Genomic DNA, 245,000 nt, shown 5'->3' on the forward strand with positions numbered 1-245,000 from the left:
GTTTGACATCCAATAGCCAAAGATTAATAAATCAATGTGCTCTAGTGATGTTGTTAAACAAAACAAATTTTAATTGTATTTCAATTTATTTATAACTCTGGGTGGGAGACGGTACCAGGCTATGAACCCAGTACCTTCCTGTCTAATGTTCGATGGCTTAACCACGACACTACCGAGGCCAGTCTATAACAGTAAACCAGTGGTTGTTAGGCTAACTAACGAGTCAACAACCTGTCAACCGGTCCCTGATGTTTATTTGAAAGAAGTTCACCATTTCCCCGTTTGTCCTGCTCTCAGACAACAAGCCCGCACTTAATTGAAGTGGTGTGATGCATTAGCAACAGGAACTGCAAACAATGTAACAAACAATAAATAATTGAATCAAATAATTAAAACAAGTTCTGAAGAAAAGCCGAAAAGCCGTCGCAATTTAGATTGCCGATAACTTGCGAGCTAACCATCTCCATTAATACATAATACCAAGTGTTGCGACGGTCTAGGTTGCAGGTTGCTGGGTCACAAAGAACTATTTACGTCTGTTGGGATTACTATATGACAGTCCAGTACAGAAGGACCAAAAAAGCTGCTTATGTGTGGCCCAAAAAACAGAGTAATAAATTGTTTAACGACACCACTAGAGCACATTGATTTATTAATCATCGACAATATCACAGTCCAGTACAGAAGGACCAAAAAAAAAGCTGCTTATGTGTGGCAAAAAAGAGTAATAAATTGTTTGTCTGTTTTGTTTAACAACACCACTAGAGCACATTGATTTATCAATCATCGACTATTGGATGTCAAACATTTGACAGAAAGTCTCAGTGGAAACCTGTTACATGTTTCCATTAGCAGCAAGGTATCTTTTATATGCACTATACAGAAATACAGACATGTCAACCCTCCCGGATTCCACTGAGTCTCCTGGTATTTGATTAAATCTACCGCAACCCTGTGCTGGAGACAATTTCTCCAGGTTAAATGACATATTAGAAATATTTGTTTAATGACACCTAAGCACTTTTTTGATGTCTATTTGGAAGGAAGGAAGGAAGGAAGGAAGGAAGGAAAGTTATATTTAACCATGTACTCAACATATTTTAATTATAGTTACATCGCGTTGGGACATGTTATGGTTAAGGACCACACAGATAATGAGGAAACCTGCTGCCGCCGCGCAATGGGCTACTCTTTCCAAGTAGAAGCAAGGGATCTTTTATATGCAGCATTCCACAGACAGGATATCACATACCATAACCTTTGTTACACCAGTTATAGAGCATTGGCTGGAACAAGAAATAACCCAGCGAGTCCACCGATGGGGACCAATCCTAGATCAACTGCGCATCAGGTGACCATGCTACGTCCTGCCACACCCCACACACCATTCAGAGGACACCCCTTACATTTTCCCATTAATAGCAAAGGATCTTTTATATTATGGACTTTACCACATACAGGACAGCACATACTATGGCCTTTTAATATACCAGTTGTGGGGCACTGGTTGGGATAGGAGCAAACTCATTCAAAGAATATCTACAGAAGAACTGCACGAAGAGATTGACAATTCTGTGGCCATCTTGACAGTGGATTTTTCTGATCCATTAAACATCAGAATTGCCTCTTAATGTGTAAAGCTAACTCAGTGTACACTATTTACCAGTCTACTGGGATATTCCATGCAGGAATGATGTCATGGGTGACTGGGATGTAACAGTTTCCAATCTCGACCAGTCAGAGATTAAAATCGAAGTGTCTGAGGAATAAACTAATATCGAGGCAGTCTCCCACACATCCCATGTGACCATTTATGAATATATCACATTCGAGCATGTGACCTTATCAAATGAGCCAGCGATCCCGTTAGGGGCTTCCAGCACAGCTATCTAATCTGTACACGCCTAGATTGGCGAAAAGCATTTCAGCTGGTTTAAAAGGTTGCCACACGGCAAATCAATTCCCACTGGTGATCACGGTAACATTTTTCAATAAAGCTAATGTAAGCAGCATTTCAATCTGACTGTGGTTGTACGTATTACCGTGACACTTTGTATTTAATCTGCTTCAAGTGAAAACAAGGTATTTAAGTGATTTGAACAATGTCTATTTTAACAATCCACATTTTCAGTTGTTGTTTTTTTAATTGTAACTTTCATGTACATGTATACTGGTAAATAAAAGAACATGTGTTTACTGGGAATAAATCAAGATTACAGAATGATTACAGTGTGTTTCCAACAATGGGAAAGTAAAGAAAAGGAAAGGAAGTGGAAGGGATCGGGAAGAGAAAAGGAAGGGGAAGGGGAGTGAAGTAAAAAGATTTTTTATTTTAAATTTATTTTAACGACGCACTCAAAACATTTTATTTATGGTTATATGGCATCAGACGTATGGTTAAGGACCACACAGATATTGAGAGAGGAAACCTGCTGTCACCACTTCATGGGCTACTCTTTTCAGTTAGCAGCAAGGGATCTTTTGTATGCACCATCCTGAAGTGAAAAGAAGGCAAGGGAACAGTGGGGAGGAAGGAGAAGGAAACAGAACAAAGTGAAAAGAAGGCAAGGGAATAGTGGGGGAGGAAGGAGAAGGAAACAGAATGAAGTGAAAAGAAGGCAAGGGAATAGTGGGGAGGAAGGAGAAGGAAACAGAACAAAGTGAAAAGAAGGCAAGGGAATAGTGGGGGAGGAAGGAGAAGGAAACAGAATGAAGTGGAAAGAAGGCAAGGGAATAGTGGGGGGAAGGAGAAGGAAACAGAATGAAGTGGAAAGAAGGCAAGGGAACAGTGGGGAGGAAGGAGAAGGAAACAGAATGAAGTGGAAAGAAGGCAAGGGAATAGTGGGGGGGAGGAAAGAGAAGAAAACAGAACGTAGTGAAAAGAAGGCAAGGGAATAGTGGGGAGGTAGGAGAAGGAAACAGAACGAAGTGGAAAGAAGGCAAGGGAATAGTGGGGAGGAAGGAGAAGGAAACAACGAAGTGAAAAGAAGGCAAGGGAACAGTGGTGAGGAAGGAGAAGGAAACAGAACGAAGTGGAAAGAAGGCAAGGGAATAGTGGGGAGGAAGGAGAAGGAAACAGAATGAAGTGAAAAGAAGGCAAGGGAACAGTGGGGAGGAAGGAGAAGGAAACAGAACGAAGTGGAAAGAAGGCAAGGGAATAGTGGGGGGAAGGAGAAGGAAACAGAATGAAGTGGAAAGAAGGCAAGGGAATAGTGGGGAGGAAGGAGAAGGAAACAGAACAAAGTGAAAAGAAGGCAAGGGAATAGTGGGGAGGAAGGAGAAGGAAACAGAATGAAGTGAAAAGAAGGCAAGGGAATAGTGGGGAGGAAGGAGAAGGAAACAGAACAAAGTGAAAAGAAGGCAAGGGAACAGTGGGGAGGAAGGAGAAGGAAACAGAATGAAGTGAAAAGAAGGCAAGGGAATAGTGGGGGGAAGGAGAAGGAAACAGAATGAAGTGAAAAGAAGGCAAGGGAACAGTGGTGAGGAAGGAGAAGGAAACAGAACAAAGTGAAAAGAAGGCAAGGGAACAGTGGGGAGGAAGGAGAAGGAAACAGAATGAAGTGAAAAGAAGGCAAGGGAACAGTGGGGAGGAAGGAGAAGGAAACAGAACAAAGTGAAAAGAAGGCAAGGGAACAGTGGGGAGGAAGGAGAAGGAAACAGAATGAAGTGGAAAGAAGGTAAGGGAATAGTGGGGAGGAAGGAGAAGGAAACAGAATGAAGTGAAAAGAAGGCAAGGGAATAGTGGGGAGGAAGGAGAAGGAAACAGAATGAAGTGGAAAGAAGGCAAGGGAATAGTGGGGAGGAAGGAGAAGGAAACAGAATGAAGTGAAAAGAAGGCAAGGGAATAGCAGAAAGGAGAAGGAAACAGAATGAAGTGAAAAGAAGGCAAGGGAACAGTGGGGAGGAAGGAGAAGGAAACAGAATGAAGTGAAAAGAAGGCAAGGGAATAGTGGGGGAGGAAGGAGAAGGAAACAGAATGAAGTGAAAAGAAGGCAAGGGAATAGTGGGGAGGAAGGAGAAGGAAACAGAATGAAGTGAAAAGAAGGCAAGGGAACAGTGGGGAGGAAGGAGAAGGAAACAGAACAAAGTGAAAAGAAGGCAAGGGAACAGTGGGGGCGGAAGAAGAAGGAAACAGAATGAAGTGAAAAGAAGGCAAGGGAATAGTGGGGAGGAAGGAGAAGGAAACAGAATGAAGTGAAAAGAAGGCAAGGGAACAGTGGGGAGGAAGGAGAAGGAAACAGAATGAAGTGGAAAGAAGGCAAGGGAATAGCAGAAAGGAGAAGGAAACAGAATGAAGTGAAAAGAAGGCAAGGGAACAGTGGGGGCGGAAGGAGAGGGAAACAGAATGAAGTGAAAAGAAGGCAAGGGAATAGTGGGGAGGAAGGAGAAGGAAACAGAATGAAGTGGAAAGAAGGCAAGGGAATAGTGGGGAGGAAGGAGAAGGAAACAGAATGAAGTGAAAAGAAGGCAAGGGAATAGCAGAAAGGAGAAGGAAACAGAATGAAGTGAAAAGAAGGCAAGGGAACAGTGGGGAGGAAGGAGAAGGAAACAGAATGAAGTGAAAAGAAGGCAAGGGAATAGTGGGGGAGGAAGGAGAAGGAAACAGAATGAAGTGAAAAGAAGGCAAGGGAATAGCAGAAAGGAGAAGGAAACAGAATGAAGTGAAAAGAAGGCAAGGGAACAGTGGGGAGGAAGGAGAAGGAAACAGAACAAAGTGAAAAGAAGGCAAGGGAACAGTGGGGGCGGAAGAAGAAGGAAACAGAATGAAGTGAAAAGAAGGCAAGGGAATAGTGGGGAGGAAGGAGAAGGAAACAGAATGAAGTGAAAAGAAGGCAAGGGAATAGTGGGGGAGGAAGGAGAAGGAAACAGAATGAAGTGAAAAGAAGGCAAGGGAATAGTGGGGGAAAGGAGAAGGAAACAGAATGAAGTGAAAAGAAGGCAAGGGAATAGTGGGGAGGAAGGAGAAGGAAACAGAATGAAGTGAAAAGAAGGCAAGGGAATAGTGGGGGAGGAAGGAGAAGGAAACAGAATGAAGTGAAAAGAAGGCAAGGAAATAGTGGAGAGGAAGGAGAAGGAAACAGAACGAAGTGGAAAGAAGGCAAGGAAATAGTGGAGAGGAAGGAGAAGGAAACAGAATGAAGTGAAAAGAAGGCAAGGGAACAGTGGGGAGGAAGGAGAAGGAAACAGAATGAAGTGGAAAGAAGGTAAGGGAATAGTGGGGAGGAAGGAGAAGGAAACAGAATGAAGTGAAAAGAAGGCAAGGGAATAGTGGAGAGGAAGGAGAAGGAAACAGAATGAAGTGAAAAGAAGGCAAGGGAATAGTGGGGGAGGAAGGAGAAGGAAACAGAATGAAGTGAAAAGAAGGCAAGGGAATAGCAGAAAGGAGAAGGAAACAGAATGAAGTGAAAAGAAGGCAAGGGAATAGTGGGGAGGAAGGAGAAGGAAACAGAACGAAGTGAAAAGAAGGCAAGGAAATAGTGGGGAGGAAGGAGAAGGAAACAGAACGAAGTGAAAAGAAGGCAAGGAAATAGTGGAGAGGAAGGAGAAGAAAACAGAACGAAGTGAAAAGAAGGCAAGGGAATAGTGGGGAGGAAGGAGAAGGAAACAGAATGAAGTGAAAAGAAGGCAAGGGAATAGTGGGGGAGGAAGGAGAAGGAAACAGAATGAAGTGAAAAGAAGGCAAGGGAATAGTGGGGGAGGAAGGAGAAGGAAACAGAATGAAGTGAAAAGAAGGCAAGGGAATAGTGGGGAGGAAGGAGAAGGAAACAGAATGAAGTGAAAAGAAGGCAAGGGAATAGTGGGGGAGGAAGGAGAAGGAAACAGAACGAAGTGAAAAGAAGGCAAGGAAATAGTGGAGAGGAAGGAGAAGGAAACAGAACGAAGTGGAAAGAAGGCAAGGAAATAGTGGAGAGGAAGGAGAAGGAAACAGAATGAAGTGAAAAGAAGGCAAGGGAACAGTGGGGAGGAAGGAGAAGGAAACAGAATGAAGTGGAAAGAAGGTAAGGGAATAGTGGGGAGGAAGGAGAAGGAAACAGAATGAAGTGAAAAGAAGGCAAGGGAATAGTGGAGAGGAAGGAGAAGGAAACAGAATGAAGTGAAAAGAAGGCAAGGGAATAGTGGGGGAGGAAGGAGAAGGAAACAGAATGAAGTGAAAAGAAGGCAAGGGAATAGCAGAAAGGAGAAGGAAACAGAACAAAGTGAAAAGAAGGCAAGGGAATAGTGGGGAGGAAGGAGAAGGAAACAGAACGAAGTGAAAAGAAGGCAAGGAAATAGTGGGGAGGAAGGAGAAGGAAACAGAACGAAGTGAAAAGAAGGCAAGGAAATAGTGGAGAGGAAGGAGAAGAAAACAGAACGAAGTGAAAAGAAGGCAAGGAAATAGTGGGGAGGAAGGAGAAGGAAACAGAACGAAGTGAAAAGAAGGCAAGGAAATAGTGGGGAGGAAGGAGAAGGAAACAGAACGAAGTGAAAAGAAGGCAAGGGAATAGTGGGGAGGAAGGAGAAGGAAACAGAACGAAGTGAAAAGAAGGCAAGGAAATAGTGGAGAGGAAGGAGAAGAAAACAGAACGAAGTGAAAAGAAGTCAAGGGACTAGCAGGGAGGAAGGAGAAGAAAACAGAATGAAGGAGAAGGGAGGGCAGGTATCGGATTTCATTTCTTTAAAAAAGATTTGATCACAATGATTAATCAAGCACATCATCTACCAGTTTATTTGATGCCATCAATGTCCACAGTGTGTGAGCCTTTTCAAGTTTAAATGCAGAGCCAAACAAACTGTCCATCAAGGAAAGGAATGTACGTTTAACAATTAACACCAAACATGGCTGTTATAATAATAATATAATAATAATAAATTCTTTATTTAGTGAGGGTAACACAGTTAGCAAAAGCTAATCTTCCCTGAGGCCCTCAGGTACAAACAATACAGAATTACAATACATACATTTATGAACAAATATATGGCAATAAACATACGTACAAATGATATTATTTTAGAAAATATTTCTTGAGTCTATATTTAAAAATAGCAGTATTTGGCGATGATCGGATACCTTTATGTAACTGATTCCAAAGTACTAGTCCAGAGTAACTGAAAGCATGTTTAAATAAACACACTTTAGGTTTTGGAATTAATAGGTTTCTATCCTCTACATTTTGAAGGTTGTAGGGATTGTTTTCTCCAAAATATACTGACACACAATGAAAACGCAAAACAGATATTTTTCAATATTTTGTTGTGATTAATGAAAAATATATTTATTGGACTTAAAATAACAATGTATGAGAGGAAGCCATTGATTGGTACTTTTGTCTGGGTTTTAATCCTTGTTTTGTTCTCGTTACACATACAATAGCAGAAACACACAAAATGGTATGAAATGCGTTCACTACATGTTCAATCATGCTGCATGCAATGCACGTGAAATGCCAGTATGTTGACACATAAAAGTCACGTAACGGTGTCATATTCCTCGTCACATTAAGAATGCCACGACTCAGAGAAGAACAAAGGGAGCGAGCGTTGGGCACGGTTCAAGGGGGGACTTCGCAAAGCCAAGTTGTTAGGACCTTCAGAGTCTATCCATCAACTATTGGATGACTTGTTGAATGTCATCAACAGACCGGGAGTGTCCGTGATCGACCTCAACCTGGTCAACGTCCCGTTACGATCCCACGCCAAGATCAGCAGATTTGACGACACCACCTCCGTGACCGGTTCAGAACTGCAACGATGACAGCAAGCAACACGATAGGACATCATGGAAGGCCTATCCACCCGATGACGGTCATCCGCCCGTACAATGGTAACATCATGACACCACATCATGCTGCGCGACTACCGTTTGCTCTTCAGAATGGTAATCATCCACCAGCCTTTTACCGGAGCATTGTTTTCTCAGATGAGTCCCGTTTCTCTGTCTCCTTTGCCGATGGAAGAGCACGTGTGTACAGGAGACTCCATGAATGGTACGCTGACAGATGTGTGAGGGAACGTGATCGGTTTGGCGGCAGTTGTCTGATGGTATGGGGGGCAATCAACTGTGATTTCAGGAGTGATCTCGTCATTGTCCACGATGCCCTTACAGCCCAGCGTTATGTTGACATTATTCTAAGACCAGTTCTTCAGCCACTTTTGAGCTGTCACCGAAGACCAGGAGGTCCCCTTCTGTTTCAACAAGACAATGCCCATCCACATACTGCAAGAATTACCCAGGCATTCCTGCAACAAGCCGGTATCACCGTTATGAACTGGCCCATCATTTCACCAGATTTGAACCCAATTGAACACATGTGGGATGCGTTAGGATGTCGTGTATGTCACCGCCAGCCACCACCGCGTAACGTTGCTGAGCTTGCACAGGCGTTGCAGGAGTGGAGGAACATTCCTGTGGCTTATTTGAGATGTTTGTGCCAATCCTTTCCCCGTCGTCTTCACGCATGCTCACGGGCCAATGGTCGACACACCAGATACAGACCTTGATATGGGGGGTTGAACTTTTCTATTACGAATGCAACTCGATTACTGATGATAACTGGCCATGTTTCCATGTGAATGTATCTCATGAATACCAGTCATTAATGTCATATTACATTATCCATCAATTCATTAAGTTTGTCGTTATTTGCAATGAAAAGTTGTTTTTGCGTTTTCATTGTATTTCAGTATATATTAATAAGTTTGAAAGATAGTTTGGGGTATCTACCATATTATACGTAAATTCTGAGACAGACCATTACAGTGTTGCATGGCACTGTGATACCATTAACCTACATTGTATTTCCACAACTGGGGTAACAAAGGCTGTGGTACATACTATCCTGTCTGTGGGATAATGCACATAAAAGATTCCATGCTGCTAATCGAAAAGAAAAAAACCCCAGTAACCCATGAAGTGGCAGTAGTGGGTTTCCTTAATCATACACGTATATCTGATGCTATATAATTGTAGATAAAATATGTTAAGTGTGTCGTTAAATAAAATAAAATTCTTTCTTTCTTTCCAAGTAGCTATAGATTAAAAAATAATGAGGTATCCTAATAAAAATATTGCTTTACTTTTGTAACCAGAAGTGGTGTACTCTGCATTAAGTCGGCAGTCAATATAATTAACAGTAAAAAGTAAAGTTTGTTTCATTTAACGACGCCACTAGAGCACATTGATTTTTTACCTTATCATTGGCTATTGGATGTCAAACATATAGTCATTCTGACACTGTTTCTTAGAGGAAACCTGCTGTCGCCAAGTAGGCTACTCTTTTACGACAGGCAGCAAGGGATCTTTTATTTGCGCTTCCCACAGGCAGGATAGCACAAACCATGGCCTTTGCTGAACCAGTTATGGATCACTGGTTTACACCTACCCACTGAGCCTTGCAGAGCACTCACTCAGGGTATGGAGTCAGTATCTGGATTAAAAATCCCATGCCTCGACTGGGATCCGAACCCAGTACCTACCAGCCTGTAGACCGATGGCCTAACCATGACGCCACCGAGGCCGGTACAGTCAATATAATTAACAGATGGCCAACAGACATGTACTAATTGTAACTATAGAGCATACATAATATACCATAATACAAATGTCACATTTTGTGATTGATCATATAACCATGAATCTTGGGGACTAAACGAATGAATATTTGATGATTTCCAAGTATGAACAGAAACATCAGACATCAAATGAAAATGATTGTGCATGAATTTTGGAGTAATAAGTAGAAAATTAACCTCGCTACAGTGAATATTGATTATGTGTATATTCATCATGACATACTTTCCGTATCCCATGAGGTAAAATTTCCATTTGTCACCACTCACTTGGAGCCTGCGACAAAATGGAAATTATATTAGTAGGGAAATAAATAATAATTCCGTGTCTCGCTTCGATGGTGTAGGAAACCAAGATATAAGTAGAAGAGAAAATGCATTCATGGAACAATTTGTTCAGTATTGCGTTGCAATTTACTATGCAAGATTCAGAGATTACTACACAATTAAAACACATTAAATAGCTGTTAATCAATTTATAAATTGTATGGCACAGTCACTAATCAACATTAAAAAGAAATCCCTGGGTAATGCTTTTTGTTGTTGTTCATGTTTTAATTTTAAAAATAAATAATTTGTAATGTAACATTCATCATTAATTTAATTCTTTAAATAATAATAATAATAATAATAATAATAATAATAATAATAATAATAATAATATTATTATTATTATTATTATTATTATTATTATTATTATTTTAAAAATTAAATTAAATATTTGTTTTTAAAATGTTTAGTGGGGGTTTTTTTAGGTGCTTTTTTTAATATGTACTAAGATGAACAAGCATAGATATTTAAAATATAGTATTTAAAACATATAATCATGTAAAATTAACATATACATTAACTGGTGAATATACATTTTAAAAATTCAGGTTTAGATCTAGGGGGATGCTCTCCATTACCTACTCTACAGATACTCATGATTGTATGTCAAGACAAAATTATTCAGTATAAATTATAGTATGTATCAAATTATGAATGAGAGAAGCTAACATACACATCACTCTAGGTTGGAACTGGTAGTGGGATTTGAACTCAGCACCTGAGCACCTGCTAGTCTTAAGACTGATGAATTCTACCTGCTAATGACAGCGGATATCTCAGCTGCACTCACAATAATATGTGTAACAGATTAGTCATGAACACAAATAAGCTGAAATACATCTGGGAAATTAAAAGATTTCTATTTGAGGTGCACACAAAGCTATGGAGCAGTACGTAGCCCAGTGGTAAAGCACTTGCTTGATGTGCAATCAGTATCGGATGGATCCCCATATCAGTGGGCCCATTGGGCTATTTCTCATTCCAGCCAGTGCACCATGACTGGTATATCAAAGGCCATGGTATGTGCTATCCTGTCTGTAAAAGGGTGCATATAAAAGATGCCTTGCTACCAAAGGAAAAATGTAGCAGGTTTCCTCACAAAGACTATATGTCAGAATTACCAAATGTTTAACATCCAGAAGCTGATTATCAATAAATTTATGTGCTCTAGTGGTGTCGGTAAACAAAACAAGGTTTTAACATAAAGCAGACCTGTCAACCCTCCCGGATTCCGCGGGAGACTCCCGGTATTTGATCAAGTCTCCCGCTGGAAAAACATTTCTCCCGGGAAATCGTTATTTTCTAAGCATAAAAAAATTCAAGCTACCGTGGCTGTGTATTGACATTCAGTGTTTCCATATATAAAACTATCCAGTTTAGTCCTAATAACACCTCTGACTCGTAAAATGTCTTCCCACTGGATTACATAACGCAAAGTCCTATGGCTGGAAGTGCCAGAGTAGACGGCGAACGCATGCATCAATACACACGTCAAAATCACATGTCAAAGCAAGACAACAGAAAGACCAATTAGCTGTATAAACAATACGTGTATCAATTAGATTTGTAGGTTTGTGCAGTAAAATGTTAGTAACAAGAGTACACTTCAAGGGATTATTTTCCTACGATTAATAAATCTTGTGTTTGACATAACGTTACTCACGGAAATAGGTATAATTCCGGTATATTTCACACGACGTCAGTATTGAGCTTTTACTTATGATTAGTAGAAATGATTAGTGGAAATACAATGTTTATTGCATGGTTATTGCGATTTTAAATAAGTACAACACCACTGTACCTTATTGTAGTAAAAACTGAATATTAATTTATAAGATTTAGGCCTATATAAATTTGTCTTGGGTGTACTTTTCACGAAACACAAATAACGATGATGCAACCTGTAAGTGTAATACCGTAAATGTACTAATTAATGTTTAAATTTGTTAGTGTTAAGATTTTTGGATAAAAGAGTTATTTTTAAAAATATGTATTAAATTATAATAATATTTAAAAATAATTTTAAAAAGTTTATATATATATATATATATATATATATAAAAATTATTATTATTATTTTTATTATTTTTATTTATTATTATTATTTTAATGCCAATAACTACGGTTGACAAGTATACATGACATTATGTAGTGTTCATATAACTTATTGTAGTACTTTTTAAAAAGTTGTGTTAAATTGTGTGCAGTTAAAAAATCTCCTGTTTTTTGACAAAATCTCCTGCTTTTTCAACACTAAAGGTTGACAGGTCTGACATAAAGCTGTAACTTGTCTCGAGTGGTGAAATCAACCATCAGTGAATATGAGCATTGTTGGGAGTAAGGAAGGAAGGAAATGGTTTATTTATGGCCCACCGACGGGGATCGATCCCAGACCGACCGTGCATCGAGTGGGCGCTTTACCACTGGGCTACGTCCCACCCCTTGGTAGTAAGGATGACTACAAGAACATCGAAAACAAATTACACCACAAAGGACTCTCTTGCATTTTGAAAGAGACAGAGAGTACCTTTAACATGCCCATGTACCACTAAGGTTTCAGGCATGTTTGTCGCGGGCCAAGTCTCTGAATAGCCAGTGGCCTGGTCCGGGACAGAATTGCATTTTGAGCACAACAAAAAGGATCCACCTGTGTAGTTCCAGAAGTTAGGTAAAGTGCACCTCATAATGAGAATATCGGTAATTGATTATTGGCATGTCAGCTCTAGAGACTGGTAACAGTTTACTGGTATCTCAAGTAACACATGAGTCAATAACCTGATGCGATTCTTCACGAGCAAAGTCAACAAAAGAAATGGCTGTGTTTATTCAACAAAACAGTTGAACGTTATTTTATCACTATCTACATGTAATTCAATATAACAGTTGAACGTCATTTCATCACTATATCTACATGTAATTCAACAAAACAGTTGAATGTCAATTCATCACTATATCTACATGTAACTCAACAAAACAGTTGAATGTCATTTCATCACTATCTACATGTAATTCAATATAACAATTGAATGTCATTTCATCACTATCTACATATAATTCAATATAACAGTTGAACGTCATTTCATCACTATATCTACATGTAATTCAACAAAACAGTTGAATGAATGTCATTTCATCATTATCTACATGTAATTCAACAAAACAGTTGAATGTCATTTGATCACTATATCTACATGTAATTCAACAAAACAGTTGAATGAATGTTATTTCATCACTATATCTACATGTAATTCAATATAACAGTTGAACGTCATTTCCTCACTATATCTACATGTAATTCAATATAACAGTTGAACGTCATTTCCTCACTATATCTACATGTAATTCAATATAACAGTTGAATGTCAATTCATCACTATATCTACATGTAATTCAACAAAACAGTTGAATGAATGTCATTTCATCACTATATCTACATGTAATTCAACAAAACAGTTGAACGTCATTTCCTCACTATATCTACATGTAATTCAATATAACAGTTGAACGTCATTTCATCACTATATCTACATGTAATTCAATATAACAGTTGAACGTCATTTCATCACTATATCTACATGTAATTCAATATAACAGTTGAATGTCAATTCATCACTATATCTACATGTAATTCAACAAAACAGTTGAATGAATGTCATTTCATCACTATATCTACATGTAATTCAATATAACAGTTGAATGTCATTTCATCACTATATCTACATGTAATTCAATATAACAGTTGAACGTCATTTCATCACTATATCTACATGTAATTCAACAAAACAGTTCGTCATTTCATCACTATATCTACATGTAATTCAATATAACAGTTGAACGTCATTTCCTCACTATATCTACATGTAATTCAATATAACAGTTGAACGTCATTTCATCACTATATCTACATGTCATTCAATATAACAGCTGAACGTCATTTCATCACTATATCTACATGTAATTCAACAAAACAGTTGAACGTCATTTCATCACTATATCTACATGTAATTCAATATAACAGTTGAACGTCATTTCATCACTATATCTACATGTAATTCAACAAAACAGTTGAACGTCATTTCATCACTATATCTACATGTAATTCAATATAACAGTTGAACGTCATTTCCTCACATTATCTACATGTAATTCAATATAACAGTTGAACGTCATTTCCTCACTATATCTACATGTAATTCAACAAAACAGTTGAACGTCATTTCATCACTATATCTACATGTAATTCAATATAACAGTTGAACGTCATTTCATCACTATATCTACATGTAATTCAATATAACAGTTGAACGTCATTTCATCACTATATCTACATGTAATTCAATATAACAGCTGAACGTCATTTCATCACTATATCTACATGTAATTCAATGTAGATATTTTACATGTAATTCAACAAAACAGTTGAACGTCATTTCATCACTATATCTACATGTAATTCAATATAACAGTTGAACGTCATTTCCTCACATTATCTACATGTAATTCAATATAACAGTTGAACGTCATTTCCTCACTATATCTACATGTAATTCAATATAACAGTTGAACGTCAATTTATCACTATATCTACATGTAATTCAACAAAACAGTTCGTCATTTCATCACTATATCTACATGTAATTCAACAAAACAGTTCGTCATTTCATCACTATATCTACATGTAATTCAACAAAACAGTTGAACGTCATTTCCTCACTATATCTACATGTAATTCAACAAAACAGTTGAACGTCATTTCCTCACTATATCTACATGTAATTCAATATAACAGTTGAACGTCATTTCATCACTATATCTACATGTAATTCAATATAACAGTTGAATGTCAATTCATCACTATATCTACATGTAATTCAACAAAACAGTTGAATGAATGTCATTTCCTCACTATATCTACATGTAATTCAATATAACAGTTGAACGTCATTTCCTCACTATATCTACATGTAATTCAACAAAACAGTTGAACGTCATTTCCTCACTATATCTACATGTAATTCAATATAACAGTTGAACGTCATTTCATCACTATATCTACATGTAATTCAATATAACAGTTGAACGTCATTTCATCACTATATCTACATGTAATTCAATATAACAGTTGAACGTCATTTCATCACTATATCTACATGTAATTCAATATAACAGTTGAATGTCAATTCATCACTATATCTACATGTAATTCAACAAAACAGTTGAATGAATGTCATTTCATCACTATATCTACATGTAATTCAATATAACAGTTGAATGTCATTTCATCACTATATCTACATGTAATTCAATATAACAGTTGAACGTCATTTCATCACTATATCTACATGTAATTCAACAAAACAGCTGAACGTCATTTCATCACTATATCTACATGTAATTCAACAAAACAGTTGAACGTCATTTCATCACTATATCTACATGTAATTCAATATAACAGTTGAACGTCATTTCATCACTATATCTACATGTAATTCAACAAAACAGTTGAACGTCATTTCATCACTATATCTACATGTAATTCAACAAAACAGTTGAACGTCATTTCATCACTATATCTACATGTAATTCAATATAACAGTTGAACGTCATTTCATCACTATATCTACATGTAATTCAACAAAACAGTTGAACGTCATTTCATCACTATATCTACATGTAATTCAATATAACAGTTGAACGTCATTTCATCACTATATCTACATGTAATTCAATATAACAGCTGAACGTCATTTCATCACTATATCTACATGTAATTCAATGTAGATATTTTACATGTAATTCAACAAAACAGTTGAACGTCATTTCATCACTATATCTACATGTAATTCAATATAACAGTTGAACGTCATTTCCTCACATTATCTACATGTAATTCAATATAACAGTTGAACGTCATTTCCTCACTATATCTACATGTAATTCAATATAACAGTTGAACGTCAATTTATCACTATATCTACATGTAATTCAACAAAACAGTTCGTCATTTCATCACTATATCTACATGTAATTCAACAAAACAGTTCGTCATTTCATCACTATATCTACATGTAATTCAACAAAACAGTTGAACGTCATTTCCTCACTATATCTACATGTAATTCAACAAAACAGTTGAACGTCATTTCCTCACTATATCTACATGTAATTCAATATAACAGTTGAACGTCATTTCATCACTATATCTACATGTAATTCAATATAACAGTTGAATGTCAATTCATCACTATATCTACATGTAATTCAACAAAACAGTTGAATGAATGTCATTTCCTCACTATATCTACATGTAATTCAATATAACAGTTGAACGTCATTTCCTCACTATATCTACATGTAATTCAACAAAACAGTTGAACGTCATTTCCTCACTATATCTACATGTAATTCAATATAACAGTTGAACGTCATTTCATCACTATATCTACATGTAATTCAATATAACAGTTGAATGTCAATTCATCACTATATCTACATGTAATTCAACAAAACAGTTGAATGAATGTCATTTCCTCACTATATCTACATGTAATTCAATATAACAGTTGAACGTCATTTCCTCACTATATCTACATGTAATTCAATATAACAGTTGAACGTCATTTCCTCACTATATCTACATGTAATTCAATATAACAGTTGAACGCCATTTCATCACTATATCTACATGTCATTCAATATAACAGCTGAACGTCATTTCCTCACTATATCTACATGTAATTCAACAAAACAGTTGAACGTCATTTCATCACTATATCTACATGTAATTCAATATAACAGTTGAACGTCATTTCCTCACATTATCTACATGTAATTCAATATAACAGTTGAACGTCATTTCCTCACTATATCTACATGTAATTGAACAAAACAGTTGAACGTCATTTCATCACTATATCTACATGTAATTCAATATAACAGTTGAACGTCATTTCATCACTATATCTACATGTAATTCAATATAACAGTTGAACGTCATTTCATCACTATATCTACATGTAATTCAACAAAACAGTTTGTCATTTCATCACTATATCTACATATAATTCAATATAACAGCTGAACGTCATTTCCTCACTATATCTACATGTAATTCAATTTAACAGTTGAACGTCATTTCATCATTATCTACATATAATTCAATATAACAGTTGAACGTCATTTCACCATTATTTACATATAATTCAATATAACAGTTGAACGTCATTTCACCATTATCTACATATAATTCAATATAACAGTTGAACGTCATTTCACCATTATCTACATGTAACAAAAACTGAATGTCAAGAGCAACATTATGTGTGGAGTAGTTAGTTGTTTTTTTGTTTAACGACACCACTAGAGCACATTTATTTATTGATCATTGGCTACTGCCAGTACTGGATGTCAAACGTTAGGTAACTCTGACATAGTCTTAGAGAGGAAATTGGATACATTTTTTCATTAGTATCAAGGATATTTTTTTATGCACTTTCCCACAGACAAGAAAGCACATAATACAGCCTTTGACCAGTTGTGGTGCACTGGTTGGAACAAGAAAAACCCCAAGCAGTTGAATGGATCCACCCACTATCTACATGTAATTCAACAAAACAGTTGAAAAACAGTTGTTAAAGTTTGTTTTGTTTAATGACACCACTAGAGCACACTGATTTATTAACCATTGGCTATTTTGACATATAGTCTTAGAGAGGAAACCTGCTACATTTTTCCATTAGTAGCAAGGGATCTTTTATATGCACCATCCCACAGACAGTGCAAAACAGGTAAACATCATTTCATCACTACTGTTTATCTATATGTAACATACACTGAATGCTATGAGCAACATTTAGTGTGGAGAATTAGAGAACAAACCTCCTGTTGCCATATAGGAAGGAAATTGTTTATTTAACGAATGAATGAATGAATGAATGAATGTTTAATGACACCCCAGCACGAAAAATACATCGGCTATTGAATGTCAAACTATGGTAAAAAAAAATATTTAACGATGGACTCAACAACTTTTATTTATATGGTTATATGGTGTCAGACATATGGTTAAGGACCACACAGATATTGAGGGAGGAAAACCGCTGTCGCCACTTCATGAGCTACTCTTTTCAATTAGCAGCAAGGGATCTTTTATATGCACAATCCCTTAGACAAGATAGCACATACCACGGCCTTTGATGTACCAGTCATGGTGCACTGGCTGGAGCGAGAAATAGCGCAATGTTGCCATATAGGCTACTTGTTGCCAGTAGCTTTTTCTCTGTGTTGATTTGTTTTTTAAAGCCAGAATTGGTGGCTATACGCCATCAGTCTTTAAACTGCTAGGAACTGGTTTCTGATCTTCTGATCTTAGTAGCAATTCTAACCCACAGTAAATCTGATACAAAGTTTTTGTTTAATAACACCACCATCTGCTACTGGATATCAAACATTAAATAGTAATTGTTAATAAATTGAGTAGTACTATTGATAATCAAAAATTGTTAAAACAAATTATGCTTTAAAAATATTATTATTTTAATACTTGGCTCAGAAACAAAGAGAAATAAAACCTGCTTCCATAACATAAACGTAGAATATTCCTATCTTTTTCTCAACTGAATAAAGCACTTTGGGAAATCTAGGCCAAAGTTTCAAATATAATATCTTCTTCTTCTTCTAAAGAGATACCGACTCCAAACCCTGAGATCTTTTATTTGTGCTTCCCACAGGCAGGATAGCACAAACCATGGCCTTTGTTGAACCAGTTATGGATCACTGGTTGGTGCAAGTGGTTTACACCTACCCAATGAGCCTTACGGAGCACTCACTCAGGGTTTGGAGTCGGTATCTGGCTTAAAAATCCCATGCCTCGACTGGGATCCGAACCCAGTACCTACCAGCCTGTTGACCGATGGCCGAACCACGACGCCACCGAGGCCGGTCAAACTTTCAAATGATGATAACTAATATAATGCTATTTAAATTAATTAAAACAAAAACTATCCATTTTTGAAAATCAAGTAATAATATAATAGTTTTACTTTCTGCAGAGCTATGAATATTCTGTTTAATTAGTGATCCCAATTCCGCCAAGACTAAAGCAAAAATGTAATGTTTTCTTTTATTATTAAAGAAAGAACAAAATCCTTTATCTCATACATTAACCACATGATAACCTGTATCAAATATTTTTTTAATTAAACTTTTATTTTTTGTACTTGTGGCAGGATTTTCTCAGTCACATACATGTATTTCACTCACATTCCTATGAAAGCACTCAGATATTTTCTCTTTGCACCATTCAATAATTACAATACACCAACTCATAAATTTAGATTGCTTGTAGGCTTGTTCCACTATTGATCACGAGTGGGGTGAGGACGATATCCCATAATTATTACTTTATACCTCAGTTAGTTTTTGTTCATCAATTTGTTTAAATAAGATGTTATTTTGTTGGTGGTGGGTATCCAGATATATTTCTTCTTGCTCCTCTCACATTGTAGGTGGCGGAATGTAGCTCAGTGGTAGAGCACTCGCCTGATGGGCGATCGATTTAGGATCGATTCGCATCAGTAGGCCCATTCGGTTATTTCTCGTTCCAGCCAGAGCTCCACAACTGGTTTAACAAAGGCCGTGGTATGTACTATCCTATCTTTGGAATGGTGCATATAAAAGATCCCTTGCTGCTAATCGAAAAGATTAGCCCATGAAGTGGCGACAGTGTGTTTCCTTTCTCATATCTGTGTGGTCCTCAACCATATGTCCGATGCCACATAACCATAAATAAAATGTGTTGAGAGTGTTGTTAAATAAAACATTTCCTTCCTCTCAGGATTTTGTAGGAGGGAGGGCACCCACATTGGAAGGGGCACAGACACTGTCTATGATACCATTTATAGGGTGGCAGGCAAATATAAAAGGTTGTGGGAACAAAGAGGTGTACTGGCCTCAAAGTGTAGTGATTAAGCTATTAGACTGGTAGGTACTGGTTTCGCATACTGGTACCTGCTCCCATCCAGAATCGAGTTTAACAACTCAATGGATAGGTGTAAGGCCAATACACTAACTTCGCTCTGACTAACAACTAACAAGTAACCCACTATCCTGGACAGACAGCCCAGATAGCTGAGATGAGTGCCCAGGACTGCATGCTTGAACTTTAATTAATAAATAAATACTGAAAATAAAGAGAGGTGTGATTTTGGGGGGCATGACACCCCATGTCCCCCAATCTATGCCAATGCCATCCCATACTATCAGTTCTGGAACAATTGTTACCTGCCACATATATGTGTATGCAATGATTTACATATATAAAAAACATACACAACATATCAATACCACTGCACCGATCTGACTCATTTGAAAAACTTCACGCCTGCACATCTCTTCAGAAATCTTGGTGGGAATTTTTATTAAAGAAATTCTCCATCAACCTCAAGAGACAATGATTGATGGCCCCTCTTGTAAATCTGACACAAATATAGGACTAGTAATAATTTTAGCACGAGAGCCCGACATCAGTGGGAAAATATACTTGAATGACGTACGCATACGCAATGCACAACACAGAACTGGCACAGAAATACGAGCCACACGCCCGAAACTCGGTTCGCCTTCACTGTCCATTTTCCTCTCATAATATGCCTAACTTGGCTCTAATTTCATTCTCCCAATCTCGTGGGATTTTCACAAACTACTCGGCATTAGTTAGAAAGCCAATTGGGTGACTGATAAGGGGATTCTCGTGAAAAGACGTGCACAGAGAAGATTGGAGTAATGAGTATGGAGAAGCCACACAATGATGGTAATATATAATTATTTAGTTTCCACAGCACTTCTGGCTTCTCCTTATTAATATTCATTTTACAAGAGGAGAATGATGGTGTTATTGATGATGATGATTGATGATCATCATAGTAGTAGTAGTGGTGGTGATGGTGGTGGTGGTGGTGGTGATGGTTGTGGTGTGATGGTGGTGGTGATGGTGGTGGTGATACTGATAATGATGATAATGGTAATGGTGATGATGATGGTTTTGATGACAGTGATGATGGAAGTAATGATGATGATGATGAAGATAATGTTGATGATGTTAATGATGGTGGTGATGAAGATGATGATGGTGATAAAGATAATCATGGTGATGATGATGATGATGATGATGAACAAGATGATGATGGTGATGATGATTATGATATAACATGTTTTTTTGTGCTAATATTGCAGACTGACACTGATAGTGGTGGAACTTGGCCTAGAGATTCAGGGACATTTTTTGCAACACAGTAATTACATAAAATTTCTAATTATTATTTAATTTTTAAAACTTATTGAAAAGCAATCAATTTGTCACTCTCCTTAAATGTTCCATGTGAGTGTGAAGGGGAGCACAAGTGATAATTCACCTTCCCAAAGACAAAGACAATATGATCCACTACATCAAAGGAGATCACTCATTACAGGTACACTAAGTTTGGGTCATGTGTGTAGATGATGCAGGTACTACTGGTGCTGAACATACATTTCATTTGTTAATTTCCATGCTCAAAACCAATTATTAATGGTCAAACATGCTTTCCTGGACACACTATTCTCAGTTATCTGGGCTGTCTGTCCTGGACAATATTTAATAATAAGCTGTTAGCTCTTTTTCTTCATTTTGTTCACTGGCTGACTACACTGCAAGGTCAGCAATGGCAATGAATGATATCGCCCTCTATAGCTCATCTGTGATCCCATACAACATCAGGGTTTCTGTCGGATGGTATGAAAATTATGTACCCGGTATCATAAAATTTTGGAAATTAATGGATATATATATACATGTATATATATATATATATTTTTTTTTTTAGAAATATTATAGTTCAAAAACTGCTGTTTAACACTGTCAAGTACATGAAATATAGTATCCAATTTCAAAACATTTCAAACCCAAAATCACCTAGATGGGGCACTTCTGGTCTGTTTTATTTCTATTACATACGCTCAAATTATTTTCTGGCAGAAAGCCCAACTGCCCTGGTCCTTGCTCTTGTAATTTAGCAATCTGTTTGTTGGAGCTCTATAGATAGAAATCAATGTTGTGGCCTTACATCTCCCCAATGGAAGGAAGGAAATGTTTTATTTAACGACACATTCAACACATTTTTTTATTTACGGTTATATGGGGTCGGACATAATATTGAGAGAGGAAACCCGCTGTCACCACTTCATGAGGTACTCTTTTCGATCAGCAGCAAGGGATCTTTTATATGCACCATCCCACAGACAGGATAGCACATACCACAGCCTTTGATATACCAGTCGTGGTACACAGGGTGGAACAAGAAATAGCCCAATGGGCCCACCAATGGGGATCGATCCCAGACCGACCGCACATCTAGCGAATGCTTTACCACTGGGCTACGTCCCACCCCCATCTCCCCATTGAGCCAAACGACTTCTCTGAATGGGAGCCAGCACCAAATGAATGAATGAATGTTTAACGACACCCCAGCACGAAAAATACATCGGCCATTGGGTGTCAAACTATGGTAAAATGCAACAACAGTGTGATGATCATCAGCAATATAAAAATTCAACAGTTAAATAAAAACACAGTGTAAAGGACTGTGTAAAAATACAAATATCACATATAGATACTGACTTTTACTCAAAATTTCAATTTGTGCTGTATTGGCCATTCTCAAAGAGAATGTTTCACCCTGCACCACGGTGAGGTTACAGCACGCGCAGGGGGGAGCCAGCACCAAGACACAAACCTCAACCTACCGGCCTTAACCACTATGCCGCTGAGGCTGGTGCAGAAAATTGCTGTCTCTTCCTATTAAAGTGAACACACTTGCCACCACCAGCCAAAGCGAGCAAATTGCACACCTGCATCTTAGTATTGTCTGTAATGGTGTTTCATTTAATTTGCCAGTTCCACACAAGGACAGAGCAGCAGATGTTCGCCATTATTCTCCGCGACTGTCCTCACAAATAAACAAGCCAACCATTACACGGGAGAAAACAATACGAAAATAATTGAACACCAGTTACAGAATTTACATATGTAAATATTTGTTAGTGAACTGGAAAACACAGGAAACACTACTGCTAGGGGGAAAAACAAAAACAAAAATCCCTGAATATTATTTTGTTTTTTACCGCAAGTAACAGAATAAGTATTGATGACTAAGATGGATATATGGAGGATACGGCATTATGTATGAAAAACCAATATAATGATAATTTAACATCTGCTACAGGGAAGCATTCCTTGTGAAGGAAAGGAATATTTGTTTGATGACACATTAGCATACATGTATTTTATACTATCCCAGTTTGGTGTTTAAGAGACAGAGAAAGACACGGGGGAAAGAGAGAGAAAGGGAAAGAGAGAAAGGGAAAGAGAGAGAGAGAGAGAGGGGGGGGAGGGGAGGAGAGAGAGAAAGAAAGAGGGAGAGAGAGATGGGGAGAGAGAAAAAGAGAGAGAGATGGGGAGAGATAGAGATAAATTATAAACTCTTTCTACCACACAGGAGACTAATTTTTCTATAAAAAAAACCCTATGATCTTCAAAATGCACATTCCATTGGCACAGATGGGACAATGCATACCAACACTTTTGATGTACCAATTATGATACACTGAGAGTGACTGATCTTGTGACCCATTGCACCTCAGGCGAGCACTCTACCACTGAGCTACATATCTTCCTCATTGTTCACAAAAGGAAACAGAGTCCTGACACATGAACACAAAGTCCGACATGATTCTGTCGGGGTGTTCCAATTTACATGAACAATGGCCATGACGTCAGTGGATTCACACTGTTATTCAACAAACAAACATTTCAAGTGACAAAATCCTGTCAGGCCTAAACTTACACTTATATACTACAGATAGTTCAACCTACTCAAAGAACCAACCCTATTTTTAGTTTATTTTTTAAATATATTTTTCCACCTTACTAGCAAATCATCCTGTTTAAGGAACTGTTGTAAGACTAAAATTACATATTAAATACATTTTCTTGTTTAGAAAATCAGTGTCTGTATAAACAAGGTATCTGTTGCCATCCTAATATTTATAATACTAATAGGCCAAACCAGATTTTACCTACCTATAATTTTGTACGTACAAAATAATATATATTACCGGGATGATTTAAATGAAAATTTACTGCTATAAACATTAGTACATGACCATAAACACAAGGAATATACAGACACTGGTATTCTAAACAAATTTGTTTGATTTAATATGCAGTATCATTATCCATTCAACATCACTGAATTAATAATAATCATACGAAGCACACGTGTAATAACAAGTGTAATGATGTAATATTGGGAAGCGACGTCATAACATGACGTTGCTTCTCCAGTCCTAGCTCAGACTGTGCATTTGAAATATGACGTCATTTCGTCGTCTCCTAGTTGCGGCTGAAACATTTTGAGTTGGGTCTTGTTATTCATAAAGAAAACAACAATAATATGGATAATAAAGAAATTATTCAGGATTCATGTATTACCCTCAGTCTCGCTTGGACAATACAAAAATCCTGATACTCGTTTCGTAAAATCAGTACGACACACAAACTCGTATAATAATCTCTATTTATTTACAAAAAAAATTAAAACTCAGGATAGTCCCTTTAACAATAAACAGACAAGTCTGTGTTAAACAGTCAGCTGTCTTAATAGCCTACTTCCATTAAACTCTCTTGGGAAGTGATTATATTTAAATGGATCATTGATATGCATATATTCAAACATTTGTTTGACACCCAGCAGCCAATCTATTTTTCGTGCAAGGAAGGAAATAGTTTATTTGACAACGCACTCAACACATTTTAATTTTTATTTATGGTTATATGGTTTTAGACATATGGTTAAGGACCACACAGATATTGAGGGAGGAAACCCACTTTCACCACTTCATGGGCTACTCTTTTTGACTAACAGCAAGGGATCTTTTATATATACCATCCCATAGACAGGATAGCACATACCACGGCCTTTGATGTACCAGTCAAAGTGCGCTGGGTGGAGTGAGAAATAGCCCAATGGGCCCACTGACAGGGATTGATTCCAAACCGACTGCGCATCAAGCGAACGCTTGTAAGCCACTTAAAGGAGCACACACCTCTACAAATACAGCACAATACCCGGTACCAGTTTTAACGACTCGGTGGCGTAGTGGTTAAGCCATCGGACTACAGGCTGGTAGGTACAGGTTCGCAGCCCGGTACCAGCTCCAACCCAGAGCGAGTTCTTAAGGGCTCAATGGGTAGGTGTAAGGCCACTACACCCTCTTCTCTCTCACTAACTACTAACCAACTAACAATTAACCTACTGTCCTGGACAGACAGCCCAAATAGCTGAGGTGTGTGCCCAGGACAGCGTGCTTGAACCTTAATTGGATATAAGCACGAAAATAAGTTGAAATGAATGAATAACGACTTAATAGGTAGGTGTAAGACCACTACACACTCTTCAATCTCACTAACAACTAACCCACTGTCCTGGACAGACAGCCCAGATAGCTGAAGTTTGCCCAGGACAGCGTTCTTGAACCTTATTTGGTTATAAGTATGAAAAAATAAGTTGAAATTGAAAATTCGCCTATATAAAAATAATAAAATAACAGCAGGTCGTATTTGACTTTTTCGAGCCCTTAATACATTAAGTTAACACTGAATTTTCAGAGCATATCAGTGTTCAAAAAGAGGAGGGGTAGGGGGAGGTTGCACATTCTCAGCAGTTTACTGTAGATCTGAACCTGATAATAATGAAGTTGGATTAAATTCATACGAGATATTATTAATATGACCATAACCATGTAGATATTGTATGAAGCAAGTTTATAAAAGCTGAAAATTATAACACACAATCTGCCCACATTTGCATGTCAACCACCAAGTGTGCACATATTATATAAAAGTCCAATTTGAAAATCTATTTTGAGCATGGACCAGAGAATGGCCCCCCGACGTGTTTCATGCATGACGTGGGAAATCGATTGCTGCTCATTACAATGGGACATTCTAGTCTACTTTTCTGATATTTATCACCCAATAAATCAAATTTATAGACTCCGGTTTCAAGCATTCCCGATCAGTCAGGTAATTGGAATCGCTTAAGAAAATGACAAAACGATATGCATTTTCATACTAAACTATAGAGTTGTCACGGCAACCGTTTCTACCAGTTCACCACCATAAAGGGGTGTGCACTTTCTGATCAACACAGGGGGAGGGCAGGATGTAGTCTAATGGTAAAGCGTGGTCAGTCTAGAAACATCCCCTATCATTGGGCTTTTTTTCTCATTCCAGCCAGTGATCCACAACCGGTGTAACAAAGGCCATGGTATATGTCTGTACTATCCTGTCTGTGGGATGCTGCATATAAAAGATCCCTTGCTGCTAATCGAAAAGAGTAACCCATTGTGTGGTGGCAGAAGATTTCCTCTCTTATTATATGTGTGGTTCTTAATCATGTCCGATGCCATATAACAGTAATTAAAATGTGTTGAGCGTCATTAAATAAAACATTCCTTACTTCCTGATCAACAAACATTAAAGTTTGTTTTCTTTAATGACACCACTAGAACACATTGATTAATTAATCATCGGCTATTATATGTGAAACATTTGATAATTCTGACAGTCATCAGATGAAACCCGGTATATTTTTCCTAATGCAGCCAGCGATCTTTTATATGCACTTTCTCACAGACAGAAAAGCACATACCACGGCCTTTGACCAGTTGTGCTGCACTGGTTGGAATGAGAAAAAACCCAATCAGTTGAATGGATCCACCAAGGTGGTTTGATCCTGCGATGCAAGCACCTCAGGTGAACACTCAACCGACTAAGCTAAATCCCGCCTTTCCTCATCAAGAAGAAGTTTGTTTTGTTTAACAACACCACTAGAGCACATTGATTTATTAATCATCAGCTGTTGAATGTCAAACATGGTCATTTTGACAGTCATAGAAAGGAAACCTGCTACATTTTTCCATTAGTAGCAAGGGATCCTTTATATGCACCATCCCACAGACAGGACAGCACATACCACAGCCTTTGACACACCAGTCATGGTGCACTGGCTGGAACGAGAAATAGCTCAATGGGCCCATCGACGGGGATTGATCCTACACCGACCGTGCATCAGGCGTGCTCTTTACCACTGCATGGGCTACGTCCCGTCTCCCTTCCTGATCAACAAAGACAATACATTGTTGTGTGTTGACTCTCTTGCTTTTTCAGGTGGACAGGATGTATCTATTTATCTATTTGAGGTGCCTGGGTCACAAGATTAAAAAAACCCTCAACAAATCCATCCATCCCAACCTGAACCCTAAGACTAAGTCACAGGATGTATCTATTTGAGGTGCCTGGGTCACAAAATAAAAAAAAACCCTCAACAAACCCATCCATCCCAACCTGAGCCCTAAGACTAAGTCACAGGATGTATCTATTTGAGGTGCCTGGGTCACAAAATAAAAAAAAACCTCAACAAACCCATCCATCCCAACCTGAGCCCTAAGACTAAGTCACAGGATGTATCTATTTGAGGTGCCTGGGTCACAAAAAAAAAAACCCTCAACAAACCCATCCATCCCAACCTGAGCCCTAAGACTAAGTCACAGGATGTATCTATTTGAGGTGCCTGGGTCACGAGATAAAAAAAACCCTCAACAAATCCATCCATCCCAACCTGAGCCCTAAGACTAAGTCACAGGATGTATCTATTTGAGGTGCCTGGGTCACGAGATAAAAAAAACCCCTCAACAAATCCATCCATCCCAACCTGAGCCCTAAGGCTAAGTCACAGGATGTATCTATTTGAGGTGCCTGGGTCACGAGATAAAAAAAACCCTCAACAAATCCATCCATCCCAACCTGAGCCCTAAGACTAAGTCACAGGATCAAACTTGCTCAGGATTTTTCCAATTCCAACCAGTACCCCCCATGACTGGTATATCAGTGACTGTGGAAAGTGCATATAAAAGATAGCGTTATTGGCACATGGTGAGGGTGATGATCTAATATTTTGACCTGTTGAATATTTAGAAAAGAAAGAAAGAAATGTTTTATTTAACGATGCACTCAACACATTTTATTTACGGTTATATGGCGTCAGACATATGGTTAAGGACCACACAGATTTTGAGAGGAAACCCACTGTCGCCACTACATGGGCTACTCTTCCGATTAGCAGCAAGGGATCTTTTATTTGCGCTTCCCACAGGCAGGATAGCACAAACCATGGCCTTTGTTGAACCAGTTATGGATCACTGGTCGGTGCAAGTGGTTTACACCTACCCATTGAGCCTTGCGGAGCACTCACTCAGGGTTTGGAGTCGGTATCTGGATTAAAAATCCCATGCCTCGACTGGGATCCGAACCCAGTACCTACCAGCCTGTAGACCGATGGCCTACCACGACGCCACCGAGGCCGGTGTTGAATATTTAGGGGCGGGACGTAGCCCAATGGTAAAAGCATTCGCTTGATGCATGGTCGGTCTATGATCAATCCCCGTTGGTGGACCCATTGGGCTATTTCAAGGTTCCAGCCAGTGCCCCACAACTGGTGTAACAAAGGCCGTGGTATTTACTATTCTGTCTGGGATGGTGCATATAAAAGATCCCTTGCTGCTAATCAAAAAGAATAGCCCATGAAGTGGCAACAGCGGGTTTCCTCCCTCAATATCTATGTGGTCCTTAACCATATGTCCGATGTCATATAACTGTAAATAAAATGTGTTGAGTGCGTCGTTAAATAAACCATTTCCTTCCTTGTTGAATATTTATCCTATAGGACAAGGGCCTCTCTATTTTTACTTCTCTTACCTGAAATGTGCTTGTCAAACCAAAAGCTGTTCGATTATGAACATATCATTAAATTCATTTTGTCAATATACTGTAATTTTCAGTTGATTTTTCCAGTCATACACCCAAAAACCACAGGTCTCTAGTAGGTATGCTCTGCCTTGATCAAATGCCAAAATAAACATGTTAAACATCAATTGGCCATAGTTTAAAATAAGATGAGGTATCATTGATTAAACAAAATTAATATTCCATTCCTACATGTGTAATTATTAGTCTGGACAGGGATGTGAGACCCATTTACAAATAAAAGCTGAAATGATCCTTAAAAAGCTACTAACTATATAATTATATGAATCCTTAAAAAGTTACTTATTTATCCTATAACTTACCCATGATATCCATGTCATAAACCCATGTGATAATTTAGTTTATTAACCCGGTTAATAATGGTATGCAAATTTGCAAGGTCTGTAGGTAATCAGACCGGAACTATTTTGTACATTTTTTATGAAAAACATGGATGATGTAATCGGAAAAACTGTCATTATTGACAAAAAGGGTTATGGAACAATTCAAGCTGTGCTGGACAATTCTGAATACAAGATACTTATTGACGGAACTGATTACGAACATGTTTTTAATATATCTCGGTTATCCTCAGTAGCAAACTGTCATACGCCGTTGACATCAGACCGCTTGCATCGCATCACTTGCAGACAACGTCAAGCATTAGATCTAACCATGACGACACAGGTAGATTTATTCCAGTGAAAGATTTCATGATCCGCTAACCAAATTGCAAACACTGCTAAAAATACACTTTATGACATGAAACTTTTTTATAAATTCTTTAATGTCCTGAACAAATCTCCCAGTCCTGTGCCTGTCAAACGCAGAAGAATCCTCGACTTGAGCAGCGACAGTGAATAGTTATCAATTCACTTATTGCCGCCCCGTATATAGGTTAAAGCACTGTTCTGTTGACTTGCTGCTGTTGTTGCTTTTAATAATCGTTTCTGGGTTTTAATTATTTACTAAAATATTTTATTGCTATGAATATTGTTATTTATATCTATTAATTCGTAGAGTTATTGGAGAACTATATTGTGGCATAATCTACTTCTTATGAGAGTAGCGAGTAAATGTTTAATGTTGTTTGGTAAATATCAACAACAACAAAAAAAAATTAAGGGAGTTATAGGATAAATAGAATTCGCTACTTGTGTTGTTAATCGGTATTTGTCTCCACAGAGCCTCCACAAATATCAATTAACTAACACTTGGTTGATATTTTCCATATTAATAAACACTTGTGATGAAATCTCTACATATTTATCATATAATATCTTACATTTTCAGTGCAATGTGATATTTTTCAACTTTGCAAATTGTAAATTAATCGAGGTCACAGTACTAGCAAACGTACTAATGTGACACTCCATAATTGACATATGCATTCATAGTCATCAAATAAAAACATTTCAATAGCAATTTTACACTGAAAGCTGTCCAGCATTCAGAAAACAAAAACCGTTAAACACTAGTTTCTTTTGATGTAAGGACATCCAAAATGACGTCATTCAAGTTTGACATCATTTTCATTTAAAAAGACACAGCGCGACATATTCTTATGTCATTTGAATATCTAGTAATGACAGACTGGAATTAAAGTTGCGTGTACAGTTTACAAAAGCATGTATTAAGCTTGAAATTATATGATAAAGAGATTATTACCCAGAGGCTCGTATAATACAATTTTTATTCATATTATATGATATTGACAACACTGGTAATAACCTCCCACCCTCCCCCATCCCCTCGCTCTCCCTCCATCTCTCTCTCTCTCTCTCTCTCTTTCATTATCTCTCTTATTCTCTCTCTATCTCTCTCTCCAAACATTTTCCTTTACAAGAAGGATTATGACAACCAACATTTGCAAAATGATTCCAAAACCAAGCATGGCATGACAAAAAGTTAAAAAGTTCAAATTGGTTTTGTGTAACACCACCACTAGAACACATGGATTTATTAATCGTTGCCTACTGGATATTAAACATCTGGTAATTTTGACCTAGTCTTCAGAGGAAACCCGCTCTACTGTTTCCATTAGCAGCAAGGGATCTATTATAAGCACATACAGACAGGATAGCATAAACCATGACCTTTGATACACTAGCGGTGACAGGAAAAGACCCGGAAAAATGTATCCACTGAGGTGATTCGATCCAGTGACGCAAGCACCACGGGTGAGCACTCTACCAACTGAGCTAGATCCCGCCCCATGACGACAAGAAGTCTGACTTCAAAGGCTAGTTTTATAAATTGAAATCTGGATGTTGGTGTCAGCGGTGGGAAATGAATGCTTAACTAACAATCATCGTGAGGGTTGCTCCTCGAGCCTGCCGATGTGCTATCAGAACGTCTTCCTCACGGCTAAGCGAGGTGCACAGGACGTGAGTACAACGAGCGATAAATCAAAACAGGAAGCACACTGAAATCAATGAAAGGAAATCAGCCCACTCGGCGACCGACACCGTTTGCAGCTTGTACCTCCGCCATGACAAGATGTGTACTAATCACTCTCACCAGCGAACCTGCCAAAACACTTCGGTCAGCCGCAGTCGGGTATTATACACAATGGCATGCCATATATAAAGAACGGGGGTGACTCACTCATTTTGTTAAATATAAGTTATGAAAGAAAACAAAATTGTCATGTAATGGTGGAGGGGGTTAAGTCCTTTTTTTGAAAATTCAAATTATGAAAAAAAGAAAAATATCATATACATATTTTTTTATTAAAATTTTTATTTTTTAAATATTTAAAGAGAGAGTGTCAATTGGCAGGATTTGAACTTACTGCGCCAATTGTGTTATGACAGAATTTCTTATAATGTAATCACTTGCCATTCGCATTTATACGTCATACAATGTTCATGCCACGTAATGATGGGGATTGTGGCAAGTGTTTAGTTTTTTAAAATATAAATATAAATGTAAAATGGGATACTAATTTTATATATAAATGTAAAATGGGATACTAATTTTAAAAATATTTTCTTGTATTCATATCATCCCAACTGTGGAAATGTCACATGAAATATTTTAGTTGCATTGTTCTTTTACACTTGTAAAGTTACAACTGTAAAATGTTATGCCACATAATTATGGGGTTAACAAAACAAAATTTAAAATCATTATGATGCTCTTTTTAATTGGGAGGAGCTTAATTTAAAATGTACAAAAATACATTTGTGTTATTACAGAATTCCATGTGATATGATGGGATTAGGCAACTGTTTTTAAAAATACAGATTCTGAAATCCATGTTTTGTTTTGATTTTAATTTCTATTCCTAAGATTTACAAATGTAAATAGTAAACATGGCTTATTTTTAAAAATGCATGTCAACAAATTATTTTTATAGCTTTCATCTCACCTTAATCATAAATTTTGTCATGAATTACAAGAAAAAATATTAAAATTGCTCCCAACTGAAAAATCATATAACTGAAATATGTGGGGTTGGGGGGGGGGGGGGGGGTTGGGGTTTTTTAGTACACATACTTAGCACTGTCTCAAAATAAGATACATTTTTAGTTATTGTACTTAACATAAAATTATCTAAAATCTACTTTGAAAATGATGGTGATGATGGTCTATAGTAACTTGGGTTTAAAATGAATACGAAATAGATAAGTGTTAATTCGGCAAATTTTGTGTAAATGTGTAATCAAATTCAGTTTATTTTCACTAATCAAAATGTAAAAGAGAGGCTCAAGAAATGTTCTCAAATTAATTTCTGAAGAGAATTTTGGGAGCCACTGTAACATAAAATATGTCCCATACAGCAGTGAAATTTCCCTCGCACTATATATAGTATGTATGGTACGGTAGTCGTAGTGCCAAGACTAAGTATCAAAATAACCATAAGACACCAAATACATACACGGCAAAACCCCTCTAAACCAGACACCCGTAAAACCAAGCAAAAGTCTGGTTTATACTGATATTTAAAAATATTTTGACAGAATTCCAGTTTATTGAGGGACTGGTTCTGAGGGTTTCATTGTACTAGCAGCTGTAGCCTAAAAACAAACATTTCTTTATGTATGGTGATCTACAGCTTAAAGCCAAGATTTCACATATTTCATGCACAGGTTCATTGGGGTTTCACTGTAGTAGTATAGGTATGGGAACTCTTTATGTGCCCCTATCCAAAATTAGGTTCAGCCACGTCCATCCCGGATCCGACCTCTGACATTGCCAGGGGCTCGTTCCAGGGTGGGAATCTGTAGTAGTAGCTTTAACTTAAAAACACACATGGTGAGCTACAGCTTAAAGCCAAAATTTGCTTCCGTACATATATTTCATGCATAGGCATCTGGGACATTGCTAGGTTGAGTGATATTGACTCCCTCTGTGTATCAGGTGTCTGGTGGCTTTAACAAATCACTGAAAAAAAAATTATTTTCATTTTTCATATATCCACAATCAGATAATAAATAAATTATTACAACCACGCATAATCTTTAACAAAAGTTTAAAACTTAATTAAGAATGTTTGTATTGTTATCCTTAATTTCACTCATTCATTCATGTATTTCTCTCTCTCTCTCTCACACTGTATCTCTCGTCACTCTCCCTCTCTAAAAAAAACCCCATTCAAACTGATCTAAAAAAAATCAATTTGGGTAAGGCAGACTGTCCGTCCCCCACCCCTCTTTCTCTCTAAGCATAACACTGAAACCGTTCTAAAGAAAGCAATGAGGGTAAGACAGATTTAATCCCTTCTTTCCTCCCTCCCTCCCTGTCTGTCTGTCTGTCACTAACTCTCTCTCTCAAAGACTAACTGTGAAAACAATGTTAAGAAAGCAATGAGGATAAGACACTGGAGAAGCAGAGCAAGAAGAAACTGAAGACGCAGTTTGCGTAGTTTTACATGCACAACTGGATATTTGCCGCCGAGACAGACTGAGAGTTCATTAGCCCGACTGCAAGACAGTGTGTGCAAAGAAGTGAATAATCAATTATGACACTTATTGAGATTGTCAGTTGGGTTAAAAATTGATTAAATTTTTTTTTTCTTTTTCATTCCCTCTCCTGGCAGCTTTGGACTGCAACCATTTTATCGGTACAAGGAAACAGTTAACCTGAGGTGTACACACAGCACATCGATAGGCATACATAATTCACAATCCTATCTAATTCTGTTGTCCTTTGGGCAATTTGCAGACAGCAGATTTGCAATATGGCTCACACCGCTATCCAAACATCATAAACGGATTTCGCTAATTGATCTTGAAGGTAATGGATGAGCCCAGGACCGAGACGGCAACAATCACAGGTCTAATTATGGAGTGCTTACACGACTAAAGATTACTTCAAACAAGCAAACAACTGAGGCAGAATGCTCTGGGATAGCAAGATTATGTTATCCCCGCCTGTCAGATTGTAGGGTGGTTACAAGCTGAAGGATTAGATCGAACAAGCAAACAACTCAAGCAAAATATTATACTGGGAGAGGGATATTTCTTAACATAATAAAGATTACACTATCCTTCTTCCAATCCTGTGTATAGTCACATGTATGCAGAAATCGGAATAAACAAAATTACTGATAACCTGTGTGTATGTTAACATAAATTACTAGCCTGGTCATGAGCGTAGGAAGGTGCCAAAAAGTGTGTGTGTGTGGGGGGGGGGGGGGGGGGGGGGGCACACTTTTATACTTACACACTTTTACACCATTATAAAGCAAATATAAATGCAAAATATTGGAAAAGTGCCCCCCGTCTCTCTCCCCCCCCCCCCCCACTTCCTACGCCAGTGCTGATAGTGGTAACATAGGTTATGCCACTTAATTTATGAAGCTTATAATCCTTAAAATTCTTTAACAAACAAGCTGACATTTTGTTATTCATTCTCATTGTACTGATACTGTGTGTAATTTATATTTAAACAGAACACACTTTGACATCAAAATTTAGGTGGTGGTGTTTTTGTCCATGTTTTTAATTCAAAACAATTTGTAGAAAATGTTTAAGTATCATTCTCGACTTTCTTGACATGTGGTAATTTCCTGATAATTTAAACAACCGTTTTCGACTTATTTGAATGACCAGATATATTAAATTAAGAGACAAAAGTTAGCAGCAGATTTTACACATACAGTGGATGCTTCCAAACCAGCATCCTCTCAAAATCTGTGTGGTCCTTAACCATATGTCTGACGCCATATAACCGTAAATAAAATGTGTTTCTTTCTTTCTGTGTAATCTAGATTACAGTCTAAACCATAACACCATCAGAAGTTCTATCCAGACAGTTAATTTAATTTATTGCGTTTTAAACTCTGCCTAATCCAGGTTCTGTCTACCTCAGATATAGGATGTAAATTCAAGAACAAAGGAGTCTTTTGTATAGTAGTTATCTCTCTCTACACCGGCTTATCATTCAATATTGCAAAAGTGTGTGTATTTGGTGACATGGTGGACAATGGCAGACAACAATTAATAAGTAATTTAGCTGCTGAACAATGTCCTACACCTCTTGGGATTGAAAGAAAGAAATGTTTTATTTAACGACGCACTCAACACATTTTATTTACAGTTATATGGCGTCAGACATATGGTTAAGGACCACACAGGTATTGAGAAAGGAAACCCACTGTCGCCACTTCATGAGCTACTCTTTTTCAATTAGCAGCAAGGGATCTTTTATATGCACCATCCCACAGAGAGGATAGAACATACCATGGCCTTTATTAAACCAGTTGTTGAGAACTGGCTGGAACGAGAAATAGCCCAATGTGTCCACCGACGGGGATGTGTATTTGGTGACATGGTGGACAATGGCAAACAATTATTAAGTAATTTGGCTGCTGAACAAGGTCCTACACCTCTTGTGATTGATTATATATCAATTCAGTGTTAGGAGAGGTCTGCGAGACGGTATGCAACTAAATTTGAATTGAAAATGTATGTCTCATCACTCTGTTAATACTCTATATATACATAATTAATTACTAACAGTTCTGTGAGGACTTGGGTTATTCCCTAATGACTGCATATGGAAATAACCAAGTGGAAGTCCTCTTTTTGGCAGTGCAAGAGGGATGCAATATTCAGTAAGGTGTCTTCTTTGAAGTAGCTGTCCTACAGATGAGGCATTAGATAGTGATTCATAGAATCAACCACTATTTTGCTTAAAGGGACATTCCTGAGTTTGCTGCAACCTTTAATATGTTGTCGACTAAGACAGCCTTTTTAACGATTGAAATTGCATATCAAATAAAAAAAAATTGCATAAAATATTAGTGGCTGTATATTAAACGTGTTTCTGATCGTTCTAATATTTTTACTAGGTTAAATTTAATTATATTTCCTAAAATATAATTTTTTCGTACCTATGAAATCATTTGAAGACAGAATCCAGTTTGGGTTTCTTACAAATATTAAGACAACCAGAAACACATTGAATATACAGACACTGATATTCTAAACAAGAAAATGTATTTAATATGTAAGTTTGATCATAGAAATATTTTATTAGTCGGAAACATCTTACAATGCAGCAAACTCAGGAATGTCCCTTTAATACCCATTATTGGCAAAAAATAAACGTATGAGAGATTATAAAGTGGTTACGGTCATAGTGTAAACTGAATTAATAGTATTTATTTCTGCTCTGGTAGATGGTCAGAACATATGTAATATACAGACTTGCTATATTTTTTTGAGAGTTGATAACTCATCAAGATAACAGTCTCGAGTAAAACCTGGCACTTCGTGTATATATTATTCAAGGTTCAGGATGATGTTTGTGATTGCTAAAAATAAAACTGCACTGAATTTTTTTACTTATCCACTGGACAACCACGAGGCATATTTTTCTTGTCCAAATAAGATTTTCACTTGTCGGGACAAACAGACAAGCACTTATTTCAAACACTGATACCGGTACATTTCGTCAGTCCCACCTAAAGCCGGATTAGACAAGAGTCCACTGTATTTCATTATAACGACCATAGGAATCATCAGTTAACATTTTCCATGACAATCAATTGTGCACTTCATAATTGCTGGAACCCAACCGATCAGTTTCCGATATGAATCGATCACTGGAACATCATCAATAATGACGAACAGTCTCTGTTCCTCAAACAAAGCAACTGATAGCATTCCCTCAAGTGAGGGCCATATAAGAATTCAATAAAGTCACAAAGGTAGGATTTTTTAATATTCAATGTACAGTTCCTTGTCAAATATGTCTGATAATTCTAACTTTATTTAGAACCCACTGATGTCATCCATGCTACTGTACTTCTTTGAGTTAGTAGAAAAGGATATTGTGACATGGTTTTTTCCATGAATACACACCTTAGTGTATGTTCGCAACATTTAAATTTCGCGAATGTCCATTGGCATCTAAAAAAAGTACATACATGTGAAAATAATGCATGCGAATAAATTTCGCAAATTGAGGTTGGGTGCAAACAATGCAATATTAATAAGCATGCAATTTTCACGGTTTACAGAATATGAATTTTCCTCGAAACGTGTCAGCACATACCAAGGTTTTAAATTTGTTATGATATATCAATTATCAGTCATGGTACATGGGTTGGAATGAAAATAAACATCTTCAGAAAGTATTCGCCCAATTATGATGGACGAGTTAAAAAATTAAACTACCAGTCAGATTGGCGATATGTCTTTTTCTGATTGACCATAATATTTATTTTTTTTTTCTTCATTGTATCCATGACTCATCAACATCAGCCATGTCAGAATTCCAAACCATTCAAACAAATGGTTCAGAATGATGACGTAATACACATTGTACTGTATGTACTGTATTGACAACAGATGACTTCATAGTTCCGAACTGCACAAGCGCAACATTCCAGAAACAAAGCCGGTCACAGGTTGTTGAAAGTATGATGCCGATGTGTGTCACTTTAATTTTGTAAATCTATATGAAAGAAATATTAAAACCTTTGTAGAAGTGGTAGAAATACTAGCGGACTAGTACATTTTAGTTGGTTTTAGTCTGGCTGGCTAGTGAAATATTTTCCATTTTCTTCCAATTCGGATAATAAAAGTTAAGGCTGAAAAAAACAATTCAGTCTATGGTCAGACCAAAGTTCCAGAATTGATGCCGCTTTTTTTTCTTCTTTTTTTAAAGCATGGATTGCACACAAAAGGTGGATATATTTAGGGTTTTTTTGTCCTCCTCATCTTTCTTGGTCCATCCTCAATGTCCATGGTGCCCCTCCTTTGCCTTGGTACCCTAAATATTTTCCTAAAGAGTAGCACGTAGGCTTCTGTACAACCCACAGGTTACTCCTAAAAAACCCAATGTCATACTGCAGCAATTTTTGTTTTTTTATATGTTGACACATGAGGTCAAAATCAAAGAAACAACCAGCCTTGGCGGTGTAGTGGTTAAACCAGTATTGGGTTTGCACCCCAGTACCACATCAGATCATAACTTAGATTTCACCCAGAGTGAGTTTTAACAGGAGTTGTAAAGCTATGACATTTCATTTCAACTTATTTTCGTGCTTATATCCACTTATGGTTCAAGCATGCTATCCTGGGCACACACCTCAGCTATCTGGGTTGTCTGTCTAGGACAGTGGGTTAGTTGTTAGTGATTAGTGAGAGAGAAGAGGGTGTAGCGGTCTTTCACCTACCCACTGAGTTGTTAAAACTTGCTCTGAGTGGGAGCCGGTACCGGGCTGCGAACCCTGTACCTACCAGCCTTATGTCTGATGGCTTAACCACGACACCACTGAGGCCAGTAAGCTATGACACTAACTTCTCTCTCACTAACCACTAACAATTAACATTATAACCCACTGTTCTAGACAGCCACAATTGCTAATTGTATGTGCTCAAGACCTTATGGTAATTGGATATAAGCACAAAAATTAATTGAAATCAAATCAAATCGAAAGACAGAAACATTTTGGGTTGTACATGTACAAGGATATCAAGTGATAGTGTTAAAATTAATGTGGATGAACTTTTGTAAATAGTTAAAAAATAAAATTATTCTCTAGGTTTGTTTTTTTGTTTTTTGAGACTCAAACTAGCGGTTGTGTATCTCCAAATAACAAATGATTTTCTTTTTCAATAACATTGGATGTTTTTCAATAACACATGGATGTTTTTCAGTAACACATAATGCCTTTTGTTAACAAGTGATTTAGTTGTTTGAACACAAATTTGTCACGAACTGTTTGATGTGAGACCGAATGCTGTACAAACATTTAGTCCTTGCATTAACGTCAGCTTTGGCTGCATGTCATTAACTGGAAGATATTGTGAAAACATCTAGATACAGTTTGTTTCTTCAACATGGTATATATTAAACTACCAAACAGCATTTGATCTTGTACATGTATATATGACAAGATCACACTGATACGCTTTATATCAAGAAAGAAAAAGAAAGAAAAAGAAAGAAAGAAAAGACTTTTTTTTAATGGAAATTAACAAAACATTATATTTCTTAGAAATACATGTATCTTGATACATTACAAAATGGATACATGAAATTATCTTGTGTCTTATGCTCATATAATTTTGATTATCCAATGAAACTTCTGTAAAGTCTAGTTTTAAGAGGTATCCGTTTTACAGAGGTTCTCTTGTGCACAGAAATTTAAATCTGGACCATAAAAAATGTCCGGTTTTAAAGGAATTCCGAATTACAGAGGGTCCTGTTTTGAGAGGTTTCACTGTACATGTATATACATGCATTACACATATATATTGAACAACAATCCCTGTGACACCCTCTGAATCCACCAAATGGAAGGAATGGAAGGAATGTTTTATTTAACGGCGCATTCAACACATTTTATTTACGGTTATATGGTGTCAGACATATGGTTAAGGACCACACAGATATTGAGAGAGAATACCCACTGTCGCCACTTCATGGGCTACTCTTTTCGATTAGCAGCAAGGGGTCTTTTATATGCATCATCCCACAGACAGGGTAGTACATACCATAGCCTTTGATATACCAGTCATGGTGCACTGGCTGGAACGAGAAATAGCCCAATGGGCCCACCGACGGGGATCGATCCCACACCCATCGAGCATGAGCGCTTTACCACTGGGCTACGTCCCGCCCCCAAATCCACCAAAATGAGACCCATATCCAGATGGCTAAAAGAGGCACAGATAGGGAGGAGCTGACCGTGCATAAGTCCTTCCAAATACCAATTATCAACATTCATCAATACTGGCAAAATCTGGGCTTGCCTTAGACTGAATGAGAGACGAACAGAGCAAGATCAAGATGTCCTCGGTGGCCCTCACAACACTTTGTAAATATCACAAACATTTAGTTGGAAAACTAATTCAAGCTCAGAATCAATGGTGTTTTCATTGCAAATCTTTTGCTCATCAAGTTAAAATGAATGTCTTAAGAAGTAATACACAAAATCCTCCTATTAAATTGTAAACATGATGATGAAATCAACATGTCCACTTTTTTTTTTTAATTAATTGCTTGTAACCGAAATGCAATGAGAATACTAGTGCATTTGGTTTCAGGCACAATACCACCATTTGTTATGTGTTTACTTGTTATGTCCTTACTAAGTTTCATGTACTTGTTTTAACAGCTGAATATAGTCTAGTTCTTCATTAGGTTTTTTTTTTTTAATTTAAATACTGAAATATCTTTTAAATTTTTTTTGTTGATAATTACAATTTTCAGGATTTAAATAACCCATTGGTTTGAATATATATATATATATTTGTGATTTTTTAATATTTAGATATCAACTATGCAAGTGGTATGCTACCACTTATGTGAAGGCGTGCTCTGGTATAAAGGTAGACAACTCAAAACTTTCTATGGTCAATCTACACTAACATGTATGTTGATTTTTGTTTGCATGGACATTACAGTGCTAATATACTTCCTAAAACCAGCAGTCACATAGCCGTTTTGACACTGTCTTATTTTTCACAGAATATCATCCAATATAAAAAATGTATTGAAATGCATGCAAAATAAATGGTGGTATGCAACCTTCAATTTCCACAGACATTTGGTAATATTTTCTATACATTATTACTGCTTTATATATGAGATCACAATACATGCATTTTGATATCATTATCAACACTACAAAATTTGAACTAATCAGGCATCATGGTTATTTTTAAGTGGGAACAATATTTTAAAATCTAGGTAACTGGAAATCAGTTCATGTGGTAAAAATCTACATGTAGGTAAACAATTGTTTGGTTCCAATGTATGTTAAATTAATCAATAAACTGTCTCAAACTTGCACTGAAATTAAAATTATTATCTGAAGGTTTGCACAGTTCTTTTGCATAAAATACTGTATCTTGTTTTATTAATTATGTATTTATAGTTATGTATTAAATTAATATTATTAAATTATTTTTAATAAACATTCAAATAACACATGAACCCAAATGCTGAGTATACATGTATTTGAGAAGGGCTGTTTCTGGGTTAATAACATTGGGTTGGGTGGGGGTTGAGGTGGGGCTGAGGTACAGTATTTTTTTTATGCTTGGTGGTTCTGCCTCAACTGCTTTTTCTCATGCATCCTTGGTTTAAACCGGCCTCGGTGGCGTAGTGGTTAGGCCATCGGTCTACAGGCTGGTAGGTACTGGGATCGGATCCCAGTCGAGGTATGGGATTTTTAATCCAAATACCGACTCCAAACCCTGAGTGAGTGCTCTGCAAGGCTCAATGGGTAGGTGTAAACCACTTGTACCGACCAGTGATCCATAACTGGTTCAACAAAGGCCATGGTTTGTGCTATCCTGCCTGTGGGAAGTGCAAATAAAAGATCCCTTGCTGCCTGTCATAAAAGAGTAGCCTATGTGGTGACAGCGGGTTTCCTAAAAAAAAACAAATCTGTGTGGTCCTTAACCATATGTCTGACACCATATAACCGTAAATAAAATGTGTTGAGTGCCTCGTTAAATAAAACACTTCTTTCTTTCCTTGGTTTAATTAAAAATGCATTTTGTGAGTGGTGGGCATGGAACATTTTTTTTTTTTAAATTTGATTACAGATATTTCTAGTCAATTAAAAATTGATTATCAACTACTGTTTAATGTGGGTACATATACATACATGTAGGAACAAAAAAGAAGAAAAACAGTCATACAAAATGGCCATATCACACGGACAGAATTGTACATATATACATACGTGTACACGTATCAAGGAAGGAAATGTTTTATTTAATGACATGCTCAACACATTTTATATGCAATTATATAACATCAGACATATGGTTAAGGACCACACAGATATAGAGAGGGGAAACACGCTGTTGCCACTTCATTGGCTACTCTTTTCAATTAGCAGTGCTCAAGGGATCTTTTATATGCACCATCCCACAGACAGGATAGTGCATATCACGGCCTTTGTTACACCAGTTGTGGAGCACTGGCTGGAACAAGATCGATCCTAAATGACTGCACATCAACCAAGCACTTTACTACTGGGCTACGTCCCACCCCCTGTACATGTATGTATGTATCATGTTCTTTAATATGCAAGTCGTGGAGCACTGGAGCAAGTTTTTTTTGTTTAACAACACCACTAGAACACATTGCCCCTGCTGTAACCTCACTGTGGTGCAGGGGTGTAACATTTTCTTTGAGAATGGCCAATACAGCACAAAATTTAAGTTTTGAGTAAAATTCAGTATCCGTAAAATTCTGTGATATTTGTGTTTTTGCACAGTTCTTTACACTGTTGTTTACACTGTTTTTGTTTAAACCTTGAATTTTTATACTGATGTTGATCATCACTTTATTTATTTGCATTACCATAGTTTGACACCCAATAGCCGATGTGTTTTTTGTGCTGGGGTGTTGTTAAACATTCATTCATTCATTAGAGCACATTGATTTATTAATCATCGGCTATTGATGTAAAACAATTTCGTCTTAGAGAGGAAACCGGCTATATTTTTCCATTAGCAGCCTAGATTGCATCAAAGTCAAGACGATAAACATTATGCCCAAAATAATCATGACCAAATTAAGTACACACATGCTGACCTCAAAATATTTTACCTCAAAACCACTAAAATGTTAAGTTTAATTAGATTTTAAAATAACTTGAAATGCATTTCTGAATATTGTTAACTCTAAAGCAGCTGTTAATGACAGTACTGAACTATAAAATGATCTTCCTGCATTCAAAAAAGACAAAAGTCCCCGTTGTGCCCAAATTAGTGAGATCTAAAGCACTGATTATGAGCAAGGGATCTTTTATATGCACTATTCCAAACAGAATAGCACATATCTTTAAGTTTAATATGCCAGTTGTAGTGCACGGACTGAAACAAGAAATAGGACAATGGGCCCACTAACGGGGATTGATCCTAGATTGACCGCACCGCAAGCGGGCACTTTACCACTGGGCTACGTCCCACACCTGGTTATAAATAACTCAAAATAATATTTAAGTTTTACAATAAGTGGCTACAATAAATAAAACCAAAAAAGAAAATATGTTCTACTTGACATTGTTAAATAAATTGTTCAAATTTAGAAGCATATTTAGGTGAATATTGCTATGTACAGTTATAATATACACAAGAAAGCTTAATGTAAAATTTCATGTAAATTACTAGTAAAAAACTGAGAAAATGGCTGAGGTTGTTGACTGGAATGAGTGCAGAGAAAAGCAAAATCTTTCAGTACTGTACCAATTTGGCAAAAGCGGCAAATACATGTAGGTTGTTCAAGCATGATTCTATGCAAAATGCACACAAATGAAATATGCAGCTGTAATAAACCTACCATGAGTGGGTATGTTGAATTTACATACATGTATAGGCCTATAGGTGTATAACTATTACTTGGACAATTTCTGTTGGAAATTTCTGTGGTTTCCTCCACAAATATGGAGTGTAAACTGTCACAAATCAATGGATTATGATTATAATAATACATAGAGGTGTATATTACAGACAGTTACAGAATAATTTTAATGGTGCAATGTGCAGAAAAAATTATAATTTTACATAAATTAATTTCATAATTTCAATAACACATTCTTTTTTTCCCCTACCAAGTTAATCAGTGATTATAATACAAAAATGGACAAATCTGGTGCAAAAATTGTAAATATCTGGTATAAAATGACTTGCCAACAACATTACAACCACCCAAAACGAGCCCCATTTAACCCTGTGGGGGCCTCTACCAGCGATCGTCAATGTGATCAGTGTCTCTCACCTTCTGATAAACCATGGGTTTTTGTTTGTGGTTTTGGTCCATGTCCATGGTTTCTGAACTGATGGTCATTCTTGTCTGATGCAATATGAAGCATTACTGAAGACTTCTTTTAACAAAAAAGGCAACTTTATCCTGTTTATATCCGTTCCGTCCTGACATTGCGGAAGCCTCTGGCTGTATGCTTGTGCCGCTTACAGCATTGACGTAAATACGATTGTCTGGACAACTAATTTATACTTCACTCTGTGATGTAAAGGTCGCCTGCTGTTCACCATTATGGGAATCCCGATGACGCAAGCAGATACACACTCGTTTGCCAGTAATTAATATTTTTTTTCACTTATTAACCCATCACTTCATTATTATTTCCTGTTCACATCACAGGTGTATAAATCACAGGAGAAAATAGGCTAGTAATAGTTTTCTTGTTCTTGTTTTATTTATTTAAAACATTTTTTTTTAAATCCTGTTACATTTTAATTCAAATTTGTTTTAACAATACCACTAGAGCACACTGATTTAGTAATCGTCGGCAATTGGATGTCATACATTTGGTAATTTTGAAATATTATAGTCTTAGAGAGGAAACCCGCTATATTTTCCCATTGCTTGCAAGGGATGTTTTATATGATAAGATCTGAGGCCCATTTCTACATAACATGTAGAGAGAAAGACACACACACACACACACACACACACACACATACACACACAATCTGCACAGTGTATATATTTTGCATTGTATGTATATATATTATACATACATACATACATACATACATACATACATACATACATACATACATACATACATACATACATACAAAGGTCTTCTTAATACACAATTACCTTAACATAGGTCATGCTGTTCTGTCTTCACAAAAATGTATATTCTTAGGAGGGTGGGGGTATAGCAAACAACGTTAAAAAAAAGTAGTAGGTTATATAGAGTTTGTTGTTAGAATCCATATGAAAATAAAATATTGTTTGAATATATATATAATGTGATTGGGTGAGGGTATGGCACAATGCTTCCCACCCCTACCTCCACCCTCCAACTCCCTCTGGTTACGTGGTGCTCGTACCATCGTTTTTGTGTTCACCTTCATCTCATGTTAGGCGCAGAAATCAGTCAAGCGAGCGTTCGCAATTATCCGCCTGGCACATTTTACGACATTTTATGTCTAATTGTCGCTGATTAACAATATGCAAAAGTGTCGTAAAAACGGACTTTTATGTGCCTTGCTTTCTGACCCAGTCAAATTAGTAGTCCGCTTGGCAAATCTGAAAGAAAACTACAAATGAATTAGGACAAAAGAAATGAATGGCCAACAATTATACACTGCCGTGTTATAAAAATGTCTTCGTAAAAACAAGATTGCAAACTGTAGGAACTATTATAATGCCTGTACTTGATTATGTTTAAGGGCATTTATCTGACTCTCGGGTAATTAAGTACCCCCATTATCCCCATACAAGTGTGCAACAGAAATTAGAGCGCCGGTTTTATGACTGAACATTTGCATATCGATTCCGAATGAGAAACAAATCTCTTTGATTTTCTTTTTCATTTTCAGGCGCGGATCCAAAAGAATGGTGTTGGGTGTGTGCACCGCGTCGAAATTCGAAATGCCCCGAGAAATCCATTGCAAAGATACAATTAATTTATTTGTATTTAGTGGGGGACATATAGTTTTAACGGCATGGTATTTGGACTTTGGAGGGAGAATAGTATATAATGCATGTTAGTTAACTTTTGAATATTTTAAGTGCCCTTTTCAAAAGTTGCACCTCTCCCTCAATACTATAGGTACCCTTTTTAAACGCTGCATCCCTCGTGGACAAATCATGCATACGCCCCTGTTTTTTTTAATGTTCATGGGTCATATTTAACCTAAATAAATATAGTGGGGGGGGGGGGGGGGGAAAGGGGCAAGTAAAAAACAAGAAAGAAAGAAACGAAACAAACAAACAAGAAAGAAAGAAAGAAAGAAAGAAACAAACAAACAAACAAACAAACAAACAAACAAGAAAGAAACAAACAAACAAAAGAACCGGGTTATAGTAATATGGTGATAGGGTGATTGTCTTCAGCTAGACTTCTTTTTCTGCTATCCCACCCATGTCAGATGGGTAGTCCAGTATACCGCCGTCTGCCTTTGCGACGTCGCCGTTCCCCACAGCTTCTCCCTCAGGTCCACTGCACTGGGCCACGTTTGCTGTCGCAGGATGTCGAAGGTGGGACAGGATTTGAGAATACGGGCTGGCGTCTGTGGACCAGTGCCACACGGGCACTCGTCCGTGTGAGAGATTTTTTGCCTGAAGAGATGCGAGAGGAGCTGACAATGTCCTGTTCTGAGTCTGAAGATGGTGACCTGTTGTGCCCTGTCCAGCTGGTAGATGCCATTCCTTTTAGGCCCTGTCTGCAGACGCTGCCTCCACAAGGTCTTGAAGTGGGTTTTTTTTAGAAGGGGTTTTTTTTAGAAGGGGGGACAACTGCGCTTGCCTCCATCCCTTCTTGGGGGCAGACCCTAGCGCAGTCGGTAGAGGGCTTGCTTATGTGCTTTGATCGCAGGATCGAACCTCCTCGGTGGATCATTTATCTGGTTGTTTTCCTTTTACGTCCCAATCAGTACTCCGCAGCTGATATATCGACGGTAGTGGTATGTACTGTCCTGTCTGGGGGAAAATGCATATAAAAGATCCCTTGCTGCTAATGGAAAAATGTAGCGGGTTTCCTCTGAAGATTACGACTCAAAATTACCAAATGTTTGACATCCAGTTACCGATGATTAATAAATCAATGTGCTCTAGTGGTGTCATTAAACAAATCAAACTTAAACGTTAACGTTTAACCATTCCTTCCACAATGTATGATCCTAAACTGGAGTCCTTGAGACAGTCCAGACTGCTGGACTGTGTCCCCAGGACAGCGTGCTTGAACCTTAATTGGCTATAGGCACGTCAAATATTTATAATTAAGTATGTAAGTAAGTAGTAAGTAAGTAAGTAAGTAAGTAAGTAAGTAAGTAACTGGAGTTCGGAGTAGGTTCTGATGCATTCTGCTATGGGTAGGGGTGAGACGTAGCCCAGTAGTATAGCGCTCGCTTCATGCGCGGTCGGTTTAGGATCGATCCCCGTCAGTGGGTCCAGTGGGCTATTTCTCGCTCCAGCCAGTGCACCACGACTGGTACATCAAAGACCGTGGAATGTGCTATTCTGTCTATGGGATGGTGTATATAAAATATCCCTTGCTGTTAATCGAAAAGAGTAGCCCACGAAGTGGCGACAGCGGGTTTCCTCTCTCAATATCTGTGTGGTTCTTAACCATATGTCCGACGCCATATAACCGTCAATAAAATGTGTTGAGTGTGTCGTTAAATAAAAACATTTCCTTTCTGCTATGGGTAGTTTAGTATAATTGTATTTCATTTATATTCAAACGAGAGACTCCCGCAGAAGAGCATCATCGCGCTAAACGTTTTGCGAGTCGTTAATCCAATCCTACCATCCTAGAAAATAATTCCTGGCACAAAATGTCTGTCGATGTTTGAAGACAGTAATTAACAAACTATTTTGGGCGGACCATTTAATTATTTATATCAGACGATGAGCGAGTATAATTCATTAATCATTCGCGAAAAAAAACCCAGCCAAAAAACAAAACAAAAACACAAACAAAAATCAACAGCAACAAACAAACAAAAACAAACAAACAAACAAAACAAAAATAAAACAATAAAAAAAACCCACTTACTTTTTAACATAAAACCTCCCGCTAAAGCTGAGGTCCACTTTTTTTTCTTTTTTTAATATTTCACAAATACTTGATTGTAACTTTAACAACTCCGCAATAACACAATATTTGCTTGTTATCGTCGTTTAGCACTCCCCTTACCAAAGCTGAAATGTACGTGATAAAAAAATTCTAACTAATCTGACAAAATAAAAAAAACCCCAAAGGAACCTACATGTACAGCAAACATGTTTAATTGTACTTTCTAATATATTGATGGCTTCGTAGCATTCGATAATTACACGACAATGACACCAGTTCACCTTCCATTGTTTTACGAACCAAAGAAATGAGAGGTTAACAATAGAAAGTTATCCTGTTAGGTTATAGGTTTTAACGTGCACATTCAGAACAAGCTATTGTAGGATACGCCTGTCATGGGCGCAGCTGTAGACTTTTGTCGGCTCCTCCGCCCAAGACGGGGGAAAGGTTTGGGGTGGGGTGGGGGGGGGGGGGGAGTGGGTCGCCCGTGCTGGCATGTGCTATTTAGAAAATGCTGCGTAATTTTTTTAAAGTAATTTTGACGCATAATTTAGAATGATTCATCAAAATTGAAAATGAGCTAATTGATTGATTTGACTTAGTTGATGGAAAAGTAGCTCCTGTCGAAAACTCCTTATCTTTATATAGAGATTCAAATCGACACTGGCTTCCATATATATTAAGCAATATTATTCTATCATTTTGGCATAGAAGTTGCTTTATCATGCATGATATTTCCAAGTATTTAAAGATGTTTAAAGATCAACATGTACATGCCACTTTAATGATTTGACACATCAGTGACACAAATGAAATGACATGCAATACCTTTTGCTGAAAACGTTTGAGGACTGCATCTGCACTCATAGCAGGGACTGCATGTGTTGGCGGTGATTCTTGATTAAAATACTATTTTTAAGAACGTAATGTGTTTCGTTTATGACAAATATGTTCATTATTAAAGGAACTGATCACAGTTCTGAGGTACACGCACCTTTTCTCTTACTAAGGTTATATATAATAAGCAATTGCCAAAAACATTTAAAATATACCTCGGGTTAATACCCCCAACTCCTGTTGTGTGAAAGAATTTCATCATTTTGAAAAAAAAAAAAAAAAATGGCCTTAATAACAAAAATACAATCTGTAAAATAATCGAAAATCGTTGTTTTAAAATATATTTTTTAAAGTGCCAGATACCAGGAAAACGCGTTTTAGGCTTTCAGAGATTTTAAACTTTCCATGGGAACATGCCCCTAGAACCCCATACAAAGCTCGGGCGCTTCGCGCCTTCAAGTAACTTCATATCCAAAAGGCTCCAGCAGATACCTAGTCGAACCCTCCCACTCAAAATGCTGGCTACGGGCCTGATGAATGGGTCATTCTGTGTTAAACATGAGAGCATTGAATGAATAAATAAATGATTCACAGCCACTGCAATAAAATAAATTAAAATAAAAACACTGGGTAAAGAGACCTGGGGGGGGGGGGGAGACAAGAAGTGAAATGTCACATGTAAATGTTGAAACTAACATAACCAGACCCGTAGGAACCGGGAGTCGAGGGCGGAGGTGTGTGTGTGCGCTGTGTGTGTGTGTGTGTGTGTGTATGTGTGTGTGTGTGTGTGTGTGTGTGTGTGTGTGTGTGTGTGGGGGGGGATCGGTGGGTACCCCTTAAATGAGAACGAAAATGTACAGGTTAATTTCTGTTTGCCTTATTCATTATAGCCGAAAGATAACAAATCTGGCTTGTGCCTCCCCCTAAAGATCATGTCACGTTCACTTGGGATTGTGCCCCCCCCCCCCCCCCACACACACACACAGCACTCATATCGTTGTCACGGTCCTGATCACGTAAATGACAAACGCATGTGTAGGAGGTGGGTTTCGGGGGTCGAAACCCAACCCTAATGGAATCAATTTTTAATTTAAAACAAAAACGTTTTTATAGCGGATCGTTACTTGAACCCGCCACAATTTAAAACCCTGCGCCTGTTGGCCTATTATGGCAAATTACTACATGTAGATAATATTGTGACTGTAACAACCAAGTGTGATCCATCTCTAATATTTGTATTTTATACAAAACTGGTTGAAAACTTTACTGAATACTGTATAGACATGAATTCTTTATTTTATTTGCAGTTAACTATATTAACGTCCGAGTAATATAACAAGAGTTACTTCCCCGTATAACTACTGCGAGAGAGAGAGAGAGAGAGAGAGAGAGAGAGAGAGAGAGAGAGAGAGAGAGAGAGAGAGAGAGAGAGAGAGAGAGAGAGAGAGAGAGAGAGAAGAGAGAGGACGGAGGGAGAGAGAAAAAAGAAGGAGAGAGAAAAAAGAGGAGAGAAAAAAGAGGGAGAGAGAGAGGAAGAAGAGGGAGAGAGACAGAATGAATGGATGGATGGATGGATGGATGAATGACACCCCAGCTCAAAAATAGAGATCGACAAATGGGTGACAAACAAAGGTAAGTACACTGTGTATTACAAAATAATTATTTATATTAAAAATCAAACGTGTATAATGGTGTAAAACACAGTGTAAAGAGCTATGGGAAACGTACAATAGAATACAATACAAATATCAAGGGAATATACTTTTAAAATTTGTATAGAAATCAAAATGTTTTAGAACTTCAAAATCAATTCTGTGTGGAATTTAAATGATTCCAAAACATTTCTGTTGCCAAATATATTGTTTCTCGTCGGCTTCAGGGCCCATATGCATGACGACCGTATAAATATAAACGCGTTTAACTCTCTAAACGCGTATAGTTATTTGCGTGTAACTTTACCTACATTTTAGTATGCACAAGTCATGACTATGGTCGCCGCTAGCTAACCGCGTATAAAATTGGAAAATTGGAAATGTCGGAGTTCGATGATTATGTCGATGTCATCTGTAAGGGTTTTATGTGTTGCCTCTCGATTAAAAAAAAGGTGAAATAATTGGTGGCCTTCTAAATTATATCAAATATTTATTCAGAACCATGTGTAACTCGGGGTGGGGTGGAACGGGGTGGGGTGGGGTGATGCGATGGTTTGGCCATTTTAAGGGGGTACTCTACACAGCTAAACAGGTTAGGTATTATATGATTTTACATATTATAATCATGCTATTCATAGTCAGTACGTACCTTTTCCACCATTAAGTAGTTACATTGTACCCACTCATACCGCTCACTCCATATTAAACAGTTTAGTCTAACCCCACATTTTTACAAATGTTTGGGTAAAATTAATGATGTATAAACGTGTATTGTTTTTTTAATTAAATAATAGCTTACATAAGTTTAAAATTAATTCATTACTAGGCCTATATTGTAACAAAATGTAGGGCTTTCTATTTATACAAATGTACAAACAATACCTTACGATACATAGCTTTTTCTTTCATTGTCTCAATACTCTCGGAACACTCATGCGGTATTCATGCACGTGCAATGAGGGATGGGCTTAAATGTAACTGTCGTCCCTTACTAGTAGTACCATTCAGTGCTTGTATGCTGTTCAATAATGGAAAATCAAGCCAAGAGACATAGGAAAGCGAATTTTACAGATACTGAAATAAGAGTGCTATTAGAAGAAATAAGTGTTGATCATAAAACATTGTTTATGGCCAACAACCAAACTGTCACAAACAGGTTAAAGGGGGATATTTGGAAAAGAATAACTGCAAAAATCAGTGCATGCGGCGTGGCAGAACGTACACCACAAGAGGCGAAAGAAAAATGGAGATCGTTGAAAGGGGCCGTCCTAAACAAGCAGAAAAGACAGACGAAAACGGGAGGTGGACCACCAGATAAACCAGTGCCATACGAGGACATCATCGTGACCATAATTGGAGAAAATTCAAACCTCTACACTGGAATAGAGAATCCTAGTGTAATTTACATTATTTTCTTGTATTGTGCAAGAAAAACAAAAAAACAACTATTTTCTAACACATTTAAAAAGTAAAACCAAACTCACATTAATATTTTATTTTTAACAAAACACCATTTCATTTTATAATTTCTTTTAAATTTTATGGCAATGAATTTTATTCAATCAATACGTAATAATGATTATTACAAAAATAAATAATATTAGGTATAATTTATTTCTTTTCAGTGCAAGGAACAGACACTTATGAAAACCCACAAACACAAGCAGTCGAGTGCAAGAATAACACTGAAAATACGTGTGTGGTTTCCTCGGAACCCACGCCAGATTGCTCAAAGGAATACCCTGAGGATTTGACATCCGTCCAAACTATCTCTGGTCCAACACCTTCATCTCTCACTTTAACATCGCTTTTAAATATAGACACAACACTATGTCAGGACGATGATAATATAGCAGTTGCTATTGTAAATGAAAGTAAAACATTTGAAGCAAAACAATCAGCTTCACCAACACTTGACAAAATATTAATAACGAAATCAAAGGCCCAAAATAGAAAAATAAAAAGAAAGTCCTTGGTGGAGAAAGGGCTAGATGATCATGAGAATGATCTCTTTGAAGAATATCTCAAAAGTGAGATAGAAAAAAACAAGGCCATGACCATTTTTTTCAATAACAAAAACAAAAAGATTTTGTTAGAAATTAAAAAACTTAAAAAAATTGGAAAGGAAGACGAGTTACATAATTAAATTTTGTAATGAAAACTGCAATAAATTCATTTAATAATAGGGATATTTGTATGAATACCCTGAATGAACTAGTTTTGTAGTTCCTTATTACACCTACATTATTAATGAACAACATGCTATGAACAAGTATGGTTTTTACGTTTTACTTAGGCAAAGTTATTGTTTACGTTTATTTTGTAATTGTAATACGTAATAAAGAAAGCAAATATTTATGTTGTTTCGTGGTCACTTTATTAAGCACAAGGAAGCAAAGTAATATTCAATTAATAATGTAATGTTTATTTAACACGATGGACTTTCAGTGAAAATAATTGTTGATTAATCTCTCTCTGGCAGTTTTTCCAGCAGCAAGCCTGGCACGTTCTATTATTGGGTTGTTTACAGGTAGGACTTCCTCCATGTGGGCATCTGAAGCTTGTTCATAGTCAGGTTCATCGTCACTGTCACTGTCTGTGTCTGGGACATCTAAGTTGAGCCTTCTGGCACGGTTACTTAGCATAACACATACTGCAATAACTTTACATGCCTTGGCAGGAGTCAAACGAAGTCTGCGAAGACAGTGCCATCTCCTCTTCAAAACTCCTATGGCCCGTTCGATAGCTGTACGTGTTGAACTATGACTGAAGTTGTAGTTTCTCTCTTGACGTGTAGTGGGATTAGAAATCGGAGTTAACAACCAGTCACGCAACATATAGCCACTGTTTTCTAAGATGATTCCTCTCATAGGCTGCCTTTTGTTCTCAAAATCTTCGAATAAAGATGACTCTCGTAGTATTCTTGAATCATGTACACTTCCAGGCCATTTCGCAATACAGTTGATGAATATGAGGTCTGCGTCACACATCAGCTTTAAAACAAATATTAACTGTTTATGCATTTGAAATAATTTACAAGTGCATACAAAAGATATTTCAATCATAAATCAACATAAACACTTTATAATCCAGCCAGCACATTACCATATACTTATCAATATATACCCACCCATGCACCTTACCGAAAGCTAATCCTTAAATACCTACCTACATACCTACCTACATACATACATACCTATATACACATGCACATACCTACCGACCTACACACATACCTACATACCTACATACCTATATACATACATACATATTCATGAAATATATATTTATAATACATAAATCATCTTACCTGAACATTGATGGAATGGTAGCCTTTCCTGTTAACAAATTCATGTTCATTCTGCGTAGGAGCTTGTATTTGTACTTGAGTCCCATCGATGCATCCAACCACATTTGGAAATCCACTCATGTCATAAAATTTAGTTTTTATGGCATCTTGTGTTTTTTCCATTGGGTAATCGAACATGGTTTGGTACCTGACGTAGCAAGACGTCGGTGACTCTTGTCACAGTTCGGCTTACGGTTGACTGGTCAACTCCTATAAGCTCCCCACAAACGTCTTGGAAACTGCCACTGGCAAAGTATCTAAGTGTAATTAGCACTTGCAGAAGAGGGGTCAATGAACCCATCCGTTTAGATAATAGAATATCGACGCTGATGTCATCTGTGATTGCTAGAATTTCCTGTCTTCTAAATCTAAACTTGGCAAATATGACATCATCGTCAAAAACATCAAACGGATGAGTTCGGTCCCTAAATATTCTGTTTCTCCCCAGTAATCGGCGTTCTCGATAACGCTGAAGAATGACAGCAGGCATGTTGTTTTCTGACTTATACGCGGTTAAGATACTTAAACGCACAAAAAATTGTGTGTAACTTTATTCGCGTTTAAGACCTCCGGTTAGTCCTAACCGTGCTTCATGCATAGGAAATTTCAGTTTTTATACGCTGGTTAGAAATTAAACGCGGTTAAAATAGTTATACGGTCGTCATGCATACGGCCCCAGATGAACACTGAGGAGGAGGATCCTTCTTTAAAATAAATGAATGTGTCAAATGCGTATGACCGATGCAGGCTTGACACAAAACCACCTAATCCTTCCTACACCGCCTGAAGGAGGTCTACCACTATCTCAGGACTTGCTTAACAGAATCAAGCTTGTTCGCAACCGCTTCGTTCCAGTCATCTTGTCAAGTCGAAAAGATATATTGGTTAATATTATATTTAAAATCACTGAAGGAACACCAACCCTGGCATGGGGCAAATTCAAAGCAGACTTGGCAGCAAAGTCTGCCTTTTCATTGACCTTAATGCCAACATGTCTAGGTACCCAACAAAATATAGTATCTTTATAAGCAATGGATAAAAAGACACACTTTCGAATCAACACCCCAACCAAAGGAGGCTCTAATTTGATATACTGTAAAGCTTGTAAATACGAAACTGGGTCTGTAAAACTAATATATTTGGATGCACATGAACCTAGTTTGGGTGCTAGACATTCAAAGCTTTCTCTGCGGTATGCCGTTGAACATTTGGTCTTCGCGTTAAACAGTTTTTATCTGTTTTGAGCATTAGTTTAACTGACATTTTGGAAACGATTTCATGTTTTGTTTTGCCACCTTTGTGTATGAAACCACCCGAAATTGTATTCGATATTGTGCATCTGAAGAAAGATGGCACAGATACAATAACATAATTATATTTATAAACAACATTTCATGGAAATCCAAAACGGGTACCGTGAATACAGCCCTGTTTACACAGACGGATCACGGGATGGGAATTCTATGGCTTCTGCTCCAATTTTTCTATCAGACAGAATAATTTCCTTGATATTGCCCGATTCAGCATCAGTATTTACCACTAAAATGTAGGCAATAATCAAAGCCCTGATACGCCCCAACTTAACCACCAGGACCCCATCGTCCAAGATTACAGGATGCACCTCATGGCAAACCAGGTGCCACAAAAGGAGAATTGTGTTGTGTTGGCCATTAAATTGTTCAAAGAGATTGTTACACCCGTACACCACGATAAGCTTACAGCATGCCCGCAGTGGAGGGAAAGAGAGAGACAGAGAGACAGAGAGACAGAAACAGCGAGAGAGAGAGAGAGAGAGAGAGAGAGAGAGAGAGAGAGAGAGAGAGAGAGAGAGAGAGAGAGAGAGAGAGAGAGAGAGAGAGAGAGACACACACACAGAGAGAGAAAGACACACAGAGAGACAGACAGAGACAGACAGAGAGAGAAACAGACAGAGAAACAGAGAGAGAAACAGACAGAGAAACAGAGACAGAGGAAAAAACGTTCTTTCTGTCTAATATTTGTAAAGAATAAAATATATTAAATAAATATATTAAGTAAGTTAAAAACTATCAGAGGCCCTATATATATTTGTTTTTAGTTTAATGTGTAAAGTACCAAATATAACTTTCCAGACTCCTCTAGCATATTATTCACTGGTTTGCCGCTCATAGCTTGAATACCACTTTAATTACACCAGCTACGCCCCTTTCTGTTAATTTTGAAACGCATTGTTAAAAATGTTTTAAAATCGTGTCACAATTTAGACACTGTACGAAATGAAATACACATGCTGGATAGCTATTTAATTAACAGTAATGCCCATTATGTGTTCGTTGTAACCTGAAGCCTCATTACTACTTGCAATTGTATGTTTTAATCATCCACGGTCTGACGCTAATTAATCCCATTTAATTAGTACCTAATAGCGGCACTGGAGCAAGGAGAAGGCAAAATCCCTATCAGGCTATTTTGTGTTGTCGTTTGTTTGTTTCGGGTTTTTAAAAATATTTTTCTATTTATTATTAGACCTATTTGCTTTGTTGTGGATGTATTTATTTGTTTTTTTGTTTGTTGTTTGTATGTTGTTTTAATTTATGTTTGATCTAGGAATTTTTAATTGTGGGTGGCATATCTCATTTTAATATTATGGATAAATGTCGATAACCAAAACTCCTCAGCCCAAACACAGCCCCAAATATTATTTGACCAAAAAAAAAAAAAATAATAATAATAATAATAAAAATAAAAATAAAAATAATACATTTAAATAATACTAATAATAATAATAATAATAATAATAATAATAACAACAATAAAAATAAATAGTGGGGCACAGGTCAGTTGGGCTGTGTAAATTCGTTGTACTATAGATTTAGTCACAAATGATTTACGAATTAACCGAAGAAACCAGAGATAAAGACAACAAAGCAAGTACGCATGCGTGCACACACATACACCAATCACACACACACACACACACACACACACACACACACAAACGTTATCTCTGTATGTTCTCTTTCTCTCTACTGAAGATTCTTTCTCTTTCTCTCTCTCTCTCTCTCTCTCTCTCTCTCTCTCTCTCTCTCTCTCTCTCTCTCTCTCTCTCTCTCTCTCTCTCTCTCTCTCTCTCTCGGGTAAAAGCGATGGCGACTTTTGAGTAAAATGAGCTGGTCTAAAATCTTTTCACCATGTATTTTTATCATTCTGCTCACAGTATTAGTTGTAGGTCATGTAAAAAAAAAAACGTTTAAAGTTAAAATGTGTTTTGTTTAATGGCACCATTAGGGTTTAAAGCACATCAATTGGTTTCTTTAGCATCGGCTATTGCATGTCAAACATTTGGTAATTATAATTTTGACATAGGCCTATAATCTTAGAAAGAAAATCCGCTAAATTTTTTCATTAGCAGCAAGGTATCTTTTATATGCACCATCCCACAGACAGGATAGTACATACCACGGCCTTTAATATACCAGTCGTAGTGAACTGACTGGAACGCTTTTAAGCACTGGGCTAGTAAAAAAAAAAAAAAAAAAAAAAAAAAAAAAAAAAAATTTATTTAACGACGCACTCAGCACATTTTATTTACGGTTATATGGCGTCAGACATATGGTTAAGGACCACACAGATGTTAAGAGGAAACCCGCTGTCGCCATTTCATGGGCTACTCTTTCCGATTAGCAGCAAGGGATCTTTTATTTGCACTTCCCACAGGCAGGATAGCACAAACCATGGCCTTTGTTGAACCAGTTATGGATCACTGGTCGGTGCAAGTGGTTTACACCTACCCATTGAGCCTTGCGGAACACTCACTCAAGGTCTGGAGTCGGTATCTGGATTAAAAATCCCATGCCTCGACTGGGATCCGAACCCAGTACCTACCAGCCTGTTGACCGATGGCCTAACCACGACTCCAGTCCAAGTCATGTAAAAATGCGTGTATTATAGGTGTCGCCTGTTGTTTTCTTATTGTAACGATAAGATTATAAACAAGATTTTCACACACTCAAGCACAAACAAAAACGAAAAATAAAAATAAAAATAGGCACTTGTAAGATCAAATTAGGGGAAGCCCATAGTAATGAAACATCATTAATTTGTAGCCAGTGGCGCGTCATATATCAGGAAATACAATACAATACAATACAATACAATACAATAACTTTATTTCCATATTCATATATGTATAATAAAAACATAGTCTGGTTGACCAGCAAAAATAAAGTACATAAAATATTAAACGCTAACATCAAAAAACTAAACTACAACTCTTGTCTAATAAAGTACATGTAGTGTAACAGGTTCTATTGTCTTTTGTCTGTTCTTCGATATTTGGTTAATTAAAATAAATAAATATTATTAAGTGGCAGGGGGTCTAGTTAGAAGACTAGTTCGTGCTGTGTCCAAATCTGAGCAGAGTTGTGCGACTGTAATGAGTTGTGTTTTAGGGCAGTTGATGATATAATAACATTTTTCGTATTTATTTAGTGTTTGGAATATTGGGAATTCTTGTGCGAGTGTAATAAAATATTTTCTTCTGTTCGTCTGATATGTCTTGCATAAAACGTTTTGAAAACGTTCAGCAATTCTTAAATGGTTCGCTTCAAAGAATTTCATAGGCCCTAAACTCTGATAAAACGTCTGTGCCAGAATGAGGAATGCCTAAACGTAGTCCTACGTATCTTGTTTGTTTTGTTTAACGACACGTAGTCATGCATCAAAGGAAATTCGCTTCATTTTCCGTAATGCAAAAGGGATCTTTTATATATACACTTTCCCATTGACAGAAAAGCACATACCACAGGTTTTGACCAGTTGAGTTGCATTTGTTGGAAAGAGAAAACACCCACTCAGGTGAATGGATCCACCGAGATGGTTCGATCCTGCGATGCAAGCATCTCAAGGTCTACACATATTTCAGTTTATTTCATGTTTAAAATGCCATCTTCCCAGTAATTATGTAAATTTATGCGTGAAATAGATCGAGATCTAAGCCAAACACACGTAAACGTATGACCGGTTTAACTGCTACTCGCAGAAGTAAATTTACGATATTTAGTTTTTGTTGCTAATTTGTTTTGTATGACTTGTTGTTTTACACCCCTCGACCCACTCAATTTCCCTGCCCAATCAAATTAACGCGTTCACGTCTGGCAAAATCGACTGGCTACTTGGTGATGTATTAGGTTTACTGTTAGTTTTAATAGAAGCGGTCCATACGGTGCAAAACCTTTCCACTGTAGCCATTTTGTGTGTGCACGCGTCGACATTTTTTTTAGTTTCGTCGTTTCATTATTTCGCCATGGGAGACAAAATTGACATGAGTTTAGATGACATTATCAAGCAAAACAAGAACAAACCAGGCCGTGGTGGAAGAGGTGGACAGCGAGGAGGAGGAAGAGGCCGCTCAGGTCGAGGACAATACAGAGGTGCCTCAGGTGGTAGCGGCGGCGGTGGCGGACGCCGTGGTAGAGGCGGGAGCGGCGTCTTTCGAGGCGGTGTTCAAAGTAGAAGACCTCGTCCATCAGGAGGGCAGTTTCAAAGGGTATTACATCGATGAGAAATTCATCAACAACCACAATTATTCAGATTAACCCCAGTGGTCCTGGTTATATACCAGTGCCATTTGTATCATGGTAGCCTATTTGTTGACGCGTGGGCTAGCTGACTTGTCAGTTAGCTTCTTTTGTTCCCCCCAAGTTTTTTTTTCTTCATATAAATTATAATAGTTGTAATAAAATTTAAATGGAAATCATAAATAGTTTTATTATAGTAAGCCATCTTTGGCAGTTTTAATTTGAGGCATTTATTCAGATTTGCATTCCATGTTGTCGAGAAAAATATTGGACACTTGATTCTGAAACAAAAAAGAAGACATTGCTTTCAATGGATATCTGCATCAATTAACTGACAATGTGATGGAACATTAATTTATATACTTTTGACACTGAAATAATAAAGACAACATCGCTTTCGTGGATATCTACATCAACAAAAAACCCAAATGATGGAACATTCTTACATACTTTTGACTCTTGAAATATCTAAATAAAGAAGTTGGGACTAATTATATGTGACAGTTTCATTTTATTCTATGAAGAGGAATGTGCAGCCTTTTGTTATTCCTGTTTGAGCAAGATTGAATTCAAGAATGCTGTAATGTACAAGCTCCAATGACTTGCATTTGAACAATAAGAAGAAATTTAATTCTACTTAAGTCATATTTCTTTACAATGTGAATGGACAAAACTTTTAACATCATTCATGAACAAAACTTAGATGACTTCAATTCATTATTGAATACACAATCATCAACCACCTAACAACATTGACGTGTGGATTTTCGATCAACTGGTGTGCATCCTGTTTTATTGCCAATTAGAGGTCTTTTCTTATTCCAAATTTATGAATAAAAAGTTGGAAAGTTATTTTTAATACCATTGGATCTACAGAGGTTCGGGGTATATTTGAAAGTTCCATTCCATGGTTCTATAATGCTGACAAGATGCAAGCTCAAGTTGTCTGATCTTCAACCCAGACCATTAGTCCTGTATCTTGCTGGTGGATCCATGTCGGGCTGTGAGGATGTGCCTCAGATATGTTACATAGTGTTCATGTAGTCTGACATCTCTGTCCTGCAATGGGGAAGCTCTGTGGTAAGAGAGGTTCCACTAAATGTTAATTGAATACACACAGAGCCTATCAAGGTTTAAGCTGGACAAAATAAAAAGATGACTGCAATTTAAAAATGAAAATTTGTAGTAATCCTGATTAATTTTTGTTACCTTAACAATCATCTTGGCATCATTAATAACACAATTTCGTTCATATTTACAGAATGACAGCTTAAACCATGATTGAAGGTTTTTGTTTTATTATGATTTTCAAAGGAGTGATGGAGGTTATTCTTTCTATTGTAAAAATTTTCACACTATTTAAAACATGACTGGTTTTTAATGCCATAGCACAATTTCTTATTGGTGGTTGGAGTATGCTCAGAAATGCTGTTTACAGTCAAACTATTTCATGTGCAAAGTTAAGTTAAACATATTTTCTAGAGATAATTAATCAAAATGCTAAGTTCCTCTCTGAAATCAAATTTGAACCTTGAATCATGGCTGAACCATTAGCTTTGAGCAGAGTATGACAAATATTTTGAAAAGTCACTAGCCACAGGGCTAGTGGGTTTGTGAAAACCACTAGCCCACCAAGATAAAGCACTAGCCCAAATTCCTGATCAATTATAACAGGATTTTTATATAATTTTTGTAACATTACACATTTACGAGTATAACAGTAAAATAAAACACACTTAAATCATGTTGTATCTTTCAGTTTTTTGTCGTGTCGTACGTTTTGTCTTTTGTCAAGTGTGATCCATCATCATTAATTGAGCAAACTGTTGGTTGGTATCTAAACACACTATCAAAATAATTAAATTTAAATGAGGGTACGACAGTGTGACACACGGTAATAGATGGTTCAGTGTATTTGGTAGTTGGTTATATATTTAGGGCCTACTATTTATGTCGCCAGGAACGGTGATGCCAAATACAGGGCATTATCCCGTGTCGGACCGATATCAAAAGAATATAACGGCGACATCTAATCCGCTGTTAATTGATGAACAAAAAAGGTATTATCTTGTATCGGCAGCTGTGACGTATTATCCAAACCGCTACACGTAATAGGCTAAGCCGAGTCATTGCATATGCGGTTACCATTAAAGTAAATTGTTTTCCTGATTGCCGATAACCACATGTTAGCGAAGTGTTAAATTAGAAAACAATAGGTAAATAAAACACACTGAAATTCAAAGCATGGCTGGGGTTTACTTGATTAACCTGTCGTCGCGATTGGTGATTTCCAAGTTCTTAGCCTAAAACATATGTGCGAGATTAACTACCACGTGACGTGTTTAACCAATCAAAACACGCATGTCATTAGACTTTATTTCCTGTGCCAGAAACTTGAAAAGGAAAGGTAAACAATGCATGCTGTAACTGTGCTGATGTAGAGATAGCATGTTACTGCAGTTTGCAGACCTAGCTCAAGTGGATTATTATTATTATATACTGATTGCGTTTTTGATATTATTCGATGACGAATGTCATAATCAAATTTATTAAACGAAATTTCAGCTGAGAGAGAAAGAAACAGAGAAAAAAAAACCTACGATCAAGCGATGATGAGAGGAGGGTGCATTTCTCACTAGCCCGAACTTAAAAACCACTAGCCACGGGCGTCGGGCTAGTGGATTTGTCGAACTCTGCTTTGAGAAATGGGGTCTATACCAGATGTAGTTTGCAGAACATATAATTCAAATTAACTCCTTTGTATCACAAGATGAAAAATTATCCAGATAGACTTCACACACTTAGAAAGGTTTTTGCCATATCCAATATGCTCACCATATACAGTTAGGAGCCTGCCTACAGCAATTTTAAACCCGTATCACAGAATTAAAAACCAAACATTATTCCTTCAACTGACAGCAATTGGGGTTCTTTTTATCCATCTACCCAAAAAACCCTGTCAGTAAAGCTGCTGACCCACAGTAATTCATATACCAACTGCTGTTGGAGCTGCTATTAAGTTTGAGCCCTGCAGCTGGATGTAGCAAGTGGTTAAAAAGTAAATGCATGTTTAAATTACTGGTCTTGATTGGAATTAAAAAACCTAAAACCAGATGGACAGACTTATTGTTTGTTCCACAAGGAACTCCTTTTTTCAAACTGAAATTTACTACTATAGTGCTGTCGGAAATAGAATAAAAATTATTTTCGTCCACTATTTCTTACATATTAAACAGACAAGTAAATATTTTGTAAATATCTATTTAATTATAGTCTACCTAATTTAGCATTTACTTGTTTTGGCTCACATTGATGTACAAGGTGGTGTTTACTCTTGAAATTAAAAGAAATATGTCGGTAAACTGGTGATTTGTGCACTTTATTGGAACAGACTACAACAAAGTTTGGTCAACATATGTCAATTTCATTGCTGTTATAATATGTGAGGGACCGTTTCTGATAATGGTTTACCCCTATTCCTCTCCAAAACTAAATATTTGTAGACATTTATAAGTAACTTTTGACCAAACTGTCAAGAACCATTTTGAGTTTGTGATCTATTTTCTGGTATTAAAGGTGCTATCTCAAAGTTGCATAATGACAGCTATTGCAAATCATGTTTTTATTAAATTTTGCTTTAACATTTAAAGACTACACCTTTAAACTATATGCCCAAAAGTTATTATAGGAAATGATTTTATCTAGTAGAAAATACATTTTTATTCGAGAATCTTTATCACAAACAGATGCTCATATATAACTTCTGATATACACCTTTAAGTGGTTGCAAGATTGTGTAAATTTCTACTGTATTTATATTGAATTTATATTCACTAAATATGCTGGTCAAAATTAATAATTTGTGCTGCAATTCAAAATAATCAGTTATCTTGCGGTTTGAAATTAAAAGTTTGTTTATGGGTAAGTGAAATTGACACATAGCCATCAAAATGTGTTATAGTCTGTTCCAATAAAGGTCACAAATCTCCTGTTTACTGACATATTTATTTTAATTTCAAGAGTAAACACCACCTTGTACATCAGTGAGAGCCCAAACAAGTGAATGCTAATTAGGTGGAGTATCATTAAATAGGTATTTACAAAATATTGACTTGTCTGTTTAATATGAAAGAAATAATTGACGAAAATCATTTCTATTCTATTTCCGACACTACTTTAGTTATTTATTTCTGAGCCGATTTTTTAAATTGCACACAAAAATAAAAATAAATTCTTATTAACAAAACACTTTTACTTTTCTTCTTACATCAAACCAGACAAATTATTTTTGTAGGAGGATGGGACAGACTATAGGTTTACATTTCTTTGTATGCTACAGGCCTTAAAAATATGTGATAATTTCTTTTGCATTATCGAGCAAGTTTAGTTCTTAGGTTTTACCCTTGAACAAAATCAAGTCAAGCTGATGATCACATTCTTTGAATAGTGTTAGGTGAGCTATCACGTGACGTTTTAACTAAATTTATATTTAAACTATTTTTACTACAACTACAAGGCAATCAGTTTGCCAAAACCACAAGATTCCCACTAATTATACAACAATAACCCTATGTTTGACGTCAGTACCATTTCATTGATAATTTTCAATTGTATAAATAATATTTCTGTATATACTTACCTTTCATGATATCCAGTATCTGATGTGTATTTTTGTGCTGGGGTGTCGTTAATCATTGATTCATTCATTGATAATTTTCAAGTTTGCTGATAACAAATATTTGACACATTAATCACTAACACTCACACTACAGGAAGAAATCCGACAGCACCTACTTTCAATAATGTTAAGTGTTCTGGTTAAATTCATATGTGCTGGCAGATTAGTATTAGTGATGGCTTGCCTAGAACCATTTCAGGAGTGTAATCTTCAACTTGCCTTGATTTTGTTCCAGGTGATGGATGGGACGATTCATTAAAAAAATTTAACATACATTTTTGATATATGGTCCACAGTTTGATGTATTCATGATACTTTCCAAAAGTATGCCAGCTATCAGTGTATCACACATACATTTAATAATCTATTTTAAGAGCAACAAAAAACTAAGGAACAAAACTGTTTTGACTAGAAAACCTACTGTTACAAATTATACCATCTCTTGCCACATCATGCAGTGGAATTAAGCACGACTGGCGTCGTGGTTAGGCCATCGGTCTACATGCTGGTAGGTACTGGGTTCGGATCCCAGTCGAGGCATGGGATTTTTAATCCAGATACCGACTCCAAACCCTGAGTGAGTGCTCCGCAAGGCTCAGTGGGTAGGTGTAAACCACTTGCACCGACCAGTGATCCATAACTGGTTCAACAAAGGCCATGGTTTGTGCTATCCTACCTGTGGGAAGTGCAAATAAAAGATTCCTGCCTGTCGTAAAAGAGTAGCCTATGTGGCGACAGCGGGTTTCCTCTAAAAACAGTGTCAGAATGACCATATGTTTGACGTCCAATAGCCGATGATAAGATAAAAAAATCAATGTGCTCTAGAGGCGTTAAATAAAACAAACTTTACTTTGGAATTAAGCACGGATGGCAGAATGCCTTACTACTGTATGCCATCTGAATTCCCAGCAGAATGCATACTATGGAAATGCTGGTGGACCAATTTAAAAAATGAAATGAACCCCAAATTAAAAAATGGTGCTTTGATTTTGTGGGTCTAAAATCACAAACGCAAGAAATATTTTGTTCAGTATTGCGTTTCGAAATGCTAGTTTCAGAGATCGCTACACAATTTAAAACATTAAGAATTGTTGCTAATACAAACTTTGAAAACAAAATATTGGAATATCATAAATGGCAATTAATCATTTCACCCACAGTATTTATTGTTGTCACATATAATAGCTGTGAATTGTTTCATTACTTCTATACAATATTCTATCTTATAATAATTTTGATGTTGAAATAATATAATTTTTTTCTTTAGTTAAAGGAAATGCCAGATGTTTGGCAGCATGACATGTATGAAGGTGGAACAGGCAGTGCAAGACGAAATTTCGGTGGACGATTGGGTGGTGCAACCGGGTCTGGCTTTACCTCTGGCAAGCTGTTGGTTTCCAACCTTGATTTTGGTGTCAATGATTCAGATATACAGGTCTGTTATAATTATATCAACTTATAGAACTTAATAATATTCTGAACACTATTTCTTCATGCATATTTCATGTTACTTTAGCTTGTCATTTGGCAATGATGTTAATTTTAAATGTTTTTTTTACCTGATTACATCTTAATAAGGGCTGTTTATAGACTTTTTGTTTAGTTTTTACATCTACTAAAAAAAATTCCAGGAAAAATTTACATTTCAGGGTACCATATTTTATACGAACAGTTATGTAACTTTAAATTCTCATGAACTGCCAATTGGTTACATGGTAAATGGTGAAACTTTCTGAAAGTCACTTTACGAAGGAAACCGGTCTTAAATGATTTGCAATTAAAAACATTTTATTTCCCTAAAGTTTACAGGGGTTGAAATTAAAAATTACCACTATCCCAAAGGAATGGTACATTTCAGAAAGCACTTTTCCGTCTGAGAAAGTACCATCCCATTAACGGTGCCAGAACCGAACTCACTCTATTACATTACAATGCGATTGAGCATGTTTGTAAGTACAGTCAAATCCGCTTATTTGGATGTGCCTCGTGCAACAAAAATATATTCAAATAAGCGGCATATTCAATAAACCGAAGGTACAGTTTCGACATACGATATACCCAATTAAGACCTCGTTGATTTATGCAAACCCTAATTACGATTCTCCCAATTTGGGCCTCATGACATGTGGAATTTTCGTCAAAAACCGGTAAGTATTTTGTGTTAATAAAATACCGATTCCAAGTTCCATATTGTGACTCTGTTGCCATTATCAAGTTTGTCTATAAACTTGATAAATACAAGAGACAACAGTTAATGCCGTTTGTACGCCTAGAAGCAGAAGTGACTAAACATCTAATGACCCAGATAAAACCACCGGAAGCTCAATTAGACTGGCCACAGTCAAATAATTAAAAGGCCGTTATTAACTTCTTGATAATTAAATGGCCATTATTAACTTCTTTGTACATTTGTAAATCAAGTGCAACAAGACCCCACCCCAACCACCCAATATAATCTTGAATAAGTAGTCATTTCCATGTTCTGTATTTTACCAGGTATTTTACCAGGACGTCTATCTGACTATTATCTGTGTGCATTTGTAACTGATTTGACAGGTAAACTAGACTGGCCAAAGTCAAATAAGTGAAAGGCCGTTATTCAATGTAACAGAAGGAAAAACACAAACACAAACGCTAATATTGGGCCCGATATTGGAATGTCTTTTTGTCTGGCGACGGAAAACCATTCTGATAAGGCCTTCTCCACATTGGCTGCTTTTCCTGTTCTCTGTCTTTTTCGTTCTGGGTTAGCATTGGCTAGATACTGGGCACATATCTCGTCGTATTTCTGAGCCAAAGATAAATCGTTTCCTTTCCGTTTATTTGCCATGTTGACATTGTGAAAAAAAAAGAAAATCTCCTACAACTTACCTTTTGTCGGCATTTAACAATTTAAACAATAATCACCATAATCGGTCACCCCAAATGGGGCCTCACATTGTGAGCTGCAGAGGAAAAATCACGTGATCAAAAGATCCCGCTAAAAATAACACTAGTAGCAAACGGCTTTTGTTTGTTACTGTCACCGACAATTCATAGAGAAAAATATCTGACAAGTGTTTATTTATGGATTAAACATACACTGCTTCAAAAGTGGCCGACATGAGATTAAGGGATGCCTGCTTACGAAACGCACATGGCCGCCAACAAGGTGGGAATGACCGACTTTGATCCTTGATTGTCCTGCATTGTCTCGGCCATTGGGTCACATTTGAGATGAATCTCAGAGTTCATGGATTAATTACGATGTAATTAGGAAATGTATTGATTAATAACGAGTCATCCGAAATAATTTAAGAAACAAGAAAACAAGTTTGTTGTAAGTCTTTTTCCTTTTTTTAAACAATGAAATTAAATAAAATTAAAAGTATTCATTTTTGCATGTACGATAGTATGGTATTACGTACGATCATAAATTAAAAAAAAACACATCAAGTAACACAAACTTTCCTATGTTTTACGTGCAATTGCCATTCGGCAAGGATAATTTTATATTCAAATATCCGAAAACACGTTAAAAAACACATCCAATTAACCGTTGGATTTTGTATTGTCATAATGGCAAATGGTTCCGTGCAGGACAAACATATTCAAATATCCGAAATATTCAATAATCCGACATCCAATTAAGTGGATTTGACTGTACTATGACTCGACAAACTTTTGACTTGAAAATACCCACCCAATGCCACTGGAGTTAACTCAAATGAGAACAAGGTGCCTGAGTAACCTTTATATGGTACCTTTGGATATATATATATAGAAGATTATATACATCAATAAAGATGTGTACTTTCTACTTAAGATCTACTTATAAAAATAATTAATACAAATCGTGTACCAACGAAACAATTGAAAGGTTGGGGGTCGGGGGGGGTCGGTATTTGGGGTTGACAAAATATAATTCACAATTTGTTACCTAACTAAAAATTATGTGAACTGACAACTGATTGTCTAAGATTTTTTGCCATTGCTGTTGGATCAATAGGCCATGTTAGGTGTGTCCTGTCTGTATTACAAAAGTGCACAATAAATTTGAGTTGTTACTTGTAGCCGTTATTAATCGGTGACAATTGGTTTGTCCACAGGGAGATAATTTGAACCCATAACTCAACACACAAGGGAGATAAATTGATACATAAGGCATTTTATCATCTTAGAAAATATTTCTTACTGCTTTGTGACAGCCTCTATTATTTAATTTTTACAAAATGTATTAAGTGTCTACCATACAACAGGAGTGGGAATTCTCCTCGGATCAGCTGTTTTCCTCTTATGGAACATTGTGTTTCCTCGTATTTTAATCGTTTAATCATTTTAACTCCTAGATTTCCTCTTTTTTACTATTCACCAATTCCTACCCTGTTAGTTTTATTTGTTTTTCGTTTTTTTACAACTCGGCTCCATCCCATATTTTTACATTGTTTATAAACCATGTTATTTTTAGGAGCTGTTTGCAGAGTTCGGTCCTTTAAAGAAAGCAGCAGTCCACTATGATCGATCGGGCAGATCGCTTGGAACAGCAGAAGTTATTTATGAACGTCGTACAGATGCCGTTAAAGCACAGAAACAGTATAACAACGTTCCTCTTGATGGTAGGTTGAGTTTTACATATTCTGAGACTTAAAATGAAGATATACTTGCAGTGTGCAAAAATATATTTTTTAACCAACCAATGTTGATGTCACATGCCTTTCCATTTTAAAATAGCATAATTCAAGTAGAGATTTTTATGATTAAGAAAACAGTAATACAGTTATAGTACACGACAGCACATTCAAAACCAATCTGATTAAAATTAGCTCTACTGGTAGTAGACCAGTAGATCTAACAGCATTGCGTGGACTCCCATGTCCAGGTGACATTTCATCTATAAATAACAATTTAAATATCAACCAATTATATTTCGCCTTTTATAGTGTTATTCGGGAGCATAAAAATACTAAAAATATCGGGCGAGACTATTTATGCAATAGGCGAAATTGTAGATCTATTTCAACATAGAAAAAACAGGGGGAAAAGTGCAGTAATAAACTCTGGATTGTATACTAGTATACCGGTAAACAGATTTTATGGATATACCATCACAGGTTCTTTCCCCGTCTTGAAATGAATTTTACATAAAATTTTATATTGCAATTAGTTTTCGGCGTACTTCGTAATTCACCCGAATCATTTCGTATACCCTCGGCATAATCCCGAATGTTTTCAAATTCTTTTCAAATCACTGGCATGATTTTGCAAGTAAGGTTTTGATTGGTCGAATGAAAGGTCAACTGGACATGAGCTCCAATGGGCTGGTGTTTGATCCACATGTAATAGTGGAGCTAATTTTAATTAGATTGATTCAAAACATCCCAAAACAGTAATTTACTATGACCTAATTTGACTGGTAATGTTCTGTAACAGATCCCATGATTTACTCTCCAATAGTGAGTGCATTATGTAAAAGTTAAATAGCCCTTAGTAATAAGTGCATATATGATGATGTAATGTCATTAATCTGTTTTACACATTTTTTTTATCTAAGACTGGGGAAGTGGACACATCATTATGTGGGCATTTGGAAATAGCGGAGATGGGTGCTGTAAAATATAGTATGGTGTGGGAAAATAAAGAGGGGTGCAGAAAAATAAAGGATGGTAGCAGAACGTGAAAGGAGGGCAGCAAAATGGAACATCGAGAACACTGCCTGATTGACCACTGTGATTGCGACATTTCTAGTTGTGAAATGTGACCAGTTTTTATTATTTTATTGTATTTATGTCCATGTTCTTCTGTTTTCATCAATATTATTATAAAATATGACATTTGTAAAAATGTTTGCTCTATGCTACTGTTTGTGGGAAAGTGCATATAAAAATCTTTTGCTGCTGATGGAAAACTAGTGAATTTACTCTGTAGACTATCAGAATTATCCAATTACTGATTATTAATTAGTGCTTTTTAATGCTGTGATTGAACAAAACTAACTTCAGAAACAAAATGGATTGTTTAAATTCATACTCTATTTCAATCTGTGATTAATCTGTGTTTATTTTTCAGGTCGTGCAATGAGTATTCAGTTAGTTGGACAACCCGCATCCGAGAGCTCGTCAGCACGTCCAGCTTTTTCTCAGGGAGGAGGTGGAGGAGGGTTAGTATTAAAGATTCAGTTCAGAGTTATCCTGAGGAACAAGTCATATCATATACGAACAGAACAGATTTGCAATAATACAAAAGTTAACTGTACTACATTCTAATTGGATTCTTACATTGTTAAATATCATATTCCTAGGAATGTTATTTTTATGTGAATTATATTTCTAAGAGCTGTTGCCTGAACATATAATATCAGAATGGATGCTTTTTTCTATTATTGATGTTACAGAACCGAGAATCTTTTGTTCCAATTTTTTTTATTAATATTAATAATGTTTGCTAATCAATTTGAAACTGATCAGAGTAAATATTTCACGTTTTAAAATTGTACAGCAATTTCTGAATCTTGCATAGTGAATCATGACACGATAATGAACAGGGTGATGTATGTTCCCTGCAGATATCTAATTGTATTGTTGTGATTTTGTTTAATGAAGATGTTACTATAGTCCTTCCCACAGGGAACACCTTTTTTCATACTGTGGAATTTACTGCAAGTTATTATTTTTGAGCCAATTGTTGTCTGGGTTGTGCACAAAAATGGAATATTTTTGTTATTTCCAAAGCTTATACTTTTTCTTCTTAATGTCAAGCCAAACTGAAATCAAACAAAAAAACACTTTCGTAGGAGGATGGGATGGACTATAGAATGAGATTCTCAAATTCTAATAGAACAATTATAGTTATCAGACTTTCTGCCAGAAAATAGTTAATATGAGGAAAGAAACAAAACAGGACTACAACTGCCCCTGCCCGTGTCCCAGCATTTCATGACTTTGACAGCTTTTAAACAACAGTTCCCTTGCTATCATTTATTTAAAAATTAGAAAAATATATCCACGATCTCCATACCATCTGGCAAAAACCCAGGTTATACATATTCTATATTTCTTATAGTGAAGTGGGACATAGCCCAGTTGTAGAACCCTCACGTGATGCACAGTCAGTTTAGGATCGTTCCCCATCGGTGGGCCCATTGGGCTATTTCTTGTTCCAGCCAGAGCATCACAACTGGTATATCTAAGGCTGTGGTATGTGCTATCCTGTCTGTGGAATGGTGCATATAAAAGATCCCTTGCTACTAATGAAAAAATATAGCAGGTTTCCTTTCTAAGACTCAGAACTGCTAAATGTCTGACAATCCAATAACCGATTATTAATAAATCAATTTGCTCTAGTGGTGTTAAACAAAAACAAAACTTTCTGATAGCAGTATTTTAACATGTAATATGAATTAAATGGTCTGTGGTTTTGTAGGTTTGGCGGTGGTAACAGGTATGGAGGTGGAGGTGCAGGTCGGCGTGGCCGGGGTGGAAGCCGGGGTGGTGGTGGCGGCGGTGGGCGAGGGCGTGGGGGCAGAGGAGGGCGTGGGGGAGGACGAACGAAAGTACCCACTGCAGAAGAACTGGATGCTGAGCTTGATGCATACAATGCTAAGGTTAGAAAACCCCCTACTATTAATGCTTTCAGATGTTTACAGGTATAGGATTCATACAGGTCATAGCAAGTCATGGATTGTTACATGGGTCCTTCGTGGAAAATTTAAGCATTTTGAACTAGGTTCATGAAAATTTTCACTTTTGAAAGAACACTGAAAAAGATTAGCAATTTTCATTAAAATCCTGTGACAGCATAATGGTGTATGGAGGGCGTCAGTTTGATTACATTCAAAATAAATAAATGTGAATCGTTTAAAAAATTTTTTGGAATAAAACAACTTTCAGGAGTTGTGTTTTGAGTATAATGACCAGTTAGTAGCATGCAAAGGAAAAAGGCATTGCCAGTTTCACCGTGAGACTGTTTAATGTTGAGTACATTGTGGCATGTGAAATGGGCATCACTGGAATTTGCCGCATTGGCTGCTGTCAAATTCAAACCCTAAGTGCTGCATGCCACTATTAGTTTGACTTCACGAAAAGACTTTGTTCGTAATGTCCTTCACTCGCAGACCTGAAAAGATTAAAATGATCATGTAATACGCCATTAAAAGTCTTGGAATTTGATTAATAACTGTATGGAATCCTATTAAAATCACAGCCTGATGTCATGGAAGACGGGAGGTTTATTTATTAAAAATATCTTATTTTATGCCTGATAGGTTTGTGTTAAGATTTTAAATGCAGTTTTATTAACTGGCTGGGTGTGCAAACAAAATCTCTCTTCTGACTTCCTTTGATCAATTCTATGTTTTTTGGGGTTTGTTTTTTTAATCTATGAAATCTTTGTCAAAAATGACTTCTATCTCTGTTATAATTGTAACTTCTTGTTTTTTCCAGATGGATATTGATTAAGAACTCTCCAAGACGGGATGATGCAGACGGAATAATATGTTGGTCGTGTAACAGGAGCAGGTTTTTTTAACGAAGTGTTATAAAAGAACACATTTCCGTAAGATCTACAAGAACAAGATGAAAAGACCTGTATTTATTTGCAGTGCAGTAATTGTATATGTATCGTGGAAAGAAATACTTTTATCTGTAATTAAGACATTCGATGAATGATGAGTGTTTCTGTACAAACTGTTGACCCACATTATATTTTGTATCTTATTTGTTACACTGCAGCAAGATAATTAATGGATTTCTCAAAAAAAGAAGAAAAAAGACGACTGCGTTAACGGAGGGTGATGAATCAAGTGTTCAGGGAAATTGGCTGTTCCGTTGTTTTATGGACATGTAACGATTTTGCTCGACATTTCCAGTGAAAGTTTAAAGTTAGAACAAAAGGCCAAATAATATTTTATGTATGATTTTGTCATCTAGCAGCATTGTGTTTGTGGAACACTTTCGTTTTACATTGTACATGTTTTTATCTCATTTCATGTGAAATCTTTTTGTCTTTATCATTAAACATCATTTTGTGTGAGTTAAGTGTGTTAGTCTGTCAATGAATAAGAGTTGCATTATACTAGTTACCGGTACGATATGGATGGGTAGAATAAGAAATGCTCTTAATGGAAAAAGGAGCATATATGTAAGATTTGCATAACCACAACATAAATATTGAAATGAGATTTAGAACATAGTTATTGAAAGGATAGATCTTCTGACTTTTATATTGAATTTCTTTTTTAGTAACCACCATTATCAATTTTAAATTGAAACTTTTATGTATTTTTATGTCAACTATTTTTCGTGCATTTAATTTTGTTACCTCACTTAATACTATAACAAATATTGGGTACTTCTAGGAAAGTTTACAGAAACCTTGATTGTTATATATAAACAGGCTGTTGACTAGAGGAAGTACACTACAAACTTTAAAAAATCGGAATGATGCTAGATGTTTATTGGTGTACTATTTATTTGGATATTAACTGAATCTGATGGGTTTATAGTTTTAATTTAATTACTTTCCAGGACATGCCATAAGATTTAAAAAAACAAAATTCTGCTAAAATGCCAAAATCTAAAAATACTTTATATATACTTTGTGAATACACATTATAAGAATAGAAAAATATTGTGGTCCACAACATAACGAAATAACTAGTACTTTGTAACATATGAGAACCAACTGAACAATTTTATCTATTTAAAAAAAAATACATTTGGTTTTAATTCATATCATGGAATCATCTTATCTGTTGTGTGTGTTATGACACCTTGTAAGTATTTAAAATAAAGTATGTCAAGATATTTTTGTTCTGTCCTACTTTTCGTTCCATCTAAAGTAAATTACAGTTTCAGCTGCTCACAAAGTAGGCTACAATTATATATATATATATATATACACACACACACACACACACACACACACACACATGTATGTATAAGGATCTAAGCAAACGAGAATTTGAAGCACTTGGGCCGGATTTCTCATTAATTCTTTAAGTAAAACTCGGATTTTTTTGTTCGTGCATGTTTACGATGTATAAACCAAAATAATATTGTGTACACTTTCTTATGTCTGTTACACATGTGCTTAATGTTTTTCCAGGATATATTTGCATCACTTTCCAGACGGTTCGTCCACCGTACAATTCGTCCACCCACCTTGGACAATTTGTCCACTCCATTACAACATTTAGACCAATAAATCTAAAATATTTCTTAGCCATTGAAATGGTTAATTATTTTCGTTTTATGGTACACTACTAGTATATGAAACGAACTAAATTTTAGTGGCACTATCAACTTGTTATTGTCCGTCTTGTCCATTATAGTACTTGAATACTTTATTGATATGTTGTTATATTCATATTGCTCTTCAATTACACCTATAATTCTGATGTACCATTTAGAAAACAAAGCTAGTAAGCTAAGTAACTAAACTCTTGCTAAATTACCATTTCTACATTGCGATTGCTGTATTACCGTACACATTTTTCTCCACAGGCGTGTATTTGTCCACACGCTCGTACATGATTTTCATTGTTACTACTAGGAAGTTTGCGTTGGAAGATGCACACCGGATGAAAATTTCGTCATTTATGTCAAAAATGCCATAACGTGACGTCGTTAGAAGTAGCCAACCAATAAACAACGATATTATTTCCATTCCGCTACCAGTTCCAGCCAAGTTCTATCATCTGTTACATCCATAAAATGACAAGACATTAACGGGTGCGCATTACCCCGCTCTCCCCTCCCCTAAAGATAAAATATGGCAATCATATTGCAGGTCTTTGGGGTTTTCAGGTCTCAATTTCTTACGGCGACGATTTGCCTTCCTTGCCCAACTATCAAGCGTACAGGATTCAAAATGAAAATTATAGTGGACGAATTGTCCAAGAACAATTTTTGGTTGTGGACGAATCATCTGCATCCTTTTGCATCAGTTGGAAAAATCATTCCTCCTACCTCGTATAATGGTGTGTCCAGAACGCTGTTATGTATACACGGTTAATGTTTGACATCCACATTTCATAAATAAGAAATTATTCTACGTCAGTGAAGCTGACAAAACTACCATACGGTTACCTAAAAGTGACACTTGATAGCACACTTGGAATTTTATTTTGTTTATATCCGTGTCAAATTTAATTTTACATAGAAGAAGTCATGGTTGGTTATTTTAGTCTGCTATGTTGCATTCTTTGAGTGTGAAGACATGGGATTAGCAACTTAAACCAAGTATTCATGGGTCCTGGAAGTCGAGATATTGACATATTTGTTTTTCGATGGTGGCCATTTTGAAAAGCAAGATGGTAGCCGTAATTGTGGTCGGAAAGATTTTCAAAGATATTTGCCTAATCTCAGGCCCGTATATAAAGCCCCTCCCCCCTCCCCCACACTTGTGAGCCTTTTTTAAAAATCACATCAATGTTTGCCACTGTAACCAAAATCTGATATAGTTTTTCCCTATCCGTCAATGCCCTCCCCCCCCCCCCCCCCCAAACTTCCAAAATCGTTCCTACGGGCCTGAATCTACCATACTCGGGGTGGCAGTAGGGCCTTTATAGTTAGCTCTGTGTACTCGCGCAAAGAGTTCGCTTGTTGGGTTTTGCACAGATCCATGTTTAAAGGCTAATTATTTGGAATAGGAAGTAAGTTCTTAAGCTTAGTAATAGCCAAGAAGTTATTTTTTAAAATGACATTGGTTTTTCACCAGCAGTGCTAATGGTTTAGCTGTAATGAGACTTGGTATTCATACGCCGGGTTTTCCTTGTGATAAGAGAGTTTGTCTTTGAGGAATATTATTTATTTTATTATTATTATTTTTGTAAAAATTTAATATTTGACCAACAATCCTCGATCAGTTGATTTTGATGATTTTTGATTTTGCATTCCAATTTCACGAAGACGAGAAGAAATAAAAATAACTCGTGTTTTATGTTTCGAGTAATGATAACTACAAAAATTAAGGAAATAAAAGAAAAGTGGCCATAACAATAATGAACATTTGTTGTAAACATTATACAGTATCATTACATGAAGAAGGAAATGTTATTTTAATGACACACTCAACACATTTTATTTACGGTTATATGGCGTCAGACATGGTTAAAGACCACACAGATATTGAGAGAGGAAACCCGCTGTCGCCACTTCATGGGCTACTATTTTCGATTAGCAGCAAGATATCTTTTATATGCACCATCCGACAGACAGGATAGTACATACCACGGCCTTTGTTACACTAGTCGTGGAGCAGTGGCTGGAACGAGAAATAGCACAATGGGTCCATCGACGGGGATCTATCCTAGACCGACCGCGCATCAAGCGAACGCTTTACAACTGGGCTACGTCCCGCCCCCATTTCTTGAAGAAAAGAAGGCATTAGTTTATAGTTAGCTTCACCAACCTTTCATAAACAGATGACAGTAGTACAGTGTGTGTGTGTGTGTGTGTGTGTGTGTGTGTGTGTGTGTGTGTGTGTGTGCAGGGACGTAGGAAGGTGCCAAAAGGGGCACATAAACCATCGCTGCTGCTACTGGATCAAGAAAAGTGCCCCCTCTCCCGCTTCTTACGCAAGTGGTGTGGGTTATTCACACAAAATCATTTTATTTTATCATTGGTAGGATGGGGCATAACACCAGACTCTGTACGCGTCATAGAAATATTTGATAACTGAGATGTGCGGTATTACCGTGGCTGGGAAAGGACATGACTTAAAATTATTTTTCTCGATCGATCGACTTAATATCTCGATCGTTCGACTTTAGAAATGAATGGTTATCATGCTTTTTTTTAAAGTTGAAACACCTTGCCATAATTCAGCATATACATCAACATTGTATTCATTAAGTGTCGACGAATCTTACAAATGGATTGAAAGTCACATAGTCTGTGTTGTTTCAAGAAACCAATAATGATAAAATACTTGCATACAAAAGGAAGTTTTCTTTTCAAATTATCAGAAAAGCAGAATTACTTTTATTTCCATCTGCAAAACTGGTAAATAAAACTGGAACGGGGTTCATGATTGAGCTCTGGGATTGCATCAGTTTTTGACCGACTTGACATATAAATCATACACACCTTCTACTGTAGAATGGAAGGGAGGCGTCACATTAGCGGCGTTTGGAAAAGGAGTCTGTCGTTCCTGAGAAGCAACTCCAGCACATATATATATATACATTGTATATATTAGGACATCCACTAATTCACTACCGTCAAGAATATCTGCTACCACTTTGAGTGCTGCCATCTTCATATGAAGGCATCCGAGAAGCACAATTAAGAGGTATTCACTATGACTTAATGGACAAATACATTCGATCCGTTTGTCATTGGCATGAAAAATTATTCCAGGTGCATGTGATTCATAATGTCCTACAAGGTGTATGCCTGCAATATGTGCATTGGGCATATGTAATAACCAGTGTTTGCAACTTAATTAGATATGTAAGTTGCTTTTCCCAAAGAGACAAGGTGGACATAACCCTTCTTCAATGAACAGTATTTGGCATTAATTCTGATGCTTCCCTTGAAATACTAGTCTAGTATAAACTATGTAAATCTTTAATGTTAGCTATTTAAAAAAAAAAAAAAACCCATGACATTGTTATTAAGCAGTAAGCTACAAGATGTGTAATGTGCAATATATGTAAATCTATGTAATTAAGTGTGTAAATAACAATAAATATATTCAATTCTGACACCTACAGTGGCTTTTATGGCCGTCAAAGTGGCCATATCAAAAAAATGGCTGCGATAACAATCACCAAATAAATCTCCAATGTTCCTATGTCAAAAATATTTCCTAAGGTATATTCTAAAATGCAAAATGGTATGTTTTTATCATCAAAGACACACATTTGTCCTTGATGGTGATGAGTCGGGTGATGATGATAAAGGCATACTATCACGGATTTAAGGACCTTATTTCTCTAAAAATAGATAACAACTAAAAATTATATTAATTGTTGGAAACCAAATCTAGCTATTGCATCACCTTAATTGAACCATGATGGAGTGAAATCCATGTCAACCCTCTCGGCAATTTTATTTTTTGAATTATGGACCATTGCCATAATTCAATTATTTTTACAAAATATCATTAATAAATGGAGTATGGTGGTTATGAAGATAGTTGAATAAAGTACATTAAATTATTTTTGTTCAGGTAATACTTTGTTATATCATTAAATATGTCAGTGGTCTGTGACAATATGCCTTTAATAGTGAGTGAAACCTTTTAGTTGAAATGCACACATAATATTTGAGAGCAAGTAATATAGTATGCTCACTATAATAATTAAAAAAATGTCATATATTCTCTTATTCTACCTAAGAAAGAGATAATTTAGGCATATATAAATTATAATATAAACTAAATCCGCACAGGTTTTTAGAAAGAAGAAGAATTTTTAAAACTATATTTAATTAAAAATGGCTATTAACATGTTTTATGACCCTATATACCATATCCATACATAATACTGACTTATCGGTACAATACTCACCACAAGCTACCCAATGATATACTGCATGCCCATGTTCTAAAGAAAAAACACCTTTCACATTGATATTATAAGTCAATTTTGGGTACTGACCTTGAACAATGTCAAAACGACCTTGACCTTCATTAGAAAAAATGGATTAATATTTTTTTGTAATCTACATACTATGACAATTACAGACATGGATGGTTCCAAAAATTAACATTCAAGTCCCACGGAATTACATATGTCCCTACACTAAATCGAACATTGGTCTTGCAATGTATCGTGGTACATGTAGCAATTCAGGTTCCTGTATCGTAATATATCGCAATACGAAATGTTTGGCAATACCCATCAATACTGGCACTGTACTGGAAATATTATGAAATTTCCAAATTTATGGGCATGGTGTCTTCTCCACCTAACTACGTCGTGAATAACAACGTTACGTAACGTCATTATCCTCAACAACATGGCTACCCACTGGCATGGGCCAGACATTCTAGTAGCTAGATGCCAGACCTTCTGGTAGTTAGGTGATATTCGCGGCGTCGCAAGCATGAAAGACGACGCCTACTTCTTTGGGAAGGGTGCTAAGATATTCGACAGGAACCTGCAGCAGGTTGCATTCAAAGTTGACCCATTAAATCAACGCGACAGTGTGGATGAGCAGGAGGCCGAAGAATACCACCCCACGAGCAGTTTTTTGCCGGTTTACCCATCTATAGTATTGTGTGAAGACCTCAACTCGAATGACGAGCCAGCCAAGGTAGAACTATCACCAGGTACGCTTCGTCTATATCGTGCAGGGACGGATCTAGGAAGTGTGTAGGTGTGAGTCACAGAGATTTTATATTGTGACAGTTCTCGCTCCAGCCACTAAATCCAGAATTGGTCTTGTAACGCATCGGGGCGAGACGTAGCCCAGTGGTACAAAGGTCGTGGTATGCGCTATCCTGTCTATTGAATGGTGCATATAAAAGATCCTTTGCTGCTAATTGAAAAGAATAGCCCATGAAGTGTCGACAGCGGGTTTCCGCCTTCAATATCTGTGTGGTCATTAACCATATGCCCGGCGCCATATAACTGTAAATGAAATGTGTTGAGCGTGTCGTTGAATAAAACATTTCCTTCCTTATATTGTGGCAACCCATATTGGGGCGAGGGGGAGGGGGGAGGAGGGGGCAACCACCCCACACTATGTATGCAGGCCTCACGCGAGGTCAAAATCATAGAGCGAAGTCACTTCTCTCTTAAACTTTTGAGAGGGCGAAGTGTTTAACAGGAAGAAGACTTGAATGTTTAATCTATAATAATAAAATATGCAAAAAGAAGATATTAAACAAGAGATTGGTTCCACTGAGGTGATTCGATCCTACGACGCAAGCGTATCAGGCAAGCGCTGTAGATATCGACTATACTATAGGTAGTACTAAACCAAATAACGTCCGGCTGGGTCAAAGTTCGAGGTGCACCCAACTTTTGATAGAGACGTTAACACCACAAGTCTTGTGATAGATAATAAATGTGAGTGTGTTGGTAATACAATTTTTTTTAGTTTCATCTGGGCAAAAACTGTATGCAATTTAATTTCATCTAGTATCACTATGTCAAGTAGCATTGTGCTTCAAACATGTATGGGGTACCTGTGAAAACAAAAGTACTCAAATTGTGTGCGAAACTAGGGGTGTTGTAAACACATCTGGTTATACCGAAAATGAGACATGAAAGATATCATTTTCTTCAGTTAATACTTTGAGGTAGAGGTTGTAGTATTGATATTTATGGGTCATAGTTTGGTTGATATATTGCATATAGTGTTTTTAAACACAAACGTGAACATAGTCGTCTATGGGATTTTATTTAGTATAGTACAACCTATATCCCAGCCCCCTTGAGAAATGAATCGACATATTGCTCCACTTCATTCTAATTAAACATTTTCTTTTTCATTCTATCTAGCAATGGATATTTACTGGCACGTGAGCAGGAAATTGTGCATGGGTTACGAGGTTAGGTCTGTGGCGAGCGAAGTTTTTAGTGGGTCGGGTCATGGTCCCCCGAAAAATACATTCGAATTTTTTTTTAGCTTGGTGGATTTGGGCGGGGTATTAATCAACCGAAGCAGGAAAGTGTACTTTTCAACCTGTAGTACCGTACGATGTTTTAAAAGGAATGCTTCGCGCAAAGACTTTTGGACTGGTATGCATATTCAACGATATATAATACACGTTATTGCTTAATATCAACACATATATTATTATATTTAATTAATAAAACGGTTAAATGTGACGGCTATTATATATAACGGGCGCAGCCATTTTGTTCCATTCCTGTGAATACGCCCTCTGGCGAGCCAGTGGTTACGTAATACTTGACGCGTCAAGTCAGGAATTAGTCTTAGAACTGAAGAAACAAACGTACCTGATTTTTGAGTGATGATGAAACAGGCATGCATCGCAAAGTTCTGTATTAATGTCCATCCCAGTAAGGCCCAAAACACTCCGGGTCTTGGTCTGGGTCTGGGACTGGCGAGTAAGGTATAAGTCCAAAATGAAACGCATTGAATCGAATGTGACAAAATACACCGCGTCTGTTCTGGCACAAACTACAGTCCTTGCACCAGACGATATAGGGCATGCGCTATATTTTGACAGCGTCAGATTGGCACCGACTTTTTTGTAATCAAGAAAAGGAAAGGTATGTATTAATAATGTGAAATTGTCATAGTTGTTGATTTATGGTATATCACGCACCCACATTCCTCTGCATTTCTTTTTTTCATGGTTTTGTAATAATAAGCCAAAATTATTTCATCTTCGTCAGACATGTTTGCTATTGTGATAATACGTAACAGATACAGACCCAGACGTCAAAACACACAAGACCTGGGTCTGTATACCTTACTCGCCAGTCCCAGACCCAGATCCGGTGTGGTTTTAAGGCCTAATCCAGCAATAAGTATATATTATTATTTCAATATAAAATGAACCACCATTGTCGAAATAACTGTATCATGAAATGATAATCGGAGTGTTTTCTTAGTTAACTGGTTTATTGTGTAGTTGCCTCCAACCTGGCCTCGGCGGCGCAGTGGTTAAGCCATCGGACTACAGGCTGGTAGGTACAGGGTTCGCAGCCCGGTACCGGCTCCAACCCAGAGCGAGTTCTTAAGGGCTCAATGGGTAGGTGTAAGGCCACTACACCCTCTTCTCTTTCACTAACCACTAACCAACTAACAGCTAACCCACTGTCCTGGACAGACAGCCCAGATAGCTGATATGTGTACCCAGAACAGCGTGCTTAAACCTCAACTGAATATAAGCACGAAAATAAGTTGAAATGAAAGTTGCCTCTATCTGTTCTTCCCAACTGGCATGTGTATATTTTGTTGGTACACAGACGAGACAATTACCGCCGTCTAGACACAAAAATAGATACCGATATTATTAACATCAGGGTATGGTGAAATAACCTGCCATCACAAAAATGGTAATGGACATGTTCAGCCATCATACTTTATTACTGTAAATAATTCTGTAAAACTCTTGATTAAGTAGACTTCCCCATCTAAAATCACAAAACTGACCAGTTCGTGAGTGGTAATTTTTGTTCCAACGTAGCTTACTAGTATGCATTTTTCCTTTGAACTTTTTAAGAGAGAAAAATACTATAACCCCATTTCATTCTGTTAATGCAAACTGAAATATATTTAGTAAAATAGTTTATTATGCTATCAAGTCATTTATGTTTTACAAGTCAGGTTGATGAAGGTGAAGCGTCTTGTAAATTGCTGCGTTTGTTTACACTGTGCATGCATGAGTTGGTAGTAGCCGACGTCACTTCGCCCCAGCCTAGAGTACCGGACGCGACAAAAACAAAAGAAAATAGCTACCCCCAGTTAGCAGGAATATTCACGTTTTTAAAAAAAAATTATTAACTCTAAATTACGCGTCTTTCATTTCTTAAAGTGTTAGTATGTGTTGCATTTTCCCAACACATAAGGCTCATATTTGACTTAAGGTGATAATACGCCTCTCATGTGTGTGTTTTCAGACTCGTTCTGGGAGTACCTGTACTCAAGTTCCTGGGATGAAGAGTGCGTGATACGAGTCCTGGACGGGAAGCTGCTCACCCTCATCTGCCAGGCTCTCAACATACTGCATCGAGACAAGGTTATCGTCAGCCACAGCAGCTTCGCCTTGGCCAAGAACAGACGTGCAGTACGAAACTTTACTGAAAGCGGCAAGGTCGCTATCAGTAGTAGATCCGGCACTTGAGCTCCCATGTATGCAAATGAACTAGGTCATGTGACCTGTTCTGCGCCATTCACTTAACGGTCAGCCCCCTTCAACCAATCAGAGCGCAGGACAGGTCCCGTGACCCAGCTCATTTGCATACATGGGCCTCAAGTGCCGAGTCTACTACTACTACTACTACTATTTTTTCAAATTAACAATTGTAATAAGAATAGGGAGAAAAAGTTGGAAGTTAAAAAAAAAAAAAAAAAAAAAAATCAGTGGTGGGAACGGGATGCCAAGTTGGCAAAGGTGGATCGGGGGGGGGGGGGGGGGGGGAGTTTTGAGGGGACCAGGAGGATGTTCAAGTGCACTTTTTGTTTGTATAAAAATTGTTTTGCTCGTAAGCATTTTTAGCTGTCTGTGTTACTGATTCTCAGTGTTCACCACATTGTTTAACTCAAGCAATGAGCGCCTTAATTGTGCGTCATCAAAGTTGCATAACGATAGCCTAGTTGTTTTTCCTTTGAAATTGTATAGATCTTCAAAATTACTAATGAAAAATAGGCTGTGTAATTTTTATGTACATCTGCCCCATCTAGCCCGAGCCGTCCCTATAATAGTGCCCTTTAAAGTTATAATTTACAAGTGTCCCTTTGTATGTTTTTTTTTTTTTTTTTTAAATGTATAACTGCTCTACCTAGACCGACCAGTCCACAGAATAGTGCCCTTTAAAGCTATAATTTTCAAGTGCTCCTTTGTATCGTTGTTATGTATAACTGCCCTACCTAGACCGAGCCGTCCCTAGAATAGTACCTTTAAAAGTTTTAATTTACAAGTTCTTACAAGTGCTCCTTTGAACCGTTTTCATGTATATCTGCTCTACCTGGACAGAGCCGTCCCTAGAATAGTGCCCTTTAAAAAAAGGTGATCGAAGTCCAATTACAATGAAATATATGATAGTCATACTTATATACGAAGCAAATTTGATTCTATGGGTTTTTCGCAAGTCCCTCTCACCCGTTCTCCCGCCCCTGATCATTTCGACGGCGGTCAACGCTAACATTCACGATTTAGTGATTGAGATATAACAGTAACGGGTTTGAACTCTTCTAAATAATAATTTTTGGGTTATAAAATTCCAAAAGAGGAACTGATCACTGTCTGAAAATGGATAATTTTGCTATCAAGATGCCAAACCCCACATTCTTGAAAAGGCGTTTAAAGCCATCCAATTTTAAAATTTCTCCGGACCTCCTTACAAATCTCGGGCACTGCGCGTCCTCTGGCAAGGCACATCGTGTCATGCTTAACATCGACCGTGATCATTAGCCCACCCCACTTAAACAAAAAATGCTCCGATGGGTCTGCAAACTCATATAATAATCTCTATTAATGTAGCTAGCGGGCCAGGAAACCGCAGCTAGTCGGTTTGTGTACACTTCCATTCGTACACTATGATATCGGTTAGTGTACACTTCCATTCGTACACTATGATATACACACAAACGCCAAGGCCGTAGCTAGGATATTTTGATTTGGGGGGGGGGGGGGGGGGGGGGGGGCAACTGAGTAGTTCATAGTCTAAAACTCCGTAAACGGTTAAGAAGGGAATTTTCTTTAAGTTTCTATAATGTTTCCAGATTTTTGCCCCCCCCCCCCCCCCCCCGCTAGCTACGGCCCTGAATGCATTCATATTAACTTCAAATATTAAAGCTTTTATCAAGATGCCCTTTTAACAAGTCAATGTTACCCTTTTTTCTTGGTTCCCCACCCATAAAAATATGTCCTGGATCCGCCCATGGTTGGCCCGGGTCCTCAAATGTTGGCATTTGTTTAGTTCCTTATTATCGTCACCGGGCACTTAAAAATCTAGAAAGTTAGACCTTCCGATTCCTCAGGTTTCGACCCTGGACAACATGGCTGAACTCCCAATTTAATAAGCACATTAATGTTTTAAATTTTATATCATATCATTAACATAATTTATATCAGTAAAATATTCCACGCGCTGCTCATGAACAAAAAATCCTTGACAAAAAATTTAGTTAGTATGAATTTACCATTATTTCAGAAAGATGGCTCTATTGATGAAATTGTGCTTATGGATTTAACTTACTATGCCAAAAGAACCTACCACAGCGGAATGGACTATCCGTTCAAGCATACGACATCGAAAATTTTGTTAGACACAGTCAGTGATCCAATTAATTACGAAGAATATTCCATGGAAATTCAAAAAAGGCTGAAAACCTATGTGAAAAAAGGTGATGGAATGGCACCATTACCTATACGTAGTCCGAGATCAATAAAATGTGGTTTCAGTAAAGTGGAAACCGTTGACACAGGTTTGCTTGGTATGACTGGTCCCATAACAACAGTGCCACTTTCATACCTACAGACACTAATGAACAGCCACTCGCCTAAGCGATCGAAATTCTTTAATAAAAAACATCATGCACAAATAAGAAAAGACAGATCAAAATCTCCTTTCGTAGAAGCAATGCCTAAAGAGTGTGTTAGAAAAACCCCACAACTCGATATCAACCTAGGCATCATTTTGGAATCTAACACTCAAATGACCTCAGAAAAACTTCCAGAAAGTCTATCTACCAAGTATCAAGAAGAAGCTGCGTCTTTAGAATTAAGCTTTGGTGAAAAGAAATTCTGGAAGTGGAATTTAGAAGATATATGTTGCAGGAGGAAACCGCCGGGAAGTCATTACTACATAAATCAAGAGAAATTAGTAAACGATGAATTCCCAGAAACAGCTGAAAAATATCTTCAAAACAATAAGCAGCAGCGTCTACTGAAAAGACAAACGAAGAAAAATGAACAGGAAGAAAAGATAGATCGAACGATGGACATTCCGTCTGAAACAAAAATAAGCCTACCCAAAATTTATTCCGGACAACCCGAATCTATTATTGGCTCAATGAATGCAATTCCTTCGTTTACGGTCTTTGCAAAATGGCTCGACAACTGCGAAAAAATGAAGAAAAGAGAAAGGAGACAATACAATAGAAGAGATAAACGCAAAAAAGATGGACAGCCAAGCCTTTCGATTCAAATGAATTTAAATTTTAAATCTTGGAAAGAAAACAAATATGCAAAATTAACCGGTTTGCCACTTCCTTTGAGCACAGGTATGACCAATGAAACTTTGTCTGCAGACAACAGCACGTCAAGTTCTTTATCGCCATCCGCTTCTGATGTCCTAGATGATTCATTAACGCCAACGAGGACCCCTGATATCCTCTCACCACAAGACAGTGCTACGTCATCAAACTCTGCTGAACTAGATGACGAAAGTTCTGAAGGCAGTGAAAACTTGCCATTTCATTGCAAAATAAATAAAAACTTCAGCCGTGAAGTGTTTATAAACAAAACGATCGAAAGCAAGGATCCAATATTGTTCAATGCTCTGAAGAAAACTTTTGGGATCCACAGAGCAATAGTTATTTATAAAGCGTGTCGCCGCAAGAGACGCCCACCAGTACGACTGGTAAAATCCATACCGAAAATGCGGTTTAACAAAACGCGAGCATCGCTGGAGGAAACCGTTATGTCAGAGGCCCCAGAAATGGTACTGGGCAAGATAAAGCCTTTCAAATTCTTAGAATATCGCAATTACAAGTCGAAAAATCCACGAGTTACGCTGCCAGACTTCGCCCTTGTGAATCACTTGGAGGATTTTAAACTACGACTCCAAAGAGCAGTGGACGACTTTGTTATTCGGAAAGAAAACTTCACCACAGACTATGGGTATAAATATGTGCCATCCGTGACATTTACCCGGCCGTCAGTATTTAGAAAGTTTCGGTTGGCGTAAAGGCACTAAAGCTAGTTATTAGGCCGTATCAAATGTTTTGACAGCTTTTTTACCCTTATACTTACATATACTTACAACATCTTGTTTAGTTATTAATGTCTACATAATAAAATGTGTTTGTGGTTCTCCTGGTGTTTGAAGCTCAGTCGGTTTAGTGCTCGCTTGAGGTGGTTTCGTCGTAGGATCGCAGTTTTTTCTCTCGTTCCAACCAGTGCACCACAACTGGTCAAAGGCTGTGATATGTGATTTCCTGTCTGTGGGAGGGTGCATATAAAAGAGCCCTTGCTGCATAACGAAAAATGTAGCGGGTTTCCTCTGATGACTTATTACCAAATGTTTGACATCCAATAGCCAATGATTAATTAATTAATCAATGTGCTTTAGCGGTGTCGTTAAACAAACTTTAAAGTTTCCTGGTATTTGAAATACATGTAGTTCAAAAGGCATTTTATGCAACACGTGAAAAGAAAATACCCTAGGGTATGGCGATACTCTGGCAGCATTATGCCTTTGCATAATTAAAGGGCCATTACATGACATGTTGAAAATATTCACCCCATAAACAATAACATTATCTTCCTCTCGCCTCAAGTTGCCGCCATTCAAGATTTGAAACAAGGAGGGAGCTTATCAAACAACAAACTAACAAAATAATAAAAATAAAATAAAATAAATAAATTAATTAAAATAATAATAAATTAAAAAAAACCCCAAAAACTATGATAAATTAAATTTCAAACTATTTCTGTTTTTTTACCAAAATATAAAATCAAGTGGTATAGTTAATGGAAATGTGTCTTCATCATTTAATATATATATAGAGGCTGTAGGCAAGGTGATCCATTATCTCCTTATATATTTCTTCTCTGTGTAGAAATTCTTGTAGGACTTATACGTAAAAATAAGAAAATTAAAGGCATCTCAATAAACAATAAAGAATACCTAATTTCACAGTATGCCGATGATACTGATTTTATACTTGATGGTAGTAGAACGTCCTTTGAAGAAGCAATAAATACCTTGAATATTTTTTCCGAATTATCAGGACTCAATATTAATTATGATAAATCAGAGGTAATCTGTATTGGCTCTCTTAGGAATAGTTCAATACGATATTTACAAAATCTTAATCTAAAATGGAATCCTCCTTCATTTAAAGCACTTGGAATTATTTTTAGTACCGACTTGAATGAAATGACCAAACTTAATTATAATTCTAAATTATTTGAAATTAAACAAATTATAAATACATGGATGAGAAGGTTGTTAACACCACTTGGAAGAATAGCTATAATAAAATCTCTGTTAATATCTAAGCTTAGTTATCTACTTCTAACATTACCAAATCCATCAGAAACATTTCAGAAAGAATTGCACACGATGTTATTTAAATTTGTATGGAATCAAAAGCCAGACAGGATAAAAAGAATAACTTTGTGTAAACCTGTTAATGAGGGAGGTCTCGGAATGATAGACATATTTAACTATGCTAAAGCTTTGAAAATGGCATGGCTACGAAAATTGGAAACCAAAGATCCAAAATGGAAACCTATTCTTTTTGCATGTTTTCCACAACTCCGTAACATATCTCTATTTGGTAATGATTTCCCCCAATTGTGCTTAAAACATGTAAAAAATCTATTTTGGAAAGACTGTATCATTGCATTCCGTGACTTCTCGTTATTAATTAATGTTTCATCTTTTGAAGACTTTTTATCAGAGCCAATTTTTTATAATTCCAATATAAAAATTAACAGCAAATCTTTAAAAAAAAGAGAAATGGCTTGGGAAACGTGTATCTCAAATCTGTGAGCTTGTTGATGAGTACGGCAACTTTTTAACTTTAACCGCATTTAATAATTTATACAAATTAAATGCATCTTTTTTAGAGTATCAAGGATTTATTAACTCACTTAAGGCTTACCTTAGGAAGACGAAACTGAATATAATAGAAACAAATATTCCTTTAGATGATTCTCCTGTTCAAAGAAAACTTTGTTCTATCAGAAATGGCTCGAAACTATATTATTACACACTTGTAACTTCTGAAAAGCCAAATTCTGCAATATCAAAATGGCAAAATTATTTTATTTCAGACCTTAATTGGCACACTATTTATTTAAAACCATTTGTAACCACGCAAGAAATAAAACTTAGATGGTTCCAATATAGAATACTTCATAGAATATTAACTACTAATAGTTTCGCATATAAATTAAAATTAATTGACAGTGAAACGTGTACGTTTTGTCATGAAGGAAAATAATCTATAGTGCATTTATTTTGGGAATGTAAAATTATTCAGAACTTTTGGAATGATTATTTAAATTGGTTATCAAACTCATGTAAGCATATATGTAATTTAAAGCTTTCTCTTGAGCTAGTGATATTTGGATGTAAAGATAATATTAAAACAGATAATGTTTTTGACCTGCTACTATAATTAGCTAAATATTTTATATATAAATGTAAAGTGCAAAGGGTCCAATTAAATATTATACACTTCCAAAACGAAGCTAAACAAAGATATAAAGTAGAAACATGTATTTATCTTAGTAAGAACAATCTTAATAAATTCTTCACCAAGTTGTCAATGTATTATTCTCTTTGAACAGACCTAATTTTTGTAACTTTCCTTGTGCATCGTCTTGTTCCCAGCAGTCCACACATTAATAATGTAGATACATACATATGTATATGTATGTGTGTGTATATGTATGTATGTGTCTATGTATGTGTCTATGTATGTGTATGTATGTGTATGTATATATATATATATATATATATATATATATATATATATATATATATCATGTGCGTATTTAAAATATTTATGTACGTCGTTCATAGAATGGAAAAGGATGAAAGTGGTTTTTTTGTTTTTTTGCGTGAGAGAAAGATAAATGGATAACTACATTGATTAGATATGGAGAGAGAGAGAGAGAGAGGGGGGGGGATGGAGAGGGGGTGGGAGAGGGGTGGGGGTGGGGTGAGGGGGGGGGGGGGTTGCAAGCCAGTACCCTAAAGTATTATATTATGTTGTTTTATTATTTTTATGTACACAACCCATGTTTTACCCTTGGCATGTGTTGTTCTAATTGTAAACAAGGGGCTGGCAATAAAACTTGTAAAAAAAAAAAAAAAAAAAATTCAAACTACAGTCAAACTTCGATCACTCCACCTTCGATCTCTCAAAAACTTCCGATCTCTCGATCTGAAGCGATGGTCCAGGCCAAGTTGCTATACAAACTAGTAATAACGACCTTCGAAAACTCAAACTTCGAAACCTCGATAACTTCGATCTCTCGACCTAAATCTTTGGTCCCGCCATAAAGATTTAATAGAGTATGCACCTCTAAAACTCGACGCATGTGGATTGATCAAACTGTCATTGCCGATAGTATTTTAAAGACGAATGTATTATCAATCATGTCAAACAAGCGAAGCGCGCCTGTCTCGGGTGGTCTTGGCTGTCGAGGATTAGTAATAATAGATCGCCGACTAAGCTGAACGAAATGATCCTATGTTTGGTAGTCGGTGTTCGTCCGTGGTGGAGAGCCTCGCTACGTAATACTTAATTACAGACGCAGTCTGGTTAACTTCAAAGAGCATTTGTAATAATTGTTAGCACTGTTTGTTTTTGCTCTCAAAGGCGTGAATCGTGTCAAACTTTAGCTTTTCTATTTAAGTATCAGTTAATGTTTATCAGTTAATGTTTATCAATTACCAGTCATTTAATTATGTTAAAAATTGATACATCACAGATCGAGCAATCTGGGAAAGGACCCGGTAATGTGGAGTTTGCCAGGTCGGTTTAAAAAAAGTTCTGCTTTCTTGTCATCCAAGCAATCTTGTGTAGGGCCCAGAAATGGAGGGTGGGTGGTCAGATTGGAGAAAGAAAGTAGAGGTGCGAAGCGTAAATAAGTTTGTGTAAAACAAATGTACTTATAGGTAGTACTAAACCAAATAACTTCCGGCTGGGTCAAAGTGCGAGGTGCACCGAACTTTTGATAGAGAAGTGAACACCACAAGTCCTGTGATTGGTTATAAATGTGAGTGTGTTGGTTGTAAAAAATAATAGTTTCATCTGGGTAAAAAAAAATGTGCAATTTTATTTCATCTAGTACCAATGTGTCAAGTAGCCTTGTGCTTGAAACATGTATGGGGTACCTGTAAAAAAAAAGTACTCGAATTTTTGCGAAACTAGGGTAGTCATAGACGCTACCCGTTATCTCAGAAACGAGCAGCTTGACCCCCATTTTTTTCTGATTCACTTTAAGTGTAAGGGGTGGTAGTATTTATATCCGTGGCGTTTATGTCGGTTGATACGTTGCAGGTAGGAGTTTTAACCACATATGTTACTATTGTCGTCTATGGGATTTGATTTGGTAGTATACACCCTTATAGTGTTATTCGGCATTTAGTGTTTTATTTGTTCGTTACGTTCCGCCATGTTTTGACATCTGCAAAATACGTCGACGTTACTTTTTGTTATTTATATATGTATGTAAATGGCTTCCTTCTTCGTCTATTTTCTGTTAATAAATACATGTAGCCTATATGCTCAAGCATATATTTCAAATTCATCTGCTTTTTTTGAAACAAACAACTGGACTTTGGGGGATGGTTTCATTCGTTTCCTATTAAGATCACATTCCAATTCTTTTAAATAAGGACTGCTTGTCTCCTTGGTTCTGTCTGCTCCACACGAGGGACTCCCATGATGTATGCGGGAGACACATACTCGATACCATTCTTCTTGGAAGGTGATGTTGATGGAGTTGCTGCAGTGTTAGATGGACCTGGTGTTGCAGCATCAGATAAAACCGGTGTTGTCGCGTCAGATGGAGCTGATATAGTGTTAACATCCATTGGAGTTGCAGCATCAGATGAAGTTATTTGTGTAGTGTTAACTGTTCTGGTGCTGAAGGTGCTGAAGTTGCTGGTGGAGCTCGACGTGGTTGTGTAGCATCAGATGGAGTTAGTTCATCTCCTGGTGTGGGTTTGTCTGTGGTTTCTGCTGCGGCAAACATGTGATCCGGGAATATATTTGGATTAAATGGACAAATTCCGGTGTTTGCGAAACCACTAATGGCTGTTGATGTAGTTGCAGCCTTCTGGTAGGCAGCCCCAAAGAGACCTGCAACTTGGTAGATTGTGATGACCTTTCCTGGATGCTTCCTGAGCCATACCCGCACTTCCTGTTCATAGTATGTGTTTAGTGGTCCCATAAATGATACGTCAAGTGGTTGCAGGCGATGTGACGTGTGCGGTGGGATTACCAGGATATGCACATGATTTTCCCTTGCCATTTCGATTAAGGTGAGGTTTTTCGTATGGGTTGCATGACCATCAAACAGCAGAAGGATCTTCAGCTGAAGGCTTTGCGCGGTGCATCCAGCCAGATGGGTGACATGTAATTACAGTTTCCAGCGGTGCTCCAACTTCAAATAGTGGATTGAGATTCTTTCGAGAGAAGATAAGTAATGGGGGTATGTAATTACCAAGAGCATTAAAACATATTTCTGCTGTGACCAACGTTCCCCTTTCCGCTGAGGCGAGTGCACCAACCTGTTTTTTACCCTTCATTGATATAACGTTTGAAGTCTTGTTTGGCACTGTCACCACTCCAGTTTCATACAGCGAGTTCAGTAATCGGTAGAAATTCATGACAACTACCTTGTTGAAACCTGCTGCTCTTGCTGCTGAAGTGGCTTCTGGTGTACGCAGTGACAACATTTGATGACGTTTCAAAAATCCGTACACAAAATCCTCTCCTGCCATCTTCAGTTCCATATTGAATGGATGTTCTACATGGTTTCTGACAGCAAATTGGAATGATAGCTGTGGGAATTCCTTGAGAGTTAAACCAAATAAACGACTCTCCATGAACAAAAGATAGTCTGCAAGGTCCTTTTCTTGCTGTTGACTGAACACTGGCCTGAAACGCCCTAGCCCCTTTTGTGCCACATCACCAGGTTCACCATCTTTCCTTACTCTTCGGAACAGAGTTGTCTTCGGAATACTGTATGTCTCAGATGCATCTGTAAGGGTAATTTCTTTGTCACGTACTTTAGCCACCGCTTTCTTCATAGCCTGTTCCGACCATTTCTGCTGGTCAGTTGTTCGCTTGTAATTGCGAACCATATTGCCTAAAATAAGAGAGAAAAAGACACTGTGTAGGATGCATGTAGTCCTAATGTTATGGAGATTGGTGTTAAAATTATGTAAAAACAGACATTTAACTGAGTGTTAATCAATATAATTAATAAAGCGTTAATTAATATAATTAATAATAATAATAATAATTACGTGTTAATAATTAAAAAGTCAAATAGAATGACCGGGGCAAAGTGGAACGCTGTACCACTTTGCCCCACCCACTTTACCCCGACCACGTGTTATTTTCTAAATTCCTCGTGCCACTGTGTTAATAGATCTACGCAAGAAATGTCGTCATGCATATATGGCATATATTGACCTTAGATTTAACACCATGGAAAACATTGCAACTAAACAAGATAACAGTGCTTTAGGAGACGATTAATTTCTGAAAATTATTGTTTTAAACACGCAAAAAAATATTTTGCCTAAACAAATTTACTTACCTCATTTGTAAGAAATGGCTTCCATCAAAAACATTGCGTCATCAAACAACTTTGCGATGATGTGAGTTGCAGGCATATGACGTCATTAACAGATTTGCGAGGGCTGTTTCACTTTGCCCCGTGTTTCGCTTTACCCCGTGTTCCCCTACTTTCCAACAACGTGTTCCGTTTTTACAATTGGGCAGGAAAATATGGTTGGAAGAGCCAGGACAACACACCAAAAACGGGCCTTTGGCAATCTAAAACTTGCAGCAGTAATAACAAGTATGTATTGTTAAAGGGACATTCCTGATTTTGCTGCATTGTAAGATGTTTCCGACTAATAAAATAGTTCTACGATTAAACTTACATGTTAAATGTATTTTCTTGTTTAGAATATCAGTGTCTGTATATTCGATGTGTTTCTGGTCGTCTTAATATTTGTAAGAAGCCCAAACTGGATTTCGTCTTCAAATAATTTCGTACGTACGACAAAAATATATTTTAGGAAATAAAACGAAATTTAACCCAGTACAAATATTAGAACGATCAGAAACATGTTTAATATACAGCCACTAATATTTTATGCAGGAAAATATATTTGATATTTAATTACAAACGTTAAAAAGTCTCTGTTAGTCGATAACATCTTAAACATTGCAGCAAACTCGGGAATGTCCCTTTAAAGCCGCACACCCTAGTTCCATCCAGCGAAAATAAATTATAATTTGGTTAATCTACAAACCTGTAACACACTTAGATCACGTTTTTATCAAATGGAGTGAAAAAGCAGGTTTTATATCGATAAATACCATGGGAATCCCCATGTCCCAATTACTTGAAATAATTTTGAAAGTTTGTATTCTGATGTCACCGGCAGATGTCGCTCGAAGCACAACAATGCCTACGTCACGACAAATTTCACAGACTTGGGGTGCGTTCTTTTCACCTCTCCTGGACATGTTCCAACTGTTCTGTCCTGGTTGTATCCCCTCTCCAGATATCGTAGAACTTAGCAAAATTATTGGTTTTAAGGGTTTGTAACGTTTTGTATTGAGATACTTACTTGTCTGAACTTTATTGTTACTGAAAATGTTCACGAACTGTGAAGAAAAATCTCACAAATGAACAACAACAAATCGGATGTTGATTGCGCGAACCGTGCACGAGAAAACAAACCGAACCAAAATGATAACGGTTACGTGGTATACCAACGTCTGTGACATTGAAATGGAAATATCCCGTCTAAAAATAGATTAGACCTTGTCTGCTCAACGGTTTTTTCTCAAACGTGCGCCCGTTTTTCAGAAATACGAAAAATGCATTTTGTGGTATTACAAACACCAGGATTACCAGGATTACCAAAAAACACTTCAGGTGAATGGAAATGTATATTCTAAATAATAAACGGTAAGTAAAGTGCAATTTTATTTGTGAAAAAAATGGGTTTAATAGCGACAAACAACGCCGTAATGGTTAACAACTAGCCATAACTAGGGTGTGTCCCTTTAATTACTAAAAGTGATTATATTTATTATTATTAAGTATGTCCCACTTGGATGACTCTTGGGATGTATTAGTTGTCTGATCTGACATATTGTTATTTGACCAATTACTCAGCGGGTGGTAACGTTCTGGAAAAACTTCGGAGCCAAAGGTTTCGAGTTCAATACAGCCTGGGGGGCTTGGCATCAATGTCTGCAGAAGTTGCCTTTCCGGTGCAGTCATGATAAGATACGATGTTTGCACTGATGTTACAGGTTTTCTCCTGTCATTATCTGACAAACTGCGATATGGGTGATGAGTGAAATAATATTCTTAAAAATAGCTTTAAACCCCAACAAAAAACAAACCACTTGCCATGACAGCAAAATATATGTTTTAGAGACAATTTGCACACAATTTGTTTTATTTGAATATGATCCCTGTATTGCTTTGGGTGAGTATACATTCTTGTGCAAATTTATTGGAACAATTCATGTAAATGAGCACCAACATGTTCCGAAACTGTGATCACCTCTGTCACAATATGTGTATTTAGTAAAACCATGTCTGAGTGATTATGGAGTTGTAATATTCTCATTTTAGGAGCAAACATGCGAAACATGGATCTAAAAGATGTAACTAAGGCAGTGGTTACCAAGGAGATGTTGACATGGCTGAGGAACTTCAGTGATAGAACCGGTGGGCGGAGGAAAAGGACGCTAGATAAAAGCAGCAATTGAGGCGGATCATGGCAATGTTGAATGAACCATTATATTGTGTCTGGCTTTTTAGCTTAAATGACCATGAGCTGGATCTTTGGAACTATCCGATGATTTTTTGTGTAACTTTAATTTCTGCCCCATACTAAAGGATAGGCTCCAAAGACATCAAAGTAACTTTTCTCACAAACGTTCCGATTTAGATACAATAATTGTACATTTAAAATAAAATGTACTAGTAAAGCATTTATGTTTCACCTATTTTATATGGATCTGAATTATAATAGGTATAGACTAATTATTTATAGTTTATGTTATCTAGTTCTTTCCCTTTTTCTATAACATGCCGAATATGTTCATAGAGAATGGGGTAAAGTTGGCGCTACAGTTTAGGCCACAAAAGATCTGTGGTTCCTAAAGGTGGTGCGATGACACTGGTTATTCTTTCTATATAACTGACTTTGGCCGCCAAAAGACTCGTGGTTTATGTTGTCTTTCCGATATTTACAATTGTACCTCATGTTTTTATTTTTTTTAAATAACTGATCAGTGCTCCAGATAATTTTTAGATCTGTTAGGTATTTCACTCCATGTTTTGAAATTAAGTGAGTGAAACTGAAAAAACCTTTATAATCATTGGCTAACACATCAGCCTAACACATAAATCATTAAATGTATCTCTAGTAAACAATATTAATACTTAGATTGAAATTTATGAACGTTTTCATTTATTGGTTACACAACATGCACATAATTGGTCAGTTTTGCCGATAACCTAAGTTCCATCATGGGTTTTTTCTTCTGTTTTACAATACGCAGATACGCAGCTTATCAGGAGCACTGAATGATCCAGGGGTTTCAAAATGATTTGTGCATTTAAAAACCAAAAACCTTAGAACTTTTGTTACCATCCGCATGTCAATAATGACACAGCAGGCAGTGCAAAATTAGTATTTCAGTGGTTGGTAAATTATCTTGATTTGAACTATCTGATCGCAATTTTTCATTTAACTTAAAACACACGTCTGCAGTTTATATTGTTTTGAAGACACTAATGGATATTTTAAAATTAAAATCAATGTTTTAAACTTACAAGGCCACACTAGATTTTTGTCTATCTAAATTTAGTTCGAACTTTATGAAAATTTTGAGAATCTGTACCAACCTTAGGACTGCTAATATCCCGGTGCCGTAATTACTAACTGTCATTTTGTGGGCAATGAACAAACATGTCAAATTAAATACAACACATTTCTTATCAAGTGAGTGCAAAATAACAGGTCAAATAAATTTATTTTACATTAACAGAATTTATTCAATTATTTTATCAAATGTAATATCAGATACAGATGAAGAGATACGGCATTGGCCCAATATCGGCCTGTGAACAGTACTTCTACTGGACCAGTATTGGATAATGATAAATAGCCAGCATTGGCCTGGTACTGGTTGATGATATTGGCCCAATACAACTGCATATATTGGGCCAATACCGCATTAGTGTAGAGTGCCAATAACGGGCCAGTACTGGGCCAGTATTGGGCCAATACTGGAAAACTGTACTGGACCAATACCCCGCCGATGAGCAAAAATCTATTGGGCCAGTACTGGTTGATGATATTGGCCCAACGGAACTGGATTTATTGGTCCAGTATCGGGCCAATACTGCAATGTTGATTGGGTCTGTGTGTCTCTCTCTCTCTCTCTCTCTCTCTCTCTCTCTCTCTCTCTCTCTCTCTCTCTCTCTCTCTCTCTCTCTCTCTCTCTATATATATATATATATATATGTATATAAATAATAAGGTTGTTTTGTCCGATGTCATGACTTCCTGCCAACACCATGACGCTACCACCGCCACATCGATCAAGTTCAATGCATGAGGCGACGTTGTACCACTGTCGATGCCCATTGTGCTCAGACACATTACTGACAATTCGACACGACAGTCACACATTTGACGTTGTAGCGAAAATCTCCTGTTACTTATACTGTTCAACATGGTGCCTGAATTAAATCCAGTGAGAGAGAGAGAGAGAGAGAGAGAGAGAGAGAGAGAGAGAGAGAGAGAGAGAGAGAGAGAGAGAGAGAGAGAGAGAGAGGTGGGGGTGGGTGGGTGCTATGTTCAGTAGGTATGTCGCTTAATGTGTGTTAATTTGTGTTGGAGGGTGCGGTAAGAGTTCTGACTTAAATCTTAAATTAGGTCGAGAAGTGAATCATCACTCTGTTACCCTAGGCCTGATGGTTTTAGGATGGATTAAACGTTCAATTAGGCCATCAAATCAAATCAAACCAGTTTATTCTTAAAATAAACAAAGTATATTTTGAGGGTGAAGTAAAAGTCAATGTCAAGGGCGTAACAGGAATAAAAGATATATGCAAGCAATAGCGGCTAAATACATATACACCAGGGGGATGGGGTTCGGGATAACAACCCCCACCCCCGACCCTTATGGAAGTGGGGGTGGGTAGGCCATAGGCAAGCCAGTTACTTAATTCTACGTCATCAGAGCAAATGACGTCATATGTTAAGATTTCATAAGGCGAAAATTCCAACTTTGACGACGACTTCTGCTATGAATGACCATGGTTTATATTACGGCAAGGCTCATAGAGTATTTGACAGGAACGCCAAGGGAGTTTGCTTTAAGCTCGACCCATATGAGGAAAGACACGTAAAGGATGAAGACCAAGAAGAATATCAACCTTCCAGCCAGTTTCTGTCTCGCTGTCGATCCCTGGTTCTCTGTGAAGACTACACTAAGCTTAATTCCAGGGAGGCGCCCAACTACCGACGACTATCTTCAGGTTTTTATACAAACACTAGAAATCAAGGCCATAGGCTCCATCTCTCCCCCCCCGTGAAAATCCAAGTAGTTTAAAGTGGCCGTTTTAGGCTCTATAATAGGGCTTATAGGCCTATGTGTATGTCCGGATTCACCTTTTTTACTGGCCCACTCTTATTTTAGGTTAGGTATAGCCCTGAAATTGAATACTAAAATATTGGGTGTCCCCCGCTAAAAAAAATCCACCCCCCCAAAAAACCCCAACTACAACAACAACAACACACACACAAACACACACACACACACACACACCACTGGCGTAGGAAACGGGGGTGGGCAAGGGGGCATGTGACCCCCACTTTTCAGATAATTTGCTTTACAATTGCTTTATAATAGTGTAAATATAAAGTGTACCCCCCCCCCCCAATTTTATGGCACCTTCCTACGCTCGTGCACACTGACACACACACACACAGACAGACAGACAGACACACACACACACACACACACACATACACACATACAGACAGACACACACACACACACACACACACACACACACACACATGTATACAGACAGACATACACACACACACGCGCACTACATGCGCACACATCAGGGTCGTATCTATCGACTATGCGCCTTTTTAGTTTAAAACAGCCAGGCCTATTTTTGTTTATATATATATATATATATATATATATATATATATATATATATATACTACCCCTCTCCCACCTCCATCAGATATTTTATGCTAGGTATGACCTTATATACATATAATTTTATGTGAATAGTTCACCACGAATATTTTACAATACAGGCGCATATGCAGGAATATATACGGGGGTGGGGGTGGGGGTGGGGGTGGGGGCAGAATGTGGCGAGCAATCTTCTTTTTTGGGGTGGGTGGGGGGTGGGGGGGGGGGTCGGAAAAAAATAACCCAGAAAAAAAAATAACCCAGAAAAACAAGGAAATGTGCACCTAAGTTATTCCAGTTTTGTTTTACACTTGACCGGCCTCGGTGGCGTCGTGGTTAGGCCATCGGTCTACAGGCTGGTAGGTAATGGGTTCGGATCCCAGTCGAGGCATGGGATTTTTAATCCAGATACCGACTCCAAACCCTGAGTGAGTGCTCCGCAAGGCTCAATGGGTAGGTGTAAACCACTTGCACCGACCAGTGATCCATAACTGGTTCAACAAAGGCCATGGTTTGTGCTGTCCTGCCTGTGAGAAGCGCAAATAAAAGATCCCTTACTCGGAAAGAGTAGCCCATGTAGTGGCGACAGCGGATTTCCTCTCCAAATCTGTGTGGTCCTTAACCATATGTCTGACCCCATATAACCGTAAATAAAATGTGCTGAGTGCGTCGTTAAATAAAACATTTCTTTCTTCTTTCTTGTAGTGTTTGTTACTTTTCAGAGCTCTTCTGGGAGTACCTGTACTCGAGTTCGTGGGGAGAGGGGTGCAGTCTGCGCGTCATGGAAGGGGAGCTTCTGGACCTGCTCCTTCACGCCATGTACAGCATGGAACGAGACCATAAGGTCGTCTGCCAGACGCACTCCGCCTACGTCAAAAACCGCCATCCCATACGACCATGTTTCAAAACGGAACACAACCAGGTTTATCGCACTGCTTTAAAACTAACAGTAACCGACCTGTCAGAGTCGCGGGGACTGAGTGGGTTACCCCCCACCCCCCTCCTCCCCATAGGCGTAGGGGGATCCCATTTTTGCAAGGGGGGGGGGGGGGGCGACTGGCTTTTACTCGAATTAAACGAAAATGCCCGAATCTGGATAATAACATTTATTAATATTAGCATTATTACAAAACAGCAATATAAGGTTAGAAACAAATCACTACGCATTTTTATGTGGATTACAACTAATTTTAAGAGAAAACTGATGGAAATACATGGTTAAAAAGGTCTCAGGATGGCACATTTTTTCCGAATATCTGTATAATTTATGCCCAAATTTGAGACTTTGCTCCAGCACAAGAGAGGCAGTTGCCTCCCCCCCCCTGCCCCTGTCTCGTAGGCCTATGCCCCCCCCCCCCCCCCCGTACCAACACCATCTACTTTTATTCATCGCAGTATTAAAAATAGCAATATCATAGATGCAAGCGCAATATTTGGCTATTTGTACTTTTATCCTGCACATAATTTCTGCATAATTAACACGAGCGTATCGAAATTGTAATGTGCTGTCACTCGGCGTAAAGTTTGTTTTGTTTAACGACACCACTAGAGCACATTGATTTATTAATCATCGGCTATTGGATGTCAATCATTTGGTAAGTTTTACGTCTTTAGAGAGGAAACGCTCTACATGTTTCCATTACTAACAAAGTCTTTTATAATATATGCACAATTCCACATACAGGATAGCACATAACACGGTCTTTGAAATAGTCCAATGGACCCACAGACGGGGATCGATCCTAGACCGACTGCCCATCAGCCGAGCGCTTTACCACAGGGCTAGCGCCATATCTTTATATTTGTACACTTATCTACACTAGTGTAAGGCACACATCAAGTGAATTTTACTAAATAACCACGCACTTTCAACGTCCGTTTCGAACTAATCATACACAATATCCCTGCATAGCTAACACGAGCGTATCGAACTGGTAATGTGCTGTCACTCGGCGTAAATAGTGACTTCTTAAAGAATTCTGGGTAAAATGAAAACTGAACAGAAAATGTAGGCTGTGTCGCATATTTATCAAAGGAGCAACCAGTTCTTCATCATGGGTATGGGTGGGAAAACATGTACGCAGGAATATATACGGGGGTGGGGGAGGGTAGAATGTCTCTGTGACGTCACGCGCTTAATTTCCATTCTTCCTGAATTGCGGGAGCATGAACAAGTTCAGTCGGCATAGCGTTCGCCTGAGGTACTTGGGTCTGAGGATCGAACCTCCTTGGTGGAAGCATTCTCCGATTGGGGGTTTTCATGTTCCAACCAATGCCTTACGACTGGCATATCAAAGACCATGGTATGTGCCATTCTGTCTATGGGGAAATTGCATATAAAATCCTTTGCTATTGATGGAAAAATGTAGCAGGTTTTCTCTGAAGAGTATCAGAATTGACAAATGTTTGACATCCAGAAGCCGATGGTTAATTAATCAATATGCACTAGTGGTGAGGATTCAAAAACAAATAAACAAACAAACAAACCCTAATTGCAATATTTGACACAATCCCGTTTTGGGTACCAATTTTGAAGGGGAAAATTCCCAATTTTAATGTCGAAATTTCAAACGTTTTATTTTACCCAGAAATCTAAACCTAAATTTCAGAAAGTTGTAACGAAGACGACCAATTCTAAGGGCGAAGTTATCGCAAACATTATGGTTTTGGTTTAACTTTATTTTGTAAATGGGTTTTAAAACTGGATTAGCGTTTTGTATTTTGTTAATAAAATTATTGACAGGCTTTAAAATTAGAAGAATAACGTATTTGACGTATGTTTGTAGTATTTTGCCATCAGTCACATTTGATGAAGTAAACACAAACAAGTAAGATTTACTTCATTTCATTAGTGAACATATTTTCCGTCAATTTTAAAAATATTTTCTTTACATCAGTTTGATGGAAGATTTATAGGACTACCACGTTTGGCAATTAGATCCACACCCACAACCGGCGCGGAGCCAGTCCAGAGTGGTCGAATCGTCAAATGTTGAAGGCGCAGACCGGCCTCGGTGCTGTCGTGGTCAATGGGTAGGTGTAAGACCACGACACCCTCTTCTCTCTCATTTAACCACTAACAACTAACCATCTGTCCTGGACAGACATCGCGAATAGCTGAAGGGTGTGGCCAGGACAGCGTGCTTGAACATTAATTGGATATAAGCACAAAAATAAGAAGAAGAAGAAGAAAAGGCGCAGACCGTAGTTTCAGCCCGTGAAAATAGACACTAAGTTTAGTTAATCTACAAACCTGCAACACACATTTGGATACGGTTATAACAGAGAGAATGAATGAATGAATGAATGAATGTTTAACGACACCCCAGCACGAAAAATACATCGGCTATTGGGTGTCAAACTATGGTAATGGAAACAAATAAGGTGATGATCAACATCAACAGAAAAATTCAAGATATAAATAAAAACAGTGTAAAGAACTGTGCAAAATACAAATACAAATATCACAGAGAGATACTGACTTTTATTCTAAACTTCAATGTGTGCTGTATTGGCCATTCTCAAAGAGAATGTTACACCCCTGCACCACGGTGAGGTTACAGCACGCGCAGGGGCTAACAGAGAGAAGTTAAAGTCTGTGGTGTTTAAACTGGGAAATACTGTTTAAAATAACTAGTCTGTCATATTAACCATTAGTTCTTAGACAAGCGTGCGTTTTTAGAAAATAGCGTCTGTGACTTTAATGACTTTAATGACAATTGGTGTTTGTTACAGCGAAAAACCATCAAACTGCCTTTTGAGGCGCTTTGACCAATTTGTAAAACAATTTTAAAACGTTTCACGATGAATTAAAAAAAAATGTAAACCCAAACCAGTTTGTATGTTATAAATTTGCCCTAAATAAACTCATGCTAAATTTATTATTATTATTATTATTTTTTTTATTTTTTTTTTTACAGGGTATCAGTTATGTCACTGAATTTCTTCTTATAGAATTAACTTACTATGCAAACAAACCCCAGTGGAACGAACCCGATTCTCCAGATTTCCAAGCAGATTCGAGAAAGACAATGACCGCGAAAAGAGTTACAGATCTTGATAATTTTTCAGACTATTTACCAACGGACAAGGATTCAGCGCTCCAGACTCGAATAGCGAGAAAATCAGTTGAATTCCACGACAGAATGCTGAGTCCCACGAAACTCCCCCTAGTCCACGTTCCACTGAAACTAAGCGTGGAGTACCGATCCAAACCTTCGATAAACAGACAATCACTGGAAGATGTTCTGAAATACAGTGTGTGCCATTTTAACAGAAAATGCAAGCAGAGCGCCAGTTATACCGTGGCGTCAAGAGAGTTCCTGACTTCAGCGAGCCCCAGCGAAGACCGCGAATTTGGTGCTCGTCGACCCAGTCTGGATCTCCAACGTCTGTCCCGGGACCGCTGGAATTTAGAACATTTGACTGAAACAAGCCTGGCCGTGCCTAGCCTGCATCAGAATCTGACTTCATCTAGCTTGCGCCAAAATCAACCTCAATACGGTCTGCGTCAAGCCTGTTCGAGTCTGTCTGAAGATTCCTCAGACGGATATCCCGACCTCTCATGGTATGCCAAGGAGGTCGAACGCCTTACAGGGCACACCATCAAATCTGATGATACCAAGAACACAGAGGAGGAAGTTCTGGATAAGTGGCTTTCGGATAAGCTCATTTATCCCAAGAAACCATTTGAATACAAATCTGGAGAAGACCTGGTAGTGGATAAGTTCCACAGAAGTACCAAGAAGAAACTGCAAGAGAGAAAGAATCAACGCATACTGGAATCAGAAACCAGGCGAAGTGAATATGAAGAAGCACAGGTAGAATTTGAGAAATCTCGTCCAAAAGTTAAACCTATTGAAGACGTACCAGTAGTACCAGTAGAGTCTTTCTCCTTGATTAAAGTATGCACCCGAACGCCGTCTGGCGTTGACTTCATACACTGGGTAGACGAGACCGATGCGAGAAGACGGAATTCGTTCAAAGATATAGAAGAAGAAATTAACAAAAAACCGCAAAGATGGAATAAGAGATGGACAGGAAAATCTTCTAAAAGGAAAAGGAGACGGGGCAGAAGAGAAGGAGCAAGTGGAGTCTCATCTCCGACTGGAAGCCCAGACGAGACGGGAAAATCGAAACTGAAGAGTGGCAGACGATCTGCAAACAAAGTGAAAGACGACAGCCTATTGAAAGCAAACCGCCCAGTCAGAAAACCTACGTCTGCCGAATCGTCGTTCTCTACAGAAGGAGGGTTTACTCCAGGAATTCATCGACGATTGACTCCAGGAATTCAACAAGGAAGATGCACCGATAGAATTCAACAAGGAGGATTGACTCCTGGAATTCTACAAGGAGGATTCATTCCTATGATCCGTCAATCAAGTCCTGTGAAAACGAAGTCCACAAAGAAAAAGAAAAAGGAACGCACGATGTGCGTACACGAAATTGGTATCTTAAAGCGCAGGTTAAAGCTGGCAATGTTGAAAGGTCAGCTGGAGCCTGGCGAGGCGGAAGACATAGAAGATGAACTGAACGAGACTCTTTTTGACGCCGCAAAGCGAAACAAGAACTTCACTCTGCCAAATATCACAACGGGCAAGACGGACAAACGACCGATTGCTAACCTGCCTCAAAGATATCCCGAGATTGTCAAAGAAAGCACGGCTAAATGTCATGGTAAAAAGTGTAAAACAAAACCGATATTACCGAGCATGCTGAATGAAATCTCAGTTGAGGAATGGCAGCAGTTGAGCACTGTGGAACCATTCAAGTCTTCTCAATATGACGATCACGTGACAAAACAATTTCCCGATTATACAGTCCCCGGCTTTAAAGTCACGGCGACGTCCCGCGACTTTTACGCGAAATTCCAGAAAGCCATGGACGACTTCGTTATTCGCAAGGAGAATGTCATTTCAAACTTGGACTTTAAGCATATTTCGTCAGTTACGTTCACGCGACACGCAATATTTCAGAAAGGTTTTTAGTTAATATTTACATGACTGTTAAACATGTAACAAATCGGTGGGTGGGTCATTGTGGAATGGCTGAAACACAAATCCTACTTAAAAGTTAAATCATTATTAAACCAAAAATATACACATATTTGTTTATGACATTGACCAGTATTTAAAAAAATAATTTTGATACATTGACTTTTTGTTTTTTCTTATTTATGGTTCTCGTTTGCCAAAAAAGTATATACATGTATAATGAAATATTTTGAAAATAAAAAGTATTATAAACATTTTTGTTGTTGTTGTTTGACATAAACTTAAGGAAAAGACTATATTGGTTATCATTGGCATTAACTTCCAATCGTATCATCATAGTTTCAGTCGAGACTTCTGATTGGCCAAACATCTTGACAAAACAAAACATACAAAAAAAACCCCATCCCCGAACCCCTTCTCAACTCCCCCCCCCCCCCCAAAAAAAAAGAGAAAAAAACAAACAACAACAAAAAAAAACCCTCCCAAAAAAACCCCACACAATACCCCCAAACAAACAAAAAAAAAAAAAAAACCCCCAACAACAACAAAATACAGAAAACAACCCAAAACAAACACACCAGTAATTGTACTGTATATTTTGTGTACTGGGCCTATATATGATAAAAAATAACGATTCTCAATGTGTCACACACACACACACACACACACACACACACACACACACACACACACACACACACACAAACACACTGCAAATAAGAGTCAAACAAAATACAATGTACAATTCATGCCAGCGAACAAAGTGACACATATATTACTCTTCAACCCCCCCCAAAAAAAAAAAAACACACAAAAAAAACAAAAAAAAAACAACAACTTGACATTGATTTTCAAAGTTTAATAAACAAATAAAACAACCACAAAAACCCTGGTAGACATGATACCTGCAACCAGATCAAGACGCCATGGGAAGTGATTACTCTGTACATGTCTGAAACGGTATCTCTGGGAATCCACCTGAAACATGTACACAGGCATGTGTGTGACATAGGGGTGGGCAAAATGTCAGTATCGGTCATGACCACCACGAGCCCTGATGACAGCTTGACAGACAACAGCGATGCATGGAAGCAATCAAACATTGCACAACACGCTGTGGAATGTTCTGCCACTCATGGTGCAGTGCCATAAGAAGTTGCGGACGTTTCTGGGGTGGTGGATTCCTCCGGCGCACACGCTGATCCAGTGCATCCCATAGATGTTCTGTTGGGTTTAAATCCGGTGAACGGGCAGGCCAAGGTAATGTCTGGACGTTATGGCGTTGCAGGAACTCCTGACTAACACGTGCAACATGTCTGGCATTGTCATGCTGAAACATTCCACCGTTGATGTTCATGTGCAGTATGACGTGATGCTGTAGGATCTCGTCTCGATATCTGATGCACGCCAGTGCACCTGCCGCATGCACAAGAGCCGTCCTACCACCATGATGGATTCCTGTCCATACCATGACACTGCCACCACCAAAACGGTCGACTTGTTGCACGCAGTTTGGAGCATAACGTTCCCCTCGACGTCTTTATATGGCTGTTGTGGTTCGATTTCGAAGATGATACACCCGGACGTATCGATCTTGAGCGGCGGTGGTTACTCTGGGACGAACTGACCTTGGCCTGTCATTAACACTTTGAGTGGTGTTGTACCATGTCAATAAAGCAGAGATGGTCTGTCTGGAGATGCCAAAGTGCCTTGATACAACTTGTTGAGTTGCCCCTGCTTGCAATCTCCCAATGGCATTATTGCGTTGAGCTGACGTCAATCTGGCCATTATTGCGTTACTTACAGTGTCGTTATTCAGTCTGTTTGAATTACTGCTGATGTGGCCTTTTATGCCCCACCAACGGAAGGTTCTGCATGCAAAGTTACAGAACTTCATGATGCACGTGCTTCTCCGAGGGTTGCGTTTTTGCGTTTCTGTACAAACGTTGTGTGAACACTCGTCATTTTAAACAAAAAGCATTTTAGCTAAACCAGTTTAAAGTGTGTAAGTGAACATATCTTATCACCCACATCACAGGTGCGATTATGGGTGGTATCACCCTTATGGGATGAGGGGAGGGATGGGGATGATTACCTGGTAGGAACTGTACTCCGAGCTCGGGTTAGATATAAACTTAAGATTTCAATAGGGTGCGTTTTACAGTACCTTAGTCTAACTGCCAAATGTACATGGATGACCTTAATATAAATATATATATATATATATATATATATATATATATATATATATATATCACATAGTTTTTGGTTAATGCCCCTTTCTGATATGTAAACATCTACTTTTGTGGAGAAATAAAATTAAAAATGAATATAGTGTGTGAATCTATTATTTATCTTCTACTTTCATATGCAATTGTTTTACTTTTTAACAAATATTTTTTTAATTAAGGTGGCAGACCCTAGTTTCAACCTGTAAAAATGGACACTAGGTTTAATCAACCTACAAACCTGCAACTCACCTCAATAAAGTTACACAGCTCTCTTCTTTCAACTTCTTTTGCTGTCCACTTCCACATCCCAGTCGTCTCTTCAATCGAGACGGCTGCTTGACTCTTGTGGCCATCCATGCCACACACCTACCTTTTTCCATCTGCACAATTTTGATATCAAACCATTACGTATTAAGCGTTATAATAAAAACACTAACAGGTCTAGATGGTGAAAGAAGGAAAGCAACCCTCATTAAATCTCAATATACAAGCAACACAATACATGATTATAGCATTCAGTTCTAGATGCAAGAAAATTTGCTCGCCACTGTCTAGACGCCCCTCATAAATTCCTGCATATGCACCTGGGAATCAGGGCTGTGTTTGCACATTAATTATGGGAGTTGTCCTCCCATCCTCCCAACAATGCATATCTAACAGACAAATGCATTCAGGAAGGAAGGAAAATGTTTCATTTAATGACGCACTCAACACATTTTATTTACGGTTATATGACATCGGACATATGGTTAAGGACCACACATATATTAAGAGAGGAAACCTGCAGTTGCCACTTCATGGGCTACTATTTTCGATTAGCAGCAAGGGTTCTTTTATATGTACCATCCCACAGACAGGGTAGTAAATACCACGGCCTTTGATGTACCAGTTGTAGTGCACTGGCTGGAGCAAGAAATAGCCCAAAGGGCCCACTGACGGGGATCGATCCCAAACCGACTGCGTATCAAGCGAACGCTTTGCCACTGGGCTACGTCTCGCCCTACAAATGCATTCAGATTCCAACAAAATAACATAAAGAGATGTGGCACTCTTTTTTCAATGGCACCAAATTCATCACCAACATAACCAAAAAGTATGCGTGTCTCTGGTTACCCGACAGACCTAAAAACAATTCGCCGGCCCTAAACTCTCCCCTCCACCTTCTGATCTTCAAAACAGTGAGAGGATGCATTTGTTTGAAATATTACTTTATTGCTCTTTGCCAAGACCAGTTTGACAGATATTAGGAATAAAAAAAAAACCCCAAAAGTTATAGCCTACCAGGTACTACATATCTACCCTAATTTTGTTCACATGTAACCAGAACCACAAGCATATTAGTTTATTTGGCCTGATAGTGGTGTGATTCCTCAAGTCTGGATTTCATGTTTTACAAGCACCAAGCTGAGGGTTTCCAATCAAAAACATCCTGTCAACCCTGAGATAAGCTAATTGACTGCTCTGCTACATGCCACCACACCACTGTCTCTCTGAAGCACAAATCATGGAAGGGGTGAAAGAATTTTGTTTGGCATGAATTGTTTGTTTTTTCAATCCCACTGCCTCCTTTCCTATCTCTCCTTTGAATTCCATCTTATTTCTTCCTGATCTGGCAGCTCCTCCTATCTTTCCACTTCTTCGCTGTCCACATCCCAGTACTTGTCTCAAACCACATGTGCTTGTCACTTGTGGCTATATGTACCACACACCTGCCATTTCCCCATCAGCTTTTATAGCTGTGGGCTTAGTCTGAACACTTCAGAGAGTTTGGGGGGGGGTGGTGGTGGAAGATTTGTAGTAGCTCCAAACCAGTTTTATTCCAAACAAAACAGGTATGTACCGTACATACAAAAACCAGGGTAAGAGGCATTAAAGCATGTTTGCATAGATAATACATTGCAGCATAAAATAATAATTTATGTAGCGTTTTCCAATCCACATTTCATTTATCTGTTCTGTGACAGTCCTTGGTTTATGGCTTGTGACATCACAAATGGAAACCGGCCTCGGTGGCGTCGTGGCAGGCCATCGGTCTACAGGCTGGTAGGTACTGGGTTCGGATCCCAGTCGAGGCATGGGATTTTTAATCCAGATACCGACTCCAAACCCTGAGTGAGTGCTCCGCAAGGCTCAATGGGTAGGTGTAAACCACTTGCACCGACCAGTGATCCATAACTGGTTCAACAAAGGCCATGGTTTGTGCTATCCTGCCTGTGGGAAGTGCAAATAAAAGATCCCTTGCTGCTGGTCGGAAGAGTAGCCCATGTAGTGGCGACAGCGGGTTTCCTCTAAAAATCTGTGTGGTCCTTAACCATATGTCTGACGCCATATAACCGTAAATAAAATGTGTTGAGTGCGTCGTTATATAAAACATTTCTTTCTTTCTTTCACAAATGGAAGCTATACCACCAAGCAATACCCTGCTCTGAGAAATAAAGGAAAACCTCGTTGATTTTATTATATATCACATTTTTAATCGCCATAAATAAATATGAAGCCTGCTTGCAAATGTTACATGTTGATAAAAAACAAAACAAATGGAGTTATTCCCTAACATCACACGTCCGTCCGAACACGCAATATTCTCTCCACCTGCTCGGGTGACAGTTTGTAAACGCCAAGTTCGTGAAGGGCCTGACAAGGGTCGGTTGTTTTCTGGTTCGGGTCGGTTTTCTTTTCGTGCAGCGCTGTGTGAAGAACTTCTTTAAGCAAGATGGCTGACCCAGTCGTCAGTGTTAACAAGATACAAGCTTCTTTTACTCTGTATAATGAGAGACGAAAAACAAACATACTGAGAGTATTGCACATTTTCATATCTTCTAAATTCAAGGGCCATAACTCTGTGAAAAATGGGTAAATCATCATGAAAGTTAAACTTGATCTGTAACAATAGGTGATAACGCTACAGACAAAATTTCATCTCAGTATCTTGATGGATTGCAAAATCCTACCTCCAGAATGTTTTTTTTTTTTCACATCTCCTAAGTTCAAGGGTCGTAGCTCTGTCAAAAACTGTTAAATTGCCATGAAAGTCAAATGTGATTTATAGATGTGTAACTGTACATGATAAAGATATATACAAAATTTCAGCTGAATATCTCAAGACATTGTTAAGAAAACATCTGGGAAACTATATGTGGACAGACAGACAGACAGACAAACAGGAGACGGAGATGAAAGCTATAGTTCCCTCAGGTTGGACTGGTTGGGGACTAATATATACTCAAAGATAGTGAGTTGTTTAAAATTGTAGTTGTGTTTGTATTTTGCATTAGTAAATTGTTATAATTTTGTAAGGCGAGATAGTATTAGTGAGTTTATTAAACTTGTAGTTGTGTTTGTATTTTGCATTAGTAAATGATGTCATGATGTTTTAAGTTGAGACAGTGAGTGTGTATTTTACATCAGTAAATAACAGGACACAATATTTCACGAGAACCGTTGTTCTGTTTGCATGTCGGTTACTGTAAAATCATGTGAACCGCCAATTGGTTACATGGTGAACAATTAATTTCTAAAATTAACAGTACCCTATCAGAAGTCAAATAGAAAATCACTTTATTATTTTTAATACATTTGAACCACCAATGTAGCACAGAACCATAGTTCAAGTGTTTTACAATTAGGTTGGTCTAACTCGTCGGTTACTAGAACTATATTCACATAACTGAACAATCGATTACCTAAGTAAAACTCACGTGAACCAATTTCCGGTTACCTAAGATTTTGAAATATTGTCCCCTGAAATAATCAGTTATGATACTGTATGATGCACTTGTAATTTTCACCAATGAGACCGGTAGATTACAGAACTGAACTCACTCTCTGAAGTACGAGTCTGGTTTCTGTGTGTATTCTCCAAACAGCGGAAACAGGTTCCTCGTCATGTCAAAGCTGAGCTGTGCAGCACCGCCATCATTGAAATGGTTGGGCAAAATAACCTGGGGTAAGAAATGTAATCGTTATTTCTCAACTCCATCATACTTGAATGAATGGATTAATCAATGATTCTTAGACTAATAAGACTAGCATTATAAGCATATTTTCCATTGGTTAATTTTCAGGCTAAATAGGGCCGAATTTAAAGTCTGTTTTTTACTTACACGCGTGTAACTACATACATTCACAATGGCTAAATATCTGCATTTAAGAAAAACAGGCTTTGTAAATTCGGCCATTAATGTTTAAAGTGACGGGCCTTTAAAGGGGTCCTGGAGTCTACAGGGCTTTATATAAAATGGATTGATAGCCTTACAAAGTAATAGGGAAAATTACAGACTCTTGTTTCACTCAATTGTAACTTGATCGAGATTAACCAAACTTACTGTCCATTTTCATGGGTTGAAACAAGGAACTGTGACTTTAACACGTATATTTCCATAGATGGTCTAGCACAGATGTACAGACTCCCATTTTTGTAGTGGGGGGAGGCCGATATATGCCAAGCTTAAAGAAAATGCTCGAATCTGGATAACAGCATATATTCATATTAGCATTACTACCAAACAGCTATATAGGGTTGCAAATGAATCACTACACGTTTTCACATGGTTTACAACTAATATTGTGGGTGAAATGATGGCAATACAATGTCATGATGAAAAGATTTTAGGACAGCTCATTGTTACATGAATCCCAACATTTACAAAAGCACTGGCAGGGGGGTGGTGTGTGTGGGTGGGGGTGGCAAAGGGACGTGGGGTTCATTGTGTTACGGCAGTTGACTCTCCTGGACTCCTGTCTCGTATGCTTAAGTGGTCTAGAGAGACCGAGGGAGGAAATCTGCTGCCACCACATAATGACACAAAAGCCCATTAAAACATTGATTGTTGTGTGTTGGAGATATAGAAATCAATAAATCAGTGACAACACATAGTGTAAGATATGTAAGAAACAGACAGGCTGACGTCATTATATAAGACTTTGACTTGACCAGGGGAAGCAGTTAAATGTAAATCTTGCAGTTATTACAGATGTGTGTTCGGTGTGCGTGCGTGTGTGTTCAGGAGTCAAACCTTCCCCCTGCTCAAAGAAATATATATATATTTTTTAATAGATTCTTTAGCGAAGCGTGACCCAAACCCCCTATACACTTCACTTGCCACAGACTATACCCCCACTATAAAATTCCCTGTGTTAAATGTCTTCCTACCTCTTGTAGAATGAACTTGTTGAGTTTCTGAGCCAGAGTCTGCCACAGGGTGGTGAAGAGGGGTTTACTGAGCTGTGTTTCCATGACGGCCAGGTGTCCCTTGAGCACCAGCAACATCTCACAAGCTGACGGAGAGAGGCCAAGACTTGGCATCAAGTCTTTCTGCGATGCCAGTGACAGCCACCTATGACAACACAGACACAAATGGTTTCCATTTAACAACACCCCAGCACATTGTTTAATCAGAAACTGTTAATTATTACAGGGGTGGGAATTGGTGAACTGTAAAAAAGAGGAAATCTAGAGTGATCCCGGAAATTCTTGATATCCTAGGTTAAAATCTGTGCCATCTGACACATTTTGGAGGAAAGGACGATTAAAATATGCAAGTGGTTTACACCTACCCATTGAGCCTTGCGGAGCACTCACTCAGGGTTTGGAGTCGGTATCTGGCTTAAAAATCCCATGCCTCGACTGGGATCCGAACCCAGTACCTACCAGCCTGTAGACCGATGGCCTAACCACTATGCCACCGAGGCCGGTAAAAGGGAAAGGAGTATTGGAATTTTAAAAAAGAAGAAAAAAGAAGCTGAATGTGAAAATTTAACATTACATTCAGCTCAATGCAAAAGTTGATGCCTTCACCTTCCCTATCATAACGTTTTTCAGTGCACTGTGATGAATATTTATAGATACAACTATAAACCAAGTTTCAGCTCACTGTGATGAATATTTATAGATACAACTATAAACCAAATTTCAGCTCACTGTGATGAATATTTATAGATACAACTATAAACCAAGTTTCACTGACCTAGGACTTATAGTTTGTGACAAATTGACGTCATAGCAATTAGCATCACGTACTTCAACTAAATCTCATCAAAACATTATGCTCAGCTATACAAGTCTCGTTGGCTGTAAACAAATGACCCATTGACAGCAAAACATTATTAACCGAGTTAATATTGGTAAATGGGTTTATGAAATGGCTATTATGGGTAAGTTATAGGATAATACTTATATCTCACCTTTTGACTTCCTCAAGGTGAGTTAATAACATTTAAAATAAAAACACTTTTCTTTAGTCCAACAACCTGCGCACACACACACACACATCTGACATCACCATGGATACCTGTCTTTCCTGTAGGGCTGACTGCGTGCCTGAATGTCGGTGAAGATGTAGGTGGTGCTGTTCTTGAGCATGTCGTCACGGATACTCTCATATAGGTTGATCATGTCGTCAAACACCGTCACCTCCAGACCCAGGTCAGTGAGGTCACTCGTGTCAGGGTCATCCGAAGGTTGCTAACAGATGAAGCAATTTAAATAATTTTCTCACAACTGCTAGTCATCATGTTTTGTTGAACGACACATCATTCTTTGATATTGTTTAGCTATAGCCATTGATCCGAGGCACACACAAAAATGTATTATACTTTCTTTATTGGCATGTCAATGTCTGAATCTGTAATGTGTTTGTGATTGTTGTAATATCTGTAGTAGTTCAAACTTTATATTTCCTAGATTATATGTGTTTGGTATGTACAAGATTATTGGGAGATAAAATTAATTTTGGGCAACTATAAACACACTGAATATGCTTACACCGATATTCTAAACAAGATTAATATGTAATTTTAGTTCTTACAAGGGGTTTTCTAATCGAAAACATGTTACAATAGCAGCAAACTCTGAACAGGGTTTTTTTTAACTAAGACTAGCAGATTGTAGAAACTGAAACAACTGAAAGTTAAAGTTTGTTTTATTTAACAACACCACTAGAGTACATTGATTTAGTAATCATCGATTATTGGATGTCAAACATTTGGTAATTCTGACAAAGTCTTAGAGAGGAAACCCGCTACATTTTCCCATTAGTAGCAAGGGATCTTTTATATGCATTATCCCACGGCCTTTGATATACCAGTCATGGTGCACTGGCTGATACGAGAAATAACCCAATGGGCACACTGAAGGGGATCGATACCAAACCAACCACACATCAAGTGAGAGCTTTACCACTGGGCTACGTCCCGCCTCGAAACAATTGAATACCTTCAAAGAGTCTTGTGACCAGGATGACGACGATGATGTCCTTGTCGGTTTCATCGTGCTCGAAGCTGGTTTCGAGTGGTTCTTACGGGCGTACTGCAGCTGAAGGAAGAACTGAAACATAGGAAAAGAAAAAAACTGAAACGATAGGCAAATTAAATCTTCATCTGCCAATTGGTTATGAAATCTAAATGGCTGTAGATCCAATTCCTCATTGAGGGTTCAACCAGTATGTATTAATAACCCTTTGTGATTATGCAAATATTCCTATTAAAATACATAATGCACCATCTCCATTATTTAATGCTATATTTGAATATCCCCTAACTATTTTGAACAGTATATCTGGAAAAATAAGTTTGAAAATAAAATAATAGACAATCAGAAAAATATTTGGGTTTTAGTGCATCTAGTTCAAAGTACATTGATCACAAAATACCTCCCAATACAATCCACCAGTTAAATGGATGGAAAGGTTAATGCTTACTGCTACATCAACCGTAACCAGCTTTAAAAACAGTCACTTTTATTTGAGTTTAAGTGTTTATGAATGATTGCAAGACACAGAATTCAGCACTTTATATTTTTACTGTGGAAAATATGACCTCATATTTAACTGCCAACCCCCTCACCCCACATTACTGGCATCCTCCGACACCCATGGTGTTACGAGTTCGCTCCACTCTATCAGCACTTCTATGACTTAGAAGTGACCTCACAATTAACTGCCAGTCACTCCCCACCAAGTTACTGGCATCTTCCGACACCAATGATTTACCACAAGTTTGCTTCACACTTTCAGCACTTCTATGACTTTGAAATTACCTCACATTTAACTGCCCCCACCCATCTCCCAATTACTGGCATCTTCCTATGCTTTACCACAAGTTCACTCCATTCTCTCAGCACTTCTATGATTTAGGAGTTCTCTCACATTTAAAAGCACACCCCCACCCCATTACTGGCATCTTCCGACACTAATGCTTTACCACAAGTTTGCTCCACTCTCTGAGCACTCTATGACCTAGCAGTGACCTCACATTTAACTGCCTCCACCCCCCCCACCCCACATTATTGGCCTCTTCCAATGATTTACCACGAGTTCGCTCCACTCTCTGTGCACTCTATGACCTAGCAGTGACATCACATTTAACTGCCTCCACCCTTCCTCCCACATTACTGGCATCTCCCAGTGATTTACCACAAGTTCGCTCCACTCTCTGAGCACTCTATGACCTAGCAGTGACATCACATTTAACTGCCTCCACCCCCCCCACATTATTGGCATCTTCCAATGATTTACCACAAGTTTGCTCCACTCTTTAAGTACTCTATGACCTAGAAGTGACCTCACATTTAACTGCCTCCACCCTTCCTCCCACATTATTGGCATCTTCCAATGATTTACCACGAGTTCGCTCCACTCTCTGAGCACTCTATGACCTAGCAGTGACATCACATTTAACTGTCTCCACCCCCCCCCACATTATTGGCATCTTCCAATGATTTACCACGAGTTTGCTCCACTCTTTAAGTACTCTATGACCTAGAAGTGACCTCACATTTAACTGCCTCCACCCTTCCTCCCACATTACTGGCATCTCCCAGTGATTTACCACAAGTTCGCTCCACTCTCTGAGCACTCTATGACCTAGAAGTGACCTCACATTTAACTGCCTCCACCCCCACCCCATTATTGGCATCTTCCTATGCTTTACCACTCAAACTTTACAGACTCGAGACTATTAGAGTCTCGAGTCTGGACTTGAAAAGTTTTATAAGCACGGAGCCAGAAGTTCGCTCCTCTCTGAGCACTCTATAACATAGCAGTGACCTCACATTTAAGTGCCTCCACCCCACCCCATATTAATGGCATCTTCCAATGATTTACCACAAGTTCGCTCCACTCTCTGAGCACCTCTATGACGTAGTGCACCGCGTTGAGGATGGAAGAGAAGCAGGCGCCGGTTGGACTGTGAGTCTCTTGTTTCATGACCTGCACGATGCGGATTCGGAAATCTTCAAGCAGTTCCAGCTGCAGGCCCAGAAACTGGAGCTTACTGGTCGCTTCTGGTAGCGGTTTGTATCTCTCTGAAAACAAACATAAAATAAATAAACACACAACACAACTTGTATATCAATGTTTGTTTTTTGTTTTCAAAGGAAAGGAATGTTTAAGAAATGACAACTTATTAGCACATTTCTGGTAATGGTTTGTATCTCATTACTCAATAATTTGTCAATTTTATAATGTTATTTATCTCCCAGAGAAGAGTGACATGGATATTAGAAAATAAAAATGCATACCGTAATATAAATAGCATGCACCTACTACAGCAACACAATATCAATGGCCACAGTATGTGCTATCCTGTCTGTGGGAAGGTGTGCATATAAAAGATCACCTGCTACTCATGGAAAAATCTAGTAGGTTTCCTCTCTAAGATTATACATTAGAATTACCCAATTTTTTTACCCAATATTTGTCAGCAGCAGCAGTGTCATGGTTTCTAGAATCGAGTCAACCAATGCATGTAACAATCGTTACTGTTTCTAGAGTTGAGTCAAGACAACCAATACCTGTAATTGTAATAGTTGTTAGCAGCGCCATGGTTTCTAAAATTGAATCAACCAGTGCATGTAATAGTTGTCTGCGGCAACATCACTGTTTCTAAAGTTGAGTCAACCGATACCTGTAATAGTTGTTAGCAGCGTCATGGTTTCTAGAGTCGCGTCAACCAATACCTATAATAGTTGTTAGCAGTGTCATGGTTTCTAGAGTTGCATCACCCAATACCTGTAATAGTTGTTAACAGCATCATGGTTTCTAGAGTCGCGTCAACCAATACCTATAATAGTTGTTAGCAGTGTCATGGTTTCTAGAGTCGCGTCAACCAATACCTGTAATAGTTGTCAGCAGCGTCATGAAGCTTTCTCCACACTCTGGCACCTTGAGTTCGTCAACATCCACAATGTCCTTGTACTGCGACAGCCATGCAGTGGGCGATGACAGCATTGCGTCGATCTTCTCCAGGGCAACTGAGAAACAGAAATAATTTCATTCATAAGTGTATGAGACAAAGCGGCAAGTGGGGAAGGGCAACTGACAAACAGAAAGACTTGCAGTAAGATTATTATTATTATTATTGTATATATTTCTTTCCCATGCTGAGCTGCTTGATGAAAGCATAACAAAACATTTTGAAAAAAAGATAAAAAAAGAGAAGATTATAAATAAGGGCAAATATATACATGTCTTGTCTATGCTGAGCCACTTGGTGAAGGCATAACTAAACATTATCAAAAACCCACCTCCTCACTAAGCCACTTGGTGAAGGCAACTAAACATTATCAAAAACACCACCACCCCACTAAGCCACTTGGTGAAGGCATAACTAAACATTATCAAAAACACCACCACCCCACTAAGCCACTTGGTGAAGGCATAACTAAACATTATCAAAAACACCACCACCCCACTAAGCCACTTGGTGAAGGCATAACTAAACACTAAACATTATCAAAAACACCACCACCCCACTAAGCCACTTGGTGAAGGCATAACTAAACATTATCAAAAACACCACCACCCCACTAAGCCACTTGGTGAAGGCATAACTAAACATTATCAAAAACACCACCACCCCACTAAGCCACTTGGTGAAGGCATAACTAAACATTATCAAAAACCCACCTCCTCACTAAGCCACTTGGTGAAGGCAACTAAACATTATCAAAAACACCACCACCCCACTAAGCCACTTGGTGAAGGCATAACTAAACATTATCAAAAACACCACCACCCCACTAAGCCACTTGGTGAAGGCATAACTAAACATTATCAAAAACACCACCACCCCACTAAGCCACTTGGTGAAGGCATAACTAAACATTATCAAAAACACCACCACCCCACTAAGCCACTTGGTGAAGGCATAACTAAACATTATCAAAAACACCACCACCCCACTAAGCCACTTGGTGAAGGCATAACTAAACATTATCAAAAACACCACCACCCCACTAAGCCACTTGGTGAAGGCATAACTAAACATTATCAAAAACACCACCACCCCACTAAGCCACTTGGTGAAGGCATAACTAAACATTATCAAAAACACACCTCCTCACTAAGCCACTTGGTGAAGGCATAACTAAACATTATCAAAAACACCACCACCCCACTAAGCCACTTGGTGAAGGCATAACTAAACATTATCAAAAACACCACCACCCCACTAAGCCACTTGGTGAAGGCATAACTAAACATTATCAAAAAGAAAAAAGATTTTAAAAAAAGGAAAATATATCTTTCTATGCTGACCCACTTGAAAAAAACATAACTAAACATTATCAAATACACACACAAAAATATTTAAAAAAAAAAAAGATTAAAAAACAAAGTAAATGTTTACATTTCTTTTCTATGCTGAGCCACTTAGTGAATGCGTCCCCGGAGCTGAGCACGTGTAGACAGCCTGGTATGTGTGTCGGGAAGCTGTACGTGAGTCGCAGTTCGCGGTCAAACAGCAGCGTCTCGTCAACGAGGTGAGAGAACACATGCTCATCGTCACACAGCTCCGGCAGATCGTGACTCAACTTCTCCATCGCCAGCATCGTCAACCCACGGATAAACTCTACCTACAAAAATTAAAAGAAAGGAATGTTTTGCATTTCAATTTTTATATATAGTCCAGCCTATCCTCCTATAATGATGGGGTTTTTTTTGTAAATAATTTCAGTTTGGTTTGACGTAATAAGAAAAGTATAAATGTGCTTTGGAAATAGAATTTTTAAAAACCCAATATTTGTGTGTGCAATATAGAAAACAATTGGCTCAGAAATAAATAACGTGTAGTAAATTTTATAGTATGAAAAAAAAGCGTTACCTGTGGAATGGACTATAGGCAAATTGCTTAATTAAAGGTTAGTAGAAAAGGAGAATTTTTTTTTTTAATGACATTCCTGTTTAATTGTTGGTTAAGAATGGAAAGGAAATATTTATTTTATTATAATTATTATTCCAGAATATTGTTTAAGTAGCGATTATTAGAAATGGAAAGTTTAGTTTTAATATGTCATAATGATTATCACTCCAGATCATATATGATGGCTGTGATGGAAAATCGACCCCCAGTGCCTACAGGCCGGACACTTAAATAGATACAAAATAAACTACTACACACCCTGGCATTGAGGGTTGGTTTGCCAAACTCTGTTAATAGAGGCTGGATATTGTTTTGAAGAAAATCGCTGTGGTCTCGAATCCAACTCAGGATTTGGGTGAAATACCATTCAGGCTGAAATAAAGAAAAAAGCTTAGGGGTTTTTTCATGAGCAACATTGATCTATGTTCAGATTTTGGGAAATAACTGGGTTTTCATGCAAACCATGTGTGCAAAACCATGTTAAATTTAGATCTGTGACAATATTCACGTGGTTGAAGTAGGTTCAAATAAATGAAATGTGTTACCTAATTTTTTAAATATATTTCTATTCAAAGAGCCATGAAGTTGGTTTGCAAATAGAAACTGTGAACATTTAGCATCATTTCAAATAGAATTTAAAACTTTTAATTTAACTTTAAAAACAAGAAATGAGGTTAACTTGCTTTGTTCCAAGGTTAAAATAAAAAGTGAAGAATGCGTGATAAGATAACACTGTCTGTGAGATTTATAGGATATTAAACAAGCTACTATTTCGTATCATGTGTATGTCCTGAGTGAAATAATTTTCAACTGTTATGAGCTTTAGCGAGTGACAATAAAAATTATTTCACAAGGGACATAAACATGATACATAATGGTAGCTAGTTTAATATCCTATTTATTACCCATAATCAATCTTAATTTATATCATTCACCTCGTTTGGTTGATGTTCCTGTACGGTTGTAGTGCGCCAATCAATGATGTCATTGTGTGATGTCCAAGTGTTACGTCCCACTTGGTGTTCTAGTGAGACGTATCACTTCAATATATACCAAGATATTTTTAACCATATGGGTAATAAATGCAGATATGTAATATTAGACATGTACCGTAATGTTAGTTATTACAAAAAGCTTTATTAATCGGAAACATCTTCAGTGGTGGAAATACTGCCGTTCCGACCAGTTTTTGGCAGTCAAAATCATCACGGGCCGGAAGATCATTGTGCCTGCTGTTCTGGCAATAATTTTGGATTTATACTTTATGATCATGTCTGGTCTGGCAGGTTTTCATTCAGTCCTGCAGAATGTTTTACCTGCTGGACCAAATATCTGGCATGAAATTCACCTAATTTCGACCCCTGATCTTTCTTTAGTATCAAAATTAGGACAGTCTCTTTAAATTGGGAAAATAATGAATGGCAAAAACATTTGCAAATACTGGTTTAGCAATGACAAGTTATTGGTGGGAGCAACCAGTATCCACACTCTCAACCTTCATTCCACATCAGTTATATCACTAAAATACGTTCTCCTACCTTATCTAAACTGTTTGTTTGCTTCTTGCCATAGAAGTGGTAGATAAATCTCTTCTTTAATGGTCTAAGCATGAGGTGTAGAGGAAGAATTAAAGGCTTCAACTCTAAACCATGTAGAGTGGATGGTGGGGTCTTTATGGCGAGTGTATTTCTGTTGCACGTCAAGGATTAGTAATGAACAGTTTTTAATTAAACAGCAATAAAATTGTTTTATTAAGAACATGATTATTAATTAATGAAACAAAGCAAATGTTGAAGGTTTAATAAACCACTTTTTAAAAACCTTTATTATATAATATACTAACTCCACTGAAAAAACACCACTCAATTTTCAATTGTTATTGCTATGCCATGTGTGAGGCTGATGTAAAACACACAATGAACCTAACCCTTGTATACAAGTTTAGGTTATTTATTGCCTACAAGAATACATTCAAATATACCAAATCAGTTAAATGTATTACTGTTTTATTATCAAATTCTTTTTACATCTATAAATTTGACTGGTGTGTTTTCAATGCAATTCAGCAGGGGCCTACCTTCCATATATGCAGGTATGCAACTGCGTACCACCTGAGATTACAAATATTGTTTTAAATTAAAATATGCGCGGGGAGCCACAGCCATAGCATTTTATTCCATCGCCGAAAACGTCTGCGTACCACCTGAAAATCCCAAGCTAGGCCCCTGTTCAGTATATATGTTGCATATATGTACATTGAAATAAATGGGTTTTTTTTTATTAGGTACACTGTGTGATGAAATAACATCTAAAGTATGCATATTTCCAATGAACAAATGTATATTCTTTAAATATGCTGTTTTTATTTATCAGTGGCTACATATGGGCAAGAGAATTTTTAACAAAAGCCAGTGAAGTTAAAAATCCACTGGACACTTAACAAGTGAATTAAAAAACAATTCTAAACCCGTATTATGATTACGTCAAAGATACACAAGATCCAAGTGAAGAAGTTGTTTAAAAAGGCACTCCATTTTGGCTTTCACCTCCACAGCATTCGTCACTGGCGGTGCCTTGATTGTCGTGGCAACCAGTGGCCAGCGCATGGCTTTGAGGACATCCTCAAACTCTCTGAATATATAAGCAACATTCTTATCAACACAGTCATCTACCTAATATACTTGATAACAATACTTAAAATTTTTCCAGGATGCTAATTTCCAAGGGTTTATAAAAAGAAACAAAACAGTACTTAGTATACTGTAGATCCTGAAATTAACACGTCCCTAAATTAATGCGAGTGACGTTGGGCAGACTAAAATGTAACATGAAATTAACACGTCCCTAAATTAATGCAAGTGACGTTGGGCAGACTAAAATGTAACATGAAATTAAGGCACTTTCCGGTCACTAACATGGCTGTGTACACATCAATTAACCTGTTTAGACTCTAGTGTTTTTGCAGCAATCATTTACATAACGTGTATAGTTACCTGAATCTCGCTTAACATTAGCATACATGTACCATTACAACTGTATTTGTGAATGGCAATATTAAAATTTTAATCTTTGTTTGTATTGTTTTAATAACATTGGGTACATAGACAAAACATAGAAATATAAATGCATCATATTATTAATGTGAATAACACAAACTCGCATTTTTTGCATTAATATTATGATCGCATTAATTTCAGGATCTACAGTAAACAGTGAAATCCCTCAGATGTAGAATTCACTCAAAACCAGATGTTTTATTATGGTCCCTTTTTAAGTATCAGAATAGAAAACAACCTCTCTACGCCAGATATCCCTTAAAAGTAATACCTACAAAAAATAGTTAATATCTTTTGGGATTCTATTCATAATCTTACACTTCCCACCCAAAATCTGGGTGTCACAGAAGCACATAATCCTGCTAAATTCACAGCCTGAGCCCTAAACTTACGTAGCAATTTTGTTTTGTAGGATGTTGTTCCAGAAGAGGATGGTTTCCGTGGTGAAGTGGATGAGGTTGGCACACTGCGACTGCTCCAGACTCTGGTAGAGAGCAATCAGCTCATCAAACGCATCCACAGCACTCTGCATTGACTCTGTGATCATGGCCGTTTGAATCTGCGAACTTCAAACAAAATTAATTATAGCTAGCTTTGCCCAGTGGCAGATCTAAGGTGGGCACCAGAGGCCCGGGCTCCCCATACATTTTGTGACAGTTATATTTATATTTTATCTTTTTTATTTCATACGTTGGAGAATCCGAAGAATCTCCATTGAAATGTTTGTAAGCCTTCAGCTACATGGCATTTGCCCCCTCCCCCCCTCCCCCATCACCATCACCATCACCAAATGTATTTTCTGAATTTTCTACTGCTGCCAATCACAAAATTTATGAATTCCAAATTTAAAAAACAAATTGCAATTTCATTTTAATTTGGTGAAAGAATTTAAAGTAATGATTTATATTTTGCTAGAAAATAACTGGTTTTCTGCAATACAAACAATTTGGCAACATATTCTACTCACCTATAGCAAGAGGCCCTGTTTGTTCACATAACAGCACTTTGTCAGTTACAAAAAAATATTAAAAATTATTTTTTACCATTACAAGCAAAACTCATAGTTCAAAATATATTCATAAATCAGTTTCTTTTGTTCATGAATACCATGATCTGTATTTTATTATGACGTCCCATTTGTTAATATGACACAAAATTTATTTGCAGTCCTTGATTTTGATCCAAGAGGGGGCCCCAGGGGCCTGAACCCCCTACATTTTGCGACAGTTATATATATATATATTTTGTATATATATATATATTTTTTTTTCTTCATGTTTTATGTTGGAGAATGTGAGGAATCCCTTTAAAAACTGTGTAAAACTGATACCTCTGGTTCAAAATTTACCTCCAGATCCTTGCTTTTAACAGTAAAGCTGAGATATTTCTAGTTCAAATTTACTTGCAGTCTTTGATTATAACATTAAGGCTGATAGTGATACACCTGTTCCAAAATTTATTTGCAGTGCTCAATTTTGAAAGTAAGGCTGCTATATGTCTCATTCAAAATTTACCTGCAGTCCTCAATTTTGACAGTAAGGCTGAGATATTTGGCATATCGCTCCAACTCCCGAACATCAGTGACGAGTTTAGAGAGATCATCAACCATTGGTTTAGAATCACGCAGGTTATCCAAGATATCATGTCGCAGAGTTTCTTGCTCAACACCAAGTTTCTTAATTTTCTTACTAGTTGTCTGTGCTGTCTTCAGTGCTTTCTTTATTTCTGCTGGAACCTCAGAGCTCGCTAGTGATACCTGCATGAACAACAATATTTACATTTAAATCCTTATACCATATGTACATGCAGGGCTCACCCTATTAATTCATTGCCAAATTAGCCAATTGCTAATTGTTATACAAAGTGGCTACAACATTTAGTCTTTTGCTTATAAAATATTCTTTAAATTAACCAAATATTAACAATTTTCAAGGAAATACTCTATAAATATCAAAATTTGCTGAACCAAAATTTGTTCCAATGTGCGCCCTGACACGTGTCAAGGGAAGAAGGAATGAATGTTTTATTTGACGACATACTCAACACATTATAATTATAGTTATATGGCATTGGACATATGGTTAAAGAAGTTTGTTTTTGTTTAAACCAAAACCACCTTCACCTCTTAGGGATACTTTAGGGATTATTTTCTGGCAGAAAGCATGATGTTCATGTCAATGCATGTTAAAAAATGCAATTAAACTACATTTTAATTTACTTTTATAAAATAAAGTTGTAATATAAAACTAATTTATTATAAGAAGAAAAATTACACCTTTTTATTGTGCAATTTAAAATTCATTTTAAAAACATTTAATATATTCAAAACATTACAAATTACAATGCAGTTATGAACATCTACATATATTTTTATTAATTGAACTATTGATCAAAGTTTATTGATCTACATAAATTATATTATTATAGAATGTCAAGTTTCTGAGAAATGAAGCTGATGGCAAAAAGGAAGCCTGAACTTAAAACACAAACTTTTTCAATTAAATATTAAGTGTAATTAAATATATATTTTTAAATATTTATTATTTAACATACATTGAAATGAATATTCACAGGTGCAATTATTAATCAAGGTCGACGACAGTCATTCTTCACACCCTTGTTTTGGCTTCATACACTATACATAAAACATATCCAAAAGTAACTTTTTGAAATGATATATTTGACAAAAGGTACTTTATATTTCTTTCATCTTTTAAACCTTAAACTTAATATTTTGTCTAAAATTATGAAAATTAAAAACATACCAACATGTATAGTACATTGTCTGCTCTCGTAACTACTTTGACGGTAGGACTCTCCTTTGGCACTGTCACGTATAAAGATTATTATAAATACTTATCATAAATAGTTAGGGTTAGGGTTAGGAATAGTGACAGTGCAAAAGGAAAGTCCATCCCTAATTTTGAATTTGAATGACATCAATATTCCAATGATATCACTTTGCATATGATCTCTTTACAATATTAACAGTATTATAATAATTAAAAATGAAACAAACTATAGTCTATAACCAGTACACAGGTACAGGCGTATCACGAAAACACAACTGATTAAAATATGGTTCAGGTATTACAGCTTACTTGCTTTTCCAGCTTCTCTTTCTTTAACGTAACATCGTTAAAAAACGATTTGGCTTTAGAAATAGAACGAGCATCGTCACCAAAATGAGAATTTAAAAATTCAACCACAAAATCATCAACAGAGGAGCTAGAAGATTCGCTTTTCATGGGCGCTGCCATATTGGCACGTCGTAAAACTATCTGCTAAACAGCAAATAACAATAACAAGAAAGAAAGAAATGTTTTATTTAACGACGCACTCGACACATTTTATTTACGGTTATATGGCATCAGACACATGGTTGAGGACCACACAGATTTTGAGAGGAAACCCGCTGTTGCCACTACATGGGCTACTCTTCCGATTAGCAGCAAGGGGTCTTTTATTTACGCTTCCCACAGGCAGGATAGCACAAACCATGGCCTTTGTTGAACCAGTTATGGATCACTGGTCGGTGCAAGGGGTTTATACCTACCCATTGAGCCTTGCGGAGCACTCACTCAGGGTTTGGAGTCGGTATTTGGATTAAAAATCCCATGCCTCGACTGGGATCCGAACCCAGTACCTACCAGCCTGTAGACCGATGGCCTGCCACGACGCCACCGAGGCCGGTCAATAACAAGAATTTCGTGGAATTAAATATTTGGTGAATAAAGAAACATATTAACGAAAAAGTTGTGATCATCATTATCATCATCATCATCAGCAGCAGCAGCAGCAGCAGAAGTAACAGCAGCATCATCATCAGCAGCATCACCATCATCACTATGATGCATTAATCTCATCATCATCGTCATCACCATCATCATAATCATCATCACTATTTTTATTTTTGTAAAAATTAAAACTGTATTAATATTTGAATAAAAGAAGAAACAAACATATCAACATGTCCAATTCCTTGATAAATCCATACAGAAGTGTTTCTATATCCTTTAGCCCGGTTTTTCTTCCAGCATTGTGCCAGTTAATCAACATATAAAATCTTCTAGGATATTATATCTATCAGGATTCATTTGTAATATACGTATCCAATATTTTATACATTTTTAAAAATAAAATATTTCAAATGCATTCACCTATTTTTAGTTCATACGAACTGCACGTGCAAGTGTTGCTGCTTTCACATTTATAATCCTTTTACAAAATTTAATTTGCACTAATTCAATAGATTTACAATATTCAAAAACCCCCATTTTTTTTATCCATATGTAAGTATTGGTACAATCATATGATCACAAAGATACAATTCTTTTTCACAAGATGTATCATACAGATTTATGAGTTTGTTTAGGGTAAGTAATACCCTTTTAGCTGATATTGTAAGTGTAACAGAAAAACCAACCTCCACTGAGGGGATTCGAACCACGGACTCTCAAGTAGGAGAGCCCAGCGCTCCACCAACTGAGCTAATATAGGGAAATTCCCACAAGCTACTGCCAGTAGGACCAACACTATTACATACTCCTCTATCAAGTGAATGGGCAGTTGAACTGTTACGGGTCCTGACTGGGCATTCTTTGGCTCCAAATGTAACAGAAAAACCAACCTCCACTGAGGGGATTCGAACCACGGAGAGTCCAGCGCTCTACCAACTAAAATAATAGGTAAATTTTCACTAACTATACTGTCAGTAGGAGCACTTTATACAAACACTACTACATAAGAGAGAATCTAGTCTTCTGCCATGACAAATGATTTGTGAAATACATTCCAAGATATTTATAATATTTAAGGGACTACCTCTTTGAGTATTCCTTTGTAATACCATTTTTCAGTTGACTTAATACATCCACCTTTTTTAAATACCATGATTTTTTTTGGTCAGTATTTATTTTCATGCCATAAAAATCACATTTTGTTCTAACATATACTAACATATCTGTGTTTGCAAACTCATAACTGTATCTGCAATATTCACCATGTCATCAGCAACGACTTCTCTCTCACTAACTACTAATTAACCCTCTGACCGTGATAGAGCCCAATTAGCTGATCGGGTGTGCCGAGGACGGCCTGTTAGAACCTTAATTGGATAAGCTTTAAAATAAGTTGAAATGAATGAACCCTACTCAGGTGTTCCCACCCTCCATCCCCCGACACACCTACCCAGGTCATCGCGATAATTAAAAAAATTACGCCGATAATGAGATCCCACCGGCCTCGTTGGTGTAAGCCATCGGATATAAAGCTGGTAGGTACTGGGTTCGCATCTTGGTACCGGCTCCCACCCAGAACGAGTGTAACGACTCAATGGGTAGATGTAAGATCGCTACACCGAGTAACCACTAACAACTTACCACTAACCCACTGTCCTGGACAGACAGTCTAGGTAGCTGAGATGTGTGCCCAGGACAGCGTGCTTGAACCTTAATTGGATATAAGCACGAAAATAATTACGAATGAATGAGATCCCCGAATTATTCAAACAGAAAGTAGTATCCACTTAATATCTCCATCTCGGACAAAATCTCAACATGTACCACGTGACATTCGCGAGAGTATGTCAATTTTGGCAGTGTTTTTGTTAGTTTTCGCCAATTCTGTTTGATGTGTGTTGTGAAGTAATATACAGTTGACGTCGCTTAGTTTTCAGGGTAATCAAAAACAATTATAATGTTTTATAAATATATATTCTTGTGTTTCCGTTGTTATTTAAACACTATAAGTTATGCCGGGCATAAGATGCCTTTTTTTTTTTTTTTTTGGATTTCCCCCGTTCCACCGGCGCCATATTATTTTTCGATCGGATTCTGATGATGCTTTCGGGTATGCGTGTAAGAAAATAAGTTCCGGTCCGCCACAAAACAGTCAAGTACAATGTTTCTCACTCACAAATATAGATATTTTTGACTAATAATAATATATTTTTTTTTAACGACACCACTAGAGCACATTGATTTATTAATAATAATAATAATAATAATACACTGGTGGCACCTAAGTCTGCGCACCTAAGCATTTGTGTTATATTTTAAAGTTAAAATCTTTCTTTAAAAATATTTGTTTCACCACCACAGTACAATCGTAACAATGGAACAATAAACATGTTACTACTGAAAGTTATTTTAATTTTAATGTTTTTAAACTCGAGTAATGAGCGCATTTTTAGTGGGACCCCCCTGTATTTACTAGCCTGCATCATAGATACGATAACGTAGCGCTGACACTGACACGGTCTTCTGTTCAGCGCCACGAGATGAGGCATATACCCCATGTGTAGCAAAAACAAACTTCAGTGTTCTGTGAAAAAACATTCACACTGTGTTGGAAACACTTACTCGATATCGTTGATATATATATTAAATTAATTGTTGCAAATATAATTAATACAATGTAGATTAACAATTATCAAGACTAAAAGCGTTCTTCGGCAGCCATGACAGATAATACGAGAATCTCGTAAGAATGTGAAATATCCATACATGAAAATATATAATCTACTAGAGTAAAAACATTCACACTGTGTTGGAAACACTTACTCGATATCGTTGATATATATATTAAATTAATTGTTGCAAATATAATTAATACAATGCAGATTAACAATTATCAAGACTAAAAGCGTTCTTCGGCAGCCATGACAGATAATACGAGAATCTCGTGAGAATGTGAAATATGCATACATGAAAATATATAATTTTAATGTGGCGAAGCATTGTAATAATAGAGATAATTTTTAATAATATTTTTGCATGACATCACTTTACATCTCTTTACAAGAACAATAAACTGGGTGAATGACGTTTACGTTTTAAGAACGCTGGAAACATTTCAATGCAAAATAACTATAGAATGTTTTTTTTTTTTTTTTTTTTTTTTAAACATTACTAATGCACTTCACTCTGAAGAAAATCTTGTGATTAAAAAAACTACTATTTACGAAATACGGATTTCAAGTGACATTACTGTAGGATATTTATTGTGTACAAAGCCAAAATAAGGGTGTGAAAAGTGACTGTCGTCGACCGTAGTCGTTTTTTAAAGTACTTACAGTGCTAGCCGTTTGCTAGTAGTGTAGTGGTAGAATGTCATTTTAATATTAGTGTGTATTTTGTGCATTATTGTAGTGGCTTATCTCAGATCTAAGATGAAGAACTGTAAATAATGTTAACTTTGTGCTAGTAGTGTAGTCTTAGACTTTAATTAAAGCCGCACACCCTAGTTCCATCCAGCGAAAATAAATTATAATTTGGTTAATCTACAAACCTGTAACACACTTAGATCACGTTTTTATCAAATGGAGTGAAAAAGCAGGTTTTATATCGATAACTACCATGGGAATCCCCATGTCCCAATTGCTTGAAATAATTTTGAAAGTAGTATTTTGATGTCACTGGTAGATGTCGCTCGAAGCACAACAATGCCTACGTCACGACAAATTTCACAGACTTGGGGTGCGTTTCTTTCCCCTTCCTGGACATGTTCCAACTGTTCTGTCCTGGTTGTATCCCCTCTCCAGATATCGTAAGACTTAGCAAAATTATTGGTTTTAAGGGTTTGTAACGTTTTGTATTGAGACACTTACTTGTCTGAACTTTATTGTTCCTGAAAATGTTCACGAACTGTGAAGAAAAATCTCACAAATGAACAACAACAAATCGGATGTTGATTGCGCGAACCGTGCATGAAAAAAACAAACCGAACCAAAATGATAACGGTCACGTGGTATACCAACGTCTGTGACATTGAAATGGAAATATCCCCTCTAAAAATAGATTAGACCTTGTCTGCTCAACGTTTTTTTCTCAGAGGCCCGTGCCATTTTATGAAATACGAAAAATGCATTTTGTGGTATTACAAAAACCAGAATTACAGGATTACCAAAAAACACTTCAAGTGAATGGAAATGTATATTCTAAATAATAAACGGTAAGTAAAGTGCAATTTTATTTGTGAAAAAATGGGTTTAATAGCGAAAAACAACGCCGTAATGGTTAACAACTAGCCGTAACTAGGGTGTGTCCCTTTAATCAATTTATTGTTATTATTAGCACTGTATTACTATTAGTGATCGCCAAATATTCCTCATGAGCTCATCTCGGACAGTATATGGTTTTAAAATACCTACAGTTAATAAATAGTTTTAGGTAAGTAAAAAACAAATATATATATTACTCAACGCAGTTTCTGCGGTGCTCCGAAGAAGATAGCGGAGAAAACTACTTACAACCAACATGGTTGTCAAGGGATAAAAATAGCCAGACGATATTGTACATTGCGAATTTTAAGGGCTTACCAATACATAAGACATCTTTATGGCGCCTGATTCGTGTCAGTTGTGAAGAAACTTAAATATGTATACAACTACAACTTTATTTGAACGAAACAGGCGATAATATTGCCGGGAAACGCGCCGCTGTGATCTGTGGCGGTGCTGCTACGAAGAAATAGCATCCATATCCCGTAACGGTAACCGAGGCGTAGGCGAAAGTTTCCGTTACAATACCGTAACTAGCCTGCATCAGTGCATGACGGCACATAAGTCTGCGGAGCAAACATTAAAACAACCACTTCTGTCGCTGATGTTTACAGAAATAGCAAACAAATAATGAATCCGACTTTTTGTAAGTTCTAAACAACAAACACTTCCTATTATAGTCTGTTTCAGAAACATTTAGATTATGCAAATGAGATGAATATAAATGGTGTTCCATGCTCCTTAGTTTGGACAACACAAAATGACAAAAACAAAAAGAAGCCAATGTCAAACATTTTGATCATTCAACAAAAGTTGTCTGTTAATAACTGTCAATGAGCACAAATAGTGTTCGTTAGACATATAGGCCAATCAATGATAATTTTGAAACGGACTATAGCTAAAATAGGCCATGTTGTAAGTGCAGAATCAAAATCTGTGTGCAGCCAATTTGCGTTGTGTCACTCGGAGGGAAATTCAAAGTATGGTTGGATGTTTACGTTAACAGATATTAAAATAAAACATTCATTTCATTTATGGATTCATAAATTACAATACGGTATGTATTGAAGCTTCTCTGTAAACTTGTGTAAGTTGATATACAAGGTTGATCATTACAGCATTGACAGACGTGTTGACAGGTGATACACATTGATCGAGGCTGACAAAAGTATACTTTTAGTGCATTAATCAGATTGTTATTTACCAGTTTTATACATATATTCACAATCAAGATGTGTTGTTTTAACAACGGTTTTATGAATTAAATTAATGTAACTGTTGTTTGTTTACAAACATACTCCAACATTTGTTTCAAGACGTAATGTAACGTAATTAATGTGCGCAGACTAAGGTGACATGAGTAATAATGATAATAATAATAATCTTTATTTAAAGAAGGTTACACAAATAGTAGTACACTAATCTCCCTTGTGGCCTTCTGTCTATTATATATTGAACATTATTACTCAACATATAATGAAATAAACAATGTAATAATCAGAGTTGTTTGATTTAAATCACTGCAAAAAAATCATGCATTTCGATTTTTTTGATTTTTATTATGTTTCATTTGATTTTTATGATTATTGCATTTATTTTTATTGATTATTTTGTAAACGTGATTTATCAATTAACTTGCAGTACAAAAAATAAAGTGTTATTTAAAATCAATTGTTACTTACGCTAGATAATTATTTTTACATATATTTATAATTGAATTGCAATTAGATTTCAACACCATGTAGTCCAACAAGTCATACTGATCAGTGACAATTCCCCCAAATCTATGGTTGGGATGATCCTGGGAGATCAACACAATAGAAGGTGTCAAGTGAAGCCACTCTGCTTCAATGTGGTAAATTGGACGAATTTGGGGATGCTCTAGAGTCAGATCTAACAGATGTGACGTGAAGTCAGTGACTTCAAGTGTCAAATCACTTTATATAGCCATCCTGGCTAAACACCAAGTACTTAAACATTAACTCAATAACCCCCAAAATGCATTTTGTGAACTCATTTCTAGATGTTCGAGGTATTTCCTTTCAGAATGCAGTGAAGCTTCCAAATCGTGTATTTAATAGGGAGCAAGTATTCAATTCAGAAGCTCCAAATTAAAGTTAAAAAAACCAAACTCAAATAAATCCGATTTTTTTTATTTAAAAAAAAAATCATGATTTTTTTCAACCCTGGTAATAATAATTAATTATCGGCTATTGGATGTCAAACATTTGTCTGGCAAAGAAAACCTGCTACATTTTTTTATAGGGAAAAATATCTGCCTGTCGCTCCCCCCCCCCCCCCCCCCCCAACCCTAACCCTAATCCTAACCCTAACTAAAAATAATAAAGGGGGACTGGGCGAATATTATACCGAAAGAAATAATCGACGGAAATCGGTTTTATTCTATTTCCAACACTACTTTAGTCCAGCCAGAGGGAACGATAGGTTTTATCTCTCTGTCTGTCCCACTTAATAGTTTTTCCGATGTTTTTTTCACAATGCCTTGAGATATTCAGCTGAAGTTTGGTGTATAGCTTTATCATATACTGTTACAGATCTGTTTGACTTTCATGACGATTTATCCATTTGTGACAGAGTTATGGCCCTTGACCTTAGGAGATACGAAACTTTGTTTTACAGAATTCCGTCCGTCCCCCCCCCCCCCCCCCCCCCCCCCCCCGATGCCTCTAGATATTCGGCTGAAATTTTATGTATGGCTTTACAATGTACTATTACAGATAAAATTTGACTTTCATGACGATTTACCCATTTTTGACAGTTATGGCCCTTGAACTTAGGGATATGAAAATTTGTTTTACAAACATTTTTTTTTTTTGCAATGCCTCAAGATATTGAGTTGAAATTATGTTTATAGCTTTATTATATTCAGTATTAAGTTAAATACAAAATTTGTTTTTCAGACTATTTTTTTTTCAGTGGCTGAAAATTGAGATAAAAATTTGTGTATTGCTTTATCATATACAGTTACAGACTAAGGTTAACTTTAGGGCAATTTACCTTGAACTTAGGGGATATGAAAATTTGTTGAGCCTGGTAGGGGACATGTCTTACTTTATCAGTACTCTCAGAATGCTTGTTTTATCAATTGTAGGTTGAAAAATGTCGGGCATTGCACTTGGTCGTCTAAGTGAAGAAAGAAAATCTTGGAGGAAGGATCACCCCTTTGTAAGTTACTGTTACTAATATAGGAACCTTTTCTCTAATGGTTTTCACTTTTTTGTTGCTGATTTAGCAATAAGATTCTTTGTTTAATAGTTATCCTTTTTATATCAAGTTCATAATTGAGATTGTAACCAATTTTTGATTACATTATTCTGATTCAGCACTATGCTGCTAGGGCTTCTAGAAATTTTATAAATCCACTAGCCATGGGATCTGTGATTTAAAAAAATCACTAGCCACAATTAAAAATTCACTAGCCCTACCTTTAATAAATACAATTTTAGTAATAGGAATAGTCAGATGCAGGTATGTCACCCAAAGAAGTAGAGCTTAAAATCCCGTAGATTTGGGTGGGTGGGGCAGAATAGTCCTATTTACACAATAAGCTTAAATGCAGCATTTGACAACTTTGTTTCACTAGCCATCGGGCATGATGATAGTAGTTATTTACAACATTGAATATCGCTAGCCACAGGAGTGGGGCTACCATAATCTAGAAGCCCCGGCTGCTATCATGTATGTATTTTGCAGATTTTCCATTTTCAGAGGACTGTATGTACCTACTTACATGTAGCTTAATAATTTGTCAATAGTCTTCCTTCATTAAACGTTAATCTAATCGTTTACACGGAAACTTTGTATTAATTTTTCAGGGTTTTGTTGCTAAGCCTATGAAGAATCCCGATGGAACACTTAATTTATTAAACTGGGAGTGCAAGATTCCTGGAAAGAAAGGGGTTTGTAGGCTACTTGTTGATAATAAAAGTGCTAATAAAAACTAAGAAAAAGAAGGCGAGTTAAAATTCAAAGATCTTGTGGATTTTAACTTGGGATCACAGCCTTCTTTGTTTGGTCTGGAGTCTGGTAGGATCTCTATTAACATCCTAGTAGAGACTGCAACCCAAAGCTTTTATTGACTTTTTGTGCCCAGAACAACATGCTTGGACCATAAGTGGATATAAGCACAAGAATATGAAAAAATTAAAAAAACAAATAATAATAATAACTGTTCAAGACCGACAACTTTCATTCAGTTATTAATAGTAGTATATTTTTCTCATAGTAGTTTTAATGTTTTCGTTAAGAGTATCAGTATATACAACTTGGATTTTCCTAAAGTGCCTAATAATGTTTTTGGTTGTAATAATTCATTTTGAGCATTATAATTATAAAAAGTATATGTAAATTTAGGAACTTTCTGCTAATTAAATAATTTCAAAATACAGATAAATCAAAGTTTGTCTTAGAAATTAAAAAAAAAAAAAAAAATAATAATAAAAAAAAAAAAATAAAAATAAAATAAACGAATTACTGTCTGAAGACAATGTTTATTTATTATTATTTTTTTCACAAAGACAAACTGATTTATATATTCTTTGCAATTGTGTAATTAGCAGAAAGTTCCTAACTTATATATATACTTTCTATAGTTATAATGCTGAAAGGCATTATTATAACCTCAAAAAAATGACCGAAAACTACGTTATTAGACCCTTTAAATTAGTTAAAAAACTGAATTTTACCAGTGTTCTTGATGTTCACCCGTTAGCTTATTTCTTGCTCCATCAAGTGCTGCAATGCTAGATGTATGTTATAAAAAAAAAATTCCATGTCATCCGCATCATTAATTTGGGTCGCACCATTATTCATTTAAAAATAAAAGAGCTGAAATGATTTTAAAAAGCTGAAACTCCTATGTATACTGTATACCTAAAGAAAGGTATCTAATCTAGTTCACTTTGTAAAAAATATTTCACCCCCAAAAAACCCCCAAATAAAATTGGATAAAAAACTTAAAAATCACAAGCTTGGGATCAGTCTTGTTTGCTTGGTCTGGAGTCTGGTAGGATCTCAATTAACATCCTAGTAGAGGCTGCAGCCCAAAGCTTTTATTGACTTTTTGTGCCCAGAACAACATGCTTAGACCATAAGTGAATATAAGCACAAAAATATGAAAAATTAAAAAAACAAATAATAATGTACTGAAAACAGTTTGCTATGGTGTCTTTAAAAATGTTGTTTTCTTTCTATGATCTTTGTAACACTCGACTTCTGTTGGGTTTTTATGTCTTTTTGCAGCAAACCTGGGAAGGTGGCCTATACACACTACGCATGTTGTTCAAGGAAGATTATCCAAGCACTCCTCCAAAATGTAAGCCTTTGTTAAAAAAAGAAAGACATGTTTTAAAGGCAGACTTACACAACAGTTGATCAAAATATTGCCTTAAATTTTTGTCCTAATAAGTACTTTACTCCAATTATGTGGTTGTCAAATCCAACTTATTATCCATATTTTGGTATATAATTCAAATATGGCTACTAAGTATTTTAATTTTTTCATTTGGCACATAATCCAAGTTTAGCAGTTGGTATACTGCTAAAAGAATACATGTCTCCTGTCATAACTGTGAAAAGAGGGAAAATCCTCGTGAAACTTGTACTTGATCTGCTACTCTACAGAGTAAAGCTATACACAAAATAAAGTCTGAAAAGGTTTTATATGCGGGGCAGGACTAGAAAGGTCTAGTTTTAAATATTTTTATTCTGTTTTGTTTTTTTATGCCTGATGGATCGTATTATGATATAGCATTGTCCGTCCATCTGTAAACTTTCCTATTCTTTCTTATCAATTCATATAGGGTCGTCAAACCTTGCATGCAAGTACAACTTGGGATGGGGGTTTGTGGTGTACCATAACTAGGTTGCCACAACCTACTTTTGATGAATGTATCATGCATCTCACCGGTACTCTTGTTTTTATTTAATTACAGGTAAATTTGAGCCTCCACTGTTCCACCCCAATGTATATCCATCAGGCACTGTGTGTCTATCTCTGTTGGATGAAGAGAAAGACTGGAGGCCAGCAGTTACAATAAAACAGGTAATGTCATAGCTATCAACAGAAAAGTTGGCTAAATTATCTTCACAAATTGCAGAAACCCAGTAGTTTTTCAACAAAATATCTGTCATTTCCTGAAAATATTTTGCCAAATTAAAAACAAGTGCCATTTGTTTTAAAATTTAGTCAGTGGCAGAGCAAGCCCAAAACATAATTATTGCAGATACAGTCAGAAATAACTGTATTCTGTCTGACCCCCCCACCCCCTCTTTGTTCATGTACTTAATGAAATTTCAAAATAACCATTACTTTTAAACACCATGCAAAGTTTTTTAAATTATTATTACCTAAGCTTATTTTCATTTCTGAAAGTTAGTTTTATTTTATAACACCACTAAAGCACATTGATTAGTTAATCATGGGCTGTTTGATGTCCGACATTTGATAATTCTGACAGTCTTCCATTAGCTGCGAGGGATCTTACACTTTTACAACAGACAGGACAGCACATACCAAGATCTTTGATATACCAGTCATTGGATATGGCTGGGACAGGAAAAGCCTAATGGGGTTGCCGCAGAGGTTCAATGATGACAAATTAATGTTTTGACTGGGCTCAACCCAATTTACCACCCATGAAAATAACTGGAACGGACGCACATTTACTTTAAAATAATATACGTCATTTTGTTTGCTTGATGTTTCAGATTCTTCTTGGCATCCAAGAGCTGCTCAATGAGCCCAATATCAAAGATCCTGCCCAGGCGGAGGCATACACAATATATTGGTAAGTTGTTGCTATGGTTACCAAGCCTGTCCTGTTGTTAACAACATTCAGTCTGCTTTGCGGTTGATACTTAGGTTTGGTGTTGCTAGCAGCATCTCACATCTAAATAGTTCATTTCCAAACATGATGTGCATCAGTTTCCCTGTTTTTGAAGTTAGCCGTGAAGATATACTGATGTTAGTGAAACTCGATAATACGACAATAAAGTTTCCGTCAAAACGTGATCTGTGCTCGTTCATCTGGATATTGACAGGCCCCAGGATTTCAAATTACATTGGAAACTCTTCTTTTTTTTGGTTTTGAACCCTGTGATCACCGGAACCTATTAGAAACAGATTTTTGGGGGGTTAGTCATAGTAATGGTGGATCATATTACATTATAATGAGTAACAGACTTTTGGTTGCATGATTTAACTCCACACTACTAAAAATCGTTTCCATGAATTTTAGAGGCTTGGTTAAACCTATGATCCGTGTGATTTCATATGAACCAACTTTTGGTTACCTAAAAGTTTGAAATATTGTTCTGCCATTCAATATTGCATGTACACACATTTGTAATCAGAAGTTTGTTTTGTTTAACGACACCACTAGAGCACATTGATTAATTAATCATAGACTATTGGATGTCAAATATTTGATAATTTTGACCCATAGTCATCAGAAGAAACCTACATTTTCCTAATGCAGCAAGGGATCTTTTATATGCACCATCCCACAGACAGGATGGCACATACCACGGCCTTTAATATACCAGTCGTGGTGAACTGGCTGGAACATTTGTAATCATGTATGTAATCACAACTGAAACCAGTTATACATCTTGATTTGTGTTGTTGTCTTTTTCCAGTCAAAATCGTGAAGAATATGATCGACGAGTGCGGGCACAGGCAATCAGATTCAGAGATCCCACTCTGGGACAGACATGATGGAACGTCGACTCTGATCTAAACTTTTTCATGGCGGACCAAAACATTAAACAATATGTTCGGGGTCTGTGCTTATAAAACTGTTAGAGTCTAGTCTCCAGTTTATAATGATGATAAGCACACATGCAAGTTGAATGCATTGCCATGATGTTAAAGTCTCCGCGTCTTGATAGAGATTTTAACAAGACTTGTTTCTAGACTTTAAAGGTTTTATAAGCATGTGGCCTCACTTGGTGATTGTTATTGCACTATCTACACGACGTAACATAGTTTGGACTTGGTGGACAACTGGATTCAGCTTTCAGACTTATGTAGCCATATCTGGATTAAAACTAAACATAGGTTGCAAAATGACGAGGAAAATCAACACATTTTATTTTTAAAATGACAGTAATTTTGTTCTCTCATACTTTTCTCCATTTTGTAAATAATGCACATTGTTCTGTATTAGTTTTTGTTAGTCATTTCATCCCATGCATAACATTTTTAACATAAACATAATTATTATATTGGTATTTCTGGTATAAAAAGGTTAAAAAATTTGAGACATTTTAAAGTAACAGCGTGAACTTATATTTTATTGTATTCATCATCTTTTAGTCTTGTTAAATGAAAATGTTTTTGGCGTATGGTGTTGGGCGAAATAATGCATAAGTTTATGTTTAAAATCTATAGGAACAGTTTAATATGAACAGGTTTGTTTTTTCCCATTGGGTTTGCAAACTTCAAGAGACATCAACATGAGGCGATTGTTGTATGGTTGTAGTGGATGTGAATCGGTTGATTCATTAAGAAAGAAATATCTTTGTATGAATATTTGTGTTTGCCTTTGTGGCTATATCTAAAAAAAATTTGGGCAACAATGTTGATTAGTAAAAAAAAAAAAAAGAAAAAAAAAAATGTTAAATGAACTGGTAAAACAAAATAAAAGGAAAATAAACTATTTGTTCAGCTTCATGCTTACTTCAATAGTAACACAGAAAACGTCTGCATGTATCGGGTGTACAAGACTTTCAGGTACATGTTTGCACATCGTAGAGGCTTTGTGATAAAAAAAACCCAAACCCGTATAGATGGAAATGCAAGAAGTGCAACAGCACAATAGGTGGACTAGATTCTAACATTACTACTTGTTTAACTAACTAACAAGATTTGACCAGTTAAAGTAAAAAAAGCCCCAAAACTGCTAGTCAGCTTTGTTGAGATACATTTTAAAGAAGGCAAAGTATTTGTTAACCTACTTGTGCCAGGAAATGACACCTTTCCATTTTTTATTTTAAAACATAATCTGTACATTTCCATTTGGCCTTTGTAAGGGTTGGGATGTTTTCACATAAAATGTGCCAGCCGTAATGGGAAGATAACTACCCCATTCCATTCCCTTCCCCTCCTTGTCCTTGCTATCAACACATTTTACAGCCATGTTAATGACAGGGATTAGACTATTTGTAACTTTATCAATGTATTTCTCAGTAACGAAAAATAAAAATCATACTTATTTTAATGATGTTCAGTTGTTATTTCATAGCTAAATATTAATATTTGAACTGAAGGCCGCAGGCTTTTTAACAAAAATTAAATTGAGGGTCGTAATAAAAAAAAAAATGTTTTAATGATGCACTCGACTCATTTTATTTATGGTTATATGGGGTTGGACATATGGTTGAGGACCACACAGATATTGAGAGAGGAAACCTGCTGTCGCCACTTCATAGACTACTCTTTTTTTCTTTCTTTTTTTGATTAGCAGCAAGGGATCTTTTATATACACCATCCCAGAGAGTAGTACATACTACAGCCTTTGATATACCGTCATGCACTGGCTGGAATGAGAAAAAGCCCAAACGACTGGGATCGACCCCAGACCAACTGCACACTTTACCAATGGGTTACACCCCACCCTGGTAGTGATAAAAACAAAACTGGATCATAATTGCACTTTGACAAATTAAAGAGAAAGGGCCATGTTCCACAAAGCAATCTGTAGTCCTAAGATAACCAAGTACATAACTACCGTATGTACCTAAGATGCATCTTAGCACTAATCTTGTTTTGTAAAATGAGGCCGTTTGGTTCACACTTGAAATGTTTAACACCACCATTGGAGCATAATGATTTATTAATCATTGGCTATTGGATGTCTATATCTGATAAATTTGACATCTTCGAGAGTAAAATCCTACATTTTTTCATTAGTAGCAAGGGATCTTTTATATACACCATCCCATAAACAATAGCTTTTGAAATAACAGTCGTGGTGCACTATTTTGAGTAAAAACTAGACCTTTGGCTGGGCTACCTCCCACCTGGAACAAAATCAGCAACTGTAAGTCTAACATGTTAACTACAATTTTGACTCTTCCCCCCCCCCCCCCCCCCCCCCCATTATTAAAATTAAGGGAAAATAACATTTATCACCCATATGGTTAAAAATATCTGGGTATATATATCAAAGTGATAAATCACACTAGAACGCCTAGTGGGACGTATCACTTTTGTGACTTCATTGATTGGCACACTACCACTTTACAGGAACTCAAGCAAACAAATTGAGTGATATAAATTAAGATCAAGTATGGGTAATAAATAAGATATTAAACTCGCTACCATTTTGTATCATGTTTATGTCCCTTGTGAAATAATTTTCATTGTCGCTCACTGAAGCTCGTGACAACTGAAAATTATTTCATTCGAGACATAAACATGGTATGAAATGGAAGCTCGTTTAATATCCTACGTTTACCAAATGACTTGATTCACTGACAGAATGACAGGTCGAGTTGTAACAGAGCACTTTTTGTTATGGTTTTGACGATTAAGATTACATGAACATAACAAAATCCACACAGCAAGTTGAGCATTGTGTTTATTATAAATACAAAATTAATGCATAAGTTACTTTTAACCAATACAAACTTGGAAGATTCAATTTACTTTATGCTGAAACATACAAACAAGGAAAACGTGAAGTTTGCAATTTTAAATGCCACCTTCAAAATGAATAAATAGTGAACACTTTGTGCGATTGTGAAATTTAAAAGTTTCTTGGTCCATTTCTTACAACAATGTACTATACTTTTGGCAAAAACCTAAAATATTAATTTCTTCATGTCTGATAGCCTGATATTTATTTCTTTGTGAATAATCATTAAAAATGTGTCAGATATTCTACTAACTCCAAACATTTCTAATTTCATAGAGAAACAAGTATAAACTCCACATTTTTGATCAGTTACAGTAAGTTTGTTTTATTTAGCAACACCACTACTGAACATTGATTTTATTAACCATCAAATATTGAATGTTAAAGATTTGGTAATTTTAATATGTAGTCTGTTGCATTTTCCCCATTAGTAGTAAGAGATATTTTATATGCATCATGACACAGACAGGATACGGTAGCACATACCACAACCTTTGATATAGCAGTCGTGGTGCACTGGCTGGAATAGAAAATAGCCCAATAGGCCCACTGAAAGGATCAGTCATAGACCAAACACATTACAGGCAAGTTCTTTACCACTGACCTTCGTCACATCCCCTATTCATCAGTAAGTACAGTAAGATGATCTTGCATCTTTTTCACATAATTATCAATTGGTAATAAATTTCGATTTTTGTTCTTTAAATTAACGATTCCCAGTTATATTTAACTTACCCCCTAGGGGGTGCGAACAAGTGGTAAACAAGACTGGAATTTCTCTAACTTTTGTTTTGAAAGTTTTAGTGTAGTGTTGCTTTCACGCATGTATTCAGGACAGTAGCTAGTCATGGGGTGGGGGGAGAGAAAAAATCCAGAAAAAATTATAGAAACTTAAAGAAAATTCTCTTAACCATTTAAGGAGTTTTAGACTTAATGATTCAGTTGCCCCCCCCCCCCCCCCCCCCCCCCCAAATCCTTTCTACGGCCCTGGTATTCATACCCATTCACACTTCATCCAAGACAACTGTTAACTGAATTTGTTGTGTGCTAGTGTTGTATGTATCAGTTTTCCGAATGCTAAATTGCTATTAAATTTTGTTTTGTTTTAAGATTACCAAATTTAATGCATCTGCGTTTGAAGAAAATATTAAAATTAAAAACAATTGTACCATTTATGAAATATGAATGTGATCATAAATCATATTAATAGTGTACAAAGCCAGAATGATCATACTGCAGACAAATGTTTCTCATTGACCATAGTAAACTTCTCAATATTATGTCATATGTATAAATACTCCATGTTACAAGTGAGTTATTTGACAAAAGAAATTGAATAAATTATAACAGATTAATAATAATAATAATAGCATAATACTCGGTCTTCGGGTTGCAACTAAAATAATTTCTTTAGGCGCAGACCTAAAATTATCGTTGCATTAGCAACTTTTTTTATTCATGACAAAAAAACTTTTTAATTCGAGCCCCATGTAAAAGCAGTGTTTCACAGCAGTTGACATACTACATGTTGTAACAAACTACTGCCTGAAAGTAATAGTATATACCAGGGGTGGGAATTAGTGAACTAAAAAGAGGAAATCTAGAGGGGTCCCGGAAATTCTTGAAATACTAGGTTAAAATCTGTGCCATCTAACACATTTTGGAGGAAAGGACAATTAAAATGCTAGGAAACACAATGTTCCATGAGAAGAAAACAGCGGATCCGAGGAGAATTCCCATCCCCCATATACATTTAATTTGTCCTCAAAATTACTTTATTCAACCAGCTAGACAGTCGCAAATCCCAATGCAAAAAATTGCGGGGAGTGATCAACAGCTCTCTAAGTTAGATTATGGGGAGCCATTAAGATATTACCATACTGATACCATATCAATTCACATGCTAAGGGGATACTGCCTGAAAAAGAAAGTGAATTCTTGTTTAAAAGAGAGAGAGAGAGAGAGAGAGAGAGAGAGAGAGAGAGAGAGAGAGAGAGAGAGAGAGAGAGAGAGAGAGAGAGAGAGAGAGAGAGAGAGAGAGAGAGAGAGAGAGAGAGAGAGAGAAAAGAAAGGGGACAACAAATTGCTCTCCTTGACAGTCTCAGAGGAGTGATAGCTCAATATTTCAATATACAAATGAATCATTCATGAAGCCATAAATGAGAAAACAGATCATTTTTAGTTCTTATACACATCCCCCCCCCCCCCCCCCCCCCCCAAAGACAAGTTCAATGAAAGCTATTTTTAGCTCCCCTTAGTATGGGAGTAAAAAATAAAGAATACTACAAGAGGATTACATATCAAAGTTCAATGGATGCAAAAAATATTGTAATATCTCAAATGGCTCCCCATAATATAAGTTTGGGGAGCAATTAATTAATCCCCTGCATTTTTTTTTTAATCACAAGGACCAATTCCACCAGGGAACATTTTGTTTTAAAAACTGATTATTAACCATTATTTAACGTTTCAGAATTGTGTAGCAATCTCTTAAACTTGCATAGCAAATTCTGAGGTGAGGCAATACTGAACGACATGTTCCCTTTCCATGTACTTCTTTAAGAAGTGCAACGGCCTTTAACAAAAACAAGAATTCTGTGGAATTAAATGTGTCGCCAACCATAAACGTTTCCAGTGCATAGTGATGAACATCCATAGGTGCAACTATAACCCCAAAAATGTTACGCCGTGACCGCTGTAAAAGTAATACCTGTATCTTCTTTTTTATTTCATATGGGGGACAACAAAACAAAGAAGAGTATCCCTGCCCCCATTTCAAACAAGCTTTGTGACTATTCCGCCTGAATAACGAGACTGTTATTGACCTCATCAGATTGAGTCTTTGATTCCCCCCCGACCCCCAGTTGTTCCATCACGTTGGCCGCCACCATCGCTTGCTGAACCGCATCCGGCTCGTCTTCAGCGAGTGGTGCCATGGCAACGGCCTCAATCTCGTTGTCTCCCTGCGGAATCATGGTAATTGTCTGGACGTGGTCCAAATCTGACTGAATCACAGACATTTCCTGACCGGTACGAGAATCGAGAACACGAATGTTGTTATCTCCTGTGTCGTAAAAAACATACGATGATTTGTCGCTCATCTGGTTCAGAATCGATTGGTCGATGTCTCCCTCGGTAATAATCTCAATATTCTGAAGAGCAGTTTCATCCAGGTCTGTAGTATGTACTACGACAAACTCGGTTGCCTGAAAAAGTTAAGTCTTGTTTTAAAAATAAGGAAACAATATTTTTAAACCTTAGGTAACTACAAGTTGGTTCACATAATTTTTACCTAGGTCATCAATTCAGTTACTTGGATTACATTTGTCTAAACTATTCTACTGACTCAAACTTGAAAAAAACCCCTGGCTACACTCTAACTGTAGACCCGTGAATTGTCAACTTCACCTGTTCCAATTTTCTAATGACGTAATTAGCATTCCGGGTGTTATTGTCTATTTGGTCCCGGAAAAAGAATGTAATTAACCAATCACAAAACAGAACCCACTCGCCATCAGTTTACAATATAAATAAAAATATTTATTGAATTTCATTAAAGAACAATTTCTTTGATAATTGGTAAAATGTTTCTCAATATGAAGGCAAAACCAGCAATACTAGTGGTACAGTTGATGATGAGCCACAAGTTGTAGAATTAATGCATTGTCCACTGAGAAGGATAGTTTATATATTATAGATGGTGAAAGAAGGAAGGAAATGGTTTATTTAACGACGCACTCAACACATTTCATTTACGATTATATGGCATCGGACATATGGTTAAAGACCACACAGATATTGAGGGAGGAAACCCGCTAGCTGGAGCGAGAAATAACCCAATGGGCCCACTGATGGGGATCGATCCCAAACCGATCGTGCATCAAGCCAGCGCTTTACCACTGGACTACGTCCCGCCCCTAGATGGTGAAAGAATGAAAGTTGAAATTGATGAAGAGAAATCAGAAAGTGAAAATATAATCATGGTTGTTGTTTATAGGGACAGAGGGTTTGAAATCAATTTTTCCTGGTCCCTTGAGTGGCCATCACAGACAGGTACAAATGTACATTAAAATATAAGAAAATAACAGGAAGTATCTGATAACTTAAAAGCACACAAGACTGCATTTTTTTAATGGAGAGTTTAATTTAGGAAATAGTATGTTATGAATTCCAAAAATTAAAATGGTCAACATATGTGTGTGATGGACTGCTAATGAAATTGAAACACTTGTTTTAAGTTCATTACTTTGATTAAAAAAAATTTTTAAACTAAATTTGAAGATGTAATTAAAAATTTACTTCAATTGTTTTGAATGTGGAGAGGGGTATTGGATGTATAGTTTACTGTCATTACACCTGTTAAATGTGTGACATCTGTTTTAGAGTTTTTCTGTAATAGTATATTACAAAAACACTAAAATTTCGGGATAAAAAGACAGTTTATTTTGTTATTGTTTGTATCTAGTAACAGTTCATAAAAATCCAGTTTTTAGGTTTTCATTCCAAGGATTTTAATAAATCATAAATAATAAACCTCCTCCTCTCCCAAAACAATTTTCAAAAAATCCAGTGAATAATTCACCGAGTTGTTCAATAATTACCTGTGCATATTCATCCACTTCTTCTGGGGTGGCTTCCTGTATTTCCACGCCCTCAGGTAGAATGTATTCCTGAGTGTCCGCCACGACGGAGGAGAATTCGGCCAACACTGTGGGATATTCCTCACCCTCATCTGAGATTACGTTACCCAGGGACGTACAGCGTACTGAAAAAAAAAAGATAACATAATTTATAACTATAGTCCATCCCATCATTCTATGAAAAAACAATTTGTGAATAATTTCAGTTTGGTTTGATGTAACACGAAAAGTAAGTGTTTTGGAAATAACATAAAAATACTATTTTTGTGTGCAATTTACAAATCAATTGGCTCAGAAATAAATAACAAAGGCATTCTCTGTGGGATGGACTATTGTTACTCTCTCTTCTCACAATATTATAACATCATTTACTAATCAGAACCAGTAAAATTTTGTTTATTATCGCTAAATTTCTAAATTTGTTACAACTATCAACATGTTAAATAGCAATTGCATATCAATTTTCAATCAATTAACAGCTGTCACTAATAAAAAATTTGAAAAAAAAAAAGTTCCTCGTAAAACTCAAACATAATTCCAATTCCAATAGACTTCCTTTTTTACTAAAAATGTACTTGAGGAGACATTTAATTTTTTTTTTTTTTACACTTATGTGGGAGTAAAAGTAGTTTCTAAATTTGGAATGGCGTAAGACATATGAATAAGGACCACACAGATATGGGCTACTCTTTTCAATTAGCAGCAAGGGATCTTTTATATGCACCATCCCACAGACAGCATAGTACATTCATTAGCCTTTGATATACCAGTCGTGGTGCACTGGCTGGAACGAGAAATAGCCCACTGACGGGGATCGATCCCAGACCGACCGTGCATCGAGCAGACGCTTTACCACTGGGCTACGTCCCATCCCCCGGTAAAAATAAAGTTAATTAAATCTGGAATACCTTTAGCCTTGAGATGCCTGTTGAGAGTTCCGTGTTCTGCAAATCCCCTACCACAACGGTTACACTTGTATGGGCGTTCTCCAGTGTGCATTCTAAGATGTCGAGCAAGTGAGCCCTTCTCACGGAATCGTCGCCGACAGAATTTACACAGGTACGGTAAAATACTGTTATGAGTTCTCATATGGACCTTCAAGGCATTCTGAAGAAAAAAACCAGAATCAAAAAACCCCATTCAAATAAATAGAAAAAATAAAGGAATATTTGTTTAATGACACCTCAACACATTTCACTTTATTTCAACGCTTAATATATAAAGAAAACCCCAAACTATTTTACTTCATCTTATTATTATAACATCATTGACTAATGCAAAATAAAAACACCCACAATTTTACCTCATCATCTTATAGTTCACGGGTGGGAATTCTCCTCGGATCCGCATTTTTCCTCTGATGGAACATTGCGTTTCCTCGCATTTTAATTGTCCTTTCCTCCAAAATGTGTCAGATGGCACAGATTTTAACATAGGATTTCAAGAATTATCGGGACACCTCTAGATTCCTCGTTTTTACAATTCACCAATTCCCACCCCTGATAGTTATAACGTCAGTTACTAATGCAAAATACACACATACCCATAGTTTTGATAAACTCACAATTTCACCTCCCTATTTTATAGATATAACGTCATTTACTAATGCAAAATACAAACACATCAACGGTTTTAATAAATCCACATTCTCACCTCTCCATTTTAGTTAAAATATCATTTACTAAATAAATTGCAAAACACAAACACAATTATAGTTTTATTAAAACTTGTGTATTATCACTATCAATGGATATCATCAGATGCCTACTGCAATATTTTTAAGAGGAATGGCACCATACTTCTGAAAATGGAGAGTAACACACTGAAATACACACAAAGTTTTAAAATGAAGAAATAGAAGATTTGTCATGAAAAAGTATCAATTAAATTTCCGCTACATTCATTACAATATAACGTCATGCCATTGGTCCAGACGTAGCAACAGGAGTTTGTTCATTTCTTGATGAAGTAAAAATTATGTCGTCAGGGAATGTCATATCTGATGACTTAATTTTATATGAGCAAGTGGTCTTATTAAGCGTTATTGTTTATGGACCAAAAATAACTCTAAATAAAGTATAGACTATTAGTGTTATTATTAGCAAGTACGATTCGAATTTAATTACAAGTATAGTCTGTTATTTCTTTTATGTTCATCTGGGTATGAACAAAAGAAATCAACTGCAAATTTATGTGAGAATGGCTTTGCCGATTCACAGAGTTTGCGGATCTTTTTTTGTTCATACCCCGATGGACGTAAAAGAAATAACAGACAATCCTTAATTGGCATTTGTCGAGGTTGATATTTTACATATTAAAAAACACAAGAAGTGAATTCTATTTATCCCATAACACTTCTAAAACAACATATTAAATTTGATATTTAGTAAATGACAGTTCTAAAGTCACCTTCATCGTATTATGACACAAATGTAGTTTGACGTCACACTCTCTAAACTAAATCTGACTGAAATGTTACACTCAGGTGTACATGTCTTGTTGGCTTGTAAACAAATAACTCATTGACAGCAAAAATAATAATTAACCGGGTTAATACATTAAAATATCAAATAAGATTATGGCATGGATATTATGAGTAAGTTATAGAATAATAACACAGGGCTAGCTCTGGGTGAACACAAAGTTTCACCAATTTATCTATTAAACTTCAAACATGGCAGAAAACCAGTTATTTTCTAATAAAATGTAGTAAAATTACTTCGCCAACTCAAAATCAAATTTGCCAATTATTTTCAAAATTCGCAGTTGGCGAATTTGGTGACTGCCAGAGCTAGCCCTGATAACACCTTGAAATACTATGTAACGACAACTCACGTGGGTCTTGAAGGACTTGTCACACATCTGACATGTGTAGGGTCTGTCGTTGGTGTGTATCTTGAGGTGTTCCCGGACGTGTGATATCCTCTTGAAGAGCTTGCCACACTCCCCACACTTGTAATTGCGATCCTCGCTGTGTGTAAACAGGTGCTTGTTGAGCGTGTCCTTCGATGTAAACGACTTGTCGCAGTACTCGCATTTGTGAGGTCGGTCACCTGACATAAAAACATTACACATGTTCCAGATTTTATTATCCAATAAATATAGTAAAACCTCTCTAAACACCCATGGGGTATATTTTGGGCCATTACACTGGGTTCAGAGATAAAAATTACATTGAAGAAAAATTCAGGAAAACAACAAAATAGAAGATTACTGTGAGTTTTCATCAAATAACAAGGACAGTTTCTGAACAGTACCAAAAACCAGAAATCCAAGTTGTAAAACTGTTTTAAAAATAAAAGCTGAACTGTTTGTTAGAAAGCTGAAAACTATGTACCATATTTAAATAATGTCATTTTTCAGCGTTTCAGATCAAATCGTGTCAACTTTGTAAAGTTTTTATGCCAAAAACCTTGCTAAAATCAGATACAAATCTGAAAAAATTACATCTCTGTTTAGACATAAAAGAGGTATTTTCCACATCTATTTCAACCTGCTTTTAACACTATCATTCAGTCCAAGCGGTTGTGATAAATTTACACTATCATTGAGTCCAAATGGTTGTGATCATTTACACTATCATTGAGTCCAAGTGGTTGTGATACATTGACACTATCATTGAGTCCAAGCGATTGTGATACATGTACACTATCATTGAGTCTAAGTGGTTGTGATACATTTACCCTAGCATTGACTCAAGCAGTTGCGATAAATTCACACTATCATTGAGTCCAAGTGGTTGTGATAAATTTACACTATCATTGAGTCCAAGTGGTTGCGATTAATTTACACTATCATTGAGTCCAAACACTTGTGATAAATTTACACTATTATTCAGTCCAAGTGATTGTGATCAATTTAACACTAAGTGGTTGTGATAAATTTACCTATGTGACTCTTCATGTGTTGTCGGAGATACCCATGACCCCTGAATGCTCTGTAACACACCGGACACTTGTGTAGCTGACGTGTCGACTCGTTCTTCTCAGAATTCTCGTCCTCTTCAAGACTCGGGGATGGCAGTTCTAGTAGTTGCTTGACCGCTACCTGGGCATCTCTGCAGTAAAACAGTGTTATTAGGTAACACAAATGCAGGACAAACACAGAATGACCCCAAAGCACTGTACAGATAATAAAAAAAACCCCAGAATTCCCAACAGAAATTCATCTCTGGATACCGCTCACTCACACATAAGAGCAATTTACAAAAATCAGAAACAGCTAGCATTAGCTGAATATAAACAAAGTGATTATTTCTCATTAATGGCTACAAAATCCTAATTCAATTACAGACCAAAATATCGAAAACAAGTGGGATATTTTTTTTTACAGCAAATTAAATATATTTTGAGGCAATACTCTGTTGGCCTGTTTAGCAGATGACAAGCACTGCAACACAGCCTTTTAACTAAAGATTAAAAAAGGAAAGGTTTTTCATTTAACGATGCACTCAACACATTTGATTTACGGTTATATGGCATTGGACATATGATTAAGGACCACACAGATATTGAGGGAGGAAACCTGCTGTCGCCACTTCTTGGGCTACTCTTTTTGATAAGCAGCAAGGGATCTTTTATATGCACCATCCCATAGACAGGATAGCACATACCACGGCCTTTGATGTACCAGTCGTGGGGCACTGGCTGGAGCGATAAATAGCCCAAAGGGCCCACCACCAACAGGGATCGATCCCAAACTGACCACGCATCAAGCGAGCGCTTTACCACTGGGCTACAACTAAAGATTAAGAACAACAAATAAATATCAAATCATCACAAATGATCTTACTTATTGATGTTAGTCGGGCCCCCGTTATTAGACTGGGCTGGTTCTATAGCTGTTCCCACAACAGTTCCTGATTCTAAAGTCTGAAAAACAAAACAGAACATGAAAGAAAATGTGCTAGTCTTTCACAATCAACCAAAATCAAAACGAAATATAATTATAAGTAGACCAAAAAATATCACCATGCCAACAATTAAAATATTTCAAATCATGTAATTAAATTTTATTATTAAAAAAAAAAATTGTAATGTAAAATTCATTATTAATTTAGTTGCTTTTTGTTAGTTTTTTTTCTTTGGAATTTGTCACATTAAAATTAATAATCACTTTAAACCTGTTTGACATTTATTCAGATGACCATTCAGAGGTGCAACTATAAATCAAGTTCCCATAATCTCGGACTTAAAGATTGTAATTAATGGAGTTCAATACAAAAATTAACATGGAGATACACATAACACATATATACTCATGTAAAAACGTTCATGTGCACCAAATAAAACAGGGCTCGAAACGGCCTGTGGCCAGGTCACCAAATGTGACCAATGTCCTGTTTGGGCGACTTAAATATTAAAAAACAAATAATGGCGTTAGTTGCCCAAATAATATTATCTTTTTTAGAGCTATAACATATGAGCCACTGTTAATATTTCTATTCCACATTAAAATCTTGCTCATGGTTCACTTACCATAATTTGCCAACATGCATTATTAATTTTTGGGCCACCATATTTTTTGGCAAGTTTCGAACCCTGTAAAATATTTGAAATCTGTGACTTGGAAGTTCACTCCAAAAAAATTCAAATTGTCTCTTGTTTAGGAATACGTAATAAATAATAATTTCATGAAAATTATTTTTGATTTTCACTTCACGATTAAATATTTACATTGTATATGCACAGGAACCTTTTTTTTGCTCACGAGTATAAAGTTTTCCTTTTGACTTTAAAGAAAGACAGAATAAATTGATGGGTCAGATTCCATAAAGTCTTTTTTTTGTAATACAGGAGTAACAAAGAGCTAGATGGTTTTAACCTTCAGTTGAGTTTGGTGTAGAGTCGTCATGTGAGCCTGCAGTTCATCACGTCTCTCTGCCACGAAGTGACACAGTCCACAACGGAATGGCGTGTCGGCCAGATGGGTTCGCAGGTGAAGTCTCAGGGTATCGAACGTACCACAGTCTTCTTTGCACACCTTGGTCACAAAAGAAAATTACAGACACATAAATTTACCTTTAAGATAAAAAAAAGAAAGAAATGTTTTATTTAACGACGCACTCCAACACATTTTATTTACGGTTATATGGCATCAGACTTATGGTTAAGGACCACACAGAGTTTGAGAGGAAACCCGCTGTCGCCACTACATGGGCTACTCTTTTCGATTAGCAGCAAGGGATCTTTTATTTGCACTTCCCACAGGCAGGATAGCACAAACCATCGCCTTTGTTGAACAAGTTATGGATCACTGGTCGGTGCAAGTGGTTTACACCTACCCATTGAGCCTTGCGGAGCACTCACTCAGGGTTTGGAGTCGGTATCTGGATTAAAAATCCCATGCCTCGACTGGGATCCGAACCCAGTACCTACCAGCCTGTAGACCGATGGCCTAACCACGACGCCACCGAGGCTGGTTACCTTTAAGATAATCACAAAAACAACAACAAAAAAAACCCCCACATAAATTTACCTTTAAGGTAGTCACAACAGGTAAATGCACAAACATAAGCATCAATTTATCTTAGCTACAACAGGATATATTTTTATGGCTGGTTATATTTATTTCATTAGTTACAATTTAGCTACATGCAAGAGACATGCAAATAAAAGGAAAACAAAACAATATTTATAAATGAGAACTCAGCACATTTTAGCTTATGGCTATTAATTCAATGTCTGCAATGTATTGTTATTTTAACACTTGGTAATGACAGAGAGGAAACTTAATGCCACCACATGAACTGTTCCTACCAAACAGCAGCAACATTAGGGGTGTAACAAATACACATGGTTGCGAATATGATATGCATCATGAATATTAGATGACGAATAGGAATATTTATTCACGTCCATGAATACAAAAGTGAAAAAGATTTGAAGAAAGGAAGAACAGTATTTTTATTCATTATTGAAGTAAAAATTGATATTGGGGAATCTGTTATATATGCACCATCCCACAAATAGAATAGTATGTATAAGTTACACCATGTGTGGGGCACTGACTGGAATGAAAACCTGTTCAATGGGTCCATAAAAGGGATCGATTCTAGACTGATCATGCACAAGGTAAGTGCTTTACCTAGTGCTAACTCACACAGAACACGTGACTAGATGTAAATGCTAAAATACGAACCTTGCACTGTGTAGGAGTTAACTGAAATACGAACCTTGCACTGTGTAGGAGTTGACTGAAATACGAACCTTGCACTGTGTAGGAGTTGACTGAAATACGAACCTTGCACTGTGTAGGAGTTGACTGAAATACGAACCTTGCACTGTGTAGGAGTTGACTGAAATACGAACCTTGCACTGTGTAGGAGTTAACTGAAATACGAACCTTGCACTGTGTAGGAGTTAACTCGGAGTAATCAGGTTCTTCGCCATCTTCCAGTGTGTCTGCCATGTCTTCCATCTACAGCAGAAAAGCAAAGGAATATTTATTTAACAGCTGTGTGGTGTCCAACATCCCCCACCCACACAACAAACATCATTAACATTTGGTAAAATCTTTAGCCACATTCAAAATTCACTCAACCAAACAAAAGAAATTAAAATTAAGGTTCTTAAAAGAATTGTTTTTATCCGATTTTCAAATTAGTATTTTTAAAAATTTAATCATGAAATAAATTAAGCAAATGGACTTTAATTCAAATCTGGCAATTTGGATAACAATAGTTTAAACCTGGATGTTATAATAATGATTTTGACTGCTATCGCTACAGCTAAAAATAAGTTTCTTTTGTTTAACGACACCACTAGAGCAAATTGATTTATTAATCATTGGCTACTGGATGTCAAACATTTGGTAACCTGCTACATTTTTCTATTAGTAGCAAGGGATCTTTATATGCACCATCCCACAGACAGGATAGCACATACCACAGCCTTTGATATACCAGTCTTGGTGCACTGGCTGGAACGAGAAATAGCCCAATGGGCCCACCGACAGGGACTACCACTACAGAGACTATTCCAAATTAACAACTACGGACAGGAGAGTAGGTGGCAGGAGAGACAAAACATAACATACCACAATAATTTCTCCCTCTTCTATAGATCCGGTTGTCACCACGGTGTCAATACTACCATCTGTGAGCGGAACTTCTGTGGCCGATTTCTCACTGTCAACCACTTCAGTCTTGATTGTCACGGTCAGTTGATGGTCAGTGTCGTTTGGAACGTTTGCTTCTCCTCTAGCGATGTCTGCCCCATCACTTGGCTGTAAAGCATGACCAGCGTTTGCCATAGCAGCTGGGATGTTTGGAATAAAATTCCACTTCATTCCATATCGAGGTAAATCCTGATCAGATTTTGAAGTACATGGGTTTCTGAAAAACAAAACAAAAACGCCCAGGAACATTAAGGTTTTTTTCCAGACTTGATCACATGAGTGTGAGTGTGAGTGTGAGAGACACTGTAAGGTTTGTTTTGTTTTGTTTTTTAATATTTGATGGATATGTCACATCTCTTTCTTCAACCCACCTCCAAAGCATACATGTACATTGTTCAAAACAACAACAAAATTCTATTGGTGATGGATATAAAAAAAATTAATTTGCCTCGTTCACAGCCCACAACCCCAAATAATTGCTGGAACAGTCTTAAGGGGCATCTTGTTTTCATTGTCCAAAACTAAATAAAGAGAAAGATTCAAATTTGTCAAGGTACAAAAAATAACATTCTAATTAAAAATAATGTTATAAATGTACAGGCCAAAGGATTTTGTTTTGCCTTAAATAATAAAAGAATTAATATTGTTTCTGCCCAAGTCTTAGCCAAACTGGGATTACTAATAAGTGATCAAAACTACTAACATGCTTACGACTTTCAGAATATTATTTTGTATTATTTACATGTAATTAATTTTCATATACTATTAAATACTTAAAATGACATTATCTTAATGCCAACTGGATTTTCATAAGTCATAAAACCTATTGGTCTGACAAGACTCAATGTGCAGTCTTAAATTAAAGGTGTCTTATGAAAAATCTAATAGTATCAAAAGTTAGTTTTGTTTAACGACACCACTAGAGCACACTGATTTATTAATCATCGGCTATTGGATGTTAAACATATGGCAATTTTGACAAGTCATAGAGGAAACCTGCTACATTTTCGTCATTAATAGCAAGGTATCTTTTATATGCTCTATCCCAGACAGGATAGCACATACCACTGCCTATGATATACCAGTTGTGGTGCACTTCCTGGAACGAGAAATAGCCCAATGGGCCCACTGGTGGAGATCGATCCTAGATCGACGCACATCTGGCTTTACCACTGGGCTAGGTCTCGTCCTCTAATAGTATCATGTTACAGACTTCGGCCCAAAACACATCTATAGGAGGTCCAAATCTTCCTTCAGACTTTACCTGGATCTTAAATGTCTAGTCAAAGCACCAGATTCTGAAAATTTTCTTCCACATTTCTGACACTTATATGGTCTATCACCTATTAAAAAACACATGACAACATGAATGATACAGCCAGGTACATACACAAAAAAATCTTTGCGAAAATTGTTCAATATATATAAAAACAAACAATCAGATAAGCTAATATAAATGCTGAATAAAAAATGACAAGTCCTTGAGGTTAGTACCTACTATCAGAGTTCAGCAACATAGGTGATAAACTGTATTACTTGCAAAAACACACAATTTTAATAAAACTGTAAATGTGTTTGTATTTTTCATTACTAAAATTAAGGGACAACTCTGCTATATTTGTATAATTAAGGGATAACTGTATTTGACCATTTGAGAACATCAATGCTGGTTTTACTGTCCCAAATGGAGCTTTACTGGCGACATAAAGCAGACGTGGTATAATAGACATTTATGATAGCAAAACCATCATTAACGTCTCTGCAATTCTGAGATATTGAAACCAAAGTGAATTTTGCCCGTGTGCTTACACATTTTGAAATTTCAAGTACTTTCTAGGTTTTCGAGAACTTGTGAGAATCCTGTAAAATATATTACAGGACTGAAAGCTGAGACTGCGACTTTACCATTTTAAATATTATTAAGGTACAGCAATGAGTTTTATTATCAAACCTGTGTGTCTCCTCATATGTCTGGTGAGAGAGCCCTTCGTCTTGAAGGCGTACGTACAGCCGGCGGCACGACACACAAAGCCCCGCTTGTTGGTGTGTGTCAGCATGTGAGTCTTCAATACATTGTGCTGAAAAACAACCACAGAATTACAACTATGTCAGCCTTACAGCACACTCCATTCCTCTCATCTGGTACAGATGTCAAAGGTTACTATTTATATTCAACAGATGACAAAGTGTATTAGACAGTGCTGGAGCAAAACCTCAAATTCAGGCAATAATGATATTGATATTCAGACAAAATGTGCTAGCCTGAGACCTTTTCACCATGTATTTCCATCATTCTACCTTAAAAATGAGTTATAATCTGTGTAAAAACACGTAGTGATTCATTTGCAACCCTATATAGCTGTTTGGCAGTAATACTAATATGAATAAATGTTGTTATGCAGATTTGGGCATTTTTGTTTAATTCGGACAAAGCCAGCCTGCCCCCCCTCTACAAAAATGGGAGCCTGTACGCCTATGATAGAGGAACAGCTGCTGAAGAATTATAGACATTCAGAAATGCATTGAAAGTTATTTTATTGTCATTAAAACTAAAAATTTCTGTATTTTTGAGGTGAAATATTTTAAGTTCAACTTCCTTGTACCTAATTTGAGTGTGTTTATTTTGTCAGGGTTTCTATCAGAAGGTTCGGTGGGTAAAATTATGTACCCTAAAACCTTGGAAATTAATGGCTATAATTTTTTGATAAATCATAGTAAGTAGTAAGAGAACTGCTGTTTAAACTATGTCAAAGCAAATGAAATGCAGCATCCAATTTCAAAACATTTCAAACTTATAACCACTTAGTAGGGGCATTTACGATCTGTTTTGTTTATATTACATACCCTCAAACAGGGTTCACCCTGGATAAAAAATACCTGTAGCCAAAATATTAGCCAAATGGAATTTTTATTAGCCATATTGAAAATGCTTTAGCCAAATTTGTTTTATGCAGTACTGTATAGAGTATTTATATATGAATATGAAAATGCATCTTTTTCAGCTAATTGTATACAAACTGGAATAAATAGGAATAACACAACCTCAATGGGGGTAGGGGCAGTTAATATATTACTTTGAGTTTTCAGCGGGGGTGGGTGGGAATGGAGTTATGTATTATCTTCAGAGTTTGAAGCCAGTATCCCATACACCCACCCCCACTTCTAAGGCCTATGGCATTAAATTAACAAACATACAGAAATGTGGGGGTGGGTGGATGTTTATGGAGGGTGTGTTTTTTTTTTTTTTTTTTATAGAGCTCATGATAGTTTGAATTGCTTTTTTTTCTTTTGCTTTTTTCAAGTGACCCATCAATTCCCCACACCAAACAATTTCATAATTTGTGCCATGTTGTTGCTGTTGATTTCAGCGTCGTGTTAAATGCTTGTTATTTCTGCTTGCAAAATACCTCGGCTAAGAATGCCAACTTCACAGTATACTCCATTTATATAAAAAAAAAACACCCACAAAAACACCCCCCAAAACACCGTTAAAATTAAAATTTACGGTCTTTTTAAAATACAGCTAACTTATTATATGTCACCTCGCAGTCTTACAAATGTATATCTAAAATTATCTAACAAATATGATTACTGTAAACTAATTTCATTCAGTGTACATTTAACTGCAATTTGTTTTAATACGGCATGTTCATTTCCCGCGATCGCGATCTGCATGCATGCTCTCGACCATGGGTACAAAATTAACAAAGACAAAGGAATAAACAAAAACTGCAGTTAGGTATTCATTGCTGCGAACAACTATTGTTTTTCTACAAATTTACATCAAGATTTACTTTTGCGTAATCGTATTGCTTAATGTCCGCAACGATTTCTCTTGACACACGGGTGTCAGCTGACTCTGAAGCGTGACGTATATTAACACCGAGAGCTGTTCTCAGTTCAGCCAATGAACGTTCTTCCTAATGTTCGCGAACTATTTGACTGGTGTTCGTCGTGTCCATTTGGTTTAACTTGAAGCGCACAAACCAGTCTAGCGAACGTTTTGTTTTCGCTCGGTCTGGCTGAACTCAGACTTTGAGATAGCCTACATGTCTTTAGACCCTGAACTGGCATGTATATTCAAATTGACACGCATTGTCGGTCTGTTTTTATTACTTTGGTTCATGATTTTACAAAGTAAAAATAACAAGTTACAGATCTTCCAGACATTGTTGTCAAACATTTTGAATGCATGCTGTTAAAATTAATAACTGTGATTATTAAAATAAGCAAACATCATAAGGCCTACGCTGTATTCTGGATTTATTATAACTAATCGAACTAATTGAATATTTGGTATTATTATTATTATGTTTGAGGTGTTGGATAGATTATGTAACCGTTTGTTCACCGTTTTAGCCACTTGCAACTTTTATTAGCTTTTTTTTTTTTTTTTAATTAGCCAATGGCTAATTTGGCTACCGACAGCGCGAGCCCTGCTCAAATTATTTTCTGGTAGAAAGCCTGTTTGTGTATACTTATTTTTGTACAACATTTATTACCTTGTCTTTGGTGCCATCTAAACCCTGGAAGCATTTAGTCTTGCAATTTGACATCCAGTTAACATTTATTAAATACATGTAGGCAGTATTTGTTAGCTACCTGCCACTTATTAATGACATTCTAACGATAAGTACTAAAATGATGTCTGACCTCTTTGAATGTACACCCGCATAAATCACAGTTGTACGGACGTTCTGTCGAGTTCTCCACCTTAACGACTCTCTGTTTCTTATAGCTGGGGTCTGCATCGTCGTCGTCATCAACGTAAGACGTGGAATCAGCCTTGTTTTCGTCGGAATCAGAATCCCCATCCACAGTGTGGTCACACTTGATGTGCCATCGCAGACTTGCTTCTCTAAAATCAATACCATTTATTAAAAATGAAATAATCATATAAATAAAATAAAAAGAAAGCAATGTGTTCACTTAAGGTTATGTGGAGCTATTTAAGATATTACCATATTGATATATTCACATGCTAAGAGTAAGAGGAGCTAAAAATTACTCTCTTTGAACCAATCTCAGGGTAATGATAGTGAAAGACCCAGTAATAAGGCCGAACTTTTTTTTTTACACTGTACTTGTTTCCTATTACATGCTGGGAAAATATAGAGTAGGTAGGTAGGAAAAACATTTTATTTTGGAAAATAATTTTATTTATGAATATTAAATAAAGGTGTTGACTACCGGTATCCAAAATAACCTCTGCATGTATAGAAATGCATTATGCAAACCAACAATACCATTCATCACAGTATTTTCCCTAAAAATGAAGTAAGGCATGGTAAAGTGACGTTTTGGGGGCATATTTTATGTGCAGTTTTAAATATAAGGGCTTTTTTTTCCCATTATACAATTTTCAAAAGGACAAAAACCGTATGGCCATTTTATTTTCTATACCTATTTCATAACTTAATTGAAAAAGAGGAAATATGTAGTACTATCCACATAGGTGTGTTTAAAGGGATCTTTTTACATGAGCAACTTATAAATTTATAAAAGGCAAGGCATTTTGATTGTGAGGGCAACATGGTGCTAACCTATCTGTGGGAGAGTACATACAAAAGACCCCTTGCTGTTTAATAATAGGCAGAATGTTTACTCTCATACTAACACTTAACTTCTGTACTGGTCCAGGACAGACTTGGTTGAACCTTAATTGGACAGAAACCAGTAAATAAGTTATATAACAATTTCTTTCAATGAAAACTGAAAAGAAGGGTTCTATATTTATCTGTCCAACAATAACATTTAAAAAAAATGTTATGAATATTATCTTTCCTAGTGTATCTAAGAAATGGTAGACTTACCAATTTTATCATTTGCAATGTTAGTTTTATTCTGTATGCATCCAGTATTAAAGTACACACTTGGTTTGAAGCAATCAATTGGTCCAATGAATAGAAATGCAGTACAAATGCTCATGATGCTCAAATGAATGTTGAAAAGTAAAGTTTGTTTTATTTAACGACGCCACTAGAGCACATTGATTTTTATCTTTAATATCATTGGCTATTGGACGTCAAACACATGGTCATTCTGACACTGTTTTAGAGGAAACCCGCTGTCGCCACACAGGCTACTCTTTCAAAAGAATGTTGATGTAAAACTTAAATCATGTTAGAATTATTAACAAGAACATTGTAATGAAATATTAAAAAAAAGAAAAAAAAAATTGCGTTCAATTTCTTTCTAGTCAGCATGAACTTTTTTAGCGGAAACCCGCGAAGTTCCCAGTGACCACTTACAAAAAATAACGGGTCGCCAATAAAACTAAATTTGCGACAGTAAAACCACTGATATATGTCCGCAAATCGGAAAACACAGTAGGGTTATCCCCTAAATAACATCAAATTAGTGCTTGTAATAGTTTTGGAATGTTTTCGTGGAAATCGTTGTTATATTAAAAAAAACATTTCTGGATATACAAAAAAAGTTTTAAGGTCAGCAGATTCAAATTAGGGTCGGTCGGGTAACCGGAAACAAACAATATTTTATGATACGCCTAAAGGTACCACAAATTTATCAACTTTAAAAAAAAAAAAAAAAAGTAAATTAATTACAATTACATTTGAGGAAGCCTGTATGTTACGCATGTGTGTGTGTGTATATACATGTATTTCTTTCGGTAATAAGACATTTTTTTCTGTAATATGATCAATGCTAACATACCTGTTAAACTTTCTGTCACATTTGTTACAGCCATATGTATTTCTTTCTGTAATAAGTTCAACGCTTACATCCACAGCTTTCTTTCTCTTCCTTCCTGAAAATACACAAGTAATTTTTATAGCCGAGTTCATGTACTTTGTATGAGTTTACTACCTTCAACCATATTAATGGATACCCTGACAACTAGAAAATAGATGCTATAAATTCCTTGCAGCTTACTAATTGATAATTACCATACTGCATGTGACATTTAGCGTTCTGGAATCGGAAACCAAAACTCACGTTTCTTAACCTTGCATTCTCCATTCTGTGGATGAAGTTCTTCCTTTATGGACAACTGCGGCAGGATGAGACGTCGGTGAATGTGGGATCTGGAATACGTAACTTTGAGGTTGTCATGCTCCATCTTGTGTTCCAGGTATGAAGATATACTCCGGAACACCTTCTGACACTTCTTACAGATGTGAATATCTTCATCGCTGTCATTTTCAGAATCTGTGCATAGCAAAAAAACTAAACAAATAAAATCAGTATACACATTTAGTGAAAACAAATTCTCATTCAATCAACCAGTAGAAAGGTGACAAAAAGCTGTGCTAGAAAAAAAAAAACGTCTAGCACACGTCAACTAGACGGTAATGCACCCTTTTCATTGGTTCATTGGTCTCGTCGTTTAGGAGGTAGACGACTGTTGCTACCTGTTCATTACATCAGGGTTGTGACATCACAGTACAAAAATAAAATGCAATGAATTTCATAATAATTATACTAAAAATATAAGACTAATTAAACTAAAAAATATTTCTGGCACTCGTCCTTTTACAGATGGTTTTTCTAACACTTGTATCAAGAAAATCACTCCTTGGCGCTTGCACTAAGGATTGATTTTCTTGAGACTTGTCAGAAAAACCATCTACAAAAGGACGAGTGCCAGAAACTACTATTTTCATATCTCCTAAGTTCAAGGGCCATACCTGTCAAAAATGAGTAATTTTCCATGAAAGTCAAACTTGATCAGGAAGAAATAGAATATAAATTTGTATTCATTAGATACCACTTATCTTACAACTTGTTTAAAGACGTATCCAACTCGCTTTTGCTCATTAAATGTTTGTGGATTATTTTAAACAATTTGCAAGAGGATTTAAACAAGATTTATTCAACAAGACATTACACTGATTTATTTTTATCAATAAAAAATACAATGTACTTCCATCAACAAAACCCATATATAATACATACCAAGACAATATTTCTAGCCTATAGTGCACTATTAAGGTCGAACACAAGTCACTTTTCGCACCCTTGTTTTGGCTTTGTACACAATAAATATAACACAGCCAATAATAATTTTTTGATAAGATATATTTGATAAAAGGTACTTTTTATTTCTTTCATCTTTTAAAATTAATATTTTGTCCAGAATTATGAAAAATAAAAGCATACCGACATGTAAACAGCGTCGTCTGCTGGTTATAGAATCTTGACAGGAGTCAACGTTAGTAGACCAGTTTTAATGTGGGGAAGCATTGTAATAATACAGCTAATTCTGAATTTGAATGACATTTTCTTACAACAACACTTAACTAGGTACACGACTAGGTCCAAAGAAACAAAGCTGTATGGGTGTTTCCGCTATAAATTGAGAAACGTCATATGTTTTCGATAGTTTTATTGGCTGTCTATTTTTTTCCCTTGTAATGGTAATGTAGGGCCTACATTTCGTGCAATAATTTACATCAAATTCTTCTTTTAAAAATGAAATCATAAAATGTTTGAAACTTGTAAAAAATACTGAATAATTTTCAAAACAATAAATAGTTTAACTAAAAACATATTTGCATTATGTTCTTGTCATAGATTAATGTCTAATCCTCTTCTACGTATCAAGTAGAACTAAACTTTGGATTGTCACCGTAAGTACTCTGATAGAGGTAGAAAATTATACATTTCATAAAATATAACTCCACCAAACCACCTTGGTTTGTACTAAATATAAGTGTAGGCTACATGTAAACAGATCCCCACTACAAATTACTGAAAAGAACTTTGCTGTAGATAACATAAGACGTAACCCAACTAGTCGTCCATAATTTTTATTGTACAGTGTAAGGATCACGTGGCATATCATTTAACTTTGACAGGTCTAATGTCAGAGTAGCAGACAATTAACTTTGCAGGTGTTTCTGATAATTGGAGTTCACTATGTTAAGCTTTTTTTTTCTTCCAAAATATTGCATTAGCAAAAACTGATAACATGCACAATATATATCTTATTATTTAATTAAAACATAGTTTGTAGCTTGACTTAAGCATTTTTAATGCTGAGAGAGAAAAGAAGAAGACACTTTGTTGTTTCTGTTCAGGCGGATAGTAACGTAATATCTCGCGATACATGCACATGGCTTCTAGATTATGGTAGCCCCACTACCATGGCTAGTGATATTCAATGTTGGGCTAGTAAATAACTACTATTGCCATGCCCGATGGCTAGAGAATTTTTGTGTTAAATGTTGCAGTTAAGTCCATTTTGTAAATATAAATATCCTGACCCCACCCGAACCCCCCAATGTTAGTGTTTATAAGCTCTATCTTCCTCTAGGTGACATATCTGATTATTACTATTGTTTAGTAAAATTATTTTAACTTAAAAATAAAGTAGGGCTAGTAAATTTTTAACCGTGGCTAGTAAAAATGTTTAATCACTGATTCCATGGCTAGTGGATTTGAAAACAATTTTAGAAGCCCTGATCATGCAGTTACAAATAAAGTATCAAAAACATATGGGTGCGAAAAGTGACTGTGGTCGACCTTAGTACACACTCAGTTATATTGCCAAAATGATGTTATGGGAAGTTCTATAGATAGTATAGTCCTGGGCCCCATTCCACGAACAAATTGTAACTAAGGTTAATTGTAGTGATTTAAGGTGAGTTTTACAACTGGCACCATAAACTTTACAGCCGTTCCACAAAGCAACCCTACGGTAGTCGTAAGTGCCCCTTTAATTATTAATAGATTATTTGCAAAGAAGTGCAAATTGGTTAAATAATAAATTGTTTACCGACTTTTCGGAACATGTTGGATGTATTCATTGGTATAGGACAACCATGAAGTAACTTTGTCAATTTATTCGGTAAGCAATAATTGCCGAATGCATAAGACATGAGTTATCTCCCTTATTTTCGTGTGAAGGTCGTTAGGCCTAGACTGTTTTTCATCGATCACAGTTTCATAAAAGGTATTTGGTATATATTAGATCCATTTTTACACAGAGTTAGTATCCTTCTTAGAAAATTATCAAATCATCATCTAACTGCCATCTAGGTTAGTGGCTTACAACTGCCTCGTACCAATTGTACATTTTCACTGCAACTTACGATGATAGTAAGTTACGCCACGTCATGGAACGGGCCGACGATCGTAGAAAAAACTTAAGGTCTCGATGGTAAATATTTACGACAATATTTGGGCTAAGATCGCTTCGTGGAACGGGGCCCTGGAACTGGAAGACATTACATGACAAAACCGTTTTTTTGTGGTTTTTTCCTTTAATTTTTTGGGTTATTTTCTTTTTTGCTCTTGCTTTATGTTAGTTTACTATAAAGTTAACCTTAAAAAACTATACAGACTGCGTAACAAACATCGGTGTTTGGCCTACAATGCTAATGCACGACTTAAAACCTCTAAACTGTGTATAAACACAAAAATACCTTCAAAGATGACACTGTTTAACTTCTAAATAAGAACATACAGAGCACAAAGGTTTTAAGTGGAATAGAGCATTTCACACAGTGTGATGTTTAACTTCACAAATACACAAATTTCGTCTGCTTTTCACGCACCTGGGTACAACGACAATTGTAATCTGTCGGTTGTTGGTTTGTCGTTCTCGCTCATGGCCGCGTTTTGCGACAATCTGCAATCTGGTACAAATATTCGGAAATGATCGGACATTATCGGAAATCAGGGGGCATTTCAATATACTCAAAAAATAATTTTATAAAAAATGAACTAACTAACTAACTAACTAACTAAATAAATAAATAAATAACGTATATTGCTGTTTTATTTATATTCTGATCAAAGTTGTTTGTTTGTTGTTGTTTTTTTGTGGAGGTTACAAATCATACACTAAAAATAGAACTTTTTTTTTATTCCAAAGGGAGGGATATATATATATATTATAATCTGTTAAAAGAACCAATTAATTTATAATTATCTGTTAAAAGAGTTGATTCATTTCAACTCTTCTGGTTACACTATCATTCACTAAAAAGCAGAATCGAAACAACTTCAAACGATCTAGGCCTACTTGCCCACCTGCGGTGTACAAATGTGTACGTCAAATCTGTATGTGTAAATCGCTGGCACAAGCTACTGTAAATTATGTAATCAGTTTTGTATGTGACGTTTAAATATGTTCTATGGATCACCGATCTGAAATAAAAATCTATTATTATTATTATTATTATTATTATTATTAATAATGGCCTGTACTTATTTGATTATGGTAAACAATAATTTAAAAAAATACAACACTACGCATTGGGTCCATGTTTATCTTGTTGCAAAAATACAGACATGTAAATGGATGTCTAACAATTGGTAAGTTTTACTCATGTAGTCTTCAGGGGGCGAAACGTAGCACAGTGATAAAGCACTCGCTTCATGCATGGTCGATTTGAGATCGATCCCCATCGGTGAGTCCATTGGGCTATTTCTTGTTCCAGCCAGTGAACAGCGACTGGTATATCAAAAGCTTTGTTATGTGATATCCTATCTGTGGAATGGTGCATGTAAAATATCCCTTGCTACAATTAATGGAACAAATTTAGTGTGTTTTCTCCTAAAATTATATGTCAAATTACCAAATTTTTACACCCAATAACCGATATGATTACTAAATCAATGTGCTCTAGTGATTTCAGTAAAAACAAGATAAACTTTAACGTTTAAATTTGTGATCTAGTGAGACTGAATTACTATTGATAATGGTTATATAACAGCATTACCTGTATTTACGAGAAAATAGAAAACGTGTTTAATATAAATAAGCTGTAAAGGTGGTTTATACTTTTTACGCCGTCACACGGCGTTAAACGCTAGCACACGCCGGTAAACGCTACGCCGGTTGACGGCGTGAGCTGGCGAGTGAAGGCAAACGTTAAGCGCCATTGTCCAAGTATAAACACACGGACGTACACGCTCGCAGACGCCGACCTTGTTTCAAGACTCCGCGGTAAAATTGAACTTTGAACAAATGTTAAGATGGTGGACATAAGCGACGAGGTGGCACTTCACCTCGTACAGTTGCAAACAGCAGCCGTCTTGTGTTATTTAGAGAGCCAAAGGGACACTGCTCGACTTTTGTATTAAGATCTTGAAGCCAATCAAAACCAAGGCGATTTAATGTTATACTTTGAACAGGGTCCGCGGGTCTTAATATACATGCCATTTCCGTTAATACAGGACGAGAGAGAGAGAGAGAGAGAGAGAGAGAGAGAGAGAGAGAGAGAGAGAGAGAGAGAGAGAGAGAGAGAGAGAGAGAGAGAGAGAGAGAGAGAGAGAGAGAGAGAGAGAGAGAGAGACACAGAGACACAGAGACAGAGAGTACATTAATTTCTTATGATCCTCAAGTGTTTGTGTAGTAGAGTTGGGGGTGAGCGTTTCATGGCCCCGGTTCCTCTTTTAAACCTATACGAAATAGAATCTACCACTTATCTTACAACTCTAGCTGTTTAAAAAAGTATCCAACTCGATTTTGCTCGTTTAATGTTGTTGTTTTTTAATTTTATTATTATTTTTTAATTTTTTTAAGAAGTTTGTTTTGTTTAACGACACCACTACAGCACATTGATGTCAAACATTTGGTAATTCTGACTCGTAGTCATCAGAGGAAACCCGCTACAATTTTCCCATTGCAGCCAGGGATCTTTTATATGCACTATCCCACTGACAGAAAAGCACATGGTGTGGAACGATAAAATACCATATCAGTTGAATGGATCCACAGAGGTGGTTCGATCCTACGACGCAAGCACCTCAGATGTTCGTAGATTAACCATAACCACGGGTTGAATCTAAGGTCTGAGATTTTTAAACACTAGCCAAAGAAAAGTAATTTAGTCGAGGACACTTTGAAAGACAAAACAATCGTGAGAAAGCAACTGCCCCCTACCTACCCACCCACCCGTGGCCTCCACTAGGTACGGCAATGATAATATAAATTCTAAATCAACTTCATCAAATTTATTAATTTAAACTTGAAATGACCCCTATAGCGAAACACAGCATCGACTGCGCATGTCACAAAATGTAAATCAAAATCCTTTTCAAGATGGCGAACGAAGTAGCTCACGCACCGAACAAAACATGGGAACTGAGCCTGTACGAGCTGCACAGAACTCCGCAAGAAGCCATAACAGACAACACGGAGATAGCGGTGTCGCCGAGGAGTCTGCACAGCGAGCTAATGTGTCCAATATGTCTGGACATGCTGAAGAACACGATGACGACCAAAGAATGTTTACATCGCTTCTGTCAGGACTGCATCATAACCGCTCTCCGCAGCGGAAACAAGGAATGTCCGACATGTCGTAAGAAGCTCGTCTCCAAGAGATCGCTGAGGCCTGATCCAAACTTTGATGCTTTAATTTCTAAAATATATCCCAGCAGAGACGAGTACGAAGCTCACCAGGAAAGAGTGTTGGCCAAATTAAACAAACACCACAGCACGGCAGCACTTACCCACAGTATTGAAGAGGGGTTGCGGTTACAGGCCCTGAACCGAGCACAGCGAGCCCGCAAACATGTGTCGGAAGGCGATCTCGGTAGGTCGTTGCTTATGCCACCGATGGATGGAATTATTTCTGGCGGAACGACTTCCACAGATACAACGCCACGAAAGAAGCTGAAAGCATATTCGGATATTGATGAGTCGAGTTGTGACAATTCCCTTGTTGGGGAGCCCATTATAAATGACTTTGGAGAAGCTGCTAGCAATATTAGTACCAGTAATTTGTCCAATGTTAGTAATGACGTATCGGAAGAACATTTTGCCCATGGCGAACAACAGCCGAGTCCAGACACCCCAGTAGCTTTAGAACAGCCATGTGTTCCTGTCATTGAAAGAACTGTCCCTGATATTGAGCTCGTTTTCAAGCCACATCCACAAGAGGGAGATTGTGATGCGGAGGAGGCTCGATACATTAAAACTACTGCTAATGCTACAGGTACACATGTATACCAAAACAAACACAAATGAGTACATTATAATTATGTAGTCACTAATTATTGGTGATGTTTTGTCTAGCATAGGGCTAGCTCTGGGTCAGTGGAACATTTTGCCAAATTATCTACTAAACTTAAAAAATTGCACAAACCCAGATATTTTCTAACAAAATATAAATTATTTCATAAAATTTTGCCAAATCAAAATAAAATTCATTATTTGTGTTTGAAATTCGCAGTTGGCGAATTTGGCGAGTGCCAGAGCTAGCCCTGCTTACTGAACGAACCCTTGTTCTCGAAATTGTCAAGAAGCAATTGCTGCTCAAAATACACACTGTATGGTAAAATATCCGACCGTTACTTCCCTATTGTTAGGGTTAGGGTTAGTTCCCTCTTTATGTATGTATGTAACAATATAATTGGGGGAGGGAGGGGGGTATTATATCGAGTACGACTGTTCAACAAAAATAATATAAAATAGTTTCTGATGGGTTCCTATGATCACAAGGGGGGACCAGACAACTCGGACCAGGGGACAACTCGGGGCCCCATGGCCGAGTTATTAGACTGATAGACGGGGCATGCTGTGACACATTATATGCATGTTAAGTATGATAGTTGGCCATGTCGTAGTGTCGAAGTATTGTACTATAGTAATAATAATGCATTATACTGATAGATACCGCTAACTATATGGTCACCATTAAGAATGACAATTGTGTATGTCGTAGGCGCATATCGTAGTGTCGGATGGGTTTCTAGAAGTATTGTACTATAGAAATAACGCAAAAGACATCATTTGCCTAATTCCCACATTTATTACATTAAATACATGCGCACATATGTACGCAAAAAAACCAACAGAACACATATACATAAATAGTTATAATAAAGAAATAAAACACCAATCACCAAAAGAACATAGAAATAAAACGTCCAACAAAAGATAAAAGTCAGTGTTGTTACAACGATAAATAACTTTTGCATGTTTTTTTCTGGGATCATCTCCAATGTTTAGGTCACCGACTGTAGAACAAAAACAAATTATTCGAACAGTGGAAACTATCTTCAAAGATAAATGGATCAGCAATTTATCAATTTAACAAAAAACAAATTCTTTTATTTTTGTGAGAATACTTTAATTTAAAAAACAACACTTGTTCAACAATAGACAAGATTGTCCATGTGCCGAGTTGTTTCTGGACTCTGGGCCGAGCTGTCTCGACGTGGGCCGAGTTGTCTGGGCTGAGTTGTCCTCCAGGCCGAGTTGTCTGGCATTCATCACAAGGCACGGAACTGAAAAAGTATTGCCCATGAAATTTTAAATCCTATGGCCTGGACATGATCTGTTATATTAGTATGACAAATTGTACATTGAAAAGTTATTTGTTATGAACAGCTAAAATGCAGCATTTTTTAAACAGTGCATTTTTAAATCAACAGTCCCCATGGCAGTCGAGTTTAAAACAAATTATGGAACCCCTGATTAGATATTGTGAAAATGAAAAAACCAAAAAAACACCCAAATGATTAGTTTAAATTTGCACAAATTAATTAGACTATAAAATTTATATCAATACAAGTGATCTAGAAGTACATGCAGAAGTTAAACTGCCTTTGATTTTCTAACATCACCATTTGCTTTCAGATTAAAATGTCAACAGCAAAGATTAGTCCCCAGTCCACAAAATAATTTTTGAGCTTAGCCTTTTTAATATACTTTCTCACAAGACAAGATAGCACATACCACAAGTTGATGTACTGTACATATTGTGGAGCACTGATTGGGATGGAAAATGGCCCATAAAATCCAGTATTTAAAATTTAATTTGTTTGTATTATACATATAATGTACATATACATATATTATATGTGTATATATAATCTATTTTCATTTTTCGTTTTTCAGTGGACCACTTATCAAAATACCTTGCTATTCGTCTATCGCTGGAATTACATAATTCAGATGATGGTAAGAAGCATTCAATTATATATCTACATACTCGTACATTACTTTATTTTTTTTTCTGAAAAAATAGAACATATATCAGTGTTCGAAATAAGTACTTACGAGTACGTTTGTCCTGACAAGTGCAAATCTGCTCGGACAAGCAAAATGTACCTCAATGGTTGTCCATTGGACAAGTAAAAGTATCCAATGCATTTTCATTTTGAGCAGTCAGAAACATCGTCCTTGTACTTGAATAAAACAAACCACTTATTTGGACAAGGGAAAATATTGGTGGACAAGTAGATTTCTATATATATATACTTGTTTGGTGGTATAGTAAAAAATTCTGCTGATTTCTGTCACTGTATATGGATGCATACATTTTGGTTAATTATTACTGAGATCAAAATAGGCAGAAATCCTGCCAGCTTTTGGGTCCTGCAAAAAACCTGGCCCGACTTATGGAGATGTTGATTGGCAAAAATTGGTCGTGACGGCAGTATTTTAACCCCTGTATTATTATACGTCATTACTATTAATAATATAATTATTAATATATAGTATTAATCTAAACTTCTGAATGTAATTTTAATATTTTATTTTGTTAATTATGATCTGTTTCCAAGGATATATATCGGGCTTGTTTAATTATGTTTTTGTAAATTGTAATCAGTCTGTCAGCATAATGTCATTTTCCAAGAATGAAAAGTTGCAGAATGTTCAGTTGTTTCATGAAAAATTATGGAAAATTATTTTAAAAACTAAATGGTATATTTTCAGAAGCTGAACATGACGTATATGCAATCTACATTGCCACTGCCCCAGGTAGCTACGTGCCCTTAAATGGTGACATGACCTTGGAACAGGTCAACGAGCGGTACTGGAAGATCAACAGACCCCTGGAAATGTTTTATTTGCAGGTCAAATCAGGGGACGCAACTGCACAGAAATAAACAACACTATTTCGTGAAATGTATTTTTACACTTTGTTATGATCATATGATGAGCGGAACTATTGGGCATTTCAGTATGGATGACATTGTATTGATGTATTTAGTTAATCATGTCGTGTTCATTAGATACATATTTTCATTGCTTGTCTGAGGTGGATTATGCTGTGGTAAAGAGCTGATGAATCCATTAATGAATTTATAACATTGTCAGTCTTTACCAGGAAAGATGAGTGATCATTCACACTTCCCTCCATGCTCGCCTGGAAAGTAGTAAAAAGTTTATCGCCATACAATAAATAAAGAATAATACATGAGTGGGCATTAGATACCATTTATCTCACAACAAGTTGTTTTAAAATGTATCTAACGAGAAAAAGCGAGTTTAATACGTTTTTAAACGAGTTATGAGATAAATTGTATCTAACGGACACAAATGTATTATTCTATTTCTTACATATCCTCAAAAACCAGGTTTTAATCAAATTTTAACATCTTTATCGACTAAACAATATTTACAACCCTTTGCACTTATAGCTGCCTTACGCGTCACAGACACATGATTGCCAGGTTAACTATACTTCACAGTGCAATCGATTTCCACCGTGCTGTTTTTTTATTGGACGTATGGCATTAGTGACCTGGTCATCACCTAAGAGCAGCCAGTCATATGTCTTGAAAGTGTTAACACATGTACGTGTGCAAACAACTATGTGTTACCAAAAATAACACATGGTGTTCTCACTTTTATTTGAAACTGCATGTGATTGCTCACCTAGAACTATTTTAGGAGAGATCTACAGCTCACCTTGATTTTGATCATGGCGAAGACTGCATGGTGCTATATTATAACTCATGAAAATTACATCAGTTAAAACAAAGAAGTTGGCTGTTGTTGTGACACTCCTATTTGGTAGTAAATTCCTCCAGAGCACCATTGAAATGAAATGAGGCGAAGAGAATAGGTAATATAGAACATCTACTGTACTTAATGGCAACACAAATGGCAATAATATGTGGATTGATTGATGTTTGTTTACAATACAACTTCTGTACCAGTTTGTTTTCTTTTCTTGTATGTAATAATTACTTTCTATTGGTATTTGACAATGCATGGATTTTAACAGATACAAATGTTTTTTTGATATTTTAAAAATATATTTGTCACTGATGAAAGTAATCCGTAAGCAGTTATTGTGCCAATATAACCGACATTTTTTTACATGAAATATTACATGGATCGAAATTAATCATTTGTGTCCCACAGCAAATTTAAAAAAGAATTGTTATGGTTGAAATGGCCCACCGACAGCAATTATGAGCCTGCCTATGGCAATTAAAAAAAAAAAAAGTGATATTTACAGCAAATAAACATGACTAAAAGGTTATACTGTATTTCAAATGTGTAAAATGTTAAATATTGACAGATAATGCACACCAAATGTAAACATTTTGTGGATGCTCCACCTATTTTTCAGTGATAGCAATTGCCGTTGGTACTGTCGTTAAATTTGAGCCCTGTATTTGATGCAAAATGTAATTTTCTTATAGAGATGAGACATACGTTACCTGACAGTTATTGTCTCCATATTGCTATTTACCGGTAGGATGTGGGGAGACTCTGTTGCTTACTTTATTAGTTGACTAAAATAGTCTACACCTTGCTATTTAGGATGTGGAGACTATTAATTGACTAAAATAGTCTGACGTTCTGTATATATATTACATAGGAAGTATAAATTATTTCAGCTCTTATATTATGTTTTCATTGCAATTTCATGGTATTTGTTTTATTTTTATTCCGATTCCAGACACTGTTTTGTGTAACAATTAGTCCGTAAAACAAAACAACAACAAAACATGTCTGGCCTAAACTGAGAATTATGTTATCCATAGGTTTTTGTTTTCTATCCATATTGTGGATTTTTTTTTTTTTTTTACTTAATTAATTGCTTTACTGTTGATGTGTAATGCAATTTTAACCAGTTTGGTTGAATTACCTCCCTTTAGTTAATTCAGCTGGGTTATGAGGGTGGGTGTGATTTTTGTTTGTAATATCTGTATATTTAAATTTTTGTTACATTCATTACAATTTAAAGCTATCCCATTGGGCCAGCCATAGCAATGAGAGTTTGTTCATTTTTAGATGAATGTAAAAATAATGTGTTGTCAGGGAACATCTTATCTGATGATGTCACTTTATATTTTAAAATAACTGTGAGTGCGTTCTGTATTGTGATGGGTTAATTACATTCTTTTACTGGGATCAAATAGACAATAACACCTGGAAAGTTAATGACGTCGTTAGCAATTGGAACAGGTGAAGTTGATGATTCAAGGGTCTACAGTTAGATTGTAGCCTGATATTTTTTTCAAGAAATACTAAATATACAGTTAGTTCCATAGAAAAACGATTCAGTTTACAATGGACATAACCATATGGAGTTTTTAGATTTGAGGGTGTTATTGTCTATTTGATCCCACAAATGTAATTTTTGACCGAAGGCATTAGCCTGAGGTCAAAAATGAAACATTTGTGGGTTATCTCCTAATTATTACGTTGTCTTATTGAGCATTATTGTGTAAGATTTTTTTTTTTTAATTCAAAATAAAATATAGAATTTTAATGTTATTATTAGGAAGTTTGTTTCAAATTTAATTATAAATATTGTCCGTTATTTTTTTCACATTGATAAAGGTATGGGGAAAAAAAAATCATCCACAAACTTATGTGTGAATGGCATCACTGATTGACAGAGTTTGTGGATAATGTTTTTTTTCTTCACACCCTGATGAATGTAAGAGAATTAATTTTATGTTACGAATACAGTGAAACCTCTCAAAACTTGACCCTCTGTAAACTGGAATTCCTCCAAAACCTAACATTTTTCGCAGTCCTTTTTTTAAAAATCATTACAGAAAATAACCTCTCTAAAAAAACTGGACAGTTAACTTGGTCCGGTTTAGAGGGGTTTCACTATACTGTATTCTACTAGACTTAGATTGAATGGAGGTGAAAACATGAATTTGATAGGTTTAATCGTCTGTTCAGTTTTCATACAAAGAATAGATTTTTTTATAACTAAAATTTTGAAGTTTGTGACATTTGTACTCTTATGTTTGTGTGGTAGATAATCATGCTTCCAGATTTCTAAGTTGTAATGTATGCATGTCGATACCAAATTAACCATTTTCAAACAAACTTGTTTATATTTCATGATTTTTGAAAATGTATTAATTGTTTAGTTCTTTTAAAAGGACCATTTTTTTTAAAAAGAAAAGTTTTTGTAAAGTTATCTCTCTTTATTTATAATTATTACTTTGAAGTTCGTTTAAATGTATTACTGACAATTATATACGTTTGTTTTATTGAACAGCACCACCTGAGCACATTGATTAATAATCATCAGGTATTACATTTGGTAAAACGACAAAGTCTTCAAGAATGTCCTTCTAGACTAGATGTAGCTTAGACCAAGAAAAAATAAAATTGTGTATGTACTTTCTCATAGACAGGACAGAACATACCATTATCTTTGATATAGAAGGGGGAATTAGTTGGTGAGAAAAAAAAGCCTGTTATGGATCCATTAAATGCAATTGATCCTAATTCCTATGACCTATTGCATCTCCGGCAATCATTGTTATCCCACTGGGCTACATTTCACTCTTGTGTTTTTGATGTCACAGTTATAATTGATATAATGATTAAAAAATATTTAATACATTACCAGCATCAATACATTTACAGTGAAACTCATCTTAAGTGGACCCTCAGTAAGCTGGAATTCCCTCAAAAACAGATGTTTTTCACGGTCCCTTTATTAATATCAGTCCAGAACAGAACCTCTCTTTACTGGGTACCCCTTGAAACTGGACATTTTACTTGGTTCCTTCGCTGTCCAGTTTAGAAAGGTTTCACTGTATATTGTACTGATAATTTGATAGTCAGTTATGTAATCATGAATGTTAATTAGCCCTTTTTCTTTCTCTTTGCCAGTTGTATAAATATATTTGGTATTTAAAGATGTACATGACTCATTAATTAATTAATATTTCACTATATAATCACGGTCGTCATTGGACATTACATTACTGTACATGGTGCTCTGTTGTTTTACTTCCTGCATTAAGGAAATATGTGCATGTTGTACATTGTTTGTAGCAAGTGCTTTTTCTTACATCATTTATGTTGTAAATACATAATGAATATGCTGGTGTATTTATGTTGTTTGCGTATGCTAGTATATTTATGATGATAAAATACTAAATGTGAAAACTGTTTTTTGTTTTTTTCTGTGGTTTTTCTTTTTTAATGAATCATCAGCTGCTATTGGATGTCTGACATTTGGTAACTGTGATATAGGGCTGAATTTACGAAACCTGTTTTTCTTAAACACAGTTTTTAAACATAGTATGTTGTTACACGTGTGTAAGTCTAAAATCAGCTTTGTAAATTCTTTAGAGTAAACTCTACATTTTTTTGGTTGCATAAATGAATATTGTATCTACACTTTCCACATATACAGGGCAGCACATACCACATCTTTTGAAATTCTAGTCATGGAAAAAAACCCGAAGAGAAAAAAAAAGAAAGAAAGAAATGTTTTATTTAACGACGCACTCATCACATTTTATTTACGGTGATATGGCGTCAGACATATGGTTAAGGACCACACAGATTTTGAGAGGAAACCCGCTGTCGCCACTACATAGGCTACTCTTTCCGATTGGCAGCAAAGGATCTTTTATTTGTGCTTCCCACAGGCAGGATAGCACAAACCATGGCCTTTGTTGAACCAGTTATTGATCACTGGTCAGTGCAAGTGGTTTACACCTACCCATTGATCCTTGCGGAGCACTCACTCAGGGTTTGGAGTCGGTATCTGAATTAAAAATCCCATGCCTCGACTGGGATCCGAACCCAGTACCTACCAGCCTGTAGACAGATGGCCTAACCACGACGCCACCGAGGCCGGATCCACGGAGAGATTCTATCCTACGACCCATTCATCACAGGCAAGTACTCTGTCGACTAAGCTAAATCCCGCACTCGAATATGTGAATGAATGACCAGTTTCGGCATCGGAATCTGTTCATAAAGTTAACCACAAAAGCCCGATATTAAATTATTTAAAAGGGGTAACACCACACCGGTTGTCATTGTTTTCTTACCCCTTTGTGGGCTTTGTTATTTTTCCGGTTAACTGGTCATGAGTATAGCGAGTATATATAATACTGTAACATAAATCACACATAGTGCGTTGTTTTGTCTTTCAACGGGATAAAGTGACATGCATAGTAACTCCAACCATGCATACGCCGTATAAAGACATAACAATCACAATTATGTTAAGGGCAGATCGACATTGATCAGAAGGGAGTGGAATGCCGTCCAGCGGGCACCGATCGGACGGTTAAACGTTACTGTTTGTTGTTTTAACGACACCACTAGAGCACATTGATTTGTTAAAAATTCGGTAATTTTGACAGTCTTGGAGATGAAAACCCGCTACATTTTTTCATGGGTAGCAAGAAATAGTCATATGCACTATCTCACAGACAAGATAGCACATACCACGGCCGATGGTATATCACTCAGGATGCACTGGCTGAGAAATAACCCAATAGATCCACATGCGGGGATCGATCCTTTACCGATCTCTGCATCAGTCGAGCACTTAATTTACCACTGGACTACGTCTCGCCCTCCGTTCGGAAGGCCATTGGGCTATTTCTCGTTCCAGCCAGTGCACCACGACTGGTATATCAAAGGCCGTCTGTGAAATGGTGCATATAAAAGATCCCTTGCTGCTAATCGAAAAGAGTATCCCATGAAGTGGCGATAACGGGTTTCCTCTCTCAATACCTGTGTGGTCCGTAACCACATGTCTGACGCCATGTAACCGTAAATATAATGTGTTGAGTGCGTCGTTAAATAAGCCATTTCTTTCTTTCCGTTCGAACGGGAATGTTTCCCCACTGACAGAATTAATAAGGGACTGGGTTAAACTCCGCCAGAACCTCTCTCTCCCTACACCGATGTCTGTTTTTCGCTTGAATGATGTTGGTAGTTTGATAGATCGCAGGTTTTGTTTTTTTGTCCATGAAAATATATGAACCACAACAACCATATCCGACAAAACTTCTTTCCACTTGGAGTCTGTTGAAACAATCTTTTTATTTTTACCTTATTACTAATAACATGTGGAGGGTTTTCGCGTGGGCTGCATTCTCTATACAATGCGCCGTTTGTCGCCTGGATCAAGATTAAGAACTAATCCAAGGATATATAATTTCCAGCGAATAATATACAGGGTGGACATGGTATATACCTAGAACTATTCCGTGGCAAACCAGTCTAGTGCCACGGTATGGCCACTGTCGACAAACATGGAGAGGTAAACACAGAGGACCGAATTTACAAAGCCTGTTTAATGTCGCGTATAACTACATACATTTACAATGTTTAAACACATACGTTTATGAAAAACGGGCTTCGTAAATTCGGGCCATATAATATTAGTTTTGTTTTCCTATTTATATATGTTTGTGGAATGGTTTTATACGCACCGTTTACAGGTTACTTATGGCTATGATTATGTTTATGATCTATCTTACGTTCAGTGATATATGTTAAAACATCGATTTTATTTAGTATTTAGTATTTAGTCTTGATAGTTTATTGGTGTCTGTAAATTTATATTTATATTATCTGTCTGTCTGTCTAACTGATTGCATGTCTGTCTATCTATCTACCTAACAATATGTAGACCACTTTCTGTCTATGCATCTATATATCTATCTATTTATACTATACTGACGAACATACACATATATTTATCTCTGCCTACCTACCTACCTACCTGTCTGTCTGTCTGTCTGTCTAGATCTGTCTGTCTGTCTATATGTATGTCTGTCTGTCTGACTAGATCTGTCCGTCTATCACAAGTTGGGTACCCAAAAGAAACAAACCTCAAACTCAGGAGCCATTTCTTACATATTTAATAACAACAAAACTCTCCCTAAATAGAAGTAATAAATATATAATTCATTCATTCATTAAAATGTTATAGTTTTGCACCACTTAACACATTTCACAGTTCGCCATCACCGTTCAGCACAATCACCGTCGTCATCACCGTTTTGGTCGCTTATTATCAGTCACTGATCATATCCTCATCATCACCATTACTGGACTTAACATCACCATCATAATCATCATGATCACCATCGGTTCCTAATCGCCATCATCATCATGATTATTCACTGGTCACATCATCACTTCATTCTTCACCATGAACATCATCCTTGTCACCAGCTACTTATAAACACACACTGAAATACAATATACAATAATCAATCTACCGTCACGTCTTGTCTACGTCAACATTTCACATGTGCAACTATTATTCCCATTAAACAATGTCCGTATTAAACAAGTAACATACTTTTCAAATACATCACAATTCATTTAACATTTCTTTAACAGTGACATTTACATACAACTACTAATGCATTTATACAACACTGTATACATTACAACACAAATTCAATAAACTAAAATATATTCTACTTAGGTTGTCACCAACCCAGTTTACACAGTTCGAAATATTTAACAATATATCCACACGGTTTTTCAAGCTATGACTCATAGCTGCAATTTATACTTTTAATTACCAAAGTATTTGACACTATCTATCTACATGTCTATCTATCGGTCTGTCTGTCTGTCTGTCTATCTATCTATCTGTCTATCTGTCTGACTGTTTATATTTGTCTGTCAGTCTGTCTGTCTACCAATCTGTAGATCATTTATTTTTTAATCTATGCACTTATATAATTTTTCTATAATTGAGAGCGAAATCCATTTTATATGTAAATATTCCATACTGGAAACTACACATAATAAACTTTTTTGATACGTAGAAGTAGAACATAAACATTTGAAATCATTGAGTAATACAGACAAATTAAAAGTTATTATTGAATATAAACCAAAAACCATGCTGCGGATATAAACGAGAGAGAGAGAGAGAGAGAGAGAGAGAGAGAGAGAGAGAGAGAGAGAGAGAGAGAGAGAGAGAGAGAGAGAGAGAGAGAGAGAGTCAGAGACAGAGAGACAGAGAGATGAAGAAAGGAAGGAAGGAAGGAAGGAGAAAGTGAGATTAGACGGATAAATAAAACGAAGAGAGATTAGCGTTAGACGATGTTTATGTTTGTGTGTTGTATTACTTGCAGCGTATACCGTTTCGAGTTCTTTTCCCTGATTATTTCATGGTGCGGGGACGCCTGGACTCCCAGACAGAGGTAAGAAGATTTCATTTTCATAATCCTACAGCGGCTGAACAAAGGGCAATTGTTAACCATGGCAGAGGAGCACTCCATCGTTTGTGTAGATAGTTGTATACTCGTGTGACCACTCAATGCGGTTATTAAAGACATTTCGTGAATACGATTTATTTGTAAACGAGGATCAATCGGTACATAGATTTTTGTCTGATTCAGAATTATGCGTGTATACACTTCACGTGTATCACACCCGAAACAATATGATGGCACTAATAAACATACTTGAGAAGTTGTTTAACGCTGTAAAGGCAAATTAATGAATACCTGTTTCGACGTGTTGACAAGGATATTAGTTTTAATAAAAATATCAGTACTCAAAATATACAATATATAACAATATACAATGTATATATAATAATGGGGAAAACATGTTTCCATCAAGTCGTGGATATTATTTTCTTCATATAGTTATTTTTGACAGGGTCAAATTATTAGTAGTCGAAATTATAGAATAACTGATTTAACAACGTGTTAAATTATTTTCCCCTTTTCCAATCCTTTTGACATGGTTACAAACAAAATGAATGAAATATTTTGTTTACCATAGTAACCAATTTAGCAGTCCCTCACAATCAGGGGCGGATTCAAGGGAAGGCCTATATACTCTTCTAAAAAGGTATGGTGAACCTGAAATATTAATGTTAATATCAACTATTAGACCGAACATACGTTTTGACCACAGACATCCTAGTAAAGAACGTTCAGGTCTGTTTTTCAACACAGAAACACATTCCATAGTCTACACATGCATCACACAGTTGCCACGTACCCGTGCGTGGGGTGTCATTCTCGATGTTGACAATTTCCAGGAAGGTCCATTAATCACTGTGGAACATTATTTCTGTCAATATTTTTCATTCTGTTGATCATAGATTTGTTATTGTTTTGTTTTTAGTCATTTTTATTGTTTGAATTTGCGATTTACCGTCAACCTTCAAATTTCAATTCTGAGCCCAATTGTCCTTCAAGATCTTTGGTGGTCATAAAACCTACTGTCATACTGAACTACCGATTGTAATGTTTGCCCAATTAATTCACTATTATCATATAACCATTCCCCACAGCTAATATACCTTACAATTTTGGCAATTGTAAATTATTATTAGAGTTCCCCTACTTTTTTGAAGAGTATATATATATATTTGTTTCTTGTAGGCTCAATAGTCTAGGCCCAACAAATTTAACACACTCTGAACAACAAAACTGTAATACGTGATCAAGGCTCCGTTTTACATAATGATCTCAATATAGTTCAGGGCCGTAACTAGGATGTGTGTGTGTGTGTGTGCGTGTGTGTGTGTGTGTGAGTGTGTGTGTGTGTGTGTGATGAATTCTTTGAACGAACGAGCATGGAAGGTGCAAGATACTAGGGTGTCCGGGGGGATAGCGCCCCCCCCCCCCCGGAAATTTTGAAATCTAGAGGCTCTAAAATACCATTGTTCAGCCATTTCAGGGAAGTTACATACTTTTATCATCAGTATCAATAACCAGTAATTTTTGTTAAAAAAAAAAATTTTGGGGGGGGGGGAGGCGGGTTGGCCTGTAGGTCTGTACTTAAGGTGATCTTAGCACTAAGATGGCTTTGTAACTCTGCACAATGTAGAGTATAATAGTGGTTGATTCCATGAATCTCTATCTAGTGCCTCGTCTATAGGAGGACAGCATTTAGGAATCCCCTTAGAATTATACTAAATCAACTTTGTTTTCTTATATATTTCATCACAAATCATAAACACTCGTCGATGTAGCCTAGTCGAAAACCGCGTATTTTAAATACAATTTGCCACAGTACATACACGGCCTTTTGTGTACGATAGTCGAGAGGCAGTACTTGATATAGGGGAGACTACCGAGTCTATCGAGAACGATTGATCCTGCGACCGATCGCATCTCAGACGAGTTTGACATTTGCTTTATACGCATATTAAGGAGGGATCCATAAAGTACGTACACCAGGGGGTAGAGTGGTAGAGGGGCTTCGGACATCTGATTATGCAAGTAGGAGGGGTTCGCTGACACAGCACATACATTCTGTACCGGCATCGCAAGACCTACAGTGTATATTGAATTACCGTGTAAAAAATAAGGTAAAAAACCGTAAAATTTTCAATATGTAGGATCAATGTAAGCCCGTATTCACTAATTGTATTACACCATGTATAATGTATGTAAAATGTATGTGAAAATAATGTTTAATATATAATCAAGTAAAAGTAAAGTTTGTTTTATTTAACGAAGCCACTAGAGCACATTGATTTTTGTTATCTTATCATTGGCTGTTGGGCGTCAAACATATGGTCATTCTGACACTGTTTTTTAGAGGAAACCCGCTGTCGCTACATAGGCTACTCTTTTACGACAGGCAGCAAGGGATCTTTTATTTGTGCTTCCCACAGGCAGGATAGCACAAACCATGGCCTTTGTTGAACGAGTTATGGATCACTGGCCGGTGCAAGTGGTTTACACCTACCCATTGAGCCTTGCGGAACACTCACTCAGGGTTTGGACTCGGTATCTGGATGAAAAATCCCATGCCTCGACTGGGATCCGAACCCAGTACCTACCAGCCTGTAGACTGATGGCCTAACCACGACGCCACCGAAGCTGGTTATATATAATCAAATGTGAAGCAATGATTTAAAGCCATCAACGCTGACTTTCCTCTAGAACAAAAAACATTACATACAAAGTACATGATGAGCAGCATCAATATTATTTAGAATTTAGAATAAAAATAGCGTAGACAGCCATGAAAGAGTCGCATTTATGAAAGACATGATGAAGTATATAAATATTAAATATGAAAAAGACAAAACTAAACGCTATGGTCAGACCCTGAAAACAGTGAATCGAGCTGTGGTAAACAAACCGATATGGCACCGAATTATCAACATCAAACAAAAAACACATTTCAAAACATCACAGATGCTTATGGAACTAATCTTAAAATGTTCAAGAGATCCCGGATATGTGCTGTATTCACCTCTCTCAAGGAAACTCATACGTGTTGCCAACTCTGCACCACGATGGGGAACAGCACATGAAGGAGAATAAATACAAGAAGAAGAAGAAGAGCAAGAAGAAGGAAAAACAGAAAAGAAAGACCCCCCCCCACCCCCGCCCCAAAAAGAAAAAACATCCGCCAATCCACCATAATAACCTAAAAAAAAAAAAAAAAAAAAAAAAAAAAAAAATCTAATAACTTACAAATGAAAATAATAATATAGACAAAAAAAAGGAAATAAAGTTTTTGTGTAACGACACTTCTGTATATTTTAATACTACGGTTATTGAACTTCATACATCTTCAATGGTGTTAGGGACGGTCCATAAATATCGATGTGCTTCACAATCCGAACAATTCGGAAGGGGGGGGGGGGGAGGGGGTAAAAGCCATGTTCGGATTGCTTTTCAGGTAAAACATCGGTCCATCGAAGGTCAATGTTTCTTACAATTCGAAACAAGGGGGAGGGGGTAAACGCCATGTACACATTATATCATTGTTTTTATGTTAGGATTAGGGGAGAGGGGGGGGGGGGCAAACCCAATCCTAACATTGTTAGGATTATGAAAACCATTGACATTTATGGACCGTCCCTTAGCGCCAATTTAAAATACTATATTCTACACTACCCCGTACAGTTAGTAACACCCGGTTAATATGCCGACGTATATTTCAATTGAAATATAATCCACCTATCCAGTGTCTATACGGACGATAAATCGTCAAGTCTTGGCGGACACCATACAGTATGCAATGAATGACTCTTTTTTACAGCCCTAGTTCATCAATAAGGCGTTTGTATCAATACGTGTCATAGTTAATAAAAAAAAACCCAAAGCATTCAACACACGACTGTACACAGTCTCGATCAATCATTGAGAAAATACTATTATTTGCTGTGTCGAAAGATCTCCCAATTCACAATATGTGACAATTTGTATTCAACCGGTGTATTGGTAATAATATTGACCCGGTAATGATCTCTTGCTGAACAGTTCGTGTTTCCAATAAAAAAATATGCCTTAGTTCTTGTGCTTGTTTTGGGCAATGCTATATACAAATATATACGCACTTTAATTAATATTTTTGGATCTAATTGAATTACTAGTTTATAAATATGAGCGTCTAATCGATGTCGGTTTAAACTAGACTAAGACGAGTATTCGATTGCAAATAGAAGTGTCCACTGGCAGATAAACCTTCTTTAACAGTAAAACAATCTATTATAGTTTGAAATTTATAAGGATTTTCTTTTTAAAAAGCTCTGAAATCTTTGTAAACATCATAGTATTCGATTGCAAACAGAAGTGTCCACTGGCAGATGAACCTTCTTTAACATTAAAATAATCTATTGTGGTTTGAAATTTATAAGGATTTTCTTTAAAAAAAAGCTCTGAAATATTTGTTAACATCATAGTATTTAAATTGTATCAAACCGTAACCAAGGAAGATCTTGTCGCCAAAAGCTTTGCTGTCATATGACGGTTTTAGAAGGACATTTCAGAGGAAGAAAAAGTCCTTAAAACTCAACAATATTGGGAACAATAATACTACAAATGTTCAGTGCTACGGATTATTAATATATTTGTATTAAAATATAAGTGACGAAAGAAGACATCCATTTCAGCAAATCGGTTTCAGTTTTCCAGATTTTTAACATGCACGACAACATAACACCATAGCTGATGAAAATCTCCGAATAATGGGTCTTACCACAAACGACTTTTATGTCATTGACGTCTGAAAAACCAATAAAACACAAATCAATAAAGCGCACTGATATTGCACAAAACAGCAGAAGAAAAAAAGAAAAAGAAAGAAGAAAAAAAAGAAAAAGAAAAAGAACCAAAACGAAAAAAAGAGCACACTGTTTTGGGATTGTGGGTGTTATTTAAAACGGATTTTTCGCAATATCCAGTACACAGAAACGCGGTGTAGTTTAGAAAGCAATACTGGGTAAACTGCGGCGGCAAGGATGAAAAGTTTAGAGTATCTGGTGCGTCGACCAAAGGTGACGTTCATCAAAGTGACCATGTCCAAGGCACGTCGACGGCGGGACAGTAAGCGATGGACTCACCAACACACCGCCGATTCCAGTCAGTATATGACGCACGTGGTGAGTAAATAAAAAATATTTTAATTAAAAAAAAGAAAGAAGCTTAGTCACATTTAAATGACAAATTTAATCGCAAACGTTCATCTTGCAAGTGGTCTTCCAAGAGATTAAATTGCTTCTCATTTTAATTCGTTTTCTTTCTTATATTCAACTGATGTTCAATAGATCAGGGTTGTTTGTCCTGGGCAGAAGTCGATGTTAATATCTTTGTCATGGTTAGTGGTTTGTGAAACAGAATTTGGTACCAATTTCCATTTCTTATAATAATTTCACATTGTTCGAAACACTATTGTTGGGTAATATGAAGGATTTTAAACTCGCTACCATTTCGTATCAAATACCGTTTATCTCGATCTTGAAATCATTTTCGTCTGTCTTTCGATCCCAAATTCTTCTCGGAGGTACGTGCGTTTTTAAAAACAAGTAAAATGCATTTTGTATTATTAGAAACGCTAGGATGACTAGAAACACTTGGGTCTATGAAATGGATAATCTAAACAATAAAATCTAAGTAATGTGTGATTTCAGTTATCAAACACGGTTCTAATAGTGACAAATATACGCTGTTGTGTTTAAAAACTAGTCTGTCACTTTAATATTCTACAATTGAATTTAATTTTACACATATTCAAAGAAAACCTATAAAAAAACTTCTCGAATGTAGTTTGAAATAATTTACAGCTTATAAATCTGAAGAACAAAATGGATATCACATTCAAAATCGAACAACTGCACAAAGCTAGTCAAAGGGACATTTGGACAAGGTCGTAACTACTCCGAGGAATCACGACCACGTTTTTATCTATAGAAAAACTGTCATTATCCAGGATGATGCACCATTTCTATTTTTTAGAGAGGACTGCCACTCCCATCACTGGTTTGGGGTAGGGAGGAGGGCTGAGATCGAGGATGCAAGGCAAAGTTTCATGGGGGTTCGGAAGTATGCTCCCCCGTATAATTTTGAAAACTAGATGTCCTGAAATGCAATTTCCTGCATTCTACAAGTAAAATTCATTTCTGCCTTAAGATTTACTACCAATAATATATTTTATTAATAATTATTGGGGCCTGCTTGATGAGCTGTCTGTCTAGTATCGATCACACGACTGGTATATCAAAGGCCGTGGTGTGTGCTATTCTGTCTGTGGGATGGTGCATATAAAATATCCATTGCTACTAATGGAAAAAATGTAGTGGGTTTTCTCTCTAAGACTATATGTCACAATTACCAAATGTTTGACATCCAATAGCCGATGATTAATAAATCAATGTGCTCTAGTGGTGTCGTTAAGCAAAACAAACTGCAACTTTGATATATACCAGTCATTGTGCACTGGCTGGAACAGGAAATAGCCCAATGGGCACACCGACAGGGATCGATCGCAGACCGACCGCGCATTAGTCAAACGTTTCACCACTGGGCTACATCCCACAAGACAAAGTTTATATATAACATGCAGCTTAAGCAGTATTTTGAGGAAGACTTCTAACAAAATAAAGAAAAAATATATGATACAAGATAAAGTTTATTTAAAACAACTCTAAACAAATATGTTGCCTTTTTACCTTTTAGAGCATAATATACCAGTATGTATATTACTAGGTCTAATTCAGGGTGGTTTGACCGCTAGGCTCAATGTGGTGGTTGAGTCTTTCGTCAAACACATACCGAGCGCATTCTCCACGATACACATTTAATTGCATGGTATGTGTTATCCTGTCTGCGGAAAATCGTATATTATAAGAGATCCGTCAGTGCTAAAAAAAAAAGAGAAAAAAAAGGGGGGGGGGGGGGGGGGGGAGAAAAAAAAAAGAGGAAAAGGTGGAAGGTGAAGTGGGGTGGGGGTGGGGGTGGGTAGTGGTGGAGAGAACCCGTTTAATTTGATTCAATATTAACCAAAGAGGCGACCATAAAAATTATAATTTGCTAATATATATGCCGAAGATAAACCGCCCCAAACCTTTCGGACAGTAAGCGCTCACGTTTCAATTTAAATTCGTGTAGCTTATTGTACACGTTATGAAAAGACTCCCATTTGTTGAATCACATTTAAATTCAAATGCATTTTATATATTTAATATATTTCTCCCAGTGAGTCGGGGTTGCTGGGAAACTAACAGTTCTCACGTATTTTATATAATTTCCACCCTGGAGATCGCCTACTCTACCAGTCTGTATGACGGTGATTAAGCCGTCGTAAATAGAGCTGGTAGTTACTGGGTTCGTGTCCCAGTACCGACTCCGAAACGAAACCGATACCCAAGTTAAAGTTTGTTTTGTTTAAAGAATATGCCCTCTGTTCTAGAGGTTGTTCCACCTACTCCAGCTATCGTTCCTACGGGCCTGACCACTCATAATATTTAACAAGAAAAAACAATTTTTATTCAGTATACAGGCCATAGGCCCATAATACAGTCAGAAACTGTTATACATGTTTGCGCATGTGCAGTATTTGCACAGTATACTATAGGTATATATTTAAATATTTAAGTATTTCTAAGGTTTTGCACATTATAAAGATAAAGACATACATTAAATAATACATCAAAATTTTCTGATGTCATAACGTCTATAAAGGTTTGCAATTAATTATTTTTTATAAATTTATAAATATGGTGATCTCTTAGTACATTATAACGCTTACATACAAGCAAAATATGGAGTTCATCCCCAATATATCTTAATCCATGATCCAGGAGAGAGTCTTTAAGTATAGGCTATATTATTATATCTTCCTTGGTAAAGTTACTACATCTAAATCTTGTATATATTACTTTAAGATAAACAGGGATTTCATAAGTGAGATAACGTTCTACATTTAACAATGACTTAGTAATATTTAACGTGTGTCATAGACATGGATAGAGAAGGGATCTAGCCCAGTCAGTAGAACGGTCGCCTGGGGTCCTCGAGTCGTTGGATCGTATCCCCTCCGTGGACCCATTCTATAACTGGGATTTTTTTCGTCCCAGCCAGTGCCCAACGAATAATATATTAAAGGTCATGGTATGTGCTGACCAATTTGCGGGGAAGTGCATACAAAAGATCCCTGGTACTAATAGGAAAATGAGGCAGTTTTTCTCTGAAGACTACATTGACAGGGATACTAGATAACCGAGACTTGTTCCCTGGACAGCATGGTTGAACCTTAACTGCATGGACATAAACATCAAATACATTAAAGGTCTACATTTATCAAAAACGTAATTCACTATTGTTTGGTATCTACGTATACCTTTTACAATATATATGAAGTATTAATAAAATATTTTTTTCTTTTTTTTTTACCCGTTTTTAATATATTCGCAATAAAAAGTCGCGTTTTCCCCATCGCTTGCCAAAAAGCCTCCGAACTCCAAGAGTTAAGTCACGTGACCCCGTGACGCGCTAACCGGCATAACACGAAAGCATGAGGAATGTAGGAAAAATATATTTTTAGAAACAATCGCATTTTTCATGTTCGGGCTGTACATAACGAAATCCCGAACATCGCCCGAAGACAAAAACAGATAGGCCTACCGAATTTTTTCAAAAAAATATTTTCCCCCAATTTTTTTTTTTAACATATGTACAAATGCATCGTGTTGAGGTGTATCTTTGTGCCAAATATGAACAATGTACACCTCGGCATTAACATTCAGGCTTTGTTTTTGCAACCGGGCGACGTCCGGGCTCCGGGCTGCAAATAGGCTGACCTCATTTGGTTCACCGGATCATCGTCGGTGTACTCCGGTTCAAACTGATAGGGAAGTACCCCTAACGGATTTATTCCTTCTTCCTCACCAATCGAGGTAGCATTAGAATAAACAGACAAATGCGACAAGTCCGAAATGTCCAAACTAACGTCCGATAAGAATGAGCTATTTTCCGAAGAATCATTACATGCTGTCGCTATGCTAACCTACAAATGAATGAATGGAATTCACCGGATGCAACGTCAAAAGTCAGCGTTTTACAAAAAGTCGCTTTATTAATAATTGGTGATGATGATAACTAGTTTAACGTGCCCATATACCACTAGGGTTTCGAACATGACCATCCCGAGTCCGACCTCCGATAAGATCGGTGGCCTGACTCGGGATGGAGGGGGTGGGGGGGGGGGGGGGGGGAGGGTGTTGAACATGGGCAGAATTTTGAAAATAGCAATTAGTAAAAAAGTTAATAGAATAAAAAAAAAAAAAAAAAAAGGTTACAAGCCAAAAAGAAAAAAGAATTGACTGCTCGGCCGAATATTTATATAATTTGGAGCATTTTAGGACAGTCCAAAATTAGATAAGAGAAAGAAGAGAGGATCGGACTATTTAATAATATTAAAAAAACAGAAGTAATTTCGACATAAAATTTTGAACGCAGATCTAAAAGTTTAAAGTCCGATCGATATGTCCACGCATATACATATATATATACATATATATATATATACATACATATATATATACATATATATATATATATACATACATACATATATATATATATATATATATATATATATATATATATATATATATATATATATATATATATATATATATATATACATATACATATATATATATATATATATATATTATATATATACATATATATATATATATATATATATATATATATATATATATATATATATATATATATATATATATATATATATATATATATATATATATATATATATATATATATATATATACATATATATATATATATACACGGTGACGCGTTTATTATAAAAAGAAAATATCTTTGACACGTGTAGGCTAATCTATAGGACTAATATACATGTTTCTAGTTATATTCGCGTATCTGATTGTTCAAATAACAACGGTGTCATTTCGTAACACCAAACTTTCGATATGGTGTTATGATCAAAACATTCCATATACTTGCACTTTCAACAATATTAGCTACATGTAGGGGAGTAGGCTGGGGGGGGGGTGAGGGGGACGGGTGTGTGTGTGTCGGGGTTTCGTCTGAACCCCCCTGCCATCGCTTTGGCTAGAATTTGTTTTACAGTCCATTATTATGTTATTTAATATATAAGTGTCCAGGGACAATGTAGATAAAAGGGCCCGATAGGTTCATAGTTGAACCCCCCTCCCCCCCTCCGATCCATACCACGCTACGCCCATGTACTTGTATATATGAAAGTATATGTATGTCATTTAGCTTGATCAGTTCAAGATGAGATTACCTCTTGTAAGTAATAACTTTCTGTTGTCAGCCATTGTTCCATAAATTATAATATAGTATCGGTATCATCCTTATTTACACCAAAACCGTTGACAATACACCATGTTGTACAGTATATTACCGCTATGTATACACATTATGTATATTTACTTATAGATGAGACCAAATTGTAGTCCTCTCGTTAAAATTCCACGTAGATTCAAAGTCGAAGAGAATGCTTTCTGAATAGTAATATATACAACATACATGTATCGGAATCAAAGTTTCAAGTGGCTGAAAAAAGGCAGTGCAAGACTTAGTGAAATTGTAGCTAAAACAGTTTGTCTTGATTGAATAAGCAAACAGGTTTACCCCAAAGCAGTGGAAAATCAAATTCTGGTTGACTAAAGCATTCTACAAAATGAAAAAGTATGGGAAATGTTCAGGAGTTTCGTCTGAGCAAATTTACAAAATGCAAATTCAATGACTGACACCATTAACGCATACAATATATGAACCAACAGTTAGGATAAAGTAGAACTAAAAATGATTAAAGCTTCTGCTCAGATAACCGCCATGAACAATATAGTGGAAAAGTACACATTTTGTTCTTACACCTTTTATTCCTTTACCTGGCACGGCAAGAAAATACGCGAAATAACAAGGAAAATGCCATCAAAGAGGTAGCAAGAAACTGAAAAAATAATGAGAGAAATTAATTCAAACGCATAGCTGAAATTTCAATATTGACTGAAAACCCAATCAGTGATGTCATAAACAAGTCTGGTATACTGTTTAAATACACATTATGTAAATACTGAGGGTGTAACTGGTACCAAAACCAGAAGGGAAGAAGGTAATTTCTCTGACTTTTTTGGCTTTTAACTATTCTCATGTTTTCATTTTTTGAAATCTTTCAGTTAACCACTATGTGTTTTCCCACTGTTGTGTCTTGTGTGTGTGTGTGTGTGTGTGTGTGTGTGTGTGTGTGTGTGTGTGTGTGTGTGTGTGTGTGTGTGTGTGTGTGTGTGTGTGTGTGTGTGTGTGTGTGTATGTGTGTGTGTGTGTGTGTGTGAAACATCGTCGCAGACCAAAAATTCCACTGGATTCGTATCCAGGGACAGAAATGGCCATTGAAAACGCTAGCCATAAACACAATCAACCTGAATTTGCCCACGGCTGTTCATAATGTGTAAAACGTATTACGTTCAATTTTTAAGTGGCAAAAATAGCCATATAAAATGCAAGGCACCAAAATTTAGCCCTGGATTTACCCAAACGTATTTGTGTAATGTGTGTGTGTGTGTGTTTGAAGAGAGAGAGAGAGAGAGAGAGAGAGAGAGAGAGAGAGAGAGAGAGAGAGAGAGAGAGAGCGAGAGAAAGATAGTGTGTGTGTGTGTGTGTGTGTGTGTGTGTGTGTGTGTATACATGCAATAGTAATGAGTCACACTACTACACGTTTGCGTTTTTATATAATGATGTATTACCTCAAATGTTTTATAGTAAACCTGTGCTGGTATTATTCTTATTATTTTATAACAATAATAATAATAACAACAACAACAACAACAACAACAACAACAATAATAATAATAATAATAATAATAATAGTAATTAATAATAATAATAATGTGTTTAGCAGAAATTACATTTCTATAACTGTTGCTACGTGTGTAATATTTTAAAACGTTATTTACAATTATATTTAAAATCATTTTAAAAGAGAATTAATGATTGTGTAACACTAGTGTATGCTGACCTATATGTTGGAAGTGACACAAACTTCCCCACCCATATAGATTACGAAACACCCGCAACTCAGACTTATGTTACGTGGGCAATTCTATTATCCACAAGAAAAATATTTAACATCTACTTCAGCAATGGCAGTTTACTGAAGAGAAATGTGTTGAAGTATCGGTAGGATAAAAGCGAGGGTCTTAAATGGTTGTAATACAAGTTATCAAGTGTATGTTTGTTTGGGAAACCACGGAGGTCGCACCCACCGACTTTCAACAAATAACGTCACTAAAGTATTACAAAACAGTTTTCGGTCTCGGTGGTGTAGTGGTTAGGTCATCGGACTTAAGGCTGCTAGGTACTGAGTTCGTATCCTGGTAAACTACACCGACTTATCTCACACTAAACACTAACCCTCTGTCCTGTACAGACAGCCTCGATAACTGAGGTGTGTGTGCCCAGGACAGCGTACTTGAACGCTATTTATATATAAGCATGGAAATAAGAATAAACAATCAGAAGCGACATTTAGTAACTGAACGAGACTCCTCGAAAGTAAAGTTTGTTTTATTTAACGACGCCACTAGAGCACATTGATTTTTTTTTTTTATCTTATCATCGGCTATTGGACGTCAAACATATGGTCATTCTGACACTGTTTTTTAGAGGAAACCTGCTGTCGCCACATAGGCTACTCTTTTACGACAGGAAGCAAGGGATCTTTTATTTGCGCTTCCCACAGGCAGGATAGCACAAACCATGGCCTTTGTTGAACCAGTTATGGATCACTGGTCGGTGCAAGTGGTTTACACCTACCCATTGAGCCTTGCGGAGCACTCACTCAGGGTTTGGAGTCGGTATCTGGATTAAAAATCCCATGCCTCGACTGGGATCCGAACCCAGTACCTACCAACCTGTAGACCGATGGCCTAACCACGACGCTACCGAGGCTGATGAGACTCCTCGAAGCCATTGCTTTACTTTCAGCTACTTTCTGAACATTTACATACCGTTTCTACATTAGTATTTTCCTTGGACCTGATCCAAGGTAATTAAATACGTAAAAGTTTAAAGTTTGCTTTGTTTAACAACACCATTAGAGCACATCGACTATTGGATATCAAACATTTGGTAATTCTGATACGTAGTCATCAGAGGAAACCCGCTACATGTTTTCTAATGCAGCAAGGGATCTTTTATATGCACTTTCCCACAGACAGGAACGCACATACTATGGCTTTTGACCAGTTGTGGTGCACTGGTTGAAACGAGAAAACCCCTAATCAGTTGAATGGATCAACTGAGGTGGTTCGATCATAAATACGTAAACGAAGAGTAAAGACTAACCAGAAGCGACCATAGCCCGAGTACTTTGGCTGTAAGAGAGCTAGATGGACATGTGGATGGCTATGATGCTCTCATAACCATCCAACTGTCCGTCTAGCTCTCTTACAGTACTCGGGCTAAAGCGACCAGTGATAAAAATGAGCCCACGTGTGTTAAAGTATGTGACAAACTTCCAGATATGCTTCTTCTTTCTTTGTTTCTTTTCGTGCTTTCTTTTTTCTTTTCCTTTTTGCCCAATAGTCGATATGTAGTTTGGACCTGCGGTGTCATTCATTGTTTGTTTGTTTGTTTGTTTGTTTCTTTCATCCCTTCTCTTCCACCTTTTAAAAATAATATTTTAGAGTTTTTATTATTTCCCTCAAAAACATTTAAAAATTATTTCTAAAAACCCAATTACACGATCTATTCTATTGATTTTCAGACACCTTTTAGTGAACAAAGTAAATAAAAATCTTTGGTATAGGATTTGATTGACAGACAATTCTAATTGTGGATTTAACATTAGCAATAGCACCAACTATTCCGATTGGCTCTAACTTTATTGTGTTATAAAAAGAAGAAAAAAAGTATTTGAGTTATCAACATGTTAAAACAGCATTGTCGGGAATAATGTTGTATACTTAATCATCCATAATAAATAATCTAATTTCAATCAGTTAAATGTTTGTGATTAGTTTAAACAAAACATGATTACATGTATTCATAGTTTAATAAACATTTTCAGACACAATTTGTATTACCGTACCTGACAACGGAATAAAATATGACAAACTATTAATTAAAAGGACACTTATGACTTAACATCCATTGTAACAATCGATCTAGGATGGACCCATTGGGCTATTTTTCGTTCCATCCAGTGCTCCACAACTGGTGTCATAAAGACCGTGGTATGTACTATCCTGTCTGTGGGATGGTGCATATCAAATATCCCTTGCTGCTAATCGAAAAGAGTAGCCCATGAAGTGGCGACAGCAGGTTTCCTCTCTCAATATCTGTGTGGTCCTTAACCATGATAGGTCCGACGTCATATAACCGTAAATAAAAGCTGTTGGGTGCGTCGTTAAATAAAACATTTCCTTCCTTCCTTCCATTGTAACATGATATGTTTCAGGGTAACTTTAGTATAACTTCAATCATTAAAAGGGCTGTATTAGCCAAAAAGACGTTACAATTGATTAAACTGTTTAAAATGTCCCTTTGAAATTTTGTATATCTTCTATATGTTGGTATGTACGATTGATTTTGACAGAAATATACCATTATGTCAGCTAATTGTACACTATTTCTAATAATTGTTTACCCATTGGATCAAATATTTGCCCAGGTCGAGTTGCCTTCTGGTTTACTAAGCCCCGCCACGTGGGATTTCAGATCACATGAAAGGAAGTTTAATTTTCTCTTATTGTACTGTTCTCCGGTTACTGCTTCTCTTTACTAACAAGAATAGAAACTCGTTTATGTCAGCACCCCTTTGTATTCAAGTCCGGTAAGACATGCCTGTGTAAAACCAGACGACAATTAAAAGTCAAACATGTTCTTGTTATATATACACCACAGTCGTGATTTTAATTGTACAAGAACAAAGATGCTGTACCGCAAGATAGCACACGCACGCACATGCAAAACGAGCTACACTGAACGAACAGAATATGCAAGTAGAACTCGGGTTACCACTGGTCTCAAATTGTAATGTCAGGTTGTCAGATGTACCGGTGCTTAGTTTATTAAACGTCTATTTAGTAAAGTTCCGATATAGCTGCTGCATTATTCGATGAAAAGGAATATCAAGGCCTGTGTAGAAACGATCGACTTATCATGCCCGTAGTAAATATACTGGTGTTACGTTTTGTAAAGTTCCAATATTCGATCAAAAGGAATATAATGGTATAGGAATGGTCGAATTATCATGCACGATGTCGATATACTGGTGTTCTGTTTTGTAAAGTTCCAATATTGGATCAAAGGGAATATAAAACAATATTTGGCAGCGGTAGACTCGTTAACTACCAGAACGTCACTAATGATAGGTTTAGCGCTGAAACATACACAGTGACGTACAAAATAATGTCTTGAGATTAAAATTTGACCAATCAAGGTTATAACACGCGATATCTCCTAGAAAATTATAGTACATATAGTCAAATTATAGCGCCAATTATAGCGCCAGCGATATCTCCCACAAAAGCCTTTAATGGATGATAATCTGTTTTATAAAGTTTCAAAATTCGATCAAAATGAATATACCAAACCAAGGAAAGATAAGATAGTCACACGGTGAAGGTCTTGTTTAATTAATACGTGTGTGAAAATATTGTGGAATGATGAATTTTGTTAAGGAAATCTACAGAAGGAACAGGAGTGATGTAATGCTTACTAAATGTAGAGCAATTGTTGTCTTGAAAACGACAAAGAGCAAGGTAAATGACAACGAAATCTTTATTGGCAAGAACAAACGCCAAATGTGACATTGTTTGTAACCTCTCATCGAACAGTATTTAACGCTCGACAGCCCCCTCTTAAGCTCTATCCTAACCGGCCGCGAGTGATGCGAGCGATGTGAGCGATTATTTTAGAAATCATTGATTTCCATTGCCGCATCCTAACTGCACGCGCGCGACGCGACAGATTTATATGTCGCGTCGCACGCGTGCGGTTAGGATGCAGCAATTGAAATCAATGATTTCTAAAATAATCGCTCGCATCGCTCGCGTCGCTCGCGTCCGGTTAGAGCTTTAACCTTTCTTGTCACCGTGACATAATTTCAACAAACAAGCATTGCTAGATTTTCTGTTTGTATATATATATATATACAATGGCATATATATATATATATATATATATATATATATATATATATATATATATATATATACAAACAGAAAATCTAGCAATGCTTGTTTGTTGAAATTATGTCACGGTGACAAGAAAGGTTAAAGCTCTAACCGGACGCGAGCGACGCGAGCGATGCGAGCGATTATTTTAGATATATATATATATATATATTGTTTTCTATACTCATTTATAAATTCAAGATCAAAATCAACTGTTTTAAGAGCACTTGTCATGACTGGCTTCATTTTACTTTATGAATAAAAATTAGATTATTTGTTTTGAAAAGCTACGTACCCCCCCCCCCCCCCCCCCCCCGCATAGCGTTTTGAAACGCATCCCACGATTTACCTTCCCGTCCCTTTTTGAACTGTTGAACGACCCCCGATATTAACAGCTACTGTGATAATTTTATTAAAATCGGCTTGATTTATAAATACTACTTTCACAGCAACCAGTTCACTGATGATTTTGTTTCAGACTCGAGTACCGCCCATCGTGAGATTCCGTCGTTACGTCAGACTGACACTGATCTGTATCAGACTTTTCAAGACCAGCTATAAAAGGTAAGGACCGTTGTCACGTGGTATTTTGACCCCCGTAGAATACTTTTTTTTAAATCTTTTTATCCCACCGCCACCTTCTCTTTCGCTCGTTTAACTTCCATCTCATCTCTTCCCGGTCTGACAACTCCTCCTATCTTTCAACTTCTTTCTCTGTCCACCTCCTCATTCCAGTCCTTGTCTATCCAACCGCGACAGGTGCTTGTCTCTTGTGGCTATCTGTACAACACACATGCCATTTCCCATCAGATTTAGAATACTGACCCTTATGCCGTAGAAAAATGAATTTAACTATCGAATAATGACCGGGGGTCAGTATTCTACGGGAACAAAATACCACGTTACACTGTTTTCCATGTGCGCGAATTTTGGCGAGGCGTGGGCAACAAACAAGACAAATCTATATTTTCAACTAGTTCTGCTTCGTGTATATATATCGTGTTTAAAACTTATCTTTCAATACTTGCAATATTATGAATCACACATTATATCTTTTACGATTTTAGGTTGTAGTTTTTGTGAATCATATTGAATATTAAAACCTAACGATGGGTTAAACAGTAAATCTGTGAAAATGTTAGATTATGGATTTTGAGAAGCATACTGAATATTAAAACGCCGACAACTGGTTGAATATATTTAGGCCCTAGCGCATCTGTTATGATGTTAGGTTGCAGATTTTGTGAATATTAAAAACTGGCAATTGGCTAAATTGCAGCATGAACAAAAGGATATAGGTGTGTATGAATCTCACTATCTTTCTACACACACACGTCAAATCTGAATATCTGACCCTGGAAGAGGCACTGGACTCTCCACTTTTTTGGTTTACCCAAGTAAGCCTATGATAGAAAAGATATCTTAAATGTACCACAATGCAATTCAGAAGCTTAATACTTTTTTCATCATTACAGAGCCGTAGGAGGGGCAAGAGGGGAAGGGTCAGAAAATGTTTTATTTAACGACGCACTCGACACATTTTTTAAATTTACGGCTATATGGCGTCAGACATAATATGGTTAAGGACCACTCAGATATTGAGAAAGGAAACCCGCTGTCGCCACTTCATGGGCTACTCTTTTCGATTAGCAGCAAGGGATTGTTTATATGCACCATCCCACAGACAGGGTAGTACATACCACGGCCTTTGTTACACCAGTTGTGGAGCACTGGCTGGAACGAGAAATAGCCCAATGCGTCCACCGACGGGGATCGATCCTAGACCGACCGCGCATCAAGCGAACGCTTTACCACTGGGCTACATCCTGCCCCGGAAGGGTCAGTTGCATGTTTTGAAAAAATATGAAAAAGTTGATTTTTTTTCCACCTTCGATCCATTTATTGCCGTCTGTTTTTCAGTCTGAAGGATTCCGGCGAGGAGTTTCTGTCGGTGTTGCAGGTATCAGAGGAATATGGCGCCGTCATTGACCGGAGAGGGCTCATATTCGATCCCAAACACTTTAAAGCCAACACCGAGGTAAGCAGACTCAAAACAGTTGACAAAATACTAAAGCTCAAGACAATGAGAATATTATGCTATAATTTTCCACAGACAGTTTCAATTATTATGAATTTTAAGTGTGATTAAAGGGACATACTCTAGTTTTTAAACACTAAGGCATATGGTTGACTATTGTATCCGGTTTTGATAACTGAAATCATACTTTACTTAGATTGTGTTTTTGGTCATCCTGGTGTTTTAATATCACAAAATGCATTTCTCATATTTTTAAAAACGCACGTGCGTCTGAGAAGTAACAGTTATGGAGTCGAGTGTTAGTCTATTTTTAGAGGGTATTTCACCATTTTTAAAGTCACAGTCTCATGTTTTACTCAGTTGCAACGTTATCCAAATGTGTTACAGGTTTGTAGATAAACTAAACTTATTGTTAACTTTCACAGGCTGAAACTAGGGTCTGTCCCTTTAATTATTAACTAACACATATTAGTGACTTTTTTTTTAATTCTAGGCCACAATTGACATATTGTGTCATTAAACAGATTCAAACGTGCAATAAATGTAACTGAACTGTCCCTCCATATTTTATTATGGAAACAGAAGTCAACAGATACTGCACTGTCGACTGAGCATGGGTAAAAGCAACCTAAACAACACAGGGAAATAGACGTTTTCAAAACAGTTCAGGCCTAATTCACAAAAGTTTTTTAGGCTCTGTTAGACAACACAGCATCCTATTTGCAAGTCTTTTAGGGTGTATACTACCAAATCAAATCCCATAGACGACAATAGTAACATATGTGGCTAAAACTCCTACCTGCAACGTATCAACCGACATAAACGCCACGGATATAAATACTACCACCCCTTACACTTAAAGTGAATCAGAAAAAAATGGGGGTCAAGCTGCTCGTTTCTGAGATAACGGGTAGCGTCTATGACTACCCTAGTTTCGCACAAAATTCGAGTACTTTTTTTTACAGGTACCCCATACATGTTTCAAGCACAAGGCTACTTGACACATTGGTACTAGATGAAATAAAATTGCACATTTTTTTTTACCCAGATGAAACTATTATTTTTTACAACCAACACACTCACATTTATAACCAATCACAGGACTTGTGGTGTTCACTTCTCTATCAAAAGTTCGGTGCACCTCGCACTTTGACCCAGCCGGAAGTTATTTGGTTTAGTACTACCTATAGCATTGCACTGCTTACTTACTTGTTATTACTACTATTAGTTATGTGTATGCTGTTATCGTCCGTCATCTTGCTTTACATGAACGTATCTGTTTTGGATTTGCGAGGAAAGGTCCTAATATAGGCTTAAGCCTGTCAACAAATCCTACCGCCATAAAAAAATAGACGAAATAAATATTATTAAAGTAAATTACACTTTGCTAATTCATGTTATTCGTTCTAGGAAAATAACCATATGTTTGACGTCCAATAGCCGATGATAAGATAAAAATCAATGAGCTCTAGAGGTGTCGTTAAATAAAACAAACTTTACTCTTTTTTTCGTTCTAGGAAAGACTTGGACAAGAAGCCAGACGATTGTTACAAATGGACCCAAGGGAGAGAACTGAGACTGACTTACAATACGTAAATGTTATCTTCCCTGTTACCTTATTCACGTTCATGCTTTAATAAATTATTGAGTGGTTAGGCCATCGAACACAATGCTGGTAGGTACAGGGTTCGAAGCTTTGTACCGGATCCCACCCAGAGCGAGTTTTAACGACCCAATGGGTAGGTGTAAGACCACGACACCCTCTTACTGAGTAAACGTCAATCCATTCACATCTGTATATAGGTATAGTAACAAAAAAAGAATGTGTTTTCGAGTTTTTAAAATTATGCACAGTGTATACATAATAACAATATAAATAAATTAAAAAGCAAACAACAACTCACAAACAAACATACGTACTTGTATATAACCTGTATCTGTAGATGTATAAAATCTGCTCATATATCGGCAGCTGATCTGAGAGTTACTTTTAAGACTCTACGTACATGTATTTAAAAAGCAATTCTTTTCATTTGATTATCTTACTCTTACAGCTTGTGATAATTCTGTGCAGTATCCCGGCGTTTGCCGAGTACCCACGAAGAATGCAGCACAGGTTGTGTGAAGTTGGCTGGTATGAAACGTGAGTGTTATGAAGCCCCATCCACCCATCAATTCATCTTCTCATTCATCTTTGTATCCATCCATCCATCCATCCATCCATCCACCACAAAAATCCACCCATCCATCCATCCATCCATCCATCCATCCATCCATCCATCCATAATCCTGTTTCTATCCCTATCTCCCTCCCTCACAAATACATCCATCCATAAACCCACCCATATGTTGGACACTCTGTAACTGACGACTAAACAATATGCTATCGTATTTTTAAACGAACATTGCTCTCCATTTTCATATGATATATTGGCATATATAAGAGATGGTGTAACCGCATACAAAAACGTATTAGACAGGGGGCAGGGGAGAGGCAATTGCTCCCCAGTGCTGGAGCAAAACCTCAAATTCGCGCAAAAAGTATAGAAATATTCGGGCAAAATGTGCTAACCTGAGACCTCTTTACCATGTATTTTTATCACTGTACCCTGAAAATGAGTTGTAATCCATGTAAAAATCAGTAGTGATTCGTTTGCAACCGTATATAGCTGTTCGGTAGTGATGCTAATATGACTAAATGATTTTCCCCCCAGATTCGGTCATTTTCATTTAATTCCGGCAAAAATGGGTGCGCGTACGTCCATGACCACATATCATTTTAGTATGAATATTATAGGTAATTCATCCTTCTGTTTTCACGTCATATTACACAGTTGAGTGTGTCCATATATTAAAAGGAACACCATAGTATACTCACACACGCACGCATGCACACGCTCGTGTATGCATATGCACACGTACGCACGCACCCATGCGTATTTATACGTTTTTGTTTGTATTATGAAACTGTTTGTGTTTCAGATATGAACCAAAACGAGCTGTAATCAGAGAGGGACACCCACCACACGCATTTTACTTCATTATTTCCGGAACAGGTGAGCTAACGTTCATTACCCGCACGAACTTACTGCAGACATGACAACTTGTCAGACTAACCTTAATAAGAACAATAACACTGCTGTAAAGTGACTCATAAAAATTGCCCCAACTTACTTCGGGTTTTTTCCCCCAGCCATGATGTTTTCTGTTCCCAAGTTAAAGAGACTATCTTGAGTTTTCAGCCCTAGCAACCCCCCCTACGAAATAAACACACATCCTGAGTTTTCCTGTTTTAACAACAACTTGTTTTAAATATAATTTTATAAAGCATAATACAGATAATTACTTTTGGAATGACCGTTGGCCGAATTATTTTAAAATTCTGTTGGCCGTTGGAAGAAATAATTAAGTCGTAGGCCTACATACGAAAGTACACGTATGTTAGACAAAATCGATATTGAGATAAAACAAAACATAACGGTGTCCAGAAATTCATGGGTTCTAAACAAGAAAATGTAAGTAAACTGTAATTTCAATAATTAAAAAAATATTTTAACTGCCAAAAACTTTTTAAAATGACTACACACTTAGCATAGTCCCTTTAAATATAATTAATGAAAATGGTAAAGAAATTAAAATGACAACCAAAAGAACAAGTAAAAGGATGGGTTAGGTAGATTAACCCTTAAAGCTTTGGCTCAAAACTCGGCTAGGCCCTGGTCTTATAAAGCGTTTAGAGTCTAGACTCAATCTCTAATGACGACACACGCATACAATTTTTATAGGGTTGTCATGGCGTTAAAGTCAGACACTCTGTCATTCTAGGCTAAGACTACCAACTGCCAGCAGAAAGTTGGCCAACTGTTAGTCTGAAGGCTCTTACAACTCGATTCTCGTCGTATAACCATTAAATTGTTAATCTTAGCGCACTCGTCGTAAGTCGGGAGTTGGGGGAAAGTACAGTGCAACCGTCGAGTTGGTCAACTTTCTGCTGGCAGTTGGTAGTCTGAGTCTAGCACTAGATTCTTGAGTGTTTGAAGTTTTATAAGCACGAGACCAAATACTGGAACAACCGGCCTCGGTGGTGTGGTGGTTAATCCATAAGACTTAAGGCGGGTACGTACTGGGTTCGCATCCCGCTTCCGGCTCCAACCAGGAGCTAGTTCAATGACTCAGTGGGTAGGTGTAAGGTCACTATGGGTACACCGACTTCTCTCTCACGAATAGCTAACCCACTGTCATGGACAGACAATCAAGATAGCTGAGGTGTGTGCCCAGGACTAGGTGCTTGAACCTTAACTGGATATAAGCACGAAAATAAGTATAAACAAACAAGCAACAACAAAAACTGGAACACGCTGAATACAGTTTGACTTCAGAGCCCAATTTAAAGTTAGGGGCCTAATTCACAAAGGTCTCTTAGGCCCTGCTAGACAACAAAGCATCCTCTTTGCAAGTCTTTGCAAGTTGCGAGAGTTGTGCATTATTAGGTCCCAGAGATCGCAGACTTTAAATACAAGCTCCATATGTTTGTACTGGCGAGACTTTATCATGCTTTATTACACCTTGAATCTGGCCTACACTTTAACATGGTCTAAGCTTACAAATATTGCTTGGAAATGCAATACAAGACCATTATCATTATTATTATTTCCACCACCAACAACAGAATAAAAAGATAGTTTTTCTTAATTTGCATTTAAGAGGAAAAATAATGCTAAAATACTGTGTAAAGTTAAAGTTAAAGCTTGTGATTTTACAAAAACATCAACTACGTCTTCAAAGATCAATTATTGAACATCCCATTTGATTTCATTGTGTTCTAATTTGTTATATGGTGTTTGTTTTGTTACAGTGATTGTGACGACTCACGTGTTATATTGTGTTTGTTTTGTTACAGTGATTGTGACGACTCACGAGTTATATGGTGTTTGTTTTGTTACAGTGATTGTGACGACTCACGTGTTATATGGTGTTTGTTTTGTTACAGTGATTGTGACGACTCACGAGTTATATGGTGTTTGTTTTGTTACAGTGATTGTGACGACTCACGTGTTATATGGTGTTTGTTTTGTTACAGTGATTGTGACGACTCACGTGTTATATGGTGTTTGTTTTGTTACAGTGATTGTGACGACTCACGTGTTATATGGTGTTTGTTTTGTTACAGTGATTGTGACGACTCACGTGTTATATTGTGTTTGTTTTGTTACAGTGATTGTGACGACTCACGTGTTATATGGTGTTTGTTTTGTTACAGTGATTGTGACGACTCACGAGTTATATGGTGTTTGTTTTGTTACAGTGATTGTGACGACTCACGAGTTATATGGTGTTTGTTTTGTTACAGTGATTGTGACGACTCACGTGTTATATGGTGTTTGTTTTGTTACAGTGATTGTGACGACTCACGTGTTATATGGTGTTTGTTTTGTTACAGTGATTGTGACGACTCACGAGTTATATGGTGTTTGTTTTGTTACAGTGATTGTGACGACTCACGTGTTATATGGTGTTTGTTTTGTTACAGTGATTGTGACGACTCACGAGTTATATGGTGTTTGTTTTGTTACAGTGATTGTGACGACTCACGTGTTATATGGTGTTTGTTTTGTTACAGTGATTGTGACGACTCACGTGTTATATGGTGTTTGTTTTGTTACAGTGATTGTGACGACTCACGTGTTATATGGTGTTTGTTTTGTTACAGTGATTGTGACGACTCACGTGTTATATGGTGTTTGTTTTGTTACAGTGATTGTGACGACTCACGTGTTATATGGTGTTTGTTTTGTTACAGTGATTGTGACGACTCACGTGTTATATGGTGTTTGTTTTGTTACAGTGATTGTGACGACTCACGTGTTATATGTGTTGTTTGTTTTGTTACAGTGATTGTGACGACTCACGAGTTATATGGTGTTTGTTTTGTTACAGTGATTGTGACGACTCACGAGTTATATGGTGTTTGTTTTGTTACAGTGATTGTGACGACTCACGAGTTATATGGTGTTTGTTTTGTTACAGTGATTGTGACGACTCACGAGTTATATGGTGTTTGTTTTGTTACAGTGATTGTGACGACTCACGAGTTATATGGTGTTTGTTTTGTTACAGTGATTGTGACGACTCACGAGTTATATGGTGTTTGTTTTGTTACAGTGATTGTGACGACTCACGTGTTATATGGTGTTTGTTTTGTTACAGTGATTGTGACGACTCACGAGTTATATGGTGTTTGTTTTGTTACAGTGATTGTGACGACTCACGAGTTATATGGTGTTTGTTTTGTTACAGTGATTGTGACTGAACTGAACTTTATTTACACTCTGGCCGTAATTCAACGGCATATGAGGTACATTGTAAAAATATAATTAAATAAATAAATGACAAGATGGCACATTCGTCATAATAATGTACATCAGATAAAACAAGTGTATATCTATGGATTCATACTTGCATTTGAAGACATACATTGCATATACAAATAAAATGAAATTGTAAAAACAGATTTCAGCCATGGGACTTAAGAATATGCATAATTTGTTTACAGAAAACTGCTAGCTTTCTGAGAACACCAGTTTTTTTTACTGTCAAATAGCATTCTAAATTTATAAACATTTGGTCTAGACTGGCAACACTTTGGCAGAAGTCTTGTTCTTTCATCTTTAAAAAACAGGACAACACATTATATAATGAAATTCATCACCAATTTCGTTATTACGACTCACGAGTTATATGGTGTTTGTTTTGTTACAGTGATTGTGACGACTCACGAGGGATCGAGCACGCGGACTCTGGTTTCATTAAACAGAGGCATGTCATTTGGGGTAAACGCATTTAAACACTTTATTTTACGTCGTAATGATCGGTATTAAAGTTTGCACACAGAGTCGCACAAGCTTATGTGCTAAGATTAAAGTTAAAACTTGTTTTGTTTAACTACACCGCTAGAGAACATTAATATATTACTTATCGACTGTTGAATGTCTTACGCTTAAGTGTTCATGGGAAACCAGCTACATTTTTCGGTTAGTAAACATGGATCTTCTGTATGCACTTTTGCACAGACAGGACAGCACATATCAAGTGGTCGTTTGCTATACCAGTCAGAGAATGGGTCCACTGTATTCCAAAACGGATAAACAAATCCTAGTTTTAGCCCGTGAAAATAAACACCAAGTTTGATTAATCTACACATCTGTAACACATTTGGATAACAGTTTGTTTGTTTGTTTTTGTTTAACGACACCACTAGAGCTATTAATTATCAGCTATTGGATGTCAAACATATGGTAATTTTGACAGTCAGTGAGAGAAAACACGCTACATTTTTTTTTCATTAGTAGCAAGAGATCTTTTATATGCACCAGCCCACAGACAAGATAGCATATACTACGGCCTTTGGTGTACCAGTCGTGGTGCAATGGCTGGGACGAGAAAAAGCCCAACTGGCCCACCGACGGGGATCGATCCCAAACCGACCGCGCATCAAGCGAACACTTTACCACTGGGATATGTCCCGCCCTCCATTTGGATAACGTTACAACAGAGTGAAACACTTCGGATATATGGAAATGAATAAACTAAACAATAAAATATAAGTAATCAGGGCCGTAGCTAGGATTTTTTGTTTGGGGGGGGGGGGGGGGGGGGAACTGAGTAGTTAATAGTCTAAACTCCTTAAACAGTTAAGAAGAGAATTTTCTTTAAGTTCTATAATGCTTTTCGGATTTTTTCGGGGGGTGGGGTGGGGGGGGCAATATATTTTTTATTAAAAAAAAGTTTTTGTATCCATCAGATATCAAAATACGGCTCTAATAACGAAAAATATACGGCAGTGTTTAAAAGCTAGGACCTATAACTTTAATGATAGCTCCATTTAAAGGTTTCTCCAACCCCCACCCCACTCCAAACTTCAACGTCCGTTGCCCAGTAATCTCAGAGTATGCAATTACGGATGTCGTTAAACAGTTGAAGCGTGTGTTCACACTTGACAGCTGTAAAGCCAACAGGAGCCGTATTCTCGAGTGCTTTCTGCGGTTGTCAAAACGTGTTTACCCCGCAGTCCAGCGCACGTTCATTTACAATACTCGTGCTGGCACGTTGAGAGTTATCTGCCCTCTCCTCGCCTGACACCGCGTATTAATCAAGTGTCGTCTGGCAGGCACAAGTACGTCTGGTCACTGGAAAGAAAAATACGCCAGAATAAATTTTAATAAACTTTACCGTTGGCTGGATTATGAAATTGAAAATATTTTATTATTTTTAAAGTACACGTACACATGCACGCACACACGCAAACACACACACACACACGCATAAACACGCGCACACACACACGCGCACGCACACACGCACGTACACACACACTCACGCACACACAGACATACACACATACACTAACACATGCTCTCTCCCTCCCCTTCTATTTTTTCTTTGTCCAACTTTAATTTTCTGTCTCTCTCTTTCTCTCTCTCACACACGCACGCACCCCTCTCTCTCCCTTCTCCCACTCTCTCCATAGGCGTAAAGCCTCCTAATTTTTGTAAGGGTACATGCCGATTTATACCCGAATTAAAAGAAAATGCCCAAATCTGTATTACATCTATTCATATGAACATTACTTCCAAATAGCTATATATGTTTGCATAGGAATCACCACTACGGTACACATGGTTAAAGTTTGTTTTGTTTAACGACACCACTAGAGCACATTGATTAATTAATCATCAGGTACTGGATGTCAAACAGATGGTAATTGTGATATGTAGTCATCAGAGGAAACATTTTTCCTAATGCAGCAAGGGATCTTTTATATGCACCATCCCACAGACATGAAAACACACACCACGGCTTTTACACGGATTACAACTAATATTGCCCGAATATCTCCATCGTTATTGCTCGATTTCGAGGATTTGCTCAAGCACTGGTACGTGCGTGCGTGCGTGCGTGTGTGCGGATTGTCCCCATGACCCCTATCTCGTACGCTTATGTCTCTCTTCCTTATCTTCTCGTCCTCTCTCTCTCTCTCTCTCTCTCTCTCTCTCTCTCTCTCTCTCTCTCTCTTCTCTCTCTCTCTCTCTCTCTCTCTCTCTCTCTCTCTCTCTCTCTCTCTCTCTCTCTCTCACACACACACACACACACACTTTTAGATGCACCATTCCACAGACTGGATAGCACAAACTATACCACCTTTGATATACTAGTCGTGGTACACTGGCTAGAACGAGAAATAGCTTAATAGACCCACCGATAGGGATCGATCCTAGACCGACCGCGCACCAAGCGAACGCTTTACCACTGGGCTATGCCCCGCCATATATTTATCGATATTGCACTTGCACTGGTTCTATTTTGATAATATATTCGTATTTTTACTTTGTTTTTTGCATGGTTGTCGCTCTGTTTAATATACTCATCAAAAAAAGTAAGGGAACTCTAATAATAATTTACAATTGACGAAATTGTAAAGTATATTAGTTGTGGGGAATGGTTATATGATAATAGTGAATTAATTGGGCAAACATTAGAACCGGTAGTTCATTATTACAGTAGGTGAAATTTGAAAGTTGAGGTTTTTTTTACATCAGTAAATCGCAAATTCAAACAATAAAAATGACTAAAAACAAAACAATAACAACTGTATGATCAACAGAATGAAAACGATTGACAGCAATAATGTTCCACAGTGATTAATCCACCTTCCTGGAAATGATCAAAATCGAGAATAACAGCCCACGCACGTGTACGGGGCAACTGCGTGATGCACGTGCAAACTATGGAATGTGTTTCGGTGTGTTGATAAACAGACCTGAACGTTCTTTACTAGGATGTCTGTTGTCAAAACATTAACATTAATATTTCAGGTTCCCCTACTTGTTTCAAAGAGTATATATCCAATATTCCACCTATAGCCGAGTCACAACTAGAGAATACACCATTCTTATTGTAATCAATTATACTATAGGTGTTTGTTTAATATTCACTCTGCGTGGGCTGAACATTTGATATCGATATTTGAATATCACGGACAATAATTAATTGTGTTTATTCACGAGATCTCGTGTGATTGGCGACATAGAGTTCTTTTCTTTTCTTTTTACTGGCAGATGTCATGTATAGTGACGAAGAGTGCAACATATAGCACCAACACAGACAATAAATATATGTTATTTAAGTTCGTGTTAAGCCCAAGATAAATTATTAAAGAAAGAAAGAAGGTAAGTGAGAAAGAAGGAAAGTAAGAAAGATATAAAGAAAGAAAGAAAGAAAGAAAGAAAGGAAAAGGAGACACATTTTAAGGTAGTACTAAACCAAATACCTTCCGGCTGGGTCAAAGTTCGAGGTGCACTCAACTTTTGATAGAGAAGTTAACACCACAAGTCCTGGAATTGGTAATATTTGTGAGTGTGTTGATTGTAAAAACAAATAGTTCATCTGGGTAAAAAAATGTATGCAATTTTATTTCATCTAGTACCACTGTACCTAGACTTGTATAGGATACCTGTAAATTTTTTTACTAAAATTTTGTGCTGAACTAGGGTAGTCATAGACGCTACTCGTTATCTCTGAAATGAGCAGCCTGATCCCCAATTTTTTTCTGATTCACTTTAAGGGTGAGGTGTGGTAGTATTTATATCCGTGGTGTTTATGTCGATTGATACGCTGCAGGTAGGAGTTTTAGCCACACATGTTACTATTGTTGTCTATGGGATTTGATTTGGTAGTAGGCCTATACACCCTTAAAAGCACCATGCAATTTTTAAGTTGGGAACCACCCCTGCACAGCCACACATTGGAGATCAATTTAAAGACTGACTGACTCATAGTGATGGCCTATAATATATGTTATATCTCAGACCATTTACTGAAATTAACACTACCGAAAACAATGACTATCCGTGATATGAACAAACGTTTCATTTACACGTGTATTATTTCCAGTCAAACTGTTTACATAAACATTACTGACCCTAACAGTAAATTATTTATATCAGTAGCTAGATGTATACCAAAAACAAAGACAATATTTTTGTGTAAAAATTGTAAGAGCTTGCAGCTGATAACATGATGCGTGTATTTCTTAGGAGCTGGCAGTCATAACGAGGCGCCGTCGCCAGGCAACCGTCAGTACACAGACGGAAACGGAACTGCTGTGTATATCTGTCCAGGTACGTTTTAACCCTCCCCTCCAAAAAAAAAAAAAAATCCCAAACAACCTCCCACCTCACACGCCTAACAAAAAACCCCTCAACCCCCAACCCCCCTTAAAAACTAAATAAAAAAACTAAACCAAAAACAAAAACCCGACCCCCCCAAAAACCCCCCCCCCAACAACAACCAAACAAAAGAAAAAAACACAAAAAATATGTTAACTTTAATGTTTAATTTTATTTCACTTATTTTCATGCTTATATCCAATTAAGGTTCAAGCATGCTGTCCTGGGCACACACATCAGCTATCTGTCCAGGATAGTGAGTTAGTGGTTAGTTATTAGTGAGAGAGAAGAGGGTGTAGTGGTCTTACACCTACCCACTGAGTCGTTAAAACTCGCTCTGGGTGGGAGCCGGTACCACAATGTTTAATAAAGAGTTAAAAAAAAATAAAAAATCAATTCAATTTTTGCATTTTATTTTATTAAAAAAAAGTTTTTGTATGTACATCATTAAAACCCCCCACATAATGAGCGTCAATAAGATTCATTAAACGTTTTTAAAGTAATGAAAATAACAATCTTAAATATAAGTAATTTGATTAAAATCAATATTGAGTTTATTACAGGCACGGCGGAAGCAAGTAGACGTGTGTGTGTGTGTGGCTGACTGAAATCGAATGCGCAAAGCAAAGTTTCTAGGGGGTTCGGGGGTATGCTCCCCAGAAAAATATGAACACTAAATGTCCTGAAATGCAATTTCCTGCATTCTACAAGTAAAATTCGTTGTGCCAGTAAATAAGAAGCCGAGCGCTCTTGGTCGTTGGCAATTATTTTGGACTACATTATTTTGAATCGATCACTAGCGTTAGCTAGCGCTCGTTTTCCCGAACATGGCACTTCAATAATCGTGTTCAGAACGGCTATAACTCCCGGCAACTTGCGAACTATAATTATAGTACGCTGGGTGAGTGCAAGAATGTTGTATATACAAAATTCCCATTTTGATAAAACGAGCATTAAAAAATAATAAAATAATCGCGGAAGCCATGACTTTTTGTATTCTTCTTTTGATAGTTTCCTCCAAAATCTGAAGCAGCATACACTGATATAACACTTACAACACTTTCGCTCCGAGTCAACTACAATACATTTACAACAGTTTAGCTGACTTCAAATTAAGCAACCAGACCTGTTATATGAACATACAACATTTTTGCTCTGGAACATATAGGGTTGTGAAAATTAAGACCTTATTTATCAACATTTTGTAGATACTACATTTTTGCACTGACCCAGCGATATTATTTTTCAATGCTCGTTTTCTCAAAATGGGAATTTTGTATATACAACATTCTTGCACTCACCCAGCGAACTGTAGTCAACCGTTGTAGAGATTTTTTTTTCTCTCGGCGGTCACTGTGTTGTGTGAATCTGGCTTCCTTGATCAAGGTAATAAAATACTTCTGAAGAATAATGCTTCATGTAGAATTTGTGTTATGTTTATTGTCCCACCCTTTGTAATTTGCCGTTGTAAAATTAATAGTCAACATGACTTGACGGATTTGAAATTAAGCCAGGATACTAAACACCAAAAGAAACGCAAATAAAGGTTAGGATCAGCTTACAAAGTCGGATAAATTTTATTTTTGTTTAATAACAAATTTCAATTCATTAAAATGATAAAAGGTTTCAGATAATAAACTGTTGTATTTAACCACTGATTCTTGATATTTGTTAATCCTATTTAGTTAAAAGTTAAAAGTTAAAATTTGTTTTGTTTAACGACACCACTAGAGCACATTGATTTATTAATCATCAGCTATTGGATGTCAAACATTTGGTAGTTTTTGGTAATGACTCGTAGTCTTACAAAAAACCCATATACCCCATTAGCAGCAAGATATATTTTATATATTCTCACAGACAGGGGAGCACATACCAGTCGTGGAGCACTGGTGTGTTAACCCTAAACCCCAGCTGAAACACTTCAGTCGCATTTCATTCGGTGTTCAGTATATCTGTTGATTTTTGTTTGTGTTTTAGGATTTTACGGACATCTTTATGTCAGGAGGACTTCAGAACCTTAATGATCCAGACCACAATTCTTTTATACGGTGAGTAAAACTGAAGGAAGGAAGGAAAGAAGAAAGAAATGTTTTATTTAACTACGGACTCAACACATTTTATTTACAGTTATATGGCGTCGGACCATAGATAACAGCCGTCACGCAATGGACTACTATTTCCGATTAGTAGCAAGGGATCTTTTATAACATCCCACAGACAGGATATTACATACCACAGCCTTTGTTAAACTACTGGCTGGTACGAGAATTAGCCCAAAGGGCCCACCGACGCGGATCGATCGTAGACCGACAGCACATCAAGCGAGTGCTTTACCACTAGGCCAGCGTAAAACTGAATTTGGAGTTTGTGTGTAAAGACTGATGAATTGGAGTGATAAAACTGACCTGGAAATATAGCCATATTAAACATTTCTTGTTAAAATTATATTATAAATAAACAAAGTTTAATAAATTCTCTGTGTCTGTCTGTCTGTCTGTCTGTCTGTCTGTCTGTCTCTCTCTCTCTCTCTCTCTCTCTCTCTCTCTCTCTCTCAGACCTCGTTGTGTATATGTATGTGTGTGTGTGTGTGTGTGTGTGTGTGTGTGTGTTTATATATATATATATATATATATATATATATATATATATATATATATATATATATAAAGGCAAAGTTTACTAAATCCTGCCGAGGATCGCAATAGCGGAGTTTCACTTTATACGTATATACTTATATAATGTTTATATAGTGTATGTATATGAGTATGTGTATGTATATATGTATAGTTGTATGTATGTGTGTATGTACGTATAATAGCAACGAGATTCGTTATAAACCTTAGCAATGTCTTTTAGTATCCTGAAGAAAGACGATTATGTCTCCACAGCATGTCAATGTTTATTCATGCGCTTAAAAAGGGCATTGAAAAAGAACAACCTGATCTGAGAACACTGCGAAACCCGATGCGTATTGACGCCCCGTGAGCACTCACAGCGCGCAGATAACATCAGCAGACGACAATATATACCTTCATACATAATGCAAATGTCATGCAGTTCGTCATTCAATGACGTTTGAGTTCAATGAATTTGAATTGTAGTTTAATATATACGCATATCAGCTTTGTAAAGAGAAAATATATAGCAGGGATCGAAATTGGCTGAAATTCCTGTCGAAGATTAGTTCCGGAAGGCTATAAATTGTACCAGACTGAATCAAAACCGGCCGGACCAAACATGATTATAAAGTATAAGCGCAAAATAATTGCCGGTCTGACAAGACAGTAGAATCATGTAATATACTGCGTAACTTGATATTTGTCTGAGATTACCATATATAGGTAATACATGTTAGTGTACTTTTGAATACTAGTACTACAGCTGCCATGTTTACCCCCGCCACACAATTTGCAGGGAATATTGAAATGAGCGCGGTCCGTCCGGGAATGTTTCCGGAACACAACTCCAAAACCATTCAAGATAACTTCATGAAACGTGGAACACTTATTACTCTAGTGGTCTAGTAGTGCTTTTTGTGTCCGGAGCACAACTCCAAAACCATTCAAGATAACTTCATGAAACTTGGAACACATATTAATCTAGTGGTCTAGTAGTGCCTTTTGTGTCCGGAGCATAACTCCAAAACCGTTCAAGCTAGCTTCATGAAAATTGGAACACATATTAATCTAGTGATCTAGTAGTGCTTTTTGTTACGAGTGAGTTTTCATTTTTGATATTTTTTTTCTATTACCATGTATACAAATATCCAGAATGACCAAGTTCATTGTTTTCGGAGCACAAGTCTAAAACCGTTCAAGATAGCTTTCTGAAACTTTATACACATATCAATATAGAGCTTGTTGGTATGAAGGAGGTTTCGTTGTCAATATATTTTTTGTTACTATGGAAATGATAGAAACCGTAAAAAAATAACTTCCGGGAGCTGTGTACCCATATCAGTCTAGTGGGCTAATAAAGTTTGTTTTGTTTAACGACACAACTAGAGCACATCATCGGCTATTGGATGTCAAACATATAGTCATTTTGACAGTCATAGAGAGGAAACCCGCTGCAGGTTTCCATTAATAGCAAGGGATCTTTTATACGCACCACCCCACAGACAGGGTAGCACATACCACGGCCTTTGATATACCAGTCGTGGTCCACTGGCTGGAACGAGAAATAACCCAATGGGTCCACTGATGGGGATCGATCATAGACCGACCACGCATCAAGCGGGCGCTTTACCACTGGGCTACATTCCGCCCCAGTGGTCTAACAATGGCTTTTGCTATGAGGGAGTTTTCATTTTCTATATTTTTTTTCGCGACTTCGTCTTCTTCTTAAATTTGCAACCCCACCTTGAATACTAAAAATCCTGCATCCGCCCATGGTAAAGGGGCAATTACCTTTAATGAATCGATAAATGAAAAAACCAGAAAAAGAATGAACAAAACATGAATAAAAAAAAAAGAGAGAAGAGTAACACAACAAAATGAAGGAATGAATAAATAAATAAAGGCCAATTAATTTGAAATCTATTATGCTGAAATGTTTTACGGATTAATTTAAAGCAAATTTCGCTGAACTACTTAACAAATTAAGTTTGAATTGACTAAGACTGGAAATATACTGTCCAACAAAAGACACGAGAATATTTTAACATATGAATTTTTCATAATACAATTAATTCGGTAAATATAATCACTGTTACAAATGAAAGGCGGGACGTAGCCAGTGGTAAAGCGATCACTTAATGCGCGGTTGGTCTATGATCGATCAATACCAGTGGGCCCATTGGGCTATTTCTCGTTTTAGCCATTGCACCAAAGTGTGTTTGTTTTGTTTAACGAAACCACTAGAGCACATTGGTTAATTAATCATTGGCTATTGGATGTAAAACATTTGGTAATTCTGATACGTAGTCATCAGTTAAAAACGTTTATTTTGTTTAACGACACCACTAGAGCACATTGGTTAATTAATCATCGGCTATTGGATGTCAAACATTTGGTAATTCTGATACGTAGTCATCAGTTAAAAACGTTTATTTTGTTTAACGACACCACTAGAGCACATTGGTTAATTAATCATCGGCTATTGGATGTCAAACATTTGGTAATTCTGATACGTAGTCATCAGTTAAAAACGTTTATTTTGTTTAACGACACCACTAGAGCACATTGGTTAATTAATCATCGGCTATTGGATGTGAAACATTTGGTAATTCTGATACGTAGTCATCAGAGGAAACCCGCTACATTTTCCTTAATGCAGAAAGGGATCTTTTATATGCACTTTCTCACAGACAGGAAAGCACATACCACAGCATTTGACCAGTTGGTGTGCAATGGTTGGAACGAGAAAAACCCAATCAGTTGAATAAATCCATCGAGACACAAGCACCTCAAGCGAGCACTTAACCGATTGAGCTAAATTCGCCCCATTTGTACTATGACTGTAATATTAACGGTCGTGGAATGTAGTATCCTGTCTGTGGGATGGTACATATAAAAGATCCCTTGCTACTAAATGAAAAAATGTAGCGGGTTTCCTCTCTTAGACTATATGTCAAAATTACCAAATGGTAATGTGCTCTAGTGGTGTCGTAAAACAAAACAAACTTTAACTTTGTTTAAAATGTTCACAAAGAAATGAAAACTAACTTAATATTCGCGTTTCTTTTGTTGTGAAGTATTAAACGACACTTCACCACATTTAACTTGTAATGAAGCATAGTACATAGACGAATGTGCGTTTAAAAAACCCCTAGGATATGTCGCTTTAAACAAAGACTGCAGTATTTAGTGTGTAACTATGACATTATAACACTTGGGTCCAGAGAGGAACCCTACTGCCGAAACTTATGTTAGGCCCTACTCTTAATGCTTCCCCCTAAATATATTCAAGTGTCTCTTTTTCTTCTTGATTTAAAAAACCCCATTTTTATCGTTGCCCATTTTCATTTAGTTTCTTCTCAACACTTCTTCGATACAACCTGCTAATTAATTCTGAACTTTCTGAAATTGTTATTTCACCTTTCTATTTATTCCTAACCTATTACTACATCTTATACTAATTAGTATAGACGCAATACCGTGTTACATGCATATTTACACGTTTGTCTGTTTTTTTCGTAATTATGTTAATTTATTGTGTAAAATTATGTTTATGTCTATATACAATTGCTTTGGCAAATAAATGAACTGAATTGACCCCTGGCCAATGCTCCACAGATGGTGTAACAAAGGCTGTCGTATCTACAATCCTATCTATGGAATGATGCCTGCAAAAGATCCTTGCTACTAATGAAACAAAAAAAGTTGCCCAAGGCGCCTGCGGGTTTCCTCTCTCATTATTTGTGCTATCCTTAACTGTACGTCCGACGCCATATAATGGTCATTAAAATGTGTTGAATGTGTCTTTAAATAGAACACTTCTTTCTTCTAAATAAGGTCAAGCATATCCATTTAGGGCACAGCCTCTGTCATAATGGCTGAGTCTTTTTGCCAGTTTGAAATACCCGTTACAAAAGTATCTTCATGAAGCATTGTTCCAATACATTACACAAATAATAATGCTACACAGTGCGGTCTCGACTTAAAGAAAGGTAAGATTTAATCACTGTTGCAGAAAGCATTACATGGAACTGGGGGCGGGACGTAGCCCAGTGGTCAATCTAGGATCGATCTCAGTCGGTAGGCCCACTGGGTTATTGCTCGATCCGGCTAAGGCTCCACGACTGATATATTAAAGACCGTGGTATGTGCTATCCTGTCTATGGGAAGGTGCATATAAAAGATCCCTCGCTACTAATGGAAAATAAACCGCGGCGGGTTTCCTCTCTAAGTGTATATGTCAGAATTACCAAAATTTCGACATCCAATAATCGATGATTAATAAATCAATGTGCTCTAGTGGTGTCGTTAAACAAAACAAAACTTTACATGGGACCAAGAGAGTAAATTGGTGGGGAAAAAAATCATCCATTGCAGATATAAAATGACCAATTTTAGCTTTATATTTACATTTATACATTTCAGCAGACTAGCCATTAATAGATCATTTAAGAAATAATTTCAGTGATTCACGCCCCTCTCCCAGTGATCGATTCTGGCACTGCCCTAATCTGTTTAACATAGATCACAGTTCATTGCCATTTCCGATATAAGCTCTTGTCGTAACAGCCGGAAATGCGTTCGGGGCAAGATAAAAAATAAATAAACGTAGGGAAAAGAATAAAGACTTGAAGGCGATAAAACAATCTTACAGTGTGTGACATTCCAGTAGTCCAGTCGCGTTGATCAATAGGACCGACAGCCCGACGTGCTTGTCGAGTGGAAAGTAGCATTACAAAAATCAGTCAGCCGGACAGAAAGTTATTATATTTTGTTTGTATGGTAAATACACTTTTACCAAGCATGTCAATACCTCGGACATAAAAGAAGCGATTTGGGGTTTTATCAAACGTTTATGATGAAGTTGTGAAATTAGCCACGAGTCTGTTTCATAGCCAAGTGGCAGGAAGGTTTTTGTGCTGAAATAATAAATCGCCATGTGGACAATGCTGTCATTATGGATAAAAGTTTGATTAAATTTTGTTCTAGGAGCATCGGATTTTTGCGGCAGTGGCCGGTGGACTGTTTGTCGGAAAACCCAGAGGCATGCATGTTCCATTACTTCAAGTAAGTAATAATAATAGTATGGTACACTTCATGCCATATGCACAAATTCAAATAAAAGACACTTACTCAACCCGGGAAGTATTGAACATTATTTCCATTACCATGTCAATAATGGGAACTATTTGTCCAGAAGTAATGGACATTTGTCTATGAAAACACCAATCTGTATACATACATGTTAACAGTGATATAACGAAAATGGATAGATGCACAAACATAAATGAAAACAAAAAACCTCAGACTGTAGTACATGTAAACATCATATCGTTGCAATGGACCATCAGAATTTTGCTAGGTTTGATTTTAGATGCTCCTTTGAGTTTAAACTATCCTTTATGATGCTCCTAGATCCATGGCACACGAGGCAGCTGTGGAACTGGTCTTGTTTTGTCTTATTACTTTTACGTGCCCCTATACCCCTATGGTTTCGGGCACCCCCTCCAGGGTCACACCTCTGGCAAGGCCAGTAATATAGCCCTGGACAGAAGGTAAACTGGCCTGATATATTCTTGTCAACTTATTCGATTGAACATGACCATGGGTTACTAGTCGTTTTAATAGTGGTGTGGTGGGATTTGAAGCTGTTTCGTGGATCAGAAATGATTTTTGGGGCGTGGTTATGCGTTGAGTTACATTGGCTCTACTGACAGTCAAAATGGAAATCTAACTGTCAAGCCTGCTATTAATTTGCTTCATGTCTACGTTGCTATCCCATGGATATACATAAAAGACATGTTAGCAAATATGTTTTGTTATCTTGGCAATATGACTGAGATAGTACTTGCGGGAATAAGGTTCATACGGTTAGTTTCTCGATCATTAAAACAATAATTTCAGTTATAATTTAGTTTTGTTAGGGTTCCAGTACATCACAACATTGTCCTCAACCCACACTTCCTTGTTTTGAACATGATTCTCTAGCGAAGTCAGAGGTTGTGCCCACGGCAGGCGTGCTCGAACAATTTGGCTGTCTGTCTAGAAGAGCGGATAGTTGTCACTGATCTAGAAGTCGGCGTAGTGACCTTACACTTGACGACAGAACCGTTATCACTCACTCTTGATGTGAAATCAGTACGCACCACCCGTAGATTTGATGGCCTAACCGCCACACACTATTTCGTCATTAAAAAGTCTGTTCAAGATTTTTACTGCTGCCCGAAAAGGATCAACACAAAAGCTACGACAATGGTTATGGGAGGCCTAAAAAATTGTTTGAAACCACGAAGCTCCATAAATAAGCCTTTGTCGTATATTGTTCTATTCTATTCAATGTGTTTGAATCACAGACATTGGCATTTTCTGTAACAAAGAATATTGTAATGGATGGTATAGAGCATAATACAACACAGCCGCGACTATGCGTTATTGAAATTTCCGGCTTATTATTAATACTTAAGTTTATAAAATAGATCATCAGCTTTTTTTGTTTATTCGAGTATCGCTCTGTTCTTCGATTTCCTTTAGCAATTTGTTCTGCAATCTAGGTCACATTCAAAGACGGTTTTAGGGAAATTGACATTTGATAGTGTCCATTTCTCACAGTGTGTATTTCAGTTGCTGTGGAACTTTTATCAAAAAAGTTTTAAAATGCATTTCTGACTTGTCTAGACAAAATAGTGTTGTCCGACGTCCAGGGAACATACCTTTTTGCATGAATATACATGAATGTAAGTTTTACGTTTCAAATAATAAAAACACGTGAGCTGTTTAAACGTGTAAATGGCGACATAACTTGTGAGTTACACAAAGGCAGTTGACGATATCTGTCGAAAGCGAACACTCGAGTTTGTTAAACAGCGCCGGATGCAGGATTGTCCTAGGCAGAAGGTGCAACATTTAAAATTCATTCATTTCAACTTATTTTCGTGCTTATATCCAATTAAGGTTCAAACACGCTGTCCTAGACACACACCTCAGCTATCTGGGCTGTCTGTCCAGGACAGTGGGTTAGTTGTTAGTTAGTGGTTAATGAGAGAAAAGAGGGTGTAGTAGCCTTACACCTACCCATTAAGCCCTTAAGAACTCGCTCTGGGTTGGAGCCGGTATCGGGCTGTGAACCCTGTACCAACCAGCCTGTAGTCCGATGGCTTAACCACTGCGCCACCTAGGCCGGTACATTTAAAATGAGAATCTACAGTAGAAACACCTATAATAAATGTCCCGGAAAGTAGAAGGGTCCAATTGATTTGCATGTTCTTCATTGCTGTATGAGCCGTGTTTTCTTTAACAACGAAATGAGGAAGCGAACTCTCGTAAGCTTGGTAGCTACGGTTGTTTTTGTTTGAATGTGAAATGTGGCGGTTTAACAGCTCAGTTAGCATATAAAATGTATCGGTTTCTTTCAAACTTAGTGTTTTAGGTGATGCTTAATGTATAAAGTTGTCATGTTTTAGTTTTTACAGCTATTTCGGAATTTTGGATTCATGCATTTCTCTTTATTAGAAAGTAAATGTGAGAACTGAAATCAGTGCTCCATTAAAAAACCTGTATTTGAAATAAACATAATTGTTTGTGGAAAATATATCGAATGTGAGATATTGCCATTTCTTACTCTCAGCGGCCTTTTGTATGGCCATCTTGAATACAAAAGATGATCCAATATCTTAGTTAGCATAACCCATAAACTTAAACCACTAACACACAAATCTCGTCCTGGTTCATATGAAAAGCGATAAATTGTGATTTTCTTGTTCTAGCTGCTACAATGGCGGCCGTGTTGGATTAAAATGATGTTGCATTGCCTTAATTAGCTGGGAATGATTCAACATGAATTCCTGGTGAATGTTGACAAGTGTATTTCAGTTTGTATGATTAAAAGTATTTTGAGTTCTAGATACATACATCTATTTTTAAAAAAACCCATAGTAAAGTTTGGTGCTCTCGGATTGTACCAATTTGTGAAATTTGAGGTCTCAGCTCATGGCCTAATTATTTTATTTTATATTATTATTTTATTTTTATTATTATTTTATTATTATTATTATTATATTTATTATTAATACCTATCATATAACCAGACATATCAATTCGTAGTACTAATATCTGTACTGCGATTCAGTATCAGCTCGTCGTTTTCCTTTTGACCGCACCGACAAACATGTAATGGGGGCAATTAATTAGTGCCAGGAAGTAGATATTCGTAATTGGTAAATACCAAGTCCCATTGGGCTATTTCTCGTTCCAGTCAGTGCACCACGACTGGTATATCAAAGGTCAAGGTATGTACTACCCTGTCTGTGGGATGGTGCATATAAAAGATCCCTTGTTGTTAATCGAAAAGAGTAGCCCATGAAGTGGCGACAGCGGGTTCCCTCTCTCATTATCTGTGTGGTCCTTCACCATATGTTTGACGCCATATAAACGTAAATAAAATGTATTGAGTGCGTCGTTAAATAAAACATTTCTTCTTCTTCTTTAAATACCAATTTGTCCCACTACGTAGAATGCATTTTAGGATCGTTTATACAAGTTTATCTACTTCCCGGCCATAACTATTGAAACCTGCATTAACATGCATTACACATAAAGCAATCTTCTCCTGAAACACCAACTATAAAATAAATTAATCCTTTATATTCCCTCTGCTAAACGCAAGATATCGGGACTATCCGAAATTCGGGGGTGGGGTGTACACTCGCAACACCCTGGACATGGATCCGCGCCTGTTAAAACTTTGGTTGAGTTTATATTTGGGTTAACGTCACAGCCTGTCAACTGCCACGCGAAACGGTACAGTAGATTTACATCAATATTCACCTTGTGGTTTTGATCAGTAAAAAAGATGTAAAATATGGATTTTTTTTTCTTCAAATTATATAATTATTACCCCCACAGACCATTTGTACTCAGTTTGATCAAAGGATTAATCTAACTGATTAATCGTTGCCACTGTGTGCCAAAACCTTTCTACCACAAACACAATGCTGGCAAGAGCGTGGTTACCACACGCTAATCTCCAGTTACTCTGGTAGGCAGGTGAAACAGCAATCCTCTAACAAACGTGATAAGTCACGATTAACACAGTTTAACAAAGAGCCAGCTACTGAGCAAGGAGGTCAAGTGTATTTGTCTTGCCCTACTTGCAAGAAAAGAAGAGGAACTGCAACATATATTAAATGCCTATGACTCTTATTGCAAAACATGGAAATTATCTATAAACATCTCAAAAACCAAGATTATTATATTCGGAGGCACAAAGAAGGACTATACTAAAGTATATTATTTAGATAATTTTGCCTTAGAAAATGTAAATGAATACAAATATCTGGGAATATGGTTCGAAAAAACTAACAAATTTAATCAATGTAAAAATAATTTAGTACAACAGGCTCGAAAAGCCATGTTTTATATCTTGAAAAAATCGAATGAATGCTGTTTGTCAATTGAATATCGACTAAAATTATTTGACGCTATTGTTGTTCCAATATTACTGTATGGGTGTGAAATCTGGGGTTTTGAGAATACTCGGATAATAGAAAATGTACATATACAGTTTTTACGTTATCTAGTACCTTTAAGAAAGAGCACACCTGTATATATGTTGTATGGAGAGTTTGGTAGGAAACCACTGTCGTTAACAATATCTGTACGTATGGTTTCTTATTGGGCTCGTCTTTTAACGGGAAAACCTACCAAACTCTCTCTACAGATCTATCATCTATTATATCATGATAATATACAATGTGGTATGAACCATAAATGGATAACATATATTAGAGATATTCTTTATAATCTTGGTCTTAATAATATTTGGGATACACAGACCTTTAGATCAGTCTTAAGTTTAAAAAAAGTTAGTCAAACAAAGACTTTCAGACCAATTTCAACAACACTGGCAAAGTGAAATCTCAAACTCATCTAAGGGTTTGACCTATAGAATATTTAAAGATAAACTTGAGTTTGAATCTTATTTTAACATTCTGGATAACACTATGTACACCACCTTCCTTAGATTCCGTATTGCCAATCACTTTTTACCAATTGAACAAGGAAGGTGGAGGAACATATTATATGAAAATAGAAAATGTATATATTGTACTACAAACGATGTTGGGGATGAGTTTCATTATTTATTTATCTGTGCAAAATTTACAGCGGAAAGGGCTAAATATATTAAAAAGTACTACATAAATAGACCAAATATATATAAATTTAAAAAGCTGTTCAGTTGTAAAAATATTGGCACCCTTAAGAAATTGTGTAAATTTATTGTTATTATCAACAAACAATTCTGCTCCTCCTAAGACTTCTATTGTGTATATATGTTTTATTCGTTTTTATTCAGATAATGTCATCTTGATGTTGTTTATGCTATGTTATTTATGTATTCCTCTGATGCCATCGAACGATGGCCACGAGTGTAATAAAGTTCTGTTCTGTTCTGTTCTGTCTAACGCCACCTCAGCACATTTTAAAGTACGGCTTTTTGGTGTCTAACATCTAATATGGTTAATTTAACACGATATAGAGTAGAAGATAGGGAATCCACATAGATTTTTCCCACATACAGGGGTACTTGGTGGTACGCAAAAGAAGTCAATACATCCATAGTGGGCGATCGACCCCATGACCCATCGCTCTACCACTGTGCCACATACCGCCCAGGGCCCCGTTTTACGAACCGATCTTAGCGCTACTATCACTTTAAATTCTAAGATCACTTCGTGGAACGGGGCCCAGAAAGCTAGAGATTGTTTTGTTTAACGACACCACTAGAACACATTAATTAATTGAGCATTCGTTATTGGATATCTTCAAAGGAAACCTTCTACATTTATCCATCAGCAGCAAGGCATCTTTTATATGCATTTTCCCAAAGACTGGGCGGTACATAGCCCAGTGGTAAAGCGCTCGCTTGATGCGCGGTCGGTGTGGGATTGATCCCCGTCGGTGGGCCATTGAGCTATTTCTCGTTCCAACCAGTGCACCACGACTGGTATATCAAAGGCCGTGATATGTTTCATCCTTTTTCTGGGAAAGTGCATATAAAAGATCCCTTGCTGCATTAGGAAAAATGTAGGAGGTTTTCTCTGATGACTACGAGTCAGAATTACCAAATGGTTGACATCCCATAGCCGATGATTAATAAATCAATGTGCTCTAGTGGTGTCTTTAAACACAAACTTTAAATACTTTAATTTCCCATAAACAGGACAATACATACCAGGGCATTTGATATACAAATCGTGAGTCAATGGCTGTCGATAGTTTAACCACTATGCTACCGAGGCCGGTCTTTGTGCTGCTATATCTTAGTTATAAAATGCGATGTACCAAACTACAGTTCCGCATCAGAGGAGGAGGAGGTGCACTGTCAAATATTTACGGACTAAAAGCATATACGTCACTGATTGGTGACATTGATTATTTGTGCAAATACTATTATCTATTCCAAATATATTAATATATTTTTATTCTGTATTTAGTTATTATTCAGTGTACACTAGAAGATGACACCAGTACAGGGTATAATAAAAACTGGAACTGCGATTTTATTCAGCACTGAGGTTTATAATAAAAAAAACACCATAAAATAAAATCCCTTAAATACCCTATTAAATGTGAGGTGCTACACGTCTTATAACTACGTGTACTGCTGAATGTGTTGATACACTGTTTATATCAGTTTTATTTTTTAAAATGTTTACTTTGTCTGCACTGAAAATTAATTTGGTTCAACAGAACGTGTAAAAGTACGTCGTGCCCGTCCTGCTTTCAGTACAAACCGCCCGTACATATTGACAACAATAACACGACAGACACAATCGTCCTCTGTAGAACCTCCTCAACGGATATCTGGAGCACACATTGTGTGGATCTAGACTTGGAACCGAGCACAAAGAAACACTAAACCCGCAATCTTTGAGACATCCATCATAGAAAGTTTTAGTTAAACCTGACAGGGACCATACACAATAAATAAGACTGTATTGATAGTTTGATATTGATTTGATTAGCTAACCTTGACAAGGACCATACAATGTTGATTCTGACTTGATTGTGAGGCACAAGGTCGTGCAGTCACTCATCGAGAGGAAAAAAGAAGATTTAAGCGTATATAGGTAGTTGTATACCAAATAGTATCTTAGCAGGTCAAAGTTCGAAGTGCATCCAACTTTTCATTCCACAATTAATGCTACCTGCCTTAACATTGGTGATAATAGTGATAGTAAAATATTTTTCACCTAGCCAGCAAATTTATGCAATTTAATTTCACTGGCCAGCAGATATAGGTAACAGTACACCAACTAGTATCAAAGGAGGACAAAGTTCGAAGTGCACCCAACTTTTCATGTCACTTTTTATACTACCAGTCCTGCCATTGGTGATACATGTGACAATAAAATTTTATTCATCTGGCCAGTAAATGTCTGTAATTTAATTTCAACTAGTATCTATGTACCAGTTACTATAGCGTGTGGGATCCTATTAAAAACAGGATCGACATTATGTGTTGTACGGAACTAGCGTAATCAAAGACGCATCGAATTCCTCTTACATCTGAACGGAGAAACTTAACCCCCAATTTCAGTAGTTAAAAATATCCCTTTTAGACAAGAGCAAACATTTACTGTGGCCGCTTAATACAGGTATTTTAGCGATTTGGGATCCGATTTAGGTGGCCGCTGGCCGCGTTTGACAGCTGATCGCTTATTACAGGTGCATTTACATTAAATATCGTTTGGGAGTAAAAAAAAAAGTGGCCGCTTATGGCAGGTGGCCGCTGATTACAGGTAGCCGCTAGGACAGGTTTGACTGTATTTATATACATGGTATGCATGTTGATTAAAACGCTACGTGTAGTAGTTTTAGCCATATTATGTTACTACTGTCGTCCATGAAATTTGATTTGGTAGTATACACCCTGTAACGACTGTGACAAAGACTGTTTTGTTTAGGGAAAGCAACGATGAAATGGAAACATCCTGGAACATTTTAAATATACCGATGAAAAGAAACAAGGGAACACATGGAATTATAGTCCTGGGGCCTAATTCACTAAACTCTTGCAAATTTGCGATCTCGCAGTGCATTGCTAAAAGACTAAGGCAGCTTTGTGAATTAGGCCCCAGATTTAAATCGCTACTAGCGTAGTAACCTCTGTATTTCATACAAAGTTGTACTGTAGGATTGAATGACAATGGTTTTAAATTAACTGCCAGCAATTGTAACACGGTCAATTTCTGACACTGTGGATTGAGGGTTTTGGTTGCAGTCACTATTGGGTCAATACAGATAGACAGACAGACAGACAGACAAATTGTTTATTAAAGTCTCTCCCCAGTTAAAACGTAAATCATCACTAAACACCATGAAATCTAAAATATCACTGAGCCATTCAAAATGGAGTCATGAGAGACTATAAAATTCCAATAATCGACACATAATATATATAAATATTACAATAAAACACATTTAAAGCATTTAACATTAAATAAAATATATAAAAAGATATATCTAATTAAAACTCCCAAAATGCATTCCATGTCAGTTAAATACATTTGTTTAACATCATCGTTACCCTATTAGCTGTTACTATATGTGCCGTATCTCGGCCTTAACATTAATCGAAGGAAGTGTGAGGAAACACTCTAGATACCCGAGGTCCACACTAAGATATGCGCATTTTAATCAATGGTACCCCCGCACACTATTTAAGCACAATACTGCCTAGTATATTGTTAATGGTTTGGATCAAATTATACCGAGTTTATTGGCCAAATAAGACACCACTTTCTGTAACAGGTTCTGTCTCATATCTCACTAACAGTAAACATGGTAATATCCATTGTTCTGTATAAAGTTGTGTGCACTTGGCTTAGGTTGCGTTAATATATTACAATTTCCTTTTTGCAATAAAATATTTACAGAAATTATATCTCAAAATGGCTACTGTTATTTGTAAATGACGTTGACAGCCTATGCACATTAATGATAACGGAAATATACGAGATTAAATAATAGTTTTCGGTGAAACCTAGTAAGGCTAAAACAATGTGTTTCATGGAACGTATCGCAAAAAAATAGGGTAGGTCAGGTTTAAAAAAAAGTATTATTTTTATTATTACATTCACATTACGGGTCCAGATAAAATCACATGTAATTTTTCTTTCACTTACATGTTGACAATAAAACAAAATAATAATAAAAAAACAACACAACAGAAACAGGATCAGCCCCCCTGTTTCTAGGTAGGGCCGGATGCCTAGTAACACATGAGTTTTTTCTTTTAGGACCAAGATTCAAAGCTAATAATAATCGGCTATTGGATGTCAAACATTTAGTAATTTTGACATATAATCTTAGAGAGGAAAATCACTACATTTCCCTATTAGTAACATGGACAGGATAGCGCATACCATGGCCTTTGATATACCATTCGTGGTGTACTGGCTGGAACAAAAAATAGCCCAACGGGCCCACCTACGGGGATCGATCCCAGACCGACCGCGCTCCAAGCGAGCGTTTTACCACTACAGTTACGATGTTCAGACATTTTAACTTGATTTTTATGATTATATCCAGTTTAGGTTCAAGCACACTTTCCTGGACACATCTGAGCTATCTGGGTTGTTTGTGTAGGTGCACCCAGTACCTATCGACCTTTAGACCGATTGCTTTTTAACCACTACGCCACCGAGGCCGGTGATTACAATATACCTGCATAAGAAAGTACATGCGGGTCGTAGTAGAACTATACTGATTGAAAGAAAGTAGGGAACACATAAATAGTAACAACAAAGAGCCCCATCCACAGAATCAGGAACAGTCAATCCCACACTACTGGCTTTCAGTTTCATTTCATTTATACGCATGTTCAATTAATGTTAAAGCACGCTGTCTTGGACATACACCTCGGCCATCTGGGCTCTCTGTCCAGAACACAGCGGTTAGTTGTTAGTGAGAGAGGTCGATGCAATGGTATTACACCAACCCTCTAATTCGTTAAAGTCACTCTCGGTGGGAGCCAATGCCGGTATATGAACGTAGTACCTATCAACCTTAAGTCCGATAGGTTAACCACTGCATCACCGATGCCGGTATTCAGTCCTACAAAACCTCTGTATATTTTATACAGGCGTAACTATTCCAGTCGTAAATTATAAATTTGATCTTAAATACCATATGTTCCCATATTTTCTTTCCATCAGTATAATATTATCGGTCTAATCGACTACAATGATTCCTAATCATATAATTTCGAAGGCGGACCTATCAATCACCGTGAAGTCGATACCCGGCATACGAGAACAACTATCCCTTTTTACGATCATAAAACCTTCGAGACAACCATGTTAGAGGTCGGCTCGAATCGTTTCTTATAATCCCTCTGCACATTGTCCTCTTAGTAACGGAGCGATCTGTTGGATAATAGAAGAAATATAGAGATTTCTATTGATCTCCCAACATGAAAGGAGTTATGTCGCCATTATTTTTCGCTGCATCACAGGCGCGCTTTTGACAGGCCCCGTTGATAAAGCGGTATTCCATAAGACCGACAATGAGTGGGATTAAGGCGACGTGTAGTGGTGTAATCGATAGATGAATTGGAGATCAGGTATCTCCGATACACGTTTGTGTTTTATTTCCCGTTAATATGACAGGAATTACATGAGTGAAGTGTTACAGAGAAGAGTGAAATCGATTGTTTTCTTCTTTTCTTCTTTTCTTCTTATTTTGTTTTTGTCCCCTGCTGTTAAAAAATAGTATATGCGTCAGGGGCGGGACATGGTTTGTGTTTTGGGGGTGTGGAAAAACTGTTGCTTTTTGAGTCCAGGAAACGCAATCACTATTATCGTTGTTATTATTATTATCATCATCATCATCATCATCATCATCATCATCATCATCATCATCACCTACAACAACAACATAATTAATCACCCATCCATAAATCCTCAACACAAACCTTTACACATGCATTGATCCCGTGACCAACCACTGAAGCAAACGCCTATTAAAAACAAATTCGTTTCGACCACTTTTTACACGATCATTTTAAACCTGTGTATAATGGAAACAAAGGAGACTTGAAATGGTTCTTGTTCCAGCCAATGCACCACGACTGGTATACCAAAGGCCGTGGTATGTGCTGTCCTGTCTGTGGAATGGTGCATATAAAAGATCCCTTGCTGCTAATCGAAAAGAGTAGCCCATGAAGTGTCGACAACGGGTTTCTTGTCTCAATATATGTGTGGTCCTTAACCATATATCTGACGCCATATAACCGTAAATAAAATGTGTTGAGTGCGTCGTTAAATAAAACATTTCTTTCTTTTTTTTCTTTCTAATTTAAATGATAAAAATGGCTTTAACAGTAAAAAATACGTCGTAGTGTTTAAAAACTAGGATCTGTCTTACAAGTTTTACTACGTGCATGTATTATGCTTGAAAAAGGGGCGGAACATAGTCCAGTGGTAAAGCGCTCGCCTGATGCGCGATTGATCTTGAATCGATCCCTGTCGTGGGCCCATTCGGCTATTTCTGGTTCCAGCCTGTGCTTCAAAACTGGTTTAAGTCTCCGTCACACTGTCCCGGTGATGGCTACGGTATCCCACAGTGGATCCCGGTGCTATGAACCGTAGCTCACCGTAGCTCTGGCTCCAATTTTGTCCAAAAAGACTTTCTGCCACGGTAGTGCTACGGTTATTATACGGTGAGCGACGGAACACCACGGTATTGCTACGGACCCCACTACGGTTCGCCCAAGGTAGGCTACGGTGCACCGTTGCGCTGCCTGCGACCACTACGGTGTCGTCAAGGACCATGAAGGTGGTGCTACGGTTAACCACGGTTCGACTATGGTGGCGCCGTAGGGACACCTTACTGCTGCCGTAAATCACTGTAAGTCACCATAGGAGTAGACACTCGCGGTGAACCACGGATGGCCAAGGAAGGGTCTACGGTGATCCTACGGCGAGGCACGGTGGTACTAAGGTTACACTAAGGTGGCACTACGATATGCATTCACCGGCGGCGAGCTACAGTAAGCCACAGGAGTTTTAAACAGATTAAAACAACCGTGGCAATCTACGGTTCGTCACGGATCACCCCGGATGGGTTCGGTTTGCTACGGTTTGCCGCTGGACTCACTACGGTTACCGACGGTTCCCCCCGATTTCAAGCACCGTGGGCCACCGTGGCCATACACTGGGACAGTGTGACTGGGGCTTTAACAAAGGCCATGGTATGTAATATCCTGTTTGTGGGATGGTTCATATAAAAGATCCCATGCTGCTAATAAAAAGAGCAATCCGTGAAATGGCGACAGCGGGTTTCCTCTTTTAATATCTGTGTGGTCCTTAACCATATGTCCGACGCCATAAAACCGTAAATAAAAATGTGTTGAGTGCGTCGTTAAATAAAACATTTCCTTCCTTTCGTTCCTTATATGTTTGAAAATAATGGACTGAGAAGTCTGGTGTGTTTAATTTGCATTTATAAACTTATACTGAACACCAACAAAAAACGCAAATATAATTTTCAACTGTATATATTATATATCATGACCTTTGTTACACCAGTTGTGAAGCACAGGTTGTATCTTTTGAGCCCAATGGGCCCACGACAGGAATCGATTTAAGATCAAATTGAATATTTTAAGATGAGAATTACAGGTTCATATATATCGTTTATCATTTCACAGAATTGTGTGTTTGTATCAAGTAGTCCTATTCTAATTGCAAATTTAACCAAAATTTGATTTGCGTTTCTTTTGGCGTTGAGTATATATAATGTAAAGATGAAATGTCTTAATGAGATGTGTTTTAATTTTAGCCGCGGCCAGGTGCTAGTTAGAGATAGCAACAATTCAGATTGGATCTACATAGTGAAAACGGTAAGATATAGCTTTATTAATTAATTTAAAAATCAAGAACAACAAAAACAACAACAAACCAAAAACAACAACCCCCCAAAAACCCCCCCCAAAAACAATCCAGTGAAACCTTCTGTAGTATGCAGCCAAGTGTGTTAAGAAGCAACATTTTTTATTCTCCCAAATCATCTAATATAGTATAAACTGACCTATATTAATAAACAGCCACCTATCTGCAACCGCCTAATTTGGACAATCCGTTTGGTGGCTGCTTGACACAGGTTCGACTGTAGGTTGAATTCTACATGTTTATGGCTCAGAAGCCATTTTGTTTTGCACTACGCATGTCCACTACCTATTTACTTCTTTGCACCAATAGCGATGCACTGTTCAAAACACGTGACTGTAATGGTCGTTTTGCCGCCTCAAATTATTTGACTACGAGAATTCTAAATATTAATAAAACAAATTTGTGACAAATTAAACGTAATCGTTGATATTCCCCCTTCCCGACCCCCACAGTCAAACCCCAAATTCTTTACACCTCTGAAATCAAGTCTTTCACGTCTGTAACGCCGTCTCCCCCCCCCCATCAACAGACCCCACCCTTTAAGGATAGCTATCACTCTCGCCCTCCCCCCCCCCATCACCCACCCGAGGCTAATTCAAGGAGAGTAAATTTAGCTCCCCTGAGCCTGTAAGTTTATTTGGTATCAATATAGTAACGTCTTAAATGGCTCACCATTTTCTAAGTTAGGGAGCAATTATTTGTTTTTCATGGCGCGCGTCCGTGACAAGTTCATAAAAATCGCAGATATGCTAACAACTTCTTCGAAAGCTATATGAGCGAATGTTCGTTGAATTAGGCGCCTCCCTATAAGTAGTTTCGCCCAGCTCATCTATCTTCGGCAGTGATCCATATTACTTGCCGCAAGGCTCAATGGGTAGGTGTTAACCACTTACACCGACCAGTGATCCATAACTGGTTCAACAAAGGCCATGGTTTGTGCTATCCTGCCTGTGGGAAGCGCAAATAAAAGATCCCTTACTGCTAATCGGAAAGAGTAGCCCATGTAGTGGCGACAGCGGGTTTCCTCTCAAAATCTGTGTGGACCGTAACCATATGTCTGACGCCATATAACCGTAAATAAAATGTGTTGAGTGAGTCGTTAAATAAAACATTTCTTTCTTTCTTTGATCCATATTAGTCCAGCCTCTACCCTTTAACCAATCCAACTTGAGTGACCCACAGTGATTCATATTAGTCTAACCCCTACCCTTTGACCAATCCGGCTGGGGTGACCCGAAGTGATCCACAATAGTCTAGCCTCTATCCTTTGACCAACCCAGTTTGGGTGACCCTACCAGGAGCTGAAACTCCCGCTGGAATAGCTGTATGGATCACTGATACATACGAGCTACCAAATGTTATTTAATATGACTCTTTATGAATTATCAGTAGTTTGAAATAAAAATGTTTATTAAAAATTTAAGAATTAAATGATGTAATATATATATATATATATATATATATATATATATATATATATATATATATATATATATATATATATATATCTGTGTGTGTGTGTGTGTGTGTGTGTGTGTGTGTGTGTGTGTGTGTGTGTGTGTGTGTGTGTGTATTCATTAGATCAATGTTTTTCACATGAAATCTACATTATAGTTTCTGGTTCTATTAGAAGTGTTAAAAGTACACACTGCTGTCGCAAAAGCCTAATGTCAGTAGAACGATATGATACGCTCGATAATGCAAGCGTGCACGCACTGATTTATCTTTTATACAATCTTTTACAGGGCAGTTTATCTGTACTTAAAAAGTTACGCCAGGTACAGCCGGCAAATGCACATCATGGTGAGTACTTGAATATAGCTGAGGTCAAACAAGTAACAAGTGACTAAGCATATAGAGATCAGGTCAACCATAGAAATAAAAATAAACTGATCAGGTCAGCCATGCTTATAAAAATTTCGAGTCTAGACTCATATCTCCAATGATGTCACATGCATGCAATTTGTATGGCGTTAAAGTCTGATACTTAGAGTCTTGAGTCTAAACTCAAAATGTATTTTGTTTTCATAGACAGGGCAAACCACTTGACATCAGTCTTAAGTTCAGCCAGCAAACGTTTCGCTAACGTTCGCGAACTATTTGTTTGGTTCCCAACGTGGGACATTTGGTTTACCAGTCTAGCGGACGTTTTTCCTGCTTCGTCTAGCTGAACTATGACCAGATTTCTGTGATTAAAATTGCCAACAGAGGGCGTTGCACATACCGAACATAACTACTAGTGATGCAAGATCGTGGAAGCCATGATATGCTGAGAAGGGTACAGAGTTAACAAATTTACAGTCGCTCACTATAGTTATTACGCAATGTAACATATTTGTGGCTATTACAGGGTTTTTGTTTTTATCACGTACTCGTATATCACAACTCGTCCGGTTTGATCTCGACAGTCTTGTCTATGCCCGGATTATCGCTGTAAAATTTTGTCTCGAACTCCTTTGCTTAATGGATAAGTGTAATAAAATATTTTGAAAAAGAGCTTACTTCGCTCAACAGCTTCGTTCGATAACAGTAATTCTCTTCCTTTTTGCACGTCATGGATTAAAAATAGCACACTCGGCATCTGACAAGAGGTTTTCATTGAGGCGTTTCAGGAAAAACAAAACTTAAAAAACGGGTCGCTGTTTTTAAAATTATTATTTTTTAATTTAAACGTCATTTTCAACTAAAACTTATTTACGAACAATCAGTTTCAGGTTAACTTATATATCACAGATCAGTCAATTTTGATAGCGCTTATTTCATTGGGTGGTATTGCTGTGGCCACAGGGACATCACATAGACGTAACCAATCATCTGTCTTTAAGTCGATAACGCATATGATATGAGTGTTATTGTACTCTGATATTATAAAACACGCCCCCCCGTTTTCAGCGACAGCGAGCGACGCTAACGTTCGCGAACTGTTTGACTGGTCCCCAGTATGGTAATTTGGTTTAACGTGAAGCGCATTAACCAGACTAGCGAACGGTTTTCTGCTTGGTCTGGTTGATCTCGGCCATGATGTTATCACCAACGGGTGTGTAAAGAAATGACATTAGCCACGAAGTTAAAAGTTAAAAGTCACAGGGTCAACCGCATACATTAAAATGCAGCTGACAATAGCCTAAAGATACGATATCATCTACAGATGTATTTAGAAAAATTAAAAATAAAGTTTTCATTCATAATCATCTAACTAACTAGTAGCAGTGGCAGATCCAGAAAATCCTTCTTTTTTTTGGGGGGGGGTGGGGTGGGGTGGGATTGACATAAGGCGGAATGCCAATGGAACTTTGAGGGAGGTTTGGAGGGGATCGTAAAGAAAATGAAAATTAATATATAATAAAATTATAACTGTCAAGATTTATAGGGGGGGGGGGGGGGTGGGCAGGCCCCTGGCCCCTCTGGATCCGCCTCTGAGTAGACTTATTCCCTTAATACCTGTACATTTTCTCAACAGACGAGAAGAAAGCTTCCAAAAGAAAAAGGAGCAAAATGTTTGGGACGGCGGACTACAGTTTGCGCACGCGCAGTGACAGCCGACAGCACGAGGAGATCCTGACGACGCGCAGTGAACCGGATTTACACGTATACCGAAACCAGTTTGAGATGGAGAAACAGCTGGTGAGTCGCCAAGGAATACTAATATATACAGCTACAGTGGGTTAAGCTGTCAGACCCTGTCTTGGGCAGAACTCTCTGGTGAAGTCAGAGGATGTGCACAGGACAGGCGTGCTTGAACAGTTTTCTGATGGAATCATACCAAAAATTACCCCCACAAGCTGTCAGACTTAAGATGAGTAGGTTCTGGGTTTTCACCCACCTGGAGTAAGTTTTAAAGGCTCAGCGGGGATGTTTAAGACCACTTGACCGACTTTTGTCTCACTAATAAATTATAACCATTAACCCTAGGCACGTGTGCGTGCGGGCGGGATGAGTGGGGGTTCGGGGATCGACACCGCGAAAAAGTGCGCTTACCATAATCGCTACCCCCCCCCCCCTCCCCATAAAACGCGTCTGAACCCGTTTTTCCTGTTCGCGGATTTTGAACTGAGTTTATGGGAACCTGCTACATGTATTATTATAACGATCGTTTTAGGAGCGGACTTTGCCCGGTTACAACAAACCCAGCGATAGACTGGGTCTCATCGACTACGACGCCATCATCAAGGAACACCAGTCACGTCTGATGGTGAAGAACCCCGACAACAACACACAGCTTCCAAGCATCAACATCGTCAACAACAACCTCAGCAAGAACGACAGTGAAAGAGAAAAACCGCAAGAGGAACCCCTCAGACTTCCGCCTATACCTGGTGCTACTCAAGACAATGGAGGAAATAACCTAAAGTCATCAATGCCACGCCCAATCACGAGTAAAACAGCTAAGGTAATTATGTACACAAAACAGAAGGGAAAAAAAACAACAACAACAAAACAACAATAACAAAACAACAAAAAACCCACAAAAGACAAAACAAACAAAAACAACAACAACCACCCCCCAAAAAACGATTTAAAAAAATAATTACACAAAACAATCTTACTTAAAAAAATCATCTGTTGTTAGTATATTAAAGTTAAAATTTGTTTTGTTTAACGACACCACTAGAGCACATTGATTAATTAATCATCGGCTATTGTATGGCAAACATTTGGTAATTCTGACACAGTCATCAGAGAAAACCTGCCACATTTTTCCTAATGCAGCAAGGGATCTTTTATATGCACTTTCCCACAGACAGGAACGCACATACCACGGCTTTTGACCAGATGTGGTGCACTGGTTGGAACAAGAAAACCCCCAATCTGTTGATTTGATCGACGTTGACTAAGAGGACTGCCATATTTATTATGAATTAGCTAAGAGGACTAAGTGGACTACTATTTAACCAAACAAAACCCCCCACAAAAAACCCCAAACAACAAAAACAGATTACAGATGCATGACTAAGAGGACTGCCATCCTTAATATGAATTAGTTAAGAGGACTGCCATTTTATTACACTTGGACTAAGTGGAGTACTATTTAACACCCCCTACCCCCCTCCCCCCCCAAAAAAAAAGAGAGAAAGATTACAGATGCAAATTAGTAATCTTCATTAAGACATTTCTAATTAAAATTTTGTTTTCCATAGAAATACTTACTGACACGACCCATTTTAGAATGTTGTTTTCTCTAGGGTGTGTATCTCGCCGCTAGTCCCCTCGGAAAGGTACGCAATGCTGCCAGTGCCGAGGAGGGAGTCACCAACAGGTCTAGACAAACAACGCAGGACGACATCGATGTTAGCGAAGACAAGATAGTCGGAGAAACGCTCGCCAAATTGCAGTTAGGTACGGTCATATAGAATTTCCCCCTCCCCCAAGACATCCACCCCTTCTACCACTTGTAAACGAAATAAAAATGAAACGAAATGAACAGTGGCGGATATAAGGGGTGGAGTTGGGGGCCTAGGGGCCCGGATCCCCCCTAAATATTTTGCGACAGTTGTATTTTTATTTTATGTTTTAATTTTTTACGATGGAGACGTTTGTGGTCTACGGCCACATGTCATGCCTCCCGCCCCACAAATGGATTTTCTGGATCTGCCACAGATAAAAATGAAATATTTACATAAGGAATACATCAGCACATTTTAGATTAAAGTTAAAATTTGTTTAGAAACTCTAGACTTGTTTAGAATAAAAATTTACAAATCGTGACGTTTATTTGTGTATAGTAAAATATAACAAATGTTTATCGTACTGCATTTTATTAAAAAAAGACGTTCATTCGTTTTTGCTTTTGCTACAAATTCGACTAAGACTGACGCAATTCTTAATTCAACGTAATTTCATAGTAACTGCACCTTTGTACATCATTTCAACTCCGCAAAGTAACAACACATCGTCATTTTGACACAATGTGATTTCAGCGCATGTATATATTTTTTTTGAATGACAGAATATGAAAGGAAGTTTCTACAGCGGGAGGGCAGAAAGACGATAGCCGAGGAGCTGGACAGTAAAGGTCAACGAGACTTCGTCTTCACTGAGGCTGACCTTCACCCCATGTACATCATGGTGCAAGTGCTGGAGAGAGGACAGTATTTTGTAAGTGAATTTTGTTTTTTTAAATTTTAAATTAATTTTTTTAAATATAATTTGTTTTTACGTTCAGTAGACGCGGATGCTCCGTCGCGTTACAAAAGACTCGTTAACTTGGGTTTTGGATACAGATGTAACGAATACACATAGTGGCGAATACGATACATATCACAAATATGAGGTGACGAATACGAATATGTATTCACGTCTATCAATACACACGTGAAAATGTTTTGCAGAAAGGAAGAACAATATTTTTTGAAAGGTAAAGATGTTATAGGTATCAGTGCAATGGGTTGAGTAAAAAAAAAATGGATTGGTATATGATCTTAATCTAATACAAAATCGGTCCAAACATTATAAAAACAGTCGAATCATATTGCGTTTTGGTTAGTGTGAATTAGAAACATAAATTGTACAGTTAGCATTATATATACGTATTCGTGTATTCGGTTCAGCTAGTGACGAATACGAATACGAATGCAACTACGATACAGACCGCTGTTCGGTGCACCGAATATTCGAGTATAGCGTTACACCCCTAATTTTGAATTTTAAAATATTTAATCTAGACACAATTAGGCGGGTAAATTATTTTCGGCTGTTACAGCTTTATTATGGTTTAACTTATAGTTCAGATTTGACAAATCCCGATGTTTCTAGTGACTTAAATGATAAATTAATGTGATAGGGTAGTATAGCGGGTTCTGAACGCAACACATAACACAAATCGTTCTATTCTGTTAACTGACGTTTCTCTACACTTTCCGGTTTTCCTTGTTAACTATAGATATTTCTATGCTGATGCTTGCTCATGTCATATATGTTAACTATGTATTTGTATTGTGTGAACTGAACTTTATTTATGGCTGTAATTCAACGGCATATGAGGTACATTTTTAAAATATAAGAAATTAAATAAACAACAACAACAACAACAACCAGGGCCGTACCCTCCGGGGGGGGGGGGCAGGGGGGGGCAGCTGCCCCCCCCCGAGAATCTTGTCCCTTTTTTTTTTTATATATATATCCAGTAATAGCATAGAAATGTTTAATCTTTATAGTATGTTAAAAATTATTTATAAAATTTAGTGCCCCCCCCCCCCCCCCCCCCCCCCATGGATTTTGGTCAGGGTACGGCCCTGACAACAACAACAACACAACACAACAGTAATAAAACCCACATTATTTAAAACTGAAGGGCTGTAGCTGAGAAAAATGACAGTGGTTTTGTGGTAGTGATAATAAATAACCGCATGACAGGCTTGGCATGAAACCTCGTGTTTTGGTCTGCAACAAGTTTCTGACCAACTAATGTGGCTTAAGTCAAACAGAGTGATTTCCCCTATATAGAAAGATAGTGGAGAATCCAAATTTGCAGTATACTAACGTTTATAATAAAACGTTCACATCATTAAACCCTCTTCCCCAAGCCCCATCCTCCCACAAATAACAAAACCACAAAAATATCTATCTATCAAAATGTGTTTTATTGATAAATTTTAATATGATAATAGACCTGTTAGTACTTGCTGCAAGAAATAATGATAATTACAATTCAAAGGGATTCAAATTTTAAGAAAGCTGATTGCTTAAACAAACTGAGAAAATATAATCCCCAATCCCTGAGCAAAACCTTTCCCAAACCTCAAAACATTTATATAAAGAGGACAATTTATGAAAATAATCCTAACAACTAAAACTACCGACCTTTACATAAAAACACCCTATAAAGTTACTTAAATTGATCAAATGATACATAATCAAACAGAAATAATATTTATACAGTATATATATATTTATATATTTTTTTAACCAGGGTGTGAGTAACATGGTGTACCCCGAACAGCCCAGCCTGTACCTCGTAAGTAACGGTGCTGAGTGTATTGTGATTTCCAAAAAATTCTTCCTGGAGAAGGCGTCGGAGGCTTCCATGAGATATCTAAGACAAACGGTTAGTAATAAATCCATGGTGTAGAAGATAATACATTTTGTTTTTATAAATAGTAATAAATCCATGGTGTAGAAGATAATACATTTTGTTTTTATAAATAATAATAAATCCATGGTGTAGAAGATAATACATTTTGTTTTTATAAATAATAAAAAATCCATGGTGTAGAAGATAATACATTTAGTTTTTATAAATAGTAATAAATCCATGGTGTAGAAGATAATACATTTTGTTTTTATAAATAATAATAAATCCATGGTGTAGAAGATAATACATTTAGTTTTTATAAATAATAAAAAATCCACGGTGTACATGATAATACATTTTGTTTTTATAAATAATAATAAATCCATGGTGTAGAAGATAATACATTTAGTTTTTATAAATAATAAAAAATCCACGGTGTACATGATAATACATTTTGTTTTTATAAATAATAATAAATCCATGGTGTAGAAGATAATACATTTTGTTTTTATAAATAATAATAAATCCATGGTGTAGAAGATAATACATTTTGTTTTTATAAATAATATAACATACCTGTTTACCATTAAAGGGACAGACCCTAGTTTTTAAACACTAAGGCACATTTTTCGACTACACACTAGTTTCAACCCGTACAAATGGACACCAAGTTTGGTTAATTTACAAACCTCTAAAAAATTTAGATACAACAGAGTAAAACAAGAGTCTGTGACATTGAAATACCCTTAAAAACAGAATAAAACTCGACTCCATAACTGTTACTTCTCAGACGCACGTGGATTTTTAAAAATATGAAAAATGCATTTTGTGGTATTAGAAACACCAGATTGACCAGAAACACTTCGGTTGTACGGAAATGGATAATCTAAACAATAAAACATAAGTAATGTTTGATTTCCGTGATCATAAACGGCTCTAATAGTGAGAAATATGCCTTAGTGTTAAAAAACAAGGGTCTGTCCTTTTACGAAACTCACTATGGTATATCATATTATTCAGGGATGTGAGTCCTTCAGAGAGTTTTCAGCTGATTGGGTTTTTCTCGTTCCAACCAGTGCACCACGACTGGAAAAAGGCCGTGGTATGTGCTTTCCTGTCTGTGGGAAAGTGCATATAAAAGATCCCTTGCTGCATTAGGAAAAATGTAGCGGGTTTCTTCGTATGACTAAATATCAGATTTACCAAATCTTTGACATTTAATAGGCGATGATTAATAGTCAGCGTTATCCAGTAGTGTCGCTAAACAAAACAAACTTCTTTTCAGACAGTTTTACGGTCAACAAACCAGTGGCTGATTGGTACATGTATATATTAAAAAAATTAGAGTCAGTGTTTTACAAATTTAGAATTAATTGCGAAAAAACACAAGGTAGACAGAAAAAAAGGATTCCATCGTAACCCCCCCCCCCCCCCCCCCCCAGTGTTACATCTAGCTATCCGACAGGTTTAATTTATTCATTTACAGTAAGTAGCTGAAACAAATTGAATTGCAAATTGTATTACAATTATTTTTAGCATAAAGGGTCCATATTATCCAGCAATGTTACCAGAATTGTATAAAGGCTGTTTTTGAATGGATCACAAGGTGGAAAGAGAGCCCGGATGCATGTGCACACATTAAATGTTATTTAAAGGCATACTGTCGCAGATTTAAGGACCTTATTTCTCTAAAAATTGATAATAAATGAAAATTACATTAATGTTTGAAAACCAAATCTAGCTATCGCATCACCTTAACTAAACCATAATGGAGTGAAAGCCATGTCAACTATCTTGGGAATATTAATTTTGGAACTATGAACCATTGCCATAATTCAATTACTTTTTCAAAATATTCTTAATAAGTGGAGTATGGTGGCTACGTAGATAGTTGAATAAAATACGTTTAGGGACAAATCAAATATATATATTTTCAGGTAATACTTTGTTAGGCCAATTAATCGGCCAGTGGTCTGTGACAATATGCCTTTAAATCAAGTATGTGTAGGGGTTAAAGGCGACATATCCACCCAGATTATGAGAATATTAACACAATAACTTTATTGGTTGGTATATTTTCTTTTCCAGGAATGTCCTTTTCCAACAGACGACTATTTGCAGAAGAATTTACAGGACTATGTGAACTGGAAGGCCCACCGAGCAAAAATGTACCGACGTTTGGTTAAACGAAAACTGAAACGTGATGCCATGAAAAAACAATTCCTGCCACAGTATGAGGGACAGTATTGCTTCAGGACAGGACCTATATGATGATGTTCACATGTTACTGTAATGATTCCTGCGGCATTGCCGTATTAAAACACGATATATACTAGAAGGAAGGAAATAGTTTATTTAACGACACATTCAACACATTTTGTTTACGGTTATCTGACGTCGGACATATGGTCGGACCTATGGTTAAGGTCCACACAGATATTGAGGGAGGAAACCTGCTTTCACCAATTCATGTGCTACTTTTTTCGATTAGTAGCAAGGGATCTTTTATATGCACCAACCCATAGACAGGATAGCACATACCACGGCCTTTGATGTACCAGTCGTGGCGCACTGGCTGGATATATACTAGAGTTCTGTACTGAAATGACTCATGTTGCAATGTCATATTAAAACACGATATACTACAACTCTGTATCGAAGAAAAAACAACTGCTGTAGATCCATATTAAAAGACATCTACAGTAGTCCCAGAATAACAGAAGCTCTGCTACAGAATTCAATAAGTTGGCGTAGGCTTTAAGCCTCCAAATAATATGAAGTGACGTGTGATATTAAAACAAGATATACTACCAGTCCATATCAAAATGACAACTGCAGGATTTCTATGATAAGAAAACCCATCTATAACAATTCCAAAATAATACAAAATCATTTGCAGAATTCCATCAGTCGGCATAGGCTTTAAAGTAACACACCTCCATTTGTCGTGTCGTTATTTGCTGTAGCAGCTTAATATAGTCCGGTTTAGAAAATAGTTTCCGATAAAAAAATAAAAACCCCCACCTTTACAATTGGAATCTTTCTTTGATGATTACAGGTAGGTTGACCTCTGAAGTATTTAAAGAACCCATTGGTTTGAAGTTACTTGTTATATGTATTACTAACTGATAACAACTGTGCAAGTGGTATGGTGCCACTTTCATAACAGCAGCACGAGGTTGTGGTCAGGCACTGGGACCATTAATTGAAAAGTTTCGTGGTCAGCCTATGTTGATATTTTACACGGTACTTGTCAGTTGAGAGCACTCCCTAAAATGAGTAGTCACATAACCCTCTCGACAGTGTTGTATTTTTTTTACAGAATATATTCTCACATAGAAATTGTATTCAACTGCATGAACTAATTAATGGTGGTGTGTAACCGTAACCCTCCAATATAAAAATAAGTGACACGAGCTGAAACGACATATAAAAACACTATATACTACAACTCTGTATCGAAATTAGAAGTGCTGAAGTTCTGTAATAAAAGACACCTACAACAGTCCCAAAATGATACAAAATCTTCGTCAGAATCCTTCAAGTTGACGTTTACTTTAAGCCCCGATATAACTTGAAGATGTTATATTAAAACACGGTATACTACACATCTTTAATGAAATAACAACTTCTGCGAGCCTTTGATAAAATACATACTTATGATACTAAAACAATCCCAAAATGATACAAACTCTGTTAGAAAATCCCGTTATAAGATGACATTTCCTTCATGACCCCAAATAAAATGAAGTATGAGTCCCAAGGTTTTGATAAAATGCCGCCCATAGAAATTATGGGCCGAATTTACGAAGCCTGATTTTCTTAAACGCACGTGTTTAAGCATAGTAAATGCACGTAGTTATACGCGTGTAAGACATATTAAAGGGACATACCCTAGTTTTTAAACACTACAGCATATGTTTCACTATTAGAGCCGTTTATGATCACTGAAATCAAACATTACTTATATTTTATTGTTTAGATATTCCATTTCCGTAGAACCAAAGTGTTTCTGGTCATCCCGTTGTTTCTGATATCACAAATGCATTTTTCATATTTTTAAAAACGCAGGTGCGTCTGAGAAGTAACGGTTATTGATTCAGGTTCTAGTCTATTGCCAATCTAATTAAAATTAGCTTCACTATTACATGTGGATCTGACAGCAGCCCGTTGAAACTCATGTCCAGTTGACCTTTCATTCGACCAATCAAAGCCTTACTTGCAAAATCATGCCAGTGATTTGAAAAGAATTTGAAAACATTCGGGATTATGACAAGGGTATACGAAATGATTCGGATGAATTACGAAGTATGCCGGAAACTAATTTCAATATTTCAGTATAAAATTTTATATAAAATTCGTTTCAAGAAAAACAGTGATGATATAGCCATAAAATCTGTTTATACTAGTATACAATCCAAAGTTTATTACTGCACTTTACCCCCTGTTTTTTTCAATGTTGAAATAGACCAACAAGTTCGCCTATTGCATAAATAGTCTCGCCCGATATCTTTTGAATTTGTATACTCCGGATTAACGCTATAAAAGGCGAAATGTAATTGGTCGATATTTAAATTGTTATTTATAGATGAAATGTCACCTGGACATGGGAGTCCACGCAATGCTGTTAAATCTTCTGGTAGACCAGTAGAGCTAATTTTAACCAGATTGGTCTATTGCTTAAGGATATTTTCCGGTTTTAACGTCACAGACTATTGTTTCACTTTGTTGAAACTTTATCCATGTGTGTTACAGGTTTGTAAATTAACTAAACTTAGTGTCCATTTTTACGAGTTGAAACCAAGGTATGCGCCTTTAAACAGGCTTTGTAAATTAACGAAACTTAGTGTCCATTTTTACGAGTTGAAACCAACATATGCGCCTTTAAACAGGCTTTGTACATTAACTAAACTTAGTGTCCATTTTTACGAGTTGAAACCAAGGTATGCGCCTTTAAACAGACTTTGTAAATTAACGAAACTTAGTGTCCATTTTTACGAGTTGAAACCAAGGTATGCGCCTTTAAACAGGCTTTGTAAATTAACGAAACTTAGTGTCCATTTTTACGAGTTGAAACCAAGGTATGCGCCTTTAAACAGGCTTTGTAAATTCGGCCCGTTATTTTTTTAGTCAGGGGATTTAGTTAAATTCTTGAGTTTGGACTTAAAATTTGTTTTAAGTACGTGCCCTAAAACATTTGCTTGTCGATTAAGTATCTGTAGTACGTCCCTAAGCCTGACATCCTACTGCAACTGCTCATTCCCCAGGGGCTTGGCGGATTCGACTATAAACCTAGCGGAGCCTTTTGTCTATAGTTTCACTGGACACCTATATGAATAAACCAATATTGCACTGTAAAACATCGTTTAAGTCTTGTGGGGAGGGGGTGGGGGTGCCTCCTTCACCCAAAACCGACTTATATGTATATATTTTGCTTGTATTAAAAACGGGACGATTTTCTTCGATCATGTTTAAAAGAAGTTTGTTTTGTTTAACGACACCACTAGAGCACATTGATTATTAATCATCGGCTATTGGATGTCAAACATTTGGTAATTTTGACATATAGTCTAAGAGAGGAAACCCGCTACATTTTTTTTCCATTTGTAGCAAGGGGTCGTTTATATGTACAAGCAGGATAGCACATACCACGGCCTTTGATATAACAATCGTGGTACACTGGCTGGAACGAGAAATGGCCCAATGGGCCCACCGACGACGATCGTCATGTTTAAAAGGTCGATAATGTAGTATTCATGTTTATGGAGTCCATGTTGATTAACAGGCTGCACAGAGCCTCGTCAGCCACATAAGACCAAATGTCGAAATAATTATACACCAAATAGTCATAGTTTAAAAAGGTGCTGTAGGCGCTGATCCAGGGGTTTGTTAAAGACGGGGTGGGGTGGTGGTGGGGTGGGGGGTTGCACTGAGAATGGTAAGAGGTGTTCGAACAGTCTTTTTTTATATATATATATATATATATATATTTTACGTGAAAAACGAAGGGGTGTGCGCTCCGGGAGGGTGGTGGTGGTGGTGGTGGTGGTGGTGGTGGTGGGGGGGGGGGGGGGGTTCGATAAACCATTTTTCATTATTATTTATAGTTTTTGACGTGAAAAACGAGTAGGCGTGCGTCCCTTAGCGGCCCCTGGATCCACGCATGAGTTGGGACATCGTTAAAGAGATATTCATTTTCTTTCATTTAGCCACATGTGTTACCATTGACGTCAGTGAGATTTTATTTGATGGTATGCACCATGTTTATGTCTGCAGAAATCTGACTTTGCTACAATTTTCTATAAAAATATTGCTGCTATTCTCTCCATTACAGCGGCTTCTGACACATTGGTATCTGATACAAACCTCCATTAAAACTAAGTCTCCTAAATCGGATAAATATTTCCATTTATCTGACATTTTCTTCAAATAACAATTTACGTCATGCAACACTAATGATCCAAAACGACCATGTTTGCAAAAAATGTTTTAAAAGGCCAGACTTCAGGTTTTGCGACTGTTACGAAAATATGACTAATAGAGTATTAATTCATTTTTAAGATGATAAAAACATGACATAAAATCCGGCATATTTCGAACATGAGCCTAATGTGAAGATATGCCTAATGTGTTTCATGAAGCAGGTCTTGTGTGTCACAGCGTCATTATTCAAAGTTCAAAATAGATTCTTGCTATTAACGATACTTGGGTTTCCTCACATCCCCGAATGACATTTCTGTGCAAATCTTAGTTTCGAGTCATATAAATGGAAATTTCTGAGTATATAATCACCTAAAAATCGTCCAGCACCGCAGATCACAAAAGTTGCAAATATTATTTTTGAGACGAGAAAATGTTTCTATTCGTGATCATTTGAAACGTTTTGAAACGTGTGTTCACTGTAAAATTACATTAAATATTACATATTATTTAAACCTTAATTAATTGTCAATTTGAGAATATCTAATGTCTCTCTGGTCGTTCTGGTGTTTGTACTAGTTCCAAATTTCGTTCCAACCAGTGCACCACAACTGGATACAGGCCGTGGTATGTGATTTCCTGTCTGTGAGAACGTGCATATAAAAGATTCCTTGCTGCATTAGGAAAAATGTAGCGGGTTTCCTCTGACGACTGTGTCAGATTTACCAAAATGTTTGACATCTAATAGGCTATGATTAATTAATCTAGTGGTGTGGTTAAACAAAACAATTTTTTTTTTAAGCTCCAAATTAAATTTCATGTGAAACAGTAAAGATATATACTCGGGATCTCGAGTCAGTGACTTTAACACTGGGTCATATAGAATATAATACCATGTCTTGCTTTCTACTAGGGACCGGCCTCGGTGGCGTCGTGGCAGGCCATCGGTCTACAGGCTGGTAGGTACTGGGTTCGGATCCCAGTCGAGGCATGGGATTTTTAATCCAGATACCGACTCCAAACCCTGAGTGAGTGCTCCGCAAGGCTCAATGGGTAGGTGTAAACCACTTGCACCGACCAGTGATCCATAACTGGTAAAACAAAGGCCATGGTTTGTGCTATCCTGCCTGTGGGAAGCGCAAATAAAAGATCCCTTGCTGCTAATCGGAAGAGTAGCCCATGTAGTGGCGACAGCGGGTTTCCTCTCAAAATCTGTGTGGTCCTTAACCATATGTCTGACGCCATATAACCGTAAATAAAATGTGTTGAGTGCGTCGTTAAATAAAACACTTCTTTCTTTCTTTTGCTTTCTACTAAACGAAATAACACACGGTTGGGTCAAAGATTGATCTGCAGCTAACTTTTGATAGAGCAGTTAATACCCAAAGTCCTGCCATTAGTGATAAATGTTTCATCTGGTCAAAAAAATTTATGCAATTTTATTTTATTTAATGCCACCGTGTCAAGTAGCCTTGTGCTTGAAACATGTACGGAAGTCCTACTAAAAATAGCATGAACGTTTTTTTGGCGGAACTAGGTTAGTTATAGACGCTACCTGTTATCTCTGCAGCTTAACCCCCATTTTTTCTGATTTACTTTAAGGGTTTACGGGTGAGGGGTGGTAGTATTTATATTCGTAATGTATATTATGTGGATTGATATGTTGCAGGTAGGAGGTTTAGCCACATATGTTACTATCGTCGTCTGTGGGATTTGATTTGATGGCATACACCCTAGAATAGGAAGTAGAGACATCTTCAGCCGATAGTAAAACATTAATTGGACGTTTCTGTATCAAAGACAAAGCTGAGTGATTGGGCAATGTCACTGTAGCAGCTGCTCGAACTAGGTTATGTGCCTTTAACTA

At 36.9% G+C, this 245,000-nt stretch overlaps 11 protein-coding genes and 1 long non-coding RNA gene across 20 annotated transcripts in view; 7 read left to right on the top strand and 5 right to left on the bottom strand.

The window, feature by feature from the left end:
• The window catches only part of LOC121378372 (regulator of G-protein signaling 7-like), a 114,129-nt gene extending 69,967 nt beyond the window's left edge, over positions 1-44,162 (bottom strand). For all 3 annotated transcript variants that reach the window (XM_041506513.1, XM_041506512.1, XM_041506511.1), the window contains exon 1: positions 43,982-44,162. In XM_041506513.1, the coding sequence (XP_041362447.1) occupies positions 43,982-44,050 (69 nt within the window). In that variant the 5' untranslated portion in view covers positions 44,051-44,162. The remainder of the gene's footprint in view (positions 1-43,981) is intronic.
• A 7,114-nt stretch (positions 44,163-51,276) lies between these two features.
• Positions 51,277-52,394, top strand: LOC121379516. The gene is made up of 3 exons (XM_041508161.1): positions 51,277-51,643; positions 51,874-52,298; positions 52,335-52,394. Exons 1-3 carry the CDS (start codon positions 51,277-51,279, stop codon positions 52,392-52,394), a joined length of 852 nt encoding a protein of 283 aa, XP_041364095.1.
• Positions 52,395-58,805: 6,411 nt separating this feature from the next.
• On the top strand, positions 58,806-73,612 carry LOC121380031 (THO complex subunit 4-A-like). Its single transcript, XM_041508757.1, has 6 exons — positions 58,806-59,124; positions 65,101-65,268; positions 68,281-68,428; positions 69,879-69,969; positions 71,232-71,412; positions 72,251-73,612. Exons 1-6 carry the CDS (start codon positions 58,882-58,884, stop codon positions 72,263-72,265), a joined length of 846 nt encoding a protein of 281 aa, XP_041364691.1. The 5' UTR covers positions 58,806-58,881; the 3' UTR covers positions 72,266-73,612.
• On the bottom strand, positions 59,339-78,722 carry LOC121380032. Of its 2 annotated transcripts, none has more exons than XR_005958873.1 (2): positions 78,655-78,722; positions 59,339-60,214 (listed from the first exon to the last, which is right to left on the bottom strand). It is a non-coding gene; the product is annotated as an uncharacterized LOC121380032 (long non-coding RNA). The 2 variants fall into 2 exon arrangements; XR_005958874.1 differs by lacking the exon at positions 78,655-78,722 and adding an exon at positions 78,415-78,648.
• A 38-nt stretch (positions 78,723-78,760) lies between these two features.
• On the top strand, positions 78,761-86,498 carry LOC121380030. Of its 2 annotated transcripts, none has more exons than XM_041508755.1 (3): positions 78,761-79,088; positions 82,360-82,553; positions 84,616-86,498. In XM_041508755.1, the coding sequence occupies exons 1-3, from the start codon at positions 78,863-78,865 to the stop codon at positions 86,371-86,373; spliced, it is 2,178 nt and encodes a 725-aa protein (XP_041364689.1). In that variant the 5' UTR covers positions 78,761-78,862; the 3' UTR covers positions 86,374-86,498. The 2 variants fall into 2 exon arrangements, with proteins under 2 accessions (XP_041364689.1, XP_041364690.1); XM_041508756.1 differs by having other exon boundaries at positions 82,360-82,526.
• Positions 86,499-91,725: 5,227 nt separating this feature from the next.
• Positions 91,726-92,520, bottom strand: LOC121379517. The gene has a single exon (XM_041508162.1). The coding sequence runs from the start codon at positions 92,518-92,520 to the stop codon at positions 91,726-91,728; it is 795 nt and encodes a 264-aa protein (XP_041364096.1).
• Positions 92,521-97,690: 5,170 nt separating this feature from the next.
• Positions 97,691-105,052, top strand: LOC121380024. 3 transcript variants are annotated; one of them, XM_041508741.1, is made up of 3 exons: positions 97,691-97,970; positions 99,373-99,572; positions 102,571-105,052. In XM_041508741.1, the coding sequence occupies exons 1-3, from the start codon at positions 97,739-97,741 to the stop codon at positions 104,635-104,637; spliced, it is 2,499 nt and encodes an 832-aa protein (XP_041364675.1). In that variant the 5' UTR covers positions 97,691-97,738; the 3' UTR covers positions 104,638-105,052. The 3 variants fall into 3 exon arrangements, with proteins under 3 accessions (XP_041364675.1, XP_041364677.1, XP_041364676.1); XM_041508742.1 differs by having other exon boundaries at positions 97,837-97,970; positions 99,356-99,572; XM_041508743.1 differs by lacking the exon at positions 99,373-99,572 and having other exon boundaries at positions 97,700-97,970.
• A 4,270-nt stretch (positions 105,053-109,322) lies between these two features.
• On the bottom strand, positions 109,323-125,326 carry LOC121379821 (RAD50-interacting protein 1-like). Its single transcript, XM_041508473.1, has 14 exons — positions 125,170-125,326; positions 123,583-123,824; positions 122,461-122,634; positions 121,506-121,643; positions 120,551-120,701; positions 119,271-119,384; positions 118,500-118,725; positions 116,986-117,123; positions 115,976-116,175; positions 114,088-114,198; positions 113,165-113,337; positions 112,027-112,210; positions 110,697-110,815; positions 109,323-109,635 (listed from the first exon to the last, which is right to left on the bottom strand). Exons 1-14 carry the CDS (start codon positions 125,314-125,316, stop codon positions 109,431-109,433), a joined length of 2,322 nt encoding a protein of 773 aa, XP_041364407.1. The 5' UTR covers positions 125,317-125,326; the 3' UTR covers positions 109,323-109,430.
• A 2,288-nt stretch (positions 125,327-127,614) lies between these two features.
• LOC121378677 (SUMO-conjugating enzyme UBC9-A) lies at positions 127,615-139,312 on the top strand. 2 transcript variants are annotated; one of them, XM_041506957.1, is made up of 7 exons: positions 127,615-127,746; positions 133,183-133,256; positions 133,907-133,990; positions 135,333-135,405; positions 136,025-136,134; positions 136,800-136,879; positions 137,730-139,312. In XM_041506957.1, the coding sequence occupies exons 2-7, from the start codon at positions 133,191-133,193 to the stop codon at positions 137,806-137,808; spliced, it is 492 nt and encodes a 163-aa protein (XP_041362891.1). In that variant the 5' UTR covers positions 127,615-127,746; positions 133,183-133,190; the 3' UTR covers positions 137,809-139,312. The 2 variants fall into 2 exon arrangements, with proteins under 2 accessions (XP_041362891.1, XP_041362893.1); XM_041506959.1 differs by lacking the exon at positions 127,615-127,746 and adding an exon at positions 127,945-127,964.
• Positions 139,313-143,435: 4,123 nt separating this feature from the next.
• LOC121379050 (zinc finger protein 569-like) lies at positions 143,436-164,067 on the bottom strand. Of its 2 annotated transcripts, none has more exons than XM_041507498.1 (15): positions 164,010-164,067; positions 160,447-160,659; positions 160,165-160,258; positions 158,143-158,347; positions 155,441-155,567; positions 154,754-154,832; positions 153,409-153,706; positions 152,716-152,790; positions 151,195-151,353; positions 150,163-150,242; positions 149,259-149,428; positions 148,207-148,424; positions 146,280-146,478; positions 145,333-145,496; positions 143,436-143,937 (listed from the first exon to the last, which is right to left on the bottom strand). In XM_041507498.1, exons 1-15 carry the CDS (start codon positions 164,062-164,064, stop codon positions 143,524-143,526), a joined length of 2,550 nt encoding a protein of 849 aa, XP_041363432.1. In that variant the 5' UTR covers positions 164,065-164,067; the 3' UTR covers positions 143,436-143,523. The 2 variants fall into 2 exon arrangements, with proteins under 2 accessions (XP_041363432.1, XP_041363433.1); XM_041507499.1 differs by lacking the exon at positions 164,010-164,067 and adding an exon at positions 163,878-164,008.
• Positions 164,068-166,504: 2,437 nt separating this feature from the next.
• On the top strand, positions 166,505-170,707 carry LOC121379385 (E3 ubiquitin-protein ligase RING2-A-like). The gene is made up of 3 exons (XM_041507976.1): positions 166,505-167,399; positions 169,307-169,369; positions 170,129-170,707. The coding sequence occupies exons 1-3, from the start codon at positions 166,505-166,507 to the stop codon at positions 170,299-170,301; spliced, it is 1,131 nt and encodes a 376-aa protein (XP_041363910.1). The 3' UTR covers positions 170,302-170,707.
• Positions 170,708-183,020: 12,313 nt separating this feature from the next.
• LOC121378215 lies at positions 183,021-239,166 on the top strand. The gene is made up of 18 exons (XM_041506292.1): positions 183,021-183,770; positions 195,343-195,428; positions 196,785-196,902; positions 198,420-198,494; positions 198,957-199,045; positions 199,885-199,958; positions 203,662-203,732; positions 207,996-208,079; positions 210,108-210,178; positions 215,738-215,815; positions 228,593-228,653; positions 230,448-230,505; positions 232,163-232,326; positions 232,802-233,092; positions 233,886-234,039; positions 234,650-234,798; positions 236,612-236,746; positions 238,802-239,166. Exons 1-18 carry the CDS (start codon positions 183,630-183,632, stop codon positions 238,982-238,984), a joined length of 2,082 nt encoding a protein of 693 aa, XP_041362226.1. The 5' UTR covers positions 183,021-183,629; the 3' UTR covers positions 238,985-239,166.
• The last annotated feature ends 5,834 nt before the right edge of the window (positions 239,167-245,000 follow it).

This window comes from Gigantopelta aegis, chromosome 8 (assembly GCF_016097555.1).
Source record: "Gigantopelta aegis isolate Gae_Host chromosome 8, Gae_host_genome, whole genome shotgun sequence".
Lineage (NCBI taxonomy): Eukaryota > Metazoa > Mollusca > Gastropoda > Neomphalida > Peltospiridae > Gigantopelta > Gigantopelta aegis.

Excerpts from the sequence above, each read along its gene's own strand:
- LOC121379821 (XM_041508473.1), bottom strand. The coding sequence starts at position 125,316 with ATGAAAAGCGAATCTTCTAGCTCCTCTGTTGATGATTTTGTGGTTGAA. Across the intron at positions 116,176-116,985 it reads GCTGCTGACAACTATTACAG|AGAGATACAAACCGCTACCA; the intron begins GTATTGGTTGAC and ends GTTTGTTTTCAG. Across the intron at positions 112,211-113,164 it reads CAGCCCTACAGGAAAGACAG|GTGGCTGTCACTGGCATCGC; the intron begins GTATCCATGGTG and ends GTGTTGTCATAG.
- LOC121378215 (XM_041506292.1), top strand. The coding sequence starts at position 183,630 with ATGAAAAGTTTAGAGTATCTGGTGCGTCGACCAAAGGTGACGTTCATC. Across the intron at positions 183,771-195,342 it reads GTCAGTATATGACGCACGTG|ACTCGAGTACCGCCCATCGT; the intron begins GTGAGTAAATAA and ends ATTTTGTTTCAG. Across the intron at positions 195,429-196,784 it reads TTCAAGACCAGCTATAAAAG|TCTGAAGGATTCCGGCGAGG; the intron begins GTAAGGACCGTT and ends TCTGTTTTTCAG.
- LOC121379516 (XM_041508161.1), top strand. The coding sequence starts at position 51,277 with ATGGAAAATCAAGCCAAGAGACATAGGAAAGCGAATTTTACAGATACT. Across the intron at positions 51,644-51,873 it reads CACTGGAATAGAGAATCCTA|TGCAAGGAACAGACACTTAT; the intron begins GTGTAATTTACA and ends ATTTCTTTTCAG. Across the intron at positions 52,299-52,334 it reads GTGAGATAGAAAAAAACAAG|ATTTTGTTAGAAATTAAAAA; the intron begins GCCATGACCATT and ends AAAAACAAAAAG.
- LOC121379050 (XM_041507498.1), bottom strand. The coding sequence starts at position 164,064 with ATGAGCGAGAACGACAAACCAACAACCGACAGATTACAATTGTCGTTG. Across the intron at positions 158,348-160,164 it reads TGTGACAGAAAGTTTAACAG|AGAAGCAAGTCTGCGATGGC; the intron begins GTATGTTAGCAT and ends TATTGATTTTAG. Across the intron at positions 149,429-150,162 it reads GGCCCGACTAACATCAATAA|AGATGCCCAGGTAGCGGTCA; the intron begins GTAAGATCATTT and ends GTTTTACTGCAG.
- LOC121380031 (XM_041508757.1), top strand. The coding sequence starts at position 58,882 with ATGGGAGACAAAATTGACATGAGTTTAGATGACATTATCAAGCAAAAC. Across the intron at positions 59,125-65,100 it reads CAGGAGGGCAGTTTCAAAGG|TTAAAGGAAATGCCAGATGT; the intron begins GTATTACATCGA and ends TTTTTTCTTTAG. Across the intron at positions 65,269-68,280 it reads TCAATGATTCAGATATACAG|GAGCTGTTTGCAGAGTTCGG; the intron begins GTCTGTTATAAT and ends TGTTATTTTTAG.
- LOC121378677 (XM_041506957.1), top strand. The coding sequence starts at position 133,191 with ATGTCGGGCATTGCACTTGGTCGTCTAAGTGAAGAAAGAAAATCTTGG. Across the intron at positions 136,135-136,799 it reads CAGCAGTTACAATAAAACAG|ATTCTTCTTGGCATCCAAGA; the intron begins GTAATGTCATAG and ends TTGATGTTTCAG. Across the intron at positions 136,880-137,729 it reads GAGGCATACACAATATATTG|TCAAAATCGTGAAGAATATG; the intron begins GTAAGTTGTTGC and ends GTCTTTTTCCAG.
- LOC121379517 (XM_041508162.1), bottom strand. The coding sequence starts at position 92,520 with ATGGTTCGCAATTACAAGCGAACAACTGACCAGCAGAAATGGTCGGAA.
- LOC121380024 (XM_041508741.1), top strand. The coding sequence starts at position 97,739 with ATGAATGACCATGGTTTATATTACGGCAAGGCTCATAGAGTATTTGAC. Across the intron at positions 97,971-99,372 it reads CTACCGACGACTATCTTCAG|AGCTCTTCTGGGAGTACCTG; the intron begins GTTTTTATACAA and ends GTTACTTTTCAG. Across the intron at positions 99,573-102,570 it reads TCAAAACGGAACACAACCAG|GGTATCAGTTATGTCACTGA; the intron begins GTTTATCGCACT and ends TTTTTTTTACAG.
- LOC121380030 (XM_041508755.1), top strand. The coding sequence starts at position 78,863 with ATGAAAGACGACGCCTACTTCTTTGGGAAGGGTGCTAAGATATTCGAC. Across the intron at positions 79,089-82,359 it reads CAAGGTAGAACTATCACCAG|ACTCGTTCTGGGAGTACCTG; the intron begins GTACGCTTCGTC and ends GTGTGTTTTCAG. Across the intron at positions 82,554-84,615 it reads ACTTTACTGAAAGCGGCAAG|AAAGATGGCTCTATTGATGA; the intron begins GTCGCTATCAGT and ends CCATTATTTCAG.
- LOC121379385 (XM_041507976.1), top strand. The coding sequence starts at position 166,505 with ATGGCGAACGAAGTAGCTCACGCACCGAACAAAACATGGGAACTGAGC. Across the intron at positions 167,400-169,306 it reads AACTACTGCTAATGCTACAG|TGGACCACTTATCAAAATAC; the intron begins GTACACATGTAT and ends TTCGTTTTTCAG. Across the intron at positions 169,370-170,128 it reads ATTACATAATTCAGATGATG|AAGCTGAACATGACGTATAT; the intron begins GTAAGAAGCATT and ends GTATATTTTCAG.